Below are 240,425 nucleotides of genomic sequence, written 5' to 3'. Positions count from 1 at the left end.
GCAATACTCGTTCCTCGTCTAGAGAGAACCGAGGTTACGTTAGGTAACCGATTCGTTCTCTTCACGAGAGGTTCTCTCGTATTACGTAAGCTAGCTTACGCTCACGGGAACCCATTGTCAACGCCGTGCACGCCAAGCATCCATTGCATGAGCCCGGGGTGGGGGGACCCGGGGAGCCCTTGTGAGTGGGGAAATAATATTTGGCGGCAAGAGTCGCGGGCCAGTGTGTGTGTAATACATAAGCACATTGTGGGAAGGGAGCGACAGGCGGCGGTGCCGGTCTGTGTGGAATGAGTCCCATCAGTGCAGCTCACCAGGGGAGCTGTAGCGTATTAAACCGCTAGTAGTTTTGCCTGCAGGGCGGGCACTTCCAGATTGTAAAATCTGACAAAGGTGGAGGAAGCCCAGCCCGCTGCCACACATATGTCGTGAATGGAAATCCCGCTGGACCATGCTCACGATGAGGCCATGCCTCTAGTGGAGTGAGCCCTAATGCCCAACGGGCATGGCAGGTCTTTTGACGCGTATCGCGGCAGCAATAGCATCCACTATCCATCTAGACAGTGTCTGTTTCGGCGGCGAGACCTTTGGTGCGCCCTCGAGCGAAGCGAAAAGCTGCTCAGAGCGTCTGAAAGAGGCGGAGCGCGCAGTATACAATCTCAGTGCTCTGACTGGGCAAAGGAGATTGGCGTCGCGTTCGCTATCGGATGCTGGCAGCGCCGATAGGAAATGACCTGTGCTCTGAAAGGAGTACCGATCACCTTGGGAACATAGCCGTGTCTAGGCTTTAAAATGACCTTGGAGTCACTTGGTCCAAACTCAAGACACGCAGCGCTGACAGACAGCGCGTGAAGGTCTCCCACACGTTTGACTGATGACAGGGCAGTCAGAAAAGCGGTTTTGAGTGAAAGGTATTTCAAATCCACGGATTGAAGCGGTTCGAAAGGGGGCTTTCATAGTTTTGAGAACTATAGAAAGATCCCAGATAGGAACCGATGGGAGCGCGGGGGTTCATCCTTCTAGCTCCCCTGAGGAAGCGGATGACCAGCTCGTTTTTCCCAGTGACTGGCCGTGCAGGGGTTCAGCGAGCGCCCGACGGCCGCCACATACACTTTGAGCGTGGATGGGGATCTGCCCTTATCCAGCAGCTCTTTGTAAAAACACGAGCAGCGGCGACACCCCACATGTCCGTGGGTCCAGGTCTCTGTCGGTGCACCATTTTGAAAACACAGACCATTTTGACGCATAGAGTCTTCTCGTGGAAGGGGCTCTAGCGTGTATGATGGTGTTTATTACCCCTTCTGGCAGAGCGACGGGTAGTCGTTGATCACCCACGCGTGCAGCGCCCAGCGCTCTGGGTGGGGATGCCAGATCGTGCCGCGAGCTTGAGAGAGGAGATCTGCTCTCACTGGGATGGGCCACGGCGCTGTCAGTGACAGCTGCGTAAGCTCCGGGAACCATGTCTGATTCTCCCAAAGCGGGGCTATGAGGAGCACCGAGTGGCGCGTTTCCCTGATCCTCTGCATTACCTGTGGCAATAGCGAGGCGGGAGGGAAGGCGTAAAGCGGGCGGTTGGGCCAGTCCTGGGCCAGCGCGTCCTCGCTTCGAGAAAAATATTGGGCAGTGAGAGTTCTCTTCTGGCGCTAAAGAGGTCTATCTCTGCTCTGCCGAATATGCGCCATAACTTCTGGACTGTTTGAGCATGCAGGGACCATTCCCTGGGGAATATTGTCTCTGGACAGTCTGTCTGGGCCGTCGTTCAGGTGGCCTGGCACGTCGCGTCGCCCTCAGCAAGCGCAGGTGGCACTGGGACCAACTCAGTATGTGTTTAGGTCAGATGGAAGAGGTTCCTGGATCTGACACCGCCCTGGCGGTTTAGGTAGGATACCACAGATCTGTTGTCCGAGCGGACCAAGGCGTGGTGACCCTGAATGACCGGGAGAAAGCGCATGCGCGTACTCGACCGCTATCATTTCCAGACAATTTATGTGAAGGAGCTTTTCCTGAACTGACCATAGGCCAAAAAACCGGAGAGCCCTCGCGGACCGCGCCCCAACCCGTGTTGGACGCGTCTGTCGAGATGACTTTCGGCGAGATACAGCTCCCATCGTCACTCCCGTTGATACCATTCAGCCACTGTCCAGGGCTGCAGAGCTGAAATACAGGTCTGAGTCACCTTGATCAGCTGGCGGCCTGTGGCCCAAGCCCGGCGAGACGCGGGTGTTTAGCCAATGCTGAAGCGGGCGATGCGCAGTAAACCCAGCTGAAGTACTGCTGCGGCTGAGGCCATGTAACCTAGCACTCTCTGAAATTTTTTCAGAGGCGTGAGGCTGTTCATCTGAAAGGACGCGGCTAGTCGCTGAACACGGCGGCGCTGTGTAGATAAGCGAGCCGTCATTGCCACGGAGTCTAGTTCTATTCCAAGGAAGGAAATTGCCTGACTGGGCTGTAGTGAGCTCTTGGTCCAATTGACTGCAAGACCCAAACTGTTCAGATGGCTGAGGAGAACTGTTCTGTGAGACAGAAGCTCCGTATGTGACTGTGCCATAATCAGCCAGTCGTCCAAATAGTTCAGAATTCACAAGCCCTGACTCCGCAGGGGTGCGGCGCCGCATCCATGCACTTCGTGAAAGTACGGGTGCTAAAGACAGGCCGAGCGGAAGGACGGTGTATTGATAAACCTGGCCGTCGAGGCGAATCTCAAGAATGGCCTGTGACGGGATTTATCTGAATCTGAAAGTATGCATCTTTCAGATCGAGAGAAATAAACCAGTCCCCTGGCGCACATGCGCGAGGAGTTTCCTGATTGTAAGCATTTTGAACGGTCTTTTGCAAGCACCTTGTTCAAAACCCTGAGATCTAATATTGGTCTGAGGCCGCCGTCTTTCTTGGGAACAAGAAAATAACGGCTGTAAAACCCCGACTTCGCTCAGCGGAGGCGGCACTTTCTCTATGGCCCTTTTGCACAGAATGTTTGCTATTTCTGAGCGAAGCATGCAGGCTGCTTTCGTGTTCACAATAGTTTCGAGCCGCGCTCTGAAGCGGGAGGGCGGCGATCGAACTGTAGCAAATAGCCCTGTTTTATTGTGCTTAACACCCATTTGAATATCCTGGGATAGCTTCCCACGCTTTGAAGCGTAGCGCTAGAGGGTGAATGGCCAAATCGCCCTGATTGCCGCACACAGCAGCTGAACAGAATGTGTGAGCGCGCTTACTGTGCTTATGCATGACTGCTCGCAGACAGCAGGGACAGGCTGTTCTGTGAGTGACTTCCCGATTGAGGTGAATGGGGAAAGAGTCACATCTGTTAAGTGATCGCTGTGAGCATAGTCACGGGCACGGGACTTACATACAGAGAAGTGTTTGTTGGCCGTGTGACAGAGCGGGCAGAGAATGGGCGCGCACGTATTCGTGAGCGCGTTTATTGACTCTAACACTCGAGCAGGCTGTGTCCGCTTTATGTGAGTGGGCTCTTATCGGGACAAGGGAAGTGTAATGCTTGTGTGTAGAGGTGAACACTGGATTGTGGGCACATTTTCTACACAAGGCTGGTCGTGTGACAGAGCGGGCAGAGAATGGGCGCGTGCACGTATTCGTGAGCGCGTTTATTGACTCTAACACTCGAGCGGGCTGTGTCCGCTTTATGTGAGTGGGCTCTGATCGGGACACGGGAAGTGTAATGCTTGTGTGTAGAGGTGAACACTGGATTGTGGGCACATTTTCTACACAAGGCTGGTCGTGTGACAGAGCGGCCAGAGAAGGGGCGCGTGCACGGATTCGTGGGCGCGTTTATTAACTCTAACACTCGAGCGGGTGTGATTTTCTACACATAAGGCATGTTTGCTCTTTACAGTTTCTTTGGGTCGCCGTGAAAACGGCGTTTGAGTGCAGGCAAGTGGGCAGTATCACCGGCTTGTTGGCTGCTGAATCCACCACTGCAGTAGCCTGAGAGAAGGGGACTGACAGAGGGCGAAGCTTTGACGGCTGTCCGGCTGCGGCGGGACTGAGCCGTCGTTTTCTCAACAAAGCTAGGAGGACTTCGGTTGCTCAGGTTTCAACGCAATCTTAGGCCGAGGCCCGCGGGAGGGCGGCGGTCTGCGGCGGCTGTCTGAGCGCGACCTAGGGCGGCCGCCCTGTCGACGCTGAAAACTCTGGCTTTGCTGAGCTGGGCGCTGTGAAGAGGCTCGTGCAGGAGGCTGGTCACGTGGGCGGCCTGCAGAGGAGCTAGCGCGACGAGGCAGGAAGAGATTCATGGCTTGGGTGGCTTTCTGGACTTCCGTGAAATGGTCAAAAATGCCACTCACCGCGGAACCGAAGAGACCGGACGGAGAGAGCGGTGCATTGTCCGTCGCGCTCCTTAGATCTGAAACAGCCTCTGGGTGTCCGCCTTTCTCATCCCATTCTCGAAGGAGGTCTGCTTGGAGGATCTGTAAGACGGCCATGGAATGCAGAGCAGATGCAGCTTGGCCGGTGGCGGCATAGGCGCGGCCAACACAGGCGGAAGTAGTTCTGCAGGCCTAGACGGGAGCACCGGTTTAGACCGCCATCTCGCGGAGGGCGGGCAAAGGTGTGCTGCTACCGAATCCTCTGGATTCCTGGGCCGAGGAGGAGGCTTGGGAGCCTGACCACTCCTCGCTGTCGAAGCCATGATGGAACAGCAACCCTTATCCTCCGCCTCGTCATCCCAGATGGCAGCAGTCGCGGCCGCTCGGCGGCAACTGTGCGTCCCGGGGCGGGAGGGTGAAAGCGAGACTTCGAGGGAGAGGCTCGGCGAGGCAGTCGCTTCAAACACCGGTTCCGGCAGCCTTTGGGAGCGGCGCTTCTTATTGCGCTGGCGAACGAAAGGCGGCGCGGCGGCTTCGGGTTTGCATGCTTCGAGTCGAGCCCGCAGGGTCGACATCGGAAGCTCCTCGCAGAGGTCGCATCCGCCGTCAGCGAGGGCGAGCTCTGCATGTTCCTGTCCCAGGCAGAGAGCGCAGATGATGTGGCGGTCTCCGGTGCTGAGAGGAGCGCGGCATGAGCCGCAGGAAGTGCGAGGCATCTTTAAAAAGACGCTCAATACTCTTTTTGTGAAGTTCGCTGAGGTAATTAGCTTGCTCTAAAAAAGGATACGTCGCCGGATGGCGTAGCTCGCAGGATGGCTGAAGGTGGCGAAGACGGCCGGCTTCTTCGAGCGCTGTCCAAGCTTGCTAGATGCCCCTCGAACGGCGACGCGGCTTCCAGTTCAGAGACGCGAAGAGCTTCGCTGAAGAGATGAAAATCAGGGTTCCAGCCTAGGAAATACGCTTATATGCACTCTAGCCACGCCCATTTTGGCGGGCTTTGATGCAGTAAGCGCGCGGACGCCTCTCATTGAACGCGAGTTCACCCAAGTTCGTCTATAGGCTGCAGCAGCTGCCACAGAGCAACCAATGAGCTCACTAGCTAGCCCGCTCAAGGTGTGCAGTTGCTGCACTGCGCTGACAAATGATACAAAATTAAGGATAATTTTTTGGCTTCAATATCTCAGAAAAGATGAACCTTTCCCGTAGCATAAGCTAGCTTACGCAATACGAGAGAACCTCTCGTAAGAGAACCTCTGTCAAGTAAGTCTATGGAATTGCATTATCCAATGTCAGGCAAAATGGCTTCAGACGAAATAGCTTTAGACAAAAAAGTATCAGAATGAGCATAGAGTTGATTGCTAGGCAGAGTTGGTAGCTAAACTGGCTGAGTTTGGTCGCTAACTTGTGAAAATAGCTGAGCTATCTCTAACTTTATAAATGCAGAAGTGTTTCTTCTATGAATTAATAACTAGCTAGTAAACATAATTGGTGTAAGTTTAAACTTATGTTTGAATCTCATTAAGTTTACTTGCAATAGTAACTCAAAACAAGCCAAACTATAGTCCTTTTTAGTCGCTAGGGAATTAGCACACAGCAGCCATAGTATGACAACTGTTTATGCAGTGTCCTAAACTAGCGCTAGTGAATTAAATGATTAATTTCATATCCAAAAGATTGATTCAATGTTATCATAATCAAAGACAGTACTACAGAACACAAAAATGTGTTTATTTTCTCTGCAATTCCAGAGACTTGACAGAGGTTTTCCTGAGACTTGATGCTTTTTCATCTGATGTCTGAAACCTGACTCTGACAGCTGAGGATGTAGTTTCTTATCATGTATGTTTAACTCCCACAAACTCATCTCTCCTTTCTGTTTCCTATCCCTGCTTCGTCCAAATAATTTTCTGATACCCATCTGTATACAGGAGCCAATAATGTATGTCAAAATAAGACCATCTGTATTATTTAGAAACGTACTTTAGTTTCATGTTTTTGTAGCCTACCTCAATTCTGACTTGGGTGCCGACACCTGGGCAGGGTTGCGCCAGCTGTGCGTAAGTTCTCACGTAAGTTAGGAGGTAAAGTTCACACTAAGGGCTTGCTAGTTAGTTTGTAACGAAGTCAGAGCTTGGTTGCACCACCTGTTCTTAAGGCAAGACTTAACTATTAGGTCGTAAACTCTCCATAAAGTAATGCGTAGTCGCATAATATGATGTTACCTGTATTGATCCAATAAAAAGCCTTCAAATTTATACACAGAAGTGTTAAAAAGCCAATCATTTAAGTTTTATCTCGCTACGGTTAATGTTCAAACCTTGTGTGCTCGTGTAACTGTCAACTGTAATAAATTATATCCCCATTAAAATATGATATGTAATAAAAGTAGATTTAATAAATAGTATATTTGCTCTGTGTAAATAATATATAGGAACTGTATCTAAAATAAATAATTGGTGATAAATAAATGCTAATACAACAGGATGGATAATAGATATTTATTCATTTTAATATCTTATATATTTAGTATATTTGACACTTGACACTGGACGACGCATCCTGAAAACTGGACCATTTTCATGCTGAAGAGCCGCTTTAAAGAATGTTTTTTTCTCTCTCTTGTAAATGTAAACGAGTGTAAATGCCAAAATCATAATATATTTCCAAAGTCTGCTTTTTTTCTGTTTCCATAAATATTTAGTTCATAAGTAGGGTTACGTCCTACCTAAGTTTTATGGTGCAACGCTCAAATATTTAGTAGTACGTAAATTGTGACCTAGTGCCCATTTACGCCACAACTAGGCTAAGTTGCAGCGTACATATAGCTGGTGTAACCGGCCCCTGGACTTGTGTGTGTGGGGCTGTGCGCGCTGCAGTGGCTTTGGTTATAGCAAGCCTGTGCGCCGCACCGACATGGATTTCTGGCCCCCAAAAATTGGCACCATTCACTTCCATTGCAAGTGCCTCAATGTAACATTGATTTATTTTGTATTTTTTTAAGAAAGAGAGGATGGTGTCACTGTCAGTGTGACATCAAAATTTTCTGTTTCTGAGGCAAATCTAAATCAGCTGTGTCAATTATTTGCTCACATAGCATAGCTTTACCGTTAAGGTTATGGGTGAGGACATTCTTACATCATGAAAGATTATCTCTTGCATCTACCCTTAAGCTGTCCAAGCCGGTTGAAACCTGTTATTATTTTACAAACAGAAATGTGTTGGTAAATGGTGGGCTGATTATCCAACAAATGGCACTCATATGGGGTGAGAAAGAGTATATGGCTGGGAGGACTGACATGGCATGAGGGGGAGTAAATGATGAGAGAATTTTCATTTTGTGTATGACTTAATACAATGAAAGTGAATGTTGACCAGAATTATGAAGCTCCAAAAAGCATATAGATGCAGCATAAAAGAAGTTCATATGACTCTAGTATTTAAATCCATGTGTTCTAATGCGATCTAATCAAATTTGGGTGATAACATACCAAAATATAACTCAAATTCATGTATAACATATGACCAATATATAATTCAAGCTTTATTACTACTAGGAAGACGTGGATTAAATCAGTGGAGTCATATGGATTCATTTTTTTGCTGCCTTTATGTGCTTTTTGGAGCTTCATAATTGTGGTCACCATTCACTTGCATTATATGGACCTACAAAGCTGAGATATTCTTCTAAAAAACGTAATTGTTGTTCTGTAAAATAAAGTCATACACATCTGGGATGGCATGAGGGTGAGTAAATGATTAGATAATATTCATTTTTGGGTGAACTATCCCTTTAAATGCATGGGCAGACAACCAGGATTGAGAGTGATTGTTTGGCACAATCACATATTGACCAGTGGAAATCACCAGATCAAAATGTTACAGCATCCACTAACCAGCAACTCCATATAACTTACATTTTCTGTCCCACAATAACAGATAGATCCTCATTCATATAGTACAACTATTCAAATGCTATGTTATATGAGGGATAGAGGGGCGCTGATTGTCACATGAAAAAGTTACAATGGTTATATTTCAGTAACTATTTTTTGTCAAAGACTAATTGTTTTCTTTAGTAGTTATCTAAGCATGGTGAATTTAAACACTTGTTTCAAAACTATATTAAATAAAATTATATTTTAGTAGCTCTTGTGTAAACAAGGGTAAAGTAGCAAGATTACTGCTGTATATTATAAATGTGTCTTTTAACTGAAAGGTTGAACAGTGTTCTCAGGACAGTTTTTTTCTCTCCCATAAATGCTTGGGGTGAGTTGTTACATGTTTTATATGTTGTAATCTACCATCAATAATTCGTCATAACAATTTATTTAGGCCAAAACAATCGTTTGAAATTTGCGTGTTACCATTTACATTTTTGTTTGATAAATTGCTTCATGTTTCAAATTCTAGAACTGTGAAAATTATTGTTGGTCAGCCATTAAAATAGCCTGTAATAATTGTATATATGTTGTGAAAGATGACATATTTACTTTCAATAGTATTTCTTAAAAAACAAAAAATAAATAAAAAAAATGTGTGTAAACAAACAAGTGTTAAATTGAAAACTTCTTGTGTTCCCAGGCAATAATGGTGGACATGTTTAATATGTTTTTTTAGAGTTAATATTTAAGGTATGTGCCTATAAAGTAATTTACTTTCAAAGACAAAACTACCTTGAAAAATATTCACTTTATTAAAGAGCGTGATGTTAAATGACCTTAAAGCTGTATGTCATTTCTCCGCCACTAGCGCCACCAAACGGAATAGCAAAAATAAACATTGTTTTCAAAACAGTTTTCAGAATACGGCCTCCGTCTTCCATTGGTCAAACAAATAGATAGCCCTGCCCCCAATTTACGCCATTGGTTGAGTAACGTTGTTGGGGAGGATCTAAGCGGGCCCTTCAATACAAACGGAGCAATTTTCATTGTGCCACAGTTAGACCGTGTTGACAGTGAAAATTAACTTATAAATGGCTTACTTTTAGTTGCATCTGCATGTTAAGCTGGGATAGGATGAAGTATTTTAACACAAAAAAGATACATCAATCAGATTGAGATCTGGGTAATGTGGAGGCCAATGTTTAACACCTTGAACACTTTTTCATGTTCTTCAAATCATTCCTGAACTATTTTTGCAGTGTGGCGGGGCGCATGATCCTGCTGAAAGAGGCCACTGCCATCAGGTAATACCATTGCCGTGTACCAGGTCTGCAATAAGGTTTAGGTAGGTGGCGCGTGTCAAATTGACATCCGCATGAATGGCCGGACCCAGGGTTTCCCAGCTAAAATTGCCCAGCCCCAGAGCATCACACTCGCTCCACCAGCCTGTCCTCTTAATACAGTGTATTCTGGTGCCATCACTTCCCAAGTAAACGCCAACGGCACTCACGTATATGGCCGTCTACTTGATGTAGCCTATATATAATAATAATAATAATAATAGTAATAAAAAAAACGGGCCTCATCGGACCATGCAACCTTCTTCCACTGCTCCAAAGTCCAGTTCCAACACTCGTGTGCCAAGGGACTTTCGACGGTGGACGGGAGTTATCATGGGCACTGTGAATGGTCTGCGGCAACAAGCTTTCTATCATGGCCAGCTTTAAGTTTTTCAGCAATTTGTGCTACAGTAGCTCTTCTGTGGGGTCGGACCAGACTAGCTTGCCTTCACTCCCCACGTGCATCATGACCCTATCGCCGGTGTTGTGCCTGAAGCCTACCCCCCTTAGCGTGCATGCGCACAGTACCGCTGACTTCCACTAGATGGCAGTAAAATAAGTGAATTTCGTCTTCATTCAAGCCATCAGAAATTTCAGTTATGATGATATGTTATATATTTTCCAGTAGATGGGAGCACAGACTCTGAAATGTAATTCATACGATTTCAAACGTCATTGTCTTACGTCCTTATGGAAACAGTTATCTCTGTTTCTACACAGCTCGTGTAACAAGTCGATTCTAGACACTTTTGTCTGCTATTTGAACGTTAAATCACTAGCCTACTGGTAGATTTTACACTAAGGTGTCACATGCTTTACAAAAGAAAATGTGTTTGTCAATCTGACACACTCAACTCAAAAGTATTTAATTTGCATGATCATTAATAATGTTACGGGTATTAAAACAAAAACAACATAAACACACATGAATATCAAATATATACTGTGTACTGACATGAGCAACACTGTCCTATAACATATTATATTTACTTAAACAGTTTTTCTTCTTGGTTGTTTTGAAAATGATTTACAGTAAGTGAACACACACACATCCCATGCCGACCCACATAATAATGGCATTTCTTTATTTGAGTAGGCATGACATAGAATAAATAAATATTAAGCCCCACCTGGACCCTGCCTCCCTCATTATTCTGCATGGTTGGCCAAAGAGTCATAAAAAAGTCAATGTTGCATTGTCACAAGAAGGATGTCTCATAACTCATTTGATTCTATTGACTTAAACACTTATTATTCAGGGGGGTATTATCTAGGCAGGACCCTTTGTACACTTCTGCCTGGATTCTACCTCCCTTGTTATTCTGCATGTATACTCAAAACATCATAAAAATAGGTATAGTGCATTGACACAAGAAGCACTGTATGTCCCATAACAAATGTGATTTTATTGACTTAAACACCTATATTATTCAGGGGGTATTATCTAGGCAGGAACATTTTTTACACCTTTTTTTCTGACCAAGCCACTTGGTATGTGTACTGATGGATGTTATAAGTACATTTTTCAAAGCACTATCAGTTATATGTGACCAAATAAGATGTATAACTTACATTGGTTTACAACTGTTAATCCTGTTGCTGAGGTACTGCTGTAGAGGTTGTGCTGTACTGCTTTTGCTGTGGTGGTTGATAACACAACTGCTGTTAAGCTGAAGGAGAAGGCACAGATTTTGCTCAGGTTATAGGTGATAGTTCTTTGGCAGAGATGGTGGGCATGGTTGCAAATGAAGTTACAGGTGTTGCAGATGCTGCAGAGGTGGTAGGGGATGACACAGATGCAGCTGTAGTGAAAGATATTGCAGCCAAAGTTTATACATATTATTTTGATTCCTTTTTGTACCCCTGAATAAAAAGTAAATAATAAATAAATCAAATTAGTTATGAGACATAGAGTGCTTCTTATGATAATGCAACATAACTATTTGTATGGCTTTTTGAGCGTCCATGCAGAATAATAAGGGAGGTAGAATCCAGGCATATAGAATATTCCCTTGTTCTATATGCCAAGATGCTCAGACACAACAACTCTGTCATCTACAATTGTATTTGCAGTTCAGTAGTTAATTAATGTAATCTTGTATAGAAGAGGTAAACTTATTTGGCTTGCTGTCCATATACTGGAGTACAGTGTAATAAGAGCATCTCCTGTAGTGCAGTCATGTCTTTCTTTTGTCTCTAGACCATCTTTAAATGCTTGTACCCAAATATAGGGTATTCAGTCATGTCCTCATTGTGTTAATAAGTAGGTGTGTGTGTGTTCGAGCACAAATGTTCTGCATTGTGGATGTGCTATAATTTCACCCCTTCATTTCTGTGTGTGTTTGTTCTGCATTGTGGTTGATTTTGAGTATTTTATTGTGTTTTAGTCCTCCCCGTTCATTTCTTATGTTCGGTTAAAAATTACACAACGAATGTTACTGTTTTTGTCATGTAGCATAAACTGAGTTTATGACAAATGAAGGAACACGACTCCACATGCCGAAGTGTCCTTGGGCAAGACATTTACCTTGGCCTACTTAGATCATGGATACCATTTTTATTAAAGAAACTAAATCAAAATTGGTAAAAATGACCTGAACACCAAATGAGGGTTAAACAGTGTTACAGCTGGTTTCTATTCTAGATGTTTTTTTATTGGCTAAAAATAATATATTCCCAAGTTTCTATGACATTTTTCTGAGGCACCGGAGCATTTTTTTCCAGAGATGTTTTATCATCTGGCTTAGAAAAGTGACAACTTAATTACCAATTAAGATTTAAGATTTGCCAATGGAGTAAGAAAAATAAACTTAATTCAATAGGCTACGAATAAAAATGTTAACTGTACAACTGATGTCTAGAGATTTCAAGACAAAAAAAATAAGCCATTTTAGTAGCGTGTGCAGTGACATTGTTACCTGAAAAGATCCCTTCATAATCATTTCCTCCTAAACAGGCTGAGCACCAAGCGCACCAAATCATTTCGAGGCTTAAGCCCCATGCAGTAACATTGTTTGTTGGTTTGGACAGTCTTGTTCAAATCTGGGCCTTTGAAAACATTTCAAAAGTTCAACATTTTCTCTGGGGAAACGTTTGTTAACAAAATTGTGCAACAGAAAATAGAAATCTTCAACGGAAGGTGTGTGTTATCGCAAGACCCTGATGACCCACTGATAAATGATGCAGCTTTATGTGGTGGTTGATTATGACATCAAGACATTGTAAACATTTCTGAAGCCTCATCGGGCTTTGAAGGAACAATTCACCCCAAAATGAAAATGATCTCATCATTTACTCACCCTTATGCCATGCCAGATGTGTATGACTTTCTTTCTTCTGCAGAACACAAAATGAAGATATGTAGAAGAATATCTCAGCTCAGATCAATATTTAAGTCCATTTTTACAATAAATTAAAAAACTTTGTGTAAAAATTTTCACATTCTTCTTCTTATGTTTTTGGTGATTCCCATTCTTTGTGCATATTGCCACCTACTGGGCAGACTGCAGAAAGAAGAATTTCTGGCAAAAATGGACTTAAATATTGGTCCGTTTCTCATCCACTCCTATCATATTACTTCTGAAGTCATGTCAACCACTGTGGTTGTATGGATTGCTTTTATGCTGCCTTTATGTGCTTTTTGGAACGTGAACATTTTGGCACACATTCACTTGCATTGTGAGGACCTACAGAGCTGAAATCTTCTACTAAAAATCTTAATTTGTGTTCTGGAGAAGAAAGAAAGTCATACACATCTGGGATTGCATGATGGTGAATAAATGATAAGAGAATTTACATTTTTGCATGAACTATCCCTTTAAGTAGCACATGGGGGGCCACATTGTACTCCTTTTGAGACACAATATTCTGCACTGATTTAGTTCTTGTATCTTGTAAGCCCAGACATAGTTGTTCTCACTCTAATCTAATGTATGATGCACAATTTTATAAAGTGTATTTGTGACTGATGGGAATATTCTGCCTGAAATGTTGCTCTACAAAGGCTGATACTTTTTTATTAGGCATTAGAAAAAACTTGATCATGTCTAAGTATAAATTATTTTATCATCTCTCTTTTCCCTGGTCATTACTTATACAAATTAATACACTCTCTACATCAGGGGTCGGTATTATTAAAAAACTAAGAAGAATATTCAGAAAATATATTATTATGAAAAATACCACCATTTTATTATATTACTATTAATAATTTTAAAGGTACTAAAACGTTATTCAGCCAAACGTAGTGAGGTGTTTTCTCATTTTCTTGTTATTGTTGTTTGATTAATAGCTTTTTAATGACATATTAGACAGTGGTCTATTCAGTTACACTTCAAGTCCAACATTTTGATACAAATAAGTTTTTTGTCCAACTGTTTATGTTCACTTTAGACATAACTGACTGCATTTACACTAATGCTTTACCAAGACGGTCATTGGCAGAATTATGAAGTGTATTTGATCTTTTAGGAGCGTACCCGCAATAGTGCTCTCAGAACACATGCACATTTAAAGCGCAGCACACAAACATAAGCCACATGTCAATCAAAGACGAGAGGAAATAAAAAGTCAATGTTTTATATTTTATATTGATCAACCAACCAGTGGTGGTCTTGCTACACGATTGATGTAATGAACACCCCTGGACTGGATGTAGAATATAGCCTAAGTATTGAAAATTACTCAAAAGTTTATGACACCATATCGTGGACTTCTCTTTTTTTCTGATAAACATCCAGATCATTTTACCACCCAGCCCTATTGATAACATGGCATTAATATCTCACAGCAACCCAATAATCTCAGTGATATATAGCTAAATTACATGCTACATTATAGACATAAATCTAGTAAACAGAAAGATGAAATTTACCTAGATATGTTTCTTCAAATTAGAGGCAGAATTAATGCTGATATCTAGCTTGAGCAAGCTAAACTCAGAATCCGAGTCCACAAAGTGTCATTCAAGTGGAGTTTGTGTAAAGTCAGAGTCCCTAAAGTCACTTTTGTAGAGTTTGTGTATGACCAGTCTCCAAAGTCTCATTTGTCGTGGAGTATTCATGACACTTTTACCTTAGAATCTTAAAAGTTCCATTTAAGCAGTGTTAGCAACACCAGTCCCAAAAGTGGCTCTCATTGCTGAATTTAGAGCAAACCTTTTTTCCCCTAAAGTTTATCCTGTGATTCAAGTTTCTAGTCAGAAGAATTGTGGCCTGTCTATTTGTGGCCTCTCTATGAGCTCAAAATAAATGAAAAATGTTTTGCACAATAATACAAATTCAGTTAACTAATCCACAACTATGACTTATGAAACCTATTTCACTGTGTAACCACTATATATCTGTACTGGCTTGTGATTTTCTTGCCAGTATTAGAACTTATTTATGTTTCTGTCTCCTTAGAATGAATCATTTGTTGCATTGTCACAAAACCCTCAAATAATTACTTAATTGAGTTTGCATTTTAAGTCCTAAAAGTTTGACTTAAACAGCTTTTGTGTATGTCTCTAAATGTGACATAAAAATACTAAAAGTTTTTAATAATAGTGCGCGTGTGCGTGAGCACAAATGTTCTGCATTGTGGATGTGCTATAGTTTCGCCCCTGCATTTTTGTGTGTGTGTGTTCTGCATTGTGGTTGATTTATGTATTTTATTTTACAATAAAAAAAATACAAATAAAAATGCTCTGTGTTTTCTTTTCCATTAATTTCCTATGTTGGGTCAAAAATAACCCAGAACACAACGAATGTTACTGTTTTTGTCACACAGCATAAACTGAGTTTATGGCAAATGAAGGAAAAGTAACCAAGCCATGGCCTAATCAGGTCAAGGATACCATTTTTATTAAAGAAATTAAATCAAAATGGGTCAAAATGAACCAAACACCAAATGAAGGTTAAACAGTGTTATAGCTGGTTTCTGTTCTAGATGGTTGCTTATTGGAGTGAAAATTACATATTCCCAAGCTTCTATGATATTTTTTGCAGAGAAATGCTCGGGTGCCTCAGTGTAAATTTGTGGGAGTTAATTGCATGTTTTATCATCTGGCTTAGAAAAGTGACAACGTCGTGAAAAGTAATTGCCAATTAAGATTTAAGATTTGCCAATGGAGTAAGAAAAATAAACTTAATTCAATAGGCTACGAATAAAAAATAAAGAAATATTAATAATCTGTACAACTGATGTTTAGAAATTTCAAGACAAAAAAAAAAAGAAGCCATTTTAGTAGTGTGTGCAGTGACATTCCTGAAAAGGTCCCTTAATTTCCCCCTAAACAGACTGAGCGCCAAATCATTTTTAGGCTTGACTTTGGAGCCCCATGCAGTAACATTGTTTGTTGGTTTGGACAGTCTTGTTCAAATCTGGGCCTTTGAAAACATTTCAAAAGTTCAAAATTTTCTCTGGGGAAACGTTTGTTAACAATTGTGCAACAGAAAATAGAAATCTTCAACGGAAGGTGTGTGTTATTGCAAGACCCTGATGACCCACTGATAAATGATGCAGCTTTATGTGGTGGTTGATTATGACATCAAGACATTGTAAACATTTCTCAGTTTTCCATATAAATATCCCTTGAACCTACAGACACTGACCGATTCCAGCAAACTCTCAGGTAGTGTCACCAAATGAATGCTTCAAATGCACATTTTTGCTGAATTTATGATGGTATAACACATTTAGACTCATATTTAATTATGTGTGTTGTCTAATAATTCTACTTTTAATATAATTCTGTTTTTCAGTTGTGAAGTAGACTTGGTTTGGGGTTTCATCATTAGAATCAATGGCCGTCTGGATTGTCTACCTGTCTCTCTGCCTTCTCTTTTCTATGAGTGGTGCAGGTAAAAGCAATATAACAATAATAGGCTTTAAGGAATTAACTTTATTTTTGTTTGAATCATTAATTACCTTGTAAAAATATTAATATTTATATAAGAAAATATTTTATTATATATTATAAAACTATGAAAACCTGTTATACACCGTATGTTCAATATCCTTATTATTATTATTTTGTTAACACTACAATAAGGTTGTATTAGTTAATGCCTTATAGTTAACATTAGTTAATGACTTAGTTAACATTAGTTAATGCCTTAGTTAACATTAGTTAATGCCTTAGTTAACATTAGTTAATGCCTTAGTTAACATTAGTTAATGCCTTATAGTTAACATTAGTTAATGCCTTAGTTAACATTAGTTAATGCCTTATAGTTAACATTAGTTAATGCCTTATAGTTAACATTAGTTAATGCCTTATAGTTAACATTAGTTAATGCCTTAGTTAACATTAGTTAATGACTTAGTTAACATTAGTTAATGCCTTATAGTTAACATTAGTTAATGCCTTAGTTAACATTAGTTAATGCCTTATAGTTAACATTAGTTAATGCCTTATAGTTAACATTAGTTAATGCCTTATAGTTAACATTAGTTAATGCCTTAGTTAACATTAGTTAATGCCTTATAGTTAACATTAGTTAATGCCTTAGTTAACATTAGTTAATGCCTTATAGTTAACATTAGTTAATGCCTTAGTTAACATTAGTTAATGCCTTAGTTAACATTAGTTAATGCCTTAGTTAACATTAGTTAATGCCTTATAGTTAACATTAGTTAATGCCTTATAGTTAACATTAGTTAATGCCTTATAGTTAACATTAGTTAATGCCTTATAGTTAACATTAGTTAATGCCTTAGTTAACATTAGTTAATGCCTTATAGTTAACATTAGTTAATGCCTTATAGTTAACATTAGTTAATGCCTTAGTTAACATTAGTTAATGCCTTATAGTTAACATTAGTTAATGCCTTAGTTAACATTAGTTAATGCCTTATAGTTAACATTAGTTAATGCCTTATAGTTACCATTAGTTAATGCCTTATAGTTAACATTAGTTAATGCCTTAGTTAACATTAGTTAATGCCTTATAGTTAACATTAGTTAATGCCTTATAGTTAACATTAGTTAATGCCTTAGTTAACATTAGTTAATGCCTTATAGTTAACATTAATGCCTTATAGTTAACATTAGTTAATGCCTTATAGTTAACATTAGTTAATGCCTTAGTTAACATTAGTTAATGCCTTATAGTTAACATTAGTTAATGCCTTAGTTAACATTAGTTAATGCCTTATAGTTAACATTAGTTAATGCCTTATAGTTAACATTAGTTAATGCCTTAGTTAACATTAGTTAATGCCTTAGTTAACATTAGTTAATGCCTTAGTTAACATTAGTTAATGCCTTAGTTAACATTAGTTAATGCCTTATAGTTAACATTAGTTAATGCCTTAGTTAACATTAGTTAATGCCTTATAGTTAACATTAGTTAATGCCTTAGTTAACATTAGTTAATGCCTTATAGTTAACATTAGTTAATGCCTTATAGTTAACATTAGTTAATGCCTTATAGTTAACATTAGTTAATGCCTTATAGTTAACATTAGTTAATGCCTTATACTTAACATTAGTTAATGCCTTAGTTAACATGAACTAACAATGATCAACACTTATTTTCAGCATTTATTAATCTTGTCTTATGTAACAGATATTTCATTTATATGAACTAACAAGGAACAGCACCTCTTTACGATGTTTATTAATGTTAATTTTTACAAAAGTCTATAATAATATATAGTGTATACGGTACTACTAACACATTTCTTAACAGTGAATGGTGTCTAATATGATTCATTCTGGAGGAGAAAAGTTGGAGAGATATTGAAAGAATTGTCACTCACATATGTTCCTGTGTGATATATATATATATATATATATATATATATATATATATATATATATATATATATATATATATATATATATAATGAAGTTTTGTGAACTTTATTGTAAAGTGAAAACCCTTTGATTATCATCAATTAATGCGTTACTAATGTTTGTTGACTCTTAATTAATGATATCATTATGAATTAAACTATTGATTCACTATTGAATCAACAATCAATATCACATACGACTCTGAGAAAATTTTTCTGCACTGTTGGGCATATATATATATATATATATATATATATATATATATACTGTATATACAGTAAATATAACGTAGTCTATAATATTAACATTAAACAAGACACTTAAATACAGTAAAGACGTGATATTTTTACGTGTTAGTTGACGTTAATTAATGCATTGAGTAATGATAACTTAAACACCTTTTTAATGTTAAGAAATGTCTTATCAGTTAACATTAACTAAGATTAATAAATGCTGTAAATAAATGTTGTTCATAGTTGGTGCATTAACTGTTAACAAATGCAACCTTACTGTTAAATGTTACCATTATTATTATTATTATTATTAGAAGTAGTATTAATACTACTAGTAGTAATGATTTATTTATTTTCTTATTTAAGAGGAAATACAGCATCAGAGAGCAGCCAGAAACACACGCTGTAACAGTAAGACTTTGGTACTCTTAATATCTATTTATTTAATCCCACAATAGGTTATTTAACAATAATAAAAAATATCAACAAAATATCTTAACAGATTGTCCAGTCGGGTGGGCTGAATATGAATGTAGATGCTTCAGGTTTTTCAACACACCACTCACCTGGACTGCTGCAGAGGTTTGACATATAACTTTTCTGTCATTCATGAAATTTTTGAAAGCTTTTCGTCGTCTGTTGTAACATTAATTTTCTCTCCTCAGAAAACCTGTTTGACTTATGGTAATAACCTTGCTTCTGTCCACAACCATAAGGAGTACATTTTTATACAGAGCATAATCCGACAACAGACTCATTCTTCACCAAGAACCTGGATAGGAGGCCATGATACATTGTCTGTATGTATTATTTTATTCATGTTGCTTGTGCTATTGGGCAGTTTATAGAGATAAAAACACAGAAAAAAAGCCAAATTTCCACCCAAAATTCTCATTATTGATTTGTCTGGAGACATTTTACTTTTGATATTTTCTTTTGCTTCTTTATTCTCAATAGTGACACTCATTATATTCCCATTAATATACTGTAATACAATTATTATTATTATTTTTATTTCAATCTGCATAAATTAAAGTCTAAACTACCAAAATACAATTATGATGTATAAATACTTCACAATTTTTTACACTGAATTAAATAAATTACATATAAATTAAATGAAAATGCAACACTGCATTGGAGTTGTCAAATGAAGTGCTGCACAACAGAGCATCACATATTGCTTGAATATATTATTCTGTTGATATTTATTATTGTTATTATTATTATTATTATTATTACTTTTAATATAATTATCATCATCATTACTTTTATTACAATGAATATTACATAAGCATACAGTAGTGAAATATTTCTTTTATTTTTCCATTTAAATCAAGTTTTTAGTTTGGTGTAAAACTGAGTGAACCTCTAACAGTTTCTGAGCGTCTTTGAAGGTAGCTTCTCGTGATGAGTGGCAGGCTGCACACATTCACTTTGTACCACACAGCACAAGCAGCCCGTCATTTAAAGGAATAGTTTACCCAAAAATGTAATTTCTCTCATCATTTACTCGCCCTCATGATTCTGCTGAACACAAATTAAGATTTTTTTAAAGAATATCTCAGCTCTGTAGGTGTATTCAATGCAAGTGAATAGTGATCAGAACTTTGAAGCTCAAAAAAGCACATAAGGGCAGCATCATTGAAGTCCTTTTTTACTTTAATCTCCACTTTCACTTCCACATTCTTTTTTTTTTTGGCAATTCACATTATTTGTGGATACTGGGCAGGGAATAGAATTAAAAGTAAAAACAAAAATACTTAAATACTGATCTGTTTCTCAACCAAACCTATCATATCACTTCTGAAGACATAGATTAAGCATTGGAGCATTGAAGAAAGCAATGTGCTGAAACATCTGTTCCCTTTGTTGGTATGGCTCTTAACTCACTTTGCAAATTTATTTAGGATGCAAATTTAATAAAGTTATATCTTTTTGCTCGACCCTTTTTAGTCTGTTTGACAATTCAGTTAGAAACTTTAGATATTTGAAGACATGGATTAAACCCTGGAATCTTATGAATTACTTTTATGCTGCCTTTATGTGGTATTTGGCCTTCAAAGTTCAGGTCACCCTTCAATTGTATTGAATGAACCAACAGAGCTGAAATATTTTTCTAAAAATCTTTGTGTTCTGCAGAAGAAAGAAAGTAATGTCTGGGATGACATGAGGGTGAGAAAATGATGAGAGAATTACATTTTTTGGTGAACTATCCCTTGTAAGTTGAAGTATGTATTTTTCCGTGTTAAAATACTTTGTCCTATCCAAGCTTAATGTACAGAGACAACTGTAGGTAAGTCATTTATAGGTTAATCTTCATACAAACTGTGGGCTCTATTTTCGTGGCCATAACACAATGACAGTGCACTGCATCTTATCCAATGTTTGTTAGAGCACTAATTCTACATGCAATTGTTATGCCAGCACAAGTGGGCATGGGTGGGAGTGTTTGTGCTATCTGTGGGTGTATGCACGCAAACTGTGGGTATGTTGAATGTTAATTAAGCGGTGTAAATCATAGTTTGCTATTTTCCTGAGAAAAAGGTATTTAAACTGAGATGTCTGAGAAACAAAGTCTAAAATAATTTCCTGCATTAGCAGTTTGGGGATTCCACCAGCAGATGATATTAAAAACCTATGAACTTATTTTATTACTAGCCAATGTGTCAGTAAATCAATGATTAATTGTACTTACATTCTTTATAATTTAACGCAGCCTACATCCAATTAGTCCTGACGACAAGCACCACATTTTCCATGCGTATTAGGAGCATATCACTGCCAGAGAAATATGCCTTACATTTCAACAAGGACATAATTAATATGCAAAAGAATTTAAGGCACAATGGTACATTTATCTATTCTTCTGATGCACTGCACACAGCCCATTTACACTACCAAGTTCTTATAAATTGGCTCTCTTTATTTATATCAACATTGCTTGACAGGGAATAGAATACATAATGGAACACAGACAGTGCAATAGCAATAACCGGAGAAGAACCTCAAAGTTTAATTGCACCTGTCCTACAAATTATGTCACTATGCAAAATCAACCTTGTCTCACTGAAAGAACGTTACTCTATTTACATTTTTACAAACTGACTTTTACGTGCCGTTTTCTATGTTTCACTGCAGGTGAAATGAACACTAGAGGCGCTACAACAACTGTTTGGGTTAATCATTGTCACACAAATCACGAGTACAATCGCTGATTTTGAGTTTATAAAAACTTATTTTGCACTATTACTCACCCCGCTATATTATGATCAAAACACTTTTACATTAACGCATGATTTGAAAAACTAAACATTTTAACACTTGTATTACAGACCCACCTACATATACACACTTATTGCTATGTCTTAGATTGCTTGGTAGCTCACCTGATAGAGTGTTGCACGCTGGGTTTGACGGATGCGGTTCGAGTTCACCAAAAGACACTCGAAAGTTAAAGTGCCACAGAAGCGACACAAAAAGTGTCTTTTCTGATTATCTTTCCAGACACTATTGGTTAGGTTTAGGATAAAGTTTTAGTTATTAAAACCTTCATCTAAAATTCACCTTAAAAAACTTGTCCGATTACAACCTCATTTCCCTACTTTTTGGCATCCCCACTGGACATTTCACTTGAAAACTGCAGTCAAATGTGTAAGGAAGCACTTCATTTCAGTTTTGCAAAAAAGTTGCAATGCTCCCTTACATTTTAAGAGACCAGGCTGACATTTTCTTTCAATTGATTTTGGGGTGCTCTTATGTGTTTCTGATCCTCACAGTAAGTTTAGTACACTTGTGGGCATGACCATATATTAGAGATACACCATGAAAGCATGTGATCCTAAATGCTTTTTAATTCACAGAAGAACTTCTGGGTTTGGACTAATGGTAAACAAATGGATTTCCAAATTTGGGCCCCTGGAGAACCCAATAACCTTAGAGGTCGTGAGCACTGCATTGAGATGAACTTTAGAGGTAACTATTTTGAAGTTGAAATTATACAATTAAATTGTATTAAAAACTGTAATAGTATGGGTAGAAAAATAAGAGGGCTTGGTGATGTCAGTTAAAAAGGAAGTTTGTTTCAGAGGCAGTGGATTTATTTTGATTAAATATTATCTTTGGAATAATGTGCATGTATTGTTATTTTATTGTTAACAGGAAAACAATGTGTATTAAGATCCAGTAATAGAGTGAATTTTGATTTTATGTTGACTTTAAAGTCATACTAGAGTCAATATAACAACCTTGAGGGGTTACTTTGGCAATTGACATGACATAAAACAAGCCTGGTCATGATGTATTTGACTGATTTGGGATTTGGGAGTGTTGTCATCATACATGTAAACATTATATATTAATATTTCTCTATTCAACTTCTTATGTAATTATAAGCATCATGAAGCTTCACAATATTTACATGATTAAAAAATTTTTTTCTTTCTTTCTTTTAACAGATACAAGCAACTGGAATGATTTGAACTGTTCTGAGAAGAGACCTTTTGTGTGCAGCATAAACTGAACATCAGCCTCACCTTTTATCTCACTTTAAATGTTAGACCATTTAAATGTTAACTGTTCAGAGGAGCTCAATAAATGTCAAGCAAAACGCATAAAGTTTTTTCTTCTTCTGAGAATCTGTCTTGCAGCACAAATAAGACTGCCTGTTTAATAATTGGTAATTAGAATACAGTTACATTCAAAAAGTATTTTGATTACTGAAGAGATTACTTTGCATTTTATTGTCATTTGTTTCATTTCATATTTAGTCCTTTCAGATGTAAAACATTTATACATATAAATGATGCGATCCAAAGTGCATTTGAACAGCGGTGAAACACTTTCTTATGATGTGTTACATTCATACGAGCAGACAGAGAAATACGTTTGGAGCAGAAGAAATAGAAATAAACCTTGTGTAAATCGTCAGCTTTACGCTAAGCTAAAATGCTATTTCTAGCCATTTTACATGCACATGATACCAGACACGATCATGTTTTTTTTTTTTTCATCAAGAAAATTCACGTTAGATCACAATTGATTTTTTTCTATTGTATGATAAACTGAATTATGAATGTTATTCAATAGGTTACATTTTTAATCATTAATGTATTGATTTAATTATCATTTTAGTTTGATAATCAACGTGCAGAACAATGGAAAAATACAGCTTAGAGCAGGTGTGTCAAACTCAGTTCCTGGAGGGCCACAGTCCAGCAGAGTTTAGCTCCAGCCCTAATTAAACTCACCTGAAGCAGCTAATCAAGGTCTTCAGGAGTGCTTGAAGATTACAAGGAGGCATTTTGGAGCAGGGCTGTGGCCCTACTGGAACTGAGTTTGACACCCCTGATCTAGAGGAAGTAAAAGTCGTAGTTGCAATCCCCAGTACCGATTACGAGTGGGGTTCAGCGGGTTACCCGTTGATTTTATTTAGGGGGGTACTAAAGCAGTGGGGTCAGTTTCACGTACTTGGTACTTTGATACTTCTCATCAAGCTGGACAACTTTCAACAGAATTCATGTGACTAGCATCACATTTCGGCAACATTATACCAAGACATTTTAGATGCTAAATTGTGAACAGATTTTTGATATATTGAAAAGGTGTTATGATGGTGAGGCAATATACCTTAATGGCATAAACATGACATAAATGTGGGTATGGTGGGTCAAGATAATAGTGCCTCCAGCTGATGAGACACTTCACATAGACTTTGAAAAAACAATCTTTATTGTATGTATGTATGTATATATATATATATATATATATCCATCCATCCATCCATCGTCAACCGCTTATCCTGTGTACAGGGTCGCGGGGGGCTGGAGCCTATCCCAGCTAACATTGGGCGAAAGGCGGGGGACACACTGGACAGGTCGCCAGTCCATCGCAATATATATATATATATATATATATATATGAGGGGTTGTTGTTTCTTTTCAAAATCTATATGAAGTGTCTCATGAGATGGAGGCAAAAATATAATTGTGCCACCATATTAATTTATTTCATTATAAAACTAAAATCAAATAAAATTAAGTTTTTAAATTGATGACTTGGACCAAATAATAAAGAAAAGCAGCCAATAAGTGCCCAACATAAATGGGAACTCCTTCAATACTGTTTAAAAAGCATCCCAGGGTGAGAAAATATCAAGAGTACATGTACGTACGTAAATTCTACTTTGAAGATGCTAAAATATAACACAGTTTTGATTTATTTTGGATTTGTTTAGTCACAACATAATTCCCATTGTTCCATTTATGAGATTCCATAGTTTTGATGACTTCATATGATTCTAAAATGTGAAAAAATTATAATAAAAATGAGTGTTTCAAAACGTTTGACCGGTAGTGTATATTGATATGTATACATCAAATTTGATGAGGCAAAAGGATTTTAAAAATGATATAATCAAGTCCACAAGTGAAATAATAATATTCTTTTTTGGACTGCTCAAGGGTTTTTCAACAAATTTTCAACACTTGTTGTAATAAAATGTATTACACTTGCCAAAGCTGTTAACCATGATGTCAGTTATAGTCCTTTTATCACTGAAAGATAATAAGTTCTTGTTTAATTTTAGATTGCCTGTGACTCCTGCAACCGTTGGTGTGAGACATAGAGTGCCTCTTATGACAATGCAACATACCTATTTGTGACTTTTTGGGCATTCATGCAGAATAATGAGGGAGGCAGAATCCATGTAGAGGTGTAAAAATGGTTCTGCCTAGATAATACCCCCCTGAATAATATAGGTGTTTAAGTCAATAGAATCAAAGGTGTTATAGGACATTCAGTGCTTCTTGTGACAATGCTGCATACCTATTTTTATGCATTTTTTTGAGCATCCATGCAGAAAACTTAGGTAGAATCCATGTGTAGGTGTAAAAAATGTCCTGCCTAGATAATACCCCCCTGAATAATATAAGTGTTTAAGTCAATAAAATAAAATGTGTTATGGGACATACAGTCATTCTTGTGTCAATGGACCACACCTATTTTTATGACTTTTTGGCCAACCATGCAGAATAATGAGGGAGGCAGGGTCCAGGTGGGGCTTAATATTTATTTATTCTATGTCTTGCCTGCTCAAAGAAAGAAATGCCATTATTATGTGGGTCGGCATGGGATGTGTGTGTGTTCACTTACTGTATGCTAAAACATTTTCAAAACAACCAAGAAAAAAAACTGTTTAAGTAAATAGAATATGTTATGGGACAGTGTTGCTCATGTCAGTACACAGTATATATTTGATATTAAAGTGTGTTTATGTTGTTTTGTTTTAATACCCGTAACATTATTAATGATCATGCAAATTAAATACTTTTGAGTTGAGTGTCAGATTGACAAACACATTTTCTTTTGTAAAGCATGTGACACCTTAGTGTAAAATCTACCAGTAGGCTAGTGATTTAACGTTCAAATAGCAGACAGAAGAGTCTAGAATCGACTTGTTACAAGAGCTGTGTAGAAACAGAGATAACTGTTTCCATAAGGACGTAAGACAATGACGTTTGAAATCGTATGAATTACATTTCAGAGTCTGTGCTGCCATCTACTGGAAAATATATAACATTTCATCATAACTGAAATTTCTGATGTCTTGGGTGAAGACGAAACTCCAACTTTTTACTGCCATCTAGTGGAAGCACGGTTGTACTGTGCGCATGCACGCTAAGTGGGGTAGGCTTCAGCCGGACAGTCGGTTCACCGGTTGTCCTTCCTTGGACCACTTTTGGTCAAAAAAAAAAAAAAGTCGCTCAGATCCTTACGCTTGTCCATTTTTCCTGCTTCCAACACATGGAATTCAAGAACTGACTGTTCACTTGCTGCCCAATATATTCCACCCCTTGACAGGTGCCATTGTAATTATATAATCAATGTTATTCTCTTCATCGGTCAGTGGTTTTAATGTGGCTGATCAGTGTATTTGGAATACTGAATGTTCATGGCATCTCTGCCAGCAAATCCTAATAATAAAGGGTTTGGGTGGCATTCAAATTTTTCTGATATATCTATAGTAGCTATATTATGGATTGATTAAGTTTTAATATTTTAAATTCATTCGATCATTATTGATATTGTACATCTTGAAAGTATAGAATTATTTTAGGTTTATTTATTCATACAAATAAATTGAATTGTCTTTAAACAAACGGAAGACTGGCAATAAACAATGATCATAAATTGCTTATTTTGTAAATTTCTAAAATTGTCTCATTGAAGTGCACTTTAAATTGGAATGAGAGATACTGGGAGGAGTCACTGTCACTTTGCTCACAGCCGATTGGTTCAGCATCTGGATGAGATCTCTGATCGGGAACATAAATGCCCCGGAGCAGGTCAGCCGATTAATGTTACTATGGTGATGAACCCCGATGAAAGCCTATCCATCCATTTGACTGGTACCGCGAATTCGGAGTTCGCTTAAAGTAAGTTTAAACTTATCTAGCTAGCTGCTTAATCCTGCTTTGTGACATAGGCCACTGGTCATATCATTTTACCAATGTCACACAGCATTAGCACAAGTTAGTTTAAAACAGTTTCTCACAAAGTATTTAGCTTTTTTTTTTTTTTTTAAATCTGCCATAACATGCATGAGTTTTTGGTTGATACTTCCTCTGAAAACAATTACTTTATGCAAATATCATTACTGTAATATGATTAGTATGCCAATATTTTTTTAATTCACTTTACATTTTCTGTTGAAATGCACAAAATATTGTCTGTTGGCATATGTGGTGCTTGTAATAAAACGAAAATCTTTATTTAGGCAAATTTATATGAAAATTTTTTATTGGTCATCTTTGAGGTACTGTTTTTTTCTCAAATTGAAATAATAAAATGCACACAATATGTACATGTTTATGCATCCATACTTTATCTACGTACACAAATCTTGAGAAATCAAAGTCCCAGTACAAGCAGTGTTAACCTTGAACGGTTTAATCAAGTTTTAAAGTGTCTTGACCTCAATGATGCATGGTACGTACAAATAATTGTGAAACAAACAGAGTGGCGATATCCAGTCTACGATATCAAATAGTTTTCTACTTGTAGAACTCGTGTTCCTGCTCGTCTTTCTTGATAACGTTCTTGTAAGCTTTCTCAAAATCTTTAGCAAGCACAATGTAACGGTTTTCACGCACTGCCAGCATACCAGCCTATAAACATGAAGGAAACAGTATTAATCATAACAGAAAAACATATGCATGATTTAAATTTTTTTTTTATGAAAGTTAAGCAGAGTACAAACTGTCAAGTGTATACAGCAGGTGTCAGATCAGAATTTCAAAATGTAAAAAAGGTTTCATAATATTAATAAAACAGTTTAAAAAGAGCACTCTGAATATGACTGTCAGGATATATGCAAAGTATTTAAAAGACATAACTAAACACAAATGTTGCTTTAGAAATGTAATGCACTTAGACCTGTTAAACAGAACACTAGCCTAGCAAAGAGAATACTGCTCTAATCCATTCTCCTCTCACTTACCTCCTGGCAAATAGAGTTGATGTCAGCTCCAGAGACCTTGTCAGGCCTGGCAACATCTGCACTTTGGTTAAGGACAAGTGCGAAAAGCAAATACAAAGCATATTGTAAACATCTACTTTTAGTTTTTGGTTGTGACAGTCAAGCATAAGAATCTAAAGTCTATAAAATATTTATGAGCAAACATTTTAGGCAGAATCAGGATACAGTCCTCCAGGTCAACCTCCTCAGACAGGTTCATCTGGCTGGTGATGGTGGAGAACACCAGGCGTTTCTGTCGACGATCTGGTAGCGGGAACTCAATCTTACGGTCGAGCCTACCTGGGCGCAGCAGCGCTGGGTCCAGTGTGTCAGCCCTGTTGGTAGCCATAATGACCTACCATAGAAAGTGTGAAACAGTGAACATCAGCAAAGGTTTAAAGTGAAAGTGACAGTGAAATAATAATAACAAAAAAACATTTTTAAACATTCTCCAACCTTAACATTCACAGTCTGGTCAAAACCGTCCATTTGATTGAGGAGTTCCAGAAGGATTCTCTGCACCTCTCTATCAGCTACAAAGGAGATAACAGAAAAAAATTTACAATACGAACACAAAATACAGTGCACAGGACCAGGGATTATCAGCGAATATTAGTGATCATCCGATATTGAATGGCCAATGCCAATATCCACACTTAGCGCTATATTTATTGAATTTTACACAAAACTAACTTTGTAAAAAAATTATAATTTTTGTGGATTTTCCACAATGTGCTCTTAAGTCCTTGTGGTGGTGAAGTGGCTCGCTTCAATCCAGGTGGCGGAGGACGAATCTCAGTTGCCTCCACATCTGAGACCGTCAATCCGCGCAGCTTATAACGTGGCTTGTTGAGCGCATTATGATGGAGACATGGCGCGTGTGGGGGCTTCACGCTATTCTCCGCGGTATCCACGAACAACTCATCACATGCCCTAACGAGAGCGAGAACCACATTATGGTGACCACGAGGTTACCCCATGTGACTCTACCCTTCCTAGCAACCGGGCCAATTGGTTGCTTAGGAAGCCTGACTGGAGTCACTCAGCACACCCTGAATTCGAACTTGCGACTCCAGATGTGGGCATCTTTACTTGCTGAGCTACCATTCCCCTTTAAAAAATTATCTTAAAAAAATGGATTGTATTTTAAATGGTATTTGGCAGTTTCTTCTAATTTCTGTTAAGTAATACAATTTTTGTAATTTGTCAATACGATAATTTCCTCCCCAATTTGGACCCTTGAGTTGTGCGTGGATGCCGCAGAGAATAGCGTGGGCCTCAACACGCGTTACGTTTCCATGACCGATACCATAATAAAAAAAACATTCAGAATATCCGAAGATTTTTCGGATGACCACTAAAAAATATCCAAAGTTTTGGTCTGCTCCTCACACAAGACTTATAGCACATGAGTCATATGGACTACTTTTATCTTGATTTCATGTAACTCATCACTTAACAACTCCAGTCCTGATCAGCTATTGTTGTATGCAAAAGAGCAGCTCGGGAAATGAGGGTGAATAAATTATGAGAATTTTCATTTTTGCATGATTATATTTTTACCAAAATGTCAGCGTTCTGCATTTCTCATTTGCCATGTTAAAATATATATATATTTGCAGGGAACTTCATATAAACAATTAAAATAATTTAATGCTGCAATATGTGTGTTGTATATACCTGTAATACAATACGCATATTATCATGAATAATGGTTTAATCGACACATTTCTCCAATAAACAGCCAAACAAAATAAGAAGGACCTTCATACCTCCAGTCTGTGCATCAAAACGCTTTGTAGCAATTGCATCTATCTCATCAATAAAGATGATCGCTGGAGCATTCTCTTTGGCCAGTCGAAAGACATCTCGTACCATGCGCGGACCCTCTCCAAGATACTTCTGTACGAACTCTGAGCCCACCACACGGATAAAAGCCGCTGCAAACATTTTAAAAAGCAGAGATAAGAGACTGTAAAAGTTAGAAAATAACTGTGTGCCCCTGCTATGTTCATTACAGTCTAGGTTCATGAATAAAACCTCAACGATCAATGAGAATGGTTACTTAAGAGATTAAAGGATGAAAACTCCATGGTGGACCTTGATTTTCTAAAACATACCGGTGGTGTGGTGAGCAACAGCTTTTGCCAGCATAGTCTTTCCACAACCAGGGGGGCCATACATCAGCACTCCTCTGGGTGGGTCAATACCAATCTGCAAACAAAAGTTACAATTTGAGTTGACAAACGAAACAGCTAAACTGTGACCCCATGTTTCCCATATGCGCTTGAACCCATGCATATACACACAAACAAACACCTGTTTATAGAGTTCAAAATGTGTTAGGGGGAGCTCCACAGCCTCTCTCACTTCCTGTTTCTGGATGTCCATTCCTCCGATTTCAGAGTATGTCATATCTGGTTTCTGATCTGAAGTCATAAACAGAAATGTGTTCAATTTCAAGACTTTTCTTGGCCTGGAAATCACAACTTCTATTATATTTCCAGGTTGTCCATGACCATTGGAATACTGCAGCAGCTGGTCTTACCTGAGGTGAGCATCATAATGCTGCTATCAGCCTCTGGAGGGAGAACGTCCACCAGTGCATTGCTGTGCTTGTGCAGGGCAACAGAGGCATTAGGCTTTAGCAGTTCCCGGTCAATCGTGCTCAGTATCCGAACATAGTAGTTGGAGCCTGAATTTTTAGAAAGATATATACTAAGACATTAGTGTTGAATCGAAAATGAATGCCATTAAGTATAAAACACAACTATATAAAGTTTATGCATGTGACATGTACATATATTGTTAAACCACAAATATGACGTTGAAAGATTTAACTGAATTCAAACTTAGTGGTTGTTTGCATAGGAAAAGGGCACTGAGAATACACTCCATATTGCACAATCCCCACAGCAACAAACCAGCAGCAATCAAAGGATGGGTTGAAATTATAATCTGTAGTTCTCAGTGCTACTAGAACTACTCACTGGCTTGTAAATCAAGATGGTCTGGGTGGCAGCATCCCCAATGAGTTAAATGTAAGCCATTTTGAAGACTCCAACAATTAACCCTCCTATTGCGTTCCATGCATTTTTGGCCCAGGAGAGGTAGATAATAATTTTTAAATATTTGGGACTTTGTCAAGTCTTTCAAAATACACATCATTTTTTAAAAAGATATAACAATTAAAACCATTTTTTGTCAATTTTGGCATCAATTGTGGCTTTAGTCTACACATGATATTATGTACATTGTTTGTACATCTATGAATTCGATTTTTACTTATAAACACTTAACTTAGATTTTGCCTCTTTACCATACTCTCTCACACACTTTTTGTCTCTCACTGGGACTGTATCTTGTTTACAAACATGCAAACACACACAAATTCCTGTACAACACAGACATGTAACAAACATAACAAATTATTATTACAAAAACATTATCACGGTTATCAGTATTATAGTGGTATTGTTAAAATGTGCTGGGAATTTTCAAAAAGTACTGATACAATATATGGTTTTATATTGAAAACCAACTCTGTAAACAAGGGAATAGCAAATGCATTATTATTAGTGTTGTTACAATAGACACTTGCGGCCAAAAGTTAATGTACAGATTTTGCTCTTATGGAAAGAAATTGGTACTTTTATTCACCAAAGTGGCATTCAGCTGATCGCAATGTAAAGTCAGGACATTAATAGCATGAAAAATGTAACAATTTGAAAAAGAATTTCAGAACTTCAAAGAGTTCTCATCAAAAATCCTCCACGTGCAGCAATGACAGCTTTGCAGTTCTTTGGCATTCTAGCTGTCAGTTTGTCCAGATACTCAGGTGACATTTCACCCCACACTTCCTGTAGCACTTGCCATAGATGTGGCTGTCTTGTCGGGCACTTCTCACACACCTTACAGTCTAGCTGATCCCACAAATCTCAATGGTGTTAAGATCCATAACACTCTTTTCCAATTATCTGTTGTCCAATGTCTGTGTTTCTTTGCCCACTCTAACCTTTTCTTTTTGTTTTTCTGTTTCAAAAGTGGCTTTTTCTTTGCAATTCTTCCCATAAGGCCTGCACCCCTGAGTCTTCTCTTTACTGTTGTACATGAAACTGGTGTTGAGCGGGTAGAATTCAATGAAGCTGTCAGCTGAGGACATGTGAGGTGTCTATTTCTCAAACTAGAGACTCTGATGTACTTATCCTCTTGTTTAGTTGTACATCTGGCCTTCCACATCTCTTTCTGTCCTTGTTAGAGCCAGTTGTCCTTTGTCTTTGAAGACTGCTGTATATACCTTTGTATTAAATCTTCAGTGTTTTGGCAATTTCAAGCATAGCCTTAATTGCTCAAAATGAATTAACTGACGAGTTTCTAGAGAAAGCTATTTCTTTTTTAGCCATTTTTGACCTAATATTGACCTTAAGACATGCCAGTCTATTGCATACTTTAGCAACTCAAAAACAAAGACAATGTTAATATTAATTTAATGAACCAAATAGCTTTCAACTGTGTTTGATATAATGGCAAGTGATTTTCAAGTACCAAATTAAAAGTTTAGCATGATTACTCAAGGATAAGGTGTTGGAGTGATGGCTGCTGGAAACGGGGCCTGTCTAGACCCCATGCACAATTTCATATATACAAACGAGTCTTAAGACAGTGATAGCCAACAACTGACATAAATACATTGGTCTTGTAAGGGAGTCTATAGTGTTTCTCCTAATGGAACACTTTTATAACCAAGTCGAGGACTGCCAGATTTTAAATGAACAGACTATGTTGGTTGGGTGACTAAACTACATAAGGTGTTATCGTGTGCAATGGGTGAATAGAGTCTGCAGAGACATGACACATACAGCAGCAGAACAACAAGATGTAGTGTTTTTTACAAGAGTAGGTCACACTGAAAGCTTTTGTTTACATTTTTGACAAGCTATTAGCAAGTTAGACAGACAAACCACGACATTTTACCCCATTCTGAAGTCTCCACATCAAGCATTGATCTAAATTACCTTGCATTCACTATAAAATAGTGGGTGGTGGTCACAAAGATGACTTAAGATATTTGAAGTGTTGCCCCTATTCACACATTTTTTTTTTGTTGCATGTTCTGCAGACAGGGTGACAATCTTTGATTAAGTTTCCATCAGCACTCTTGTAAAACCCAAAATACGACCACACTTTAGATTTGGTCCATGCACTAAAATAGAATAGATTTTTACTTAAAAACATAGTAAAGTATTATTGTTGTATACTTGAGTTGTACAGTTGTTTTGATGCTGTTTAGTTGAAAAACATTGGTCCAGCAAGTTGTATTGAGCATTTATGAGTAATATGAAATTCATTCAAATTACTAGCAAGTCTCACATTAGATGTTTATATATTGTATGCTATATTTAGATACATTTCACAGAAATATTAATAAAAAAAGATGTCTTCACATGGATTATACTGGTTTTGTTGTAGTTAATGTATATTTTTAAATGCCAAAGAATTTCTACATTTAATTTTTTCTAAACAAAAATATTTGTCAGTTAGCATGCACATTTTTTTTTTTTACATGTATGAACAGTTAAGAACCTATTAATGACTTGGTTTTAAATGAAAACCATAGGGTTATAAATGATTTATAAGCTTAAATTCCACTGGGTCAAAATTGACCCGTGAATGCAAAAGGCGTATGGATATTCTGAACGCAATAGGAGGGTTAAGAGTTGATTGACAATGTCTTTTGATAATAGTACAAATGATACTTTTAATACACATACCCGTGGTTGAGCCCACAATGGCAGTATTCTGGTCAACAGCTTCCAGAAACTGCCCAATAACCAGAGGGATGCTCTGGATCCTCTTCACCTCTTCTTGAGCATGAAGGAACTCCTTCTTCAGGTTCTTCTGCTCATCTTTAATATATTCCTCCTGCACCTCCAGAAACTCCAGCTCCTGCTGCAACTTCTGCACAGTGCATATGAGGGAAAATTAAATAGGTGTTTAAATGGGAACATTCAAAGCAGTAATAATTGGTACCTTTTATACAAATAATAAACAAATGTCATGTTACTCAGTATAGATATTAGTCATGGTAAATGGCATGTCATTTTCTGCTATTGAAAATGAGGCTGTGAGGGATAGATGTAGAGTCTGTTCAATGGTTTACCTTGGTATTGACCATTCTGCTGACAAAACAATACTATGTCATTCTGTGAGTTGTGATAATTAAACATGACATTTGACATATAGATAGTACAACCAAGTGAACAAACTGCACATCTATTTTCCATTTTTCAATCATAAAAAAGTAAATATGTAAGCTGACATGACTAATGCCTTTCATGCCAATAGTGTGAAGGAAAACAATTCACAATCACAAAACAACAGAAAAACATAAGAAAAAACAAACCTTATATCTGCTGTACAGGTCCTCCAGACCTTCTGGTTCAGGGGCTATGACAGACAAGCCGGTCTGGGGCCTTGAATTCAACAGGGCCGGTACATCTTCCTGTAGGGGGGAAAAAGGGATCACACACACATATATAAGGATCAAGTATGTGTCATATTTGATGTGTAAGGATCAACCCAGGGACACAAGACGGTTCATAATAATAACACTAATAAACAAACACACTTCATAATCATTTCAATTAATAACATTATTAAACATAATTACATTATATAATGCTAACGCTAATCCTAATTGAAATGTACATTCATAGAGACTTTGAATTATCCTAAATATATGAATGTATATAAATGTTCACGAACCTCTGTTAAACATTACATTGCTAAGCTAAGCCCAACTAATGCTGTTATTGATGTGTGAATCCCAAAATGACCACATACGGTACAAATACGTTGAGAAGTGCACATTTTAACTTGAAATGTTATCACTGAGCGATTGTTCTCCTGGAAAAGAGTGTCAGCACACGTGCTAAAGTTAGCTGCTTTCAGAGAATGGCGTGACTGAGCATTTGTAACCAGCTGAATGAATCGACACCATCTATAGTACGATTAAAGGCCTTAGACTCGCTTTCCTGCAGCATTTGTATTTTTGAAATATGAACCATATCTCATTTAACATAAGTAGGATATCAACGCCCCCGTCTTTGAAAAATGCTTAAAATACAACAGGATATCTCACTTGAGGCTTCTCAACCATCACTCCGCCGTCCTCCATGTTGCTTTGTAGCGAACTGACGTCACGTCGTAGGACATAAAAGTCCCGTAAATAATCCTTTTCCTCTCCTCTCCCTACAGAGCCCTTTATTTTGTGCTAGCACCAGACATTATAGGTAAGGATAAGAATACTTCAGCAGCAGAAAATCAAAAGCCAAATAATTAAATCTGAATGCAAAAGTCCACTTTTCTTAGTGTTAGCTTTCTTTGTGTGTAGATACATTTATAGCCTGAATATCTTTGACACACTGCACTACCAATAAAAAGTGTGTGCTTCCTTGAATAAATGTAGAAAGCTATATTAGGGTACAACGGGGCTTTAAAGGCATACCTCGTAATAATAATGTGCTTTTTCTCGTCACAAACTGTATCAAGATTAAAAAAAAATCAGTTTTGGGGAAGTTACTCTAAAAAAGTTGTTAATTACCGACTACTAATTACATATTCTACAGTGTAATTAGATTACTGTACTAATTACTCTGTCTGAAAAGTAATTGCAATACTTATTACTAATTACTTTCTAAAACCCTTATCAACCTAGACAAGATGAAAAATACAAGGATAGACATGAAACTGTTCTTTTAATTCTTTCAAATAAATCGTATAAAATCAAATAAATTATTAACGAGCAGGAAAAGAATTTAAGGGGGCTGCGTTAAATTAAAAAAACATATATTTTAACATTAGATTTAAGTTCACTATTGTTTTATAGAATTGTTCTACAGTCTATACAGTATTTAACACAATTGCATCAGAAGTAACTGCAATTAAATTACTGAAATAATTAAGAGTAATCCCTTTTTTTAACGAAAAAGTAATTTAATTACAGTAATGAATTACTTAGTAATGCATTACACCCAACAACTGAAAAAAAGAAATAATATTTATTGATGGAGCAACATAATTTCTGTGAAAATAAATAATAATAGGTTTGATTAAAATATATATATATATATATATATATATATATATATATATATATATACAGTCCAGTACAGTACAAACGTTTTAGGTACTTGTTGCATAGTGAGGATGTCTTCAAAAATAATGCCATAAATAGTTTTCATTTATCACTTAACGTCAAACAAAGTACAGGAAACATAAAAACCAATCAATAAATCAATACTTGGTGAGACCACCTTTGCCCACACCTGTGTACAGTTTTTCTTGGTTGTTGGCAGATAGGATGTTCCAAGCTTCTTGGAGAATTTGCCACAGTTCTTCTATCTATTTCGGATGTCTCAATCGCTTCTGTCTTTTCTTGTAATCCAAATCCGACTCAAAATTCAGTAGGGGGCTCTGTGGGGACCATGCCATCTGTTGCAGGACTCCCTGTTCTTCTGTTCTATTCTAGTTGCAAAATAAATATTTGGTAGTCTAAAATGTATATTTCCTATTGACACATTAAAGCTAAAAATATAAATAACCATCTTAAGACAAATGTTTTTGTGAAGCATCATTTGGGCATAACATTTTGCACAGTACTGTGTATATATATATATATATATAAAGATGAGGAGTGTACTTGGGGTAAAGTGTTATTTTGTAGATATAGAGGCAATATTATATGATATTTTATAGGTTAGTGCAAAATCTGTCAACTAATGCAAATACTTTTGAGACAGCAAGATGCTTTTTTTGAGTAACAAATTAAGAAAATATTCAAAATAACCACCTCAGGAAAGGGTTAACAATTTTCTGTTAATTTAAATCACAGTTGGCATTTCTGAACATCTCAAGTATTCCATAAACAAATTAGTCTCCATTGTGATCGGATCAGTCAATGTGAGCCCACTTTGAATATTTTTCCACAATGAATCTATTCGCTCCAATTAAGAAAAGAAATGTGTTTTATGGGAGCCTTTAACCCCTGCAACAAGGGAGCATTTTACCCCAAATACTGTCCTTTTACTTATTGGACAGTTTGTTTCACCATCTACAAATCTGAAAATGTCAAATATGTGTTTGTCTCCAAATAAATGTGATAATTTCAGGTATTTTTTATTAGCTAAATACATTTGCAACATTTAAAAACATCCAATTACTTTCAAATCAATCTTTAGACATTTCATGTGATGAATATTGCAGTGTATAGTGACAAAAAGGTGTTAAGGAAAGAGTAGTGGTGGTTTTTGTTGCTGTTTTAAATGTTTTGGGGGAAAATCAAATCAAATGTGCCTTTTCCCTGGGGACATTTATCCCTGTTGTACCCTACGGATTTCTTGTAGATGTATTTATAGAAGTATAGTTGGTTTAGAAAAAGAAAGAAATATATTTACAAATATTTATAAACAACTTAGGTACTCAGTTTGATTGAATTATTTTTGATAACATTGTACAGTATTTGTAAAACAAACAGTGAGTAGTCAAATGTATATACTTGAACCAAATAAAATGACTATGAGTTTATTACACTTATATTGTCTGTTTTTGTCATTTGTGAATTTGTCTGTTGTTAAGTGCACTCATCAATTCCAGCTGTGACATCAGTTTCCAATATATTGCACGCCCTTAAATTCATTTGTGTTGAAACTTTAATGAGAAAATGTACTAAAAAAAAAACACAAGTCAACAAAACATAAAATTCTTTTATCATATATTTAAGATGATTTTTTAAACTGACATTTTGTTATTTATGTATTGATAAAACACCAACTGTGTGAATATTTGACATCAGATTCCATTCGATCTTTTAGTTGTTTCTTTTTTCATACAAACCTTTGAACAAAGACAAAACTTACATTTCATTTAATGCATTTGGTAGACACGTTTATCCAAATTGACTTACAGTAGACTCTAGATAGTAAAGTGATTACTTAAGCTCTTCTGTCTTGCAAGACTTTGTGTTATTAAAAGAGTTCATTGTCAAATAAATCTATATTTATTGTACATTTTGTCCCACGACTTGATTTAATACTCATCATCAAAATTTTTAATCTTACTGACACAAGAATTATTAACGTCCCCATTAATGTAGTTTTAAAGAAACCATTAATAATAATTTTTCCATCAGATTGCTTTACAGCAAACTAAAGTATTTTGTAATTGACTTTAATTTAAACAGACATACAAAAATGAAGTCTTCACGTGTATTTGAATGCCTTTATTTCACTGCATAAGTTTTTTAATGCACAACATGTTTTAAACACAAACTTTGTTATGCTCAAGATATATATTTTTTTTTTCATGCATAAAGATCCATACTGGAAAACCAAGCAGTGATGGTTATGGTTGGCTTATCCTCTGGAAGCTGTTGACAATCCCATAAAAGAAAAATCAAGGATGTTTTTGGATGGGATTCTTGATCAACTCCAGGACAATGTTTGATCTGTAATCAAAAGGAACACTGGTGCTGTCTTCCTTGTTGGTTAAACCTTTTGCCAAAGCTGCTCTTCTGGCCAGAAGAGGGACTCTGACTGGTGGATGAGGCCTCCACATCTTTACATACTCCATGTCAGATGTACTCTCATTGCTGAGGTGATAAGATGTCTGATTATTCTCCACAGCAACAGGGCCTGTTTTCCTTCTTGTTTTAGGAATGATGGGCAGACAGGTTGGTTCCAAAACCGGCATGCTCTTCGGCACAGCAACAGGCCATTGACGCTGAGATGTACCTTTGTCTACCCTAACTGGTTTGCTCACAAGATTGGGCAGGCGTGGAATGGAAGAGAAGAATGAAGACTCAACTTTGGCTTGGGTCCTGAGAGACTTGCATGAAGGATCTGTGATCTTTTCATCAGAAACCTCTTTAAACAGGTTAGAAGATCTGGGCCCTAGGCGCCCTGGAGGTCTTTGGTCTGGATCAGATATCTGAGGTGGAATCTCAGAAGTTCTGGGCCCTCTGCGACCTTGAGGCCTCCTTTCTGGAGCCAAATTCATCTGATCTCCAGTTTCTGGCAAGTAAGATCCAGAAGGTCTATCAGGAATATGCTTGCCTGAGTTTGGCCTACGCCAGAGAGTCTGTCTGTCTCTGTCCATCACGTCTAAACGCTTGGTTGAAGTTTTCCAACAGCAACAACAACAATACTGGCTAGAACGAGTGAATAGCAAATAGCAGTCACAACAGTCAGATGCCAAATGAAGTTTTGATCAACACTAGAATCTTCGATGCGACTGTGTTTATGTCGTCCTCTCTTTAGAATCTTCGATGCGTCTGTTTATGTCGTCACGCGCAACACGACATGATATAAAAAACCTCCTTCTCAGGAGTTCTGAAAGATCTAAATATGGTGGAAATCTTAAAAAAAATCTTAAAAACATGTGGCATATTCACGTGGCAATTGATATCGGATTTTTAACATTTCGATTAAACGATGTTTGACCTGGGCAATGGATATCATCATTTCTTACAATATAAATATATTATATAAATAGGGCCTATGCCAAATGAATTTGGCATACTGAATGGATTGGAGATGGATCTCTCAATATCAAATCGCAAGAACAAATTAATAATAATACCCTTATAATAAAAAATATATGTTTATAATGAAAAAGTATACAATTATAATTATAATAAAGCTATTCATATTATTCTTTTATTTTTTAAATCTGGACATTTCAAAACAATTAAAATCCGAGGATGTTTGCAGAAAGAGCCAAACTGAAAACTAGTTGCGCAGAGTAAAAAATAAATACTCAAGTGCAATTTAATCAGATTTTCTTCTTATTTATGCTGCTTTTTATTGAAAGTTGACATATAAAAGAGCGAATATCAGAACGAGTTGTTAATACCTGATGGATAATTGAACCTCCATTCACTTTAATGCCGTCAACAAAACTTTATTTCATACTCAACTAAGACCTAAGATTTTCAGTCTAGAAACATATTGCGTAGGCAGGGCTAAATAAGAAATATCACTAATATTGTATTATATTGTGTTCTTTAAAACCTAACACAATTTTTTGGTGAAATGATTCACATTAAAAGTGTTATTATGCACATGGTGCTTTCCTACACTGTGAGGTGGAGACTACATCAACAACCTGCATAGACTACCTACACCAGACGCGGACTGGCCACTGGGAGAACCGGGACTTTTTGCGATATAAAAATGTTTGTTTTACTTTTCAACCCAAAAGCTCCAATATATCCTCTTCAACATGATTTTCTTGTTTGAATTTAATTATTGTGAGAATGTAATTCTTGTTAATGTGAATTTGATTATCTTGAATCAATGAGAGAGCAAAATGCAAAGCTTAAATCCTGTGACATATTGCAATTAAAGCACAATAGCATTAAATGGTATTAAGGCCTACTGGAAATAATATTTATATTTTTTATTTCTAAATTATAATTTATATATAAAAAATTGCTTTGCTGAAAACAATAGCATACAATGTGAAACATTACTGATTGATTTGTAATTTTCAACCTAACCATACCGTTGCATTCTCACAATTTCCAAAAAACCCAGATTCACAACAATAGTTTATAATACACCACAGAAATACAGATATTTCAGTCTGTAAGGCATAAAAACACATTTACCATGGCGACTAATTTAACGTTTAAATGACAATGTATCACTGGCCCTAATGAGCTAAACATATTTTCAACAGCTTTGAACCAAATATCTCCAACATATCCTCTTCCACATGCAGTATTTTGATTGTTAAAGTGGGAGTTTTTTTCTCTTTAATCAATATTAGAGCAAAATGTGACGCTTAAATTCTGCATCATCATACAATTAAAGAAAAAGAAAGTTGTTTCAAAGTTTATTTGTAGAAGTTTCTGCAGCTGCTGTATCAAAAATGGGAAATTTAGGGAGCAAACTCTGAGTCTGTCTGTGCACTTCATCACTAGCGTTAGATTAAATATTAGCCCTAAACTTCATGTAAAATTGACCCCAAAAGTTGCTAAATCTGTCAAAACCTACTTTATGGAGTCGGTAGACCTCCTCAAAAAAATATGTGTAATACTTCAAAATAAGGTACATTTGTTTACATTAGTAAATGCATTGTTTCATGAACTAACTTAAACGTTAAATGTATGAGAATTTCACCAAACACTGTAACATATTCTCTTACATAATCTTTAGATTCCCCGCTTATCTATCACAAATGGATCTTTTTCTACATATTATAAAGACAATAACAAAATAAAAGAATAAAATATATTTTGATGTTTTATTTTTCATTTATTAAAAAGAAAATGCAACAAATCAGAACAAATCTCGAACAGGATTCATTATTTTCACACTGAAATTTCATGAGACGCAACTGGCTGTCAAAAACATTTTTAACAACATAACACATGAGATACACATAAGATACGCATCAGTATTATCTCAACCACGTATTGAGTCAAAATAGTTGCACAATTTACATAATTTCAGTAACACACCCAAATGACAATACTCATATCATACTGGTCATGTGTTACACTTGCTATAGTTTACTTCCATGTTGTTTCTTCATCAATTAGAAATATCAAAATTAAATCAAGTCAATCACTGAAACAACAGAGAATAATATGTATAATATGTATCTGTACACACATGGAATAATGATAATAAAGAGGTACAGGTGGGGGAATGATATCCCGGATCACTAAAGACCTGAGGTGTGCACTTAAGGGTTAACAATGCGGTTGCATTTATAACCTTAGTTATCCTTAATTTATGAAAATACATTTCCTCATTGTTAGTTCATTTTAGGTGTTAGCTTATGTTGACATATACAACTTTTAATAAAAATAAATAAATAATATATATTAGTATATGTTGAAATGAACATTAGTCAAGATTAATAAATGCTGCTAGAATAATCTGTACTGCAGAGCGCCAAGTAGCTACATTATGAGGGGCGTGTCTTGTATGTCTAAGTTTGGATAGGTTAGTGATATCAGTCCTGCAATGAATCTGAAAGTCGACATTTCATAATTTTACGTTGACATACAGACATGAAATTGTTTCCACCTTGCCTTCCATCCAACCCACTACTGCAATGCATCCGTCAGTGTAGCCTATCCCTCCCCAATCCCTGTTTCTTCCCTGACTGTCCCTCCTTGCCTGTCTTAACAGCAGCATCTTAAATCTAGACCACAAGATGCCGCCAATGAACGCGCCACTGCTGCGCATGGCAGGTGTAGTGCTCCAGTTTTTAAGAGGATTTTTGTGGACATCCCAATTTCAAACCGAGCATTTATGCGGGGAATAGTAGCAGGATCTCACGCGACAGCGTTTTTGGTTAATATCCATGACGCACGCTCAAATAAAACACCCCGCGTGACTGACATAATGATTTGACGGCGCGAGTGGGGCGACTTCATCGGATTTTACCAACTGAATAAAGAACAAACGGCGAACATGTGGTAATCGCTCATGAAAAGCTGAGAAATATGCAAACCATAGAAATAGGCACACATAGGTCACTTTGTTTATTCTTGACAGTGGAAATATCGTCGACTTTGTTTACAAAGCTCAGCTGTTAAAAGAGGGGAAACACTTAGGGTGACCAAACGTCCTGTTTTACCAGGACATGTCCTGTTTTCACATCCTGTCCTGGCCGTCTTTTTTGTGTCTTTGATAGATAGTATTTTGTAATAACAATTTTCTATCCATACAGAGGAATAGCATACTTTAAATGTATTAAAATTAACAAGGCATCTTTGAGTAAAATTAGAGTATCATATTAGTATCTCATTGCCTGGCCGAGTGTCCTGGTTTTTGGTAATCAAAATATGGTCACCCTACACTGCCTTGCATGCCTTTCACCTTTTCACACCCCATGAATATTGCTTTGTTTTAAAAGACTAGGGAATGCAGTTAATCCATTCCTCGGTAATGTAGACGCATGAATGATGCACTATTGACATACACTCACCTAAAGGATTATTAGGAACACCTGTTCAATTTCTCATTAATGCAATTATCTAATCAACCAATCACATGGCAGTTGCTTCAATGCATTTAGGGGTGTGGTCCTGGTCAAGACAATCTCCTGAACTCCAAACTGAATGTCAGAATGGGAAAGAAAGATGATTTAAGCAATTTTGAGCGTGGCATGGTTGTTGGTGCCAGACGGGCCGGTCTGAGTATTTCACAATCTGCTCAGTTACTGGGATTTTCATGCAAAACCATTTCTAGGGTTTACAAAGAATGGTGTGAAAAGGGAAAAACATCCAGTATGCGGCAGTCCTGTGGGCGAAAATGCCTTGTTGATGCTAGAGGTCAGAGGAGAATGGGCCGACTGATTCAAGCTGATAGAAGAGCAACTTTGCCTGAAATAACCACTCGTTACAACAGAGGTATGCAGCAAAGCATTTGTGAAGCCACAGCATGCACAACCTTGAGGTGGATGGGCTACAACAGCAGAAGACCCCACCGGGTACCACTCATCTCCACTACAAATAGGAAAAAGAGGCTACAATTTGCAAGAGCTCACCAAAATTGGACAGTTGAAGACTGGAAAAATGTTGCCTGGTCTGATGAGTCTCGATTTCTGTTGAGACATTCAGATGGTAGAGTCAGAATTTGGCGTAAACAGAATGAAAACATGGATCCATCATGCCTTGTTACCACTGTGCAGGCTGGTGGTGGTGGTGTAATGGTGTGGGGGATGTTTTCTTGGCACACTTTAGGCCCCTTAGTGCCAATTGGGCATCGTTTAAATGCCACGGCCTACCTGAGCATTGTTTCTGACCATGTCCATCCCTTTATAGCCACACAGGATAATGCACCATGTCACAAAGCTTGAATCATTTCAAATTGGTTTCTTGAACGTGACAATGAGTTCACTGCACTAAAATGGCCCCCACAGTCACCAGATCTCAACCCAATAGAGCATCTTTGGGATGTGGTGGAACGGGAGCTTCGTGCCCTGGATGTGCATCCCACAAATCTCCATCAACTGCAAGATGCTATCCTATCAATATGGGCCAACATTTCTAAAGAATGCTTTCAGCACCTTGTTGAATTAATGCCATGTAGAATTAAGGCAGTTCTGAAGGCAAAATGGGGTCAAACACAGTATTAGTATGGTGTTCCTAATAATCCTTTAGGTGAGTGTATTTTGGTGATCATAATGTGCTGTTAGACATATGCCTTAATGCTTGACAGTTGGAAATGCTTTGGCAGTATAATGGAATTTGACCAGATGGCATGAGTCATAACCACATCTGGTCACAGTTAACACTTACTGCATGTATGAGTAACTTCATATGCATTTATTTTTAATGAGAGAAAGACACAAGCATTAAATCTTGTGTTGAAGTGCATTTGACAGGCAGCCTCCAAAATGATTTGTTGTTATTGTGTATATTGTATAATGTAAATATATATATTCTCACATTCAGACATTAACATTTCATAAGCAAGAATTCACAAAATATATAAGCAATAAATATAATTGAGCGTAGAAGAGAATGTCTAAAAGTATGTTTGCATGAAGCAAAAGACAAAATCATTTGCATTTCAAACTCACTGTGGCACAAAATATTTCTTCTCTTAAATGATTTTTCTCAGGGTAAAAGTGTAACACACAAAATTCTTAGTTTAGGTTGTAATGTATTGTCATTTTGACAATGTTTCTTTAAGAGATGTTCTGGCATCTGTAGTTGATCCTAAGTCTCCTCCTACTTTGTATGTGCATTGCAGTACTAAGTAAAGGTAGAGCATGGCTATGTACTGAAGCTCTGTGTCAGTTGTATTATGTTACATTACATGGTGTCAGAAGTCTGTCAAGAACAGATAAAAAAAAAAAAAAAGTATGGCATCATCACAGTTCAATCAACCAAAGATCGACTGGCACCCCAAGAATTCAAAAGGTTTCGGAGCCACGTCACATTTGTCTTTGACGGCCCGCTATAGGAGCTAAGAGCAAAACAGCGTGCAGGCTGGCTGGGTACGTGGATCGGCGAACAAGGCAGAGAAATATATAAGATGTTGTGTTGGGAAGAAGGTGAGAAAGATGACCCGTCTAAAGTTCTGGATAAATTCGCCAGTTATGTAAGACCGAGGAAAAATAGGAGAATAGCCAGACACCGTTTTAAACAAAGAAAACAAGGCGGCAATGAATGTTTTGATCACTTTGTGAAGGACTTGAGACTCATGTTTATGGACTGCGAGTATGCCGATCCAGATGATATGTTGATCGATGCGATAATCTCGGGTGTCAGAGAGAAGCGCGTCCAAGAGAGACTGTTAGACAAAGGGGAAGATTTAACGCTACCAAAAGCAATTGAAATTGCCCAGCAGTTTGAACTGTCACAGAAGCAGATTAAAGTAGTCAGAGAAGAATCATCTCAGGTGCAAGTAGTAAAGGTGAAAACAAGATAACAAACTGCAAACAGGAAAGCCTATCAGAAAAATCTGACAAAATTTGTGCAGAAAGAAATGAATGCAAACCGACCAAAAAACTGTTAGAGCAAAGACACCCAACCAACCGAGTGGGTGAGTTCAATGGTGGCATCTGTTCGTAAGGACAAGATAAGGATCTGCATTGACCCAAGCAACTTAAATAAGGTCATAAAGAGGGAACATTACCCCATGCGCACCATAGAAGCGGTAGTCTCTGCAATGCCTGGTGCTAAATCTTCTCAGTCTTGGATGCAAAATCTGGCTTCCTGCAAATAGAATTAGATGAAGCATCATCATTTCTGACAGCTTTTAACATGCCATTGGAAGATTTAGGTGGCTTAGGCTTCCTTTCAGCCTGAAATGCGCACCGGAAATCTTTCAGCGTATTATGGATGAGATGCTTGAGGGCATCAGCGGTGCAATAAGCGTCATAGACGACATTCTCATAGCAGCCCCCTCAGCAAAGGAGCATGATGAGATTCTCCGCAAAGTAATTCAGAGAGCCACAAGCTATAATCTGAGTCTCAACTTCGATAAATGCCACGTCAATCAATCTTCTGTGCCCTATGTAGGACACCTGATAACATCAGATGGTCTGAAGGCAGACCCAGCAAAAATAGAAGCTGTTAAGTCCATGCCAACACCAACAGACAAGGATAGTGTCCATCGTTTCCTAGGTTTCGTCACCTACCTGTCAAAGTTCCTCCCAAACCTCAGTGAAGTTGATGGATATTTAAGGAAGGCTGGCCCAGAGCTCAAGGTTCTCTGTAGCCAGATGATCCACACCTCAATGTGTGTAACTGTAATAATTGGAATCTGCATTCAGATTTCCCATGCTTTGCAATTACATGTACTTTTCTCAACTGCCAGGTATGTTCTTTGACTTGTTTCTTTAACTTGTGTTTTAAATCCTACATGGCAAATAAATTGTTACTTTTTGATTTATTCTGTATTCCTCTGAAATCATTTATAGCCATACTGGGTCTTTAAAATAGGAGAAACCACTCTGGAGGAACCAAGCAGGAGAATCTCATTTTAAGAATCATTTCTATCATAACTGAATCTTTAATGTAGGAGGAAGCCACTTAAAGACTATCAGTTTGAATCTCATTAGAAACTGATCAAAAGGTAAATGAATAGAAGAGGATTCAGAGTAATCAATAACTTAAATGATTAAAATAAAAGAATAATCAGAAAGAATTTAGAGCTTTAATCTAAATCAGAGGTCAACTTAAAATTGGATTCAGATTAATATAAAACTGGAGTCAGATCAAATTAATAACGGGATGAATTTTTAAAGAGCAAATTATTAACAATAATTGCTTTACTTCAGTGCTCAGAAAAGACAGAACAACGCAGAGACCTTCAAGGGGCAAATCTATATATTTTTAGCAGTTTTGCCTGCCATTTTACAAGGACTTGTGCACAAAATCCCCTGTGCTACAATTCTTTGATCCGACTGAGCCGGTCGAAATCTTCTGTGATGCCGGCAGCAACGGCCTTGGTGCTGTTCTGCTGCAGGACAGTCATCCAGTTGCCTTCTCATCTAGGTCACTGACAGATACAGAGATGCGCTATGCACAAATTGAGAAGGAGATGCTCTCAATAGTCCATACATGTATCAAGTTCCACAATTACATATTTGGTAACCATGTCACAGTGTACAATGACCATAAACCTCTGGAAGATATTTTCAGAAAGCCACTGCTCTCTACCCCCATGTGCATTCAAAGAATGCGCCTCCGCCTGCAGTGGTATGATCTTACAGTTAAGTACAGGTGAGGAAAGGACATGGAACTGCCTGACACGCTGTCTATAGCACAGCTACCGGGGAATAAGCCAGAGATGGAGGGCCTAGAGTGTGTCTCCATGCTCAGCTTTGTTTCAGTCAGTGAGCAGATATATTCAGTGCTTCATTTCCACACAAAGAATGAGCTCAGCTGTCTCCAACAAACAATCCAACAAGGCTGGCCAGATCACAGACGGGATGTGCCCAATGCAGTACAACCATTTTGGGACTCACGAAGCCAACTCGTCGTTACTGATGGTGTTGCCTACAAAGTCCTGCGTATAGCTGTACCCCCTTCCATTCGAGAAAACATGCTTAAACTTATACATCAGTCCCATTTAGGAATAGTGAAGAGCAAGCAGAGAGCTCGCGAGGACCTATACTTGCCAGGTATGAGTTCTGAAATTGAGGAAATGGTGAAAAACTGCAGCAAGTGTGCAGACTTGCAGAACCGGCTACCTAGACAACCGCTCAGACCAACAGAAACACCAGAGCTCCCATTTGAAGAGGTGGTTTCAGACCTGTTTGAGTTTGAAGGAAACCATTACATTCTGCTGCTGGATTACTATTTGAAATTCATTGAGGTGGATAAGTTGAAAGACTTGCATTGTCTTCTGTTTCTATTATAGAAACTCTCTAGGCTCAATTCAGCAGACATGGCATTCCCATCATGCTTCAAACAGACAATGGCCCACAATATTCAGCAGAGGAATTTAAGGACTTCTGTAAAAGTTATGGAATCACGCACAAAACATCGTCCCCTCACACGCCACACTCCAAAGGGTGAGGCCGAGCATGCAGTCCAGACTGTTAAGAAACTTTGGTGCAAGGCAACAGAAAAACACCTTGCGCTGCTCGACTACAGAATGACGCCAACAGAGTAAGTAGGCCTGTCACCAGCTCAACTGCTGATGGGCAGGCGGCCCCATAACAACCTGCCTTCTGCTCGTCTGCTGCTCACACCAACAGCGTATGATTCCCTCAAAGTCAAGCGGCGACTAGACAAAAGTAAAGGCATTCAGAAGTTCTACTACGACCGCAAGAGGGCAAGTGGTCCTCGGGCTGCTCTAAGGCCTGGAGATGAAGTAAGGATGCAACCACATCCTGGCAGTCACAGGTGGTCTCCTGGAGTCGTAGTGAGATCACATAGTGCACCAAGATCTTATATTGTAGACTGTTGAAGTAGAGAATACAGTCGCAACATTCAGCATCTTCGCAAGAGCACAGCAGCTGCCAATGAGTCCCGTCACAGGCTTATCGATGATCAATGGGCGGATATATTGGAGCCAGTGAATGTCGAGGAGCCAAAGTCTTTGGATTGTCCTAGTTTATCCCAAACATCACCTGCAGAAATAGGGACAGCCAAGCAAACGCTGCCAGCTGGGCAGTACACTATCAGGTGAGGCAGAGTTGTGAAGCCTCCTGACAGGCTCTGCTTATAGTCAGGGAACGGCGTGGTAAAGTCACCTTGTGGAAGTGATGTGGTAGTAACCTCTCCTTCCTAGTTTCAACAGTTGATGTTCAACAGTTCATTGTTGTGATTGATAGTGTCATTGAATAAGTTGCAGACAAATATGTGCTAATGTTTCTTTATTATTATTTTAATGTACAAGTTTAAAGCAAATTTAAGAGTTAAAGTAAACAATAGGGTTTCATATTTGCAATATCTGTATATGTATGTAAAGTGATTGTGTTGGCACTCTTGTTTCATACCTAGGAGGGGAGATGTAATGTATTGTCATTTTGGCAATGTTTCTTTAAGAGATGTTCTGGCATCTGTAGTTGACCCTAAGTCTCCTCCTACTTTGTATGTGCATTGCAGTACTAAGTAAAGATAGAGCATGACTCTGAACTGAAGCTCTGTGTCAGCTGTATTAAGTTACATTACATAGGTCACTTGTCTTCAATTATCTCTCATTGTAAACTAGATCACAATCTTCCGATCCAAGTCTTCGACTGTCACAGAAAGGAAACTTAGTTTTTTAGTGACAGATTTGGTCAACAGAAAAAAATATATATATATTGATATCATCTTTAAAGAAGATAACAGAATCTGCCTGACAGCTAAAGAGGTCAAGAAACCATCTGAGGAACAATTATAGACACTTGAGTCTGCTCATTTGTCTTTCATGGAGTAACTGAATTCACTGTGTTTGGGCTTATTGGACCGTTCGTTTCGCACAGAAGATGTCATTCTCTGATACTCCCTCCCTGGTCTCATTTGCTCCTCATCAGTGGCTAAAGGGAAAGTTGGAAGCATCATTAGTGTCTGAACTAAGTGGGAAGCCCCACATCATGTCCCTCTTTGTGTCTGACCTGAACTGTATTCTACTGTAACAAAGACTCAGGTTGAGTGGGATCCATATAAGGACAATCTCAGTGGAACAGGCGTAGACAGAGAACCAGGCAAACAGTGTTATCAATGACAAGGCAGAATCGTACTCAGACAGGCAAAAGTTCAGGGCAGGCAGCAGACAGCAATAGTAAAGATCCAGGCAAAACAAAACAAAGACAGGCGGCAAACAGACGTAATCGGAGGTACAAGGCAGGGTCAAAAACACAGATGAATAATGCAGGTAGATAATAACGCTCAGAAATGTAGCCGGGGCAAACAAGACAAACAGGGATTAAATAGAGGAAGATAATAGGAAACAGCTGTGGATGAATCAGACCAGGAATGTGGGCACATGGGAAATGTAGTCTTTGAGTCAATATTCGGGAGAGATCGATCTCCGGTGGCTGCTTGGGGAGCTTTCTCCGGCATTCGTGACAGAGCCCCCCTCCTTCGAGCAGCTCCTGACGTGAGGACACATCCGACGTCGAGGTCTACCTCTGCGTAGGGGGGCCGGCTTTTCTGGATTGAGCCTATGGAACTCCGAGATTGGGGTCGAGAATGTCATCAGCTCTGACCCAGGATCTCTTCTCCGGACCGTACCCTTCCCAGTCTACCAGGTATTGGATCTGACCTCTCTGACGTCTGGAATCTAGTAGATCTCGCACCAGGAACGCCTCCTCACTATTGTGGGAGGGGGGCCAGAGTTAACGCCTTCCTCCTCAGCCCTCGGACCACCGGCAGGTTTCAACAAAGAGACATGGAAAGTAGGAGAGATGCGATAATTAGCAGGTAGCTGAAGGCGAAAAGACACAGGGTTGATTTCTTTTAGGATTTTAAATGGACCTACGTACCTGGGACTTGCAGGGCAAGCGGAGACGAAGGTCTCGGGTTGAGAGCCACACCCACTGTCCTGGAGCGTAGTTAGGATTCTGACGGCGATGGCGATCTGCTTGTTCCTTAGCCCGGTTTACGGCCCGTTGTAGATGGATGTGGGCCTGGTCCCACACAGCCTTGCTGCGCTGGAACCAGCTGTTCACAGCAGAAACTTCAGAGGGTTCACCAGACCAAGGAAACAATGGAGGTTGGTACCCCAGAATGCACTGGAAGGGTGTTAGTTTCGTGGAGGGCTTGAGGATCGAGTTCTGTGCGTATTCAGCTGAAGGAAGGAAATGTCTCCAGTCAGTTTGGTTGCGATGACAGTACATTCGTAGAAACTTAGTTATTTCCTGATTTAGTCGTTCCGTCTGACCATTAGATTGAGGATGGTATCCTGATGTGAGTCTAATGTTGACGTTTAACAATCGGAAGAAAGCTGTCCAAACCCTGGAGGTGAATTGGGGACCCCGGTCAGAGATGATGTCCTCTGGAAGCCCATAATAGCAGAACACATAGTGGAAGAGGTGTTCCGCGGTTTCAAAGGCTGAAGGGAGCTTAGCCTGGGGTATTAGGTGACATGCCTTGGAGAATCGATCAATGACAGTTAAAATGGTGGTGTGACCTTGAGAGACTGGTAGATCCGTTACAAAATCAATGGCGATGTGAGACCATGGTCGTTGTGGGATGGGTAGAGGTTGAAGCAGGCCTGCCGGAGGCTCTCTAGGGGTTTTAGCCGTGTTGCAAGTATGACACCAGTTCACGAAAGTGTTGGCGTCGGCCTGTAGAGTCTCCCACCAGAATCGATTCCTCAATAAGCGTACCGTGGAAGTGATGCCTGGGTGTCCAGAGTTTGTGGAGGAATGTACCCAGCGAATTACCTTCTCCCTCAGGTTTGGTGGTACGAACGTCCGATTGGGTGGGCATCCAGATGGGGGTGGGTCATGTGTATGGGCCTGGGAGATTTCTGCCATAATATCCCACTGAACCGGGGCTAGAATTAGTGCTGGAGAGATGATGGGTTCTGAGGAGGGGAGTCGTGTTGGCGGGAAAGTGTTGACATTTTTTGATCCAGTGAGGTAGGAAATAGAGAAATTAAATCGGGTGAAGAATAATGCCCATCTGGCCTGTCTGGGGTTGAGTCTTTTAGCTGAACGTAAATATTCCAAGTTGCGATGGTCAGTGAGAACTAGGAACAGTAATTCGCGATCGCCTACGTCATAATTTCGTTCAGTGGAGGAAAGCTTGTGCGAATAGTAAGCACATGGAAAAAGCTTAGGAGGATTACCTTGGTGTTGGAAGAGGATGGCGCCAATGCCTGTGTTAGACGCGTCGACTTCCACCACAAAAGGAGTGTTGGGGTCAGGGTGATGCAGGATCGGAGCCGAGGTGAAGCGGTTTTTTAACTGGCTGAAGGCCTGGAGGGCATCGGTAGACCAGTGAAGCTTGGTGTTTCCCCCCCTTTACCATGGCAGAGAGTGGAGCGGCGACGGTGCTGAAGTTTCTAATGAATCGTCTGTAAAAGTTGGAAAATCCTAAGAAGCGTTGGAGTTCTTTCACGGTAGAGGGTTGAGGCCAGTTAAGAACGGCGCGTACTTTATTCTCATCCATAGCCACCCCGTCAGGACTGATGATGTATCCGAGGAAGGCAATAGATGTCTGATGGAACTCGCATTTCTCCACTTTGGCATATAACTGATGTTTCATGAGTTGTTTTAATACTGCCCGCACCAGTTTGACGTGCTCCTCCAGTGAATTAGAATAAATCAGGATGTCGTCGATATAAACTATCAGACACTGATTCAACATATCTCTAAACACGTCATTGATGAAGGACTGGAACACAGAAGGGCTGTTGGACAAGCCGAATGGCATAACCAAGTATTCATAGTGGCCGCTGGTGGTAAAAAAGGCTGGTTTCCACTCGTCCCCCTCCCGAATGCGGATTAAGTTATAAGCGCAGCGTAGGTCGAGCTTTGTGTAAACCTTAGCAGATCGTAGTTGTTCTAAGGCTGCGGGGACCAGAGGTAACGGATATCGGAACTTGATTGTAATATTGTTCATGCCGCGATAATCAATACAGGGACGGAGACCCCCATCCTTCTTACCCAGGAAGAAGAATCCCGCTGCTGCCGGTGAGGTGGATGGACGGATGAATGCCTTGGCTAATTCTTCCTCGATATACCTCTTCATGGCATTAGATTCGGGTTCTGATAGGGGAAAAATTCTGCCTCTAGGCGGTGAAGCATCGGGCATCAAATAGATAGCGCAATCACTCGAACAATGAGGCGGTAATTGAGAGGCTTTGGATCTGCTGAATGCTTCACTCAGGTCTGTGTATTCTAAAGGTATTTGTGGAGTTCTGCCAGTTTCCTCCAATACCTTGGTAATTCGCACAGAAATAGGGGTGACGGGTTCTAAACATTTATTTAAACAGTCCGATCCCCATCGTATGATCTGTTTGTCTCACCAAGAGACTTGTGGGTTATGAACTTGCAGCCAGGGTAGACCAAGGATGACTGGATTGTGAGGAGAATGAATAACAAAAAAAGGAATGGTCCCGGTGTGTAATACCCCAACTCATAATGAGAGTTCGGTTGTAGAATAAAGCACCTGGCGGCTGCCTAGGGGACGTCCATCTAACGCTGCCACTGTCACAGGAGGGTTACATGGAATTAATGGGATATTATGTTGAAAAGCCAAGGCTTCGTCAATGAAGTTACCGGCTGCCCCTGAATCCAACAAAGCTTTAGTGATGATATTTCCCTCTGCACAAGTTATATTTACGGGTACTTCTAGACAGGTAGTGGATTGAATAGAGAGAATTGGTAAACTCACCCCGTGCTTGTGTGCTTGAGAGGGTCGTGCCGGGCAGTTTGCTCTCAGATGTCCCGCTTGACCGCAATATAGACAGAGGTGGTTGTTAATGTGGCGTTCCTGCTCCTCCTGGTAGAGATGTGTTCGGGCGACTTGCATATGTTCGGTGTCTTCGCTGAAATGATGCAAAGGGCTGTGAGGTTTGGTCCATCTACCTGGTCTCTTGGAGCGAACGAGATTGTCAATTCGAATGGCTAGGTCAATGAATTGGTCCAGAGTGATGCCCTCATCACGACACGCCTGCTCGGACTGTACCTCCACGTTCAAACCCTGGCGGAAAAGCAGTTTCAGGGTATCCTCTACCCAAACTGTTTGTGCTGCAAGAGTGCGGAAGGATAGCGCAAAATCAGCTGCTGTCTGGTTTCCCTGATGGAGTGTTAACAGTTGTTCCCCGGCGCTCCTTCCTCCCTCAGAATGATCGAAAACCTCTGTCAGACGTTGAGTAAAGGCTTCGAATGTGGTTCGGTTTAAACCTTGGTTAGACCAGACAGCTGTTGCCCATTCAAGCGCTCTTCCTCTGAGTAACGAGCACAGTAGGGAAATTTTGCTCTCGTCAGAAGGATAGGACGCGGGTTGTTGGGTCAAGAACATTGAGCATTGCATTAGAAAGCCCTTGCATTTGGAAGAAGTTCCGTCAAACTTCTCTGGAAATGCTAGATGTGGGCTGTTGACTGCAGTGTTGTGAGGCAAAGCGATGGGTATCGGAATGGGTTGCGCCGCTGCGGGTATGGGTTCCGGTGCGGGCAGGCGGAGACTTTGTACGGATCTCATCACCTCCTCCATCAGTGACGTAAGACGGCCCAGCTGGTGTTGGTGAGATGCCAGTAAGTTTGCTTGTGCAGAGAGTTCTTCGGAGACACGCACGAAGACCGTTGGATCGGTAAGTGGCGAAGTCTTCTGTAACAAAGACTCGGGTTGAGTGGGATCCATATGCGGTTTTATTATAAGGACAATCTCAGTGGAACAGACGTAGATAGAGAACCAGGCAAACAGTGTTACCAATGACAAGGCAGAATCATAGTCAGACAGGCAAAAGTTCAGGGCAGGCAGCAGACAGCAATAGTAAAGATCCAGGCAAAACAAAACCAAGACAGGCGGCAAACAGACGTAATCAGAGGTACAAGGCAGGGTCAAAAACACAGATGAATAATGCAGGTAGATAATAACGCTCAGAAATGTAGCCGGGGCAAACAAGTCTTCGCAATGTGAGAACTGACAAACATGGCTTAAATAGAGGAAGATAATAGGAAACAGCTGTGGATGAATCAGACCAGGAATGTGGGCACATGGGAAATGTAGTCTTTGAGTCAATATTCGGGAGAGATAGATCTCCGGTGGCCGCTTGGGGAGCTTTCACCGGCATTCGTGACATCTACACTGTCAAGCTCATCTCTGCAAAGTTTCAGAGGACTTTTTTCCCTTGCAGAGCTTCTGTCTTGCTGTGGACTACTTGCTAAAACCTCCGGCTCTTATGTCAACTGTGTGTCTTGAGCTATGTCACGTTTGAGATGCATGTTCCAAACTTCACAATCTGTGTCTCCCTGGATCAGTTAGGCCATGTCAAGGGAAGAGATCACCTCTCTGTGTGTAGGAGAAATCCATTCATGATCTCATGCTAAAATGTATCTAATGCTGTCAGTCAAAATGATGGGACTTTTGTGTATAGACAGATGGATAGACAGACAGGCAGACAGACAGACATAGATAGATAGATAAACACAATACATAATTCAAACAGTATGATGATAATAAATATGCAATGTACATCAGAATTGAAACATTTGTGAAAGCCAATGCCAACTGAAATTAATCATTAGATGTTAGATTACAAAATCATGCAACTGAAGTGAATGTAATAGCTTTTGCTGCAAGAATGTGTTTATATTCAATTGGTTTGCTGACCAGTTCATGGTAATTTAGCCCCTGTCCAGTAGTGTTATTTCAATGCACTTTATTTATTCAGTCTCAGCACTGTGTATGTGTTTATAGTTATCAGGGTTCTAAAGCCACCAAGATAGCTCAGTAAAAACCTAAAACAAGCTGTAACTGTTTGTAAAGCATGTATTACATGAATGGTTACTCCCTCACGTCTGTCTCAGACTGTTATCTTATAGTCAGTTGTGATGCTTTGTTTTGTGGTGGGTGTCCAAAATATTTGTCTGTCTATGTTCATACATACCCTGAATACCTTTCATCTGCAAAGGCAACGAGGACAGAGATGGAAATAAATCTCCCCCAGGGAACAGGTGTTATCACTTCTGCCTAAGCGATAAATGTCCCAATTTACTCAGTGGGGATTTGCCATGCGTCAGGACACCCATTATGGGGATATGTGTATTTCCTGAAGTACTGACAGGTTATACAAAGCACCAGTTATCAGCTGTTTAGATGAATCTTTTGTTATGTTACACCTGCACTGTATAGTTATGACGAACACATTTTCTTCCTTTGACGTGACGCAAGTAAATGGTCTGCAGTTATATAGCACCTTTTTAACCTTAACGGTATTCAAAGCACTTTACACTGTGACTCATTCACACACACATTCATACACCAATGGCAGCAGAGCTGCCATGCAAGGTGCTAGCCTTGCATGGCAGCAACTTGGGTGCAAATTGGGAGCAACTTGGGGTTCAGTGTCTTGCCCAAGGAAACTTCGGCATGTGGAGTCGTGTGGGCCGAGATTCGAACTACCAACCCTGCTATTAGTGGCCGACCTGCTCTGAGCCACAGTCGCCTCGCCGAAAGTGCGTCGGTGAGTTCACACGAGAATTCGGAAGCAGCGCTTATTTACAACAGATGAACGAATGTCACGTGGGAGTTCGGCCATTTCAAACTGCATCAGAGCCCTGGATGGAAGCCCTGATTTAAAGTTAAAAGTGTTTTAATTATCAACTTGTTTCTGACATAAACCTATCGATTAACTTCAGAAGACATCCATTGATCGACTGGAGTCGCATTGATTACTTTTGTGCTGCCGAAATATAACTGTTGGACCGTCAAAGTGCTGGCACCCGTGTACTTCCATTATAAGGACCTGACAGAGCTCTATCTTCTAAAAATCTTCATTTGTGTTCTGCTGAAGAAAAACATGGCATCAGAGGTATGTGAATAATGAGTGAATTATCATTTTTGGGTGAACTGTTCCTTTAATTTAAACATCATTATTTTCGATACACATAATGAACTGTGTATAGTGTATATACATTTATTATTAACTGCATAGTGTATATACATTTATTCATGAATAAAAAAAAAAACATTTATATTTACATACAAGGCATTTAGCAGACATTGCAATCCAAAAGGTTACTTCCAAAAAGTACTTTAGCTTCACATATTTAATATTTATACAACATTAATAATGTTTTATCAAACTGTTCTTGCATTTATGATTTCATTGATAATGTCTATAACTTACTGTGTGTTCTTATAACTGATTACATTTATTATTATTTTATGTCAAAAGGAGTGAAAATGTATATAGCGGAGTTAAAATTAGACAGGAAATGGGAAAGCTCAGAAATGAGAACTGTTACACAACTAAACTCGTGTGAAACCTTTTTGGTAAGTCGTCTATCAGATTCACCCAAAACTAAAAACTGTCATGGTTTAATCACCCTCATGTTGTTCAAAACCAGTATGACTTTATTTCTTCAGTGGAACACAAAAGGAGATGTTAGTCAGAATGTTAGCCTGGATCACCATTAACTTTCACTGAATCTTTTTTCCATACAATGAAAGTGAATGGTGACTGAGGCTTCAACGTAACATTTGACTATAAGCCTAACAAATCTCATTGTGTGTTCGACAGAAGAAAGACAGTCAAACGGCTTTGGAACAACATGAGGGTGCATAAGTCTTGACACAGTTTTCATATTTGGGCGAACTATCTCTTTAAGGGACCATTTTATTCAGTGGAGATGAAACGGAGGAGTGAGCATGGGCAGATGGACAGGAAGATGAACCATGTGCGACACAGTCAGAGAATCCCCTGTGATTGCCTGGTGGTGTCTTACATCATATGGTCGCAAACTGTCCAAACTCAAAATTGCAAAATCTGATTTAATACAATTTTTATTTATAACTATATGACCAGGTCTGGTTGAATTTGTTTCCATAACTTTCAGGCTACGTCACCTAAGAACAGTGCAGCAGAACAAGCAACCTTCTGATTACAACACCATACTTTTAGACGGTTCTAAATTGTGTTCTTGACAGGAATAAACATAGAATAAACGAGTGGATGGAAGCAACTAGGAATGCTATAGGTATACAGTATATAATCGAATATTTAATCACATTGCTAAATTTCTGCATCATACATCACTTTGGTAAAGTGCAATTTTGGCATGGGGCCATCTGACTTGCAAAGTTTGATTTCCACTCCACCGGCTTGGATCAGTTTATCACACAAAAGTACTACACAGTATGTAACATTGTTAGAATTAACGCGTACAAGTTGCGAGTAAGTCTTAGTTCTATCAGGAAGACTTGCAGGCTTGAGTGAAATTCAAGATGACATTTATTTGATGAATATAAAACAGAAATGTAATGTCTCTCTTTGGCGTAAGCCCCGTCTGGCGGTCTGAAGAAGTTGTACTCAGAACCGTCATATCCTGCGGGAGATAGGAGGCAGGGGCGAGGAGCCAACCCCAGTGCAGGACGGGACTCAGCTGGTGGTGGTGTGGTGGTTGCAGTGTTAGCACTCTGAAATAGCAATGTGATAGATTGTTAGCAGACTTATAAAGTAATGGCTTACGTGTGATTGGCTAGGAGTTACCTAGCTAATGGTGCGATGATGTACAGCTGCTAGTCTTCCCGCTAGAACTACGCTGCACTTACATTTGATATCTGAGGTTGCGGTGGATTACATTATTTCTTGTACTGTGGAGCAGCATCCGTTTCTTTATGAAGACTATTAGAAATCTGAACCCATCATTATCTCTGCACGTGTGCTGCTCGCTCAATGAGTCTCCACTGTTCTCAGCAGACACTTACTGTGATAACAGTCTTATATTTATTAACAGCTGTTCCATATTCTGCTCTCTACACAATACTGAGGGAACTTTATTGTGGAAATTTAGACTGTTTGGCTTTATGTTTGTTGTGTGCGTGTGTGTGTGCGCACATATTAGTGGATGCTGTCAATTAGCTATCAATGAGTGATCCGCAGTTCTAAAGGAAATGTGGAGTTAATCAGTGGGAGGTTGACAGAGCTGTGAAACATTGTCAGAAAATAGTGCTTCTGATTGAAAAACATATACAGAGCAAGACAGGATGAGAGATTCATTACAGTCTTAGAATATGATGGACTTGCACAAATCCATTACTGCAATGGTGAGTGGAAGTAAAAGCATGCAATATTTAAAAAGAAGGACCAACTGGATTTGTACTGAATTGTTCTGAAGAAAATTTGAGTAGTGCTTTCCTGTGAAAAACTTTCCCCCACAATGCTAGGGTGTTTTGCGGGTGGTTGCCAGGACGTTGCAGTTAAGGGGATTTAAGTGGTTGTTACATTTTTACTTACTGACTCAAGAGCTCATGACAATTATGTAACTGCTGTGACATTTTTGCAAAATGACATGACACAGTTTTACACATTTCGTGGCAGTTCCAAAGTGAAATGTCCACTGTGTGGTGCCAAAAGAGAGTTAAATGTTTTCCCAAACAGGTGAGGTTTTGAAGGTTAATGCTCTATCAAGTTTTAAATAAACAAATCCTACCTCCATACCCGAAACCAAACCTAAACGATAGTTTCATACAAAGCAAATGCTACATAAAAAAATAAATGAGGGTTTTAAAGGTTAATGCTCTTTTGAGTTTTAAATAGACCAGACCTACCTCCTTACCCGAAACCTTAAACTTTTAAGCACTGATGGTGTTTTGTAAAGATTCCCTGTTTCAGTGGCATACCCAAAATTAAATACTTATAACTCAAAAAAACAAGAAAAAAAAAAACAAGGATGGTCAAGTGTTTTGAGTAATTGTAAAGAAACTTTTCCCATTTTTTTTTTTATGATAAATTCTGAGACTCTTAGGCTAAGGAACTGAACTTAAGAAAAAAATTTACTTCTTCCTAAAACAATTATTTACCCTAGTGTCCAAAACATAAAGCATAATAATTGTACATTAGAACTAGTTACGCATGCAAACACAACAATGACATAAGATTTGCAAAGCATGTAGACATGATTTTAGTAATGAGATTTCACAGAATGAATTTAATTCTGTGCCATTTGAGTCCTTATTGAGTCCGTGTCATGTACTTGGCGCCATCTCCTGGTGGCCATATGTAACAGTCACCAATCACATGTCTCTCTGCCCAAATATGGCTGACTATTTGCACTGATCTGAAGCAAAATACAATTGGTTTAGTGTTTCAAGATGCTACATCATTTCCAATTACCTCATCTGATCCAGGAAAGCTAACATGTTTTCAGCCAGATTACAAGATGCAAGATAGCCAGATGCTGTGTGCACTGTGCACATTGTGCTTCTGGTCAATTATCTAATGATCTATGCATCTGATTACCTTGTATGTGGGCTCGTTTGAAACATAATTGCCTTCTCTTTATGTTATGTTTATTTTTAGGTTAAGTTATAAGCAATAATGCGGCATATAAGCAACACCTGTTCACTTGGAACATGTGAACGACATATAGCTATTATTCGCTAAATACTTGCCTGTTAGTAAACAAATAGGCTGGTTGTATTCTACACTTTTAGAGCTTTCAACAAAAAGCTTCTAAAGTCAATAAAAAAGCTAAATCAATACTTGGTGTGACCACCTTTGCCCACACCTGGATACAGTGTTTCTTGGTTGTTGGCAGATAGGATGTTCCAAGCTTCTTGGAGAATTTGCCACAATTTTTCTATCTATTTCGGATGTCTCAATCGCTTCTGTCTTTTCTTGTAATCCAAATCCGACTCAAAATTCAGTAGGGGGCTCTGTGGGGACCATGCCATCTGTTGCAGGACTCCCTGTTCTTCTGTTCTATTCTATTCTAGTTGCAAAATAAATATTTGGTACTCTAAAATGTATATTTCCTATTGACACACTAAAGCTGAAAATATAAATAACCATCTAAAGACAAATGTTTTTGTGAAGCATCATTTGGGCATAAAACGTTTACACAGTACTGTATATGTATATATATATATATATATATATATATATATATATATATATATATATAAAGATGAGTAGTGTACTTGGGGTAAAAGGCCCCCAGGGGATTTATAGTGCTATTTTGTAGATATAGAGGCAATATTATATGATATTTTATAGGTTAGTGCAAAATCTGTCAACTAATGCAAATTTTTTTGAGACAGCAAGATGCTTTTTTTGAGTAACAAATTAAGAAAATATTCAAAATAACCACCTCAGGAAAGGGTTAACAATTTTCTGTTAATTTAAATCACAGTTGGCATTTCTGAACATCTCAAGTATTCCATAAACAAATTAGTCTCCATTGTGATCGGATCAGTCAATGTGAGCCCACTTTGAATAATTTTCCACAATGAATCTATTCGCTCCAATTAAGAAAATAAATGTGTTTTATGGGAGCCTTTAGCCCCTGCAACAAGGGAGCATTTTACCCCAAATACTGTCCTTTTACTTATTGGACAGTTTGTTTCACCGTCTACAAATCTGAAAATGTCAAATATGTGTTTGTCTCCAAATAAATGTGATAATTTCAGGTATTTTTTATTAGCTAAATACATTTGCAACATTTAAAAACATCCAATTACTTTCAAATCAATCTTTAGACATTTCATGTGATGAATATTGCAGTGTATAGTGACAAAAAGGTGTTAAGGAAAGAGTAGTGGTGGTTTTTGTTGCTGTTTTAAATGTTTTGGGGGAAAATCAAATCAAATGTGCCTTTTCCCTGGGGACATTTATCCCTGTTGTACCCTACGGATTTCTTGTAGATGTAATTAAGTATAGTTGGTTTAGGAAAAGAAAGAAATATATTTACAAATATTTATAAACAACTTAGGTACTCAGTTTTATTGAATTATTTTTGATAACATTGTACAGTATTTGTAAAACAAACAGTGAGTAGTCAAATGTATATACTTGAAAACAGTCTTGACCAAATAAAATGACTATATGAGTTTATTACACTTATATTGTCTGTTTTTGTCATTTGTGAATTTGTCTGTTGTTAAGTGCACTCATCAATTCCAGCTGTGACATCAGTTTCCAATATATTGCATGCCCTTAAATTCATTTGTGTTGAAACTTTAATGAGAAAATGTACTAAAAAAAAAACACAAGTCAACAAAACATCAAATTCTTTTATCATATATTTAAGATGATTTTTTAAACTGACATTTTGTTATTTATGTATTGATAAAACACCAACTGTGTGAATATTTGACATCAGATTCCATTCGATCTTTTAGTTTTTTCTTTTTTCATACAAACCTTTGAACAAAGACAAAACTTACATTTTATTTAATGCATTTGTTAGACACGTTTATCCAAATTGACTTACAGTACTTTCAATCTATGCATCAGTATGCACTCGCATGGGAATCAAATCATGACCTTGGTGTTACTCTATTATTCTCTACCTGTTGAGCTACAGGATCTTTTGCAATGCCATTATTTTAATGTTTATTGAAAAGTCTGGACTTTGTCCTGTCCTATTTGTGTGGGAGTGACATGATGGGAACACAGTTTTGAAACCTGCACAGGTCCTAAGGCATAGTAAGGCATCAAGGCAAATATCTGTCTGATCAATAAGTAGATAGTAAAGTGATTACTTAAGCTCTTCTGTCTTGAAAGACTTTGTGTTATTAAAAGAGTTCAATGTCAAATAAATCTATATTTATTGTACATTTTGTCCCACGACTTCATTTAATTCTCATCATCAAAATGTTAAATCTTACTGACACAAGAATTATTAACATCCCCATTAATGTAGTTTTTAAGAAACCATTAATAATCATTTTTCCATCAGATTGCTTTACAGCAAACTAAAGCATCTTGTAATTGACTTTAATTTAAACAGACATACAAAAATGAAGCCTTCAAGTGTATTTGAATGCCTTTATTTAATTGCATATTTTTAATCCACCACAAGTTTTAAAGCAACAAGTTTTTTAATGCACAAGATTTTTTATTCACAATATTTTTTATGCACAATATATATATATATTTTTTCCATGCATAAAGATCCATAATGAAAAACCAAGCAGTGATGGTTATGGTTGGCTTATCCTCTGGAAGCTGTTGACAATCACATAAAAGAAAAATCAAGGATGTTTTTGGATGGGATTCTTGATCAACTCCAGGACAATGTTTGATCTGTAATCAAAAGGAAAACTGGTGGTGTCTTCCTTGTTGGTTAAACCTTTTGCCAAAGCTGCTCTTCTGGCCAGAAGAGGGACTCTGACTGGTGGATGAGGCCTCCACATCTTTACATACTCCATGTCAGATGTACTCTCATTGCTGAGGTGATAAGATGTCTGATTATTCTCCACAGCAACAGGGCCTGTTTTCCTTTGTCTGCTTTGAGGAATGATGGGCAGACAGGTTGGTTCCAAAACTGGCATGCCCTTCGGCACAGCAACAGGCCATTGATGCTGAGATGTACCTTTGTCTACCCTAATTGGTCTGCTCACAAAATTGGGCAGGCGGGGAATGGAAGGGAAGAATGAAGACTCAGCTTTGGCTTGGGTCCTGAGAGACTTGCATGAAGGATCTGTGATCTTTTCATCAGAAACCTCTTTAAACAGGTTAGAAGATCTGGGCCCTAGGCGCCCTGGAGGTCTTTGGTCTGGATCAGATATCTGAGGTGGAATCTCAGAAGTTCTGGGCCCTCTGCGACCTTGAGGCCTCCTTTCTGGAGCCAAATTCATCTGATCTCCAGTTTCTGGCAAGTAAGATCCAGAAGGTCTACAAGGAATATGCTTGCCTGAGTTTGGCCTACGCCAGAGAGTCTGTCTGTCTCTGTCCATCACGTCTAAACGCTTGGTTGAAGTTTTCCAACAGCAACAACAACAATACTGGCTAGAACGAGTGAATAGCAAATAGCAGTCACAACAGTCAGATGCCAAATGAAGTTTTGATCAACACTAGAATCTTCGATGCGACTGTGTTTATGTCGTCCTCTCTTTAGAATCTTCGATGCGTCTGTTTATGTCGTCACGCGCAACACGACATGATTTAAAAAACCTCCTTCTCAGGAGTTCTGAAAGATCTAAATATGGTGGAAATCTCTTCAGTGTATAAACATAACATTAAAAAACATGTGGCATATTCACGTGGCAATTGATATCGGATTTTTAACATTTCGATTAAACGAGGTTTGACCTGGGCAATGGATATCATCATTTCTTACAATATAAATATATTATATAATTAATAATGAATAAATAGGCTACATAATAAATAAAAATAGGCCAAATTAATTTGGCATATACTGGATGGATTGGAGATGGATCTCTCAATGTCAAATCGCAAGAATAAATTAATTATAATGAAATTATATGTAATTATGGAATTATAAAATTAATAAAGCTATTCATATTATTCTTGTTGTTTTATTTTTAAAATCTGGACATTTCAAAACAATTAAAATCCGAGGAAAGTTGCAGAAAGAGCCAAATTGAAAACTAGTTGCGCAGAGTAAAAAATAAATAAATAGGAAGCGCAATTGAATCCGATCTTTTTTTATTTTATTTTATTTTTTTATTGAAAGTTGACATATAAAAGAGCGAATGCCGTCAACAAGACTTTATACTCAACTAAGACCTAAGATTTTCAGTCTAGAAACATAGATTGCGTAGGCAGGGCTAAATAAGAAATATCACTAACAATATATATTGTATTAGGCCTATATTGTGTTCTTTAAAACCTAACACAATTTTTTGTGAAATGATTCACATTAAAAGTGTTATTATGCACAGGGTGCTTTCCTACACTGTGAGGTGGAGACTACATCAACAACCTGCATAGACTACCTACACCAGACGCGGACTGGCCACTGGGAGAACCGGGACTTTTCCCAGTGGGCCAGCCGCGAAATGCGATATAATCTTACATGAACAAGAAAAGGAATATCTATCCTGTCAATCACATTAGATCTAAGAGGTGGGTACTACAATGTAATCCAGTATTATTTGGAGGAATTTGTAATTGAAGGACTACTAAAACTGTACTTAATACTTTTCCAAGGGGGAAAAAACTTTTAGTTTTCTTATTTCATTTACATTTATGCATTTGACAGAAGCATTTATCCAAAGCGACTTACAGTGCATTTATTACAGGGACAACCCCCCTGGAGCAACTTGGATTAAGTGTCTTGCTCAAGGACACAATGGTGGTGGCTGTGGGGATCGAACCAGCGACCTTCTGATTACCAGTGATGTATTTTATTCCACTACGCCACCACCACTCCATTTTACTTTAAAGTACATACACTGGGGGGGATGTTGGTTTAACTTTTCAACCCAAAAGCTCCAACAAATCCTCTTCAACATGCAGTTCTTGTTTGATTTTAATTCATGTAAAAATGTAATTTTTTGTTAATGTGAATTTTATTCTCTTGAATCAATGAGAGAGCAAAAGGCAAAGCTTAAATCCTGTGACATAGTGCAATTAAAGCACAATAGCATTAAATGGTATTTAGGCCTATACTGGAAATAATAACAATACTCATAACATAGGTCATGTGTTACACTTGCTATAGTTTACTTCAAGTGCGAGGCTAGCCCCTTTTTAGGGGTGCTTCAGAGAGTTGAGGTCAGTCTGACCTCAACTCTCCTGCCTACAATATATTTGTGTATGATTGTCAGTGCCAAGGGAAAGAGAGGGAGGAGATGGAGAAGGAGAAAGGGAAAGGGAAAGGGAGAGCATGCAGGAAGAACCAGGTGAGGAAACAACAACAATAAATTGACATATAGTGAATAGTGGCAAGCAAAACAGTAACTACTCATACTCCTATACTAACTTATTGGCATTAAGTAGCCTATATTACATTTACTTTTTGTAACATTATTTTACACCACATTTTTTCATAATAAAGGAGGAAGAAAACAACAGGGAGAGTCCATAAGGGATGAGAGGGAATTGACTAGTGAGAGAAATGAAGAGACAGAGGGAGTGCAACATAGAGACCACCAAGCCAAAGCAGCAGAGACAGAAGAGAGCTGCTCAGACTTAGGGGATAAGGACACTGGTCCTAAACAGTTAAAGCTGTCTCAATACCCTCATACTTAGTTTGGCACACAAAAAAAGAGCCTTTCAAGAACCATTTTTTTGTAAATAATTTACAGAAGATGAATTACATTTTGTTGTCCAAGTACCTGTTACTTAGTTCAGTGACAATAAAGTTGAATCTAATCTAACCAATCTGATGTCTGTTGATACAAAAGGAGGCATATGGAGTTAACGGTCAGGAAAACCAGCTGAGTGAAGAAGGTTTTGTGTTTGTTACAGGGGGCTGTCTGTGTGAACTCTCACTCTTAAGCTGGTGCTCTGAAAAAGTCAGTTGAACCAATTAGTTAAAATGATAAAGTTATTTTTCAATAGACATATTTTTTGTTTTTGTGTGAAAAGAGGGTGGGTGGTGGCAGTGGGGCTCATTGGGTGCTCAGCACCCCTAAAGCTCTGACCCTAGAATCGCCCCTGGTTAATTTCCATGTTGTTTCTTCATCAATAAGCAATGACAAATTTAAATCAAGTCAATCACTGAAACAACAGCGCCACCCTGAGCATAATATGTATAATATGTATCTGTACACACATGGAATAATGATAATAAAGAGGTACAGGTGGGGGAATGATATCCCGGATCACTAAAGACCTGAGGTGTGCACTTAAGGGTTAACGATGTGGTTGCATTTATAACCTTAGTTATCCTTAATTTATGAAAATACATTTGCTCATTGTTAGTTCATTTTAGGTGTTGGCTTATGTTGACATACAACTTTGAATAAAAAATATATATATTAGTATATGTTGAAATTAACATTAACCAACAATAATTAGTGCTGCTAGAATAATCTGTACTGCAGAGCGACAAGTAGCTACATTATGAAGGGCGTGTCTTGTATGTCTAATTTTGGATAGGTTTGTGATATCAGTCCTGCAATGAATCTGAAAGTCGACATATCATAATTTTACGTTGACATAAAGACATGAAATTGTTACCACCTTGCCTTCCATCCAACCCACTACTGCAATGCATCCGTCAGTGTAGCCTATCCCTCCCCAATCCCTGTTTCTTCCCTGACTGTCCCTCCTCGCCTGTCTTAACAGCAGCATCTTAAATCTAGACCACAAGATGCCGCCAATGAACGCGCCACTGCTGCGCATGGCAGGTGTAGTGCTCCAGTTTTAAGAGGATTTTTGTGGACATCTCAATTTCAAACCGAGCATTTATGCGGGGAAGAGTAGTAGGATCTCACGCGACAGCGTTTTTGGTTAATATCCATGACGCACGCTCAAATAAAACACCCCGCGTGACTGACATAATGATTTGACGGCGCGAGTGGGGCGACTTCATCGGATTTTACCAACTGAATAAAGAACAAACGGCGAACATGTGGTAATCGCTCATGAAAGGCTGAGAAATATTCAAACCATAGATATAGGCACACATAGGTCACTTTGTATATTCTTGACAGTAGAAATATCGTCGACTTTGTTTACATTAAGCTCAGCTGTTAAAAGAGGGGAAACACTGCCTTACATGCCTTTCACCTTATCACACCCCATGAATATTGCTTTGTTTTAAAAGGGAATGCAGTTAATCCATTCCTCGGCAATGTAGACGCATGAATGATGCACTATTGACATATTTTGGTGATCATAATGTGCTGTTAGACATATACCTTAATGCTTGACAGTTGGAAATGCTTTGGCAATATAACGGAATTTGACCAGATGGCATGAGTCATAACCACATCCGGTCACAGTTAACACTTACTGCATGTATGAGTAACTTCATATGCATTTATTTGTATTGAGAGAAAGACACAAGCATTCAGTTTTGTGTTGAAGTGCATTTGACAGGCAGCCTCCAAAATGATTTGTTGTTATTGTATATATTGTATAATGTAAATATATATATTCTCAAATTCAGGTATTAACATTTCATAAGCAAAAATTCACAAAATATATAAGCAATAAATATAATTGAGCGTAGAAGAGAATGTCTAAAAGTATGTTTGCATGAAGCCAAAGACACAAAATCATTTTGCATTTCAATCTCACTGTGGCACAAAATATTTCTTCTCTTAAATGATTTTTCTCTGGTTAAAAGTGTAACACACAAAATTTTGGTCACTTACCTTCAATTATCTCTCATTGTAAACTAATCACAAACCTCCGATCCAAGTCTTCCACTGTCATAGAGAGGAAACTTTCTCATTTGCTCATTTGTCTTTCATGGAGTAACTGAATTTACTGTGCTTGGGCTTATTGGACCGTTAGTTTCACACAGAAGATGTCATTCTCTGATACTCCCTCCCTGGTCTCATTTGCTCCTCATCAGTGGCTAAAGGGAAAGTCGGAAGCATCATTAGTGTCTGAACTAAGAGGGAAGCCCCACATCATCTCCCTCTTTGTGTCTGACCTGAACTGTATTCTACACTGTCAAGCTCATCTCTGCAAAGTTTCAGAGGACTTTTTTCCCTTGCAGAGCTTCTGTCTTGCTGTGGACTACTTGCTAAAACCTCCGGCTCTTATGTCAACTGTGTGATACTGTGTTTTGTGTTTGTTATTGTGTGTGTTTGTGTGAGAGACACAGAGACACAACTCTGAAAGGAACTCCTATCATCAGTGAAGATGCCTGCACTGCGGCTTCTGTGGGTCCCTGTTCTGATGTGTTTAACACACGGTGAGTGTCTTGAGCTATGTCACGTTTGAGATGCATGTTCAAATCTTCACAATCTGTGTCTCTCTGGGTCAGTGAGGCCATGTCAAGGGAAGAGATCACCTCTCAGTGTGTAGGAGAAATCCATTCATGATCTCATGCTAAAATGTATCTAATGATGATGGGACTTTTGTGTATAGACAGATGGATAGACAGACAGGCAGGCAGACAGACATAGATATATAGATAAACACAACACATAATTCAAACAGTATGATGATAATAAATATGCAATGTACATCAGAATTGAAACATTTGTGAAAGCCAATGCCAACTGAAATTAATCATTAGATGTTAGATTACAAAATCATGCAACTAAAGTGAATGTAATAGCTTTTGCTGCAAGAATGTGTTTATATTCAATTGGTTTGCTGACCAGTTCAGGGTAATTTAGCCCCTGTCCAGTAGTGTTATTTCAATGCACTTTATTTATTCAGTCTCAGCACTGTGTATGTGTTTATAGTTATCAGGGTTCTAAAGCCACCAAGATAGCTCAGTAAAACCCCAAAACAAGCTGTATCTGTTTGTAAAGCATGTATTACATGAATGGTTACTCCCTCACTTCTGTCTCAGACTGTTATCTCATAGTCAGTTGTGATGCTTTGTTTTGTGGTGGGTGTCCAAAATATTTGTCTGTCTATGTTCATACATACCCCGAATATCTTTCATCTGCAAAGGCAACGAGGACAGAGATGGAAATAAATCTCCCCCAGGGAACAGGTGTTATCACTTCTGCCTAAGCGATAAATGTCCCAATTTACTCAGTGGGGATTTGCCATGCGTCAGGACACCCATTATGGGGATATGTGTATTTCCTGAAGTACTGACAGGTTATACAAAGCACCAGTTATCAGCTGTTTAGATGAAACATTTGTTATGTTACACCTGTACTGTATAGTTATGATGAACACATTTTGTTCCTTTGCCAATTCCCACTCGTCGCAGATCCTTATATGCACTGTCGTTCAAAAGTTTGGGGTCACTTAGCTGAAATGTTTCTCATGATCTTAAAAACCTTTTGATCTGAAGGCGTATGCTTAAATGTTTGAAATTAGTTTTGTAGACAAAAATATAATTGTGCCACCATATAACAAAACGTTTAAATGGATGACTTATAAATATAGAATAATAAAGAAAAGCAGCCAATAAATGCCAGGCATAGACGGGAACTCCTTCAATACTGTTTAAAAAGCATCCCAGTGTGATTCTTGAAGTTGGTTGAGAAAATGCCAAGAGTATGTTTCTGCAAATTCTAAGCAAAGGGTGGCTACTTTTAAGATGTTAAAATATGACATATTTTTTATTTATTTAGGATGTTTTTAGTCACAACGTAATTCCCATCATTCCATTTCTGTTATTCCATAGTTTTGATGACTTCACTATTATTCTAAAATATAAAGAAAAAATAATACTAAAGAACGAGTAAGTGACCCCAAACTTTTGAACAGCAGTGTACCTTATATTTAATATAATTTTTAGGCAGCAATAAAGTAATCCACGATCAATTAATTTTATTGATTCACACAGAAAACACGAAAAAGCAGCTGACGCGAAACGTGACGTAAATGCGTCGGTGAGTTCACACGAGAATTCGGAAGCGGCACTTATTTACAACAGATGAACGAACGTCACGTGGGAGTTCGGCCATTTCAAACTGCATCAGAGCCCTGGATGGAAGCCCTGATTTAAAGTTAAGTGTTTTAATTATCAACTTGTTTCTTACATAAACCTATCGATTAACTTCAGAAGACATCCATTGATCGACTGGAGTCGCATTGATTACTTTTGTGCTGCCGAAATATAACTGTTGGACCGTCAAAGTGCTGGCACCCGTGTACTTCCATTATAAGGACCTGACAGAGCTCGATCTTCTAAAAATCTTCATTTGTGTTCTGCTGAAGATAAACATGGCATCAGAGGTATGTGAATAATGAGTGAATTATCATTTTTGGGTGAACTGTTCCTTTAATTTAAACATCATTATTTTCGATACACATAATGAACTGTGTATAGTGTATATACATTTATTCATGAATAAAAAAAAAAAAACGTTTATATTTACATACAAGGCATTTAGCAGACATTGCAATCCAAAAAGTACTTTAGCTTCACATATTTAATATTTATACAACATTAATAATGTTTTTTCTTGCATTTATGATTTCATTGATAATGTCTATAACTTACTGTGTGTTCTTATAACTGATTACATTTATTATTATTTGGAGTGAAAAGGAGTGAAAATGTATATAGCAGAGTTAAAATTAGACAGGAAATGGGAAAGCTCAGAAATGAGAACTGTTACACAACTAAACTCGTGTGAAACCTTTTTGGTAAGTCGTCTATCAGATTCACCCAAAACTAAAAACTGTCATGGTTTAATCACCCTCATGTTGTTCAAAACCAGTATGACTTTATTTCTTCAGTGGAACACAAAAGGAGATGTTAGTCAGAATGTTAGCCTGGATCACCATTAACTTTCATTGAATCTTTTTTCCATACAATGAAAGTGAATGGTGACTGAGGCTTCAACGTAACATTTGACTATAAGCCTAACAAATCTCATTGTGTGTTCGACAGAAGAAAGAAAGTCAAACGGCTTTGGAACAACATGAGGGTGCATAAATCTTGACACAGTTTTCATATTTGGGCGAACTATCTCTTTAAGGGATCATTTATTCAGTGGCGATCAAACGGAGGAGTGAGCATGGGCAGATGGACAGGAAGATGAACAATGTGTGACACAGTCAGAGAATCCCCTGTGATTGCCTGGTGGTGTCTTACATCATATGGTCCCAAACTGTCCAAACTCAAAACTGCAAAATCTGATTTAATACAATTTTTATTTATAACTATATGACCAGGTCTGGTTGAATTTGTTTCCATAACTTTCAGGCTACGTCACCTAAGAACAGTGCAGCAGAACAAGCAACCTTCTGATTACAACACCATACTTTTAGACGGTTCTAAATTGTGTTCTTGACAGGAATAAACATAGAATAAACGAGTGGATGGAAGCAACTAGGAATGCTATAGGAATACAGTATATAATCTCATATTTAATCACATTGCTAAATTTCTGCATCATACATCACTTTGGTAAAGTGCAATTTTTTTGTGTTAGCACTCTGAAACAGCAATGTGATAGTTTGTGAGCAGACTTATAAAGTAATGGCTTACGTGTGATTGGCTAGGAGTTACCTAGCTAATGGTGCGATGATGTACAGCTGCTAGTCTTCCCGCTAGAACTACGCTGCACTTACATTTGATATCTGAGGTTGTGGTGGATTACATTATTTCTTGTACTGTGGAGCAGCATCCGTTTCTTTATGAAGACTATTAGAAATCTGAACCCATCATTATCTCTGCACGTGTGCTGCTCGCTCAGTGAGTCTCCACTGTTCTCAGCAGACACTTACTGTGATAACAGTCTTATATTTATTAACAGCTGTTCCATATTCTGCTCTCTACACAATACTGAGGGAACTTTATTGTGTAAATTTAGACTGTTTGGCTTCATGTTTGTTGTGTGCGTGTGTGTGTGCGCACATATTAGTGGATGCTGTCAATTAGCTATCAATCAGTGATCCGCAGTTCTAAAGGAAATGTGGAGTTAATCAGTGGGAGGTTGACAGAGCTGTGAAACATTGTCAGAAAATAGTGCTTCTGATTGAAAAACATATACAGAGCAAGACAGAATGAGAGATTCATTACAGTCTTAGAATATGATGGACTTGCACAAATCCATTACTGCAATGGTGAGTGGAAGTAAAAGCATGCAATATTTAAAAAGAAGGACCAACTGGATTTGTACTAAATTGTTCTGAAGAAAATTTGAGTAGTGCTTTCCTGTGAAAAACTTGCCCCCACAATGCTAGGGTGTTGCGGGTGGTTGCCAGGACGTTGCAGTTAAGGGGATTTAAGTGGTTGATACATTTTTACTTACTGACTCAAGAGCTCATGACAATTATGTAACTGCTGTGACATTTTTGCAAAATGACATGACACAGTTTTACACATTTCGTGGCAGTTCCAAAGTGAAATGTCCACTGTGTGGTGCCAAAAGAGAGTTAAATGTTTCCCAAACAGGTGAGGTTTTGAAGGTTAATGCTCTATCAAGTTTTAAATAAACAAATCCTACCTCCATACCCGAAACCAAACCTAAACGATAGTGTCATACAAAGCAAATGCTACATAAAATAAATAAATGAGGGTTTTAAAGGTTAATGCTCTTTTGAGTTTTAAATAGACCAGACCTACCTCCTTACCCGAAACCTTAAACTTTTAAGCACTGATGTTGATGGTAAAGATTTCCTGTTCAGTGGCATACCCAAAATTGAATACTTATAACTGGAAAAAAAATGAGGATGGTCAAGTGTTTTGAGTAATTGTAAAGAAACATTTTCAAATACATTTTTTATGATAAATTCTGAGACTCTTAGGCTAAGGAACTGAACTTGAGGCAACTTTTTTAGGCAACTTTTTCCTAAAAAATTATTTATCCTAGTGTCCAAAACATAAAGCATAATAATTGTACATTAGAACTAGTTACACATGCAAACACAACAATGACATAAGATTTGCAAAGCATGTAGACATGATTTTAGTAATGAGATTTCACAGAACGAGTTTAATTCTGTGCCATTTGAGTCCTTATTGAGTCCGTGTCATGTACTTGGCGCCATCTCCTGGTGGCCATATGTAACAGTCACCAATCACATGTCTCTCTGCCCAAATATGGATGACTTTTTGCACTAATCTGGACCAAATACCATTGGTTTAGTGTTTCATGATGCTACATCATTTCCAATTACCTCATCTGATCCAGGAAAGCTAACATGTTTTCAGCCAGATTACAAGATGCAAGATAGCCAGATGCTGTGTGCACTGTGCACATTGTGCTTCTGGTCAATTATCTAATGATCTATGCATCTGATTACCTTGTATGTGGGCTCATTTGAAACATAATCTCCTTATTTATGTTATGTTTATTTTTAGGTTAAGTTATAAGCAATAATGCGGCATATAAGCAACACCTGTTCACTTGGAACATGTGAACGACATATAGCTATTATTCGCTAAATATTTGCCTGTAAGTAAAACAAATAGGCTGGTTATATTTTACTCTTTGAGAGCTTTCCAACTAGGGCTGGGACAACGCGTCGACATCATATGCTCGTCGATCCGTCAGACCAAAAACAAAGATGGCAGCGCCGGAGAGTAGTAGCAACACGAGTGGCTCCTCAGACTATCAGAAGTGCAAGGCGGCACACACTGGTTCCTCTAAAGTATGGGAATTCTTTAATTTAAAAGGAAACAATTCTGTGATATGTCATCTTTGCAAAATGGAGATGGCCTTCCATTCTAGCACCACGGCAATGCACCAGCACCTGAAGAGGCGCCACCTGGGAGCAGCTGCATGTTGAAATGCTCACATTCCTCCACTCCAATATATGACAGTATTTTGTCTTGAATGACACACACACACACACACACTTCTTAAGGTGAAAGAATGTATGAAGATGCTTTTTTTCAGTAAGCTAGGCCTATGTTCAACATAAATGTTGAATTCTGAATGTTTATTTTCATTATTTATTTTTTGTTGGAAAAGCACTTTCTGTATTAGCTTAAAGCCCCAAGTTTACAATAGTTACTGTATTCTTTCAATAGCTCTAAGTAAGGGTGGCTGGGTGACCTTTTTATTTTTTTATTGAATGCTAGACATCAGAATGCATTATTTTGCTCTTGTACACTTTTACTTGAATTTTATTTTTGAATTTTGAGTTTAAGTAAAAGGTGAGTGGCAGAGTGTATTACTACTATATGTTGTTGTTATTTTTATGTGAATGAAGAATTAAAAGATGCACTTTTTTCAGTAAGCTAGGACTATGTGTTTTCAACATAAATGTTCAATTCTGTTGGTTCAGGAAGGACACCATGACAGGCTGCTGGCTCCCACTGTCGCTGTACATTTTTATTTATTTTTTGTTGGAAAAGAACTTCTGTATTAGCTTAAAGCCCTCAAGTTTACATTGGTTACTGTATTCTTTCAATTGCTCTAAACAAGTATTTTGGGTGACCTTTTTATTTTTTTATTGAATGCTAGACATCAAGTTGTTATTATTTTAATCTGAAAGAAGAATTACAAGATGCACTTTTTTTCAGTAAGCTAGGCCTATGTGTTTTCAAGGCTTCAAGGTTTTATTGAATGCTACCTCTGACTAAGAATGCATTACTTAGTCTTCTCCTCTCTACTCCGCTGCTGACCACGACCCCTCTCTGACATTTTTTAAAATTGAAGTGAGAACTCAACTATGCTGAAACAGGGTTTCATGGCCCTTTAAGTGTATTTTTATCTTCGAAAGCACCATTGCAAAAAGCAAAGCACCATTGAACTTGTCTTTTTAGTACAAAATCCTTTCTGAAATGAAATACTCAAGAAGGTGTAGATCATTTTGGGCAGTATTGTAATAGTTTGGTAAAAATAATAGAGTATGTCAACATGATTTGTTTATACCCCTCCATTTGCTCCCTCTGAATTTGCAGTATGCCACCTCTTTAATACAGTCTTTCCTCCCCATCCACCCTTCTTTTTGTTCAGAAGCCAATACATCAGTGATATGTCAGTGATAATCAGTTATTTCAATAAATGTAACATTGTTAACTATCTCTCTTCCTTCTTTTCTCCCTCTCTTGTCCCTCGATTGGTGTGACAGGCATTTTTACTCTGTTCTCCTTTCTTTCAGCTATCAAGAGTAAATGATAAATGTTGTTTTCCTGAATAGTAAAGAGATTCCCATACAAATCTAAATGACTTTTTGAGAAACCCCAGTAAAGATATAATCTAATGCTATTGCTGCCATTGATGTACTACTAGGCCATCTGTGCTCACTTATTGATGTGTGTGTACAATTGTTCCTGTCCCTCATCTCATTGCACACATACACATACTTCTCCAGAGGTCAAACTTGAAAATAGCACAAGATCATTGGTTGAGAGCGATGCAGATGTATCTGTGGAAAATGCAGGGTGAAGTGTGTGAAAGAGAGATACTTGGAATTACAGGTGCGTTCCATTCTGCTAGTGTTTGCTATTTCATGGCATATATAGAGACCAGCATCTATATATGAAAGTAGATTAAAGACCTAAAATTTAAACCAGATCATTGCTAAATATTTATTTCCCCTCTGACAATAAAAGCCATCAAACCAAAAACTATTGTGAAATGCAGTTAATTTGTACTATTTTCATGCACTGTTTTCATGAGTGGAAATAAATCTTGCAAAGAAATGCTCTGCCTTGAACAACAACAAAAAAAGCCAACATGCACAATTTCCGGCAATGTGAACAACATAATTTTTTTTGTGCAAGTTTTACTCGTTCAAAACAGCAACAAATATAAGTGAACATTAAAAAGACTTATAGAGAATCTTTTAAGAAGTAAAGAAGTTGTGAATATGTTTCTGTGGCTGATTATGTCTCATTCTTCATATAGTGTGGCTCTGCAGTGGGGCATGTGTAGAGGTGGACTCTAACACGGAGGCTGTGATGGGTAATGGCTTCAAACTGGGCTGCATCTCTTGCAAGATGCGAGGGGAAGTGTCAGCCTATGCCACAGTGGACTGGGGGTTCATGGCAGAAGGCGAGAGTGAATATACACATGTGAGTATGAGACCAAGAGAGAGAGATCTGACATGTCAACCGGGATCAGTTTTAAAAAGTATTCATGTTTTACTGTATGATGAGTGGCACAGATGCTGCAACCCCCACCCCAACACACACATGGTGCATTACCTAAATAAATGTGCCCTTTTTTATTTTGTAATACTTCCAATTTCAAGTAAGATATCAGTATGGATGCAGCATCAGGTAAAAGCAAATGTTTTTCAGTTAGAGAGGGCACTGTAGAAATACACTACTCACATGCATATGTATCACTCATTATCATTTCATTCTGCAAACAAACCTATCCAATAAATTTGTGGTTACAGAGATACGTGTGATCTCAACGTGATGTCCACCATGAGGGTGGACCTCCATTATGTAGAATAAAAGGGTTATTCTCATGAAATGTTCTGGTCCAGTTTATCCCAGCAATTTGAAATGACATTTTGCATAAAGAAAAAAATGACCAATAAGATTTTATGCCATTAAGATGACACTATTTTCATGACACTTAAGCACATTTGAACACCCCCATTACATCCAGTTGTTTAATTTTTACTATTCTCATTGTTTAGAACGATGATTATCATTACCGTAACAGTAATTTATTCCCCTCTATTACAGTAAAAAAAAAAAACGTGAATTTGTCATGTGTAGATTTTGTCATAAAAATTTAAATAAGGTGTAAATAACACCTGCGACACAGCACAGCTATTTGCACCCCAAATAGCTGTGCCTCTTCAGGTGCTGGTGCATTGCCGTGGCATTACAGTGGGGCGTAACGCCGGTGAGACCCTGGTTTGATTCCACCTTTCTCTTTTTCCCATTCTGTTTCCTGTCTCCTCTCTACGTTTTCTTTAATACTACTTATAATAATAATAATAATACAGTACATAAAATTATATAAAGTTAGTTTTAATATAGTAATACTGTAATGACCATATTTTTTGGCAGAAACCATAGATTTTATGCAGTTAACAATGGTGTTACTACAGTGATATAGTGTTTATATAGTTTACTATGATTTTACTACAAAATTCAATGGTGATACTACTGTTACTGTAGTGGACCATGGTTTATATTTGTAAAGGAAGGTTAGGTTTAGGGGTAGGGTTGGTGTAGTGTGGGACTATAAATAAACACAATAAACATGCTGCAGTGATGCTTTTTTACTGTTAGTATAATTAGGAGTGTAAATAACATATCTGGCCATTTTGAGATTATCACCTTTGCCGACAACCCTAACACATGTCTGACATTGGCTGATAAATGTGGATGTTCCAAAATCTGTGGATAATGTACTTTTTCTGTTTTCTAATATTTTGGAGTACCTTTTAAATCAATGTTGTATAAAATAAATGTTCATTGAATTCTAGAAATGTTATATTTAATTTAGGCTATTAGCATTCTCATTTGTTATGTAAAATTGTATTATTAAGTACAGAATGTCTATATATCAGCATTATATCGGCAATGGGCAACCTCTAAATATATATTTATCTAAATATTGACATTATTATAAGTTATTGAAAAATCAGATGGACGAGTGAATTATGAAAATAAATGCACCCCCCGAGGTTGTAATGTGGCCGGCCACTACTAAATTACTTAGCCATTGGCCTTGCATCTGTTAACAACAAGTAAGCTCTAAGTCCATCTAAAGATATTAATCTTTTAATTTAAACGTTTTTTTACATTTACATTTACATTTATGCATTTGGCAGACGCTTTTATCCAAAGCGACTTACAGAGCACTTATTACAGGGACAATCCCCCTGGAGCAACCTGGAGTTAAGTGCCTTGCTCAAGGACACAATGGTGGTGGCTGTGGGGTTCGAACCAGCGACCTTCTGATTAACAGCCCTGTGCTTTAGCCACTACGCCACCACGATTCCATACCACTCCATACCACTCCACCACCACTCCACTCCATTTTTACACTGGTTATTTTTTTTCATAGCATACTAATGAGCTATTTTTATTATTTAGATCTACAGTTATGCAGAAATGACAGGCAACATAGTGGATGACCATTTTGCTGACCGCTTGGAATGGAGCGGCAGTATAAATACTGCGGATGTGCAGGATGGCTCCATTTACATCCGCAACGTTACCTACAATGATACAGGAACATACCGATGCGACTTTGACCGGATCCTCGTCTTCCCCAATTATGAGTTCCACACCAGTACCACCAAGTTAATCACCATCAATGTAGTTGGCAAAGGTTTGTTAGTAAAAACAGACAATGATAACACTAAAATCTACACCTGTTTGTTGTTCCAAACATGTATGACTTCCTTTCTTATGTCGAACACAAAAGTATATGTTTTCACAGCTCTTTTTTTGTCTCCCCTTTTCTACCCAATTTGTAATGCCCAATTCCAAATGCGCTCTAAGGTGACGTAGTGAGTCGCCTCAATCCGGGTGGTGGAGAACGAGACCGGCATCCACGCACAACTCACCATGCGCCCCACAGAGTGCGATAACCACATTATAGCAACCACGAGGAGGTTACCCCATGTTACTCTATCCTCCCTAACAACCGGGCCATTTTGGTTGTTAGGAGACCTGGCTAGAGTCACTCAGCACGTCCTGGATTCGAACTCACAACTCCAGGGGTGGTAGTCAGCGTCTTTCCTCGCTTAGCTACCCAGGCCCCACACAGCTCTTTTTAATTCTATGAAAAGGAATGTCAACCAGGGGCTATTAAGCTCCAAAAAGTAGTCGTTTTGTCGTTCATTGCTGAAAATATTCCTTCTTGCCATAGCCCTCAAATCTAATTTGCAATTAGTTACGAGATGCATTGACGTCAAATTTGGCGCAATGCGCCATATTTTAATATATACGCAAAATTATGATTTAAATGAGATTTGTAGCTGTGGCAAAGGAGTAAATTGTCAGCGAATAACTACTAACATTTCAGTAGACTTGGAATATAGTGTACGAGTCATATTAACTACTTTTATGGAGCTTTATGTCATTCTTGGAGCTTGACCATCCCTGGTCACTATTCACTTTCATTGTATGGAAAAGAGTAGTGTCAACATTCTGCTAAACTCCTCCTATTGTGTTCTACAGAAGAAAGAAAATCATACAGATTTGGAATGACATACAATAAGGGGAGTAAATGGTTTTGAACAAACCAGTTCATATGTTTTACTATGGTGAACTGAATTTTGCAGAGACTAAGCAAAGTAAGGTGGTGATAACATCACAGGCACAACAGAATACAGGTACAAGATCTGCTGATATTCAGCCATACGTGAAACATAAGGGTGCTTCCATGAAGAAACATGTCAAAACTAATCAGAAATGCCTGATTAGATGTCAAAAGCAAGGACACAGGCATCGCCCTCATTCAGCCCTGAAAGCAAACAGTGTTGTCATAGCAGTAGCATCAGGGCTTTCATCATAGTATGTCCTTGGCTTGTGAACACTTAGCTGTTTGACAGCAGGGACATTTAAGAGTCTATCACATTATTTATCCCTAGAACTTTACAGTTTTTATTTTTACAAGTTACAGTATTTATCTTGTTGTTCCATTAAGCAACATTACAACATGAAACATTCTTTCTTAAAACATGACAAACTATAACAGCAAAATGATCTGTGCTCAAATGTTTTGCAGGACAATGGAATAAACAAATAATAATACATTACAAATTATTATAGGAGGACCAAAATTGTTAGTCTAGAGTAGGGGTCTCAAACTCAACTTACCTGGAGGCCGGTGGAGGTAGAGTCTGGGTCAGGCTGGGCCACATCAAGTATTCCACAAAAAATATATTATAGTATTCCAAAAAAGGAGCACAACTGATCCAATCTTCTCAATCTTTATTATTAACGTTTCTTCTGAACTGTTCCTCTGAATTTGAACATTCCTTTCTGAACATGAATGGTTCTTCATGAGCTGTCCTGAACATGAACGGTTCTTCAGAACATAGGCTTCTCTTGCCTACTCCTTGCTGCCAGAGACCTGGCAGCGCTTCCTCTCACACAGCTGAGACACATTTGGCTTGAGTTGAAACCCTCAGTTGAAACCCTCAGTGTGGCTTGAAGATGCTCATCAGTAAGTCTGGACCTGTACTTTGATTTATTGAAGTTCATGGTGGAGAATAGCTTTTCACATAGATATGTACTCCCAAAAAGGCACCTGGTCCGCTTGAACATTCTGGAGAGCTCAGGGAAGGTGGGTGGCAATTCTCTCAAAAAATGTCCAAGCTTGTCTGCGTTTCCACTCACCTCCCTGAACTTGGCTTTGAGTTCAGAATTGCACTGCAGGTCAATGAGCTCCATTTGAAGTACAGGAGGACTATCTTGCACATCGAAGGAGAAGGGGTCAGCAAAAATTTGAAAAGGGTCTCTGTGTGTCTTGAAGTCTGCAAACCTGCGATCAAATTCCTCCTGTAGCTTCATAATGGCATCAGCATACTTCTCACCACTGAATGGTGTGCCCACATCTACAAGTGCCTTGCATGCTGGAAAATGGCAGAGGTTTGTCTGAGAGAGCACAAGTTTTGAGGAGAATGCCCTCACATTGTCATAGACAGCACTGACAAGCTGCTCCTAGCCTTGTAACTTCTTGTTCAGTACATTCAGCTCCTGTGTGATGTCAACAAGAAAAGCTAAGTCCATGAGCCATTTGGGGTCACTTAACACAGGAAAAGCCATCCCATCCTTCTCCATGAAGGCTTTCACTTCTGCTCTCAACTCAAAAAACCTCTTCAAGACATTTCCCCTACTGAGCAAACGTACCTCTGTGAAGTAGAGCACATCCTCATATTCTGACTCTATTTCCTCCAAAAAGGCACGGAACTGCCGTTGCTTTAATCCCCTAGCTCTGATATGATTGATGCATTTCACAACAACAGACATCACATTGTCAAACCTCAGGCATTTGCCGCAAAGAGCCTGCTGATGGATAATGCAGTGCAGAGCAATGGCCTCCTCCACATTCTCCTCTTCCAGTTTCCTTTGAACAAGTGCTACCAGTCCATTTTTCCTTCCTGTCATTGATGGCGCACCATCGGTCGTTATTCCAGTAAACCTCTTCCATGGCAAACCTGCATCCTCAATAGCACCACACAGCTGGCGGACTATCTCCTGAGCGGTGGTCTGACCATGCATTGGAATCACAGCGAGCAACTCCTCGATCACTTCAAAACTGTCGTCAACACCACGGACATATATTGCGAGCTTCGCGGTGTCAGTGTTGTCCTTGCTCTCATCCAGAGCGACTGAGTATGCACAAAAACGTTTGGCTTTCTCACGCAGCTGATCATAAATGTTTTCTGAAAGGTCAGAAATGCGCTCTGCCACTGTGTTAGCTGAAAGGCTGATGTTGCTAAACTGACCCTTCTTTTCTGGACAGACTTTACTTGCAGCTAGTAACATGCACTTTTTGATGAACTCGCCTTCCTTGAACGGATTACCGGCCTTCGCAATCATCTCATTCACCATGTAGCTAGCTTCGACGGCTGCTTCATTCTCTTTCTTTGCTTTCTTGAATAAATCTTGTTGCCGCAATAGACATTTTTTAAGATTGGCGACCCGGTTCTTTCTCTCATCTCCATGGTATTTTGTATACTCCTCAGCATGTCTAGTTGCGTAATGACGTCGGATGTTATATTCCTTGTACACCGCAACTTTCTCTGTGCATATGAGACACGTAGGGGTTCCCCTGTGCTCGACAAAAAAATATTCCGTCTCCCACTTTTCCTGAAATTGCCTGTGCTCTTCGCCAACCTTTCTCTTCACGGCACGTTTTGAGAGAGACATGACTGGAACTGGGTGATGGCATATATTTTCTGTCCACTTCTGACTAATGTGGATTGTGGATACTTCCCCAGTATGTTTGTACTTCGCAGTGGTCTATGACAACTATTGACAACAAACCCGCCGTAAGCTGTCACAAGACTATCTATGGTAGCCCATAAGGGATATATAAAAAAAAAAATAAAACGCGGCACGCAACAACGGGCCGCACTAAGATTAAACTTTAATGTCAAGTAGGGGGCCACATAATATATGCCCGCGGGCCGCGAGTTGAGACCACTGGTCTAGAGGTAAAGTTGTTGCTTAGTGTGTGAAAGTACACGGTTTCAAATCCCGATCTAATCTATATGATGTTTAGAAACAAAGCAAAATTTCACCTGGTCTTGACAGCCAGTGATCACAATGCACTTTTGTTTTGCAACATATCTCTTTTTCTGTTCTATGGGGGGAAAAAAAGTCATAGGAGTGACATGATAGTGGGAATAGTGTTCACAAGACTCTGGACTGTCATTTAGGGGAAAATTCTGACGCACAAACTGACGTGACACAATAGCATGACGTCTATTTCCGTTAAGTGTTTCTATGGGTGCAGAGCCAACAAAAGTGAAGTTTATTAATTGAAACCTGTATTTGGGTTAAAGAGCTTCTTTAGATATAGTGCATCCGGAAAGTATTCACAGTGCTTCACTTTTTCCACATTTTGTTATGTGGAAACATATCCCAAAATGGATTAAATTCATTATTTTCCTCAAAATTCTACAAACAATACCCCATAATGACAATATGAAAGAAGTTTGTTTGAAATCTTTTCAGGGCCTGGGAAGCACAGCAAGTATTGATGCTGACTACCACCACTTGATTCACGAGTTCGAGTCACAAGTTTGCATGCTAAGTGACTCCTGCCAGGTCTCCTAAGCAGCCAAATTGGCCCGGTTGCTAGGGAGGGTATAGTCACATGGGGTAACCTCCTCATGGTCATGATTAAGTGGTACTCGCTCTCAATGGGGCATGTGGTATGTTGTGTGTGGATCATGGAGAGTAGCATGAGCCTCCACATGCTATAAGTCTCCGTGGTGTCATGCACAGCGAGCCACGTGATAAGATGCGTGGATTGACTGTCTCAGAAGCGCAGGCAACTGAGACTTGTCCTCCTCCACCCGGATTGAGGTGAGTAACCGTGCCACCACAAGGACCTAGTAAGTCATGGGAATTGGGCATTCCAAAATAAATGCTGATAAAAAAAAAAATAAAGAAATATGAGCATATTTAACTATGGGATAGTTCACCCAAAAATGACAATTCTCTCATCATTTACTTTCATTGTATGTTAAAGAGATGGAATGAAAGTGAATGGTGACTGAGACTAGCAAACTACCTTGCATATCGTTTTGTGGAAATCTTCCTTTAAGTTGCACTCAAAATCAACGTGTCTCAAAAATCTAAGGGGTGACGTTTGGATAGGCATGACGCTTCTGCTGAGAACGTGTCTGTCCTCTAAGACAATGTTTGGAATGTCACATAATTTGCAGTGAAGTTGATTGAACAGACATATTTCAGTCAGGCCCACATCAGCACTAATGTCACTACTGATCATCTACATAATATTGAGAGCATAAAGCTTTGTGCTTGTGACAATCTTCCAGCATTGTTCCAACACCCCAACTACACATTTATTTCTATTCCGTTTCTATTTGGTATTAAATAATTACATTAATCAAGTAGTCCAAGCTGAAGTCGAATATCATGCCCGCCATCACAGAAAGCAAGCCAAATCTGTAAAATATAGATTTCTGAATTGAATTTGGAGAGAATAAATTGACGTATTCTCTCCTGCAGCTACCCGAAGCATGGCATCCATCCTTTCTGAGATTATGATGTATGTGACCATCATTGGGCTGCAGTTATGGCTGATTGTTGAGATGGTCTACTGTTACCGGAAGATAGCAGCAGCAGGAGAAGAAGCACTTCGAGAGAGCGAGTGAGTTATACTTCTGTCATTTTGACATTTTCTTCTAATTATCTTCTGTTACATTCTTTTCTAATATCCAGGATGATAGAAATTAAAATATTGCTTAAAATGTTTACATTTGTGAAGGTCATTGTACAATAGACCTTCACCCTTATTTATCAGTTTTGTAATTTTCACTTTTCTTCTTCCTGAACTTTATTTCACATACAGTACCTCATTGAGAAGTATAACAGACAACTCTGTATTTTTCCCGATATGCTGTTCTGTTTTCAAAACATTTCAAGTCCTTTCCACATTTTCTTTGATATTCTCTTCTTCTTCTTCACTATCTTTTCTATCCCTTTATTTCCCTTATTCCGTTCTCTTAGGGAGGAATATTTAGCTATAACCTCTGAGAGCAAAGATAACTGTGCAGATGTAGTGGTGGCAGAATAACACAGGTAGGTTTATTAAAGACTAGAAAAATGCCATGTCATATCTGGATTCAAGACAAGTCTTCCAATCATCTATAACATGCACTTCCAAGTCAGCACCGTTTAACAATCTGCCTTTTGTTTCATTTCAGGGCCAAAAAATCTCTCAAGCATAAACCGTAAAGCTCTCCATCCACTATGACATCACCAACTGCCTCCATCACCTTCACTGGCACTCCGTGCAACCACAGGCTGCTGTTTTCAGTATGACTGTGACGAATAACCATTCTAAATCATCAGGGAAAAACACGCAACTATAATTGCGCAGCTACGGAAATGTTTTGTCTTTAAATAAGGCCCTGACATTACGTTATTTTATAGACAGCAGCTTTGAGGTTAACAAATTAATCTAATGAAGGATGCTATTTCTATTGAGCCAAAGAATATCAGAAAAATTCTTAAATATATAAATAACTAGTTTATATTAAGCCACATGAAAAGAAATATATATATAAAAATATGATGTTAAAGAATATAATGATAAATGTGCTCAACTAATACATCGATTTATTTATATCATTATTTATCTCGCGTAAAAGATCAAAAGTACACATGACAAAAGAAAAATTAAACGGTGGGTAAGAAAACAACGCGGCAGACATATATGCAGAGAAATCAGCCGAAGATTTCTTGTTTGACAGCTGGGTACTGTGATAACAATTTTAGCGTACATTAACAAAAAGAGCTTCCTATCTGTATACTTGTCCCTTTCACGTACAGGGAATTTGAACCAGAACTAATTTCACCACGACTAATCTAACCATACATTTTTAACGATTTCTCACTGACACATACAGTAACTAATCCTTCATTAAAATGACAAAGGAATGTTTTTTCATTTGTGTTCTGCACAGTTATCAGCAACCAACATTTACCGTTCACTGTACTCTTGTTACTAAACAGAAAAGACTTTGAGCAACACAAAGCACCAAATTTCTGTTCTGGGCCAAAAGCAAACACTATGAAGTATAAAAAGCTAGCAGATCTAACCCATGTAGCCTATAGGCTCTGCCTCTCAATTTGTGCAAATCTCAAATAAATGTTACAATTATGTTATGCTACCTATAAAAGAGGGAGAAAAATGCATTGTTGCCGATGATAACGTAGGGTAGTACAGCTTCAATAAAATCTACAGAGATGTGATATATAACAGTGCTATGATCAATATTAATTATGTGCCGTAGACAAGAGCCACTTCTCAGTTTTTTTTTAACAGTTGCCGGTGCCGTTCTGTACACATTTGAGCTCACTGGCATTGTTACGATTACATTTTCCATCATGATGCTGTGAAATCAGGATTAGACAGGACTAACACTGGGCTATTGACCAAACATGAGTCACTATGTCAATACAGGTGTTCCACCAGCATGGTTGAGTACGGGTATTTACTCTGCTGAGAGGTCAGCTATATTGCAAGCCCTTTTATAATACCTTTAGTACTTCACACTGTCATAAACATGGATCAAAAACAGTGCTGATTAAATGATGGGTATCTAGAATTAAATTTTCATTCATTAAAGCTCTTGAAATCAGCAATAGGATTACATTTGCACTAATAAAAATGTTCATTCTTGATATAAAAATGACATCATTACACACATAATACACATTTTTTATATAATCTCAACTAGTACATTTTTCTTTTCTGATAAATGCATTTTGCACAGGAGAATTTTACAATGATCTGTCATTCACTGTTAAAAAATTACGGTTATACAGAATTAATTTCTTACTGGTAGGAATTCCAATTTTACATAATCAGTAATTTGTACTAGTAAAAAGTACATAGCTGAAATACACTGGCAGCCAAAAGTTTGGAATAATGTACAGATTTTGCTCTTATGGAAAGAAATTAGTACTTTACCAAAGAGGCATTCAACTGATCACAATGTATAGTCAGAATCGTAAAAAAATTAGATTACAATTTGAAAGAAATACTCAGAACTTCTTAAACTACAAAGAAGTCTCAAAAAAAATCCTTCACGTGCAGCAATGACAGCTTTGCAGATCCTTGGCATTCTAGCTGTCAGTTTGTCCAGATACTCAGGTGAGCTTTCACCCCACACTTCGTGTAGCACTTGCCATAGATGTGGCGGTCTTATCAGGCACTTCTCACACACACCTTACAGTCTAGCTGATCCCACAAAAGCTCAATGAGGTTAAGATCCAGAACACTCTTTTCCAATTATCTGTTCTCCAATGTCTTTTGGTTTATCGGTTTCAAAAGTGGCTTTTTCTTTGCAATTCTTCCTGCACCCCTGAGTCTTCTCTTTACTGTTGTACATGAAACTGGTGTTGAGTGTGTAGAATTCAATGAAGCTGTCAGCTGAGGACAAGTGAGGCGTCTATTTCTCAAACTAGAGACTCTGATGTACTTATCCTCTTGTTAAGTTGTACATCTGGCCTTCCACATCTCCTTCTGTCCTTGTTAGAGCCAGTTGTCCTTTGTCTTTGAAGACTGTAGTGTACACCTTTGTATGAAATCTTCAGTTTTTTGGCAATTTCAAGCATCGTATAGCCTTCAATCCTCAAAATAATGATTGACTGACGAGTTTCTAGAGAAAGACATTTATTTTTTTGCCATTTTTGACCTAATATTGACCCGAAGACCAGTCTATTGCATACTATAGCAACTCAAAAACAAACTCAAAGACAATGTTAAGCTACATTTAATGAACCAAATAGCTTTCAACTGTGTTTGATATAATGGCAAGTGATTTTCTAGTACCAAATTAGCAATTTAACATGATTACTCAAGGATAAGGTGTTGGAGTGATGGCTGCTGGAAATGGGGTCTGTCTAGGTTTGATCAAAAATGACTTTTTCAAATAGTGATTGTGCTGTTTTTTACATCAGTAATGTCCTGACTATACTTTGTGATTAATTGAATGTCACTTTGGTGAATTAAAGTACCAATTTCCTTCCAAAACAGCAAAATCTGTACATTATTCCAAACCTTTGGCCAACAGTGTAGAAATTTTGGCTAGTAAGAAATTAGATATTCCTAACTGCCTTTTGAACAGGAGTGAATGAAAGGTCATTGAGAGATTCTACTAGTGAAAATACAGTTACAGATATTATTACTTTTTTTACTAGCTGAAACAAAAAAATTTAAAATAGCAAGAATGGGTAATTCCCAGAGTAATTAAGTTGTTTCTGAAAAATAATTAGTCTTTATAAGTCTTTAATAATTAGCTTGAATTACTCAATGTTGACCCAACCCCTTCCCCTTTCTTCTTTTGTCTTTGCTGACAAAATAATCAAGGGCTGCATGAAATTAAGAATGACTAAAGTCGAGTTCAAACTGTGCCTCGTGTAGGACCAATGCTTAAGCCTCTGGCTTTTTTATTAATTACATTTTTCTCCCAATTTGGAATGCCCAATTCCCACTACTTAGTAGGTCCTCTTGGTGTTGCAGTTACTCACCTCAATCCAGGATGTGAAGGACAAGTCCCAGTTGCCTCTGCTTCTGAGACACTCAATCTGCGCATTTTATCATGTGGCGAGCTGTTCATGACACCGTGGAGACTCCGCATGTGGAGGCTCATGCTGCTCTCCACGATCCACGCACAATTTAACATGCACCCCATTGAGAGCGAGAACCACTAATCGCGACCACGAGGAGGTTACCCAATGTGACTCTACCCTCCCTAGCAACCGGGGCAATTTGGTTGCTTAGGAGACCTGGCTGGAGTCACTTTGCACGCCCTGGATTCGAACTTGTGACTCCAGGGGCGGTAGTCAGCGTCAATACTCGCTGAGCTACCCAGACCCCAAGCCTCTGGCACTTAATGCATGAAGAAAAATGAATGACAAGACGATAAAGCAGGAATCTAATGTATTCATTCAGAAGTGCAATTAAAAACCGTCCAGTCGTTTCTCTCCCTCTTAGTAGCCAATTTTTGGCAGTGACTACAGAGGACAGCACAACCCTGCCAACGTCTCATGGCCTTTATGCATGAATGATCAATTCTGAGATGTCCCAACTCTGGTTTTCTTATTTTTTATATCTTTCGTTCTCTTGTTGTTAAATTTGTAGATTTCTACTGCTTGAATTTAAATATACCTTTCTTACTTCATAAAGTTTGTCATAAACATGGATCATTCCTGCTTGAGCAAAAGTTTAATACCACAGCTGCTTTAAAGGGCACCTATTAAGGCATTTAAAATGTTCCTAATATTGATTTGGGAGTCCCCAACAACAGTTTTACATGCATGCAATGACAAAAAACACTTTTGTTGTCTTATAATATGCATTTATGTATACCTGATTTGCTCACCGACTCCCAAATGATTCGTTCAACGACTCATTTTTCCAAACCCCTTCTTTTGCGTGACGCTAATCTGCGGTGATTGGTCAGATGACCCAGTCAGTTGTGATTGGTATACTCTGTGCAGAGATTGTCAGAAACGGAACGGCCATCACCGCTTTGTAGTAAAAAAAAATCAAAATCAGAGAAGGAATTTGAGTTGATTTATGTTAGCGATCATAGCCCAAAGTTTGGTGGTAAACACCCAATCAGTTATTGTTTGCGTTAGCCCAAAGCATAAACATATTGGTAAAGCACTCCATTACTACAAGTTATTGCTCTATTCTTTATGACAACTCCAATAACATCGACAAACATTTCACATATTTAAAAAAAAATTGACATTGGAGACCTAGAAGCTGCGCTGAGCGTAACTTACACAACACACACAAATACTTATTAAGCATGCTAAAAAACACATAAAAGCAACAATTATTAATAATACTTACAGGATGTGATTCGGAGGAGGAAGCTGATCCAAATAAACTTGGTACTGAACCTTCCTTCAGTATCAACCGGCTCGCGAATCCACACTTGTAAGCATTCATGTTCGTAAAGCAATCGTCATTAAAATGACGCGAACACAGCAGTTCGGGCTATACTTGTGTGGTATAGTTGTAAATATAAACTCTAGCCACTGATTCTTCACATGCTCGTCCCTGGGCAGTGAAAAAAGTTCACTTTTGATATGCACTTCAGAACACAGCGTCTTGTTGTCGACATGATGTTTTCAAGTTTTCCCTGGTGTCTGCGCGCACAATGAGTGGGCGCGGCCAATTTGATAATTTTTCGTCTTGACGTCACAACGAAAAGGAAAATGACTCATTGGAAAAACGATTCATTACATTGACTCAGAGTCGACTCCTACTTTTGAGAGACAATAACTTTTTTTACGGTGAACTTTCATATATAAAACTTTGCAGGATGTTTTTGTTCACTTAAATCTATGTTACACACTACATGAAAGGTAATTTTCAAAATTCGATAATAGGTGGCCTTTAAGTGCTGTAATTACTAAAAAAAAATGACATGGTATTGTAACACTTTAATGTCACAGAAAATTGACAGTGTCTGCACATCTGTGGGACTCTGTACAGTATGCACAGAGTCCCACAGGCCTCAACAAATCAAGTATGCAGTTCATGCTAAAGTGAAAGTGTTGCTTGCCAAAAAAAAATAACAAAATACAGAACAAAAATAAAATACACTGAAAATGAAATGTGTGGATTTCTTTTTGACACTTTGAATGCATTGACCATGCATAATATACCTAGACAATTTAATAGAGAAGTGCTGATCTTAAAATACAAACAAGTGTGAAAAGAATGTTCTCATCAAGGGCGACTGCATTCAAACTCAACATAATGTAGAATCTACATTGTAGATGGACACGAAGTACAGCTAATTAAATTTAAAAAAGCATCTTCAGATAACCAAAGCTCAGTTAATCTAAATATACAGTAATTATAAACAGCAGTACTTAACTAAATATTTATGTCACTACAAAAAAAAAGACAGGAAACCGTTTACATTTAAATTCCCAATATTGTTAAGAGTTTATAAAGGGGTTCATTAATGACTAATACATCATTTACAAATGCAATATCTGGTGTGGTGGGCTGTAGGCATCCATAACATACCCGCCCCCAAAGACCTAGTTCCCTTAATTCCTCTGCAAACATATTTTCATGTCATCAGGCTCATTCATAGCATATAGGGATGTCACGATGTGCAATTCTGATGGTACGATTATTGTCTGATAAATAAAAATCAATCTAATTTCACGATTTTTATGTTTATATTATGCAACAATTAAAACCTCCACAAACATATCACAACTTAAGTTTTATTGCAGCTTTCTTTAGGACACGCAGTTAGCATATACATTCCTAATTTTAACTGAAAACAAGTTGAAAATAAGTAGGTAAAGTACTTGTATTAAAGTTTTTGCAATTTTCTCTAACTGCCCTCAGACACCAAAACGTAGGCTAATGTACCTTTTCAACAAAAAGTCTGTATACCCTTTCAATAAATACAATATAAATTAAAAAATAAATAACCCAAAACAGTTTCAATTCAGTGTTTGACTTTACCAAAAGGTAAGTAGTACACTACATATAATATTTACTATGTTTGTAAAATTATTACCTTCATCTGGTCATGAATCTCTGGATGGTGATTCCTCAGGTGCTGGAACATATTAGATGTTTTCACCGCTTTTACTGGCACTTTTTGTCTGCACGTTTTGCATAGGCTATTGGATACCCGTCTTCAACGACTCCTGTGTCATTTTTTAGATAGACATAATGCTTCTAAATGGCTAATTTAATTCGCTTCTTCGTCGGATACAAGTCCGGGAGATCGCGTTGTTCCGCCATGTTTTCATATTGAGAGTTTCACGTGCGCTGAAATTTCATGTTACGGCACGCGCCCCGCCTTACCTAGACAAACACCTCGTGAACTCCGTTACCATAGTAATAGCCTCACAGACCAGTCAGGCAGAGGGCAGGGCACACGGCGCAAGTAGTTAGACCCACATTGAAATACTCATTTTCAGAATTTTTTTACATTTTTTTTTAAATAGACAACATGGTTGTTTTTCCGGTTTTTATCCGTAGCTTCCCAATTTTTACGGTTTAATAACCGTGACCATTTTAATCGCAGTTAATCGCGACATCCCTAATAGCATATATTATACATAGTAAAGCCTGATGACCATTAAACCATACTGAACTTTTAAGTACAGGTTTCTAATGTTGTTGGCAATTCCTTAATAAATGCTTGACAGGTGCATCCGTTTGAACCAGTTCATTGAATGTGTCTATTGCATAACCAATGTGCCCATCCATAATATCATTACAAGATGATTTGACTGGCACTGATCAGGAACTCTCCTAACCAAAAAGAAAAGGATGTTCTATTTAGTAACACGCAATTGTACAATGTTTTTGCAATTGTTTTTATTCTACATTTTAACTGTCACCAAGTCATCTTTACAATCATGTCTATATATCCCACCTTCGTTCTCTCCCTCCCTGACCCGAATAAATAGCACACACTTTCATCACTCAGAAAGGGCTTTGCACAGCAGCGCCCACAGACAGACAGCACTCTGACAACACACTCAGAGGAGGGAGAGATTACTGAGGCTGAAGGGCAGGACAGACCGAGATGACAAATACAGGAAGACACAAATTAAATGGGCGATAGTAACAGACTGTCCAAATCAAACACAAGACACAAAAATCAACGCAAAACCTCAGGGTAAATCTCACGATGCCTGTCAAGAAATGTCCGGGTCATATATCACCCTAAAATCAAAAGCACATTTTTATTTTGCATGAAGAAAATTAAGCCATTAAGATGTTTTGCCTTGTGACCAGTGTTACGTGTAATCTAATTACAAAGTAATTATCAAAAAATATCTGTTATTTACTTTTAAGTACATTATTTGGGTTACATGTATATCTAAAATATTACTTATGCAGAATACATTTAACATGAATACGTGTGTGTGTTTGTGTTTCTGTGGCCTCCAATAGGGGTGTGTCTCCTAATAATGAGGAAATATAGACATTTTGAATTTGTTGATTGAAAAAAAACTTCTGTAAAAAGTATTTTAGAAAGATTGTTATTAGTAATGTGATTACTTTAACGCAATGTACTAATCTAACGCACATAAAAGTTTGCATTGCATGTAAACACTTTTACCAGCACTCCTACATGTTTATGCAATACGTGCGTGCACGCTTCCATTTTGCATTTTGTCAAAACCAGAGAATAATCGGACAATTTCAAGTCTCATGTCAACACATGTTTTCTTGCTTTGTCAGATATTTTTAATAAGCTGATTTGTGGTAGTTATCTGGGTATTGATGTGCATATAAACACACAAACTGTTTTCATTACAATTAAGCACATTTCTCCCAATTCTCATAAACCGTAATGTGAAGAAAATCCATTCTTATTGCTGCAATGCAAAAAGGATTATTTAACCTATACAAATATTATATAAATTGCTAAATATTTATACAACATTTATGTTGATTTATTAAAAGAAATTACTGTCCAACAATATGATTATTAATACTGTTCTACAATAATGAGACACACAAGTAAAACATCCATACACATAGTAACAGGAATGTTTTTTCTATTGAATTATGGTAATGAGAATTTGTAGGGAAAATGTGTTCAATTGTCTTGAAAATAAAAGGACACAATTTAAAATATTTGCAATGGTTCTAAAAATAGGCTTAATAAGCTTTACGCAAAATATGCTTCAGTTAAAATATGATTCCGAGCATATTCTTTGCGAGATTCACCCATCTACAGTGTTGAGAGGAATGTCAAATACATCACAATACTGCCTGCACATCTCCTTTAGTTTCTCCTGGCCTTGAGTTCTGGTTGGTCCTAAATGTCCATCCCCAGGAATGGCTGAAGATCTTGGATCTGTTTGTACGATCAACTGGTCAAGCTTGCAGTACGCATGAACAGTTCAGTTTAATTCAAGTAAAACTCAACAAGTTTCCTGAAAACGTACACAACCACACAAAATAGCTCCACTCACCTCTACATCATAAATACCACAGGGATTTAAAAACAAAACTTATTAAAGTGTTAGGGAGGCAGAAGCAATGGTAAAAATGCTAAAGGCGTGTAAAAACAATCGTCACTCTGATACTCTTTCCTAAGTAACAGTTGCATGTTTTACATTTCTTTCTTTTTTTTTGCAATTTTGTCTTGTAGATTAACTTCTAATTGTCATTACAATTGTTCCACATTTTTGCTAAAACGGGAATTCATATCACTCATTTCTACATTGGTCCATGTTCAAAGACAACATGAGCAGAAACATACAATGACTTATCGACATTACACTGCAACACAGTCATTTTCTTAATCAGTATTTTGTCACATTTTCCAGTAAAAAAAAATAATCATATGAATTGTTTTCAGAGAATACATCTTAAAAGTAATTTTTCTTACCGCATTTGCCAATTTTTTTTTTTCATTATTGTTTTGCATAAACGTAATTTTTGTTAGATTTATGCTTAAAGGAAACATGCAATTTTGCTAATTAAGTAAATGTATCGATATTTTACTGGACAAAAAAAAAAAAAACATTTTAAGAAAATGATTTTTTCGCAGTGTAAACTGTAATTCAAGTCTGTTAAATAAATACTGCAATGGTCAGACACAATTTCTTGCTCCAAGTTTCAGTAATCAGACAAAATAATAAAAATAACAAAACGGAAGAGCTACTGAATAAAAAGGAGTGTCTCTTCCATGAAAAAATAAAAAAATTACCTATTTCGACAGGTGAACAGATTGATCTAGATTAGAGATTGATGTCCTCCAAAAGTTAGGAGAGCAGTGTCCACCACAAACCACCTTCCCTCTTTGAAATGTCCATCTTTGAAGCAACTTTCCCAAGCTCGACATTTCCAAAAAATGGTTCCAAAACGAATCACAGTCTGCTAAAAGCTCACATTCAGCTTTCTCAGACATGCACGACAGACCAGAACGGCTCAGGATGCAGCACAGCTGAAATTCACGGATGTTCTCCATATATGGAGTATAGCTGATCCCATACATTTGTGTTATTGCTTTAGACCCATAGAGTTTAAGGAGTTCAAACTGAACAAAGGGTTGAGTGTTTATTACACAGCCAGAAGAATGTAGCTGCTGCTAGGACGTTTGGGTAACCCAGAGATACCAAACACCATTCCCAACTTTAATATCACTAAAGAAAGCACCATCTCCCTTTCCAGATTTTCCCTCTCCTGGATGCCCATGTGACAGGGGTGAGAGTCTGTAAACGGTTCTATTGGGGTTTGTTACCGTTAAGAGATTGGGCGGGATCTCACTGATCTGTCAATGTGTCTGGTGCAGGATCGGACTCCTGCTGCACCTCTGGGGTGATCATTCCTCTGTGGAGCTTCTCCAGGGACTGTTTCATCTACATGAGGGGGAGAAAAATTACCTGATACTGAGAGACATTATGAGAAGCATGTTCGGGAATATAATTTAATAGTGTATAGGCCTATAATTTAAGAAATCAGCAGTATTTAACTGGCACAGAATCGATGAGGATCTCAATTCTACAGCATCAACCTTAAACACATATATTTACACTAAATGCAACTAATTATACTAACGTAACCTTTCTGTTTTAGAGAAAATTCTGACCAACCATTCTGTTCGGGTCAAAAAAGACCCGGTAGAGTACAGTAGATATACTGTACGTATACAGCACCCCTTTTTTTGTTTTATAAACATGACATTGCCATAGGCTAGTTTTTCACACTGAACACAAGCTTTTATAGTAGCATTTCATCTGGAAAGAATGCCCCCTATATGTCAATGTTTCAGAGCCCCTTAGAGGATAGAGTGGGAAATTCTTTCTGAAATGTTTTTGTGAAAACGTATTTAAGTTAAAACTTAAGTTCCCTTGCAATAAGGTTTGCATGCCCTCGCAATACGTTTGAGATCCCTCTTTGTTTGCGTTCCCTCGCAATAAAATTTGCATGCTCTCACAATAAGTTTGAGTGCCCTCGCAATTTGTTTGCGTTCCCTCACAATAAGTTCGAGAGTCCCCTCGCAATAAGTTCTAAGTTCGAGAGTCCCCTCGCAATATGTTCGAGAGTCCCCTCGCAATAAGTTCTAAGTTCGAGAGTCCCCTCGCAATATGTTCGAGAGTCCCCTCGCCATAAGTTCTAAGTTCGAGAGTCCCCTCGCAATAAGTTCTAAGTTCGAGCGTCTCCTTGCAATAAGTTTTGCGTATAATTTGTTTGCGTTCCCTCGCAATAAGTTTTGCATGCCCTCGCAATAAGTTTTCATTATAGTAATATTTTAGACTGTAGTAACCATAGTTTTCGGCAGCAATCATGGTTTTTTTTGTAATATTGAAGTAACCATGACTAATGTAGGCGAACCATGATTTTTCTTCTTTTTTGCAGAAACCATGTTTTTACTATAGTAATAATTTTGAAAAGTTAAGTAACCAATTGTTTTAATACAGTATACTGTATCCTTATAGTAACCATATTTTTACTATAGATTAAACATGGTAATTCTAGTGGTTACTATGGTTTTACTAAAAATAAGAACCACAAAACTGTTTTTATTACCAGTTTTCATTTTCCTGTATTATTACGATGGTATTACTACAAAGGTAAAAATGTGGTTACTATAGTAAATCCATGGTAAATTTATTGAGAGGGAATGCAAAACACATTGCGATAAACTAACAAAGTGCAAAAATAACTATTGCAACATTTCTTGCGAGGTCACGCAAAACTATTTCAGAAAAGAAACATCCCACTCGGTCCTCTAAGGGGCTCCATACAATACCTATTGTTTTACAGTATATATGTAGAAAACACTTAATTTGGAGTGGAAAAAGCTGACAATATGAATACTTCAACATTGTATCTGTTTAAAACAAATTCATATTTATTTATTTTTTCAACGATATTTGTATTTTAGAATACCGACAGATGAAAAATGAGTGAAAAAATCTTATAGACTTCCATTGAAAAGGTCCACTACAAAATCTAGGTATTTAGATGCCATTAAGACTTGTGGATGGTCTCTTTTGACTTGGGCCAGTAAGTAAACATCTAGCAACCCCCTAGCAACGCCTAGTACCCAACCCAACCAAAACATCCTAAATTTATATTTTTTATTATTATTTATTTATTCATTGTTGTGGGGAACCTGAAGGCATTTTGACCAAATAATAGATTAAGATTAGATTTCCACTGTTTTTAAATCATAAATGGGTCAAAAATGACCTGAACATAATAAAATGTTTATAAATGTATATAACCAAGTTAAAAACATTGAGAAACAGCAGCACTGAAAAATCAGTGACTTAAAAATTAACCTTACATTCAAACTGATTCTCTAGAATAAATCAGATATTCCAAAACTGCTGGTCATGTCTTTGAATAAGCTTTTATTGCGTTAATGATTTCCACAGTTGACCTTATGCAACATATTCCTAAACATCAGCTAATGTCTCTGCTGATAGCTGGGATGGATTTAGTTTTTTATGTTTATTTCTGATATGTACCTGATCCAGAAGTGTGACAGAGGACTGTAAAATCTGCTGCCATTTGTTCATCTGGGTCTGATGGAACTGCCTCTGGAGCTGCAGCACCTGTGCCCACTCTCCTGCAGACTGAGGCAGAGGACTGGAGAGAGGACGATAACTTTAAATCAGCATGAGGACAAGCTTTTACAAACACTAAGAAGCAGAATGAGTTCAGGCCACCATATGACAACAATCAAATGTGACATAGATTTGAATGTACCTGTCAGTTAGAGAGTAGGTGTGCCACGTCTCCAGTGTGTGTGCGGCCCGCTCCAGTGCCCAGAGTTTGTAGAACAGCATCATGTTCAGAGCCACCAGCACAACCAGACTGGAGGAAGAAGAAAGCAAATATATAAATATCATTTTCTGTACTTGAGGGTGTATAAGGAATTTCGTTTGGGATCATGAAAATCAGTTTTTCATAGAGGCAGAGGCTCTACCTGACACAGATCCTATGTGCAGGAGGAAGCAAGGAATGCAAGACGAGAGAGAAGAACAGCAAGGAGAGAAATTAGTAAGCAAAAGGAGGAACAGAAAAAGAGAGACCGACACCCTTAAGTAATGTCTGTTTCTTTGTAAACTGGATCAGAGTGATACTACGAAGCATTGTAATGTTTGGAAAGGTTGTAAAAGTATGGAGAGTTCAATTTCCCAAAATAAAAGAAATAATTTACAGAAGTCCTAAACCGCACTGTGAAAACAAAAATAAGGTGTTGAAAAAAATATTTAGGTGTCTTTGTGCCTTCTTTTTTTTCTCACTCTCTTAAGAAACATTTTTTTTTTCATCTCAATTTTTTTTTACATCAACTCAAATCTAATAGTGAGTTAAAAATGGATGCAAAGCTATTAAAATGAAATACACTGAACACATATATTGATTTATTTAGTGACTTAAATAATACATTTTAATGATTTAATTATTTTAAACTATTTTAATAGGATTTGTTTTAATATGTAATTATATAGTGATATATTAAATTAAGTTGATTTCCATAAAATAAAACTGAATGGGGATTGTTTAGCTACAAAAAGTCCCAATCCACATTTATTGTTTGGAAAAGAGCAGCTTGGAAATTCTGTGTAGAATATCTCGTTTAGTGTTCCACTTAAGAAAAAAAGTCCATTGACAGTTTTGGAACGACTTGTATGAAAAATAAATGACAACATTTTCAATTTTGGGTGATAAATGATTTTCACCTTTCATAAAAATATTCAAATAAACATCATCATAGCATGTTGTCCGAGAAGCCAGTCAACACACTGCATTCTGATCTTTAGATATATCTACTCTTTAGAAATCAGCTGAGTGAGATGAACAGAAAAAAAGACTTCTTAGACAGAAACCACTTGCCACTAGTGATAAAATCCCGACAGCTAGAAGATTTAATTGAATTTTGTTCCATCTAAAGTGAACCTAATAATATCAGCTGTTTGCGTGAATGCTGACATTGCAAACTCACACACACAAACATGAAAGTTCACAGACTCACACAAACACTTTGTATACAGAAAGGTGGAAACACTCACATAAAGCTCACAATAAGCAGTATGGTGGAGATGCTGTTGTTGTTGCTGGCCCCTCGCCACCTCTCTTTCACATACTGAGCACCTGGAGAACACAGAACAAGCACTTTTTAGTGCTGTAATGTCACATTTCACCACTAGATGTCAGTGCATTCCAAAGTCAAACTCATCATCATTTGTTTGCCATTTACGGCACCTTTGAGGAATAATAAAGGATAGTAGCAAGTAAAAACTGTCAAGAAAGAAAAACAATCCACAAGAAAATTAGATCAAATTAATTGGACTTTTTTCTTAGAATGAATCTTATCAGCGGACTCACTCGCTTCTCTCCTTTCGCGCTCCTCACCAGTTCCTCTGTCGCCCCGTTCCCCGCCGCCTCCTGGCCCTTCCCTCTCTCTCTCCCGGTCTCCTGCTCGTCGGGGGTAGTTGCGTTTGCGTCTGCGCAGGGTCGGGTTTGTCTTGGCGGAGTCTGCTGAAGCAGCTTCCCCAGTACTCACCACAGAAACCTCCGTTTGTAGCAGCGTCTCCAGCTTACACACCTCCATCTCTGAGCAGGAACACAGGAAATCATTATTAGGGCTAATGTTACACTAATAGGGAGGATTATAAAGATGAAATGAAAGTGAATGGTGACTAAGGCTAACATTCTGCTTCGCATCTCTTCTTGTGTTCCACGGAAGAAAGATTAAGTTATACAGGTTTGGAGAAACATGAGGATGAGCGAATGAAGAAAGAATGCTCATTTTACATTAGCTTTAACAAGAGTAACATAGGAAGTCTCCTTACCCATGTGTCTGTAATACTCTTCTATGCCACTCCAAGTGTTCTTCTCTATCAGAGCTTTCACAAGACTCCACGGCTGCTTCCTGTAGCAGATATTAGACGAGACCCTACAGACACACACAATGAGTTTCTGAGCAGTGTTGGCGTTTAAAGCAATACAATACGAACATAAAATGGTTAGGCAGTTCTACCTGAGCCGACTCTTGTGCTTGTTGACAGAGGTGAGGCAGTATCTGTGTACAGTGTAGAAGTAGTCCTGGTAGGGGATGCCTGATGTTATGACCTCCGAGTCCACAACGTAACACTCACCCTGTGTGCTGCTCTTGTGGAGAGTCTGTGCATTACAACACAATACAATCCAATAACTGTAGAGAATGTCTCAGACATGCTTTTTAAAAGAAATGTTCTGGGCTTAACAAAAGTTAAGCTCTATCCTTGATGTTTTCAATTACTACTGTACAGAAGTTTACAATAATGAATTACAGTGGAAGTCAAGTTCTGGAAGGGTTAAAAATGAGAAGTGTACAACTAAAGCCAGAGGCGCCAGTTCGGGGAGAGAGAGAGAGAGAGAGAGAGAGAGAGAGAGAGAGCGAGAGAGAGAGACATGTGGCCGCTTAAGTTCATTTGAGTTTATTTATGTTATTAAAACTTATGTTGACTGTTCAGTCGGTTCTGCCTCCTTGCCCACATTACCCCATTACAAATTACCATGAGCTTCAAGACATAGTAAGAATTAGGGTGATTATGGAACAACTAAAAATATAGAAAAGAAGTCTGAACCCACCTGTGTTTCCACCACAGGAGCAGTTTTTGGGCCCAGCGGGTTGTTGATGGCTATGGTATAACTCAGAACTCTACTGCTGCTTCCACTGCTGCTGTCCTGCTGCCACTCGTGCACAGAGAGATCTGAGCCAATCACATGAGAGAGACAGAGAGAGAGAGAGAGAGAGAGAGAAGTTAGGGTATTTGTTAAGGGACAGAGGGAGGAAAATGGTTGATCATTACAGTCAGAGCACTTGAAGGGGCACAGATTAGGGGGGAATTATCCATGTAGACAGTATAGACAAAGAGCTCCGCACAAGAGAAAAACACTTCTCACACAGTGCTACAATGGCTACCATCTCTTTATCTACATAGTATCTACATATTTATGCATCTACATAGTATCTAAACTCAGCAAAAAAAGAAACTTCCCTTTTTCAGGACACAGTATTTTAAAAGATAATTTTGTAAAAATCCAAATACATTTACCGATCTTTATTGTAAAGGGTTTAAACAATGTTTTCCATGCTTGTTCAATGAATCATAAACAATTAATGAACATGCACCTGTGGAACGGTCATTAAGACACTAACAGCTGACAGATGGTAGGCAATTAAGGTTACCGTTATAAAAACTTAGGACAATAAAGAGAACTTTCAATCTGACTCTGAAAAACACCAAAAGAAAGATACCCAGGGTCCCTGCTCATCTGCGTGAACGTGCCTTATGCATGCTGCATGGAGGCATGAGGACTGCAGATGTGGCTAGAGCAATAAATTGCAATGTCCGTACTGTGAGATGCCCAAGACAGTGGTAAAGGGAGACAGGAAGGACAACTGATCGTCCTCGCAGTGGCAGACCGTTTGTAACAACACCTGCACAGGATCGGTACATCCGAATATTACACCTGCGAGACAGGTACAGGATGGCAACAACAACTGCCGAGTTACACCACGAATGCACAATACCTCCATCAGTGTTCAGACTGTCCGCAGTAGGCTGAGAGAGGCTGAACTGAGGCCATGTAGGCCTGTTTTAAGGCAGGTCCTTACCAGACATCACCGGCAACAATGTCGCCTATGGGCACAAACCCACCTTCACTGGACCAGACAGAACTGACAACAAGTGCTCCACTGACGAGTCGTGGTTTTGTCTCACCAGGGGTGATGGTCGGACGCACGTTTATCGTCAAAGAATGAGCATTACACCGAGGCCTGTACTCTGGAGCGGGATCGATTTGGAGGTGGAGGGTCCGTCATGGTCTGGGGCAGTGTGTCACAGCATCATTGGACTGAGCTTGTGGTCATTGCATTCAATCTCAACGCTTTGTATTACAGGGAAGACATCCTCCTCCCTCATGTGGTACCCTTCCTGCAGGCTCATCTTGCCATGAACCTCCAGCATGACAATGCCACCTGACATACTGCTCGTTCTGTGCATGAATTCCTGCAAGACAGGAATGTCAGTGTTCTGCCAAGGCCAACAAAGAGCCCGGATCTCAACAATGAACACGTCTGGGACCTGTTGGATCGGAGGGTGAGGGCAGGGCCCCCAGAAATGTGCGGGAACTTGCAAGTGGATTGGTGGAAATGTGGGGTAACATCTCAAGAACTGGGGGGGGGTTTATTTGCTGAAAATAAAAGCAGTTGAAAGTGAGAGGATGTTTCATTTTTTGCTGATATTACATATTAAAATCTACATAGAATAGTCTGTTCTTGCCATTTCCTTTTTTGTACACTGAATAAACAAACAGTACACTGAGAAAACAAAATGAGAAAGAGAAAACAAAGAGAAAGAGGCTATGGTAGTCTATGCTATTAGAAATAGTGAAAACAAACAGTTGAGGGCTCATTAACTGCACAAAGGCCCTCTAAAAGGGCATACAGGAATGGAAGGAGGAGGGACAAGGGCACGTGACATCTGAAAGCTGCAGGGAAAGACAATAAGAGCCATGCACATAACAGTCAGCAGTGCAGTCAGGGATCAAGCAGGAAATCCAGTCCACTAGGGGCAGTATTACAAAAAAAGACAAATAACAAATACTCTGATATACACTGAGAGATAGTGGACATTTTGTAATTTCCTGACATACATTTACATAAAAAACAAATAATAATAATTCAGGCATGGATAAGAGTGTACAACTGACCGGTAAAGTGCCGTTGGGAGAAGAGGTGTTGTATGAACTGAGTGTCCGAGAACAGAAGGTCATGGAGCTTATCCACGCTCATGCAAACAACTATGTTGATATGCAATCGGCCGCTGAGGTCTGTACAGAAGGACTCAACCTCACCTGCAGAGAAAAAAATGTTAAAATAAACCAGTCTGCCTTATTAATTGACACATATTTTATGATTAAGCTAAATTTAAACATTTTAAGGGTAGTGTTTTTGATGGCATTGACCCGATTGAAATACAGATATAATACTATTTTGTCACGGAAGGTGGAGTTTTGGTTATTCAGGGCAAGACAGTCACATTTTGAGTCAGGGGACAAATCTGGGAAGCATTTGGATAGATAGATAAAACAGAGAGTGTCTTTTTCTACTATTCCCTCAGTGAAATCTGCTGGTGGTGAAATTATTACCACAGCCATTGATATTAATAATGCTTTTAAAGAATTCTATCTTGATCTTTATAGTTCCACATTTTCGTCTACCAACGAAGATATTAGAAACTTTGTGGAACCATTAGATATCCCTAAATTGACGACTGAGCAAAACAATTTTCTTGATTCTGAGATAAACATGGAGGAGCTTGACAAGGTAATTAAGGCCTTACCTACATTCAAATGGCTTATGCTACAGAACTGGCTCCACTTCTGTTAGATGTTTATACGGAATCATTAAAGAATGGAAAGCTTCCACCAACCATGATGCAAGCCCGGATTAGACTGATTCTTAAAAAGGACAAAGATCCAAGTGAGTGGAAGAGTTACCCTTCCAATTTCCGTGATCCAGCTAGATGTAAAAAAATATTTTAAAAAATTCTGGCTAACCGATTAAGTAAAGTTATGACATCTCTTATACAAATAGATCAGGTGGGGTTTATTTGGGGCCGCAGCTCTTCTGATAATATTAGGCGATTCATCAATATCATGTGGTCAGTGGCAAATGATAAGACTCTGGTTGCTGCCAACTCACTTGATGTCGAAAAGGGGTTTGATAGACACCCGATAGCGGCGGTACAAACGAATGGATTAATTTCAGATTATTTTATTCTGGATAGGGGCACCCAGCAGGGTTGCCCTCTTTCCCCATTATTGTTCTGGCTTGCCCTGGAACCATTAGCAGCAACAATAATAGAGGAGGATGATTTTCCAGGGGTGGTGGCATGAGGTATGGCGTATAAGCTTTTGCTTTACACAGATGATATTTTATTATTTGTCTCCGACCCAACTAGAGCTATGCCTCGAGTCCACAGAATTATTATTTCCTTTTCTAAGCTCTCAGGATACAAAGTAAATTGGACAAAATCCGAAACTTTGACTCTGACAGCATACTGCCCAGTAATGGCTTTCCAGCTGGGCACCTCCAGTGGCCCAAACAGGGCATTAAGTATTTGGTCTTATTTAGTTAAAAGTTAATTTTGACTCTAAAACGTTTTTCAATCGATGTGGGCTTAATTACATCTATCTATCTATGATTGGGAAGGTTAATGTTATTAAAACGAATTGTATTCCAAAATGTGACTACTTGTTACAATCTCTCCTTGTAGATTACATTACATTACTACATTACATTTGAATAAGTTACATAGGCAGATTGACAAAGGTGGGCTAGGCCTACCAAAGATTTTGTTTTATTATTATGCATTCTGTCTCAGACATTTGGCACATTGGTCCTTCCTCGTGAGAGAAAACGTCTATCATGTGAGAAAGATTTAAACTTGGTATTGGAGGAGGAAGTGTGGGCTAGGATTCTAAACAATTCAAGATATTACATAGATTCTATTGGAACCCCTCTAGATTGTAAAGGCTTGGTCTTAAAAACACACCCACCTGCTGGCAATGCCAATAAGAAGATGGAGACACAATCCATTTTTGGGGGTGTGTTAAGATCCAGGAATTTTCATTGAAAGTTCAGAGTTGTATGTGTCATGTTTTGGGCACTCAGGTTTTACTTTGTCCCAGACTCTGTATTTTAGGTGATGGGGCGGTCATAAATTTGGGGGATAATCACCAGTTCTGACCAGTCTCATGATTGGCAGGCAAATCATTTTAAGAGGATGGAAGTCTGATGGAGCGCCCTCATTTTCGGAGTGGTGTGTGGAAATGGAAAGGGTGGCTGCTTTCAAGGAGGTGGAATCTAGAAGGCTGGGGTTTTGGGACATATTTGTTAAGAAATGGGGCAGTTATTTAGCATTTTTGGGGGACTCTCAGGGAGGGGATGTGGAGAGTGTAGTTTAGTTTAATTATGTATGTTTATTATATTTACTTTTTTGTTTATTTTAGTTGTGTGTGTTATTATGTGGGACCACAGGGTTATTCGTTGGTGGTCAGGGTGGGGTTGGTGAATGGTGAGGGATATTAGTGGGGTTTGAATGTGAAATGTTGATTCGTTGTATATGTGTTGGCATTTTATTGTTGTGTATACATGAATCAATAAAAAATGTATTGCAAAAGTGTTTTTATTTTATTTTTTTGACCAATTTTTTTTTATAGAGCATGTAGATGTCATGATGAGGCAGAGAAGAGAGGGGGGCCAGAATCATGTTAATGACACAACCCACACAAAAACTTGCATTAACATCACAACTCAACTTATAGGAGGGTCTGTGCTAACTGCAAGGCCACGGCACTGCACCACGGCAAGTGGTTTTGTCAGTTTATCTTAAACAACTTTGTGAGACATCAAAGTCATAACTTTTACTGAAAAACAGAGGTAAGACCCCGGCACTCACTCTCTTCCTGAGTGTCAGAGGAATTGCTGGGGTCAGTTGGAAGCTCCTCATCATTGGTCATATCTAATGAGGAGAGGTTTCCCAGGCTGTATGGGATAGATGGAGGGGACTGAAGTGCCTGATTGGCTGATTCTGGCTGGCTGTCCCCGTCTTCCTCCATGATCTATTAAAGCAAGTGATGGAAGAATAAACACTTACTCCCTAACTTTGTAGAAGATGAAGCAATACTTTATGTAAAATGTTTAAATTATTTCAATTTAAAGTTACATTTATTATAATTCTGTGATGGATATGAAAATGTGATTAAATAAACAACCAGGGGTGTAAATATTAGATCTGATATCTATTGATTCAGTTACAATTCTTTACTTAATGTTACAAAACATCATGAAATTTGTCACAATTCAGTTCGATCCAAGTCAATGCAATTATTTGTAGCTCAATTAAGTATTGTTTTTCATTATAAAATGTGTTGAAGACACCAATGTAACTGAGGGACAAAGTAAATCAAAGTGGAATTTTAACACAAAATTATAAATTCACAAGCTCAAAACTTGTATTTTGGATGAGAAATGAAAGCGTAATACATTGGTTATTATATACACTGGCAATGTGTACATCCATTTTCGCAAAGTAGATTTCCTGTGGCTCAACAGGTAAATCTTGGTGCTAGCAATCCCAAGATCAAGGGTTTGTTTCCCAGGGAACACACAAACTGATGCAATGTATACCTTGAATAGTGCATTCAAATTAAGCTCAGTGTCTGCCAAATGCATAAATGTAAAAAAAAAAAAAAGAAATTATGTATCAATGTATTTTTACAACCCCTACAAATGGCCCATTCCCTGTATAAATGTTCCAGTCTATTGTGGCAGGTAACACTTACAGTTAAGGATGGGACAGTTCCAGTATTTATGGAGTGTGTTGTAGGGGGCAATGAGCTTTGGGAGCTGGGTGGACTGGCCTCAGGTTCCACACTGGCCTGAGTAGGCGGCACCTCCACAGGCTGGCAAGAAGACGACGAGGATGATGGCGGCGAAGAACCTGAAGCACAGGGAAGAATGGAGGCAGATGAGGGGAAAGAGGAGACCATGGAAGGCACCGGCACTGAACCCAGATCCAGCAGGTCAGTGACGGAGACAGACTCCTCAACCGGCCTAGAGGGGAGAGAGTCATACATTAAAAGTCAGTTAAATCATTGGAGTGGGCACATAATGAGTCAGTCATCATTCACCACATTGTGTTCATTGTATGGAGAAAGAAATAGATTAATTATAGTGAATGGATCATTCTGCCAAACATATCCTTTGTGTTCCACAAAAGAAAAAAGACATGCAAGTTTGGAACAACCTGATTAAATGATGACATCATTTTCATTTGTTGGTGAACTATTACTTTAAAGTGGCCATATCATGAAAAAAAAACTATTTTTACTAATTCAGTTTGAAATGGAGTATGTGGAGATAAGACAGTAAAAAAAGAGGCTATTTACATAAAGAAGTCTTAAAAGTAGAGTAGCCTTTTTATTTCTAGGGTCAGGGAGGAGGAACATGGTCATGGAAAACTAAATTATTACTGTTTTGACACAATAAACATTGCCTAACATTACAAATGGACTTAAAAGTTCACCCAAAAATGTCAACTCTCTCATCATATACTCACCCTCATGACATCCCAGACCAACAAAGATTTTTAGATTATTTAAGCTCTGTAGGTCCATACAATGCAAGTGAATGGGTACCAAATTCTAAAGTTCCAAAAGGACAAAAAAAGCATCATAAAAGTAACACTTATCCTAGATTGTAGTGGTTAAATCATGTCTTCAGAAGTGATATGATAGGTGTGGGTGTGAAACAGATCAATATTATTTTTACTATAAATTTCCACTTTCACTTTCTTCTAGTTTAGTTTTTTGTGATTCACATTCTTTGTGTATACTGCCACCTATTGGGCAGAGAGGAGAATTTATATTAAACAAATTACTTAAATTGGTCTGTTTCTCACCCACACCTAACATATCGCTTCTGAAGACATAGATTTTATAACTGGACTCTTATGGATTACTTTTATGCTGCCTTTATGTGCATTTTGAAGCTTCAAGATTTTGGTACCCATTCACTTGCATTGTGAGGATCTACAGAAAGAAAATCATACACATCTGGGATGCATGAGGGTGAGTAAATCAGAGATATTTTTGGGGGGGTGAACTGTCCCTTTAAGGGAAGTGCAAACATTTAGAATATGCCTAATCTAAAAAACTAAACCAAAAAGGTAAATATACTGGTACACTTAGTCTGTTTTTCCTTGTTTTCAAAGGCAAATTTAATAAACAGATTCCTCTCAGCATGTACTCACAGCAGGCCATTCATAAGTTCAGCAGTAGGGGATACGTAGTCATCATCTTCACTAGTGAGCCCCAGCTCTGTGCCGTAACACTGGTGAACAATGTGCCACAGCTCCTTGGGAGACAGAGTCTGTGGAAGAGGAACACGATAGTCTCAGCACTTTATTAGCCTAAAAATTGCTTCAACACCATTTTTATAAGCCAACAGAAGTGATGACACAGCTTTTTATACTTAAAGGATTTTGATGACATACATTTTCCTGCTAATAATACTAGCTAGCTGTTGTGTATTTTTAAATTTCTTTACTAATTATAAATAGACATTGACTGACTGTACAGTCAGTAGCTCTGTTCCAAAACCAAGTGAGCTGCCTCACTGTCTATTACATACAGCAGCTACAATCTTAGGGGCATTTTTTCAAACAGACAAGCTTGCTGAATCAGGAGTTGTAGTCATGCATTACAATTCATCTGTAGTGTCACCTGCATTGCATAGAAGCGCTTTAGATGCTGTGCCAAGTTAAAAGGAACATCGACTGTTTTAAACCCGTTTCGAGACACCCGTGTTCTGTTCTATTCGAAGAAATGCATCTTGCTTTTTTTCGTGCAAGCATGCATTCAGTGTGCAGCACCTTTACCAGAATGGAACCTCATAATAGAATGATTTGAAACCCTTTTCCAGGACAGCAACTTAATTAAAGGTCAATCACATGCAACTGATTCAAATGAAGTTTGACTTTAGTATGGTGCTAAGCTAATAAGCGCTAAAAAACAAAACAAATATTGTGTGAATACTACATTTTTTATTACTGAAATTGGAGCCATTTTATTGATACATTGGAGAATTGCATAAAAAAGTATATTGGACCCACTTTATATTAGGTGTCTTTAACTACTATGTACTTATTTTGTGTTGTTGCATTGTACATTTAAATTACCTACATTTAATTACATATGTAGTTACAATGTTAAACCTTACCCCTAACCCTAAGCATAACCCTACCCACACCTCAACCTCAGTAGCAGCAAATGTGAATTTTGCTGACCAATATGTAATTACACAATAAATACATTGTATTGTATGTATTTGAACTTAAGTACATAGTAGTAAAAGAAATCTAATATAAAGTGGGACCAGTATATTTATAATCGTTTCTCAATATCCCAGAATGCAAGGCATTATGGCCTGTAGACAGGTGATGTTGGTTGCCTGCCATATGAAAGTCTACACCCCACTGACAAATGCACAGCGCTGATGCTGACAGGAGACTTTATTTAGATAAATTGCAAGCAGTATAAACTAGAGTCTGAACAAGGAGGGATATGCTCACATTATCCATCAGTGCATTCTGCCATAGTCTGAAGATCATCATGTAGCTGCGATCCCTCGCCCCAAACGATGTGAAGAAGTGCTGACAAATAAAAAGATTGGTGAGATTTGAATCAAAGGACAAGAATTCACTTACAAGATTACAATGTTTTTTTCTTTTCTCCCCAATTTGGAATGCCCAATTCCCAATGCGCTCTTAGTCCTCATGGAGGCGTAGTGACTCGGCGGAGGACGAATCTCATTTGCCTCTGCGTCTGAGACCGTCAATCAGCGCATCTTATCACGTGGCTTGTTGAGCGCATTGCCGTGGAGACATAATGGGTGTGGAGGCTTCACGCTATTCTGCGCGGCATCAACGCACAACTCACCATGCGCCCCACCGAGAGCGAGAACCACATTATGGCGACCACGAGGAGGTTACCCCATGTGACTACCCTCCCTAGCAACCGGGCCAATTTGGTTGCTTAGGAGACCTGACTGGTGTCACTCATCATGCCCTGGACTACAGGTGTGGTAGTCAGCATCTTTACTCGCTGAGCTACCCAGGCCAAAATTAACAAAAGTCTGGAAATCAAATAATGGTCATTTTAACATTAATTTCCAATGTCTGCTTTGTGGTACCTTCTCGTGTTCAGTGCTAATCTGGATGGCGTTAGGGATGAGCTTGGCCGTCTTCTCTTTGGTCAGACTTGTCACATCTTTCAGCAGTATCGTTATCTGGTGATACAAAGAGGGAGAGAAAATCCTTTAGCTACAACTATAAACAGATCTAATAATTATTTTTTTTTTTGTTGTCATAACTTAGAGTTTCACATTTCTGCTTTTATACCCTTGAAGCACCTTGCTCTGTGCACTTGTAAGTGCCTTACTGTAACTGTTATCAAAGCATAAAAATAAAAGTAAGGGAAGAGTTAATCGACACTATGCCATAAATGTTTTCGATAGAGTTATCTTGTAATAGACCCAGAACAGTTCATTAACTGCTAAAAGAAAAACTTAGAATGGTGACTTTGAATGTACTCTGTTATATGAGGGTTACCGTGGTCTCCCATCGGAATATATTACTGTAGAAGCAGAGCCAGTTCTCAGACAGGTAGAGACGGCCCTGGAGCAGAATGTCTTTCTGCAGTGCACATGAATAGTCTAGATAAAAAAGAAAAACAACCAGAGGCCATGAGATCATCACACGAATACTTAAGCGACTGAGACCAGAGCTGTGACCTAATCACCGGTCCTTTAAGAAAACATTACTCATTTCACTCATGGAGGAGTGACACTCACCCACTATGAGACGCTCTGAATCAGGCAGCTTTTTAAAGAGTTTGCGGAAGTCTTCATTCCTCTGTTTGTATGTGGGGCTCAGAACCTGTGAATCAGCGAGAGAGATGTGAGCAGGGGAAACTAGCACCATCAGCTGGACCACAGAACACTGAGGCATGAAGTTCTGAAGACCCCAGGATACTTACATTGTACCAGCTCTGCATTTTCTGGAATAGAGAGGAAAAGATGGGAGAGGATGTTGTTTATGATTTCCATTCTTTTAAAAAAACAGGCATAGATTCAGTTCACTGTATAATCCCACACGTGATTACTATAAAGTCAACATGAAATCAAAATCAAACCTATGGTCCTTTGTGCACAATTCATCAGTGCATGTTCCAAAAACTTTTTAAACTTTTCATGACAATGTAACAGCTTGCTCCGCCTCTGAAATGACTTTCCTTTGTGGAGAATGTCACAAAGGTTTCCACTTATGGGTACTGGTGGCGTTTCAGCTTTCAGGAGGGGAGTATTCTGCCACAATGCAAATTCTGATATGTATCGCCATACGTCACATAAAGGAAGTAATATGGGTTGCAAATGTGGTTTAATGTTGACTTTAAAGACTTAGTAGTTTTGTGCATTTGGTAATTAATGTTAAAAATATAACATTTGTAATTCATTCCTTTAAAAAACATTGCTACTGTATATTTCAGAAAGAAATCAAAGCAAATGGTGCAACCCTTAAAGCATTCTTCCTTCTTTATATACTAAGAACAGGATATAACTATGTTATAATCTATGTTTAGTATGTGGGTTGAAGAGAGAGCTCTTTTCACATCAGACATTTAGAGTGATAATACAAGCGAGGCTCAACAATAAGGATTTTTATGTCTTGTTAATGTTTTCACTGACTCCAACACAAAAATGGTTTTTACTCAATGCATTTTCTTTTCTCCCATCTTCTCCCCAATTTGGAATGCCCAATTCCCAATGTGCTCTAAGACCTCTTGGTGGTGTAGTGTAACAATTTTTTATAGAATTAAAAAGTTTGAATTACCTTATAATTAACAGTGAAAAATTAAGGACAGACGTGGGATTGCAAATTATTATTAAGTAAAAAGAAGCATTTTTTTACATTTGAGATTTAATACATTAGAGAACACCAAATTTTTACGTTTTCAAAGCATTAAAACTTCAAGCAAGGTTAACGTAAGAATGTAAGATGTAGTGACAACAAAGCAATGATGACAGTGCTGTCAACTTGCGTGAAACTCCCTCATACTGGCCCCAGGCCAGCAGAACATGCTTATTGTTGAGCCAAGACAAGACTGTCCAATTATTAAAGTGGTCCAGGATGTGGCTTACCTTGGCATTGCGGGTGAAGTGTCGGGCTGCGAGTGGATAGGAGGAGGTAGAGGAGGAGGGGGTCGGAGGAAGGGGACTGTCGGAGCCCCCACCGCATCTATCTCCACCCACCTCCCCTTCGCTGGCTCTGCCTCCCAGCACACGCCGACGCAGGGAGGGTGAGCTGCCGGGAGTGCTGCGTGGAGAGTTACTGGCTGTACTGCAGGCGGAATAAAGTAAAGTCAGACACTTGGTCATCTGGCATTTCATCACACTGGTTCAACCGTCCTTATGGGCGGGTGGGTAATGCACAAGGAAGTGACAGAACAGACAAAATGTATCCACTATTTACAAAACAGCATGTGTTGATTACAACAAACTGTTTGTGGACCCAGTTTACAACATGCAGATGTTGATGTTAGGGACCACAAAAATGCATTAAAACGTTCAAAAAATTAATGGTTTCAAATCAGTTAAAATTAAATTGAGACGTTTTTGTACTGAGCTCAGGTCAAAGCCCAGAGATAAAGACCATATTTGTATTAACAACTATCCTTTCCATAGTAGCATTCCATTCCTGTTCCAGTAAAATAAAGGTGACAACTAAGATGGGGGTTCTGTCCACAAACACAAAGCCTTATCTGTTCACCAACAGATCAGTCTGATGATACATTTAATTGTCTGACTGACATGAGACCTGTTAAGTCAAAAGAGAGCTGATAGTGGCTTTAAGGCATGTGACATCAATCCTTAATTCCAGTGTATTAGTGTACAAGGCAAGCAAAACCATCAAAGAAAACAGGCTCAGAAGAGCATATACTATATCTCGGACTACTACAGACCTGATACTGAATTTATGGAAAATATCTAATATAATTACTGCATCTATATCTATAGTGCACCCAAAAAGTATATTGACATGTAAGCCACACTTAAAAATGTATGAATGTCTATGCATTACCAGACAACATATCAAAACAATGGAATTTACTGCAAAGAAATATAGCTAAAATACACTTTAGGGAAACCATTTCTAAAAAAAAGGTACTAATTTGTTCAAAATTAAGATGAAAATATAGAGTCCAAAACATGTTTGGACACATTTTGGTTGTCAAACATTAGTGAACTACACATTAGTGAACTACACTCTACTTGGACATCTGCATGAATTTGAGAGGAACTGACTTCTAACACTCACTAAAAATAAACTTGAGACCAGTCGGATAAAATTATCCAAATAATAAAAAAAAGAAAGTAAGTTAGATCTGAGAAAAAGTCTAGCATCATATGTTTGAAGATACCACTTAAATTATAATTTTGTATCTTTTGAAATGACATTTTTGGGGGGCCACCAGGACTACTAAGTTCTCAAAATCACAAATATACAGTATATATTTTTTTATTATTCTGGCAATCTTGAGAACAAGTTCCTCAGGTTGTATGTAGAACATTGAGTATTTGAGTTTAGACAGTTTGAAAGCATAAGAAGGTTCTGAAACCACCATGCAAATACAGATCCAGAGCACCAGACAGTCACACTTCAACACATCGATTAAATAGGCCTACAGCAAGATGAGATGACAAGTGACGCATAACATCTTGTCCTAAGCAGATTTGATGCAATAAGAGTCCACCGAAAAGCAATCTGTTGGTCCACACCAGGTGCGATGCAACACCGCAATATCAATACACTAAAATGAGGATACCTGATAATAAAACACAGAAAACAGCAATTAAAGACGAAACAGTGTTTATTGAATGCAACTCGTTTTCTCACATTTCTACAGCAAGCCCAGAGGGGATAAATACACAATCACACGCATACATAGGACAAAGTTACATTATGAATCACATCCTTATTCAGTCTGTACCACGTGACAGGGAAGCAGAGAGAATGTCAGAATGAGCCGGTATGTCACCCCAATGCCATTCTGAACCGGTGTGTTTGTGTGTGTGTCTGACAGAGCTCTGACTGAAGAGAGCGAGACCTCAAGCACAACATTCGGTAAGTGTGTGACAACCCTTGGTCAAAATCAAGTTGTTGTGAACTGGGTAGTGAGTTGCCAACTTTAATATACTGCAATAAGTATCATTTTTAGACCAATTTGTTGACTGCGCTGCTTGGCGCGACGATGCAGAAATAGAAACCATTTAAAAAATAGAAAGCCCTGTCATGGCTAGTTAGGACAAAAACTAACATGGAAAAAAAAAAAAAAGCACACACGGCCCGGCCCCCAATCAGGCTAATCAGTGGAGGAGAGGGATAAGGCCGAACCTTAGTTCGATGTGGCAGTTCAGGAGAGAGCGCGCCACACGCAGCTGCTGTGTGTGTCTATGTTTGTGTCTTTATGTTTTCATTCAACATTATTTTGACTGTTAAACTGGTTCCCGCCTCCTCCTTGTCACCGCGAGGGAAGGAGGGGCTAGCTGTCGGCTGCCTGGAGCGGTGGAGCTGCTGCCAGGGGAGGAGGGGCTCGCTACCGGCTGCCAGAACACAGAGGGGCATTCCATCCACCAGGGGTTGGAGGACTCGCTGCTGTCCGCCCAGGGAGGAGCGACTGTCATCCGCCAGAGAGTGGAGTGGTCGAGGGCCAGGTGATGCCGTGTCTGGGAAATGGTGAGCAACTTTTTTCTCTCTCTCACTGTCCCTCCACCTTGTCCTTTCCCTCTCCTCTTTTCCCTCCCAAGTCTAAAAAGGCTGGGAAAGATGCAGGGGCAACGCATTTAAATTTGTTTAAATCATTGTTTTGGGGGGTCTGGGTAGCTCAGTGAGTGTTGATGCTGATTACCACCCCTGGAGTCGCGAGATCGAATCCAGGGCATGCTGAGTGAATCCAGCCAGGTCTCCTAAGTAATCAAATTGGCACGGTTGCTAGGGACAGTAGAGTTACATGGGGTAACCTCCACGTGGTCGTGATTAGGTGTCATGCACAGTAAGCCACGTAATAAGATGTGCGGATTGACCATCACAGAAGCGGAGGGAACTGACACTTGTCCTCCACCACCGGATTGAGGCGAGTAACCATGCCACTATGAGGACACTATGGGCATTCCAAATTGTGAGAAAAGGGATAAAAAAATATATAAAACATCACAAATAAAAAACTTTGCTTTAGGGGTTTAGGGTTTACTGGCATTAAATTGTCATGGCAACAAAGTTGTAAAATTAACATTCGGGTGCGTTGCATCATAAACATAAAATTTTTAGGTCACTGTGTCAAGCTAAATATAGTTTAATACTTAAACACATCTTGAGATCCCTTAATTTGAATTGCCACGCAACTGAAATTTAAATTACTGCCCTCTGGAGTAAACAGGTGATACTACAAGCTTGCATTTCTCAGGAATCTTCCTTATTACGGTCCGGGGGCATTGCGATTAATTGTGTAAATTTTTTATCAAATTAATCGCACTGAATTAACGCGTTAAATCGACAGCACTATTTTTGTCGCAATACTTGTGAAACAGTGAGGATTTTAAAGTTTATGAATTCGCCCATTTACTTCTATTGTCAATGCCTCAGATACATATATTTTTTTTTTGTAAAAACATTTATTTTTGTGATAATCAACATTATGCCACAAATTATGTCAATTGAGTTTAACTTGTATTGAACACTGAATATTCCTTTAATATAACAATGTTTGCTGTATGAGAATAACCATGTAATTTACTTAAAGTACCTGAAGGTACTTCAAAGTATACCATGGTATTACCATAATTAATGTCAAAAACATGGTAATACCATGGTATTATGTGGAACAAAAGATGGCACGTCTTTTATTCAACCTCTGTTCTATTAATCTTGAAAAATCTTTATCAAATCAACATTCAGGATCTAACTGATTGCCGTATTTATTTAGCGTTTAAAACTTTGGCCTCTGCTCATTTCTTCTTGGATCTCTGGCACAGGTTGCCTTGGTAACAGAGGGAAGGAGGGACACATTATAGAGTCTCCAAGGAAACCTGCCAGGATCCCTAGAATACACCTCTCACTGAACTAGTCGGTCTACTGGGCTTCAAATGTGAAATATGAGAAACCAAGAAGCAACTTTTCAACCATAATAAAGCTCTCATTTAGGTTAGATACTACTTATACGAGTATTGAGACCAAACAGACTAAGTGAGTCTTTAATCGCCTTTATCAGCAGAGCAACAGTCAACAAATGCGTCCTCGCGGATCCTCGCGAGAGACGAGAAGAGCAGCAAAACAGCACGCGAGCTCAACAACATTCCGACAACAATAAAGACCGAAATTCTAAACTGTTCCTCTGAGTGATATGTGAAACTCTATAACTGGAGCCTTCCCCCCACCCCCCTCTCAAAAAGCTTTTTACCGGACTCTTTCCAGCAAAATGTCAACGGAATGAATAGGCGGTCTGTAACGGAGTCTAAAAATACTAATGTCGCGAGCTTCAGTTGCCCCCTTAACCGATGCAAATTTGCAGGGAAAAAAACATTACATATTGCATTTAAATAATATGAACGTAGAGTGAAGTCAGGATTTGCATGTCTTAAGAGAACGAAAAAGTAAAACTACAGCAGCCGTAAATCAAATCCTTAGATCTGAACGTTCATTTGTGCGCACCGTGGCTGATCACAGACAGAATGTCGATGTTATCAGTGCATGCGTATAAACGCATCTACTGCACTGTGATGCAAGAACAACTGATGAAAGTGAACAGTCAAACATTTCAATAATCCTTTTAGAATACAGTACCCGCCGCATGCATTGAATAAAACACTTAAAGCATGTGCTACTTACTCGAACATGTCATTGGGTTTTCCTCAATTCACGATTATTTTAAAGCAGCCTCTCTGTATGGCACTGCGCCGACTCGCCAGACGGTACATTTAGATTAACTAGCTATAATTCATTGGATACACAGCGTCCTCTGTTCATCCGCAGCCCATGTTATTCCACCAAAGCGCAATCGTTAAATATCCCCATCCCAAACGAGGTACCAGACCCAAGCTGTTCCTCCTCTAAAATGCAACGACCACCGCGGTCTCCACCATGCGCGCACCGGCTATCCTAAAGCAACCTACAGCATCAGAGGAGGGGGAGGAGAAAAGAGGATGTACAGTGTGTGTGGAGGAGGTAATCGACACTATTTTAGACAGTGGCCCTCTCTTTACAACTGCACACCAGGATCAACACATAGCGTATAATCCTTAAGAGTTTATGTGAAAGCACTTGTGTCAATAAAAACTGCTGAAATGCTTACAAAAACTAAAACTTTTAGAAGAACATCTCAGCTTTGTATGTCCATTCAATACAAATGAATGGTGACCAGAAATTAAAATTGTCAAAAATCACTTAAATGCAGCATAATGGCAATCCATAAAACTCTGATGGTTAAATCTATGTCTTCTGAAGCAATATCACAGGTGTGGATAAGAAACAGATCAATATTTAGGTCCTTATATATAGGCTATATATATATATATATATATATATATATATATATATATAAATTAGAGGTTGACCGATTAATCGGCCGGCCGATTAATCGGCCGATTTTTTGCATTTTTTACATAATCGGCATCGGCCAATATCCACGCATATCAAGCCGATTATTAGGCAGGCGCATCTGTGGGCAGCCTAGTGTTGTTGTGGAACACGTGTTCGACGCACACTGCCCCTAGAGTCATTTTCCAGCAGAGTGAGCAGACCTCATCCAGTGCCTAAGGAAGGAGCTAAATTCCTTAGAGAAAACAGTAAGGATTAAATTTGTATAACTTCTTTAGATTTAATTAAAAACTTTTGATATGTTACTGCCAACTTCAAGAAAAAACGTGACAAACGCGATAGTTGACATGACGTTCGGCTACTTTGGATATTGATAGCGTAGTTGAAGTTGCATTATCACAGCAGAAGGGTTGCTATCATGTCACAATAAGTAAGCAAGAATTTTGCAATTACAGAGAGTGAATCTGAGACTTTTATTTGTTCTGTTTGTGTGTCTTATATTTGAGAGGGTTGTCACTCAATGCAGAGAAATAAGTAATAAAAAAAGATACCAGCGCACTATAGGCTATTGAAGGACTGGCTTTGGTAAGCTCGGACGTTATCGGTTCTGCTGTCGGTACTGGAGAAATTAAGAAAATACATTCTTTATTGCTATAAAGAGAAAGTTATTTTATCTCGCCAGCCATTTATATGTATAATAATATGAAACCATTTGTCTGTGATGCAATTTAGCTATTCGCAGTCAGAGAGAGAGAGAGAGAGAGAGAGAACTCGCTCACGCGGTGCCACAGCGAGCACAAAACGAGCCCTGCTTAATGAGTGACAGAACTAAACATTCAGACATAGCCTGGTTTAGATCTGTGATATTAGTCTGACTTTATTTTATATTTCGCCTTCCAAAGATTATAAAAAGAATATTTATACATAAGCCGCATTCTGTCTAGCACAACTTCCTTCCCTTCACAGCGGTGCACTGACATTTCTCCCTAAAACTCAAACTTAACGTCAGAATCAGCACGATCGGTGATTGTTGTAAAATGCAGTCTAGCTACTGTTGCTAAATTGCGGGACGCGTTTAATAATAAAAAGAGCGCAAGAGATACTGTTCCCAAGGCGGCGCGCGCTCCGAAACACACCGCAACGAGATAAGCAAACTATAGGCTACTTTGGGTTTCATGCGTCTAAACGATCAACTATACACAAAAATATGTCAAAACGACCGGCTTGGAGATTCACTTAAACACAGTTTATGTCTTAAATGGACGTAGTTATTGAAATAGTTGGGGAGAAAATATGCTGCATCAGGAGCCTATTAGATCTGAACACGGTCTTAAAGGGGAAGCTGTCTATTAAACATGTGACGATTGAGCCATTACTGCGAATCAAACAACAAAAGGCAAAGAGAAAATCACTTGCAGCTCTTGAATGAATAACTTCTGCATTAATAAGCATTAATCTATCTATGATAAACTATGCAGTGTTATTTTACAATTGATTACTTTATTAGATTTCTTTTTAGACCACACCTGAACAGTAATGTTAGTAGACCTTCCTGAAATAAAATTATATATATATAAATATATATATATATAAATAAAACAAAAAGAACCGTTAAGAATACCGTTAAAGTACCGGATCGATAAGCAGTATCGGTAAGATAGTAATACCATTAAAACCTTAACAATACCCATCCCTAGTTATGCCTGTGCTTCTCTTGGATGCTCTGAATATTGGATTACGTGTCTGGATTGCCCCTTAATTAAAGCTGCATTTGGATCTCAACCTTCGTGTCTCGGAGCAGTTCGTAACACCTGCTTTGTTTATTTAATATATTTGTTATACATTATTTATACAATATGTTTTTACATTATACATTTTTAATTTGAAGTTTACAAGTGCAGATTGGCCAAGTGTTCAATAAATGTATTTGTTGAGAAATGTTGTCTATCTTAAGTAATTATTTGTGTTACATTTTATCTTTCAAATAAAAGGTTCAAATAAGAGGTTAAAAACAAGCACATATCGGCCAAATATCGGCCAAAATAAATCGGCAGCATTAATCGGCCATCGGCCGACCCGGATTTCAAAAGATCGTCATCGGCCTGAAAAAAACAATATCGGTCGACCTCTAATATAAATTGCCGCTTTTGACCAGCTCCAACCAGTAGGTGGAGATATGCACAAAGAATGCAAATTGCCAAAAACAAAAGAAGAAAAGTGAAACGGGATATTTATGGTAAAATATAATGACTAAAAGATTCTGGCCACCATTCACTTGCATTGTAAAAACCTACAGAGCTGAGATATTCTTCTAAAAATATTTTTGTTCAGCAGAAGAAAGTCAGTCATACACATCTGGCATGGTATGAGGGTGAGAATTATAATTTTTGGATGAACTATCCCTTTAGAGGAAAAATTTAGTTTTTGTAATTATTCCCTCAATGTAAATTGAGGGAATAATTCTGAAGATCAAAAAAGTAGTGACTTTCACTACTAGACTCCTGGAATAACTGATCAGTAGGCTACACATACAACAACATTACCCGTTCTCCTGTCCAATCGGTTTCTTTGGCCATTGTTCCATCCTCAAACTCTGTGGTATAGAGACTGTAGATAGCAAAATAATCCTCAGAGGCCTGGCTGTTTCCATAATCTGTTTTCTTGGGAGAATCTGCCGTAATCTCAGTATAAGGGTTAGGGGGAAGGCAAGACAGTTGCAAAGGTAATGTATGCCTAAAAACACCAACAAAGCCCTTGCTACACCTTGATGGCAAAATTGCAAAATTTTACCCTAAGCATCTGCATTAATGCAAACAATATCTTTGATATTGTGATTAAACCAATGATTAAACCAATTAAACAGTGGGGTCAGACCAAAAACTGATTTTTTTCACTTCTGAGGCTTTAGTGAAATTGATCAAATACAACTCTTTGCCTGTGCAATAATCCAGTAGGACTGATGGTTTGAAACTCAAAGCAATCAACCCATTTCTGCAGTTCCATGTCTCTGAACAGACCTTAGACTCTACAGTGATCTACAACATAGAAATGCAGCTGTACTATATCTCACCAACTTTGTGTGGAAGTCATATGGCACGAGTACATCATCGTTAATAAGGCCATAGCACCCCAAAGGGGCTTAGACAAATTAAATCTCCAGATGTAAGCAGCAGCCCATGTAAACTGACTGAACTTCAATGAAGAAAATAGAAATATGCTTTTGCATAGTGGTTTGAATAGGCTTAAAAGTGATAGTTCACTCAAAAACATTCTTATTTACTCATTCATTTAGTCTCAAAACCGAATTACTTTCTCTTCTTGGAAATTATGTAAATGATGTCAGAATGTTCACTTTTGGATGAAATATCCCTTTACATTTTTAAATTCACTTGCTGTGCCACAGTGGGATGCACTGTATGCATTGCCAGCAAATTTACAATTTATTAGTAATTCAAAATGGTAGAGGCAAGATCCAGACCCTGGCCTGTTTATTATCTGATGTTGTGCAAACTCGCATGTCAGGAACTCACATTGATTTTTGGACAGATAGCACAAGCTACAGACATTTGTAAACCGACAGGGCAAATTCTGCAGTCAGCTAAAACAATGCTACATGCAAGTGAGCAATAAATAGGCCTCTTGAATTTCAGATTAACACAGATCTGTCAATAAATAAAAGCAGTGTGGATTTTCAAGTAAGAAACAACAGTTTATTCATGACTGTGTAAGGTTTCATCAAATGCAAGTGATTCATACATCTTTCATGTGTGTTTGAATTATAATAAGTGTGATAAATGATAGCAATAAAAATGTTTTCTTTGTTTTTAGACTAGCAAGGAATGTGTTCAGAGTTGCTGGCTTATTGTAAGGTTACGGTTGTAGTAAACTAATAAATAAATAAACACTAGCTTAACAATATCCAGAACCTTGTAAAATAGATCACACGGCTCCAATTCAAAGTGAGTTACCCAAATGCATCGCAGGCTGAGCGGAAAAACAAAAGGAACTAGGTCAGTGAAACCGGTTGGTAGATGAGAAGGACAAGGGCACAGCTATTCATGTGGTGTGCATAAAACACCTTTGCCTCGCTGAGCTTGTCTTTTCACTGGCTGACATCGCTCACTGCAGCATGCAAACAAAGGCATCTGATTGGACTGCAGTGACATCACCAGAAAAGTTGGATACTCCCACTGTATAATAGTGATGTCATGTGTGAGAGAGTCAGACAGCTCAGATACAGCTCCACCTCAATTTCTCCAGTGCAAAATTACTCGTCCTCTGTGGTCTTTTCTTTTTACTCTACGAGACAAAATCATTAAACTTTCCCTCTCTTGATTACAGTGTTTTGGGACTGTCTGCTTAATTTAGTCCCTGAAATTATTAGGCTTCTGTTTTAGTTGGACAGAATCACCGTAATTACCACTAGCAAGAAAGCACGATGTTTAGATGTATGTAACTGGTACTGTCAGTTCACTATAAACCTGAATTATGCCAGATTGCAAAAGAACAAATCCTTGCATAAACACCATGGGGAAAATAAAATCAGACGCAAAAAGACCAACTATAATTCATAATAATTATAATAATAATAATACATACAGTAATTATTTTAGTTTTTTTTTTGTGGTTTACATGCGCACACACACACACACACACACACACACACACACACACACACACACACACACATATATACATACATACATACATACATACATACACACACGTTCAAATGTTTTGAAACACATTTTGTTTTCACATTTTAGAATAATAGTAAAGTCATCAAAACTATGGAATAACATAAACTGAATTATGGGAATTATGTTGTGACTAAAAATCAAAAATAAATCAAAACTGTGTTATATTTTAGCATCTTCATAGTAGTCACCCTTTGCCTAGAATTTGCAGAAATGTACTCTTGACATTTTCTCAACCAACTTCTTGAAGTATCACCCTGGGATGCTTTTTAAACAGTAAAGGAGTTCCCATCTATGTTGGGCACTTATTAGCTCCTTTTCTTTATTATTTGGTCCAAGTCATCAATTTCAAAACTTCTTCAGCACTGGTAGATTTTTTCCCTTGTTTTGACTATAGAAAAACTCTGCCAGTACAGTAAGATAAAATACATATGTTAAAAATAAATTCTCTGAAAAACCTAAATATCTTATGCAGTGATGTTTTTAAAACAAGATTAATCAAACATGAAGAATCATCAAGAATATTGTTTTTGCCCTAATATCAAAAGCTCTTACTAGAAAAAAGAAATTATGATGCAACATGAATTTTTTTAATAAACAAAAATATGATCTTGCCTGGTAACGTGCATGTAAAATTCTAATTACCAATTATTTACATTGTAATTATAATGGAATGCGGTTCCTTATATTTAGTATTTTAAATAAGTAATCCCGTTACATGTATTCCGTTACTCCCCAACCCCTATAACACACACACACACACACATTTTATTCCTATTTTTTCAAATAAAATTGAACTCTAAATCTGACACAAATCTAAATTGTCTTACATCTAAACTAATGATAATGTTAATCAGCATGAGTCTTCCTACCAATAACACTTCCTTTCTGATAAATTTCTTATTGTCTTCCCCATTAGCTCCTACTGTTCTCACTAGTGTATATTGATCTGATTTTCCTTTGAATATCTAGAGTACTTTTAAAAAATGGTAAAGAAATGATGCTGATGGCAAAATGGAGGCAAGCGAGCCAGCGCACACTGACCTGCTGCTGTCACAGTCCGAGTCCTTGTTGAGAAGGCTACGGAAAGACCAGCGAGAGCGCTTGCTTAGCGAGGAGCTTTGTGACCATGAGTGGGATTGGGGTAAGAGAAGCATGGAGGGACTGCCCTGCACCTCCTCTTCTACACTGGAGACCACTGGAGGTGATGGACTTTGACTTCTATCTCTCGTCTTTTTCCCTTTTTTCCAATGGTTCTCTAATCCGTTTTCTTGCTGCACCTTGCCTCTCCTTCGCTCCCGGTTTCGTCTGCTTAAGTGGTACCGGTGTAGCCGTGGGCTTGAGGAGCAGGACAATGACTCTGTATCGGAAGACGGAGGAAGAATGTTCACAGTTGGAATGGGAATGGGCTCGGCCATGGTGATGTCAAGAGATGGTGTCACAGACATCATCAGCACTTAAAACTTTTTGCCATTCGTTTTTACATCTGGATAGTTTAAAGCTGAAAGTTTCATTGAAGAAGCCCAGGAAGCCGTTTTATCATGTGCAATCATTCATTGTGAAGCGCCAGGTAATTTCCATTTTATGGTTTAATTTAAGTCTTCTAGATATGGTCTGGAAATTCCACTACATCCCAAAATAAATATTCATTTGTGCATGGAAATGTTTGAATCCACTACGACCCGCCGTCCTGAAGTCAAAAGTCAGTAGTTCAGGTTCCTTCAGAGCTGTACAGCGTATATGCAGTGTAAATTCCTGCAGTAGGAAATACAAAAATTGGGTGGGGCCATCACTAAATTCTAATATGCAAAAAAGAGTGTTGCCATCTTTTTTCAGTAAATTTTCTTCAGGAAAAGTTCACGAGAAGTTGAATTTGCTTACATCCAACATTACTTGATGCCAAATCCATCTTCTTCTGGATTCTCTGCTGCTATTAAAGGCTTCCTTTAAAAGAGTCTCTTCTTTCACAGTCACAAGCACAGCTCACATAGCAGTTTTGCAACTTGCCTCATCATGGCGATTTGCGCATCAGGAATGATAAGTTCATGTTGCTAAAGAGGGAAGAAACTATATTTATGTTGAACTTCTTAAGGCCATAAACTGGAATAAAATATTTTACCTGGACTACTTTGTTTTTAACAAAAAATAGCTTTGTAGATTAGTGTTAAAGTGTTATTTAAAAATATTTTAGGGATGGACATACTAATCACTAAACAGCAAATAGTAATGACAAGGTTAGTGCTACAATTTGACAATGAACTTCTTGTTTATTTGGATTATTCATTTTGAATTATATATTCAGTATAATTGTGGTGATGGGGGTGTGGCCGAGCAACATTTGCGGAGAGCAAGGCCAGGAGAAGAAGAACTGTAAGGATTGACACCTTTGGGAATTTATCTCTAACAGCTGTTCTGTGTTACAGTGAGAGCTGGAGAGGGATATGTGGGCAGTCCAGACTGCCAGAGGGGAGAGAGAGAGAGCAACACATGAACCTGACAGTGTGTGAGAGATCAGCAGAGCTGGGCCAGTTCCATGCTCCAGCCATCCACTCAAAGAGCTCAAGGAATGCCTCCAGATCCTCTTGAGGTCAAATCTTTGTCAGTGTGATATGCGGTACAGCCGTAAGTGGGTCCGCAGTCGGCTGAATCCCCTCCTGGTGTACCAAGCTCCGTAGCACCTGCCGGTCCTCTGTTTGAGCCTGGAAGATGATGCAGCTCAAGCAGAGAATGGGCTTGGTGGATGCTGGCGAGGGTCTTGAATACTTCGTCCGATGGCTAGGACTCGACAGCCTTTTCTTCCTCCTAATTCCTGGGTTTCGGCACCACTGTGATACGTCTCTAGCTCTTTTAGGTAGGAGGAAGTGGGAGTCCTTTATTTTCTATGCTTTTCAATATAAACACACAAACGGCTATTCAGCACTGCTTATCACACACACACACAGTCAGGTTTGTGTGTCGCGCGCGCGCGCGCTCTCTCTCTCTCTCTCTCTCTCTCTCTCTCTCTCTCTCTCTCCCCCCTCTGGTGGTCTGGACTGGCATCTTATCCCTCTCCAGCTCTCACTCTAACACAGAACAGCTGACAGAGATAATTTCCCACAGGTGTCAATACTTACTGTTCTTTCTCTCCCGGCCTCGCTCTCCACAGACGCCGTGCCATGCCCCCATCACCACAATAATGTATGTATCTAAATAATAATCTATATTGTATATATTACTTTAAAATGGTCATAGCAGAGTATCCCTAAGATAGTTTCTCTAAATTGTATGTAAATATTTTAAGGAATCAAAAGAGTTTGCTATTTGTCAATGGTTTTGTTGGACAATATCCTCCCATATTCTTATGGTATAACTCCTTAAATAGAGAGCATGATTGACAGATACAGTGGTATAAAAAGACAGATCTCACAAACAACGAGCATACACAAAGTTTAAAGTTTAATGCACAAGTTCCTATTAATGGATGGGCGCAGTAGAACTGCTTGATATGCATGAAATGTGTCAATAAAAGCAGGTAAAAAAAGCTGAAAGCACTCGTTTTGTGCTGACAGTGCTAGGAGAGTAGGCCTACTCCTTGTTACAGTAACGGTTTGGGCTAAAGGTTGCAATTGACATGTTTCCTAAAACTTATCTGTAGTTGTGGTAGCCTAATGTGTGAGGATATGGGTTGCTAACACGAAGGTTGCAGGCACGATGCAAACAAGAAGTGAATCTAAAATGGAGTTAGAGATTATACTGCTATGTTCAATAGGAAAGATAACAATGAAATATACAATTGAGATTTATGCAAGGGTTTTTGCCTGCCTAATGCAAAGTCTCCAAAACAAACAAGCTGTGTCAAAAAAGCCAGGTCATATTTGATAATAGGGCTGGGAATCGGCAGCCACCCAATGATTCGATATCACATTATCATGATTTGATTACAATTTACAAGTTTTTAATTCCAATACAATGGGTACATTTCAGTTATAATGTCCATTTTGCTCACAGTATGAAAGGAATTTTATTTCAGTTAATACCGTTATTAATTATACTGGGGACTTTCTATCAAGGTAAATTACGGACATTTTTATTTTATCATTAGTTCTCTGACATTTTAGTCACATTTTAGCTTTTTAAAAATATGCAAAGTCCATATTTTCCATATTTGAATGTGCTTACTATAATGTTTTCCTTGTTGCTGAACTTCCTTTTTAAATGGAAATGCACATGTAAATAAGAAGCCTGTTGAAAAATACTTTCAGCTTTGCATATCCCTTGTAACAATTGTGCACAAATGTAACTTTTAAGAGTTATTGAGGGCAAAACAGAAAAAGATTTTTGGCAGGTCTTTTTTTCCCCCGACAATGGTGCCTGAAACTGGTGAGCCATGTCAATCAATAGCCTAGTTTCCATCCAATTTTTGAACTATTTTGTTATCGACAAAAAGTGAAAGTGAGTAAAAAAATGTTGCCTGTTTCCATTCAAATGAAGTGACAATGTCATGCTGGAAAAAAAAACCACTTCTGACCATAAGCCGTTTCCATACAGAAATTTATGTTTATCGCTAATTGTGTACCTTTCGCCTCAGATGTCCCTAATTATTTCCCCACTGAAGTTTTGGTAAAATTGGGAGAGTATTGAAACAATTCATAGAAATTAGCCAGCTTACTTTCATTTTAATTTCACAAATAAATGCAATCAGAAGATGGAATTGAAATCAAAAGGGAGCTGTTGCCCTTCTGATATTGGTCCTGATGTTACGCCTATCACAGGATGCCACCGGTTCTGACCCGAATGCGAATCGTCAAGGCTCCGTTCAAGCTGGAAACCTGCATCAAGTAGTGGGTGAAACTTTTGGTCTTAGTATAAGGACCACCCATCGATGTGTATATGCTGTGTGTACAGCTATTAAAGAAAAATTGATGCGGTGTAATATCAGGGTTTACATATGATACATTCCTGATATTCCATAGGCTACTTTGAATAATCATCTAAAGCATTGCCATCACAACAGCATTATGTCCCTCATATTTGTCCAGCAAATTTTAACAACCTTCTGAACTTGCTTGTCATCTAAAATGTATTTTAGCGTCATAATGCAATTTACATTTTAAAGAAGCTCAGCAAATGCGATCCGAGGTAAAGAGGGTTAGATTTAAAATATTTAAAAGGTTTAAAATGTTCAAAAGCTAGTTTTCTGGAAGTGAACTCAGCACTGGACAAATAGTTTTGATTGTTTATAGTCTTGAAAAGTGTAGAACATTCTGAGAATGTCATTCATCTGAATTTGTTCATCTACAGAACAGGGTAAGGCTAATTTAAGTTTATGTAGTTTATTATTTTTTTTGTTAGGTAATTAATTATTTTATTTAATGCTTTATTCATTTGATAGACTAATTTATTTGATTTAATAGAGGGAAATTTGTCAGTATTTTTTAAAAAGCTAAACAATATTTTTATAGAATTGAATGTTAGTGTTCCAAAAAGCACACTGATGCTTTTCTCTAAGTATTGTGCATTTATTTTGAATTTAAAACATCTTTGTGCACAGAAATGATATGTTTTTTGTATTATGGGCTAACTCCATGACTGCCGTCTATTATTTTGAATGGTGTGGAAAAGAAACTTTAATAAATAAACGGATGTCTACAGTGATTAAATTAAATCGCAAACAGTGGCCATTCATTTGTTCTCCGTGCACTTATCAATGTGCATGATACGAGATATTTGTGTTTGCACTCCAGTAGCATCGGATCTATATGCCGTTAAGATCAATCCATAATCACGTAAAATAAATTTGCTTTCAAGGATGTATACTTTGTCATCATGATTAAAACAGGCAAACAATTTGGGTAAATTATGTCATGTGACCTTAACTTGTGAGTTAATGCCAATGCACTCAACAAAAAGTGTTTCCAAACCATTTTTTGTGACATTTGAAGTATCGGCATAGAGTTTATGCGAGTTAAACTGGAAAATATTATGTCGACACAATTTTAGCGATAATTTGTGTTTCCATCAGCTTTATCTTGATGCACTAAAACTTCTCCGCAAAAAGTCCTTGGATGGAATTGTAGTTAATCACAACAATACAAGAGCAATGCAATGTGTCCTCTCTTTATTGTTCACTTTCTTTCCAAATAAAGATGCATTCTTGACCTCAATGACATTAATGGATTATTCCGGGTTTAATACGAGTTAAGCTCAATCGACAGCATTTGTGGCATAATACTGATTACCACAAAAATTTGCTTTGAATTGTCCCTCCTTTCTTAAAAAAAAATGTAATCGAAGTTACAGTGATGTACTTACAATGGAAGTCAATGGGCCAATTTTTGGAGGATTTAATGGCAGAAATGTGAAACTTATATTTTTATAAAAGCACTTACATTAATCCTTCTGTTAAAACTACTGTATTATTATAGCTGTAAATTTGATTAAATTGTACTTTTTACAGTCATTTTAGAGTTTGACATTACATCGTCATGGCAACGAAGTTGTAAAATTGGCAAAAACGTTCAACAGAAAAGGATAGTAAGTGACACTAAAATCATGTTAACATGCATATTGTTTACACCTTGTGACTATACATTTCTAATAGTGAGTATTTTAATGTTTACGGATTGGCCCCATTGACTTTCATTGACACTGCGCACTGTTGCCCCATTGGAAGTATGGCCACATACTTCCAAAAGTAAAGCCACAAGACATAATAAACGATATGCATGTAAACACAATTTTAGGGAGATAAAACTGCTTACAAACCTTTTCGGTGTAAATGTATTACCAATTTTGCATCTTTGTTGTCATGGCGATGCATCGATGTCAACAAACCCTAAAACGCTTTACAGCTCAAATAATACAGAACCGTTTTAAGAGAAGAATGAACGTTAGTGCTTTTATAAAATTATAAGCTTCGCATTTCTGCCTTTAAACCCTTTAAAAATTGGCCCCATTCACTTCCATTTTAAGTGCCTCATTGTAAAACAGATTTTTGCTTTTTTTTTTTTTTTTTAAGAAAAGGACAAATTAGTCAAAATAATTTTTGGTGGTAATCAACATTAGGGCTGCGTGATAAAGGTGAAAATAATAATCACGATTATTATGCTACATTTTTATCAAGATTATTAATCACGATTAATCTGTTATTTGAAAACCTTTTTTTTAATTATCAGGCTGCACAATTTATCAAGCCTTTTATTTTTAATGAAGACAGTGTTTTAGTCTGTGTGTTACCAGCAAAGGTGAGTGACAGTGGTGTTTTGTGCTCCTTCCATACATGGAGAATTGCTCTTGTCTCTTCCACGCTCCACACAACCAGTGCCACAGGGTTACTTTAGATTTGTTCCCACTTGTTATGGCCAAATATATTTGGAATTAAGCAAATGTGCAACTGTGGTAAATGCATAGCGTTTTTAAATAACCCCGTTAGCACACGTTAGCAACATGCACGAACCAAACTCGAGCACAGCAGTTCTGTATAACACATACATTGTCAAATCACGAGATGGAATTAATCTCATGTGCATCGAGCACAGAAAGCCATATCATTAATCTTGTGCATCGCACATACGAGACTCATAAACATCAGCATTGCAGTTATGTATTTCAGCACGTGCTCGATTGGTCAGTAGTGAACTTCTGAAGAGAGCGTGATTGGTCAGGTGTGGTGAAAACGACTAGGAAAGAGCATGTGATTTGGCCTATCAACCATAAACACAGCCTATAATGAAAATGAACAACAATTTGCAACTATACCTGGCTGACACCTTCTGTTTGCTAGATCGCAGACGATTATGCGTCATTACCCATGAGAGGCAGAAATCGTAATTGCGATTACATTTTGAATAATTGTGCAGCCCTAATCAACATTATCACAAATGAACTTGTATTGAACCTGGAATAATCATATAAACTACCACAAGACTCAAACAAATCACAAAAGTTAAGCATGGTTTACTTTTAAACTAATAATCAATAAAAAATTATAACCAAATAAAATCAGCTTGGCCTTTCGAACCATTTAATAATTATGCAGAATCTTCTGATTATTGGCAGATAAATTCTCATTCCCTTGAAAATGTATTAAATGTCACAGTTTCATCACTAGGCTTCAGAACAGGACTTGCAGTCATTTATCAAAGGCAGAGGCAAGTTCAGCCTCTTTATTTGCTTTACTGTTTGAACAAGCTAAATCATGTCTAGGTTTTGTTTGAACAAATCAATCTAAAGCTATTAAAAGACTGGCCTCTTACCCTATGAAACAAGCCACAGTGCAATATAAACAATGATTTTACTTACTCAGTTTACATATGAAGATTAACTCTGTCCACTCAAGGATTACACTTGCGGACAAAGGTTTGGAATAATGTACAGATTTTGCTGTTTCAGAAGGAAATTAGTACTTTAATTCACAAAAGTGGCATTCAACTGATCACAAAGTATATTCAGGACATTACTGATGTAAAAAACAGCACCATCACTATTTGAAAAAGTCATTTTTATCAAATCTAGACAGACCCCATTTCTAGCAGCCATCACTCCAACACCTTATCTTTGAGTAATCATACTAAATTTATAATTTGGTACTAGAAAATCGCTTGCCACTATATCAGACACAGTTGAAAGCTATTTGGTTCATTAAATGAAACTAAACATTGTCTTAGTGTTTGTTTTTGAGTTGCCACAGTATGCAATCGACTGGCATGTCTTAAGGTCAATATTAGGTCAAAAACGGCAAAAAAAGAAACGGATTTCTCTAGAAACTCATCAGTCAATCATTGTTTTGAGGAATGAAGCCTATACAATGCTTGAAATTGCCTAAAAACTGAAGATTTAATACAAAAGGTGGTACACTACAGTCTTCAAAGACAAAGGACAACTGGTTCTAACAAGGACAGAAAGAGATGTGGAAGGCCAGATGTACAACTAAACAAGAGGATAAGTACATCAGAGTCTCTAGTTTGAGAAATAGATGCCTCACATGTCCTCAGCTGACAGCTTCATTGAATTCTACCCGCCCAACACCAGTTTCATGTACAACAGTAAAGAGAAGACTCAGGGGAGCAGGTCTTATGGGAAGAATTGCAAAGAAAAAGCCAGTTTTGAAACAGAAAAACAAAAAGAAAAGGTTAGAGTGGGCAAAGAAACAGACATTGGAGAACAGATAATTGGAAAAGAGTGTTATGGATCTTAACCCCATTGAGCTTTTGTGGGATCAGCTATACTGTAAGGTGCGTGAGAAGTGCCGGACAAGACAGCCACATCTATGGCAAGTGCTACAGGAAGTGTGGGGGTGAAATGTCACCGGAGTATCTGGACAAACTGACAGCTAGAATGCCAAGGATCTGAAAAGCTGTCATTGCTGTACGTGGAGGGTTTTTAGATGAGAACACTTTGAATTAGTTTTAGAAGTTCTTAAAAAAATTCAAAGTGTAATAGTAGTTTGTCACATTATTAATGTCCTGATTATACATTGTGATCAGTTGAATGCCATTTCGGTGAATAAAAATACCAAATTATTTCCATAAGAGCTAAATCTGTACATTATTCAAAACTTTAGCTGCTTGTGTATATCAAGACACAGAATTGTACTTTCTCAAGGCATGAACTGAATGAAGGACACCAGGCTAAAAGGTACGAATTCAGATGGGGTAAACAATATGATAATGAATTTTAGTAGCCTATATTATAGATATAATTTAGAACCAAGCCAAGAAACAGAAATAAAACAGTCAAAAATGAGAATCTAACAATGATGTAATCATAATTCCTACCTCCCATTGGACGAATTGCCCCCATTGTTTTTTTCGTGTTCGGCCTCAAACACCAGACGGGCGACGGTGCGGGGGGTGATGTTAAAATCCACTTTCTCACAGGAACACATCAGCACCCCCAATTTAGCCGGCAAGCTAACAATTAAGTTTTTTTCGCCACTATTTCTAGTTATGTATTACTGTTTAACTATTTCGGGCCGATAGCCAACTTACATACGCAGAAAATCTGCGTAACCGTGACATCAAACTTAAGTAAACAAACCATCATAGTGATATTGATAGGCGTTAGCCGGTCAGCTGAATTCATGCATTTGGGAAGGACGATGGGAGCTTGTTAGCTAGCATGCTAGTAATACCGGTTGAAATACGGTCCACTGTTTACTTTTGTTTATCCCTGAATCCGGGTCATGTCAAGAAGGGATCCCTCTTTCGTCACTTCTCGCGCATGCGCATTTTGTATACGATACTTTTGCCTGCGCTTTTTTGCTCGCATCTCAGTGTATTAATGATGGAAAGCATTAGAAACTTAAATAATATCAATAATATACATATTATTATCATTACCATAGAGTGACTATTTGCAGTAGGTAAATACCTGCCACATAGTGCTGCTATTTGCAATGAAATAGTCTGGTGGAAACAAAGAAATGATAGACAAACTGCTCCATGAGTGTCTCTGGGTGTGATAGGACAGTGTGAATGTGCTTTTTCAGTCTGGGTTCTAATCTTCCTTTTGATCCAATTTCCCCATCCTGTTTCAACTCTTAATTCTACTTATAATTATAAAAAAAAATGAAAGTAAAAGTTGATTTCCTCACAGTGATAGGTTGGTGTGTGTGGTGTCTGTGGGTCTCTAAATAAATACACTACAGTGATGCCCTGTAAGGATATAATTAGGGGTGCAAATTGTATCTGTCTAACACTATTTGCGCTTAGTGCAAAGGTTGCTATTTACACTTAGTGCAAATATCCTCTGCCTTATAATAATAATTATTATTATTATTATTGTTATTATTATTATTATTATTAAGAAATCCTGTTGTCTTCTTTAAATCTCATATAGCAAGTCTCTTGGATACAGTAATATTTTGAGTTGAGGGCACATATCACTTTAAATTAGAGGAGGGGAACGTCAGGCCTCAGGGCCGTATAAGGCCCGCAATACCACTTTACACTTTATAGTACAATATGGATGTCATTGATGTTAAAAAGACTAAAACCGGATGACAATACATTGTGGAAACTATACTACTTTATAACATACACCCCTTCCTTGTATAACTTTATGGTACATTCGAGAGAGTATCCAAGTCCAAGGTATGCACAGACAAAAAATAACGGAAAGCAAGTGTTCTTGTGTTTTGCACAAAACATTATTTATGATATCAAAGGTGGGTTTCTTTAGAATGTATAGAAATATTAAAAACATTTGTAATGCAAATAAGAGGAATACATAGAACGTATGGGTAGAATATGCATATTTGTAATTATCTTATTATAATCTCTTATTATATTATTTGTTTCATAATATCAATTTCCACACAAATTTATTTTGACTTGCCCCTCCTTTTCTTTAAAAAAAAATAAAAATCAGGGGTCCTGGGTATCTCAGCGAGTTAAGACGCTGACTACCATCCCTGGAGTCGCAAGTTCAAATCCAGGGTGTGCTGAGTGACTCCAGCCAGGTCTCCTAAGCAACCAAATTGGCCTGGTTGCAAAGGAGGGTAGAGTCACATGGGATAACCTCCTCATGGTCGCAATTAAGTGGTACTCGCTCTCAATGGGGCGTGTGGTAAGTTGTGTGTGAATCGCGGAGAGTAGCATGAGCCTCCACATGCTGTGAGTCTCCACGGTGTCATGCACAGCGAGCCACATGATAAGATTGACTGTCTAAGAAGCAGAGGCAACTGAGACTTGTCCTCCGCCACCCGGATAGAGGTGAGTAACCATGTCACCACGAGGACCTAGTAAGTAGTGGGAATTTGGCACTCCAAAATTGGGCAGAAAAGTGTATATAAAAAGAAATATCTATAATCTGGGTTCCAGGAGGCACTTACCTTGTAAGTGAATGGGGCCAATCCATAAACATTAAAATGTTTCAAAAGTATAGATGTAAATAATGTGTTAACATGATTTTAGTGTGATTAAATCACTTACTTTTTCTGTGTAAAATTGCAATATCAACAAACCCTTAAACTGTCTGTAAAAAATACAATATAAACAACTTTACGGCTCAAATAATAAAAGGAGTTTTAACAAAGGAATTAATGCAAGTCATTTTATAAAAATGTAAGCATCACATTAAACCCTCCAAAATTGGCCCCATTCACTTTTACTTTTCGAAAACGAGGAGCAAGTCAAAATTTACTTTTGTGGTGATTAACATTGTGCCACAAATGCTGTTGATTGAGATGAACTGGACGTGAACCCTGAATATTCCTTTAAGATTGTGTGTTTTATTTAGATTTCGCAGGCCTGTGTCATCTCGTAGCGACCATGTGGGCATTATCCACATCAATTTAAGTACAGAAGATTCAATGTATAAAAAGAAGTTTTAAAGGAATATTCCGGGCTCAATCGACAGGCATAATGTTAATTATTCCTTGGTTTTTGCAGAATGAGGTCTTCTGAAACGTCATGTATATGAGAACGCCGATTTCCTTATACCCTTTAAGGGATTAAGAGAAAGCGGTTTAACCCACCTAGGTTTCTCGTTTCTCCGTAGAAAGCCGTTTATGCCATGCTGCCATGTAAACACATAAGCAGTGTTCTAACAGCGATTGCGCATGTGCGTGGAACAGAACAAATAACAAACGTCATAGGATGGAGCCTAACAACAAGACAAAAATAATTTCTGGGAGTACAGTGGAAAAAGCATGTACACTATAAACTATTCCCATTTATAAACACCGCTGTAAAATATTGATGGTCCCTCATGTTATATGTAGGCCTACATTGAGGGAATCCCGACGTTTTATGTAAAGGCAAGCCTCACTATTGAAGCAAAATTCTGCTGCAGGTCGCGTTTGAAAGGTAAGGAACAACTACTCTGAATATTTGGAAATAAAGTGAAGTAACATAGAATAAAATAGTGAAGTCTTCACGGATACCATGGTTGTTATTTACACAAGCGTCGCGGGCAAATTACGTTGCTGCGGCGAAAGCTGCTTACTGACCGAACCCCATGTAGCCTATACACCGCTTATATGGTGCATTTTAAACTGGAACGCAGATTTCTTGCAATAAACCGCTTTCTGGTGTCCATGTAAATGTAGTCTGTGAGGCTCTTACAATAGAAGTGAATGGGGCCACTTTTTAGAGGGGTTAAAGGCAGAAATGTGAAGCTTATTGCATTAATTCTTCTGTTAAAACTTGTGTATTATTTGAGCTGTAATGTTGTTTAAACCGTTGTTTACGTCATCAAGGTCTAAAATTATATATAAATTTACACAGAAAAGGTCAGTAAGCAATTTTATAACACTAAAATAATGTTAACATGCATATTGTTTACGTCTTGTGGCTATACTTTTGAAACAGTGAGAATTTTAAAGTTTTCAGATTAGCCCCATTCATTTCCATTGTAGTGCCTCACTGTCATCGTGATTGTCTTTTCTTTTTTTGTTCTTTTTTTTTTATTATTTTTTACATTTTGCCACAAATACTGTAGATTGAGCTTAACTTGTATTTAACCCACGAATATTCTTTTAACATTTAATTACATTTAATAAAAGTCAAATAATGAATATGTGAGATCTACCATGCCATTCCAAGTATGTAGTTCATTTAATGTGGTGCTAATAATGTAGTATATTCAGTACTACATTATCAAATGTATCTTTCTCTCGTTTGAGAGATAACGAAGCTCTCTGAGGAATATATTTGCCCACTGCGCCCTCTGAAGGACATCAAACATGGAGCGTTTAGCCTAAACTCAAAATAAAGGAGGAATACCTTAATTATATGGGAGTCCAACAGTTTGTACATTTATCCAAGTTGATTAACAGAATAGTAATGCTCATTAAAGAGTCAATTATGAATGAGCATTTGATCATGCTGCTTACCTTGAAGGTTTGTATCGACACTTTTAAGAATCATTATTCTAAATTAATTATAAGGATGGAAAAAGTTACAGGTGATGTCCTCATGCCCCCTCACATCGTTTCTTGCCAAGAATAGGGTCACCTTGTTTTCATTGGACGAAAGAAACAGACAAGGCAGAAACATATTATAGCCATTGTTTAATACTGTAACGATCTCCTGTATTGTGTACATAAACCCTCAGATTAAAAATGTATAAAAGTAGGGTTAAGAAGAGCTTTTACATATCATTGTACTGTTCTGTAGGTTGTGTTTTTGTGAATTTAATCGGTTTTGCAGCTTGTTTTTCTGTCAACTTGGTTTGCGTTCACTTATATGAATAACCTTGACTCACCTCTTAATGGGAATTTGACAGGGTTTCCACACTTGCTGTCTCTCTCTCGTGCCAGCGAGTCGCTTGTTTTATGAGTTGTGTTGTCTAAAGTAGAGTGAAGAGATTCCGTAGAGTTGTGTTGCTTTACGCCTGCTGGCACTGAATGGGCATCGGGAAACTCGATCGGTGCTAAATATAAAGTTCACCAGCTTGTGGGAGTCTGTAAGAAAACCAAGTGGACGCTTTTTGTACCGGCCCGTTTGTGTTTGGGGAGGGTAAATACTGACGTTCAGGGAACCAAAACAACCTGCAGTCTCTAACAGTTTATCACTCACCCCATACGCAATCTGATATGACACGAGTCAGGGTAAATACATGCGTTTAACATAACAATAGTGCATGCATCTATATACGTAAATGATCTGAAGGACAATGGTTTGAGTTGCAGCAGTCGTTTTAGACGAGCAATACTGACGAATGACTAATAATTGTGCAACACTGCTGATGTATAGCTGTGAAAAACTAAGTCTCCATCATATCCAGTGACCTTCGCTAATTATTCTGGAAGTCTGGGCAAAAATATTTCGAAGAATGATTCACACCAGCTTTTTCTGCCATCTTGGATAATAAATATCAGTTTAAGTGTGTGTGTGTGCGCGTGTTTTTGTGATTTACGAGGACAATTTTGTAAGTTACAAACTGGTAATTACAAGGTTATTATGCTATAAATGTGATTTATGAGGACATTTCTAGTGTCCCCATAATTCAAATCGCTTAAAAATCATACTAAACAATGTTTTATTGAAAATGTAAAAATGCAGAAAGTTTTCTGTGAGGGTTAGGTTTAGGGGTTGTGTTAGGTTTAGAGGATAGAATCTATAGTTTGTACAGTATAAAAGTCATAATGTCTATGGAAAGTCCTCATAATGATAGGTAGACCAACATGTGTGTGTGTGTGTGTGTGTATTTATCACTTTGTGGGGACCAAATGTCCCCCATAAGGATAGTAAAACCCAAAATGTTGGGACATTTTGTCAGTCCCCATGAGGAAAACAGCTTATAAATCATCCTAAATTATGTTTTTTGAAAATGTAAAAATGCATTTAAAATAAAAGTAATAATCCTGTGTTTTTAAAAGTTAAGCTCAATCAACAGCATTTCTGGCATAATGTTGATTACCACAAAAATAATACTTTAAAACTAAAAGATAAGACCTTTTCTTGAAAGAAATAAAAAATCAACAATGGAGGTTACAATGAGGAACTTACAATGGAAGTCAATGGGGCCAATAGTTGGAGGGTGTAAAGGCAGAATTGTGACGCTTATAATTTTATAAAAGCACTTACATTGATTCTTCTGTGTAAATGTATAGTATAACTTTATAATTATACATTTACACAGAAAAGGTTAGTAAGCGACACTAAAATCATGTTAACATGATTTTAACAGTGAGTATTAACATTTACAATTCACTTCAATTGTAAGTGCCCACTGTTGCCCAGATTTTTGCATTTTTTAAAGAAAAAGAAGTACAAGTCAAAACTGACTTGTGGTAATCAGCATTATGACACAAATGCTAACTTGTATTGAACCCGGAATATTCCTTTAAGTGTCTTTTCACTCTGTGACAGATAAATAGTGAATAAAACTAAACAATTATATCAATTCACATATTTTGATATTATGTTTTTTTACGCATTTAAGCAACAGTTTGTCAAAAGATTATCCGACTCAAATGCACGTGACATGGAATAAACAAGTATAATGTTAGAAGTTAAAAAAGTAGTCAAATTAGATTACTTAAAACCTGTAATCAGATTTTTTTAATCATGTAATTTGTAATCTGTACTGGATTAGAGTTCAGAAGTAATCAACCCAGCCTTGATGAAAGAGTAGCTATAAATAACAATAGCTAATTTACTAGAGCATTTGTTGGGAAAATTGTGTCGAACATAATTTGAATGGTATGTAGATGTTCACTTGCAATTACAGTATTTATGTCAGACTATAAAGTGTAATAAAAGTAGTTGATATAGTGTAGCTAACTATTACTTTCCACTTATGTAATATTTTGTTAACCTTGCCCTGCATTGAAATGTCCTTGTGCTCAAGACTATGTAAACTTACACTGACACTGAACATTAGTGCCGTGAAAAGAAAACAGGTGAGTTGAATGAAAAGCAATAGCTAAATAAAGCTTTTAAACAGTCTAGCTGCCAAACTTGACAACGGTGCAGATTTTGCAGATGAAATCACCACATGTTGCATACAATTGTGAACTTCCACACTGCAATATAAAGAAATCCTGTAGACATTGAATGTTTTCTAGCACAAAATTATACTTTATTAACAGAGATTTCACCCAAATTGATTTCCACTTTTAAATGGGTACTCCATCGTGAAGTGTTAACAGAAATGTGAATAAGAGGGACTGTATGTATAGGACAAAATATTAATCAGTATTAAATCAAAAATTCTCAAGGAGCAGTAATGCAGCTTTTGACCAACATACCAGGCGTTTTGCAACTTTGATCTGCACCCCACTGTTATTTACTGTAGCTCATTTGCCAGTAAAATGTAAAACAGAGGCTTGAAGCACAAATCTTTGCTTGTATTCTGCCTCTGGTGACAACACTGCATATTGTAAAGCTCTAATATAGCTATTACGACTATTGACATATATATACTTAATTACACTATGTAACACAATTTTTGTTCCTGGGTAGTAAGTGTCATTTCATAATTGCTTATGCCTCAAAAGTATGGAAAATGGCTATTGTTCCCCAGAAACTTTGCTTTTGTGACCAGGACAGTGATATTTAGAAATTTACCTATTTCCAATGAGAAAACGGGCGAATTTGTCTTTTCGTTTACACAAAGTCCGAAAAAAACAACATATGAATCCAAATTATCATGTATTTATACTAATACAAAAATGACTACAAAAGATATTGAAGAGAGTAATTTTTCAAGATTTACGATTATACTGTAAATCACATTCACAAATCAGCCCCCAAATGTAGTCTCCCATCATGTTCTCGCTATACTGTCCTTGGTAGCGGCGTTCAAAGCCCAGTATATCCTGATGGAAGTGCTCGCCTTGCTCCTCCGAGTACGCTCCCATGTTCTCCTTGAATTTATCAAGATGAGCAGCAAGGATATGGACATTGAGGGACATCCTACAGCCCATTGTGCCGTAGTTCTTCACCAGAGTCTCAACCAGCTCCACATAGTTTTCAGCCTTGTGATTGCCCAGGAAGCCCCAAACCACTGCGACAAACCTGTTCCAAGCTGCTTTCTCCTTACTAGTGAGCTTCTTGGGGAATTCATCACGCTCCAGGATGTTCTTTATCTGTGGTCCGATGAAGACACCGGCTTTGACCTTTGCCTCAGACAGCATAGGGAGAAGGTCTTGAAGGTACTTGAAGGTTGCCGACTCCTTATCTAGAGCTCTGACAAATTGTTTCATAAGGCCCAGTTTGATGTGCATTGGTGGCATCAGCACCTTCCAGGGTCCACCAGTGTCTCCCACTTGACGTTGTTCCTCCCCACAGAGAACTCAGTCCGCTGTGGCCAGTCCCGCCTGTGGTTGTGTGCCTTGGTGTCCCTGCTGTCCCAAAGGCCTCCCAAAAAACATTTTAAAATGTAAAACTTTTACAATTTTAACATATATTTCCGAGCAACAATTGTCCTTCTTACCTTAAAGAGTTTTTTTTTTGCAGTGATTGCAGGTGAAATGAGGTGCCCTGATCCCTGACAGACATGCTGAAATATACCTTGTAGGCCTCACTCATCTTACATTACATACATTACATTTATGCATTTGGCAGACGCTTTTATGGGAAGCGACTTATGGTGCACTTATTACAGGGACAATCCCCCCGGAGCAACCTGGAGTTAAGTGCCTTGCTCAAGGACACAATGGTGGTGGCTGTGGAGATTGAACCAGCAACCTTCTGATTAACAGTTATGTGCTTTAGCCCACTACGCCACCACACATCTTAACAGAAATGTTTGGGCAGCATTTTTATATCGTCAGACTGTGGGTGGGGGGGTTGGATACAATGACACCCGGGACTGAGAGGCGACCTTGATGTGCGCATATGTTAAATAAAAAAAAGAAATTGGTCCTCAAAAAATGAGTCCTTAAAAATTACCTGCCAGTGGGGTGGGGTGGCCAATGGGGTGGCCAGGCTTCGGTCCAGGTGGCCACGGTCACACCTGGCCACCCCCTAGCTCCGCCACTGTACCCAGGAAGGTGTACAACTAAAGTTCTTGTCTTTGGCTATTAAAAAATAAAACCTAAGACGAATGTTCCTAAAATGTTAGAAATTGGTTCTCTAAAATAACCAATAACACTTTACGATAAGGTTCCATCCGTTAACATTAGTTAATGCATTAGCTATCGTATCATGAACTAACCATTAACAATGTATTATTTACAGCATTTATTCATCTTTGTTAATGTTAAATAATAAAAATATAATTGTTCATTTTTAGTTCATGTTAGTTCATAGTGCATTAACTAATGGTATCAAACACAGCTTTTGAAATAAAAAATGTATTAACATATGCTTTGTATTAATATATGTTGAAATTAACATTAACTAAGATGAATAAATGCTGTAAAAGTGTTGTTCATTGTTAGTTCATGTTAACTAATATTGTTAACTAATGTTAACAAATGCAACCTTGTTATAAAGTGTTACCAAATAACATACTGTCTGGAACCAAACGTTTTGTGTTTGCTGGGTTCTGTGTTTACAACCTGGTCACTGAAATGATTGTGTAGCCTATATAAAGACTACAACCCTGATTTACTGGATGACTAAAATATAAGAGATAGCTACTCTCTTATATTTTGTGTAGATTTTTGATGATATTGACATTAGAATCAATAGTTATGTTCTGGTGTATGTGATTATGCATAGCAATTGGGGGCCACTCTCACTTCTCAAATTCCGGATTGGATTGCAGGCACAGGGATTCACTCGGTCTATGTTTAGCTCCCCTCAACTCCAAAGTCTGAGTTGCGACACACATTATCTGATGGGATATTATTTTAAGATTTAAACATTTACCTTTAAAGGATGAAGAATTCAAACACAAGCAAGTGTGTTTTTCAAGATAACTGATAGGAGCGCAAATGCAAGATTTTTGGATTTACAATAAGAAGAAATTCGACTGTCTTGGCCAAGTAATGCTGTAATACTAAAAAAGAAAAGAAAGATATAGGACACACCAATTCAAGGACGCTTGAACATGTTGCTGCGAATGATTTTATTTTTGGCTCTCTGCATTGTTTTTATCCATGGTAAGTTTACATTCATGTGAACCTATGAAGGCATGCTGAGGTGATTAAAATGATTTAGAGGACAACGAGAACTTTTATTTATAATGGCAATACGTTGTATACTTATGTAGATTATTAACCAATGGATACAGCATATGTTTCTCATTTATTTATTAAAGCTCATTAATAACATATCAGGTTAACTAGTCTCCTTCTGCAACTAGAGTGTGTAGGTGTTGGTGTCACCACGGAAGATCCTGTTTATCTTCAGTTAACTCAACTACAGGCAAATGAGTTGTACCAGTTTAACAATTCAAGTTGGATTGAACTCAATGCATGAACTCAATGCAATAAGGTCAACAAACTCAAAAATATCTATGATTATTAAGTTCAATAACCTTGCATTGTTAAGTACAGCTGGTCATAATTTCAATATCCATGAAAATAATATAAAAGTCTATTCTTAACAATATTTACATTTCATTGATACATTGTATATTATATAAGAAATATTCCTTGTCAAAGAATTGGGGGTGGGTCCAACTGATCCAGTGATCCAACTGAGCATGCTCAAAAGACTGTAAGTTCTACCTTCACCAACAAACATGACATTATGAGTTCTCACTGTTTAGAAATGTAAGTTGCTCTCATTTACACTGCCGTTAGGTTTGGGGTATTTTTTTTTTTTTAAATAAAGCATTGACCCCAAACTTTTGGACGGCAGTGTATATGGCATAAAAGTTGACTTTATTGATTGTTTTAAGTCTAAACTTTGTCTACACTAGAAAGTTCAATCAACTTTTAAAATTGAGTTTAACTGACAAAATTGAAGTTGGATTATTTACGGTGTGATATATATATATATATATATATATATATATATATATATATATATATATATATATATATATATATATTGGATATGCATTATTAACAAAGTGGTGAGAGGCATATAAAGTACAACACAGATTCCGATGTTTAAATGTATGTTTTTATACCAGTTTCTCTGTGTCCTATTAAGCTGTTGTGGTATGTTTAGTTTGTTGTGTTGTATGCAGTCTTGATAATATGGACTGAAAAAGAGTTACAAGCCCATATTACACATCAATCTCAGTTATAAACAATTTATTCTTGCATATTACACACTGTATTGTATGTCCATTTGTTTTAATGTGTGCATTACCCCCCCCCGCTTACTCATTATTCAGTGCCAGAAGGACAAAGTGGATGTGCTGAAGTGGACTCCATGACAGAGGCAGTGGCTGGAAAGACTTTTATGTTGGGATGCATCTCTTGCAAGAGGAGGGAAGAGGTGCCTGGTTCTGCTATCGTGGACTGGCACTTCAAACCATCTGAAGATGAGGATTTTATTCATGTTAGTACAGCGATTGCAGTGATTCAAGAGCCTGTTATCAGCTTGACACATATGCACTGTTGCAGATTAGAACAAAGCATGAAACAGTCCAAAGTATTTCTCAGTTGAAATGAAATATTGTTATGTGTGCATTACATCTTTTGGCACCGTTTTGCTTTTTAACATCTGATTTTACTACTGAATAGTGGAAACTCCATTTAATCCACCTTCTATCCTACATCTCTATCCCTCTCAGATTTTCCAGTATGAATATACTTCCCCCAGCTTTCTTCATGAAAACTATGAGGGAAGACTAGAGTGGCATGGGACTATGGGGACAACGGATGTGCAAAATGGAGCCATCTTCATTCACAACGTTACATTTAACGACACTGGGACCTACCGTTGTACCTTCCACCGCACACTGTTTCTTCCTCCAGATGAGGAACATGTGACAATAAGCAAAGATGTGGAACTCACCGTTGTGAAAGAGGGTAAGAACCCTTTTAAGTCCACCAGTCTCATTATTTATCCACTGAAAATAGATAATTTTGCATTTTAACTGATTATTTTTCAAGAACTGGCACAGCAGGGACACAGTAGTTATGTATACTTTACTTCTCTCTGGGTGTCATCTGAATTAAACCCAACCATAATACTTTAATTTGTTGTTCCTCAGCCAAACGTGAGCTGACAGCTGTAATCTCTGAGATTATGATGTATGTGCTGATCGTCGTCCTGCAGTTGTGGATGATTGCAGTGCTGATTTACTGTTATAAAAAGATCTATGCTGAGAACGAAGCTCGAGAGGCCAGAAAAGCAGCTGCTCAGAACAAGTGCGACCAACTTTCTTTGCCCTAAATTTGTCTGTATAATAAACTAGATGGAATTTTGTAAAACTTACTTTTTTTTTAAATGTTCCTTATGTTTTCCCAGACTCATCGACGCAAGTGATCCTTGTGAAGGGGATCATTTTGAATAATTGATTGGTGGTGGTGTAGTGGGCTAAAGCACATAACTGGTAATCAGAAGGTTGCCGGTTCGAGCCCCACAGCCATTGCCATTGTGTCCTTGAGCAAGGCACTTAACTCCAGGCTGCTCCAGGGGAATTGTCACTGTTATAAGTGCACTGTAAGTCGCTTTGGATAAAAGCGTCTGCTAAATGTAAATTACAATTTTGGTTAGTGAATGTGAAAGTATCAAAGTCAGTTATACAATTATATGAAGTAACAGCCCTTTTGATTGTGTGTCACAATAGCTTTACTAATGAGGAAGATGGGGATAAGGAGGATGACTAGTCTTGTGGCCAATAGAAACCTCAACCATTTCTGTTGATATTTCTACAGTAGCATAGCATTTCATTCTGTCAGCTAATGCTGAGTAAGTCACAATGGAATCATAATAGATATAACACTGTTTTAACAAAACATGTTATAAAAAATTGATGCTATATATCTATACAAACCGATCAGCCACAACATTAAAACCACCTGCCTAATATTGTGTAGGTCCCCCTCGTGCAGCCAAACAGTGCCAACCCCTCAGAATATTCTGAGATTATATTCTTCTCACCACAATTGTACATTTTTGAGTGGTTTTCTGAGTTACTGTAGACTTTTAGTTTGAACCAGTTTGGCCATTCTCTGTTGACCTCTCTCATCAACAATACATTTACATCCACAACTGCCACTCACTGGATGTTTTTTGTTTTTGTCACCATTCTGTGCAAATTCTAGAGACTGTTGTGCATGAAAATCCCAGGAGATCAGCAGTTACAGAAATACTCAAACCAGCCCATTTGGCACCAACAATCATCCATGTGATTATCTAAACAGCCAGTCATGTGGCAGCAGTGCAGTGCATAAAATCATGCAGATACAGGTCAGGAGCTTCAGTTAATGTTCACATCAACCATCAGAATGTGGAAAATTGTGATCTCAGTTATTTGGACCATGGCATGATTGTTGGTGCCAGATGGGCTGGTTTGAGTATTTCTGTAACTGCTGATCTCCTGGGTTTTTGACAAAAAACTTCCAGTGAGTGGCAGTTCTGTTGATGAGAGAGATCAACAGAGAATGGTCAGACTGGTTTGAACTGACAAAGTCTACAGTAACTTAGACAACCGCTCTGTACTATTGTGCTGAGAAAAATATCAGGTTGGCGCTGGTTTGGTGGCACGAGGGGGACCTACACAATCGGTGCATATATTGCATATTTTTTTATAATTTGGATATATGTATGTGTAAAGTTGAATCAGGTATCATAAATATAAATAATTTGAGAGTCTTAAAACTAATTTCAAAGCTTTAACTGTGAATTTCATTATTTCAAAGAAACCAAAATGGCAAGGGGAAGAAGAATAGAGAACAGCTGGCTTTCTTGATGTGCTTATTTATTGACTAAAGATAAACAAGCTAAGACAATATTTTAAGACATTGTTCAGGTGTTTGTAATCCTCAGTTAAAATGGTTTACAGGTATGCAAACTCATGAGATGTGAAAAAAGTAACCCTTTCAAATATTTTTTTTTATAAAACTTACCGAACAATTTAGGCTTCAGAAAAGGTGACTTTAGCTGAAAGGTGAGTAGCTTGCATCCCTGGGCTTAAATGTCTAAACACAATTTTGGTCCAACAAGCAAGCTTTTTGATTTTGTAACTAATCTATGATACAGGTTGTGCTTGGAAAAACCAATAAAGAAGAGACTTTGGTCCAGTGAACTTTTCCAAGTTTTGCATTGTGGATAAAAATCCTATATTTGAAAAGACGGCTTCACTGTTTATATGGTATAGTGCAGTGTGTGTTTTAGATGCTTTTTTTAACAGTTATTGTAACTGTAAGGTATTTGTTGTATGATGTATCCATTACAGGAGATAAGAAGTAAATAAAAATAAAAAAATGATTCAGGCTGACAGGATTTTCACTTAGCCCCAAGGTCTTTCATTAAGTGGAACTGTAACTTCATAAGAACTTTGTATAAAGCATCTTTCCCTGCAGTGCCAGCAGAGTTGATGGGGCCGTCAAATAACGCTCTCATCTTGCTTTGTGGGGTTTTCTCAGCACGGATTTCATCATATTCCTCCTTTCTGATGATTTCCTTTTCAAATAGTTCATCTAGGATGGCATCTATGTTATTAACTCGTTGTATCAGCTCTTTCCGATTGCGATCAATGAAGTGTTTGTCTGTGAAAGGGAAATGAGAACATGCATTTGGTCAGATTGTGAGGATTCTGATGATCAAAGGGTAAAATTACTAAAATGTTATGTATTGTAATATGTTGAAGATTTTGGCCTATAAGGTAGACTATACATGCTTCTTATATGAAGCTATATCTAAAATGTTTTTTCGAAATAAATGTAAAAAAAAAAATACAGTTACACTTATTCACCATTAGATGGAGGGCTTGGCCCTGCTGTCGGGTCATGAACGCTGCCGGATGTATCTGCTGAAAATCAGATACAAGATTATTATTTTGATTATTCTAGTGATACAGCTAAAGTTCACATGTATTACATAATGTACAGGGCAAGGTAAATACATTCATAAAAGTTGTTTAGCTTTCACACGTCAATCTATCCTAATAGTTGAAACAAAGTAAATAAATGTAGCACATATATATCGGATTATTTATAGTCGACTGATTATAAATTGACTTACTAGTTTCCATTATTATTATTTCATGGTTATTTAACTTGTAGCCTAGTTGTTTAATCGCTTAAATAATTATACTGTTCTTCAAAATGTGGCCAAAAACTGACCTAGAAACCAAAACGCGGGAAAGTGAAAGTACATTTGGGTTCTACTAAATCTACAAACTTTGGAATCATTTAAATAGTAACATAACTTTAGAACTCTGGTTACATTTGTAACACGAGTTTAACGGTTCTAAAGTAGGCATGTTTACACTACTTTTGACGTTAGATGAGTCGTAATTTAATTTCAGTACGATCCTCTTTATGGAGGCCTGGAACAAAATCGAAAGTAAATCAGTCGAACTAAAAAACAATTTTAAATGACAACACCGATACTAATTTACACTAACCTGACCTGTTCCTATTTTTTTGTGTTTTTTGGATTATGTAAGGACTCCAAGCACGTGTCTTTACTAGAGGGAAATCGAACTTCCGTGTTAGGGGGTTTCAAACTTGGGTCCGGGGGCAACTATGGGGCCCGCCAAGAGGTGCTAAGGGGTCCGCAGAAAATAAAAACATTATACAAATATTTGGCTACTTTAATAATTTATTTAAATTTTCTTAATTTCCTTTATTACAAAATAACAGACAGTTTTTTTAATTCTGCAATCCAGTCTTTATAATATAACGCTTACTTTTTACTCACACAGTAGCCTACAAAGAGCATTTACATCTAAAATATAAAGCTGCCTATATATTTTTGAAAAGGTGTCCCTCGCAAGGGGATCATCATGTTTGTGAACTCTCGTGAACTCTGTCGTTTAAACTTCTGTTTTTTGCATTTGCATTAGTTTAGTCCAATTCTGCAGGTTTTCACTTACTGTGCCCTGAGACCTCTTTGAGTTCCTTTGCTTGTTCATTGCAGCCTATTGCTTCTAAAATTTCCAGTGATACAGGGATCGCTTCTTTCGATGTAAAAGTGATCACCATTAAATCTGCGAGATCCAAGGAGTCTTTAGCCTTTTCGATCGCACCGCGGCGGACGCGCGGTTCTTTCTTTCGATCGCACAATTTGCTTTTAAATTTCTTTTGGTTGTCCTGCCCCAGATCATCAAAAGTGTCAATCAGGTGATCTTTAATAGTTTTCTCCATTCTTGCTCAGACTGCCCCTGCCTCTTCAAGTGGCTGTTGGCAGAGGATGAACCAAAGGGTAAATCTAGCTATGAGATCTATGGAGGTGTGTCCTTAGCCATATGCCTAAACTGTATGATATGCATGGGAAGTTCAAATCAGTGCATGAAGTGGACGAAAAAAGTGCAGGTATCTCCTCTCCTTGTAAGTATAAAACTCGATATTTGTAACATGAAAAACAAAACACTGTTATTGTGCGTTTATTTAAATGACGTCAGTTAGTCAGGGGTATTTAATTAAAAATTTAAGGTCTGGCCAAAAATTCCTTCTTAAGTTGTGAATAAATAACAAATATGACCTCACACCCTCAACTAACAAATAGGGTTTGATCAACTTTACTTTGAAAATAAAATCATACAATGGAGGGTTATTGTTTATAAAAACTGAGGAAGAACATTTAGATCATCTTAAGTCTGTATCTTTAACAATATCAAATCACAGAAGAAAACAGTGGCAATCTAATGTAGAACTGTATTTTTTCATCTAATAAATGTAAAATTGAAAAAGCGCAATGTGTGTTCTTCCTTTTCTCAATTATCCATCCATTCAATTAGGAGAACATTTAATAAATAAAAAATACATTGATCAATTGTCACACATTATACATACATTTCTGCATATACATGGTGAAATTATTTATTTTTCACATATCCCAGCTAAGCTGGGGTCAGAGTGCAGGGTCAGCCATGATACAGATAGGTAGCAGATAGGTTCAAGGGCCTTGCTCAAGGGCCCAACAGTGGTGTCAGGGCTTGAACCCCCAACCTTCTGGTCAGTAACCCAGAGCCTTAACCGCTGAGCCACCACTGCCCACTGCCCTTTTCTTAAAAGGTTGAGCATATGAGCTGACATCACTACTATAACAGCTGTGACGTATTTCACCAGTATTTTTTTTAATTCACCAGGCAGCTGAGCAATTTGCATAAATGCATTTGATTGAATAAGACGCCATAAAATGTTAAGCACTGGTTCATGTTTTGCAGATCAGTGTAACTGAATGTGACAAAGGGGCGGGCGTGGCCAGGCCGCGAATATCCAAGATGGCGGCACGCAGCGGCCACTCCGGATCCAAAAACGGTGCTATTTTTGTTTAAAAAGCCCGACTTTTGAGGCACATGGACATCGGACATTGGATGTTCCTGTTTACCATCGCCAGACACTACTGAAATATAAGACTCATGCAAAAACCAAGCTGCATGATGACCTGCAGGAGGCGCTACGCGTACTCAGCTTGCTGCGGAGACCAGGCCTCCAGTCCTCGGCGTCGCCTGATGCCGGTGACTGGGGAGAGGACGTCGTAAGCGGTGTGCGAGAAAGCAGAAGCGCGGCAAGAGGGCGGGGGTCCACGCTAGGCTAAAAACAAACCCTAGCCGGCCGGCTCTCTTGTCTATCCTGCTCTCAAATGTTTGCTCCTTGGACAATAAACTGGACTATATCTGACTCCAGCAGGCTATGCAGCGTGAGTTTAGAGACTGCTGCGTCTTTGTTTTCATGGAGACGTGGCTCAGCGACAGACTTCTGGACGCTGCCATTCAACTAGACTGGCTCGCCTCGTTTCGTGCCGACAGAAATACAGCTCTCTGCTGGTGGTGGCTTGTGTGTTTACATCAACACGGAATGGTGCAAGAACTCTATGCTAGTCTCTAGTTACTGCTCATCGCTGGTGGAGCTTGTGAATGTTAGATGCAGACCTTTTTATTTACCACAGGACTTCACCACTGTTATTATAACTGGAGTTTACATTCCCCCAGCGTTAATGCTAAGGAAGCGCTCTGTGAACTGTATGGGGCTATGAGCGATCTGCAGAACGCTCACCCCGACTGACTTTTTATAGTCGCCGGAGATTTCAACCATGCGAATCTCAAGACAGTGCTCCCTAAATTCCATCAGTATGTGAGGCTGCAACATATGGCGATTCTACCAACTTGGAGGAATACACAGCATCAGTGACCAGCTACATCAGCAAGTGCATTGATAATGTCACTTTCTCCAAGACCATCACCACACGCTCTAACCAGAAGCCGCGGATGACTGTGGAGGTGCGCACGCTGCTGAGGACCCGAGACTCCGCCTTCAGAGCAGGCGATAAGGCAGCCCTAAGAACAGCTAGGGCCAAACTGTCCTGGGCAATCAGAGAGGCAAATCGCGCACACGCCCAGAGAATCCACAGTCACTTCCAGGACAGCGGTGACACGCAGCGCATGTGGCAGGGCATCCAGGCCTTCACCAACTACAGGACAACATCAGTTGCCTGTGACAAAGATGCCTCCCTTCCAGATGTGCTGAACGACTTCTACACTCGGTTTGAAATGCACAACGACGTGGTGGCGAGGAAGACCACCCCTCCTCCCAACAACCAGGTGCTCTGTCTTACCACGGCAGATGTGAGGAAAACTCTACGTAGAGTCAACCCACAGAAGGCTGCTGGACCAGACAACATTCCTGGCAGAGTGCTCAGAGGATGTGCAGACCAGCTAGCAGATGTTCTTACCGACATCTTAAACATTTCTCTGAGCAGCGTCATCGTTCCAACGTGCTTCAAGGCCACCACCATCATCCCCATGCCAAAGAAGTCTTCAGTGTCCTGCCTCAACGACTACCGTCCCATCGCACTCACACCAATCATCATGAAGTGCTTCGAGAGGCTCGTCATGAGGCACATTAAGACCCAGCTGCCCCCCTCACTAGACCCACTGCAGTTTACGTATCGTCCAAACCGTTCAACGGACGACGCCATCGCCACAACCCTCCGTCTCAGCCCTCACCCACCTAGACAAAAAGGATTCATATGTTCAAATGCTGTTCATAGATTTAAGCTCAGCATTCAACACAATAATTCCTCAGCACCTGATTGGAAAGCTGAACCTGCTGGGCCTGGACACCTCCCTCTGCAACTGGATCCTGGACTTCCTGACTGGGAGACCTCAGTCAGTCCGGATCGGGAACAGCATCTCCACCACCACCACACTGAGCACTGGGGCCCCCCAGGGCTGTGTGCTCAGTCAACTGCTGTTCACTCTGCTGACTTACGACTGTGCAGCAATGCACAGGTCGAACCACATCGTCAAGTTCGCAGATGACACCACCGTGGTGGGTCTCATCAGCAAGAACGACGAGTCAGCATACAGAGAGGAGGTGCAGTGGCTAACGGACTGGTGTAGAGCCAACAACCTGTCCCTGAATGTCAACAAAACAAAAGAGATGGTTGTTGACTTTAGGAGGGCACAAGGTGAACACACTCCGCTGAACATCGACGGCTCCTCTGTGGAGATCGTCAAGAATTCCTTGGTGTTCACCTGGCGGAGAACCTCACCTGGTCCCTCAACACCAGCTCTATCACCAAGAAAGCCCAGAAGCGTGTCTACTTTCTCTGAAGGCTGAGGAAAGCACATCTCCCACCCCCCAACCTCACTACATTCTATAGAGGGACTATTGAGATCAACTGCTATGTGCATAGAACACTATCTCATAGTATGTTATGTTTAAGTTTTTAGAAACTATCATCTTTTTGCACTACTGTATACTGGTCGGCGCTGCACTGTCTCTCACTGTACCTATTGTCCTGTTCAATGTATAGGTATTTTATATAGGTATTTGATTTAGTTGTGTAGTCTCGTGTGGTTCTGTGTTTGTCCTATGTGGTTTTTATGTAGCACCATGGACCTGGAGGAACGTTGTCTCCTTTCGCTGTGTACTGTACTAACTCTATATGGTTTAAACGAGAATAGAAACCATTTGACACTTGACAGGATGCACGCCTGGTGCTGAGTTGCCCCAATCAGCGGGAGAGAGAGATAAGGAGGAGCAGGAGACATGTCACTCTCTCTCTCTCTCTCACTCTGCCAGCTCCTCCTTATCTCTTTCCCCGCTCATGGCCTGGCAATGCCCTCCTCCTGTCACAGTGAACTTTGCCCAGACAAGTGGCTTCCTGTCTGGAACTGGACCACAGATCACTTCTAACGGCCATTCATGCTGTTGCACCTGCTGCTGAGTGTTGTTAAACTCACCGCTGAGTTTTGCACAGAGAGTGCTTAGATGGTCAGATAAAAGTGATTGGCGGCCGCATTGAATCACCCACTGACTTATATTACATAAAAATAAATTACATCCTACCAGGAGAAAAACTGCAAAAAGGCAAGAAAATCTGCCTGTACTCTGTAGACCAAATTAAGAGCAGCCACCATGACATGTCAACCAATAACAACATTGTCATGTATTACTAAAGTATTTTAAACCTTTTTCTAATTCTTGTTCAATTACGTATGCACTGTATATGACATACAATGAGAGACTACATGGCACATTTGCACTTATAATTTTTTTTTTGTTACAATTAGCTAAGGATCATTTTGCATTTAGGACCTTAACATGTCTAAGGAGTCTCTGATTTAGGTTAAAAAAAAATTATGTATATGCAGAGATAACCATAAAACTAGTGCTTTAGATAAGGAAGGGCACAAAGTGTTTCCTATTTTATTGGTATCTACTGTATATCTGTTTTCTTCAGAGCATAGGAGCTATAAGCAGGGGTGGAGCCAGGAGTCTTCCACCTCTAAAAAGGAAATTGTGCCCAAGACAAAAAATGATCAAAACGGCAATTGCGAGTGGGGTGGTAAATGGGGTGGCCAGGCCACACCCTAGCTCTGCCACTGGCTATAAGGTAATAAAAACAGTGATAAATGTGACTTAAACATATAGAAAAAATATTATGAAAAGTATTATTAAACAAATAGACTAAGATGAGAATAGAGATTTAAAGATAGTAGTTTAATGGAAATTTCATTAAAATACAGATTACAAAATGCTTTGACAACATATGACTGGCATGACAAAACATTCCTGAGTTCTTGATTGATGACAATGATTTTCTATATTATCATAATCAGAAAAGAGTAGACTAATCTTCATTTGTTCAATGTTCAACATATTTGTTTGTGGGGGTAGGGATGGGGATATATGGTTGGACTGGTTAGTTAAAGGAATAGTTCACCCAAAAATTAAAATTCTCTCATCAGTTACTCAAACTAATGCTGTTTCAAACACGTATGAATTTCTTTCTTCTGCTGACATTTTTGGATGAACTATTCCTGAAATATAAGCACAATAGGATAGTTTTTGTATAGAGAAGAATATTAATTTTTTTATTGAACATGCTTTGGACTAGAATGGGATGGCACAAAGATCCTGTGTCAAGAGCATGTCAGATTTTACTTTGATATTAAAGTCCAGGGAACAAGTAGAACTGTTTTACAAGGGTTTCCCTTTCTATACATGCCATTTGTTTAGAAGCTCCTTTCCTTATTGGGTCACTCTCGAAGCGTTGCATAACCTATAAAACAGAGCAAGTGTAGGACTGAGACAAGAAACAAACTTTAATATGTAGTATTTCAGTTCGGATGAGTGGAGTACTCATGAAAAAAAGAACAACAATTCAAATTGTTTTTAATTTACCTTCCTGAACAATTCATCAATGTGAATCTCATGTGCACTTTCACAGAACACACTCACTAAGTGTCTGATGTAAGGCGATCCCAAATAAGGATTCCTGGCAGAGCGACATTCTGAAGAGAAATTGCAGTGGTACATTATTAACAAAAACATCCAAAACTATTACAAAAAATGCCCACATTAACAGCTCCTTGAAATAGATGATGGAAAAGAAGTGAAATTAGTTTTCGATTAGTTGGTCGAGTTTCTTGGAATTTAATTTTAATTTATTTTAAATTTATTTTATTTATTTGAATTTAAGAAACAGCTTAAACAAATGAAAAACTAAGTTCAATTGTTACTATTTATTTATACCAGACATTCTACAATAGCATAACTGAATAGCCAAATATAAGTAAGGCCTGCTTATATTAGGTCATGCTAACATCTGAAATAATCAGTGTTTGAGTGCTCACCAGGGGTGCAGGACATAAGACAAGCAAAGTCCTTCTCCTTGTGCACCCAGCCATCGTGCTTTATATTCCATAGCTCATTGTGTTCACCTTCATTGATCTCCACACCTCCATACTTGCCTGGGCCGAGATGTAAGAATGTGCAAGTCATTACCTCACCACTGAAATATAATATACTTAAGGAAGATATTTTACTACTACATAACAGTTAGGGTGAGATATGTTCATATGCATTAAAGTACGGGAAATGAAGAAGAAATAAATCTAACTTAATTTCAATCATTTTAGTACCTCCTCTGCAGGCTTGAATAAGGATAACTTTTGGTTTATCATGCAGTGCTGCACAATTCTCTGTGTTCAGATGGGAGAAGATCTTATCAACAAAGAAAAAGTCATCGGTGTTCCTGTCACCATAATGGACACCTAAAATGGCATCTCTGTTTTTAATTCTGTCCCCATGGGACATGATAACCACAAAGGTGCTGTCTGAATGTACATGTTCCACAGGTGCAGCGAAGTTCTTGACTGCATCATCAATTTCCTGCCAATCAGACGCACTTCATTAAATAAATGAATGATGAGTAAATTATACTAGCCAACATGGATCAATCATGTGTTTTCTTTCGCACCATTCCAGAGAGATTTCTGTATTTCACTACTTGATAATCCAGCTGTTTTAACAGCCACTCCATGTTCTCTTCATCTTTGTCCGCCCCACTCCTGTACATTTTCTCATTGTCAAATTCAATGTTGGTGATTAGCAGGGCTTTTCGTTTCCTCACAGACTTGTCCAGTGGTTTGTAAATCTATGAAAAACAACCAAACGTTACACAGAATTCTTACATTATCTACTGTTTTTTCTCCCCTACAAAGTGTATTTAAAACAAAGTCTTGCCTCATTCCCCTTTTCTTTAAGGATTTTGTCTTTAAACTCTTGGCTGCATGGAATAAGCCCAAATGTATCCTTGCACATGTCCTTCACACGTATCTGATTATTTCCTGACTTTGTGTCCACCTGCTCATGCTGGGGCGCCGGGTATCCTGGATAACAAAACACTCCATTATCACTGCTGTACATTCATCATGTTTCAGATATAAATAATTATACAGTATATGCCAGTATGTAGATGTTTTTTTAATAAAATATTCTTTACATCTAAGGGTCAAACACAGTTAAACTATTTGAATAAAAAAGTGAGAGCAATCTGTAGGGGAGACTGGAGGGGTATTTTGGCACAGAGCTAATTTCATCTACATTTGTAAATACTTTCACAAAAGTGTTAAAGTACTGTTTTACTAGTTTTTGTTGGTGTTAATTGTTTCAAAATAAAATCAAAAGTGACTTTTACCCCAGGGGGGCAAGTTTGACAGAATGTCTGTGTCTATTGATCCCCAAGCTCTTTCATTATGAATGAATGCATATTTCCCTTAAAATGTCAGCGGACCTTTAAATAATGTACTCATTTCATAGCCTGTTAATTCTCCGGAAATGTATTCTTCATCAGTAATGATTTTCTTATCCAGTTATTAATTTAGGATGTCGATTAGCTCTGTCCGATTAAGTGGTCAATTTTAATCCGAAAGGCCTGTTTCGATGTTGAAATATCATTAAAGAGCAAAATAAAAATGTATATATATATATAGATATACATCATTTATAACAGCTTAATAATTATAATTGTTGTTGTTCTTATTATGTCTATTATTATGATTTGTCTGCTTTTCTAAATGTTGTTTAAAACTAGTGTTTCCTCGAAGCATGACATAAAAAAGAAAATGAAAGTAGTCTATTTTCATGTTCAAGTTCAAGACAAGTTGAGTTTTGACGGCATAATTGTAACAGTACTTTAACAATGCCACATTACTTACTACTTTCGTAGTCAGATTGCAGTTTTTCTGCAGTTTGATTGAAGCGAATAGATCTCAGGATCTGGCATGTCACCTCCACAGCTCTGCTCTCAGTGTATGTTTCTATAAGAAGACTCGCGATGTCTTCTCTATCCTTTCGCTCGACAGATCCGCGGGGAATGCGCGGTTCCAGTTTACTGTCACACAGTTTGCCGCAGAAACTCTTTAAATCTGCATCCAGCAAGTCATTCAAACTGGCCAACAAAAAGTCTCTGGTTGTTTTCTCCATTGTTCAATTCAAGCAGTTTCCCGTTACTGGAGACCAGAAGTATGTGACTGGGCGTGATAATTTTTTATTGGGTTCCCTATAGACGACGTTGACATCTTTTACGATCTTCATAACTTAGATGGGCGACACCACTTGTTTTCTTTTCGATCCGATACCAAGTAGTCTTTGGATAAAATTAGTAACTTAAAGTATATATTTTTTACAAATATGTATAGGCCTATGCAGAAAGTTATTAGGCTGCTATGTTTATCTTTTGAAAATTAGTAAGTTTATAATATGGATATTATGGAACCAAACTCTTGGGATAAAATGTTTAGAGAGAGAAAGCTTTGCTCTCTCTTCTACTATCTGAGGAGAGTGAATAACAAGCAACAAGATTTTTTTTTTTTTAAGAACAAATTTTTCCAGAAATGTTTCAAATGTATTTCAAGCCTGTTAATGCGATGTACAAATGAGGAGTCCATTGCTTGTGAAAAAACAGATATTTGCCCTGTCTTTACATACCATTTGCTTGTAGTTCCCTATCATATGATGCTCTTAAAGCAGGCACGTGCACACATAAACATCAAAGAGGGCTTGAGCACCTGCCCTTTTTTCTTCCTCAAGAGAAACTGACCTTTTTTCAGGGTGCTACTTTTTTCTTTTTCTTTTTTTTAAATAAATTAATATATATTTATATCAAAATATCAGACGGGAAGATGAGACTTTGTTGAGTTCCGATGCTCCCTCCCGATCCGTCAGTTGGTACGTCAATGGACGATGATCTCATATTCTGACAGATTTTTCCCCTTGGTTTTACTCTTGCTAAAGCACAGGAAAGACATGTCCTATGTCTCAAAAAGAAAAGCAAAGATAAAAAGAGAGGTTTAGTTTGTTAAGGACATGGGTATGCCACCAGACACGAACACACAGGAAGGTGTAAATTCACTGACTAGCTAAAAAGGATATTATATAAAAATAGTAAAAGAGAATATATTGATACATTTTAGCTTTAATGAGCTAGTTATCTACTCCCTGGATGAAAAAGGCATATTGGAAAATAAATATTGTGTACTACACTAGTTAAACAATCATCATAAAATCCTGAAGATACCCTAAACATACTCAATTGTGAAGGCACGTGCACACATACATTAAACAATTGTGAGTCGCATTCGTGAAAGCCATTCCACCAGCACGGTTAAGCACAGTTGAGTACAGTTAGCAAACATTATTGCAATAGCAGACATTTCAAAACAATATGAATACAATTCTAATGTGTCTAAGTTATACAAAATGCATAACTTGAGATAATCTAATAAACATTTGAAAATGTAAAACTACAGGCAATCAGACCACATAGTCTCTGCCGCCATCTACTGGTTATTATTGTTATGACATGATTTTCAATTCATGTAATTTTTAATTTTCCACCAGATATCACCAATCTGCCCCCTGTTATTACTTCAGGGAAGGAGAAATGTTATCATTTCTTAAAACATTTTAATAAAAGTTACATCTGTACTGTTTCCGGTCAAAAATGACTGCGAACAGCCAAGCAGTCAACCATTATTGAACAGCCAAGGAGGGTTAAAAAAATGGTTCCTACAACATGTGTTGAAGCAAAATACTTGCCTCCTGTCCTCCTCTTCTAGCACCACAAATGCGGAAAGCAGGTGTCTCGAGAAGTGTGTTTAAAGTTGATGTTCTTTTTAAATTCACACTGCATCAATAAACAAAACAAAAAAAACGCTAAGCTCCTGCGCGAGACGCTGAAGCAAGATGCGGCACAACGGTCAAAGGGGTTGTTCACACCGAAAACTTTTTGCATCCGTCTGCGCTGTTTTACATCTGTATTTCTATGTAAAATAAAAACATTTTTAGATACAGTGTCAAGTTAAAACGAATGTCAAGTGGATAAAAACGCGCCTCAAGACGTAGTCTTCGACCAAGAATACATTCGGTCTGAACGGCCCCAAAGACGTCCTACATAGGAAAACAACTGAAAAAAAAAAAAGCAAAAATCATTAAAGGATTTTTATAAGGCACTCACAGCATGTGGAGACTCATGCTACTCTCCGCAATACACGCACAACTTACCACTAATCAGCAACTGGGCCAATTTGGTTGTTTATAATATTTATTCTTTTATATTATATTTATATTATAAAACACAGTTTACCAGGCTTGTATAGCTAATGTGCATGTGCGTTATTGACATGCAATGTTTGTATCTTAAACACGATTGGCTCTTTTACCTTTAAGACGGTACTTCCTTTCTACATACGTTGACCGTTGGGCGTTCCAAATATCTCCCATTCAATTTAATAGAAGTGGGCCATCTCTGCTAACTAGTTTCTAGCTGTGTCCCAAACAACACACTATACACTATGCACTTACAAAATGTAATATGCCCTCATAGTGTATGAATATTCAAAGTGCAGTATCGTCCCAAATGGAACACTTAACGGATATTTACTACACAGAAGAATTTGCCGCTTAACAGCTGAAGGAAGTGACGTTTCAAACCCAAGCGTTGCCGCTAGCTTTGGCGCTATCCACCCTCAGTTCAACAATTATATCTCAATAATATACATATTCACACAGCATGGTATGATGGTAAAGGGTTTAACTAACTTTTGTAAAGTGCTGTTGTCACAGAATTTTTGCAAGTTGTCATATTCTCCATTATTTACAACGGTTTTGCCAGATCACCATCGCTGCCATTACCTCCGCCCCTTCTGCTATGTATGGCAAGCCACGTGCGCTGAGTGCACGAAGTGTCCAAAATTCCACACTCCGTTTTGACGGTTGAAAAAGTGCATCATCGAGGTACTCGCACTACTTAAGGTGCATCCCAAACCGCACACTTACATTTACATTACATTTGTGCATTTGGCAAACGCTTTTATCCAAAGCAACTAAGTGCACTTATTACAGGGACAATCCCCCCGGAGCAACCTGGAGTTAAGTGTCTTGCTCAAGGACACAATGGTGTTGGCTGTGGGGATCGAACCAGTGACCTTCTGATTAACAGTTATGTGCTTTAGCCCACTACGCCACCACCACTCCACTTCTGCACTATTCTATGTCATTTTGTAGTGTAAGTAGTGCGAGTAGTATGTTTACACTGAAAACGCAACAAAAAGAAGTGTACTTTAAGTACCCGGATGATGCACTTTTCAACCGTCAAAAAATGAAGCGTGGAATGTCGGACATTTCCTGCACTTAGAGCTTGCGGCTTGCCGTACATAGAAGAAGGGGCAGAGTTACCTGGCTGCGTTGCTGATCTGACAGAACAGTTGTAAATAATGAAGAATGTAGCAGATAGTGAAACTCCTGTGTAGACAGCACCTTGAATATGTAAGTTGATTTACGTCACACCACGTAGTGTGAATATGTTCGTTGTTGGAGATACAAGTGTTGAACCGAGGTCCGCTAATGTGCTAAAGCTAGCGGCAACACATCACGTGTGATTGAAACGTCACATCCGTTTAATGTGTTAAACGGCGAATGTTTCCGTGTAGTAACAACCCGTTAAGTGTTCCATTTTGGATGATACACTACACGGTTTAGTGCATAGTATATTTTGTAAGTGCATAGTGTATAGTGTGCAGTTTGGAACACAGCTTTACACTGACATAAAAAAGCACAGAAGTGTGCAGTTTGGGACACACCTTCTGGTTCTATTATGTTCAACTGCAAGAATGTTTGTTAACACCTTTTGTTAAGAAGGTTTCAGCCAATCAGAGAGTCGTTTAATGAATGACGTGAGTCAGTGCCTAGTCAGTAAGAGACGAACGAAATATGAATGCTCCGATGCAGAAGACTAATATCTCATCTTCCCTTCAGTAATGGTTTATGTGAGCGAGTTAATGACAAGAATGTAAGTTGTTTATTTCCTTTTACCTTGTGATGTTATACATCCGTTTAAAGCAGATTTGTGTACTTTATTGAGTTATCACAAGCTCGTTTGCTTATCATAGCGGCAGTTCGCGTTAGCGCCTAAGCGCCAAAGTTCAGCCTTTACGTTTAATATAAGTAAGCATGAGTACTTTCATAGTGTGAGAGATATCTCTGGATGGTGATGTATATGGTTATTTGCCTATATTCGTGTAAATATTGTGCTAGGTGCTGTTTTCTATATCAGGTGTAAATGTTACAGCCTGTAATGACACTATAATGGCGTCCCACATAACAACTAACTCCATGTGCGTCCCTTGAACGCCATTTTGTGGATTATCTAAGAACTGCAATAACTTTAATAATGTAACCAGTTCTATTGTATTGGTGAATGTTATTGATTTAGTTGTATCTCTAATATTATTGTTATTCTTTATTATTTTCAGACCACTTACTGTTGCCACTCACTGTTACTATTCAACTTGAATCAAGAGTAAACTACAAACTCTGCTTCAAACTCTGAGTCTTATGTGTTCTTGCCGACACACCAGTGCGGATACAAATCCACCTTTCCAGCACAAATACAGTCCTTGCATAAATTCTTCAAAACAATTTGGTCCTTCGAGCCGGATATTGTGTCTACACTGGACTAATGATGTCAGAGGACCAGAATGCAGAGTATCAAGTTGAAGGAGCACGCCCTAGACGTATAGTTCTTCAACCAGCCTACTTACAAGATTTCGAATTACAGTATGCTGGACTGCCTAGAGCTAATGTCCTTCTGCCTCAGTCAACACCGCGACCACATGGATCAGATGACTTTCAACAGGATGATGAAGACAGAGATATTCCTATGGCCCATCCACAGACATCTATTTCTTATCATGATCAAAGAGAAGGGGCTGTTGGATCACCTGATTCGTTAGAAACACCACGCTTGGCTTCAGAGCCCTGGTACCTTACCACGGATCGTTGGAGTGAGAGAGATGAACGCAGCCCTCACTGGTATGGACGTTCTTTACCTATTGATATCCAAAGCACAGTGCATGATCTGGAACAAGAGAATAGACATCTCCGTGCTACTCAGCTATCGATGAGGGAAGAGATCAGCCAACTTATAGAGATCCAGAAAAGTATGCAGGAGATGCTGATAAACCAGTCGCAAAGCCAGAGGTCAACTCCTAAGCCTAAGTCACTGTTCCAAGTAATAACCCCTCCAGTTCCTTTGCCTAGAGTTGCAAGCAGACAGCCTAGACCAGCTCCTAGAGCCTTTCCAGTTCCGGCACCACGTCACCTTTCTACATCTAAGAATACAGATCCTTATGCAGACACTGTTAGCTATGCACAGAATGCTCCTCCAGTGCAGCCTTATACAAATGCCTTTGTTCCAGATAATGTGGGTGCTCAGATTTCCTCAGGCACTGTTGACACTCACAGAGATACGCGGGACACAAGGCAGCCAACAACAGTAAGAAAAGCTTCTATTATCTACACACCTCCTTCTCCTTACTCCAGTCAGCTGCATGTAGCACCAGCTAACTTTCCACGGATCCAGACTAACACTGCAAGACAGGAGATAATTTATAGAGGTCCGCAGCCAACCATTCCAGATTTCACCCGTCGAGAGCCTGGTGAATTTGCTCGTCTCAAACTTGCCTTGAATAACCTACTACCTGATGAAGCTACAGAGCTATTTAAATACCAAATTTTGGTAGATCACCTAAAGTTAACAGATGCTCGCCTCATCGCTGATTCCTTTTTAAATTCATCCACTCCCTACTCAGATACCATGACAGCCCTCACTGAACGGTTTGGTCGACCTCATCAGCTTGCCCTGAGCAAAATTGCTGCCATTATGGATGCATCAGATATTCAGCCTGGCGACACTGTAGGCTTTGAACGCTTCGCTCTTCAGATACAAGCCTTAGTAGGATTCCTTAAGACATTAGGAACAGAAGGAGACATTGAATTGCATTGTGGATCCCATGTGGCTCGACTTTTATCCAAGCTCCCTCCAGAACAAAGAGCATCCTTCCGCAGGCACATAAGTTATGAACCTGGCTCAGTGTACACGCTTCTTGATCTAGCTAAATGGCTTAATTTCGAATCCTGGTGCCAAGATCCAGAGAGCTTTGGTGGATATAAGCCCCAGAAAGATAGAGCCCGTTCCCGAGTGGATCAACAGAAGGACACTAAAATCAAGGTCAGACAGACTACAATCCTTCATGGCTCAAATGAATTATCTTCCTCAATACCACCAGTGCCAACCAAGAGTCAAGGCAAAAGCTTTGCCTTCTGTCCATACTGTGACAGTAAAGAACATTACCTGAGTCAATGTGCTGCATTCCAGTCCTTAACCAAAGACCAAGTGATCGACTGGATTAAGACTAATAACAGATGCTGGAAGTGTGGACGCAACCATAGAGCTGCACAGTGTACTCTAAAGAAACTCTGCCATTTGTGTAATGGAAAGCACCTCCAAATCCTCCACGAGGTCAACTTTAAGCCAGTGAAAGAAGGGACATGTTTAGTCAGTTCAACTAGCAAAATGCTATACCTTGACCGCCCTCAAGGATTCAGCAGTGTCCTTCTGAAAGTGGTCAGAGTCATTCTGAAGCATAAGGGACAGAGCCTAGATACTTACGCTGTGCTTGATGATGGTTCTGAACGGACTATGCTGTTACCAGCGGCAGCCCATAGGCTGGGACTTACAGGCCAGGCAGAGGACTTAGCCTTGAGAACTATAAGGCAAGACATCACTAAGCTTTGCGGTACCTCAGTGTCCTTTCAGATTTCAACTCCATCATAGCCTGGCAGGAGTTACAAAATAACGGGAGCTTTCACAGCAGAACTACTTAGCTTAGCTGAACATTCCTACCCTGTTGCAGACCTTCAGCGACGATACCGGCATTTGAAAGGCTTACCATTACAGCCTATTCACAAAGCTTGTCCCCTGTTACTAATTGGAGCAGATCATCCTCATCTTATCACTCCGATTGAACCAGTCCGTCTCGGTCCACCTGGAGGTCCGGCAGCTGTCAAGACAAGACTTGGTTGGTCTTTACAAGGCCCAGCAAGAGTATTTGGAGATAATGTGAAATCTCAACAGTGTCTGCACATTGCCATTAATCCCTCAATGACAGAGTTGTTCCAGAATGTTGAGAGACTCTGGCAAGCAGACGTGATTCCCAACCGAGATGAGAAATCTGTCACACGGTCTAAGCAGGACCAAGGAGCTCTTGACTTGCTCCAGTCACAGACTGTCAGAGTACTGATCGATGGCGTAAGTCGCTATGCAACTCCACTCCTGCGTAAGAAGGATATGCCCGTACTTCATGCTCCTATGGAGGCAGTGCTTCCTAACCTTAGGAACACAGAGAAACGCCTGGAGAAAGACCCCAGTAAAGCAGCCGCCTACCAACAAGAGATAAAGAAATTAGAGACCTCGGGCTATGTTGTCAAACTCCCACCTGAAACAGTTAATTCACAAAGTGAGTCATGGTTCATCCCTCACCATCTTGTACAGCACAATGGTAAGAAACGTGTGGTTTTTAACTGTTCATTTGACTTTGAAGGCCATAACCTGAATAACTATCTGCTGCCAGGACCAGCCTTGGGCCCATCGTTGCTAGGTGTATTCCTGCACTTTCGTGAACATCCAGTGGCAATAAGCGGGGATATAAAAGGGATGTTCCACCAAGTTCGTCTCCTCCCAGAGGATAGGCATCTTCTCTGTTTTTTATGGCGAGACATGGACAGATTTAAACCACCAGACATTTATGAATGGCAAGTGCTACCTTTTGGCACTACTTGTAGTCCGTGTTGTGCCATTTATGCTGTCCAGTGACATGTTACAGATCATAGCACTCCTGATGACAATATCAGAACCACGGTAGAAAGAAATTTCTACGTGGACAATTGCTTGAAGAGCCTAGCATCACCTCAAGAGGCGAGGCAGCTTGTAGACAGACTTCGCACCCTCTTTGCTGGTGGTGGGTTTGAACTTCGCCAGTGGGCAAGCAATGATCCCAGTGTGGTGGCCCACCTACCAACAGAAGCAAGATCCAGCAGTACCGAATTGTGGCTATCTCAAGATCGTACCGATGCTCAAGAATCTGCATTAGGCTTGAGGTGGCACTGCAAATCAGACCTCCTTGGATATAAAACTCGATCTGTCAAGTCTGGACCATGCACCCTTCGACATGTTTACAAGGTACTTGCAACCCAGTACGACCCCCTAGGCTTCATACTCCCATTTACCACTCGGGCCAAAGTTTTAGTTCAGAGATTATGGGACAAGCAACGAGAATGGGATGACCCAAATCTACCTGACGACCTTTTGTGATCCTGGAAGGAATGGGATGGAGAACTCTCTACGTTAACAAGTATTTCACTTCCCCGCTGTGTCACATCCTCAGACATTGACCAGACTCACACCACCAGACAGATTCGCATCTTTTGTGACGCTTCTGAGCAAGCTTATGGATCTGTCGCCTACCTACGTACTGAGGATGACAGTGGTCATATTCAATTAGCCTTTGTACTAGCAAGGTCCAAGGTTGCCCCAAAACGACGTCTGACAATTCCTCGACTAGAGCTGTGTGCTGCCTTGAGTGGTGCCCAATTAGCCAAACTTTTGAAAACTGAGCTCACCCTCAAGATAAATACAGTGACACTATGGACCGATTCCACCACTGTTCTAGCCTGGCTCAAATCTGAATCATACCGATTCAAGGTGTTTGTTGGAACCAGGATAGCCGAAATTCAAGAGCTGACAACAGAATGTTCCTGGGGATATGTGGATTCCAGCAGTAATCCAGCAGATGACCTCACCCGAGGTAAAACTCTTTGTCAGCTGTTAGTTCCCAACAGATGGAGCCAAGGACCATCGTTCCTGCTTGAGTCTGAGTCAGTATGGCCTGTCTGTCCTCCTATACAACCACCAGAAATCAAAACAGAGCAGCGCAAAGGAATCTTCTGTGGACTTATGACGGAAGTAGTTGTTCCTGACATTCCCGACCCTACCACACACAACACCTGGAGCGGGTTAGTGGAGGCCACAGTTCAGGGGCTAAAAGATACAGGACCACCATCAGCAGTGGACTACCAAAATGCAGAATGGCATATCCTGCAGAAATCTCAAATTGATAGTTTTCCAGATGAATACAAACTGCTAAAAGCTGGTAAATCTGTACCTTCCACTAGTCGACTACTTGCTCTTGCCCCAGAATTTGACGACTCTTGTCAGCTTATAAGAGTTGGTGGTCGTTTACGTCGAGCTGAAGGACTAGAGCTGTCAGTTATACACCCTGTAGTCCTTGACCCACATCACTGGGTAACCAAGTTACTGATCCGAGACTATGATAGTAAACTTCGCCATCCAGGACCTGAAAGAGTCTTCGGAGAGATAAGGAGAAGCTTTTGGATACTGAGAGGACGAGAAGCTATACGCAAACAACAACATTTGTGCAAAGACTGTCAAAAATGGAAGAACAAACCAGTTATTCCCCGAATGGCAGATCTACCTCCAGCTCGACTCAGACTGCTCAAACCCCCATTCTACAGTACAGGCATGGACTGTTTTGGACCATTCCAAATTAAGATTGGCAGACGATGTGAGAAAAGGTGGGAATAATTTTTAAGTGTCTCACGACACGAAGCGTTCATCTAGACCTCCTTACAGCCATTGATACTGATTCCTTTCTGATGGCCTTAAGGAGGTTTATAGCTCGCCATGGCACACCTCGCGAGTTATATTCAGACAATGGCACTAACTTTCACGGAGGACAGAGAGAGTTGCAAGAAGCCTTTGCATCGCTTACTCCACAGATCCAGCTACATTTAGCTAAACAAAAGATTTCTTTCCACTTTAACCCACCTGGAGCCCCACACTTTGGAGGTGTGTGGGAAAGAGAAATTAGGTCAGTCAAGACTGCTCTTCGCATCACAGTCAGCTCCCAAGTCGTAACTGAGGAAGTTCTCCAAACAGTCCTCATTGAGGTGGAGGGAATGCTTAATAGCAAGCCCCTGGGTTACACTTCCAGCAATGTAGCTGACCTTGACCCTGTTACACCAAATTATTTGCTGATGGGGCAGCCAGATAGCTCACTACCACTCGTAGTTTATCCTGCTACAGAGCTCATGGGTCGAAGAAGGTGGAGGCAGAGTCAGGTTCTGGCCGATCAGTTCTGGTCAAGTTTCATCCAGCACTACCTGCCTACGTTACAGACCCGCAACAAGTGGTACACAGATGCCGGTGACATTTCTACCGGAGCAGTGGTAATGCTCATCGATCCACAATTACCATGAGCATTGTGGTTGGTAGGCAAAGTTGTGAAGACCTTCCCAGGTTCTGATGGCCATATCAGATCTGCTGAGATTCAAGTTAAGGATAAGATCTACATCCGGCCTGTTTCTCGCTTGATCCCCCTTCCTGCATTCACAGATCAAAGGGAACTTGTCTTAGCCCCTCATACTGATTAATTTATAGAGTTCAAACATGCTTGGCATATTTGGGGGCGGCAATGTTAAGAAGGTTTCAGCCAATCAGAGAGTCGTTTAATGAATGACGTGAGTCAGTGCCTAGTCAGTAAGAGACGAACGAAATATGAATGCTCCGATGCAGAAGACTAATATCTCATCTTCCCTTCAGTAATGGTTTATGTGAGCGAGTTAATGACAAGAATGTAAGTTGTTTATTTCCTTTTACCTTGTGATGTTATACATCCGTTTAAAGCAGATTTGTGTACTTTATTGAGTTATCACAAGCTCGTTTGCTTATCATAGCGGCAGTTCGCGTTAGCGCCTAAGCGCCAAAGTTCAGCCTTTACGTTTAATATAAGTAAGCATGAGTACTTTCATAGTGTGAGAGATATCTCTGGATGGTGATGTATATGGTTATTTGCCTATATTCGTGTAAATATTGTGCTAGGTGCTGTTTTCTATATCTATTTCATTACAGGCTGTAATGTTACAGCCTGTAATGACACTATAATGGCGTCCCACATAACAACTAACTCCATGTGCGTCCCTTGAACGCCACCTTGTGGATTATCTAAGAACTGCAATAACTTTAATAATGTAACCAGTTCTATTGTATTGGTGAATGTTATTGATTTAGTTGTATCTCTAATATTAATGTTATTCTTTATTATTTTCAGACCACTTACTGTTACCACTCACTGTTACTATTCAACTTGAATCAAGAGTAAACTACAAACTCTGCTTCAAACTCTGAGTCTTATGTGTTCTTGCCGACACACCAGTGCGGATACAAATCCACCTTTCCAGCACAAATACAGTCCTTGCATAAATTCTTCAAAACACCTTTATTTTCATAATTTTGAACAGTAGGCCTATATCTATATGTTACATCATTTAAAACACAAAATTATCTTTTTTTGGCTATACTTCCATCCATCCATCCATCATCAACCGCTTATCCTGTGTACAGGGTCACGGGGGGCTGGAGCCTATCCCAGCTAACATTGGGCGAAAGGCGGGGGACACCCTGGACAGGTCGCCAGTCCATTGCAGGGCTATACTTGCTAAATATAATTTTTATATTTGATAAACAATGTATCATTAATCTAGATAATAAACTACATTTAATGGAGACTACAGCTTAAGTTGCAAATAGTTCTGCATTCTTCTGTAGGATCAGTGCAATAAGTTAATGAACAGACATCCTATGTTCTTCATCATGAAAAGATCCAAAGCTAGTCTAGCATGTAACTTACAAACTTTTCAGCCTGCTGCTGATTGAGGTTGCTGCAAGTTTCCCCAAAGCTCAGCTTTAAGCTAATGCTCTTAGTTTATACATTTTTATATACTTCTATCAATATATAAATGTTAACGCACTGTGCTGTGGCCAAATCTGTCTCTCAGACCAACAAACCTAAAAGCGTTAAACCCAGTGATTCCCAACACTGTTCCTGGTGGACCCTCAACACTACACATTTTGGAAATCTCCATAATCAAACACGCCTGATTCAGCTCATTAGCCTGTTAGTGGAGACTCCAAGACCTGAATTGGGTTGTCAGATAAGCGAGATATACAAAATGTGCAGCGTTGGGGCCTCCAGGAACAGGTTTGGGAACCACTGATTTAACCTATTAAAAATTCACATATGAAGAATAAATAACAAATGAGCAACATTTTGTGAAGAGATATTTATTTAAAAAAAAATTACATTTATTTACAATAATTCACAATCTGATGTCAGAACATCAGTTTATCTAAAAAACAAACAAACAAAAAAAACATTTACAATATAAGTGTTCCAACATTTAAAGAGGTAGCTAACAATGCTTTGTAGAGGCCTCTAACTGCATTGGATGTGTGAGGACACCTTGGGGCCTAGGCACGATATTGCATGCAAGTCTCATGCAAGAATTAATATAAACCGGGGGTATACATACTTAAGAGCAGAATTTAGATCTGTCTCTGGCAGAAGAAACTGCACATTTACATATATATATAAAAAAATCTTAAACAGCACAGATGCAGAAAATGCATTTGGCTTGAATGATCCCTTAGAATACAACAGTCAAATAAATTTGTCGTTCGATGTGACATGACCTCTGACAGTTCATTTTGATCAATACATGTGTCTGAAAATGTTCTCCTCTAATGTGTCCAGGACTCTGTGGTTTCCTCTGATCTTGTCATGCTTGCTGCAGACTGTGGAGATCCAGCATTTGATGGTGGGATGTTTAGACTCGTTAAGACCTCGTGTGCCGTTTTCCCGAGCATACCTTGCACGTCACAGACAAAGCGGTAGACATAACGTTTCCCTGCTGTTTTGTGAATTATGTTTTTGTGGTAGTAGTAACGCAGACCACGACTTAGCTTCTCATAGTTCATTTTGGGCTTGTTCTTACACTGACCCCACCGCTTCGCCACCTGGAGGTAACAAGGGAGACGATTAATATTTTAAACCAACCAATAAGACCTCTTTATCTTTAGAAACAGATGTGAAAATGTGTTTAACAAACTGATGAAGAGATAACGGAGGCCCTCTTGCTTAAACGGTCAATGTGTTTAAGTTTAGAAACTTTATGGACTTTTGGACTCTCACCTCTGCAGGGTCTGACATCTTAAATTCCCAGCCATCCCCAGTCCAGCTGATGAAGGTGTGGCAAGCAGAGTCCAGGAGAAGTTCCAGCAGAAACTGCCATAGCTGGATGGGCCCAGATCCTGATGGAGATCAAATAGTTTTGAGCCATATATCATGACAAGACAAAATTATTTGAATACATTAGGAAAGCCTGAATGCCTTACCTGGATAAGCAGACATGGGTGCCATTTCACCCTCCCTGTCTGATCTTTGAGATGATGCACTGCGCCTTTTGGCCACGCGGAGGCAGAATGACAAAGAGGGTTGAGTAATTGGAGGGGAGGAAGATGATGGGGGTGGCCCAAGCATGGAAGTGCAGTAAGTGGGTGATGGGTAGTTGGACCAATATGAGGGCCTGTTCTGTTGCTCTGCCTCATACAATGAATATGTTCTCTCAGTAGCACCTGTTCAAGGAAAACAAGGGCTAATATATCATCTACAAATTTTGTACCACACTTTGTTTAAAGAAATATAGAATGTTTTAAAATCTGATCTATAATAGACATTTAAGTAATTATTAACCGTACCAGATGCTCCTCTATGACTTGGACCTTTCCCATGTTGGTAATTGCTGCTGGTGTCCAATCCTGGGCTGAATGTACTACTTTGTGCAGAGGAACAAAGCGGGACAAGGTTCTGGTAGGTTTGAGCAGATTCCTGATCCGCTACCATTCCCTCTGGAACTGTGGAAAAATGACACATTATTAGGCCACGTCACATAAAACAAGACACGTTTTGCATTTGGTGTTTTGTTACTTTTCATACTTACTAGTATACGATGCCCACTGACTAAACTTAGGGATGGAGTCCAGATTAAACAGTCCGGATTCATTGGAGCTGACTGAAAGGGTACGAATCATTCAGGTAAACCAACAGTAAACAAACATATTTGTATATATTATATTTGATCTTGAAGACTTAATGTAATTGACAGGAATCTCTGTGTTAGATGCTTACCTTTAGAACCGTGCAAATTCTCCTTCAGGGACTCGAATACGTTTCTGGATACTGCTGTTGGACAGGTCCTTTGCTGTCTAATAAAAAGGACAGGTCTTCACCACTGTAGTCTGGAGGTACATGACCAAAGATATGAAATTAATGAGAGCTAGAAGATTTTTCCCATCTAAATTTAACAAATGGAATAGATCTGTGCAACTCCCCCATAAAGTTTTCTACACCAGTTTACACCCCCCCCCCCACCCCCACCCCCTCCCCTTACAATGAACTGTGCTAGAAATGAAGGAAACACTAGCTGTGGGACTGTGACAGGGTGATGAAGAAGGCTGTAGGAGAGGGGGGTGCTAAATCTGTTGGAGGAGGAAGTCTGGAGGAAAGGATTAGGAAGAGAGGGAGGGAACAGAAATAAAACGGGTGTATCTTTAACCTGACCACCTGTTTTGTCTACATCCCTGATTTGAACATTCCTAAATCTCAGAGCATGTATACTCTGACACCCCCTTTTCCTGATGAGCTTTGAAATAGTGCACACAAACTAGATGTCAAGGTCTAATTTTTGGGGTTTTGACAGGGGTGTTGCAATTCTGGCTTTGCAGTTGAAGGACAAAGGAAATGTTTTGCACAGGGATTCAGGAAACTAGGCTGGACAAATGCTAAAGCCCAAAAAAAAAGAAATCAATCAGATGAATTTTGCTCTTGAGGCCAAAATGAATGTGACAATTGCAAACGAAGGCATCAATATTATTTACATATTGCGCAAGAGAATCGGATATTTCAATTCCATATTTATATTGAAATACTCGCATTGTCAGTAGACAGAGGGAAATACGATAAGCTGAAATAACATATTACCATATGAACTGAAGTCAAAACCACCAGGAACCTCTTGAGTTGTGAAGTCTTCTGTGAAAAATCCAGCTTGATACATCTCCATATCTGAAAGCAGAAACAGCATGATTCAATGTAAAATGTTGAAATTATAGCAAAGACTAAAATCAATTTAATGACACTTAATAATAAAGAATGTTTACCCTCTCCATTGGGTTAGTGTTATTGTTTATGCAATAGGCCTAATGATGTCCTATTCACAAATTCTGTACATTAATTTATCAAATAGACTATTTTAATGTTTTTTTCCTAGGCCTATGCAAGAAACAGTCAACTTTCCATGCCAGTGAATCAAAGAAACTAAACAGAAAATCAGACCATACCTTAAATCTCTCACAGAGTCCTTATTTCAGATATAAAGGATGTGCTACAGCCTCAATCAGTGTCTTCGCACTCTGTTAGCTGTTGGTGCATTATTCCGGACCGTTATAAAGAGGCTGTGCGCGTTGGGGCGTTTCCGCGCGTCAGTGAAGGAATGCGTCGTGACTGCGATTCACTCCTTTTACTGGTCGTGACGTCAGGCAGGAGTCACGACCACAGATTTGTTATACTGCCATTCATGGAAAAAGGTGTCTATAGGGAATTTAGCCTTTAAAAAAAAGTAAACTGATGGGAATTTGGAATTGAAACGTTCAAAAGTTGTAGTCTCTTAAATTAAAATGTCAATGAAACGCAGAATCCCATTACATCCTAATAGCCTATAGGCCTAAGCATGATTATATATATATATGGTACTGATGATGATGTTGATTTGACAAGTCATTTTTGTAATAAATAGGCTATAGAATACGAACGACTTCACGATCTGTGGTGCGTGTCACTATTTGAAATCAGCATTTAAGAATGGGAAACACATAAGAATATGCCTTTAAAGGAATATTCCGGGTTCACTACAAGTTAAGCTCATTCGAGAAGCATTTGTGGCATAATATTGATCACCACACAGGTCCTCTTCTTTAAAAAAAAAAAAAAAAAAGTAAAAATAAGAAGCAAAACTCTGGGTTACAGTGAGGCATTTACAATGGAAGTGAATGGGGCCAACGTTACATTTTAAATGTTAAAATAATAACTGTTTCAAAATTATAGCCACACGACATAAACAATATGTGGGTTAACATGAATAAAATCACTTACTAACCTTTTCTGTGCTGTTATAGCCAATTTTACAACTTCTCTGTCATGATGATGCAGTCAACAAACCCTATAAGTTACATTAAAATCGATAAAATGAACCATTATACAATATTACAGCTCAAATAATACATGAGTTTTAACTGAAGAATTAATGTAAGTGCTTTTATAAAATTATAAGATTCACATTTCTGCCTTTAGACCCTCCAAAAATTGGCCCCATTCACTTCCATTGTAAGCACCTCACTGTTACCTCGATTTTTTTTTTTTTTTTTTTAAGAAAAGGACAGACGAGTCCTTATACAACAAATGTTATTGAACCCGGAATAATCCTTTAAATGCAGTCGATGTTATCCAAAATATACAGGCCTATCCTAATATTCTTAATAAAGAACGTCAAAAGTGATTAAAGACCAATTATTCATTTTGAGGTCTGCATCAATTACCCATCTGAAGAAAAAAAAAACTAAATAAAATTAAAAAAAAAACGCTTCTTAAGAAACAAGAGGAGAAATGTTCAAAACTGGGAGTTAGAAATGAGATCAATCAGAACCAGCAACTTTTGGCTTTAACGAGCAGAGTTCGTATCTTTAAAAGCCATTCAAGAGAACAATGGCCTGTAAAATTCCAAGCCGAGGAGGCCTGAAATCACGGCGTGAGTGCTTAGGACAGATAAGACCAACCCAAGGGCCATGTATAAACAAACACATCAGGCCATTTTCCTCCGGCGTGCAGAAAAAATACATCTGGAAAAGTAAGTTGCCACATCGTGCAAGGCGTGAGTCGTGATTGAAGCAGTGAGACAATCGGTGTCAAATTCCCATGACACCTTACCTGGGCAGACCGTTCTAATATAAATAAAGTGAACCTATATGTGTTTCATTGGCGTTAAATATTAATTACAAAAGCGTCTTTATATCTCCGTTCAGGATGAAAACACATTTGCAGTATTAATATGAAAATTGTAGCCTTTTCATTAAACTTTTAAATAAGATCCACAGTAATGTTATTCGACTAATCTAGATGTGCCTACGTTTTTATTTTTAAAGGCTTTAAAAAGAGCAAGTGTATACAATATTTATATGCATAACGCAGCAGATGCTTTTGAGTTCTGAGAGTTTTTATTTAGCTGTTGATTCATGATACTGATATGATGATTCATATCTCTAGTTTGCGGTTTGAGAGATCCAACTTAAGGCGTGATATCCTGTTGTGTTAAACGTGCTGTAAAAAAAATAAAAAAGACTAATTAAAACAAAATCTATTCATGTATTAATACCAAAAATGATTGGAATATATAAAAGCATTGGGTTTACAAAATTCAGCAACAGCCCAGATAAGTCAGACCACGTTTTTCTTCATTACTTTATAGATTAGCAATAATAAGTTGATAAAATAATCACTTAATACATAAGGAGGGGGAAGACGTTAAAGGACTTTCATAAAAGTGTAGGACTACTATGAGAGGGAGGTATGGTTGCATATTGTAGCCTACAACAAAGAGTTGTTAAAATGCTCCAATTCAGATTAAAACATCTGAAGATCTTTCAGTTTCTTAGTTTTTATTTATTTATTTATTTATTTTTACATACAATAGGAAAGCAGCAAAACTCTTGTAAACGGTTAGACAACAAGACAGATCAAAAGCATGAACGCTAAACACAGTGCAGGACGTTTTCTCGTTCTTTGCGATTTATGATTACAATCCGTGAATTTAATTCAGTGATTTTTATTGAACATATATTCTGAGAAGTTAGTGCACTAAGATTTCACCAATAAGGAACAGAGCTCGCTGCTTTTGTGTGACTTCACTTCCCAAATTTAGAAAGGAGAGCTCAAAAAAAAAAAAAAAAAAAATGAAAAAAAAAAAAAAGAAAAGAGTTGCCATCCGGTTATGGTCTAAGCGAAAATAGTTGCAGCAATGGTTTGCGCCGATGACTAAATGCGCCTGTGCACACAAGTAGATGCGTTTCAGCTGGGTTATCAAAAAGCCTGAGTTTATAGAGCTTGAGTTTACCAAAGTATTTTCTTCATGAACTCCACAGAAAACTGCAATGGACTGTACTATTAAGGTAGGCGTTTGATCTGGTTTATTGTCTGTTCTGAAAATGAGTAGAGAGTGCGCAACCACCCACACTTGGTGCGACTACTGGTGAGAGAGGCAAGGCGGTGATGCAGGTCCCCACTCTTTCCTTCTTGTACAAAATTTCCTCTTCCTTCCCGTTCGTGGTTGAATGTCGGCTCTTTAATAACACAAGAAACCGCTACAACTTTTAGACTCAGATAAAAAACGAAATGGTGTCCAGAGCGCGCGAGAGAGGGTATGCACAAATTTGTGATTCAGTTTATGTTGTATTTTGTTAACAGTTACTTTCTAGTATCCACAATAGCATATTTCATGAGCGGTTAAGTGCGCACAGCCAACCTCTTTTACTAGTGCCATCATAAGATCGAAGAAAACTGAAGCAAACGAAATCTGAGGAATAAAATACCGAATTTCAAATATGGCACAATTATGGCGGGGCGCACTCGAGGCAGGTGGCTTTATGGCGCCAACAACATGGAATACTGGAGACTTTAGAAATCACGGATCGAATTGCGTCTGGTATTTTTATTTTGTTTATTTTCAACTTGTTAAAATGGGCATGACACATTGCAAGAGCAAATTTCGTTTATATTCCTTGTTGTGAAATGCTTAAATTGGATTTCTTAGTAGCTTATATAATTTGGATGGAAACATGCATGGCTGAAAACTGTGGCAAGGTTGTATTTTATGCGACAAAATCATTCAAATCCAAGTATTTTAGCGAATGAAACACTCAACCAGCCCCACAGTTGTCTGTATTATTCGTTTTATTTTAATTGTTCAAATCCAAGTTATTGCCGTTTTTTAAAAAAAGTGTTACGTAGTTATTGGGCCATTTCAATCATTATCGGCTTTTTTTGTTTGATTGTTGTTTATTTATTATTATTATTATTATCCATTTTATTGTAGCGTTATTATTATCCCCTGATGTCTCATCTAATTGTGTCTCTATTTAGTTTCAAATGGACTTTGTCCTCAAATAATAGCGCCAATAAATCCACAAGTGCATTTAAAGGAGTAAAGAATAATATAGGCATTAAAAAAACAAACTCATTGACATTTTCCAGCTAAAACGGGGAATGTGAAAGCATCTAAAAATCGAACATCAAAGTGATATTTTTTATATCTGTCTGAGAAAATTGTGATTCAACTTTACGCAAAGATCTCTAGACTGTATGTCCCCTTTGTTAATAGTTATTACAAGAATTCCTGCGTTATGTCTGTTTATTCCACGCCTGATTAAATTCTTTAAGGAATAATTTATAGCAAAGTGCTGGGCGCTTGTCAGGTGTCGTTATCAGAGCTCAGCAGGCTTCCTGTCTCAAACCTCAGACTTTCCGCACACACTTCCGGACCCCCTGTTCGAAAAAAGCAACCAAGACTGACAAAACAAAATTGATTCGATAGATGTGCGATTCCAATCCATTGTTCTACATTCCAATTAAATTAGCCGGACAATTAACCCGAAGCGAAATCGAACGTGCGTTTTGGCGCCATTTTACTCTCTGCAACACAGACAATCATCAGAAAACCGCCCTCTCCACTTGTACACCGATGTTGTGGATTAAAAACTTGTGAAAACCACAAAGTGTTTTTGCAGCTCAAAGCGCAGCTGCGCGTCTCTTTGCAAAATCAGCATGCCTTCACGTCAACTTCTGCTTTCTTTCACGCTTGCAAACTGACAATGACGAACATCATAACCGTTAAAGTTTTCTCTTGATTAAAAGGCTACTTCTGATTCATGAACTATGTTTAATTCTACCGCATTAAAAGTCATACTTCTTAATAGACTATATATTTAATAATTACTAACCCTAACTATAACAGACATTACAGATAGCAAATTATTAGACTACAACAATGAGATTATAGCTTCTATAAAAACTATTATTATTAGTTGTTGTAGCAAATGTATAGCTTTTGATAACAAATTCGTTTGTTCCAATTTACATAATTATTATACCTAAATTACTGATTAATTTCACAAATCAGTAAAGAATAACGTAGCCATTATATATGTAATTAAACATGCCCAAACGAAACAAATTAAACTATTTATTCCTTCAGATGCGGTGCATGATATGCCTTAATTATGGTTAATTAACAAAAATGTTAAATGTGTAGGAAACACGTTCACATGTCAAACAAATCAAAGATTTTATCCAATATGTTTTGAATCAGCCATTACATTTTGACACGTTTAAGGAATCGCACAATCGTTTAGGCCTATATGTAAAACCATACAACAATTATCAATAATAATAATATATTTCAAGTGCAAAATTGTTAAACACCACTATATTGAAAGCTTGCAAATCAAAGCTACAGGCTACAAACATGGCAAAAGCTTAGCTACAAAACAATCTCTTGCACCCTTTTAAGAGCACATATACAGTAGGTGCATTAGAGTAATATGGGACATTTATTGCACTGTTGACTGCTGCAATTTACAATTCAATTAGACTTTACCATGACAGTCTAGCAAGAATAAGGTAAAGTTAGCAGTGACTTAATTGGGATGGAGAAAGAAATGTGTACATCACAGATGTCCCAGATTACTAATTTACCCTATAATGGTTTCATAACCTGCTTGCATTTTCAAGAACTGCTCATATTGGTGCTTCCTGTAGCATGTATCGTATACTAACCCGTTCACCTTTGAGAAATGAGAAGAGACAAATGAGAAAAGAGGCTACATCCCAAACATCATTCATTTTCTAAAACTCACAGATTATCACCAAATCTTACAGACTGCATTTGCAAGCTTGCAGGCCGATTGGGGAATGTGCTCCACCCTTTGAGGGTGATTTACTTTTTGATTAGTTTCTGTGCAAAACCCCAAGAACATAAAACACTGAAAAGCACTGAGGTCATTTTCAAGAAGTGCAAGACAAAGCTCCATGCAGTATAGCTCTGCCACAAGACCTCTTGTGACAAAATAATGAGAATTAATTTCACAAGATCGAGTTGAGGTCTGTTGCAATTGTCTTGCTAACACTGCATGTGTCACAGACACCGAGTGGCTCCAAGGACATTACAAAAATAGCATCATTCTTCTGTATGTGTGTGTTTTTGCATATTTCTCTTTGTTGTTTTTGATGTGAGATGTGCATTCATCTCATCTTATTGACCTTGACATTTGTGCCAGTTTATGTTTGCTAAAATATTGTGCTTGGTTTCTCAGCAACAGAGCTTGATATGAAACTTATTGAACAGGAAGTCAGTTGTGGCATTGGTGGCTACGTTAGAGTATGTTTATGTACATCACTTTGGAGGAGAGAGCAGTAGTATGTTTGTGTGTGTGTGTGTGTTTTGAGGGTTGGGAGTTGTGGTTAAAAGCTGCATAGGTGCAGAATTATTTTAGCTGCTAAAAAAAACAACATGAGCCATTAATTTAAAGCCATGCTGATGTGGCCTTAAACGTTTTGGGTTTAAAACTGAATAATATATCTTCAAAATTAGGTATTTAGATATCAGTTTTTACGTTTTCTTATATTCAGTCTTATATACATTTTTCTGATCAACCTCAAGTGGATTTTCAAGTTGACAGCGCTACACAACAATTGCTGCACAATACATTTAGTGCATCAGGTACCTCACCTACATTGAACAGAACAAAGTTTAACCTCATCTGTGCCATAAGCTGAGGCTGCGAATTGCAGTTTGCTCTTGTAAACGTGTACATGACACAGAGATTTGCAAATACATTCAGACTGGGTGGTGAAAGACTTCTCGAACTCTCAGCTTGGCCTTGTTTGAGCTTGCTTTCACTTCTCTACTAGTGCAGGACTTTTAATAGCATTTGATCTGTAGTGTGCTCGCCAAATATGACTGATGGGAATTAGGAAGTGCTTTTCATAGCTAGGTTGATGAAAAGGTTGAGAAACGGAACAAGGTAGGACGTATGAACTGGATAACATGGTTTAATATTAAATTTAAAAACAAATCAACATGTCTTGCATTTTATTTAGTGATTTGACACACTTGTGTGGATAGCAGGAAGTAGTTTTACAGTGCTTCCCAAGCTAAAAGCCATTCATAACTTAAAGTAACTACAGTCAAACTACTCTTTTGGAATAGTAGGTAATTACACTACAAGTAACTATGAAGCTTTGAAGCTATTAAACGGAGGAAAATGTTTACATTATATAACTATCAAATGACATCATACTAAAAATCTATCATCAACTCAAAAAAAGTGGCAATTTCTAAGGGAAACATTAAACAAATAGAGGGTTGCAACATTACAGTGAACAAATAAATTCATACTAAATCAAAATACCTAACTGAACAAATCTATAGTAAATACAACTACTAAAACACTTTCACATTAACGCAAATAGTGATTAAAAGCCAACGCAGTGACTTTTACGCAGGAGCTCAAGCGAATTTATTTGAACTGATTCATTTAAATGAACTGTCGAAACATATTGATTCACTGGATTGGCGAATCATGTTCAACTGTTTCACCTGCATGAATTGTCCAAACAAACCGATTCCCTTAAATGTTTTGGATTTCCCATAAGAGACAGGGAGGATACTGTTGGAGTACTATTTTGGTTCGCTTTGCTCTTACATGTGAAAAACCATGTGACAAACAAATGTAGCAAAAAGCAATGTAGTGTTTTGTTACACCATTACTTATTGTAAAACGTAGTTCATTACTGGAAAAGCTGCACTATTGTAAAAATATTGTAACTGCCTACATTGAAGTTTGACAGGTCAAAAAGATATTTAAAAAAACAAGAAACGAACAAACAAAAAACCAACCAACATACAAACAAACAAACCAAAAATAGAACAACATAATCGATTTAGGTTTGACTCGCCTGAAATATAGTAGTACACACACACGCACGCTCGCGCACGCGCGCACACACACACACACACACACACACACACACACACACACACACACACACACACACACACACACACACACATACATACACGCACGCACGCACACACACACACATACATACACACGCGCGCGCACACACACACACACGCGCATGCACGCACACACACACACATTATATTATTATATTAGGGCTGTAAATTGATTAGAAAGTTTAATCAAATTAATTACATGATATGGCAATTAATCTAATTAACAGCATATATATTTGCTGAGAACATCCTTCAAATATCAAGAATTCAATATATATATATATATATATATATATATAGATAAATAATAATAGATTAATTTAAATAAATTACAAATATAATAGATATTATAAATATAATAGTCCAGATAATTAAAATGCATTACATTATTGTGACAGATGAATGTGGCTTTAGAAGGCAATCTATTGTTTATTTCCACTTTATTAAACACATGTCCAGAGCAATCCATTTTGTAACTGATTTCATCAATCTGTCCAAGATAGATTATAAGGGCTTTATGAAGGGTGCATCAAACGCTTTTTGAGCGACTCACTTTGGTTGTGTCACGTCATTAATATCTCATTTTTAGTTTGTCTTCAGATCCCTGCATTCAGAATTGTGCTCTGTCCAGCTGTGTTTGAATGCAAGAAACCATTTTCAGTCTGTCGCTGGTGTGGAGCAAGCCTTTGTGGTTTGTTATTTGTACAGCTCGGTGTTGACTTTACAGCTGGAGTTTCGCTTACTGCCCCCTGCTGAAAACAGGTGGTAGGCTACTTCAAGCTTGAATTGCTCCGGTGGAAGCGATACTCCTTATTACGGTCCGGGGACGTGATTAATTGCATGAATGTTTTTTTAAAGCTCAAGTATGTAATTTCTGTGACACTAGCGTCACCGAATGGAACTGCAAAAATGAAAAAAAATAAATCAAAACAGCTTTTCGAATACGCCCTTCATCTACTGTTGTTCAAACAGTCAGATAGTCCCGACTATCTAAGGGGGTTGCTCAAAACAAACACAGGACTTGTATTAGTGCCACACAGATACAGTGTTTACAGTTTGAGAAAATTAATCTATGAATGGCTTACTAATAGTTGTATATATATATATATATATATATATATATATATATATATATATATATATATATATATATACCACAGAAGCAATGGGTATATGGATTTGTTAGTAAATTATGGCAGCATAACCACTGAAATATATCCCTGACAAATATTAGCAATGCTTTATTTGAGATGTTACAGTGTCAGGTGAATGCACCCTACATCAAGGCCTGCATCAAGGTTGCCTGTTTGGTGACTCCTAACCTTACGGCATTCAGATCAAATTTGTTTTTCAGCTTTAAATGACCCACATTTCTACCACTCCTCTGTTTCCTATCTCATGCCCCATGCCAAAAGGTTTCACTGCACATGGGGGCCAGATTTCCTGTGAGCCACCGAAAAAGCTCAGTGCTGACGTGTTTCAGCTCTAAAGACAATGCTAAACCTCTCTAAACAAGCTCCCTGAATTCATCTATAACACAAACATTTATTCACACATAAACACTTACATACATTTGAATGTTTAACACTCCCTTTTGAAGTTTTAAGATAACACACCTAGTGTATATCATCAAGTCTAGAAAGCAGACTACCAAAGTCAACTTTTAACACAGGAAGAAAACACATAGATCATGTCTCAATTCCTAATTTGACTCACAAAAATCTGGTACCAAGTCATAACTACATGTAGGTTGAAAAGACACCCTAAAGCATTTCAATAAACTGCACATGTTCAAGTTTCATTATTAATGTCCTTTCTAGCTGAACATTAGGTTGGTACTTAAGTAAATGTTACAATCCAGTAGTCAGTGGTGAAATTCAATAGTGTGGAAATCAGAAAATGTTTTGGACACTGGCTAGTATTTCACATAGCCCAAAAACTTTGATGGTCTCCAAGTAAGAAGTCATTTATATTATTCTTTTTATAACGATAAGCAGTCAATTTCATCAACATAAAAACAACGTTTTAAAAAAAAAAAAGAGAGAAACAAATTAGTGCAAGATATGAAAAGTGGAAGAAACATCCAGAAATAAATAAATAATCTAATCCAATAATCCAGAATGTTGGGTATTTCCACGCTGAAAACTGGCTAAATGAACTGGTTTATAAACCGTTTAATTACCTTACTCTAATGCATGCTATTCATACATGAGATGAATCACATTATCCACATCATAAATGAAATATTACAACTTACATCTGCACAGACGATGAAGCGAATGAACAGGTGAACTTAAACTAAGCTGCATAACTTGTGTTGAATACATGTTCCATAAAAACACACCACACACAATGAAATATCCAAAATTGGCAAAACACATAAAATTAATTAGTCTCTAAAACATGAAGAATACACAAAACAGCAACTTTTTCTAAATGTTTGATTAAAGTCTGGTCAGCTACAGTTCGACATGCGTTTCCATGTGTGTGTTTACATCTGGAATATGTTTTTTTTTACTTTGTTTGCTCATCTGCAAAACGTCTAAGATGTATGTCGTTTTTCTCAGATGTCAATGAGACTAGTCAATAATATTTTTGAGACGTTTATGATTTAGAACGTTTGTAAATCTGATCTTTTTAAGATGTTTTTAGATGTATGAAAAGATTTAAAACAGACATCTCGGAGATGCACGTGCTATCTGGGATGCCATTTTAGTCACATTAAAAATGGACTACAATTAATGAATACGACACCATGACATAATGACTAAATTAGGACATTAAAACAAAACTGCAATGGAGTGTAAAAATGAACACTGCCAATAAGTTGACGGTTCTTGCCTCAAATACATTCTTAGGACAGCAGACATCGATTAGAAAGGCTCAACATAGCGATAGCAGTGGAAACCAGTAATATCCATGTTCTGCCCTGAATTACTGTCTAAGCTATCATTCTATGCTTATGTTATCATTTTTTATTCACCTAGATTAAGTATGTGGCTTTAAGTAGCTGTAGGCCTAATTATTAGTCATTTACAAAACCAGTGTGTGTTGTATATGTCACAGGAAGCTCTATCAGTGGTGAGTGAAGACCAGTCCATATTTGATTCACCCTTCAGTGGTCCTCAGGCCATGCACATGAAGGGAGAGATCACCTCACCTGCAGTGTTCAGACAGGGTTCTGAAGAGAGCATAGAACCCACTGAGCCAGACTGGACAGGAACGGCAGCTCAGAACCCTGCAAAGAGAGTAGAACACATCAACGGAACCAGGTGCGTGGAACACACTAACGTGGATGAATGAATGCATTGTGAAAGGGTTACTCATTTAGTCAATTAGTCATTTCAAACACAGGACTTTCTGTAAGGAGATGTTTAGAACAATGTCCGAGCTGCTATTTTCCATACAATAACTGCAGACAAGCTCCAAAACTGACTCAATAGTACCATTAAAGTCGTCTGTACAACTCATACGCCACATTCCAAGCCATACAAAAGCTTGTGTGAGGAATTTTAGGATATTATTCACAAATAAAAACTCCAACACATCTCTCATATCGGGTCGGTCACACTGCAAGATCCAATAGCCTTCTACATTATTGACATCAAACCTGGTGGGACAATTCTTTACGTATTCATATTTGAATGGAAATTAAATTTGAGACCAGTAGTAGAGGGAAAGATTTTAATTCTTGAGTAAACTAATGTCACATATATTATTTATATTTTTTCCTCTTTAATTTCTTTAATCCGTGCCATAGCAGAGAGTCCCCCGTGGACCGCAGTGTGACAAAAAGGACACGACACATGAGTAACAGTGATGCAGGCCAGTTGGCCTACCAGGCCTCATACCCTGAACCACGGAGTAGTCCGCAAACTGCAACTCCACCAAGTAATGTGACAGAGGAGAAGCGGGTGATTGTACCAGCAGGTGAGATGTGTAATAAAGTGCATTTTTTTATAAACTTCAACATAAAAATGGGATTCAAAAAACATTTTACTAATGTAATGTGGCATATTTAAGAGTGAAACAGGATATTCAATGAGAAAAAAAATGTTTTAGAGGGGTTGAAAAATATCCTTGGTGACTAGGGTTTAGGAACTGAGAACTGGGTCTTATTAGCCACTTTCCCACATACAGTCCTATTACACTTAGTTACTTTTTAGATGAGAACTCTTAAGAGGAACTGGCACACCCAAGGAGACATTTTCCTCTTGCATTTGCATGCACAAACCTAAACCCTGTAGTTACGTCATCTAGTCTCGACCAGTTTTCTTCTGATGTTGTTTGCATGTGCGATTCAGTAGCAACAACACTGATGGAGGACACCAGGATCTGAGCCACACTTTTTTTTTTAGGGCTATTTTACACAAACTGTGTCTTCAGGTAAAATGCACCATAAACCTATTTATTAACACAATATTTTACAATTAAAGGCTTACGACTCAACCTTCAATTCTTAAAAACTAGTCACCCATTGACTTGATAAGATATCTTGATACAAGTTAACCACTCAGTAACAGGCACGCAACACTTTACTCATGTAGATGAGATTTTATGATGGTTATGTTTATAATATAACCTAACCCTAAATACTCACTCTCGATAAACATATATGTATATAACATATAACATATATCCTCCTACAGTCCTTCTTCTCCCAAAAAGTTCCTACCTCTCAGTAGGAGCTAAAAAGTCCCAATAAAGTTCCTCTGAATGGCTAAGCGGAACTATAGTTCCTCATGTGTAAAACCAGGTGCATATATTCCAAGAAGTAAATAAATAAAATCCACCCCCTTTTGTGAAACAATGAAAAGTACTAGTTCCAGGTAAAAGAACCTAAAACAGGCTTTAGTTCCTGCAGTGGGAAAGGGCCTATTCAGAACCAAATCCATAAAACAATATACTAGCAATGTAATTCCCGAATGAATGACACCGAGTCGGTTCTTTTGAATCTACAACGCAAAACATCCAGTGTGAACTGTGAAGCCTGATTCCCGAATAAATTGAGTTAATCTTTTGACTCTATACCACAAAACATACAGTACTACCTCCCAAAACACATTACTCTTATACGTATTATTTTTTTAAGTGATTGAAAAACTTACTGAACTGCAAGTTATTCATTTGATCATATCTTGAAATGCACCAAGAACTGTTCATGTGTTGTGTACGGCGCGAGAGATTAAAATCAGAGATATTACTGGATGGTTGTAATGATAAAGATATTGTAAAGATTTTTCAATTTACACATTGAGTTTTGTAGTACTTAGTGGCATTTATAAAAAGTAATGAATTACTAACGTCTTATTTAAAAAGTCTGTGTAAACATTGGAGATCTGTTTGTCTAAGTTTCAACCCAAGTTGCCTAAAATCTTTTTTTAAATGCTATTTATAACATGACAACCAAAGTGAGATGCTCCTTAAAAAAAACCTGAAGTCTGACAAAATGACAAATTCAGTTGCAAAGGAGTATATTCAATGATGCAATGTTATGCATTGCCTAATGAATGCTGTATTTATCTACCACAATACTGTAAAGTATTTAAATTATCTAAATTATTATATTTTTGTTTATCGACATATATTGACACAATTAAATCAGAACTGTAATAGTTAAATTCCTTACGATTCTCATCCATATTGGTGACATCTTCCAAAAAGAAAAGAGGTTTCAGAGGCGGAGCAAGTTATTACATTTTGATGTAAGATTACAAAAGACAAACATTTTATTTTTGGAATTAAGACCAGGAACGTGTATTAAAGGTGGACTTAGTCATTATTTGTATATTTATTATATTGGATTCATTGGGGCCTGGATGCATCATTGTTCAAACACGATAGATTCCAGTTACATATGCTATTGTAGAAATTCACAATTTAAAATGATTCATGATTAATCCATGATTGAAAGTGTCCAATAACAGGGTGGTTATTGAGATTAAGCAAACTGTATTTGGCCGATCGTGTGATTCTAATATGGCAGCCCCTATGAGGGGACCCTTTCTATGTAAAATAAAACAGCTTTTATAATGATACTGATATGACTGGAGACTTCATCTCATGATTTCATATGTATTTTTCAAAATGACTATTGATTTATTCATTTAACTTTAATGGGGAAAGATTGCGGAGTGCACCTTTAAGAAAGTAAATAGGATCAATTTTGATTTAACGTTGTCTTTAATTTAAAGTTTTGTTTTGCATGTTAAAAAGGGAAGCGTTTGAGTGGTGGAGAAATATCTTGACTTTGAAATTGGTTAACTCCAGATTAAACCCATGTAGAGGATGTATAAATGTGTCTACACACACATATGTGGTAATTATACAGTAACCACAAGGTCTTGCATTACTCAGGAACTGCATGTGTTTTGTGGGAAAAAGACAGGTTTGTAAAATTGTACAAACAAAATACACACTGATGCACCGATGTCCATCCTTCTTCCTGGTCTTCTAGATCCCAGCATTCAAAGCCAACTCCGCTGACTAAACTTCGAAAGATTGCACTGATCCCAATAGAGATAATCACTCTTTACTTACAAACCAATTAGGATGTTGAGTTATCTTTAGGGAGGTTTTTTTGAAGGTCATTGTGACATCAGTAAAAGGCAAAACTGGAGTAGCACTGTGAGACAATGCTTGTTTGGGATTCTTTCTCATGAGTCACTCGGACCAAACAATTATAATGCACATAATACTCGGATATGACATCAAAGTTCTTGTAAAATAAAGACAATGGAGACTAATAGTGCAGAAACCATTGTAAAAGTAAGCAGTAAAGTACTTATCTGAAGAGGTTCCTGTAGCTTAACTGGTAAAGTATGGCACTAGCAATGCCAAGGCCATAGGTGTGATTCCAAGGGAATGCGCAAAGAAAACAACTAAGTCATTTTGGATGAAAGCATCTGATAAATGCATAAATTAACCTGAATGTAAAACCTTACCTTAGTGAGAGCAAGGACAAAATAACAGAGCAGCAGGGCATTGACTTTTCGTTTACCTCTAGTTTGAACTCGTGTTTATTGTACCACCTCTCAAGCACTTGTTCCTAATTTTTTCTACTGCTCTCTTTAAGACCCAGAAGTATGGACACAAGACCATGTGCGGCAGTGGGTAGATTGGGCTGTAAAGGAATATGGGCTAACAGATGTGGACGTGTCCCTCTTCCAGACCCTGGATGGAAAAGCGCTCTGTAAAATGTCCAAAGAGGACATGATGCGTCTCACTTCCGCATATAACACAGACATCCTGCTCTCTCACCTAAACTACCTCCGGGAGAGTAAGAAACATTGACCATAATTCCATATGAATAATCCATTACTAATTGTTAAATTTCTCAAGAACACGTCTGGGAAAAACCATGAAGCAATTTTAATCATTTCAATTTATAAACGTAGGTTACTGTTAGTACATTTGGAAAATTATGTGTCTATTTATATCCATACGGTCAATAACCATACTGTTTTTTTCTTTACTCAGGTAGTCCAACTTTTTCCTACCCCACAACCCCAACCAATACACAACCACAGCCTAGACTACAGGTGAAATCTGGTAAGTAAAACTTTAATACAGGGTCCAAACTGAGCTTTTGCCACACCTGTCAATGATGAGTGCATTGAGAATATTTCAGCAGAAATATTTCTTACTGTCCATAAAACTTTATTTTGCATTAAGAACATAAATATTACTATTTTGTATATAAGAATATTATATATATATATATATATATATATATATATATATATATATATATATATATATATATACACACACACACACACACACACATTGATCAGCCACTATATTGTGTAGCTCCCCCTCGTGCCGCCAAATCAGCGCCGACCCGCATCTCAGAATAGCATTCTGAGGTGATATTCTTCTCAGCACAATTGTACAGAGCGGTTATCTGAGTTATCGCAGACTTTGTTATTTCAAACCAGTCTGGCTATTCTCTGTTGACCTCTCTCATCATCAAGGCATTTCAGTCCACCGAACTGCCACTCACTGGATGTTTTTTTTTGGCACCATTCTGAGTAAACTCTCTAATATTGTGTGTGAAAATCCCAGGAGATCAGCAGTTACAGAAATACACAAACCAGCCCATCTGGGACCAACAATCATCCAAATGTGTGGCAGCAGTGCAGTGCATAAAATCATTCAAATATGGGGCAGGAGCTTCAGTTAATGTTCACATCAACCATCAAAATTGGGGAAAAAAAGTGATTTAGAGCGTGGCATGATTGTTGGTGCCAGACGGGCTGGTTTGAGTATTTCTGTAACTGCTGATCTCCTGGGAGTTTCACACACAACAGTCTCTAGAGTTTACTCCGAATGGTGCAAAAAACAAAAACATCCAGTGAGCTGCAGTTCTGTGGACAGAAATACCTTGTTGATTATTTAGCTGTTTATTTCCAGGGAAATTTGAGACAAACATTGTAATTAGACATGTTTTCATCCAAATTAAGAATTTATGCAAAAAAATCTGAATATTGCATAAACAATTTGCAAATAAAGCAAATTGTTTCCATCCCACGCGTTTAAACGAACAAAATCAAACTTCTTGGGAAATCGCCGCAAAATAGAAATAAAAATGGAAGTTGAAGCCACTGTGGCTCTTTTATTAAATGTAATACATTTCTTGCGGTTTAGAGTGCAAAGACAAAACGCTCCAACATGCTTCATATTTGCAAAAGAGCGAAAGTGTCAAGACAGTTCTGGGAAGTAAGAGTCAATCATTTTGATGGCAGGCTTTGGCATTTCAGAATAACCAAAGCAACATTTGAGACGCTATGTGATATTGATGATAATCTGAGTGAACTATGTATTCATGTGGCTTGTTTAAGGGATAGTTCACCCAAAATGTTCTCATCATTTCACCCTCATGCACTCCCAGATGTGTGTGATATTCTTTCTTCTGCTGAACACAAACGAAAATTTTTAAAAGAATATTTCAGGTCTGAAAGTCCTTACAAATTTGAAGCTACAAAAAGCACAAGCAGCATAAATCCAGACTTCGGTGGTTAAATCTATATCTTCAGAAGCAATGTGATAAGTGTGGGTGGAAACAGATCAATATTTAAGTTCTTTTTTTTACAACGAATTATCATCGCTGCCCAGTAGGTGGCGATATGCACTAAGAATGCAAATGACCAAAAACATAGAAAAATGTGAAAGTGGAGATCTAGAGTAAAAAAAAAGGACTTGTATATTGATCTGTTCCTCACCCACACCTCTCATATCGCTTATGAAGATAAAGATTTAACCGCTGGAGTCGTATGGATTATTTTTATGCTGACCTGTGTGATTTTTGGACCTTCAAAGTCTTCAAAGACCTAAAAAGAAAGTAAGTCATACACATGTTGGAAGGCATGAGGGCAAGTAAATGATGAGAGAATTTTCAATTTTGAGTGAACTATTCCAATAAGGCAAGGCCACTACTTTTTTGATGCACTTCCTTTATTCCTTTATACATTATGTAGGAATATATTGGCTAAATGTGTTTACATCGTAGTTTATGCACATGTCTTCTAATTTAATTAAAAAAAGTGAATGTCTCCCAACTCAATTCCTTATAAAGTTACCGACCACTAGCAATTTTGCAAACTCGCCAAAGCCAATTTTTACTCACATTTGCCAGGCGTTAATTGTGGATCCTGATTGAGGATACACACTAGGTTGATGAGGGTTTTTAAGGCAGATCATTTAAACTGTTCCATATAAACTATACAAGTTAGCAGTGTGAAATAATGTGAAGGCCTAAAATGGAGGGATGAGAAGTGCTATATGAACAGTTTCTTTTAATGAGTATTACCCCTAGTGTTGCAAGGTTTTTGAACTGTTGCAGTTTCAGACAGGAAACAGCTGCATCAGGACAGGAAATAAGGGGAGTAGATCTCAGGTTAGGACACAATTGACTATTCTGTGGCAAAAAGAATTGGTTGAAACAAAAGGACATTCGCCCTGAGGAATTGTGTGCCATCTTCAGAACTTCATAATGGTTTGCTATTGGCTTTGTTCTGCCCTATGCTTTTCCTTAGGGACCCTTAATGCAAAGCTTCCTTCCTTCAACGGCTGCCTTTCTCCTTACTCCTTAAAAACCATCCTTTCCTGTGAAATCTCCCTTTGTTAACTGCTCTTATCTGGCTTTGCCTTGGCACAGAAAACAGCTTTGAGGAGATCACCAGAAGGAATAGTTGGTCCTCAAGTGCCTTGCCAGCTGTTTCAAAAGGTACACTTACTCTGAATCCATAAAGCATAAATTTACATAATTCTATTGCACAAAATGGTCAGCTTTTTAAGGAACTCTCACCATTTTTTAAATCGCAGGTTCTCCAATTGAGCATCAGCACAATACCAGAATTTCAGAGCCTCCACAGAGACTTCCCCAAGGTTAACACATGCACCTTTAAATCATTATTCAATTAAACCGCTCTTATCCATTATGTTGTTTCAACTCATCCCGAAATATCTAGTAATCAGTATTGTACATTTGCAATCTTTGCAGACCCCTACCAAGCATTAGGTCCAATCAGTAGCCGCCTAGCAAATCCAGGTAAGAACTTTCATCCAATGTACATCATGCATAACTCAAATGATAAACAAATGTGGCCTTTTAGAGTATGTATAACCTCTTTGTAGGAGTAGCATACACAGCTTGGGCACAAAGTTGTGCTTTGTTCCTTCTTAAGTAAAGCATGATTAAGTCTAAGGGCTATGCGATGTGTGATACAAAGTCAGTGGGCATGGCCATAAAGCTTTGGTATTTTGGTGCAAGCATGTGCTGCTAAAATGTTGTGCTCGTCAGGACTAATTGGATGTAGGCAGTGTTAAATTTAAAGAATGTAAGTTTAACTAAGCAATTTTATCTAAGGACATACAAATCATGTCTAGTGTTAAAAGTGATCAATAGCTCTTGATGTCATCAGCTGGTGGAATCCTTAAACTGCAAGGGAACAGAGTTTAGACTTTGCAACGAGAATAGATGTGGTTCTCTGGCCTCTTAGATCTGTAAAATAAATTTCAATGCATCGATTATCATTACTCTATTAATACCCAGTGTAACCATCTCATATTACAAAAGCCTTCTCGTAATAGACACTGAGCAGAGCACGCTAGATGGAAGAGAAAGCATGCGTACTTTGAAATTGAAAGTTAATGGGTTCAAGCCACAAACCTACATAAGATAAAATGGATGGTGATGAGTTTGGCTATCTGTGCCATTATTCAAAACTGTTTGCATCAATTTGATCAAAGTAAGTTAATTGATGTTACCTTCTCCTTATTACGATATATTATGTTAATATTACTTTTGTATCTCCATAAAATGTTCTCATTTCTCCATAAACCATTGTAACCAAGCATATAACTTAAATTAACTTAAATAAATGAACAGACATTAGTTGGGTTAACACATACAGCATTTTCCAGAAACTGACCAACAATTTCCAGTTTAGAGGTCATGTGTGAACACAACACTTTTGAAAATAGGTAATATTTTCGCACAACGCAATGGACCAGGATATGATGTCATGCGGGAGGTCATCTGGTGTATAATATAAATAATACATCACAAATAACAAATAAAATTATATTAGAAATGTTAAAATATATTGTCTACTCACTTTCCTGTATTATTTTTATTGAGCCAAGAGGTCAGCATGTGACTTCTATCTTCTATTGGTCACACGTCCTCTCGTCCGTACAAATTCACGGTTCAGAGTTCACCAAGCTTGACCTTTTGTCTGCAGTGTCATATGAAATTTCTTCGCATGAGCTTGCATTTCCAATCTCTCGTGTTCGGATGCATTTGAATGGGAGTCTGAAGTGTATGTGAGAACCCATTTACTGTCTGTTTGTGAGTGTTTGTATTAAGTAATTACTGTATGTTGCATCAGACATTGTTATTCTTTATTCATATCGGATATCTAATATGCAGTGTATCATATTTATAAGCACCATATTGTGTCTATATGTAACATTCATGTTTATAGTACATATCATATAATGTCTTTTTTGTAAATATATGCAGCCACACATGCTGTATAAACCAATCCTCCTTGGTCCTCAATGCATCTGTCTAGAGCTCAAGTCTGGTGCATTTCTGTGCGGTCTAAATTAAGAAAACCATGAATCTTTTTTTGGATCGAATCTTGACAAAATTTCAGATTTCACGATGTATCGTAATCATTAGCTAAAGAATCATAATCGAATCGAAGAGCAAATCGTTACATCCCTAGTGTTAGCACATTGAGCTTTTTTTTTTCCTTTTATTTATTTTTTTAGAAAAACAGCAAATTGCACCACTTTAGTAACAAACTGTACAATACACCCACAGTTAGCGCGCACACAACCACAGATAGTGCAAGTACTCGAACTCACCCTGGCACAAAAATTAGCGCTCACAAAAATTTTATAAAAAGTTGTTGCACATAGCACTGCTTCTAACACGGTCACGAAAACAGAGCTCTGTAGTTTGGGTTGAGTTATATTGCAGTTAGGAATTATATCAATATCAGGATAATTATCTAAATTCTCTGGACAAGTTAAAAACAGACACAAGCAACAAATGTCCAAAGAAATATGGGATAGATCACCAAAAAAGAAAATTGTCATAATTTACCAACTTCATGTTGTTCCAAACCCATATTTTCCTTACAATGACTGACAAAATGACGACTAAAGTCTCCAATCACTCAAAGTGAAGTTCTTCTTTGTTCTTCTCTTTGAGCTAGAAGGACATTGTATAAAGTCATTATATATATATATATATATATATATATATATATATATATATATATATATATATATATATATATATATATGCAGTAGATAATGTGTAATTTGTCATGTTATTATTCTGCATTTATGGCGCTAATGCTAACATGCTATACGTGCCCATAAAATGCACCGGTTACATATGTTATTGTATTTTACTCAATCTTAAAAAAAATAACAAAATGGATTGACATGACATGGTTTTGGAAAATGTCTCTCCACAAACAACCATACAGATGTAGTTTGTAAGTTTGCACCCGTTCAGCAACTCTTATTTCAGAACTTATTTCAACTGAGTGATGAAATCAGATGGGGGAAAAGAAAATGTAGGCTCCAAAGTACGTGGAGCTCTGGATCACACCCACTGACGTGGACTAATTGTAGTAACATGGTGTTTAACAGCCGTTCCGAAGGTTTCCTAACATTTTGAGCTGACAAGCTTTTTCGAACCACTGCAACAAACTCAAAAACGTCGTTTAGGCCAGATTTTGTTCGCAGCGATGCCACACCCATTCATTCTTTAATTTCTCTTCAAGTACATTTCCGCCTTAAGGCTAACATTTCTTCTAACATCTCTTTTTGTGTTCCAATGAAAAAAGAAAGTTATATGGGTTTGGAACAACATGACGGTGAGTAAAGTATTTGAGACAGAATTTTCATTGTTAGGTGAACTATCCCTTTAAGGTTTGATGTCTGTAAAAAAAAAAAAAACAACAAAAAAAAACAAACAAAAACACAAAACCACAAACCAAGCACACCTTGATTAGTATGGTTCTGTTTGCCCAACCTTCTTCACACAGAAACGAAACCATTCCACACAAAGATCCGAACGACCAAACAAAATTCTAACAACCTCCCCGTCACCAGCACTGAAAGGACAGTGGGTAGGTGACTAGCTGACCCACATTCTGTTTCCATGTAAAACAAACATTAAAAAGGTCACATTTGAAGATAAATCTATAACAATTTATTTCTTACTGTGCCTAAAAGACCATCTTCTTTATTTTAAAGGCTCAGGTCAGATCCAGTTGTGGCAGTTCTTGTTGGAGCTGCTGTCCGACAGCAATAATGCTGCCATCATCACTTGGGAGGGCACTAACGGCGAATTCAAGATGACTGACCCAGATGAGGTGGCCAAGCGCTGGGGAGAGCGAAAGAGCAAGCCTAACATGAACTATGACAAGCTCAGTCGCGCCCTTCGCTATTACTATGACAAGAACATAATGACCAAGGTGCACGGCAAGCGCTACGCATACAAATTCGATTTCCAGGGCATTTCTCAAGCCCACCAAAACCATCCACCAGAAGGTGGAGTGCTCAAATACCAAGCCGAAGTGCCTTACGTGCAGAGCTACCACAGCCACCAGCCAAAAATGAACTTCATGGGGACTCATTCAACCCCTATGCCTGTTTCCGCTGGGAATTTTTTTGGGCCTCAGGCCACCTACTGGAATTCCGCAACAGGGGTAGTGTATCCCAGCTCACCCATGCCACGACACCCCAGCACCCACTCCCATTTGAACTCTTACTACTAAACGGCAGCCTGACTTACTATTAAGCCTAATATCAAATTGATGGCCTTACTACTGATATCTCGTAGTGCCCTTTTCAACACTTGTAGGCTATTCATTAGGTTGTTGAAGAGAACAATGGTTAAAATAGCTACTTTCAGGGTATGCTTATGATATGAAATATCTGGTCAGTTTAAAACCTCTTGTAGCAGTCACAATCATCCAGTTCTTCATCTTGTCACATCTATGTACAGTATATATGCATATCATAACACAGCTGTACTTATTTAGGGCTAAATTGTAAATATGTTTGCATGTTCCATATAGGGCATTGAAAAGACGTGCCCAAATTCATGCATTTTCATCTCTAATGTTTTGCATGTAATATTCTTTTTGTATGCAAGTGCCTTTGTACAGACTTTAACCAAATAACGTCACTCTCCTAAGTGTAACATTATATTTCAAACCAATAAAAATATGTAGCTCACTTCATTGTTTTGGATGTGGATTGATTTTTATTACAGTCCTATAAAAAGGTTGTGCTTAAAAGGCAAGAATTTCATTAAAGTTGAATTGTAATTTTATTGCATTTTGTTTTACATATTATTTTTTATGGAGAATAAAGCTATTGTACCCAAAGTGAGCAAGCTAAAGGTGACTCTGGTATGAAAAAAACGACTTCTCTACTTTTTACTTTTTACATACAACATTATAAAAAAGCATGTAAAATAAAATTTATAAATTGCAAAAACACGTTTTTGGTTTTTTATCCTGGAGGACAAACATTGAGACTTGGGAGAGGAACAATGACTGACTGAGTCTGTCAAATTGATCTGAAAAATATTTAAAAGGGGATCCCTATTAATACTGAGGTCAAGACTTTGCATACAAACCCTTTCAATCTTTATTTAAAAGTAACATGGCAACATTTGAGAAGGCAGATAACCTGTATGCAAATGCTCTAAAATGTAAAAGTGATGACTATTATGCTGACAGAAGGGACACAAATACATACATGCTCGACAAGACTGGCATGCAGAAGAGCATTCAAATACCACACAGGGTTTAAATCACTTCCACTGAAAACAGGAAGCTGAGTGTATAGCAGCCATACAATCAAAATGATTGATTAAATTGGGTGGCCTGGACATTTTTTTAATGAAGATGATGAGATTAAGATGTGATATTAACATTAAGAATTTATGGCGTATGAAGGTTCTGCAGTCTAAAAATATTTAGATGGGTGCTCTAATGGTAAATAATGACAAATAGGGATGTTTTAATTGCACAAACCAACAATAATGAAAAATGAGTAAAACTCTATGCAACTACCTAAAAATATGTGCACTCTAGATTCAGTGTTATGTTTGGGTGTTTGGAAAAACATTCAACATTTACAGCTCCTGCAGATTTAAAAGATCAAAACAATTTTAAGACAAATATAATATATAAATACAAATCTCCACTTACACTTACATTCTTCATTTTTTGCAATTCACTTTCTTTGTTCACATCGCCAACTACTGGGCAGGGAGGAGAATTTATAGCAAAAGGACATATATGTATGTATATATATATATATATATATATGTATATATCGATCCTTTTTCACCAAATCTATCATATCGCTTCTGAAGACATGGATTTAACCAGTGGAGTGTTATGGATTACTTTTATGCTGCCTTTATATGCTTTTTGGACCTTCAAAGTTCCGGACACCATGCATTTTACAGACCTGGAGTGGAGATTTTCTTCTAAATCTTTGTTTGTATTCAGCACAAAACAGAAAGTCATACACATCTGGGATGGCATGAAGGCGAGTACATGGGAATTTTCATTTTTGGGTGAATTATACCTTTAAAACTAAACTTATATCCATTATAAAATGACATAAGTTAAAGAGTCTCCTTGTCTAATGACGTGTAACAAAAATATTTTTTGCAGGCTTTACTGTGTTAACTCACAATGCAGTGTTAACAAATCTTTATACTAAAAACACTGTACTTCAATCATTCAAAACCAGAAGCACAAGAAATGATGAGTATATGCTGTTAAGACCTATATTAATTTTGGTCTTAGTATTGATTCAGGTTTTGAAAATCACATTCCAAGCAAAACTCAATACACCATTTGGTTGTTTGGTTGAAAGTGCAGGAATTCAAACTTGCCGTTGGATTTACACTTTCGAAAAATATTTCACAATGAGTGTATAGATGCTGGGAAAATAAATAAATAGACTGCAAAATATATAAGCATCCTGAATAGACACAATGATGGACTTTGTTTCTGAAAATGACATTATTAAATCAGTTTGATCTTTTCTACCTGTGGCCTGTTGCACGAAGCTGGTTTCGGTGGCTAACCATGTAAGATTGAGTTTAGTTTGAGCAAACTCTGGTTTTTCGGTCTTAAGGTGGATACATTTCATCACCGTAGCAATTTACGCTACACTGCTAGCCTGCTCCAGAGTTTTATTCTGGATTACAGATCGCAAACTGATGCTGAATCAATCAGCTGTGAGTAGTGACATCTCTGATGCAGTAAAGTCACTCCCCTTGTATCTTTCATTCCAAAGCACGCATCATAGTGAAATGTATATATTTAATGAATTTACTTTTACATATTATGTTTTAATATCCGTCTGGCACCAACAATCATGCCACGGTCGAAACCACTGAGATAACATTTTTTCCCCATTATGATGGTTATTGTGAAAATTAACTGAAGCTCCTGACCCATGATTTTATGCACTGCTGCAACACGATTGGCTGATTAGATAATTGCTTGGATGATTGTTGGTGTCAGACGGGCTGGTTTGAATATTTCTGTAACTGCTGATCTCCTGGGATTTTGCACAACAGTCTCTAGGATTTTCTTGCTTGGTCATCCCTACCGATTACCCGAGCACATAAAAGTAGTGGTTTGGGAAGGATTAAAGGCCATGCTAGATATAGGGGTAATAGCATCCAACAGTGACTGGGCCAGCCCAGTGGAATTGGTTCCGAAGTGTGATGCTCGGTCCGGTTCTGTGTGGATATAAAAAAAGTCAATGTGGTGTCTAAATTTTATTTGTACCCAATAATAGATTGAATACTTGATCAGTTAGGCACAGCTCACTTTTATTTGACACTGGATTTAATGAAGCGATTAACTCCCATGTCCCATTACACCAATTTGTGACGCTTCCGTTCAGTTTGTTATGTTTCAGTGGCTCATGGACCGAATCTTCAGACCGCACACTGCATACGCCGCTGCCTATCTGGATGATATCATTGTTTACAGAAATTATTGGCATCGACACCTGCAGCATCTGAGGGCTCTCCTGAGGTTATTTAGAGGAGCGGGATTCCCAAAGAAGTGCGCAATTGGGCTACTGGAAGTACGGTATGTATAATAAATAAACAAATAAATAAACAAACTAATACAATAATATAACTAATATAATAAACAAAACGATCACACAGGAAATCTGCATGTTGTTTCCGAGAGTTCCAGTACCCTATCAGCTACACTTTTTAGATATTGTACTCACCAATCGGTGGTTAGTAGGGTACAATGTAGGCCCCCTGGGGTAAATGACACTCTTGATTTTATTTTCTCTAAACAGTAACAAAAACACCCTTGAGGTGATTAAATCAAAAGTTTTTTCATAACTGTCCAATAAGTGAAAGGATAGCCCTTTGTTGCAGCGGCTAAAGGCCCCCATATAACACAGTTTATCTTAATGGGATAGTTCACCACAAAATTTTAATTCAGTCATTGTTTACTCCTGTGTTGTTATAACCCCCTATGACTTTCTTTTTCTTAAAACAAAGGGAGAAATTGTGAAAAAATGTTCTGCTCATTGATGTGACTGACATCAACTTTTAGGCTCTTCCATCTCTCAGTTTGATTTCAGAGTACTCCTGTTCAAACAAATAAGGCTCAGTGTAATGGGAGATAGCTGTCCAGTGTGTAAACGTCACTCTCCTGACCCCAAGAGGTGCACTAGCGACTGACGCTAGAGGCTGTAGCCTTTAGCCTCCTTGTTAGAGCACCCGCCTCCCACGCCGGTTCGAGTCTCGTTCGGAGCAGGGCATGCAGGGCAATGATGCCGTGACCCGGATGGGAGTGAGGTTTAGGGGGGGTGAGTGTAACGGGAGCCAGCTGGTAGATAGTGGTGCAGTGTGTAAACCTCACTCTCCTGACCTCAAGAGGTGCACTAGCGACTGACGCTAGAGGCGTTAGCCTTTAGCCTCCTTGTTAGAGCACCCGCCTCCCACGCTGGAGACGTTGGTTCAAGTCCCGTTCGGAGCGGGCTACCAGGACCGTTTACATCGGCATAAAAAAAAAAATCTCGTCGACTTCAAACTCATCAGATATTTTTTGTAAGTTCTATGCTCTGATTTGTGTACAGCTGGTTTGTGTTTTTTGTTGTTAATAATCGCTGGTGTTCCGATTGATACCAATGGGGCTTCTCTCTTGAACTGCGCAAATGGGTGATCTCACGCACTCTCATGAACGTGCACATGAGATCAACTTTCGGTGAGCATTTTCACAATATAATACATAAGATTTCTGTTTTTTTTCTCTAACCAAACCATATCGGATGCCTTCAGAACAAGGCCTGAGTCACATAAAATGATTTATTACACGTCTGAATTATTATTTTGTGTCCTTTTGAAGTATGAAGATGTGGTCACCATAAACAGCCATTGTATGACATCACGGAGCGCAAAATTATTTCACAATTTTTCCTTTTGTGTTAAGAAAAATAAAGTCATATCGAGTTACAACAACACAGGTAGTGAGTCAACAATGACTGAATTTAATTTTTTTGGTGAACTATTCCTTTAAGTGAGGCAAAGAGATTTATGAAGATTGTTCAAAGTGGGATCAACTTGACTGATCCAACCAAAATGGAGATTTATTTGTTTATAGATGTTATGAAATGTCAAATGTGACTGAAATTAACAGAAAACGGTTAACTCTTTTCTGAAGTGGTCATTTTGAGTATTATCTTAATTTGTAACTCAAAAAAAGCATTTTGCAGTCTCAGAGGTATTTGCCTTTTGCCCTGTAACCATTGTTCCTACATTTACATAATTTCACTTTAACCCCCCTGGGGGCCTTTTAACCCAAGTGTGGGGTAAAATGCTCTCTTGTCACCTTGAAAAGAATTTTAATCAAAACAATCTTCCATCATTATTTTTTTTAAACACAAATGATGTAAAATTTTTGAATAGAATTTTTTAAATAATTTTTTTTCTCAATCTTGATACACAGAAGAAGAAAAAAAAAGGAACAAAATAAATAATACATTTCAAGCAATTGTTTTTTCACAGAAGTACCTTTTGACAGGAATGACAATGAGACTGTGAGGGATAGATGGTCTCTTCAGTTGGTTGTACAAGTGTTTTAGCTGTTCCGCTGACAAAATATTTTTTTTCCGTTTATTTCAGTAAACAAAAAACTCCATACAACATAAGCTTTGAAAAATGTTATGTAATCCAGGAGATTTTTGATAGCTTTATTTCATGCATGTCATTGAAGAGCAAGATGGTGGGAAATTCAGTGGTAATGAAAATAACAAAGGCATCTTAAGGTTATAAAAGGTATATATGAATAATTGTTTGTGAATCTTACATGTAATGATTTATGATGTGAAAGTCTATCAGAAAATGTAGAAAGAAATGATAAATTATTTGTAGATATTTTCTATAGCATAATTTTCTCTCTTTCTCACTTTACTAGAGGCATACTGGCTTAGTGGGACAGGATATAAAGTTATTTTAAACTCATTGTTATGAGTTTATTTTTAACTTACAGTTGAAGTCAAAATTTACATACACATAGGTTGGTCATTAAAACAAATTTTTAACCACTCTACAGATTTCTTATTAGCAAATTATCATTTTTGCAAAACATTTAGGACATCTACTTTGTGCATTTGAGTAATTTTTCCAACAATTGTTTACAGACAGATTGTTTAACTTTTACTATCACATTTCCAGTGGGTCAGAAGCTTACATAAAGTAAAATAACTTTGCCTTTAAGCAGCTTGTAAAATTCCATAAAATTATGTCAAGCCTTTAGACAATTAGCTTCTGATAGGATAATTGGATAATTGGAGTCAATTGGAGGTGTACCTGTGGATGTATTTTAAGGCCTACCTTCAAACTCAGTGCCTCTTTGCTTGACATCATGGGAAAATCAAAAGAAATCAGCCAAGACCTCCATAGTTCTGGTTCATAATTCATCTGGTAAGCAATTTCCAAACACCTGAAGGTACCACATTCATCTGTACAAACAATATTAAGTCTAAAGTCCATGGACTATGCAACCATCATACCGCTCAGGAAGGAGATGCATTTGGTCTCCTAGAGATGAACGTAGTTTGGGGCGAAAAGTGTAAATCAATCCCAGAACAACAGCAAAGGACATTGTGAAGATGCTGGAGAAAACGGGTAGACAAATATCTAAATCCACAGTAAAACGTGCATAAGTTTGAAAGTGCATATGGAGACAAAGATCTAACTTTTTGGAGAAATGTCCTCTGGTCTGATGAAACAAAAATATAACTGTTTGGGCATAATGACCATTGTTATGTTTGGAAGAAAAAGGGTGAGGCTTGCGAGAGAACACCAACCCAACCATGCATCATGGGGGTGGCAGCATCATGTTGTGGGGTTGCTTTGTTGCAGGAGGGACTGGTACACTTCACAAAATAGATGGCATCATGAGGAAGGAAAATTGTATGGATATATTGAAGCAACACCACATGACATCAGCCAGGAAGTTAAAGCTCAGACTCAAATGGGTCTTCCAAATGGACAATGACCCCAAACATACCTCCAAAGTTGTGGCAAAATGGCTTAAGGACAATAAAGTCAAGGTATTGGAGTGTCCATCACAAAGCCCTGACCTCAATCCGATAGCAAATTTGTGGGCAGAACTTAAAAAACGTGTGCAAGCAAGGAGGCCTGCAAACTTGACTCAGTTACACCAGCTTTTAGAGCAGGTGACAAGGCAGCCCTAAGAACATCGAGGGCCAAACGCTCCCGGGCCATCAGAGAGGCAAAGCGTGCACACACACAGAGAATCCAGTCACTTCCAGGACAGCGGCGACACGCAGCGTATGTGACAGGGCATCCAGGCAATCACCAACTACAGGACAACATCAGTTGCCTGTGACAAAGATGCCTCCCTTCCAGATGTGCTGAACGACTTCTATGCTCTGTTTGAGGCGCAGAATGACGTGGTGGTGAGGAAGACCACCCCTCCTCCCAACGACCAGGTGCTCTGTCTTACTATGGCTGATGTGAGGAAAACTCTACGTAGAGTCAACCCACGGAAGGCTGCTGGACCAGACAACATTCCTGGCAGAGTGCTTGGAGGATCTGCAGACCAGCTAGCAGATGTTCTTACCGACATCTTCAACATCTCTCCGAGCAGCATCATCGTTCCAACCTGCTTCAAGGCCACCACCGTCCCCATGCCAAAGAAGTCTTCAGTGTCCTGCCTCAACGACTACCGTCCCGTCGCACTCAAACCAATCATCATGAAGTGCTTCGAGAGGCTCGTCATGAGGCACATTAATAGCTAGCTGCCCCCTCGCTAAACCCACTGCAGTTCGCGTATCGTCCCAACCGTTCAACAGACGACGCCATTGCCACCACCCTCCATCTGGCCCTCACCCACCTAGACAAAAATCAAATCAAATCAATCAAATCACTTTATTTTTAACATATAAGGACTCATACGTTCGAATGCTGTTCATAGACTTCAGCTCAGCATTCAACACAATCATTCCTCGGCACCTGATTGGAAAGCTGAACCTGCTGGGCCTGGACACCTCCCTCTGCAACTGGATCCTGGACTTCCTGACTGGGAGATCTCAGTCAGTCCACCACCACCACACTGAGCACTGGGGCCCCCAAGGGGGGCTTTCAAATGATACCTCATATGCCTGACTTGTTAAGTATAAACTTTTTTCCTGATATCACCCCCATCTGCACCTGCCGGCGGGTGCATAGGGATTAAGGGTAAAAGGAAAATTTCAGGTTCAATAAAAGTAAAGCTAAATCGACAGCATTTGTGTCATAACATTAATTACCACACAAATTAATTTAGACTCATCCCTACTTTTCTTTAAAAAAAGAAAAAAATCTAAGTTACAGTGAGGCACTTACAATAGAAATGAATGGGGCCAATTTTTGGAAGGATTAAAATGCAGAAATGTGAATCTTATAACTTTATAAAAGCACTTTAATTCACATTAATTCTTCAGCTATAACTCTTGTATTATTTAAGATGTAAAGTCGTTTGAATAAGATTACAGGGATTATAATGTTTACGGTGTTACATCGTCATAGAAACTGAATTGTAAAATTGGATATAACTTTGCACAAAAAAGGTAAGAAAGAAAGGCATGTGTGACGCTCCTGTTCTACCCGTTCCGTACAGGACTCGTTATAGGTACAGGACTTTGCTGTGGCACTTGTAGTGGCATTGTGAATGTACATAGTGCAATGTTGTTAAAAGTGCTGAAAATATGCAATCATCAGACACACTCGTATGTACAAATACAGGGTTGGGGAGTAACAGAATACAAGTAACGGGATTATGTTTTTAAATTACAAAATATTAGTAACTATTCTACTTCAGTTACAATTTAAATCATTTGTAATCAGAATACAGTTATTTCTGATTTTTCAAAAATCCTTGTCCTCCGCTGTCCTCCATGCACCTGAAATTGTACAGTTTGCTGTTTAGGTTTTCCCTTTTTGCCCCTTCTCCAAAATGGTAACAATTAAACAAGTGTCTTTGTTGAATAAAAGCAGACTGCTAAAAATATCTTACCCAAAATTGTGAATAACACAGTGTTTTGAAGTTGAGCCTGGGACATTGGAAGCCGTCACATAACAGGAGTCAATGAAAGTAATTTCATCTTTGAGTGCATGAACAGCACTGGCTTCAAACTCACATTTTCTTCAAGTTTTTCCCAGTGTTCTAGAGTTTGAACCATTTAATAGAATATTAGGCTCCATTCGAGAGGTCAAACTAAATTAGAAATTATATAAAAAAAAAGAGAGGAAAAGCATACCGTTACACACAAAAAGACTAAACTTGACCCTGCTTTTAAAAATCTTGCAAAACATGCGCTCCCTCACCACAGAAAATCGAGAAATTTTAAAAAAGAAAAATGATTTGGTCAATCTTATGTCAAAGTCCTGAATAAAAATATTGAGATTTGGGTTTCACCTGTTGAATGACAGCTCGAATGACTGTCCTTTGGGTTCTGGTGTATAGCGCACATTGTTGGAATACACAATCTGGCAGTTCATCATCTGAGGAGGGTAAAACTTTGTTAAATTGCAGGCAAAAAACTAAACAAAACAGGAATCTTAAGATGAGAAAACGTTGATGGTGCCCCAAATCATTTTTTTGTTTACATTTCAGTGGCCAATAGGACCAGTTTTGGACCAATAATAATGGTGGGACTTGTTATCGAGAAAAGTCAGCGGTATTCAACTTGTCATGTGATTTCAACATTGTCTTGAATTAAGCTAGTCTGCCAGCCTGGTGAAGATGGTTTCCTAAGCTGACCTGCTAAAAAAAGACCTGCTAAAAACCCTTAGCTTGTTTTTTCTTTCAGCAGGAACGTTACTTAATGCAGTGGTTTTCACATAAATCATATCACATTGCACATACATCTCCAGAGATGTGTGTTTTAGATTGTGACGCTTTCCAGATAAAAACACACACACACACACACACACACTTAAACATCTCAAAGATATCTGCTCAATGTCTTTTTGACATCTGAGACATAACTATTGACATATGTCTTATAGGCATATTGCAGATGAGCAAACAACGTTAATATGTTGTTAATACACATCTGGGTGAAGTATATGTGGTATCTGGGTTGCAAGGGAGCCTCAAGATGACTTTAAAATAAGTTAACAAACTAAATTATAATATGACACTTCCTGTAATAAATCTAAAAATGCTAAAAAAAAAAACAATAAGCTGTAGTACATGTTATCTGACATAATTTCAACAACTCCCTTCAACTATTATGTATAATAGTTTGAATATTGTCTTGGATATTTCTGGGGGCTTTGAGTCAAAATTTTAAGGGTTAGTTCACCTAAAAATTTAATTTCTGTCATTCAATCACCTTCATGCCATCTCAAATGTGTATGACTTTTTTCTTCTGCAGAACACAAAGATTTTGGAAGAATATCACATCTCTGTATGTCCATTCAATACAAGCGTGGCCAAAACTTTAAAGGTCAAAAAGTATATAAAGGCAGCACAAAAGTAATTCATAAGACTCCAGTGGTTTAATCTATATCTTCTGAAGCAATATTTTAGGTGTGGGTGAGAAACAGATAAATCTTTAAGTCCTTTTTTACCATAAATTCCCTCCCAGCCCATTAGGTGGCGATATGCACAAAGAATAACCAAAAGAAGATTGTGAAAGTAAAAGTGAAGATTTATAGTATAATATCGCTTTTGAAGACATGGATTAAACCACAGGAGTCTTATGGGTTACTTTTAGGCTGCCTTTATGTGCTTTACTTGTATTGAATGGACATACATAGATGAGATATTCTTCTAAAAATCTTTGTGTTTAGCAGAAGTCAGTCAGCCATACACATCTCAGATAGATGGAGGGTGAGTAAATGAGTGAATTTTCATTTTTGGGTGAACTTTCCCTTTAAAGAAATATGACGGGTTCATCTTAAATCAACAGCATTTGTGGCATAATATTGATTACCAAAAAAATGAAGATTGACTTGCCCCTCTTTAAAAAAAAAAAAGAAAAAGAAATCTGAGTGCCAGTGAGGCATTTACAATGGAAATGAATGAGGCCAATCTGAAAATGTTAAAATACTATGTCAAAAGTATTCACCATATGTGCCAGAGAAACTAGTGCACAGCCATTTTAAAATAGTGTAATTAGCCATCGAAGTGGTTTTACAGGTTACAGAGTTGCCAGAAGTCATCAGGAGTATTTTAAAGTGTTCAAGGGATTTCATAACAATGGGGAGATTTTAAAACAAGTTCCATTCATAAATCCACAAGATCCAACCTTCAGGCTGTGGACATACTGATATGCCTCTGTGCTCATGAAACTCCAATATATATAAAAAATATGTATATATATATATATTTTTAAATCACATCTGTAATTATCTGTACTTTTAAAAAGTACAGATAATTTCCTTTAATGTTATGAACTTGCATGTAATATAGTTGTCCTGTTTGAAATTTCATGTCATCAAGATATTTTTTTAACACAAATTACTATTAAGATGAAACCTAAAATGTATGCAGATAACCGGGCCAGATTGCCCCCTCGGCAATGTCTTTTGAGATCAAATTCATCAAGGTGGGACTCAAATTTAAGCAGCTGAGCGGGAACCATGTGGATTATTTAGATTGCTGCACACACGTCAGTGTCAGCAGTTCAGGTTAAGTGTTTTAGTGTCATGCAAGATGTCAGTATATAATTAAACATGCAATATTTACCCACTATTTTATGATTGAAATGTTCTACTGACCAACAGTACTTTCATATGGCGCAAACCATTCAGTGAAATTTGCTGTTTTGAATTTAAAATATGTCATTACAGTATGTGATTCATATGTCATTCATAATGTTAAAAACATTAACGGAGTAGATTTCAGCATATCAGGCTTAAGATAAAGAGGGAATATGGGTATACTATAAAGGAATTGAATGAACGTGGTATCTGGCAAGCTTCTGAAGTAGCTTTTTATCAAATTCACTTGATATCGTCTTAGAAAATGATCTATAAAACACAGAGCTTTTGCACCCTCAGATTAAAACTAGAACATTAGACCTGTAACTCATGGCATCCATTGAGTTTTTACAGGTTGTTACAAGTACAGTGTCATATACTTTTAATGCAAATATTATTAGGTAATCATTAACAATCAATTTAAGATTCTTTAAATAATTTCTTGATCTTTAATTCTGAATTTTGTACAGCATCTCCTAAGTGTCTTCTTTTAAGAGAGACCATTTTATTATGAGTATGAGCAACCAGATAAATGAGTAGATAACCTAAAAATGTAACATTTATTTGTACTCACTGTTATGTAGTTCAAAACCCACGTGCTGTTATTTTGTCTTGGAACATAAGCAGCTCTACTCCACAGAAAAACAGTTTATAGTGAGCAGGAGCTGTCGAGCTTCATAAAGGACAAATACTATAAAGCGTAATTAAAGTTTCAGTATAAAGACATTATAACATTAGTCCATATGACACGAGCATTATATTCCAAGCTTCCTGGGACCACACAACAGCTTTGTGTTGTATGGACAACTTTTATGGTACTTTCATGATAATTGTTTTTCCTCTTTGGGCCTTGAGAGCAGTGGTCAATATGAGGTGTTTTGTATGGAAAAAAGCAGCGTTCGGCACAACTTGAGGACAGTAAATCATTTTGTGCATTTTCTTTTTGCTTGCCAGCTGACACAGTCATCTCATTCAACAGATACATCGGTGATGAAACGAAATTCAAATTATATTCATCTCGTCTTTGATACAGCACAATAAAGAAAGAAAATATGACTACAACAAGCAAATTGCTAGTAATGCAGTCACAGTGTTTGTCTTGTACTGTGTGAACTTTAAATAACAACAACATATCTTTTAAAAACAAAAATGACCATTATCATCTAATTTTGGTGGCATTTCAAAACTTAAAATCATTTAAAGCCTTTATTCAGAAAATTATATTTGAATCGCCTTTACTATCTTAAAGGACCGAGGACCATTATATTTGTGACCTCAACACCCGTGACCCCTTACCTCCAAAATGGTTTGGGCCTCCCCCAATGTTCAAGACATGGTTACGGCCTTGCCCAAAACAGATTAGATCATTTCAGAAGACATGGATTAAACCACGTATGATTAACTTTTATGATGCCTTTGTTTATTTGGATCTTCAAAGTTGACATTGTGGACCTACGCAGCTGAAATATTCTTCTAAAAATCTTCATTTGTGTTCAGCAGGTGAAAGTCAGTCACGCACATCTGGGATGGCATGAGGGCAAGATTATTTATTTAGTCCTAGCGCCATTTCCGCAACTAGGCTATTCACATGGCAAACAAGGGTTCATCAATACATATTTGCAATTTTAGATAAGACACTTTAAGTTTATATAAGATAAAAACTGTCAAATCTGTTCAGATGAGTCTCTGTATAAAAGCGTTGTGCATAAGGGCGAGATGAGACTTAATTTTCAGGTCAACTATCCCTTTATATTTTTGAGATTTTAAATTGATGATTTGTCTTTAGGATATGTGGCAGAGCTCATTTCATGACCACCGGTGGGAAAAGCAATTGCCAAGAAAATGACAGAAATTTTAGGTAAACCTTGTAAATATTATTTTAAAAAAGTAAACATTAACTTAATGTTATGATGTGCAAGTGTATAAGAAATATAAAAAATAATTCTAAATACTTTGTAGATATTTTCTAGAGAATCATTTTTCTTCTGTCTCACTTTACCAGAACGGCTTTAAAAACAATCTGTGATTTGGTCTAAAGAGGTTCTTGGAAGGTTCTGCTTCTCAGTATTGAATATTTCTTTCTTTGCTTTTGAAAAAAGAAGACATCCTACGCTTTCTTCAAAGGAATAATGTTAGGTTATGTGGTGTTTGGATCTTAATTCAAAGTGTCTAGAATAGTTACATTTCCAAAGGTTCCCACTATGCCCATATTCACCCTAGTATATTCGAAAACTAAAGCTAATATTTTTGTTCGTTTTGGAGTAAATGCAAAATGTATTTTAGTTTAGTTTTTCCAGTAATTTCTGTTATCATTTTTATTTTAGTTACTGAAAATTATTTTAGTTCGTTTTCGATCTGCCAGGTCCAATTTATCTCCGTGAATACAAACTTGTACAGTGACAGAAAAAACACATTATAAGCATTTTCACGTAGTAAATGGGTGCTGTAGACTTCCAACATCAACTCATGGTGAAAAATACTTGCTGTTCTCCCACACATAATCCATTTCGATCGACTCTTCTCAGTAGCTTCAATACAAACAGGAAGTTATTTGACAAAATTCGGAAGAGCGGAGCGCTAAAAAGGGGCGGGGCTGAAAACGCTGAATAGCCACATAAACAATGCTAACATGATTTTAGCGTAATAAAATCACTTACTAACATTTTCTGTGTAAAATTATAGCCAATTTTACAACTTCATTGTCAACAAACCCTAAAATGACTAAAAATTACGATTTAAACAACCAAAAATTGGCCCCATTCTCTTCTCATTAGTTTAAGTGCCTCACTATAAACTAAATGTGTGCTTTTTTTAAAGAGAAGGGACAAGTCGAAATAATGTTTTGTGCTAATCAATACTATGCCACAAATGCTGTCGACTGAGCTTAACTTGTATTGAACCCGGAATATTCCTTTAAGATTAGAGTTTTTACATTATTGCTTACCTGTAAAGTGCCACCGCACTCATTAAGGTTGTAGTGGAAATAAACGCATTTCTTGTCCTAGCGAGAGACAGAACACGTTCCTATATGACATGAATACATCTGAAGTCCAGTATTCTTTTATTTACACGCACCGAAATGTGTCTGTAACCACACCATGAGTATTACGTACAGGAGGCACTTGAATACGCTGATGGTCCACTTGAGGAATTAGGAGACCGGTTAATATGTTTGGCAATTCTCTTCTCTCGGAGGCAGGTCTAAAAAGCTCCATGCCAACAAGAGGAGCTGGAGAATGTTGAAACATTGGGAAGACGTGGTAAGGCCACATAACTGGAGCACCCTTCGTAAACTCGCCGTTTGCTGTCCACGGCCTGACTGCCTCTGGCATGGGGTGCATGGCACGCGCGTTATGCTCCGTGAATACAATTTTGCTATATTTTGGGTAACCTGCGGTGTTAACACTGTAGGCTTTTGCAATATAAACTAAGCTAAGAAGGAACAAAGACGCAAACTCATGTGTCCCATGATTACGTTTGACAGGTAACGTAAAAACGCAAGGCGCGCGCTACAGCCACCTGTTGATGACGTGACGCCTCATTGCGAAGAGTGCGCGCCGTGCTGAGTTTGCGCATTTGCTGCTCGGTATAAAGGGGTGTTCCTAACCCTAAATATTTATTACCCACAAGAAGAAGAAAAATATAAACACACAAATATGTGTTCCAGTGAGGCACTTAATATGGAAGTGAATGGGGTCAATCCGTAAACTTTAAAATACTCACTGTTTCAAATGTTTAGCCACTAGACGTAAACAATATGCGTGCTAACATGATTTTAGTGTGATAAAATCACTTACATCATTTTCTGTGTAAAGATACATTTTAAATAAAAACTAAAACATTTTACATCTATGTTGCAATTTCCATATAATGTCAACAAAACTTAAAACGACTGTAAAAATGACGATTTAAACAAATTTACAGCTAAAATAACACGTGTTTAAAAAACTAAATATGATAAAATTATAAACATCACAATTTTTACTTTAAACCCTTTAAAAATTGGCCCCATTTAATTCCATTGTAAGTGTCTCTCTGTAACACAAATGTAAGCTTTTCTTAAATTTTTTATAAAAGGAGGGGCAGGTCAAAATAATAATAATAATAATAATGTTTTATACTAATCAACATTATGCCACAAAAGCTGTCGACTGAACTTAACTCGTATTATTGAACCTGGTATATTCTTTTAAGCTCAGTCAACAGCATTTGTGGCACAACGTTGAATAACCAAAAAATAATCAAAGATAATGGAAGTGAATGGGGCCAGTCAATAAACGTTTAACGTGTAGCCGAAAGATGTAAACACATTATGGGTAATCATGATTTTATTATGATAAAATCGCTATTATGACATCTTCGTTGTCATGACAACATAACGCCACTAAACCCTGCTTTAATCATACTAAAATCATGTAAACGTGGTTAAACTTGTCAAACAGTTTTTATTTGAACGTTTATAGACTGGCCTCATTCACTTCCATTGTAAGTGCCTTACTGTGACCGTGATAAACGATATACGAGTCAAAAAAATATTTTTGTGGAAATAAGCATTATGCATCAAATCCTGTAGATTGATCGAAACTTGTATTGAACCTGGGACATTCCTTTAATTGTCTGTTCACTGAAATAAAGTAACTAATAATTCAATCAAATTAATACAAATATGAGTGCTATTCAACTTTTGCAAGAAGCAAGTGGACTTTAAACTATAGGCTACTGCAGACAGCAATGTGTTTAACTATTGTCTTGCCCCCCCACCCCCCAACTACTAAGTGCATCAAGGAAAAGCCTTGAGCATGTATATGACAAATATATTTAATGAGCACTCTATATAATTATAGTAAAGTGGACTTTTATAAACTCATAAATTATCAAATGATCCATAAATGAATGTCAATAGGACAAGACAACACCTGTATCATTGCATTATTGCTTGCATCACCATCAACTTCTGCAAACTTTTAACATATAAATTCACTGATGGTGGTTGAGGAGATTCCCCCTATACTATGTAAAGCGCTTAAGAGTGCCTAAAAAGCACTATATATATGTAAGGAATCATCATTATATTCACCAAACCACCTTGCAGTTCTGAATAACATCTGAATTTCTATTCATTTGTTTAAAATGCAAGCAGAAATCTAGAAACCGCTATCACTGCATCTTCTACAGTCTGAAATTGTGATGGTAATGTTTCAAAAATATTCCTTTAGCTGCTCCTTCACTTCAAAAGAGCTTTTGTGAGGGTTTTCAAGATTTATTGAGAGGTGACAGAGCAACAATTTGTTCTGAATACTGTCGTCCGAAACCCCTCCATGTCTATATACTGTATATATATATATCCTATGTTCTTAAATAATGACTGAACAGACACAAAAATCTGTATTTGTCTTATAAGCATCTTGGAAACATCTGCATTTTCAAAGTTTATCAGTGCTCAGACACTTTGCTGACAGTGCATTGTGAGTGTGACATTTTTATCGTGACCAACGTCTTCTAAACATAACAAGATTAGAGGACCTACAGAGGCAACTCTCTCTTTAATAGAGAAACCAAAACTGATATCATAATACTTCAGACAATATGTTCTCATGAAGGATGGTGTTGAAAAAAATGACAAGGTAAAGAAGCCAGTGAGGCCAATTACAAGTTTTAACTGGTTATTAAGAACATAAAGGACAGCAGTCATCATCACTGATCTGAGCAGTATAAGGTAGTTTGCCGGTCCTGTCGCCTCAAAGGTCGCAGGTTCGAATCCCAGTCATTAGAATTAACCATGAAAATGACATTTCACCCTAACATTGCTTTAACGTTAACTGGATGATGCATTGAAGCTATGTACACAGATTACAATGGATGAAGATGTCATCAGTTAATTAAATATATGGTATTGGTCAGTCATACCGAAGCTCGCTTCCAATATGAAGTTTTCACATGATTCTGAATTGTAGTGGATTTCTACACAGTTGCATGAGGCTTGAATTTTGAGCTATACATATAATAAACCTTGATCAAACTCCTATAATCCTCTTCTGTTCAATTCTGTCCAGTGGCTGACCAATAAATCGAGGCACTTGTTTAATACCATGTTTCCGTTACATAATATAAATGTCAAGCTTTAACCTGTACCAAGAAAGAAAGCAGAAAAAAAAGAAGAAATAAAATAAAAACAGCAGAAAACAGATTCTTTTTTTCATCTTTTTTCCTTGTTAAATAGTAATAAATACATGAGATGCAGTGGTTTATTTTTCATTTTTCTGAAGCAGGAGGGTTAAAATGTTTTCATTTTTATTTATTTATTCATTTATTTATCTGTCTGTTTTCTTTAGCAGCAATCCGAACATGGTTGAGAGTGGAGATAGCAGCCAAGAGAGAAGTAGTTCACTTTTTTGACTTTGATGGCAAACAGCACTCACAGAGTGTTGTGAAGGAGGAAGGGGGAAATAAAGAAAGGAGAGAAAGGAAAAATTAGAGGCAGGAAATGAAGTCAGAGTGGGAGGGGCCGCAGTCAGGAGGGCATAAAAGTGTCTCTTCAAATTGAAGTATTCCACCCTCCTGCTAAATCTTGCCCCAGACTCTTCCTTCTAACAGAAATATGAGGCAAGAAAATAAAGAGCGAGAGAGAGCTACAGAAAGATGAGAGAGTGACAGCAAGATTTGGCTTAGCATATCCAGAGTTAATACAAATGTGTTAATGCTTTCATAGTTTTCTGTCCAAAACAAAAAGGATTAGAAAAAAAGAGAGAGTCAGAAACAAAAGAGAGAGAGATAGAGAGAGAGCGAGAGAGGTGAGAAAGTCTAGTGAGATGGTGAAGAAAAAGGCAGACTATTTTTTTGAAACGAGCAACAGGGAAGCATTTTGGTTTTCCATCTGGCAAAATGTTTTGATGTTTTTCAAGACTTTCCTGTGTCACTTCCTCCTTAATGTGAAAGTTGGGTTACGTTCCCTCTCTCCTTGTGAAAGCGGCTCATGGTTCAGCCTCCTCTAGTTTTAGTAGGTTTTTTTCACTGTGTGGTGACTAAAAACAGTTTCTGTCATTTGCTTTATTTAATTCATAGGATTTTTTCATAGTTTGAGATATATAAGCCAGTGTGTCAAGCAAGATAAAGATTGGAAACATTGGAAAAAAAATAAAAGTAACAAAAAATGTGTGTGTTTGTATGTTGCGTGTGTGAAGGTGACTGGGTGAAATATACTCCACTAGAAAAAAGCAACCAATAACAAAATAAAGCCAAAACTAAAATTCCAACCTAACATTGTTTGCTTGTTGTTTTCTATGCATAAGTGAAAAATAATTAAAAAAAAATACCTGTATAAATAAAACATTGAATAAATAAACCCACCTCTCAATTTAGCTCTTTTTCTAATTTCCTTATGTAGTGATTCTTAATAAATAAAATTTTTTACAATTACGGCAAAACTTTAGAAAAAAAAAGAAGATTAAAAAAAAAGCATAAGGGTACGGTCTCTTGCTGCTGTTGTCTTGACAAAAAAATTAACTATTTTCAATCCCAAAATCTCCTCTCAACAAAAATACAAAAACAAACAAACAAAATCTCTCGCTGCAAACCTGTCCTAAAATCGCATTAAAATCAAATAATATGACAACGGTAAAATCAAACTTTCTGAAACCTTCTGTTCCGAGTACTTCATCCACTGCTCTTCTCCTTCAATGAAAGAAAAACAAATTAAAAAAAAGATAAAAATAGTTTAATATCATCCCCTTCAGGTCCTCCCTTGACCTTCTCCCCATGCAAAACCAAAAAGAAGAAACAAAAATAAAATAAATGAAAAAAAAAAAAAAAAACCGTTTGATATTTCACAAGTTTTTCTCTGAAATTCTGTTATGTGTGGCCGTGTGTGTGTTATGTTTACTACATGTCGTAGGTGTGTGGCATTTTTGTCACTGTTATGTTTTCATTAACATTTTTGTATGGCTTTTGGAATTTGTTCAAGATTTATCAAGAGTTGGCTGCACTCTGACCGCTCCCACTGCCGCTGCCACACACTGCCATCATGGCGGACTCCTCGGAATCCGGCCGCCCCCCAGCTCCCCCAACTCCTCTGGGCAGCGGCCCCCCAGTGAGCATTCCCCCCACTCCGATGCTTCCCTGCGGTGGGTTGTTATTGTTGTTGCTGCCGGTGTAGCATGGAGGGATGTATCCCAAACCGGAGGCAGCGACCATGCTGTCCTGGGAGGATGGGGCCTGGGGCAACTGTTGCTGGGAAGCAGACGGGGGTTGCTGGGGGGCCATGACTGTCCTAGTCCGAAAGGCAGAGAGGCCCAGGTGGAGGTTGGAGGAGCCGTACTGACTAGAGTCCAAGCTCGACGGGGGTGGCTGCATGATGGAAGACTGACCCAGGTGGTGGTGGTGGGTGAGGCTGAGCTCGATGCTGTCCTGCATCTGCGGGGAGGAGATAGGCATCAGCCCCTGGCCCTGCTGGCCTTGCGAGGCCTGGCCCTGCGGCTGGTTCTGCTGCTGTTGTTGCCGAAGCTGTCTGCCGTTGCTGTGGTGGCTGCCGTAGATTGGGTGGGGGTGGTGCGGCTCCATCATACCCCCAATGTTGCCCAGGAAGTGGCGCGAGTGCTGCGTGGCCGCCGGCTTGTGCAACAGCAGTTGAGGGTAGGAGGAATCACTGCCACTGTTGGACAGTTGACCCATGCCGCTGTCCCCTCCTGGCCAGATACGCAACTGCTGTTGAGATGGAGCCTGGAGAGAGAATAAAGAGGAGATGAGGTGACTTATGAACCATATCGCCACCCTTATGTTGTTCCAAACCCCTTCTTTGTTTTTCCATGGAACATAAAAACAGATGTTAGGCAGAATGTTAGCATGCTTTAACGCTTGGTTCAATTGCTTGGACCAAGCTCGGGTTCGTTTCCTGCCCCTTTCCCATGCCTTAACTGGTTCACTTCCGCGATTTGGTACAGTTGCGTTCATATCAGCAGCGAACTGTACTGGAGTTCACATGAAGCGTACCCCAGACCACAGTTACAAGCAGACTTAGGTGTGGTTCACAGTTGTGTGGCAAAGTTTGGAAAACAGCGTTCACTTTGACATCATTAGAATGCGGGTGAGCACCAAAAGTGCAAGTGTGAAAGCATGCTTAGAGGCTGACAACTTCAGTCAACATCTGATATGTTATTGCATAACACATGAGATATGCTTACTCGAATAGATAACTGATATTAATTAATTGATTAAATTTAACGTAGCTGCGGTTTTTGGAAAACTTACTTGTGGGCTCTGCATCTCGTAGTCTGTGTGAGTGACTGCACTGTTGTAGTACCGGTTGCTGTACCGGTAATTTCGGTTGTCATTGGAAGAACCGCTTGATCCACCTGGTTGGTAACAACGACAAAGTACTCATGAGTGCCTCTTGGTATTTTACTTTGCAAAAGAACATTTAAAATACGTTTATATATTTGGTAGATTCTCTTATCCAAAAGGAATACATTTTATCAGTATATATATAAATAAAAGTTCCAAGGGAATCGAACCCACAACCTTTGCGGTACTTGATCTAAAGCACCAGGTGTTCATGGTGTTTGCACCTATGCTTACCAGAGCTGGAGACTGAGCTAGTGGTGGAGGTGGAGTGGCTGTGGTCCATGGCAGGGCTGGTGGAGGTGGAGCTGCTGGTGTTGGTGCCTTCGTCTGTTGTCTTCTTGAAGAAGTTGTGCTGCAGAGCGTAAAAGGGCGTGATGCGCGTCTTAGGGTCATAGTCCAGCATGCGCAGAATCAAGTCCTTGAACTTCAGATAGTCGCAAGGCGCATGGCCCTGTTCTCCAGCCCGCCTCCCCCCTGGACCTCCAGTCTCCACCCCCAGGATCTCGTGCAGTCTTCTGGTGGCAGGTGGTTTGTATTCCTGGAGTGATGAATAAACAGGCATAGAGAAAGGGAAGCGATGAGACGCAAACATATCAAATTTGTTGCAATGCAGTAAAAAGTACAAATATCATCAAACTCTTGGGGACAAAGGGTAATAAACTACCAGTCTAAGAACATTTTATATTGACCAAGCTGTAAACAACCCATTTATGATTAATAAATACATACATCTACTAATATATATATATATATATATATATATATATATATATATATATATATATATATATATATATATATATATATTAGGGCTGTCAATCGATTACATTTTTTAATCAAATTAATTGCAAGGTGTCCTGATTAATTAATCGTGATTAATCGCATATACAAATATTTGCTGAGAAAGCCCCTCATATAAAAATTATTCAATATATAATGATGAAATAGTTTTACATAGTTATCTTTAAATATTTACAAATTATTTATATATATATATTATTTTATTAATCAAACACTTTAAAGTCAACATGAAACAGCATTTGCAATCCATTTTAGTTCCGTAATGAGATACATTACCCAAGGATACTTAATGAAAAAAGCAGGGCGGAACTTTATTTTATCCATTGTGAATGAATTGGAGGCAGACACTTTTGAGGAGGCCACTGATACAAGGAGGGTGAAGGTCGACTTCACCCTTGAGAGCATCTCAGTGTATCCCAAAGATAATTCATCCTTTTCAAATGCATTGTTATTCTTCATTATTGTTGCAACCTATTATGTTTACCAGCATTTAATTACAGGGTAAACTATTGGCAAGATTTTTGAAAGGCTGCAACAATTACAATAGTAACCAATAGCTATTTGGCTATTGGTTAAGATTCAAGGCACGGGTATACTTCTTTTTTCTGCGTTTTGGTTGCACATACTGTGCGTGGCACAATCACAAAGCGGACAACCAAAATATACTTTGTGCTTAAGGCCTACGTGTCCTATGTGATATCAGCTGGAGAGTGAAGTCGTTTCAGAGGAAGATCAATGTTTTTATTTGTTTTTAGATTTCATAGACAACTTAATGTGCACTGATGAGTCATGCTCAATAAAACCAAGAACATATTAAAGTAAATAGGGTAAATTTTGGTTTCATGTTGACTTCAATAAGAAACTAATCAGCCTAAGAAATCATTGAAGAATGCAGGTGGATGGGGACTGAAAGTGAAATGTGGCTGTGGATTTTTGGGAATAATGATGTTTTTTTAGGAGACCTCAGCGTCACATATATAGTAGAGACCCTGTGATGCTGACCCTAACCTGTACTACAATCAAATGCTAATACCTACAATTTGTAAATAACATAAAGCTTTAAATGTTTAAAACCTTTTCTCTCCCTTGCTCACACAGAAGTACAAAATGCGTGCCGGAGCATTTAAGGCGAGTCTCTGGATGAATTGGCAGGAAGTGCCAGACATTAATCCTGTAAAACAAAGTGTATTAGGACCTCGTCTAGACTTTTACCCTCCACCTGCTATCACCTTTGCATCTTAATCTGAGCCTAAATACAGAAACAAAAACAATTCTAAATTTTTAACTAGACAACACTTTCACTTCTATCTACTGGCTGCACTCATATAACCTTTGTGAAAATGCGTAGCACTAACCAGATATCAAAATATAATATTATAATAATATAAAATAAAAATATTTATCCTACTGATCAATAAATTAAGAAGCAGTTCTTCTCTGTAAACTCTGAAACCACATTTCTCAGAGTGGTTAGACATGCTATGTAGCACTGTACTAGACAAAAGGAAATTGAGTGTGAGGGATAGACTTAAAAATGTATGAATCTCTTTGCATTGTATAACAAAATATCAAACCAAATGCTATTTATTTAAACAGCATAGTTAATGTGATAAACTACACCTGTGGGAACTTGATGGGAACTGACATTTGGACCAATTGGTTAAAGTTCTTGCAAAAATGGCTATGAAAATGTAATGTAGTTTAGAGAAAAAGTCTAGCATCATTTGTTTGCAGAAGCCACTAGGTTTTGATATTTTGTGTCCAATGTAAAGACCTTCAGACCTTTTTAAGTGTGACTTAAGTGTCTAACACTGTTGTGATACAGTATGTTGCGCGATACCCAGCCCAACAGCTCCTAATCTGATGTCTCAGTGCAAGGCTCTCGGACAAAAAAATTTGGATGTTGTGAGAATGATCATGTTGAAAATGATGTAGATGAGGAGAACAAATGCTAAAGGTACAGGGGTTGGATTGACCATGTGTCTTTGTAAATCAAGGTGAATCAGTGGAGAGAGGAGGAGCTTTTCTATCATAGACCAGTTCGGCTACATTAGCTTTGCTCAAAATTCTCATCTTGTGATAAAGACTCATCCCCAACCATTTTCTCCACCCTCTCCCTCCGTTTTAGCCCTACTGTCTCTCTTCCCCTCTCCCTGAGTATAAGGTGAGCATCGGTGCAGAGCAGGTGACGGTGAGGAAGGGAGGCTTTGGGAGGAGGGCGAAGGTTAAGTAGAAGCAGAGTTTTACTCACAGAGGCCGAAGGATAAAGTACCTTCTTAATGTCCTTGTTCTTCTTGACGGTCCACAGGCCGTCGGACAGCTTGTCGAAGTACTTGCGTGCTTTAGGGGCCTGATCAAGCATATGGTTGGGTGGGACCCCCAGCACCTCAACTATTTTATTCATCTGGTCCACCTGAGGGAAAAAGATACAACACAGCGTTAGGACAAAATAAAATAAAAAACTGGTTGATGTTGCAACATCAGAAAGCATAGGTTTACATACAATATAGTTTGCATGTTTGCTAAATATATTTAACTGGAGATCTAGACTTATTTTTAATTGCTTTATTTATTTATTTATTTATTTAAAAGTGAGTTGATTAAGGACAACATGAAGGATGCATTCTTGCATCCAATTTGCACTGCTTTTTGTTGTTCAATTGTTGGTATATGCACACATGCGTCAAACAAATGTTTGGCAATTGCATTGTGTCTGATTGCATTTTGAGTAAATTGATAGTTCACCAAAACCTAAAAATTCCGTTATCATTTATTTATCCTCATGTTGTTCCAAACCTGTATTCACCATCCACTTTTAATGGATCTATTATTCCATACAATGAAAGTGAATGGTGACTGAGGCTGTCATTCTGCCTAACATCTCTTTTTGCATTCCATGAAAGAAAGTAAGTCATCAGGTCTGGAAATAAATATGAGTTTGAGAGAGTGCAGACAACATTTTTATTTCTGGGTGAACCATCCCTTCAAGATGCTGTATCATGCTAAAAATATGTCAACGTTTGTTTCAGAGAGTGACGCATCAATGTCTTTTAAAACAATGGACCAATCAAAAGAAGTTGGTGCGTTACATCTAGCTGTTTTTGAACAGAAGAATACTTTGTACAGCCACTGTGTGATAAATCAGCATACCTCATTGGAGCCACTGAAGAGTGGCTCGCCCGTGTGCATCTCGACCAGGATACAGCCCAGAGACCACATGTCAATAGCCAGGTCATATGGCATGCCCAGCAACACCTCAGGTGAGCGGTAAAACCGACTCTGGATGTACTGGTAAATCTGTGTAGGCAATGGAGGCAGTTGAAAGGCATGCACAAACACAGGATGCACAAGTGTCTACCAAGCTGAGCTTTCATAGAGATTGTTGAATATATTTTCACTTTATCTCAACTAGGGGGCAGCAGAAGCTGCAAGTTAAGATGGGTGCAGCACTGCCAGTGGGAATCTATTCTCAATCAGTAAAACCCATCTGAGCTGTGGGGAAAAACCTACAGAATGTACATCCCTATAGGCCAAAAATGTTATATTAAGAAATATTTTGGAGGTTAAAAATAAAAAAAGAGGTATTTACACTTCCCCAACACTTTCAATTTAAATTTTGTTCATTTTCGGACACGTGGTCTCCACTATTCATTTTTATCTGTTCGTTGTGCCAAGAAGAGTGTGAGTTTTCTGCGCTAGTTAAATACTGGGTGTTACCTCATCTCAGCTTGCCAATAGGAAATAATGAATCGAGTAGGTCTGAGATAAAGTCTCACCCTCTGTCCTAGCTGACAGGAACTGCCAAAGTCCACAATCTTGATGGCACTGCGCTTGGGGTTGCACAGGAGGATGTTCTCAGGCTTGAGGTCGCAGTGGATGATGCTGAGTTCGGGCGTGGCCAGGAAGAGCAGTGCTGTGCACAGCTGCTGAGCGAACTTGCGCGTCAGGTTGAGTGAGACGCCGCGGAAGTTGGTGTTGCGCAGGAGGTCATACAGGTTGTAGGAGAGAAGCTCGAACACCAGGCACAGGTGGTTACGGAACATGAAGTGCCTCTTTAAGTGAACTTAAGAAACAAAAATGAGAGGAAAGAAGAGTGTTAGTGTAAGGACTTTCTCAAAGTCAGCTTTTGTCACCATTTAAGCTATGTTCACACTGCCAGCTACTTTGTCGCTGCATATCGCCAGTGGCTGGCGGTTAGGTCGCTAGTGGTGTGTATGGAGAGTCTAAACAGCACTGTTTCTTTAAAATTAATATTATTATTAAAATATTAGGATCACGTGAGCTCTACCATCTTCTCTCATATTGGCTGTCGCTCCTGAAAGTCGCTCTTCATTTGCATAAAGTTAAAAATTTCTCAACTTTGTCACGTTGCTGGACACGCCCACATCCGGTCGCCAACGGTCGTCATCGCTCATGTTGCCGGAAGTCGGCAGCTCTCATTGAAAATGAATGGCATGAGGTTGTTTTGTCGCTGCGTGTCGCTGGCAGTGTGAACGCAGCTTTACTCACCTACACGTTGTTCTAAACCCATATGACTTTCTTTCTTCCATGGATCAAAAAGGGAGATTTGAGGTATCTCAGTCACAATTCACTTTTTGAGGCTGTCATCCTGCCCAACATATCTCGTCTTCCATGGAAGAAAGTCATATAGGTTTGGAACATGAAGGTGAATAAAGCATATCAAAATGTAAATTTTTGTGAAAATGATATGCATGACCATATACTAAAAGGGCAGTCACACTATGCAAAATTACTTTTGAATATGGGCAACATGATATGATGTTCTAGGGGTTCTGTTTTTAGCTACTCAAACTTTCCCACAAAACAGCAAACCATTCAGCTTTGAAATCTGTTTTCTCTGTATTGAGCTAAGAGGTCAATCAGGGAATGTTCCTCTATTGGTCAAATGTCCTTTCTTATGTGAATTCGAAAAAGTCAAATTCACAGAGCAAAATACCAAACTTCCTCGTATGTGCTTGAGTTTGCATGTGTATGAATGAAAGTGAACAGAGCGCAAAGTGTAACCACACCTTCTAACGAGTCTAACGAAGAGTAGAACTACCATAACAGTGTTTTATTTGTACTTGTATTCTGTGTCTAGTTTTTACCTATGTAGTACTTCATTTCAGTGTCGTGTTTGTTCATGAGCTCTAGAAGCCGCAGCTCAATCTGGGCCTGGTTCAGGAAGGCTTTCTTGTTCTTGATGATCTTGATGGCCACCCACTCCTGTTCGTGGTGGTCGTAGGCTTTCACCACCTACACAAAGGGTAGCAAAAAATACTTGTAGTTTTGCAACAGGAACAAAAGTAGTAGAAGTAGTATGTCTTTTCAATTATCTTTATGCAAACAGGCCTTCAATTCTCCATATTCACACAAAATCGATATTCTATGAAAAGACTATTCTGTTGGCTAATTTTAGTTTGAGCATAAGACAGTGGCTAACCTGTCCAAAGGAGCCCTTGCCAATAAGTGAGTCGATCTCGTAGCGGTCCAGCCACTTTTCCCCATTCTTCACAATGTAGTCATAGTTGTCGTCGTCATAGCCGTCATTGTACACCTTGCGCTCTTTTTTGGTGCTAGAGTCCTCAGGGGGAACCTGCTGGGCACGCCGTTTCTTTTTCGTGTAGTACACCTGGAAAGTGAAGGACACAGGTTTCCTATTTGCACTTCTGTACTTCTCTCTATATGAGGGTTTCCCAAAATCCCTGATTTGAGCAAACCCCTATGGGTTCATGAGGAAACTGCATGGGGTTTGTGAGAATGCGTTAGAAATGCCAGTGCTAGCTTAAATAGAATTTCTATATAATATAACTTAATTAAAAAAAATATTTTTTAAGAAAAATCAACAAATATTTCACAATCGAATATGCAAATACATGTTATACAATTCATTATATTTTGAAAGGTTAACATTACTTAAATATTAGGGGTACTTGAAGTAAATTATTTAGGTCATAGGGGTTCAGAATACTAGCAATCTATTCTAAAAAGAGAGCTACTGCACTAAACAATCATAGGGGAAGATATAAGATCAGTCTTATCAACAACTTAAATGCCAGGCTTGCTTACCTCATTGATGTGCTTGTATGTCTTGATGAGATCGACGGAGAGTTTTCGTAGTGGCGCACTGGCGGGATCTCGAAAACTCGGGGGAATCCTCCTCTGCAGGATGGTCATATCTGACAGCACCTGCACAAACCGAGAACACCAATAAGAAGAGAGAGAGGGCACAAGAGGCAAGGCAAAAACGAAAATTCAATCATGAAATAAACTGTGTTGCTTCCTTGAGGTTTCAAGTGTATCTTAAACATAAGTATATCTCAACATAAATTGAAAGATAAACTAATAAATAATTATGTTCCAATAGACACTTTCTGGACACAAAAACCACATATTTAGTTATTATTACAGTTTTTGTCTAATCGCACACTAACTTTGTAAATGACAAGCTACAGTGGCACGAAAAAGTATTTGGACACTTAAAAGGTACACTCCGTAGTTTCTTTCCTCATTAAAAAGTTTTACTATTAAAGAAATGAATAATAATTTTTTAAATATACAGTATGTATAAAATCATGACCATTTATCACATAAGATAAAGACTCCAACTTTTAACTTTTTAAAAGCTGTTTTACTCTACATGCAGAGGGTACCCTAATGGGGGCTGCCATGTAAAGCCCAAAGTTTACTTTGGTTAGATGCGAACGATGGCACAAATTTCATCATCAGCATAATGCTCAAGCACTGAACGTGTGCGGCCAGATTTTTTCAATAAGGTATATGTGCAGGCCAAAGACCTCCAAATGGGGGGGGTGGAATCTCCAACAAAGTGTGGGGTAACTCCAGAAGGGGGTTGGACCAACTTTAAAAGGGGGCATCACTTAAACTCATGGTTAAGGAAAGGGTTATGTTATATCTTTGCTGGCGGTTTGGAGCTCCCAACCCTTTTTAAAGCATCGCCTGCAGCTATATCCTTCTCAACTGTTCTACCCACTTGGAATTATTTGCACTAATAATTGGGCTGTTGCTGAAGAAGTGCCAGAAGAAGATGTAAACACCGGTGAACAACATGAGACAAATGTGGAAATGACAAGTGTAGATGTGCACGTCAAGAGCGCGTGTGTGCAGAAATTAGGACAAAACTGCATTTGTATAGCTCGAGTCTGAAGGACTATAAAGACATCTTTATGGGTCTAAACTCCTGAAGAGAATTAGTCCAGTATCTCATAGTATTTGTAGTGTGTAAGCGCACAAAGTCAAATGGAGTACACTTTGACAGGCTGACTGTTCAACTGCACAGTATAATCTGGGCTTTAGTATTGCACGACTAGCCAAATATCAAACTGTATTTGGACACTTTCACACATAGATTAAATTAATCATGGCTGACTGCAAATAGTGAATTTGCACAATGGCACTGGTAACTGAAAACTACTGCATTTGAAGAATGCTGCATCCTTGCCCCTAGGTGTCAGTGTAAGTTCAAGACAACTGCCATATTGACCAGCACAACATAAACACAAAATTAATGAATGCACCTTTAAAATAAATGCCACTTGCTTTGATATTTTGTTCTCTTATGCAATGACATTTATAAATGTTTTGGTGTGACTCAGAAGTTTCCAAATAATTTTGTATGCACAAATGTTTATTTGATATTATTTAGTTGAAGGGGACCGTGTTTCTGGTACCTGCTGCTGGTCGGCCATGGAGTGGATGTTACTGAAGGAGGGGTGGCTGTGCTGGCTCGACATGGTTGGCTCAGCGGGGGAGAAGCCCAAGGCGGCAGGCTGGCAGAGGGTAGAGGAAGGGGGCTTGCATCCTGAGCTGCTTCCACCTTCATATAGGAAAAAAAAATACAAGAAAGGTTTCAGAAGACATATTCCTAAGGTGCATCACACACACCAAGAAAATACTGACATGGGAGTGGGGAGAAACGCTGCACTGCAGGGGTAGTAGAAATATTGACACACTCCCACACCATAATAGAAGACAAACTAAAGGTATTTTTGCAGCATCTTGTGAAGACATCTTTTAAGTCTTCTACAATCACATGGAATATCAGTACTTTTAATGAGAGGCTATCTTCTCAAGATGCTCCAGTTTCATTTTGGCTTTGGAAATTTCAGCACAGTTTCTAAGGTCAGCATGACAACACCAGATGAGTTTGTGTGTTAGAGAAGGAGGGTGCAATACTATGCTATACACCTTCAAAGCCCAGAGAAAAGTTTCAAAATCAGAATAATTCTCTGAGTTTCTGAGCTGCATGTACTTTCCAAACAGCTATAGACTGATATTAAGTAAACACCAGAAAATCTGTGTACAGTAGGTAAACGCAAACCAAGTGGAACAAAGTAACACAGCTGTATGACATTGCAAACCAAAATCTCAGAGGCTGATGCGAGTAACAAGGAAACAGAGCTATCCATGGTCCTGTGCTGCCACTCATTGGCCAAGACTATGCTGCATGCTTTGCCTCTGAATACAGGGTGTACATTTGACTAGTGCTGACCTCATATACCTCATGTGGTGCCCAAATTACAGATAAACATAAATATGACATCAGGAAGCTATTGGTATAGCGACAAAACACAGCTAACAATCCAAAAACCAAGAAATCTCCTGTCACTCTGGATGGAGAGCATCAAACATAAATAGATTTTTACATTTTTTACAAGAAAACCTGACTTGAAAACGCCCTGCCACAATGCTAGGATGGATGCTTAGGTGTTCTGAATATATGTGCAGTTATTAGGGTGTTCTGGGTGGCTGCTAGGTGGCTTAATGGCCCAAATCAAAAGAACCCACCCCAAGTCTCTAGGATATCCTTGGCTTGAATCTCAACTGCAATGTTTTGCTAGTTTTATCGAATGCCACAGGGCTGATAAAATATCAACTTTCCAATACTATTTTCATTTGAATGGTCCCGATTTAAATTCTTAAAATCCCAAGGTCAATCTTTTACTTCTACTTTAAGTGTTCTACAGTTTTGGTTGTGTTGGTTATTATATTGGTTTAATATATTGCAAATTAACTGCATATTCTGGGCCCTTTTGATCATTTTTTAAATAATATTTTCATAATGTCCCCCGTTAGAAGGTTCCCAATATAATTTACAGCATTAGCAGAGAATCTTTTTTTTTGTATGTTAAGTAAAATGGACATTAAAACTGAAATATCCCTATAAGTATCAGAATCGAAATTGAATCAAGAGCTTGTGAATCTGATTCGAATCGAGAAATCTATATTGATATCCAGCCCTACTACGCCTGGTGAGAATTGTAAGTGTGACAGCTTGGAAAAGTAAATGCACACCTCCCCTCAACAAGAAGCACAATTTAGAAATGACTTATGAGCATAGCACAAATGCTATGCTTAAATTGAGAACTGTTTTTTTGTTCGGAACTGGTTTCATTCTTTAAAAATATAGGATGACTTTCAGTTCCGGTAATGGTTCCCCTACGTGCAATTTCCCGCAGAAGCAGATAGAACACTGTACTTAAAATACTCTGACAGTGCTTCCAGCAGCGCATTTCGGCAGCAGCGATGCCAGTTTATTTTGATTCCCGAACAAATTACTATTATGAGCCGGCTCTTTTGAATCTACAGCGCGAAGCATACGGTGCTTATGGTATAGTCTGGTAAAGTCTTATTCTTATACTGATGCGCAAGATAAGGATGTCCAACTTGAAATGAAGTAAGAACCGCTGAAGTTTCACAAGCCTGAAGTACAACATTAGACTGTATAACATAGTCTAAACTCACTGGAACTGTTAAAAATGTCTGATGTTCTGATTTGTTATATCTGCTCTGTAGAAATCTGAAATGATCTCATAATTTTGCAACAGACTGCAGAAGTTCAATAAGAATTGTTTTTCCTCATATCATCTGGAACCCTTAAGGAATCGGAATCGTTAAGAGAAATCGGAATTGGAACCAGAATAGTTAAATTTCTTACGATTCCCATCCCTTAACTGCATAGATAAATATTGGATCTTTCAGAATGTATGCCAGTTAAGTCATAGAGCCAGTTATGTATACAAAAGACCAAGGCACTTACAGGGCACTAAACTACAGGCTTATAAAGAATTAATGCTGTCCCAAATTTGATGGACTGACATGTTAACTACAGGATGCAATTTTTTTTCTCTCCCCACAATAATCCAATAGAACGCTGAACATTCGTAAAAAGGAAGTATCAGACATTTCGGGAACGGGTGAGAATGTGCAGAGAGTACAGTAATTAAGTCAGATTGCTGAGTGCAGAAGCAAGGATGTGAAAGTCGGACAGGGGGATATGAATGGATGAGATATTCCATGGTGAAGGCTTTTATTGCTGCTATCAGGGGCTGACAGGTGAGGAGTAATGGGGGTGAAATTTATCAATGACACATTACAACTTGAAATAGCCCAACGATCAATGGCCGTAGTTTAAACAAAGTGCAAAACGACACATCTGACCACCATCAATTCCAGAGAGTGACGGCAAGCATTGCTGTTACATGCCCATAGGAGGAGTCCCAGCACCAATTCACTGCCTGGATAGAGCAATACATATGTGACTCATCTCTAACTGGCTTCTTTCTGCTCAGATCCTGTTGCAGGTAATGACAATGCACAATTAATGCCTACATGCTTCAATGCAAGACCTACTAAACAGCTACTAGTTAATAACGTCAGAAAAAGAAATTGCACCTATTTGTACACTTGCAACATTAACAGTAACAAGCAACACAAATCCTCTTTTATAATGCCCTGGATTAACATGATTTTATTTATTAGCTTTTTTCTTATGTCCTTATTTTTAGAGAGACATGATGACTGTTAAAGTGATGACTGCTGAGCACCAGAAAAAAATGTCACACTGTGCCTTTAAATGCTGAACCGAACACAGTGAGAACTTCCTGAGTGTGACACCCCCCCTTCCTCCACTCTGATTGGCAGAGGCCCCCTCCTTCTCTCCTTCCTGATTGGCTGCTGGTATCCAAGGGCTGGGCGGCGAGGTCTCTATAAATAAACCTTGTAGCTTGTGCTGTATCAGCAACCCTTCCCACAATGCTGCTCTCGCCCTCCCTTTCCCTGCCTGTTACCTCTCTATTTTTTTTCACCCCTCTCTCAATCTAAACTGATCTGGCCATAAAACTCAAATAAATGTTGTTTCCAACATGAAAGAATATTAATAAAATAAAACAGCTGAGGGCATGCGCTCATCTATAGACACACAGGTGCCTGGGTAGAATTTATTGTCATAAACACAAGTGTCAGATCGCGGTTGTTAAATATATCAGGTGGTGGATGAAGTAATCATCCACTGCAATTAACCATGCACAGACTCACCCCACTCCACATACCCACAGCTGACCAAACACAGCTGCCAGCTGCCAATCAGGGTGTCACCATGGCAACAGACCAGCCTACTCCCTGTTTCTATGGCACAGGAAGAGGATGGTTGTGTGTGCATGTGAACAGCTGAAGTTCCCCCTCCCTATAGCTCCCACCCTCACCCTTCCCATGTCCGTATTGACCCCCTATCTTATTCCCTGTTAGGGTAATGGGAACGCTGGTACTACTGAGCCAAAGTTGGATACAACATGATAGGCATGTGAGGAAAGAAGGGCAGGACAGTTTAAACACAGTTTGATCAATTCTGTCTGATTCAGAAAGCACTTTGCTAAAAAACAAAAACAAATAAAAGTGTATATTTACATATATTTTCCCTTACATACAACAAATGTCAATCTCTTTTATAGTTTACAGTTTACCCAAAAAGAAAATTCTGTTATTATTTATTCACCTTAATGTTGTTCTAAACAATGTTAGGCAGAATGTTAGCCTCATTCACTTTCATTGTTTTTTTTTTCTACACAGTTAAGTGAATGGTGACCAAGGCTGTCAGTCCCTAACGTTCTAACTAACATCTCTTTTTGTGTTACATGGAGGAAAGCAATTCATGGGGAAGAACATAAGGGCGAGTAAATGATGACAGATTTGTCCTTTTTAGGTGAACTATACCGCATTTCAAATGCTTACACCATAAAAAGTTGATTCAACAGGCTCTGCCAACTTGCATCAAATGCAAGATAGTCTGTGTGCAAGCAATTAAAGGTTATTGTATGAAAAATAACTAAAACATGACCTTAGTGTCAAGCAACAAGTTTGTGCCATTGTAGTGTAGAACAGTGGTGGACCATGTGTCTAGAACAGAGGCTGTTTATGAAAAATGAACATTGGGGACATTTAGTACATAGAGGTGAAGAAGTCAAGGGTGTGTGTCACTTTATGTCCACTGTCTAATGTGCCCGTAGATGGCAGGTCACATGGATGTCATGCACAACTTCAGGCTTTCCGGCTGTAGCTTCGGAAGCTTTGAAGGACAAGTGTAGCTAAAAACAGGCCTACACTATTCAACAAAGGTCGGCCTGTAAGTATGGGTGGCCGTTTGTGTATTTAGCAGGTATGGGTTATTAGGGCAGCAGGAAAAGATGGCACAGATCATATCTCCTGCTTAATTCTCATAGAACCTGCAAGAACTAAATAAAGAGAGAGAGAGCAACATTTCTTATTGTGCCATGCTGGAAGACTTAAGATTATGTTAACCTGATTAGAGAAATAACAGGGACACTTCTCAGAGAGCAACAGATCCCAGACAAATGTGCCATAAACTTTTAAGTATGTTTAGGTATCTTTCAAACATAGCCCTTACTTCTGAGGACTTCATATAATTGAACAAAATGGAAGTTTTAGGAGTAAGGACATCCTTATAATGTCATGTCTTTCAGTTGTCAGCTTTCCATAAGTTCCTTTAGCCCACTTGTGCATTGACCGCCAAAGTAGACTGTATAATGGGTGGTTTGCAGTGGGTTGGGTTGGCGGGTAAAGTCTAGGACATGCAGTACTTCAAAGTATACTCTTAACCGCGCACCATACAGTGACATTCAATGTGTGCGCACGCGTGTCTAGAAAAACGAAGGCTAGAGTGTACTTCATTTTTCAGAGTCCTGTGCACTACAACCGCTTTGTGATACTCAATTTTCAGTCAACAGCAGGTGTATGTGCCAACAACATGTAAAGACATTTCGTCATTACACGTGGACTGTCAGCATGCAGGCTGGTTTTTATAGACACGCGGCCAGTACATGCATACTGTGCTGATAATTACATTTGCATTACATGCACTGTGTACAAAACGTACCAGCATGTGAAAAATGGAAGTATACTTTGGCCTTTATACTCATTTTATACCAGCTTAAATTTTAATTAACTATTTTAGATAAAGGACCGATTGAACTGAGGGTTTGTGCTGCTACCTCCCATCCCAGAATCCTCCACTAGTCATAACCATAAAGAACACTTCACCTGATTGTCCTTTGTGAATCTTTGAACACCCCAATTTGCATGGCCTGCTGAAAAACTTTCAACCTTTCCACTATGTTCAACACCCCTAGCCGTGTTATGCGATACCCACATCCAACCTTTCCTGGCGGCCAAACCCAAAACACTCCCACAGCGAAATTTAAACAGTCAGACCCCCATAGCGGAATAAGACTCCAAACTATTAATAAAAAGCCATCTGGGTCAACGCCTCAAACAGTGACACTGGTAAATTGAGAGCTCACACAAGGCATTAAAAATAAAATAAATCCCCCACCTCAAAATACATCAATAGCTATGAATATATGATGACCATCCACAGCAACAAGCAAAACTAAAACAAGCACAGTGCAGTCTTTATGTAAAATATCCAAGTATCTAACCAATGCTTAAAACAAGTGGTCGACCGATATGCATTTTTCTCATTTGCCAACGTCTAGAGAACAGAGTGGCTGATGGCCAATAAATGCATAATACAATTTAATGACAGCAAACAAGATGTACACAAAATTGAAACACTTAATTTTACACAATATTTACTCAATATTCACAAAAGATTTTCAGAAGGCTCTCAGTTGAAATTTGAAATGGACACAAGGGATATCTAAGGATAGGGTAGGCTTATACTTTGTTTTTCTGCATTCTGTTCCCTCTCATGAACAGCCTTTTTAAAGTATACTCTTTTGACCGCAAGCCCATTATGGCTGCTTTTTGATACTTTTTTAGTACAGTCAATGCCAGACTGATGCACAAAGATTTGGACGGTGTCTCTGTATCTAGAAAAACTAGGCTTCATGAGGATAGGCCATGCATTCTGTGTTGATGCCGAAATTTGTGTCACGTGCCCTGAAAACCGAAGTTTGGTCTTTAATCGGCAAAGAGGACACAGTTATTGGCCGACAACCTCTAAAAATAGCAAAAAAATCATCAAATTAATTGGCCTGACCATTTTACTGGACAATCACTATTTGAAACAAAAAAAAAAAAAAGTTACAATTTCTACTGCCACACCTTTGTTCTGCATTAAAAAAAAACATGGCACAGCATTACAATCACCAAACCGAATCGGTTACTAACGTAACCTCTGTTCTCTCTAGATGAGGGAATGAGTATTGCGTAAGCTAGCTTACGCTACAGGAAAGATTAATCTTTTCTGAGATATTGAAGCCAAAAAATTATCCTTAATTTTGTATCCATTGTCAACGCAGTGCGGCAGCTGCAGACCTTGAACGGGCTAGCTAGCGAGCTCATTGGTTGCTCTGCGGCAACTGCTGCAGCCTATAGACGAGCTTGGGCGAATTCGCATCCAATGAGAGGCGTCCGCGCGCTCACTGCATCAAAGCCCGCCAAAAAGGGCGTGACTAGAGTGCATATAAGCGTAGTTCGTAGGCTGAAACCCTGGTTTTCATTGAATGAAGCGAAAAATCGCTCGTGGCGCGAGCACGGCCGGTTACGCAATACTCGTTCCCTCATCTAGAGAGAACCGAGGTTACGTTAGTAACCGATTCGTTCTCTTACGAGAGGTTCTCTCGTATTGCGTAAGCTAGCTTACGCTACGGGAACCCTTTGTCAACGCCGTGCGCGCCAAGCATCCACTGCATGAGCCCCAGGGAATTAAGGGGGACCCGGGGGAGCCCTTGTGAGTGGGGAATTAATATTTGGCCGGCAAGAGTGCGGGCCAGTGTGTGTGTAGTACATAAGCACATAGACAGAGCGGCGGTGCCGGTCTGTGTGGACTGTGTCCCATTAATGCAGCTCACCAGGGGAGCTGTAGAGTATTAAACCGCTAGCAGTTTAGCCTGCAGAGCGGGTACTTCCAGATTGTAAAATCTGACAAAGGTGGAGGGGGAAGCCCAGCCCGCTGCCACACATATGTCGTGAATGGAAATCCCGCTGGACCTTGACCACGAGGAGGCCATGCCTCTAGTGGAGTGAGCCTTAATGCCTAGCGGGCATGGTAGGTCTTTTGACGCGTACGCGCAATAGCGTCCACTATCCATCTGGACAGTGTCTGTTTCGAGGCGACGAGACCTTTGGTGCGCCCTCCGAACGAAACCCGTGTTGGACGCGTCTGTCGAGATGACTTTTCGGCGAGATACAGCTCCCATCATCACTCCCCGCTGATACCACTCGGCCACTGTCCAGGGCTGCAGAGCTGAAATACAGGTCTGAGTCACTCTGATTGGCTGGCGGCCTGTGGCCCAAGCCCGGCGAGACGCGCGGGTGTTTAGCCAATGCTGAAGCGGGCGCATGCGCAGTAAACCCAGTTGAAGTACTGCTGCGGCTGAGGCCATGTAGCCTAGCACTCTCTGAAACTTCTTCAGAGGTGTGAGGCTGTTCATCTGAAATGACGCTGCTAGTCGCTGCACACGGCGTCGCGCGCTGTGTAGATAAGCGAGCCGTCATTGCCACTGAGTCTAGTTCTATTCCAAGGAAGGAAATTGTCTGACTGGGCTGTAGTGAGCTCTTGGTCCAATTGACTGCAAGGCCCAAACTGTTCAGATGACTGAGGAGAACTGTCCTGTGAGACAGAAGCTCCGTATGTGATTGTGCCAAAATCAGCCAATCGTCCAAATAGTTCAGAATTCGTAAACCCTGACTCCGCAGGGGTGCGAGCGCCAGCGTCCATGCACTTCATGAAAGTACGGGTGCTAAGGACAGGTCGAACGGAAGGACGGTGTATTGATAAACCTGGCCGTCGGGCGAATCTCAAGAATGGCCTGTGACGGGATTTATCCGAATCTGAAAGTATGCATCTTTCAGATCGAGAAAAATAAACCAGTCCCCTGGCACATACGCGCGAGGAGTTTGCTGGTTGTAAGCATTTTGAACGGTCTTTTGCAAGCGCTTTGTTCAAAACCCTGAGATCTAATATTGGTCTGAGGCCGCCGTCTTTCTTGGGGACAAGAAAATAACGTCTGTAAAACCCTGACTCACTCAGGGGAGGCGGCACTCTCTCTATGGCCCTTTTGCACAGAAGGTTTGCTATTTCTGAACGAAGCATGCACGCTGCTTCCGTGTTCACAGTAGTTTCGAGCCGCGCTCTGAAGCGAGGAGGACGGCGATCGAACTGTAGCAAATAGCCCTGTTTTATTGTGCTTAACACCCATTCGGATATCCCTGGACTATCTTCCCACGCTTTGAAGCGTAATGTTAGAGGGTGAGTGGCCAAATCGCTCTGATTGCCGCACACAGCCGCTGAACAGAATGTGTGAGCCGCTTACTGTGCTTATGCTGGACTGCTCGCAGACAGCATGGACAGGCTGTTCTGTGAGTGACTTCCGATTGAGGTGAATGGGGAAAGAGTCACGTCTGTTAAGTGATACGCAAGCATAGTCACGGGCACGGGCTTACATACAGAGAAGTGTTTGCTGGCCGTGTGACAGAGCGGGCAGAGAATGGGCGCGCGCACGTATTCGTGAGCGCATTTATTGACTCTAACACTCGAGTGGTTCAGTAACCGCGTTTGAGTGTGCTCTGATGGGGACACGGAACGTGTAATGCTTGTGTGTAGAGGTGAACACTGGATTGTGGGCACATTTTCTACACATAAGGCTGGTCGTGTGACAGAGCTGCCAGAGAATGGGCGCCAGCACGGATTCGTGGGTGCGTTTATTAACCCTAACACTCGAGCGGTTCAGTAACCGCTTTATGTGAGTGTGCCGTGATAGGGCCACGGGATGTGTAATGCTTGTGTGTAGGGGTGAACACTGGATTGTGGGCACATTTTCTACACATAAGACATGTTTGCTCTCTGGTATGGACACGGGATGTGTAATGCTTGTGTGTAGAGGTGAACACTGGGTTGTGGGCACATTTTCTACACATATGGCATGCTTGCTCTTTACCAGATTTATTTGGGTCGCCGTGAAAATGGCGTTTGAGCGCAGGCAAGCGGGCGTTATCACCGGCTTGTTGGCTGCTGAATCTACCACTGTAGTAGCCTGAAGGAAGCGGACTGACAGGGGGCGAAGCTTTGACGGTGGTCCGGCAGCAGCGGGACTGATCCGTCGTTTTGTCAACAAAGCTAGGAGGACTTTGGTTGTTCAGGTTTCAGCGCAATTCTAGTCCGAGGCCCGCGGGGGGGTGGCGGTCTGCGGCGGCTGTCTGAGCGCGATCGAGGGCGGCCGCCCTGTCGACGCTGAGAAGTCTGGCTTTGTTGAGCTGGGCGCTGTGAAGAGGCTCGTGCAGGAGGCTCACGTGGGCGGCCTGCAGAGGAGCTAGCGCGACGAGGCAGAAAGAGATTCATGGCTTGTGTGGCTTTTTGGACCTCTGAAAACCGGTCAATGATACCACTCACCGCGGAGCCGAAGAGACCGGATGGAGAGAGCGGTGCGTTGAGGAACGTAGAGCGCTCTGCTTCTCCCATGTCGGCTAGCGTTAGCCACAGATGTCTCTCGGTCACAGTCAGCGCGCCATGCACTTCCCTATAGCTTGGGCTGCAGCTTTGGTAGCGCGGAGGGCGAGGTCCGTAGCACTCCGTATGTCTGCAACCGCCTCTGGATGCCTGCTTTCCTCATCCCACTCCCGCAGAAGGTCCGCTTGGAGGATCTGTAGGACGGCCATAGAGTGCAGAGCAGATGCAGCTTGGCCGGCGGCGGAATAGACGCGGCCAACACAGGCGGAAGTTGTTCTGCAGGCCTTAGACGGGAGCACTGGTTTAGACCGCCATCTCGCGGAGGGCGGGCAAAGGTGTGCTGCTACCGCATCCTCGACCGGAGGGATGGAAGCGTAGCCCTTCTCAGTGGCGCCGTCCACCGAAGCAAGAGAGGTGGAGACGTGGGACCGGACCCTGGCCGAGAAAGGCGCGTTCCATAATTTGGAAAGCTCGGCGTGGAGTTCCGGCAGGAAGGGAGCGGCCCGGGTAGCGGGTGCTGCGCGGCGGCGGCTCTGTAGAAAGCAGCCGTCAAGTCTGTTGGGTGCCTGCTCAAGGGGCGGTGACCACTCGAGCCCGAGGCGGTCGACGGCCTGTGTGAGGAGGCGTGATAGTTCCCCTTCGACTCCGGCGCGGGTCCTGCTGGATTCCTGGGCCGAGGAGGAGGCGTGTGAGCCTGACCACTCCTCGCTGTCCGAAGCCATGATGGAACAGCCCTTATCCTCCGCTTCTTCGTCCGAGATGGCAGCAGAGCAGCCGCTCGGCGGCAACTGCGCATCCCGGGTGGGCGGGGAGGGTGAAGGCGATGCTCGAGGGATGGGCTCCGGCGAGGCAATCGCTTCTACCACTGTTTCCGGCAGCCTTTGAGAGCGCCGCTTTTTTCTGCGCGGCTGAACGGAAGGCGGTGCGGCGGCTTCGGTCCTGAGCGCTTCGAGTCGAGCCCGCAGGGTCGACATCGGCAGCTCCTCGCAGAGATCGCATCCGCCTTCGGCGAGCTCTGCATGCCCCAGTCCCAGGCAGAGAGCGCAGATGATGTGGCGGTCTCCGGTGCTGAGAGGAGCGCGGCATGAGGCGCAACTGGAGCGAGGCATCTTAAAAAAGACGCTCGTACTCTTTTGTGAAGTTCTTTAAGAACTAGCTTGCTTTTAAAAAGGATACGTCGCCGGATGGCGTAGCTCGCAGGACGGCTGAAGGTGGCGAAGACGGCCGGCTTCTTCGAGCGCTGTCCACGCTTGCTTGATGCCCCTCGAACGGCGACACGGCTTCCGGTTCAGTGATGCGAAGAGCTTCGCTGAAAAGATGAAAATCAGGGTTCCAGCCTACGAACTACGCTTATATGCACTCTAGTCACGCCCTTTTTGGCGTGCTTTGATGCAGTGAGCGCGCGGACGCCTCTCATTGGATGCGAGTTCGCCCAAGCTCGACTATAGGCTGCAGCAGTTGCCGCAGAGCAACCAATGAGCTCGCTAGCTAGCCCGCTCAAGGTCTGCAGCTGCCGCACTGCATTGACAATGGATACAAAATTAAGGATAATTTTTTGGCTTCAATATCTCAGAAAAGATGAATCTTTCCCGTAGCGTAAGCTAGCTTACGCAATACGAGAGAACCTCTCGTAAGAGAACAGGTTTTATGTCTGTGGCGAGCAGGGTGGGGCCGAGCGGCATCTAGGCAGAGCAAGGCCGGGAAAATGAGTGGTGAATGAGGTCCACCTGTATGCCACACCAGACTTGCATTCAAGTGAGGGGTGGCGGGAGTGTTTAGGGAGAGGAGACAGCAGAAGACGAGAGAGAGAGAGACGAACAGAGCTGATTGTATGTAGTGTTGAGCTGAAAAGCCAACAGAGTTTATGTGTAGTGAAGCTGAAAAGCATAAAATAGTGTGAAGCAGCATGTTATTGTGTGTGAGACTGAAAAGTGCAACAAATGTCTACAAGTTTTTCAAGCCGGCCACAGCTTCCTCCTTTCCATGAAATGTTAAAATGTCCACACATTGTAAATGGATGCATGCCGACTGCTGTCATGCACAATTGTGAAGTTCCACCCCTCTTTTTTAGGGCTGGGACGACGCGTCGACGTAATCGATGACGTCGACGCAAAAAATACGTCGACGCAAAATATGCGTGTCGATTCGTCAGACCAAAACAAAGATGGCGGCGCCGGAGAGTAGAAGCAAAACGAGTGGCTCCTCAGACTACCAGAAGTGCAAGGCGGCACGCACTCGTTCATGTAAAGTGTGGGAATTCTTTAATTTAAAAGGAAAAAATTATGTGATATGTCGTCTTTGCAAAATGGAGATGGCTTTCCATTCTAGCACCACGGCAATGCACCAGCACTAGGGCTGGGATGACGTCGACGCAAAAAATACGTCGACGCAAAATATGCGCGTCGAATTGTCAGACCCAAAACAAAGATGGCGACGCCGGCGCCAACACGAGTGGCTCCTCAGACTATCAGAAGTGCAAGGCGGCATGCACTCGTTCCTCTAAAGTATGGGAATTATTTAATTTTAAAGGAAAAAAATCCGTGATATGTCATCTTTGCAAAATGGAGATGGCCTTCCATTCTAGCGCCACCCGGGAGCAGCCGCAGATGACAGAGCGCCGTAAGATTTTTTCAACTCCCCACTTTGCACTCGATGTTGGAGTAGGCTATAATACGTTGTCGACACATAACGTTTTCGCTTATAGCTATTAATAATGCGCTTATAGCTATGAATGTCGTGAAAAATACATTGAGGACACTGACAACGCGCTGACAGACAGGACCAAGGAGGTAACATTTAATAAAGTCTCAACTTTCAAATTTGGTCATTCAAAGAAAATTAAACCATAAATAGGCGTACTATTTTGTGGCTCTTTAATGTGTCGTGTGTTATGTGTTAAAGCTGCTCGTGAACCGATCATCTTTTCCTTGGTTAATTTATAGCATCAAATAGACTAAACATGAATGTAGCCTACATCAGAAGGACTGTTGTTTTAACCTCGGAAAGACGTCAGTACAGTAGCCTACAATCCATTATTCAAATTCAAATCCACCGACGTTAATCTTCTCTCTCCTGACTACTTTGTCGGACAAAAATGGCGTATTATGATTGATTGATCAGATCGCCAGTCAATCAAACTTCCGGCAAATGGTTTTGTTTTTTTTTTTTTACATTTTATACACCCCCACCCCCATGAAACAGGTATTACCGGTGTTGTCACAAGTCAATTAATCGAATCGAAATCGAATCGGACTGGAAAAATGAATCGTTAGATTAATCGATGCATCGAAAAAATAATCGCTAGATTAATCGTTTAAAAAATAATCGTTTATCCCAGCCGTACTCTTTATCCTTGAGTTTTAAACACGAGCCGCTGGACCCTAAGGAGCTTACGTGCTGATCTCTCGGTGAGACTGCACCTTCACAGATCAAGGCGACTGCGAGCTCACGTTAACACCAGACTGGCTAATCTAAAGTGACCAGCACTAATCAAGCACCCCTTGAATAAAGAGCCACTTGCTTCAGTGGAGGTGGATGTTGACACAGAATCAGGAGCAGGCCTATTCACAATGTTTTCTTTCTTTCTTGGAAAGCAAGGATGATGCAAGTTAAAGAGAGAAATGTAAACATCTGTACAGAGTGAGAATCGGATACTGAGTATGGGACACAGAGAATATTAGAAAATGTGCATGGAAAAGTTGCTTGGGTTAGTTTACCAAAAAATATAAATTCTGTCATCACTGAGTGCATTTACATGCACTTTGAAAGTTAGACTTCAGTCGGACTAAAGCAAAGTCCAAAAAACAAAGTTTTGTTTGTTTTATTTTTAAACTTTAGTCCGAATGAAATTGTACTAACAGACATAGATAATGCAATTGTAGCTTGGCTTCGCCCAGCATGCATGCACGTTAATTGGACCACAATCGGACTTGGCGAAATGCGCATGCTCCGAAAAACAGGAGGTGCCATGCAACGTGCATTCAAATCAGCAGTTGAGTGCAACACAACACACATTGTATTCCATCACAAAATGTCTTAAAATTGCATATATTGAAAATAGACAAGCCACAATATCATAATATTCACACCAGTGCGGTGTTCACGTTCAAACCAACTAACACCAATACTACAGCTAAGTGGTGAACTGGGGTAATTTTCATTAAGCAATAGACAACAACACAATACTGCAAGGCAGCTTGATTTCAAACTTTTAACTTAATTTATTATTTATTTTAACTAAAAGTACAAATGAAACTGAAAAAAATGAAGTGCAATTAAAATTTTTAATTAAACTTTTTGAAAGATGGCTTTTCAACAGTTGTGAAGGGCAACATCGCATTGGCAACTAACTTTGGTAACTAATTCTCCCAATCATGTTTTGCTCCCTCATAGGGCTGGGCAACATGCAAGAATTATGTTCACGATATTTTAATACAAAAATATATATATCACAATATCCAATTACATCGTCAACCCCCGGCTGAGGGATGGGTGAATATTCTTACTTTAGTGATTTTACATTGAAAGTTTAATTCATTTAATTAAAAAACGAAAAACTTAAAAGACATTTCAAAATTCAAATTGTACTTCAAACGAAACGGCAATTAAAATAATGAAGTGGGGAAAAAAAACAATAATATATATATATATATATAACCACCTTTCCATTTACCATCACACAAGTATCTGTCAATGACAACAGGCGGAAAATTACTAATAAAATTAAGACCAAAAAACAATTAGAAATGTAAACATAATAATTATAATGATAATAATAATCACTGAAATATAAATCATGGTTCGAGGTGAATGTGTTTTTGTATTATTTCATGATTTAATCACAGATGTATAGGCTCTATATAAAAGTGACCCTGCAGAGTTGCACTCACAACGAACTGCTCTGTGGAAATAAAGCAAACTGAACTCAGAGCATTTCCTGAGCTGAGATGGTCTGAGGTCATTTGCGGCATTCTAATAGATACTATTCTTGCAAAAAAAATTCAGAAGACTGAAACAAAGAGTGAGAACACTTTACATGCACGTGTTCCATGAGACTGCATGCATCCGAACAGCACGTCAGATATGCCCATAGATGGCATTTCTGTCATCCGTTTGTAATTTTTTTTTAATCAAATGTGTTCTTCAAGTGCGTGTCTAACAGCACTTCTTGTGTCATTCCGAATCCGAGATGACTTACAGTTACCCACCATGAACATTATATTCGCTACCTGCAATTAAATGTCTTCTGTCAGTACGCGTACTTTGCTGCCTGCATACGTTGGTAAAGAACATCTTGCTTTCAATGCATTATTTAGGTTCATTTATCATGGGTCACACACGCTTCATTAGGAAACTATTCTTTATTTAAGGATATTCTATTCGTTAAGTTATTGTATTGCTATTGGATGTTCCATTCGTAATGTTTACCCCTTTTATCTGGTATAAACTTTCACACTGGTGTGGTCCCTTTTATGGAGTAAAACCATTAACATCGTACACCGTGGCAACCCTAACTGAATATTTTGTATATTTTTTTACATGTTTATTGTTCACATGCATAATTTGTACTATATACAATTATTTACATGTCGAACATGTGCAAAATCAGTACAGTCTCTTTAAGAATATGGGCATCAGCCAGTGAACGCAATGACAGGGGATGCAATTCTTTAGTGTGTTTTGTGTGATTAGAATTAAATGTTACTTTTTTGTTTTTAATCAAGAACTGACTGTAAGGAACAGAGACATTATTAAAAGAGACATTATTTAATGACGATTGGATGGCATGGATCTAGTCTTTGGACACCAAACAGAACAAGTCAAACTAAACTTTTACTCAACACGCAGTAAAAGGATCTCGCTGCTGAACTACTTCACCACTAGACTAGTCAAACACTGGTGAGTAAAAAAATCAAAAAGTTAACCAGTCAGTGCTGTCACATAATTTTTACTCACATAGCACAAAACTGTCACACATGCAAGTTATTACTCACTTTGTAAAGGGTTGCCACATAGAGTAAAAGAACAATCTTGGGATTTAACTATCGATATCGAGCTCGTTCAAAAATTGCATCATAAAATACAATAAAAGAGGGTAACAGACGAATACTATGGCCAAAGTAAGCATGCTAGCAATAGTCCCATGAATGCAGAATGTAAATATTACAAATTACACCTCTACTGCATATATCTTTGTGGCAGGGCGGAGGGCGGGGCCGGGTCGTGATCCTACAGACTAATCAAGCCTCCGAGAGGGATAAAGGTCGACTGCAGAGGATTGTGCGGGAGAGAGAGAGAGATTTATGTTTATGGACATGTCCGTCATGTGTGTTTGTCTGTTAAAGTTTCAGTTTATTATTAAAACTATTATTTATATTGTCAAGCCGGTTCTTGCCTCCTCCTTTCCATTGAATACGTTACAATCTTACTTTCAATTATCTTTGAGTGGTTATAACATCTTACTTTACTTCTCTCATGTGGATTCCATTCATAAAATAAGGCAGCAAGCATGTTATTGATAGAATATGCAGCCTGAAGTAAATGACAGGTCCAGTAACAGATGTAGAGCTGTTCAAGTATACAGACAACAAACCTATAAAAATACCAGCGATCGCTAGGACAATATAGAGATATCATATATTTTCTGATTTGTCTGTTTATTCACAACATCTCTCCTAAGTCTAAACCTTTTTATTATACTTTACACAGAGTTTATAAGGATAATATCCTTATAAATTGAAGGTGCCAAGTGAAGCAACGCAGAGCTCGTATAGCTCAACAATCCAGGAGCAAAATGCATTATCTTCTGCCTTCTGACATCACCAAAAGAACAACGGATAACGTACATCTGATCTGCACCAAAATGAATGAGTAAAGAATGTAAGAAATGCACACGTGCTTGATATGTGCATCTCGCTGTTAAGAAGTTAATTAGCTGACTACTTGACGTGCTAATATGATGCAAAATGTCAACTGGAAACTGTCTACATCCTTTCTTCAGTTACTATATTATGCATGGTGTCATGTACAATTGGACAGAGAGATTAAGACTGTAGCTCGACGACTCAAAAACCTGCTGTAGCTCGATAATAACAGCCCATGTAAACACACTTATTTGACTTCCTTTTCACCATAGAACACAAATAGACAGCCTCATCACCATTCACTTTCATAGCAGAGAAGAAGATGCAATGAAAGTAAACTAACATACTACCAGCCTAACATCTTATTTTATTTTCCATGGAACAAGGAAAGTCATAGGGGTTTGAAACAAACATAACGGTGGGTAAATTATGACAGAATTTTCATTTTTTTGGTGAACTAGGCCTATTCCTTTAACCTGTTAACCTTGCAGAGCCAGCGACGGAAGAGTTTTTCCCCACAAGTTTAATGTTTATGAATAGATTTAACGTGAAAGAACATCATTAATCTTGGCAAACTATATATCATTTTAAAGGTGTAAGCCTCAAGCATCGATGATAGAGCTCTGTTTTTCGATGAAAAGCTTATAACGAATGTATTTCTTGCATTTATGTAAGCAGTACAGATCAAAACACACGTAATCAAAAACGGAGTACATACCAGTAGTGTCGTAATAACGAGCCACACACGCATCCACTGCTAAAAGTTCCAGATTGAATGGAAAGGTGAGGGTCCACTGAATAACATCCCATAGAGCATTTTTAGTCCAAAGAAACAATAACGTTGTAACATCGATGGTTATTCCTTTGTTTACATCGAAGTTTCTTCAGGGTGAAGTATCATACTTGTCGGTTATGCAATAAAATTATGCATAAAAACAGACTCCGGTAGCCGAACGTTATATGGGTGTGTTGCTTAGAGTGTAATGAACAAATTAAGACCGCACACACACACACAAATACAAAGATAGGCAATATATAGGTCAAAATATCCAAACACTGCGGTCAGTTTTTTTGATGTCATGATATGCTGATTAACCTGGTTTCTGTGATGGGCTGGCAGTCAATGGGGGTGAGCTGGATGTTGGGTGGATGTGGTCTTGCAGGTACACTGCAGGTGGTGAACAATAACATGTTTTTGTTCTGATTCAGGCCCATCACTAATCCAGCAGGAGGAGGAGAGTCCGAGAGCCAATGAGCATGAAGGGCATTTGTCACTTTTTCTCCTACATATGTGAAACAACATATTTTATCAGCACGAAAAGATGACAATTTTAAGCAGACATTCTTCCAAAATGGTCTCGTCTATAAATAAGGCCATGTTTAATTAGGCTAAACTGATTCAATGAATCAGACCATTGAAGCACTTATATAGCGCTTTTTTTTAAACCTTAGAGTTTACCAAAGCCCTTTACACGGTGTCCCAATCACCCATTCACACTCACATTCAGACACCAATAGCGGCAGAGCTGCCATGCAAGGCGCTAGCCTGCCATTGGGAGCAACTTGGGATTCAGTGTCTTGCCCAAGGATACTTTGGCATGTGGAGTTGTGTGGGCCGGGAATTGACACACCAACCCTGTGATTGGCAGCCAACCCGCTCTACCACCTGAGCCACAGCCACCCCTTTTATGTACTTTGTTATGAGAGTCCACTAAGTTTGTGGTGCAATTCTTACTCTTAAAGCTCTGAGAACTTCTGAAAACTTAAGAAACAACTGGGGGTATCTACTCTTATACCTAAAACATTTTTTTAAACTACACAAGACAATTCTCAAACCTTATCTGAATCCACTTCTCTCATTTAACTAAAGGCATGTACATGGTGTTTTGAGCACTTTAAAGCATTAGTTCACCAAAGATTTTAATTCTCTCATCATTTACTCACCCTTATGCCATCCCAGATGTGTATGACTTTAATTCTTCTGCTCAACACCAAAAGATTTAGAAAAATATCTCAATTCTGTAGGTCTATAAAATACAAGTGAATGGTGACCAGAACCCCAATATCAAAGTCAGCATAAAAGACTCCAGTGGTTTAATGTCTTACGAAGCATTCCATTTGGTTTTGGGTGAGCGCAAACCACTCTCACCCAAAACACTTCTTTTTCACTGTTCATCTTGACAGCAGTCTCCTCGGTGATCA

At 38.6% G+C, this 240,425-nt stretch overlaps 10 protein-coding genes across 22 annotated transcripts in view; 4 read left to right on the top strand and 6 right to left on the bottom strand.

Moving 5' to 3' along the window:
- The first annotated feature begins 16,129 nt into the window (after positions 1-16,129).
- Positions 16,130-23,354, top strand: LOC127656439 (ladderlectin-like). The gene is made up of 7 exons (XM_052144769.1): positions 16,130-16,159; positions 16,290-16,388; positions 18,928-18,972; positions 19,064-19,143; positions 19,227-19,361; positions 22,425-22,536; positions 23,019-23,354. Exons 2-7 carry the CDS (start codon positions 16,331-16,333, stop codon positions 23,081-23,083), a joined length of 495 nt encoding a protein of 164 aa, XP_052000729.1. The 5' UTR covers positions 16,130-16,159; positions 16,290-16,330; the 3' UTR covers positions 23,084-23,354.
- Positions 23,355-27,340: 3,986 nt separating this feature from the next.
- On the bottom strand, positions 27,341-35,271 carry LOC127655991 (26S proteasome regulatory subunit 6B-like). Its single transcript, XM_052144103.1, has 11 exons — positions 35,220-35,271; positions 34,482-34,580; positions 33,850-34,036; positions 30,627-30,773; positions 30,398-30,507; positions 30,199-30,292; positions 29,851-30,018; positions 28,535-28,611; positions 28,265-28,433; positions 28,061-28,116; positions 27,341-27,728 (listed from the first exon to the last, which is right to left on the bottom strand). The coding sequence occupies exons 1-11, from the start codon at positions 35,253-35,255 to the stop codon at positions 27,615-27,617; spliced, it is 1,257 nt and encodes a 418-aa protein (XP_052000063.1). The 5' UTR covers positions 35,256-35,271; the 3' UTR covers positions 27,341-27,614.
- A 32,612-nt stretch (positions 35,272-67,883) lies between these two features.
- LOC127655811 (protein Aster-A-like) lies at positions 67,884-135,407 on the bottom strand. 5 transcript variants are annotated; one of them, XR_007972091.1, is made up of 22 exons: positions 135,235-135,407; positions 134,864-134,984; positions 122,092-123,098; positions 110,899-111,097; positions 109,737-109,757; positions 109,552-109,636; positions 109,310-109,413; positions 108,892-108,987; positions 108,272-108,352; positions 106,952-107,070; positions 105,483-105,753; positions 104,597-104,759; positions 101,844-101,987; positions 99,717-99,838; positions 99,124-99,266; positions 98,936-99,039; positions 98,469-98,696; positions 98,153-98,234; positions 96,846-96,953; positions 96,605-96,725; positions 90,670-94,486; positions 67,884-67,948 (listed from the first exon to the last, which is right to left on the bottom strand). XR_007972091.1 is itself a non-coding variant. In XM_052143797.1 (22 exons), exons 4-22 carry the CDS (start codon positions 122,496-122,498, stop codon positions 94,391-94,393), a joined length of 2,694 nt encoding a protein of 897 aa, XP_051999757.1. In that variant the 5' UTR covers positions 122,499-122,802; positions 122,929-123,098; positions 134,864-134,984; positions 135,235-135,407; the 3' UTR covers positions 88,620-94,390. The 5 variants fall into 5 exon arrangements, 4 of the variants coding, with proteins under 4 accessions (XP_051999757.1, XP_051999756.1, XP_051999758.1 ...); XM_052143797.1 differs by lacking the exon at positions 67,884-67,948 and having other exon boundaries at positions 88,620-94,486; positions 122,092-122,802; positions 122,929-123,098; XM_052143796.1 differs by lacking the exon at positions 67,884-67,948 and having other exon boundaries at positions 88,620-94,486.
- LOC127655812 (sodium channel subunit beta-1-like) lies at positions 68,002-88,466 on the top strand. The gene is made up of 6 exons (XM_052143800.1): positions 68,002-68,290; positions 75,822-75,988; positions 77,981-78,218; positions 83,606-83,747; positions 84,107-84,178; positions 84,304-88,466. The coding sequence occupies exons 1-5, from the start codon at positions 68,239-68,241 to the stop codon at positions 84,171-84,173; spliced, it is 666 nt and encodes a 221-aa protein (XP_051999760.1). The 5' UTR covers positions 68,002-68,238; the 3' UTR covers positions 84,174-84,178; positions 84,304-88,466.
- Positions 135,408-140,174: 4,767 nt separating the features above from the next.
- si:ch211-225p5.8 (uncharacterized protein LOC555567 homolog) lies at positions 140,175-144,170 on the top strand. Of its 2 annotated transcripts, none has more exons than XM_052144779.1 (5): positions 140,175-141,086; positions 141,715-141,881; positions 142,117-142,354; positions 142,540-142,696; positions 142,797-144,170. In XM_052144779.1, the coding sequence occupies exons 2-5, from the start codon at positions 141,753-141,755 to the stop codon at positions 142,840-142,842; spliced, it is 570 nt and encodes a 189-aa protein (XP_052000739.1). In that variant the 5' UTR covers positions 140,175-141,086; positions 141,715-141,752; the 3' UTR covers positions 142,843-144,170. The 2 variants fall into 2 exon arrangements, with proteins under 2 accessions (XP_052000739.1, XP_052000738.1); XM_052144778.1 differs by having other exon boundaries at positions 140,176-140,527.
- A 138-nt stretch (positions 144,171-144,308) lies between these two features.
- LOC127656448 (PYD and CARD domain containing) lies at positions 144,309-146,738 on the bottom strand. 2 transcript variants are annotated; one of them, XM_052144781.1, is made up of 3 exons: positions 146,374-146,738; positions 145,249-145,302; positions 144,309-145,042 (listed from the first exon to the last, which is right to left on the bottom strand). In XM_052144781.1, the coding sequence occupies exons 1-3, from the start codon at positions 146,642-146,644 to the stop codon at positions 144,780-144,782; spliced, it is 588 nt and encodes a 195-aa protein (XP_052000741.1). In that variant the 5' UTR covers positions 146,645-146,738; the 3' UTR covers positions 144,309-144,779. The 2 variants fall into 2 exon arrangements, with proteins under 2 accessions (XP_052000741.1, XP_052000740.1); XM_052144780.1 differs by having other exon boundaries at positions 145,249-145,305; positions 146,374-146,732.
- Positions 146,739-151,493: 4,755 nt separating this feature from the next.
- On the bottom strand, positions 151,494-154,737 carry LOC127656446 (caspase a-like). Its single transcript, XM_052144777.1, has 7 exons — positions 154,453-154,737; positions 153,479-153,624; positions 153,213-153,389; positions 152,875-153,124; positions 152,587-152,703; positions 152,135-152,244; positions 151,494-152,012 (listed from the first exon to the last, which is right to left on the bottom strand). The coding sequence occupies exons 1-7, from the start codon at positions 154,718-154,720 to the stop codon at positions 151,902-151,904; spliced, it is 1,179 nt and encodes a 392-aa protein (XP_052000737.1). The 5' UTR covers positions 154,721-154,737; the 3' UTR covers positions 151,494-151,901.
- Positions 154,738-166,768: 12,031 nt separating this feature from the next.
- etsrp (ETS1-related protein) lies at positions 166,769-170,021 on the bottom strand. The gene is given in 9 exon segments (XM_052144453.1): positions 166,769-167,507; positions 167,683-167,801; positions 167,886-168,125; positions 168,249-168,404; positions 168,491-168,562; positions 168,679-168,705; positions 168,708-168,788; positions 169,531-169,614; positions 169,890-170,021. Coding segments are annotated over 8 exon segments (1,053 nt in total). The 5' UTR covers positions 169,613-169,614; positions 169,890-170,021; the 3' UTR covers positions 166,769-167,231.
- Positions 170,022-172,626: 2,605 nt separating this feature from the next.
- Positions 172,627-192,672, top strand: fli1rs (Fli-1 proto-oncogene, ETS transcription factor-related sequence). Of its 5 annotated transcripts, none has more exons than XM_052144765.1 (10): positions 172,627-172,769; positions 180,740-180,945; positions 181,437-181,603; positions 184,749-184,952; positions 185,153-185,224; positions 187,833-187,901; positions 188,000-188,062; positions 188,178-188,225; positions 191,248-191,331; positions 191,459-192,672. In XM_052144765.1, the coding sequence occupies exons 1-10, from the start codon at positions 172,752-172,754 to the stop codon at positions 191,980-191,982; spliced, it is 1,455 nt and encodes a 484-aa protein (XP_052000725.1). In that variant the 5' UTR covers positions 172,627-172,751; the 3' UTR covers positions 191,983-192,672. The 5 variants fall into 5 exon arrangements, with proteins under 5 accessions (XP_052000725.1, XP_052000724.1, XP_052000728.1 ...); XM_052144764.1 differs by having other exon boundaries at positions 181,434-181,603; XM_052144767.1 differs by lacking the exon at positions 172,627-172,769 and adding an exon at positions 172,910-173,018 and having other exon boundaries at positions 181,434-181,603.
- Positions 192,673-208,670: 15,998 nt separating this feature from the next.
- Positions 208,671-240,425, bottom strand: part of dyrk1b (dual-specificity tyrosine-(Y)-phosphorylation regulated kinase 1B) — a 68,746-nt gene continuing 36,991 nt past the window's right edge. For 2 of the 3 annotated variants that reach the window (XM_052144061.1, XM_052144059.1), the window contains exons 2-11: positions 221,324-221,469; positions 219,702-219,821; positions 219,076-219,264; positions 218,741-218,888; positions 217,409-217,695; positions 216,783-216,929; positions 215,884-216,045; positions 213,066-213,369; positions 212,739-212,842; positions 208,671-212,210 (exon numbers count right to left, since the gene is read on the bottom strand). In XM_052144061.1, coding sequence (XP_052000021.1) covers positions 211,461-212,210; positions 212,739-212,842; positions 213,066-213,369; positions 215,884-216,045; positions 216,783-216,929; positions 217,409-217,695; positions 218,741-218,888; positions 219,076-219,264; positions 219,702-219,821; positions 221,324-221,386 — 2,274 coding nt within the window. In that variant the 5' untranslated portion in view covers positions 221,387-221,469 and the 3' untranslated portion in view covers positions 208,671-211,460. The remainder of the gene's footprint in view (positions 212,211-212,738; positions 212,843-213,065; positions 213,370-215,883; positions 216,046-216,782; positions 216,930-217,408; positions 217,696-218,740; positions 218,889-219,075; positions 219,265-219,701; positions 219,822-221,323; positions 221,470-240,425) is intronic. The other variant, XM_052144060.1, reaches the window with a different exon arrangement.

Source organism: Xyrauchen texanus, chromosome 15 (genome assembly GCF_025860055.1).
Source record: "Xyrauchen texanus isolate HMW12.3.18 chromosome 15, RBS_HiC_50CHRs, whole genome shotgun sequence".
Taxonomy (NCBI): Eukaryota; Metazoa; Chordata; class Actinopteri; order Cypriniformes; family Catostomidae; genus Xyrauchen; species Xyrauchen texanus.
The sequence above is the reverse complement of the archived record's forward strand: the minus strand, read 5'-3'. Positions and strand labels throughout refer to the sequence as shown.

Excerpts from the sequence above, each read along its gene's own strand:
- LOC127656439 (XM_052144769.1), top strand. The coding sequence starts at position 16,331 with ATGGCCGTCTGGATTGTCTACCTGTCTCTCTGCCTTCTCTTTTCTATG. Across the intron at positions 18,973-19,063 it reads CAGAAACACACGCTGTAACA|ATTGTCCAGTCGGGTGGGCT; the intron begins GTAAGACTTTGG and ends ATATCTTAACAG. Across the intron at positions 22,537-23,018 it reads CATTGAGATGAACTTTAGAG|ATACAAGCAACTGGAATGAT; the intron begins GTAACTATTTTG and ends TTCTTTTAACAG.
- LOC127655991 (XM_052144103.1), bottom strand. The coding sequence starts at position 35,255 with ATGGAGGACGGCGGAGTGATGGTTGAGAAGCCTCAA. Across the intron at positions 30,508-30,626 it reads CATTATGATGCTCACCTCAG|ATCAGAAACCAGATATGACA; the intron begins GTAAGACCAGCT and ends TTATGACTTCAG. Across the intron at positions 28,434-28,534 it reads ACCAGACTGTGAATGTTAAG|GTCATTATGGCTACCAACAG; the intron begins GTTGGAGAATGT and ends TTTCTATGGTAG.
- LOC127655812 (XM_052143800.1), top strand. The coding sequence starts at position 68,239 with ATGCCTGCACTGCGGCTTCTGTGGGTCCCTGTTCTGATGTGTTTAACA. Across the intron at positions 68,291-75,821 it reads TCTGATGTGTTTAACACACG|TGTGGCTCTGCAGTGGGGCA; the intron begins GTGAGTGTCTTG and ends TTCTTCATATAG. Across the intron at positions 83,748-84,106 it reads GAAGCACTTCGAGAGAGCGA|GGAGGAATATTTAGCTATAA; the intron begins GTGAGTTATACT and ends CCGTTCTCTTAG.
- LOC127655811 (XM_052143796.1), bottom strand. The coding sequence starts at position 122,498 with ATGATGTCTGTGACACCATCTCTTGACATCACCATGGCCGAGCCCATT. Across the intron at positions 104,760-105,482 it reads GAACTGTCCCATCCTTAACT|ATCATGGAGGAAGACGGGGA; the intron begins GTAAGTGTTACC and ends TTGCTTTAATAG. Across the intron at positions 98,235-98,468 it reads GCGCGAAAGGAGAGAAGCGA|GTGCTCAGTATGTGAAAGAG; the intron begins GTGAGTCCGCTG and ends TGTGTTCTCCAG.
- si:ch211-225p5.8 (XM_052144778.1), top strand. The coding sequence starts at position 140,476 with ATGTTGCTGCGAATGATTTTATTTTTGGCTCTCTGCATTGTTTTTATC. Across the intron at positions 141,882-142,116 it reads AAGATGAGGATTTTATTCAT|ATTTTCCAGTATGAATATAC; the intron begins GTTAGTACAGCG and ends TATCCCTCTCAG. Across the intron at positions 142,355-142,539 it reads ACTCACCGTTGTGAAAGAGG|CCAAACGTGAGCTGACAGCT; the intron begins GTAAGAACCCTT and ends GTTGTTCCTCAG.
- LOC127656448 (XM_052144780.1), bottom strand. The coding sequence starts at position 146,644 with ATGGAGAAAACTATTAAAGATCACCTGATTGACACTTTTGATGATCTG. Across the intron at positions 145,306-146,373 it reads CAAAGAGGTCTCAGGGCACA|CAGATACATCCGGCAGCGTT; the intron begins GTAAGTGAAAAC and ends TCTGATTTTCAG. Across the intron at positions 145,043-145,248 it reads GCCAAGCCCTCCATCTAATG|ACAAACACTTCATTGATCGC; the intron begins GTGAATAAGTGT and ends TCCCTTTCACAG.
- LOC127656446 (XM_052144777.1), bottom strand. The coding sequence starts at position 154,720 with ATGGAGAAAACAACCAGAGACTTTTTGTTGGCCAGTTTGAATGACTTG. Across the intron at positions 153,625-154,452 it reads GCAATCTGACTACGAAAGTA|GATACCCGGCGCCCCAGCAT; the intron begins GTAAGTAATGTG and ends TTTGTTATCCAG. Across the intron at positions 152,245-152,586 it reads TCTTATGTCCTGCACCCCTG|AATGTCGCTCTGCCAGGAAT; the intron begins GTGAGCACTCAA and ends ATTTCTCTTCAG.
- fli1rs (XM_052144764.1), top strand. Across the intron at positions 187,902-187,999 it reads CTTGCCAGCTGTTTCAAAAG|GTTCTCCAATTGAGCATCAG; the intron begins GTACACTTACTC and ends TTTAAATCGCAG. Across the intron at positions 188,063-188,177 it reads TCCACAGAGACTTCCCCAAG|ACCCCTACCAAGCATTAGGT; the intron begins GTTAACACATGC and ends CAATCTTTGCAG.